At 47.6% G+C, this 230,320-nt stretch overlaps 6 protein-coding genes, 1 non-coding gene and 1 pseudogene across 19 annotated transcripts; 4 read left to right on the forward strand and 4 right to left on the reverse strand.

Moving 5' to 3' along the window:
- Positions 1-4,258: 4,258 nt before the first annotated feature.
- On the reverse strand, positions 4,259-5,050 carry LOC140901555 (small ribosomal subunit protein eS1A pseudogene; annotated as a pseudogene).
- A 38,578-nt stretch (positions 5,051-43,628) lies between these two features.
- FAM118B (family with sequence similarity 118 member B) lies at positions 43,629-71,971 on the forward strand. 5 transcript variants are annotated; one of them, XM_073321138.2, is made up of 10 exons: positions 43,629-43,803; positions 49,232-49,284; positions 55,479-55,552; positions 57,209-57,292; positions 61,971-62,223; positions 63,341-63,568; positions 65,464-65,592; positions 67,007-67,292; positions 70,894-70,950; positions 71,028-71,971. In XM_073321138.2, exons 1-10 carry the CDS (start codon positions 43,677-43,679, stop codon positions 71,117-71,119), a joined length of 1,383 nt encoding a protein of 460 aa, XP_073177239.2. In that variant the 5' UTR covers positions 43,629-43,676; the 3' UTR covers positions 71,120-71,971. The 5 variants fall into 5 exon arrangements, with proteins under 5 accessions (XP_073177239.2, XP_073177238.2, XP_073177235.2 ...); XM_073321137.2 differs by having other exon boundaries at positions 43,631-43,803; positions 71,471-71,971; XM_073321134.2 differs by having other exon boundaries at positions 43,632-43,803; positions 70,894-71,971.
- TRNAI-AAU (transfer RNA isoleucine (anticodon AAU)) lies at positions 60,195-60,268 on the reverse strand. Its single transcript has one exon. It is a non-coding gene; the product is annotated as a tRNA-Ile (tRNA).
- Positions 71,972-72,177: 206 nt separating the features above from the next.
- Positions 72,178-96,193, reverse strand: SRPRA (SRP receptor subunit alpha). The gene is made up of 14 exons (XM_073321113.2): positions 95,931-96,193; positions 94,238-94,321; positions 91,633-91,796; positions 87,817-87,977; positions 86,098-86,263; positions 84,462-84,615; positions 83,596-83,705; positions 82,791-82,909; positions 81,085-81,171; positions 80,006-80,178; positions 78,194-78,407; positions 77,109-77,272; positions 76,845-76,943; positions 72,178-73,708 (listed from the first exon to the last, which is right to left on the reverse strand). Exons 1-14 carry the CDS (start codon positions 96,054-96,056, stop codon positions 73,580-73,582), a joined length of 1,950 nt encoding a protein of 649 aa, XP_073177214.2. The 5' UTR covers positions 96,057-96,193; the 3' UTR covers positions 72,178-73,579.
- Positions 96,194-96,614: 421 nt separating this feature from the next.
- Positions 96,615-114,035, forward strand: FOXRED1 (FAD dependent oxidoreductase domain containing 1). Its single transcript, XM_073321121.2, has 11 exons — positions 96,615-96,814; positions 100,470-100,690; positions 102,016-102,126; positions 102,890-103,008; positions 103,951-104,045; positions 105,421-105,522; positions 107,002-107,075; positions 108,133-108,293; positions 108,837-108,966; positions 109,882-109,986; positions 110,524-114,035. The coding sequence occupies exons 1-11, from the start codon at positions 96,679-96,681 to the stop codon at positions 110,776-110,778; spliced, it is 1,509 nt and encodes a 502-aa protein (XP_073177222.1). The 5' UTR covers positions 96,615-96,678; the 3' UTR covers positions 110,779-114,035.
- Positions 114,036-116,681: 2,646 nt separating this feature from the next.
- Positions 116,682-143,016, reverse strand: LOC140901738 (cryptochrome-1). Of its 6 annotated transcripts, none has more exons than XM_073321117.2 (11): positions 142,799-143,016; positions 127,186-127,460; positions 125,559-125,753; positions 125,301-125,419; positions 124,031-124,185; positions 123,382-123,522; positions 122,508-122,675; positions 121,557-121,697; positions 120,362-120,513; positions 118,250-118,479; positions 116,682-117,132 (listed from the first exon to the last, which is right to left on the reverse strand). In XM_073321117.2, the coding sequence occupies exons 2-11, from the start codon at positions 127,398-127,400 to the stop codon at positions 117,056-117,058; spliced, it is 1,593 nt and encodes a 530-aa protein (XP_073177218.1). In that variant the 5' UTR covers positions 127,401-127,460; positions 142,799-143,016; the 3' UTR covers positions 116,682-117,055. The 6 variants fall into 6 exon arrangements, with proteins under 6 accessions (XP_073177218.1, XP_073177219.1, XP_073177215.1 ...); XM_073321118.2 differs by having other exon boundaries at positions 127,186-127,477; XM_073321114.2 differs by lacking the exon at positions 142,799-143,016 and adding an exon at positions 128,087-129,028.
- TIRAP (TIR domain containing adaptor protein) lies at positions 128,274-139,140 on the forward strand. Of its 4 annotated transcripts, XM_073321143.2 has the most exons (5): positions 128,830-130,735; positions 132,356-132,424; positions 135,331-135,379; positions 136,629-137,213; positions 137,630-139,140. In XM_073321143.2, the coding sequence occupies exons 3-5, from the start codon at positions 135,373-135,375 to the stop codon at positions 137,671-137,673; spliced, it is 636 nt and encodes a 211-aa protein (XP_073177244.1). In that variant the 5' UTR covers positions 128,830-130,735; positions 132,356-132,424; positions 135,331-135,372; the 3' UTR covers positions 137,674-139,140. The 4 variants fall into 4 exon arrangements, with proteins under 4 accessions (XP_073177242.2, XP_073177241.1, XP_073177244.1 ...); XM_073321141.2 differs by lacking the exons at positions 128,830-130,735; positions 132,356-132,424 and adding an exon at positions 128,274-128,776; XM_073321140.2 differs by lacking the exon at positions 132,356-132,424 and having other exon boundaries at positions 128,828-130,735.
- DCPS (decapping enzyme, scavenger) lies at positions 142,755-206,335 on the forward strand. The gene is made up of 6 exons (XM_073321139.2): positions 142,755-142,992; positions 150,477-150,645; positions 178,643-178,788; positions 193,212-193,325; positions 201,460-201,570; positions 205,908-206,335. Exons 1-6 carry the CDS (start codon positions 142,834-142,836, stop codon positions 206,172-206,174), a joined length of 966 nt encoding a protein of 321 aa, XP_073177240.1. The 5' UTR covers positions 142,755-142,833; the 3' UTR covers positions 206,175-206,335.
- The last annotated feature ends 23,985 nt before the right edge of the window (positions 206,336-230,320 follow it).

Here is a 230,320-nt window from a genome sequence, read left to right on the forward strand (position 1 = left end):
CCTCTAAGGAAGGAGATTCTACCACCTCCCTAGGTAACGCATTCCAGTGTTTCACCACCCTCTTAGTGAAAAAGTTTTTCCTAATATCCAATCTAAACCTCCCCCACTGCAACTTGAGACCATTACTCCTCGTTCTGTCATCTGCTACCATTGAGAACAGTCTAGAGCCATCCTCTTTGGAACCCCCTTTCAGGTAGTTGAAAGCAGCTATCAAATCCCCCCTCATTCTTCTCTTCTGCAGGCTAAACAATCCCAGCTCCCTCATAAGTCATGTGTTCCAGACCCCTAATCATTTTTGTTGCCCTTCACTGGACTCTCTCCAATTTATCCACATCCTTCTTGTAGTGTGGGGCCCAAAACTGGACACAGTACTCCAGATGAGGCCTCACCAATGTCGAATAGAGGGGAACGATCACGTCCCTCGATCTGCTCGCTATGCCCCTACTTATACATCCCAAAATGCCATGTCCCTGAATGGCCAATTGGAAAAGGCTGAGACAGTCAACCAATGAGGTTAGTCTGGGTATCAGCCAGGGTGGCTTGAAGTCAATGAGAGGAGAATTTGACCTGGAATTTGTCACAGGGCCTTGGCTCAGCTGGAGTACTGTTCTCTAGCTGGTCTGGTCTATGGGTCATAGGCCAGCAATTGAATGGCCCTCACCAGGCTGTGAAGGCTGTGAGGTGAGGCACACGGGAAGGCTGGTCTAATAGTCACAGCGCTGGCCTGAAACTCAAGAGAGTTCCTCTCTACAGGGTTTAGCTGCAGGGTCACTGTGAGGCCCGAGGGAGAGAACAATGGGGGATGATGGCAGAGGGGTCGTGTAGACTCTCCTCCCCAAAGGCACTGGCCTTTTTTTGCTGCAGTTTCACCACAGTGCTCGCTCAACCTCACAACATGGGGATGGACCCAGTGACTCCATCGTGTCCTGAGCCCAGGGCGTGTGTCATGCTGTCCCTGCACTACATAGCCCCAGCTTATTAACTGATGGCATTGCTGAATGCAAGCTCCAAGCAGAGGGCTCTTACCTCAGCCCAGTAGATGGGGATGTCACTGCATAGGAGGTTCAGAGAGGTGCCCAGGGCCGTGCGGTCAGCCAGCTGCAGAAAGCAGGCTGCGGGTCGGGGGGAGTTTGCAGAGCTTCCTTCAGCTGGGGGAGAAATCTGGGGCTGGGTCTGACACAGCCCCAGATGCTGTGCAGGGGAAGAGGAAGTCCCATCCTCCCATCCCAGCCAGGACTAGCAGCTGAGCCTGGCACAGGGTAGGAGCTGCCAGACTGGTTTTCCCCAGTCCTACCTCCTGCTCCGTAATGATTTACCTCTCTGCTGGCTGCCCTGGGCACCCAAAACATACTGCTGGGGAGGGTCGCATGACCACTCTTGTGGCTTCCCTATCAGAAAGTCATTTTTCTGTGGGGAAGCAAAGAAGTCTGCGCGGGACATAAATTTTGCACCTCTGCAATGGTGCAGAATTCCCCCAGGAGTAAGCTCCATTCACTGGGACTCCAGCTAGATCATGTAACTCTGCTCCCCGCAGCTTAAGGGATTGCAGCACTGACAGTGCGTCCCCTCTGTAATAAAGTCAAAGGAGTCCCTAGCTTTTTACCTGCCTCTCTTTCTAGAGACAGTTATCGCCTTCACTTTAAAGCTTTGGCCATTAGATATGTTGGGTGAGAGTCTGTGCAGAACTTGCAAGCCAAGAGCAGGGGTGGCTGTCTGCTGCCTTTGCGCCCTCCCAAGGCTGAGCTGCTCTGGTGGCTGACACAGCCCCTAAAGTAACTTGGACTTCCTAAGAAACATCTCTAAATTACAGTAGCCCATCCTGGGCTGTCTATGGGCAGCAGCACCACACAGAATTCCTGCCCATTGCAGGCCCCCTCCCTCCTGCCCCTAAGCACCCCCTCTGGTCCCCAGCCTGCACCCTCTATTGGGGCAGCATCAGACACTTATGGCAGCTCCATGCAATGCCTGTACTGAGGGGATTCACCCTAGCCAGCTGCGGGGCATACATGGGCCATAACAGAAGGGAGAATCCCCCCTGTTCTTGTGTCTTGATTGCTAATACTAGCAATCAAAGGTTGGATTTGTTTGTTTCCCAAATGACAATGTCATCAAGCTGCCCAGTGATGTGGGGCTTCCTAGCCAGGAAACATCTTTGCTCCTTATATGAAAACTATTTGGAGTCCATCAAAAAGATCTCATCTTAATGTTACATGAGAAACAGTGTGATTTGTTATTATAGGAAAGAGACCGTTAGAGAGAGACTGAATGTAATTACCTGAGTGGTATACGTCCCCAAAGATGTCTAGATCCCACAGTGAAATAGGCATTATGCTGTATATGGAAATAACCAGTGAATGAAATCTGTACCCTTCATATTATGCGATATTCTGACACTATGACAAATCATACTTCAGCTCTTGACAACAAAACCAACACTGAACCCAGACAGGGTCATTATGGGAAAAGCCTGGCTTACTTAAGTGCCTGTTGAGTAATGATTTGGTGAAATGGGTTGTGACGGGCATGTCTAACTTTAATGATAAGTATGAAAATAATCATATCCTGCTTCCCCTTTGTCCAATTACAACAAATAAATGCCCTAGAGAATAAGAAAGTTGCTCTGTAATTACAGATCTGTAGCACATTACTGAGATATTCAGTTGTGTCCCAATCCATGCTGTGATATAAATAATAATACTGAGAAGACTGCACAGAAGCATCCTTCTAAGAAGAAAGTCACTACGTGGTAAAGATGGACTACATCAAAGAATAGCCATCATACACTGAGCTGGGATGGATCCATCCCAATATGGAAAATCTGGGGAAAGGACCAACTGACTGGTACTAAAGGTGGAGATTGGAAGGTAGATTTAAATAAGGCTATTTCTAATTACCCTCATTTTAATGTAATATTTTCAAGTTCCTGATCTGAAAACCAAGATTTGGTAGATATAAATAGATCTGCACAGTGTCTTCTGCTATCCCATCCCGGCTATCCCATCCTGGGGAACTGCAGCAGCAAAGAACAGATTAACACCAGGCCAGCGGAATTTGTTAGCAGAATTCCATCTGCCACTTTAATGACAAATTTGTATTCTTCCAGCAATGAGCTGATCCACAAGGGCAGCTCTAGCAGGGGTCATGGTGTTTGATCTACATGGGAGAGAATGGTGCTCTCAAGACCAGGAACGTAAGGTGATGCTGAATCCAGCTGAGCTTCCCAAAGACAGGATTCTTTGGCTTCTCAGTTCCAACCATCGGTAGATGGCAGAGGTGCCTTTTGTTGGGGAATTCTAGGCAACACAGAATTTGCGCAGAATTAATATTCTGTGCAGAATTTCATTTTTTTCTGCAGAATTGGCACCACAGAGCTATTGGCTGCCACTAGGGGCCACTGGGCCATGCAGAACCCGACTCCTGAGCTTGCAAATAGAGGACACTGCTGGGGGGACAGGGTGGGGGACTTGGAGGGTTCCCAGCAGCTGCTGTTTCCAGCATGCCCTGTGCCATGGCCCCACAGTAAGTGGAGCATGGCCCCACAGTAAGTGGAGCATGTGGTCCAGTGGAGATGGAGGCTTTGCACACTCTGGCTGCTGGGCCTGATCCTTATCTGCCCAGGGACAGGAGCGGGCCCTAGAGACCCAGCTCTCACAAAGGGTGAGGAAGGGCGGGGCCTCACCACATCCTCCAGCAGGACAATAATGAAGCTGCATGGAGCAGAGTCTGCAGCTGGGCTCTGAGGGAGAGTGGATGTAGTTATCTGGGCCAGGGGGGCCCCACGCAGCCCCCTCTAACACCCCCCAAATACCCTCTCCCCAATACATACATACCCCTCCAGCAGCCCCCAAATACCCCCTCCAGCAGCCTCCAACTGTACCCTCCTCCCACTCCCCCTCTCCCTTCCCCCAGCAATGTCCTCTATTTGGTAACTTGAAATACGGTAACCCTATGGGGGCAGGGTGTAAACCCGAGAATCAACTAAAAGACCATAGGGGCAGAATTTTCCCCCAAGATGTGCCAAGCTGGCATATGTGACATAGCCAGACTGAGGCACCTGACAAAAGCATAACAGAGAAACAAGAATTGGGTTGTCATAGGGGTTTCTTTAACTCTCTACTCCCGGGGCAATGTTTGTATTGTTTACAGGTATTTTGAAATAAACCACCAAAATAATTGAAATGGGCGTGATTATATTGTGTTATTTTGACAAATAAAATATGCAGAATTTTAAAATATTGTGCACAGATTTTTAAATCTTTTAGCACAGAATTCCCCAAAGAGAAACAGGGGGCTCATATCCATAGACTCGCTCTACTTTAGCACCTGTCTCATCCCCAGAGGGTTTTCCAGTGCCAACACCTTCACTGTGCAATTCCATCAGCTCGCCCAGTTCAAACCTGGGCTTCTTCAGCATCTTCTCTTTGTAGACATACACATCATGAAGAGGGTAGATGGGGATTGGTCCTGTTTTGAGCAGGGGGTTGGACTAGATGACCTCCTGAGGTCCCTTCCAACCCTGATATTCTATGAGTCTATCTATCTATAAGCTTTCTCTATGTCTGGGATCAGCTCAATGACAACTTCCAACCAGGTCATTAGTTTGCACATTGCATGTCATGGTTCCCAACATCTCATTGTAAATTTGGCAGACCTGCTCATGCTGGGCATATGAGGTCTTGCGAATCTGGTTACTGTGCTTCTTGGTAGAACCCATGCAAAAGAGGTGCAATAGATAGCCATGAGTAGTTCTGACATCAGCATCAATCAATTGTCTGCCATTTGACCATGGAGCACATTTTGTCACAGGTGAATTCCATTCCATGGAAGTTGGTCAAACAGTTTTTGCCCTGAACATCCTCCGTAATCAGCTTGAATGGACATCATTCTGCAGATCAGCAAGACTCAATTCAAATACATGGCTCCTAAGTTCATCAGAGGCCATTTTGATTCCTTGGGTCCTGGTGACGGGTGTCTTCCCAACGTTCGTATATGAAAAATTGCAGGTACCTTGACAGTAAAGGCATCTTGCAGTACTGGCAACCCAGAGCATTCAAAAATCACGAGCCAGGCTCCAAAAAATCATAAGATCAGCTTAAAAATCATAAGGTTTTAAAAATAATATGGTGTGGGTTCTTTCTATTTGCCTTCTCGATTTTGAGTCTTCAGGGGGCACGTTTTCAAGGGCTAGAAACTTAGAGTTGGTTGTTTGGTTTTGGGTTTGTCTGTTTTTACGGAAAGCTGAGATGCTCATTGCAGCAGGGGGACTAGCCCCATTAAAAAAGAATGGGCTCAACATAGTGGTGCCTGGGTAAGGGCCTTCTAATGGGAGTGAAGACACCTGGCCCATATAAATGGTGAGACAGCAGCTGGGAGAGGCAGGAAGGGGTGGTTGGAAGCTGCTGATGGAAGACAGCTAGGAGATCAGTGGAGAGACGTTTGCCTGCTGACCTTTGTGGGCCACAGGAGAAGGAAGGTCCAGGGAAACAGTCCTGGGGGCTGGTGTTCCAGACAAGGAACAGCAAGTCAGGGAACCCCAGGAAGGATTAAGAGCGTGACAGCAAGGAAAGCTCAGGGCCAGGAGGATGGCAGAGGTATGTTTGCTTGTTTACCTCTGCAGGCCCAGGAAGAAGGAAGTTGCAAGGGAATAACCCTGAGCTGGGGAAAAACCCAGGAGGAGATAAGAGCTTAAGCCCAGGGTGGATGGATCTTGGCTACTTTACACTTTTGGAATGCTCAGGGTGGGTGGACACTGTTTATTTTGTACTTTTTGTTTGTGTTTTGAGTTGGCTAGGGGACACCTACCACTTTGATTGAAGAAGGAGACTGAAAAAACTTTTGTATTGTGGTAATGGACTGCACTCTTTGACTCTGGGGAGTTATTTCGGTGCATTTATTTTAACAAATTAGCTGGCAGCAAGGGTAGTATTGGACTCAACAGCAAAGATAGAGTTTATGAGGAACCCTAAAATGAGGAAACTGAGGCTGGGGGTGCTGAGCCAAGAGGGGGCAAAGCAGGAGGATCTGCCTTGCTACACTCGCATAATCACATGACTCCAGCTGCTGGGGCTTTAAGAAAAATACCAAATATTGCAAGACATGCAATAAAATAATGAGTACCATGGGATGGAAACGGAGACCTGCTCAAGAGTCTGTGACTGTTTTCCCCTAGAGGCTGGGGGCCAGAAAAGGCTCTACAAGCCTCTACACTGCTGCTGACTAATGAAGATTCTCCCTCAGCTCAAGAGCAGGAAGCCGGTGTTTGTGCCACTGTGTCTGTGCAGGCTGCTGGAAAGGGATGGAGGAACACAGAAAGGCCATGAATTGTTTCCCTCATTGCACCTACTCCTGGTGGGGAAAATCAGGCCAGCAGGGGAGTTGTTCCCTTTTCCCATTGGGCCCCGCTGTCAAAGTCAGTGCACTTCAGAGACTGCTATGGGGATGGGACCCCAAGTAACTCTGCCTATTCTTTAAGGTGGAACCAGCTGAGCTCTCAGTCTGCGGCTTGTGTGATCGTGGTGATGTCAGGGCATATGCAAGACCCACAGATTTGTTACAAGCTGCTAGGGAAGGCTCAGACTGGACTGGCAGGTACATTCCTAGGGCCCAAATCTCCTCTCACACAGCCGTGATGTCAATGAGTTCAAGGGAGTTAGTTACTCCTAATTTACACTCAGGCCTATCAGATGTGAATCAGCCCCTAACGCTGTCCTCTGATTTTAACAGAACTTCAGATGCGGACCATAGCTTTTATGTCTGAGTAATAGAAAATTAACATCTCTCTTGCCAATTAACATCTCTCTTGCCCAGGGTCACATTGTAATTACAAGTAAAAGCTGAAAGGGGCAACCTGACATAATGAGAAAGCCAGGGGTGTGGGGAGTGCAGTAGAATTGGCAACAGAGCCCATTGCTGACAGAAAACAGGCTGACAGACAACAGTACCTACCAAGTTGCAGTATAAACTCTTTCTGACCTATGCTGTGAAATGCTGGATTCCACTAGTGATGTTGCTCAGGCTCAGCGTTGTCTCTTTAACCATCTTCATAATGAAACACTTTTTCACGCTGGTAACATGGAAGCCTATTACAGCTTCAGTGCAAAGTTTGCACGATTCATTTGTACACACCACACTGTAGGATGAAAAAGGACACCAAACTGTAGGATGAAAAACATTAGGAGCCTGATTCTCCTCTCACTGACACTGGTGTAAATCAGGAGTAACTCCACCTAACCGCTGGAGCTAGACTATATAAAAAGGTGTGAGGGGAGATCCAGACCCCGCTCCATAGAAAGGCCCTCCAAATCTGATAATCAGACAGTTTCAAAATCAGTACTAACATCACAATAAATCATCCACATTTCTAGAAATTTGTTTTGAGCCCCCTTAGAGGCGTAATGGTACTTTAAACCAACTGTTTACTCACTCAGAATAGGTCTTGTTGGAAGCAGAGCCTTCTGGGATATGTACTATGAGCACCTATATGCAGGACCTTGAACTGGCCACGTTCTGCCAACAGTGCTATCAGAGCCTCATCCAATTTGTTCCTGGAGTTTTTAACAATATAATTCGTGTGGAGGCTGCAGCAGAGAACTACCAGTGGCTCATCTGCGGGAAGGTAAAATAAATGTATGGGGGAGGGGGGTAAAACTGTCACCACCTGGGGAAGACACTTCAGCCACATCCCCAGCTAGTGTAATTTGGCACAGCTCCATTAAAATCAATGTAACTGCACAGATTTACAGCAGCTGGGGATCTGGCCCCTGCTGAGGGTCTTGTCACAAAATGCTGTGGAGCTCCCAATACCTTGTTAAAAGGAGGTAAATCTTAGTGTGAAGTATTAGAAGATCCAGCCAGCAGCTGTAAATTGAAATCATGGGGAAGAACAAAAGGAATTGAGAGAGTACGGCCATTTACACATTTACACTGCACTTTGGAACGTTTGTCTTGCTCAGTGGAGGATAGCCTGGTCCTCTCAAGCTGCTGTCACAAGGCGAGGGTAAGGTAGCAACTTCTACACCTTGCATGGAATCTCCAGTTTTTGCTAATACCATTATTGCACCCTCATTAACGTAACGGGGCTGCAAATGGGCTTTATTCCATGTTTCTCCTGCTGTGTCAGTACAAACTAATTGGCCGCAATTCAGCCAACCACTTCAGAAGATGATTAACTTTAAGCATGGGAGCAACCCATTGGCTTCAATGAACTGACTTCAGTCAGAGCCTAGGTAGTTTTCCTCAGAGCCTCCAGTCAGGTGCTGGGATTTGAGTAGCATTGTCAGTTGCACTGGGTCTGTGGCTGAGCGGGTATCTTCTTTGGTCACATCACACCAGCAAGCCAGGTACTGGAAGGAAATTACTTCAGTCAGCTGGCTCCTAAGTGGCCTCAACAATGAGCCTTTCAAACACATGAGCAATAGTTGCAGTCTCCTGCTCATCGGTGTGTAGTCATACAACACTGGGAACAAGGCATACATTTTTAACAGTGAGGGTTATTAGCCATTGCAACAATTTACCAAGGGTCACTGACAATGTTTAAATCCAGATTGGATGTTTTTCTATAAGATCCACTCTAGGAATCATTGTGGGGCAGTTCTCTGGCCTGTGTTATACATGAGGTCAGACCAGGTGATCATAGAATCATAGAATATCAGGGTTGGAAGGGACCTCAGGAGGTCATCTAGTCCAAACCCCTGCTCAAAGCAGGACCAATCCCCAACTAAATCATCCCAGCCAGGGCTTTGTCAAGCCTGACCTTAAAAATATCTAAGGAAGGAGACTCCACCACCTCCCTAGATAACGCATTCCAGTGTTTCACCACCCTCTTAGTGAAAAAGTTTTTCCTAATATCCAACCTAAATCTCCCCCACTGCAACTTGAGACCATTACTCCTCTTTCTGTCATCTGCTACCACTGAGAACAGTCTAGAGCCATCCTCTTTGGACCCCCCTTTCAGGTAGTTGAAAGCAGCTATCAAATCCCCCCTCATTCTTCTCTTCCGCAGACTAAACAATCCCAGTTCCCTCAGCCTCTCCTCATAAGTCATGTGTCCCCGAATCATTTTTGTTGCCCTCCGCTGGACTCTTTCAAATTTTTCCACATCCTTATTGTAGTGTGGGGCCCAAAACTGGACACAGTACTCCAGATGAGGCCTCACCAATGTCGAATAGAGGGGAACGATCACGTCCCTTGATCTGCTGGCAATGCCCCTACATATACATCCCAAAATGCCATTGGCCGTCTTGGCAACAAGGGCACACTGTTGACTCCTATCCAGCTTCTCGTCCACTGTAACCCCTTGGTCCTTTTCTGCAGAACTGCTGCTGAGCCATTCAGTCCCTAGTCTGTAGCGGTGCATGGGATTCTCCGTCCTAAGTGCAGGACTCTGCACTTGTCCTTGTTGAACCTCATCAGATTTCTTTTGGCCCAATCCTCTAATTTGTCTCGGTCCCTCTGTATCCTATCCCTCCCCTCCAGCGTATCTACCTCTCCTCCCAGTTTAGTGTCATCTGCAAATTTGCTGAGGGTGCAATCCATACCATCCTCCAGATCATTTATGAAGATATTGAACAAAACCGGCCCCAGGACCGACCCTTGGGGCACTCCACTTGATACTGGCTGCCAACTAGACATGGAGCCATTGATCACTACCCATTGAGCCCGACAGTCTAGACAACTTTCTATCTACAATGATCACAATGGTCCCTTCTGGCCCTGGAATCTGTGAATACCACAGTGTTTGCTGTTTGGATACAGAACCCAGCAGTGTTCCCCTGTCTGTTTACCATCGCTGTCTGCCGAACCACCTCCCCTTGTTGCCGGGGAGGGCCATTTTGATAGCCTGGAAGAAACACTACAGTAAAAATGCCGTCCATGCAGCTTACAGCCCTTTACATGTGGGGCATGGCAGCGGAGAGTCAAAGGTACCACCTCTGAATTCTAGTGACAAAACACAGGAGGTTTGGCAGGACAGTATAAATCTGACAGGCAATTGGATGGCAGCATCTGCCACAAATAACTTGTCAAGCTAATTAATTAGTCAATGCAGGGAAAGAGCTGATAACGACAACTGGCTCAGACCGATAAATAAGGAACTTAACAGCTAAAATGTGAAAGTAGAATGTATAAAGGTCAGCCTCAAAGCGAGACTTCAAAGTCCTTACTAACAAAGCACTTCCTTATATCTAAGGGAAAAGTCTGCAAATGAAAATGTTTGGGAGTTATTAGCAAAACTCCTGAATTGATTTAAAGATAACCAAATATTTCCCATGAACAGAGCAACTGGAAGTTACATCTAAATCTGATTATTCAAACAGTTTTCAGTCAACAGCGGTTGTTGAGATCTGCTTAGCACATTTAAAAATCTAGAGACACGATATGTAATTCTAGCTCAGAACACACGGATCAGTAAACTAGAAATTTGATTTTCTCTTTCGTACACACACACAAAATCTTTATACTTATATATGTTAGAACTGATTGATTTTTTAAATTAAAAAGTTTGTCAAAAAGTGGTCTTTTATTTAAAATGATTTGGGGGGTAAAAATGGTCAACGTTGAAATTTTGTTTTTTGATAAATTTAGTGATTTTTAAACATTTTTATCAGAAACGTCGAAATGGTCAGAATTTTTTTGTTTTTCAAAAATCAGGTTTTCTGGAAACAAAACTGTCAGTCGTCAAGATAAAAAAGCCTCAGAATTGTCTGTAAAAAACAAAAGACATGGTCCCATTTTGAACCCTTCAGAATGAAAACAACGCTGAAATATCAAATTAGTTCGTGAAATTATTCTTTCATTTTTTTCAACCAGCTGTAATCTATGTGTATATATAAATAAAAGTGTCCCACAGAACTGTGCCAATATGAATTATTTTAGATCCAGTGTTAAATATGCCACAACTGACACCCAGCAATTCAAGGAGATCTGATATTTCTCATGATTAGAAGTTAGACTCATTGAAAATTGCACCCAAATGCCAACCCTAGTATAGGTTGTTTGCTATTGCAGTGTGAAGCATGGGCTCATACTAGATGAGATCAGCTCTTTGGTGTGATTCTGCTGATGCCAATAGAATTACACCAGGGTTTCATTTGGCCCATTGTATATAGGATAAAAATTTGTTAGATATTTCATTTGTCCCACTCCTAATATTGTACTTGGCACATCCCTTTCACAAGCAGCATCTGAGTGTTTCCTTAGCTGTTCAGCTGAATATATTTAACACTGGACAGCAGCTTGTACACAGTGCAATGATTTAATTCTCTTTAAAATAAGGTGTTTCTGCCTCTATGACTTTCACAGATTCCTTCAGTTCTCTGCCTTATTTTTTCAGTGTGTTTCAATCAATATGGTGCCCACAAGGATAATGGCCAGGAGAACCACAATGAGAGGAACGAGGGCGGTCCCCTTTCTGTCCCTTGGCATTGTGGGAATAAACTTGTAGGCCTGGAGAAAACATCCAACACATTGTTTCCACATCCCATTGCCAACATCCCCATGTAGGACCCTCTTCACCAATAGCCTGCTCCAAAACCCAAGGGAGAATCAGGTCCTGGGAGGACATTTACAAAACCATGGACACAAGTCTGTGATGGTCAAGTCAATACAATAGAGGCTGTTTGGATTTGTGAATTCCCATTATCCAGTTCAGCACATCATAGCGAAGATTCAGCTTTATGTAGGAATTAAATGACATTTCAGTGGTGTGCAGGACTTGTGCTGACCCTCTGCACAGCGGGAACTTCACCTGCAAAGAAAGATGGTCCTAGGGGATAAGGATGCAGGGCAGTAAATGTTCATGTGATGCATTTGTTAAAAAGTACAACATTGCTTATCGGGAGTATGTTCCAATACCAGGACCACTTGTGCCTATAATGTTATACTACCGTAATACTTTGATCAAACTGATTTCTTTTTTCTTAATGGAAGGCTACGAGAATCACATTATTCCTAGATTGTATCCTGACATCTCAAATGTAAAATATATCAAGAGATTAAAAGCAAGTGACAGTCCACCAAACAGAAACAATACATACTGGTGGCTCTGCATAGGCTCAGTCAGCTGGGGAAGTGGTCCATAGACAGGATGAGCCAGTCACCTTGTGATCAATGCAGGATTGTCCAAAGAGGGGGTTTTCTGTATCTCACAAAGGTGTGTGTTAGTTTTTTGTGGCTATCCCAAAAGCCTCATTTTTCTCATCTACCCCCATTTGCAGGAAGAGCTCTTAACCCAACAGAAAATCCTGTTGACCTGAGAAATAGCTGGTCCTTCCTGACGGCTCTCTGTTGGAATCTAAACACACCATTTGATGTGTTTTGCTTAGATAGTGACATACATCAAGTTTCGGGAAGCAAAAGAGGTTGTTGGGTTTTTTGTGGTTGATGTGAACCTCAGCTGAGTAAACTGTGAAGGGGTTTTCCCCCAAGTACCAAGCCAACAGGAAGGAGAGCCAGGGCAAAATTTTCAAACATGGTCGCTGAATCTGAGTGTCCAGCAGGAGACAGGTTTTCAAGGGTGCTGAGCACCCCTGGCTCCAGTTGAAGTCTGAGTTGTGGGTGCTCAGCAGCTGCAAATCTGGGCCAGAAGTGACTCCAGATGAGCACTCACAGCCAAAAATCAGTGGCTCCTTTTGTGACTGTTGGTCCTAATTTTGATGGAGTCTAAGCTTGCCCCTAGGGTAGTCAGCAGCAAAACTCCTATAGGCAAGAGCACAGGGTCAGACCCCCAGGCTTACAGAAAAAATCTTGCCGTGTACAAAACAGGAACTGGATAAGGCTGCTCATAAAGAACCCAGTCCTGAGGTGCTGAGTGCCTCCCCTCCTGTGGCTGTCCAGAAGGCTAGCCTGCCAGGGGTGTGTATAAACAGGGAGAAGAGGATCAGGCTTCTGTGGGTACATCTACACAACAAGCGGTAGTGAGCCTCAGAGGCCAGCTTGACAGACTCGGGCTCACAGGGCTTGCACTATGGGGCTAAAAACAGCTGTGTAGCTATTGCGGCTCTGGCTGGAGGTCAGGCTCTGAAGCCTGGTGGGGAGTGGTGGGGGGACGATTGTGGGAGGGCTTCCGAACCAAGCTTCCCCACCCCGCAGATACACTCAGCTTTCAGGAGATCCCACAGCCCTGGATGGGGAGCTGTGACAGGAGGAGGGAGCGTTTCCCCATCAGGGGATGTGGGACGTCCTGGCTTACCAACAGTTGGGGCCATTCTGAATGAGCTGGGGCAGCCAGAGCCACAAATCCTAGCGGGCTGCTCCCCGACAAAGCTATCAGACAGGGAGGATGGAAGAAGCCCCATTCGCAGGCGGCATTAGAAAGGCCGCCATTTTCCTTGGGAGCTTCTACCAACCCCATCGTTCAGCACTTCAGGCTAGCATTCATCCTTATGGACTGCAAACAGGACAGGGGGAGGGGCCCTTGGGGACTCCACAGGTGAGCCATCCGGGAGAAGAAGAGAAGTTACCCATCGCCACTCTGAGCATGGCCTGAAGGGAAGGATCTCCTCTAGTGCAGGATTTCCCCATGAAGCCCTACTCCTTCAAGGTGTGATCATAGTAATGTACTCAGCGTATTGCAGCAGTGCCTTGGAGCGTTGGTCAGGTGCTAGGATCCCATTGTGCTAGGCGCTGTACAAACACAGAACAAAAAGATTGTCCATGTAATATAATAACTAACATCCAATCTCTCTGAGGCCGGAGGAGACATCAGGATCGCTGGTGGATTCCCTTTCCCATTCTGTGGCCAGAGTCCTAATCCTGAGGTGTCCAGGTTTTAGGCAGTAGTCAGGATCTTGCAGCCTTATCTAAGCAGTCGCTGTCAAGGAAGACACCACAATGAGGCAGGGGCTTTACAAAGGGGTTTTATCTTTGTAGCCACCACCTGCCCCTTTCCAGTACACCAATCTACATGTACTGGAAACTGCCCTTTTCAACTGCACCAAAGCAGAATAAGGCCAGTGTGTGTATGTAGCAGTGCAAGAAAAACCAGGAGGAAGAAAGAGAGTATAAAAAAAACAAGGAAATGCCAAAAGGATTAAAAATGTGCAAAGCAAACTGAGTACAGCCAGGAGTAATCTGGTCACAAATCTTGTGAGAGGCAGACTCTTAGCTTTTAAAATCACAAGGAAGCTATAAACCGGTGTAACCCTTCTGCCAGGTGCTGTCAGCAGCAACAAAGGGCCAGGTTCTAACATCTAGCTGTTCTTCTTAAATATAACTGTAAGCAGTGTCAGGATGAGCTCCACCCTGACATCTGGTGGTGCGGTGTGGCAAGTTGTGGAAAAGAACTTCAGGGGCTGATCTCATTTGCATAGGCACACCCACCACGCCTAGAATGAGACCATAGCTGCCCAAATGGTCACTTTGGCTGCTGTAAGAAGAAAAGGAGTACTTGTGGCACCTTAGAGACTAACCAATTTATTTGGTTGCTGTGGGATCCCCAGTGTCTCTGTTATTGGGGCAGGAAGAATAAATTGTTATTCCCCTGACTATGGGAACTGTGCTTGGAACCGTACTGGGCCTTTTGTTATGATGGAGGGACTCGCCATCAACTAAGTAGCACTCGCTAGGCAAGGGACATGGGTTCCAAAACTCTGTGAATTGAGAGAGAGTGGGAACAGGTATTTATACTTGGTGGTATGGGCCCCCTGGGGAGGGCTTTATATGCTAATAGCACTTCCTCCTCTCTCCACTGTGGAATGTCAGAACTAATGTTGACTCCATGAGGAGTCTGGTTACAGCCTGCTGAGCTGAATTCACTTTGGGCTAATGGTGCACCAGCCCTGAGGCTCCCCTACCACAAGCTGAAATCACAAAAGAGCTAAAAACTGACTAAGAGCTGAAATCCCTGAGCGTTGTGTTAGGTAGTGGGGGAGCCTGAAGATCTATGGTGGAGCAGTTTGCGGGGCGGCTGGAGCGGCTTGTGGACGGGCTGGTGGAGCCGTTTGCGGGACGGCTGGAGTGGCTTGTGGACGGGCTGGAGGAGCAGTTCATGGGACGGCAGGAGCTGCTTGTGGGATGCTGAGCGGAGCAGTTTCGTTGAACGGTGGGAGCTGCTTGTGGGATGCGGAGCAGTTTGTGGACTGGCTGGTGGGGCGGAACGGAGCGGAGCGAAGGCCTATGGAGCTGTGGGGCAGCCAGTTTCAGATCATGTAAGGTGCCCCTTACCTCCTCTCCCCCCATCTCCACCCAGGTTGGGAGGTAAAACTCTGCAGATAAACTTTCGAACTCTGGGGCTGCCCTGACCAGGGACAGAGACTTCAGGGACTTTGGGTGATTTGGGGTTGCTGGACTCAAGAACCCAAGGGAAAGGACATGCCCCAATTTGCTTCGGGTGGGTTTTTGCTCATGGGTTGTGTTATGAATCCTGTTGGTGGTGTTTCCCCAACATAATGCCACATTGTCTATCTCTGTTATTAAAAGACTTTTTGCTACACTCAGACTCCGTGCTTGCGAGAGGGGAACTATTGCCTCTTGGAGGCGCCCAGCGGGGGTGGTATATATTTGTCCCAGGTCACTGGGTGGGGGCTCGAGCCGGTTTTGCATTGTGTTATTGGAATGGAAACCCTAGATACTGAACCCGGCCCTTGTTGCTGCCAACTCTGATGGGCAGAAGGGTTACATAACAAACATACCAGCTTGAGCCACTACACAGAAAACTAAATACCTCCCCTGGGCACCCTTAGCAGGCAATATTTATCCTTTCACAAGCCCTGTGTGTATAATATCAAGGAAACTTTTTAAAGAAGAAAAGCAATGCATTATAAATTTGGGAGAACACAACAATACATCAACAAATGTCTATGCGACTAGTAAGTAAAATATCCACCCTGATAGTGTCCTTTGCCTCAGTTTCCTCACCTGCTGGTGTGAACATCCAGTGGACAATGTCCCTTTGACACATTAATTTCCTCCCCCCTTCCTCTCTGGTGGTGCAACCCACTCATGGTTTGTTGTCAGTGGTTAGTGTCATCCCAGAGCTCGGGAGTGGACTCAGGCAAGTCCATCTCCAGCCCCTAGGGGGGAAGTGCTGCTTGGCTTTAAATCCGGAATATCCCTTTCATCTGGTCTTTATCGTGGTAGACATGTCACTTTCTCGGGAAGAGACTCAGACAATCTACAACTCAGATTTTTCAAGCGCTTAAGAAGGTATCTCAAATTTCATTAAGATACAGGAATAACTGTATTTTTTATTTAACAACTATATACTTTTCCCCTTTTTTTAGACTCTAAATGCTTTGGGGCAGGGACCACATATTCATGTCTTTGTACAGCACTTGTTGCAATGAGGCCCGGTTCTTATTGGGGCTGCTGGATATTTATGAAATATAAATATTATACAATAGTAACACACCCAAATTTAGAGGGGGGATCTTTTTTGTAAAAAATCACCTAATAAACCTCAGTACAAAATGTAAAAGATGCGTTTCCTTTATACCTTCTTTCCATTCTATACTAATGAAAGGGAAAGTTTGTTGAAGGTTCATCAGATCAAACCCAGGATAATAACCTGTCAGTTGGCTGATCTGTTCTTGGCAAGAACGTTTGCTGAAATACGGAAGGGGAAACACCCCTTGGCCCATTCCACTCTTATATAAAGAGACTCTATATAAAGCCCAGCTCCTCAGGGAGAAGGCAGCATCTCTGGGTTTGCATTTAACGTGCAGCACAAATGGACTCCAAAGATAGCACCAAGCCCACCATGCCTGCAGAGCCACCTATGAGTGATGATGACACATCTTTGCGTTACATTGGATTGCGATTTGTGTGCTGAGGGTGTGCCTGCGTGCCCATCCTTGACCATGCTGGAGAGGAGGGCTGAGTGAGTGCTGTCCACAACACAGCTGAGCAACCACTCTCGTACTTGTGAGTCTTGTATCCCACACACTATCTGGTCTCTTGTCAAAGAAGCTTTCATACTTCCAAAATTGCAGCTGGCTGCTAGACCTTTTAAATCAGTTCTGTCGTCATAGAGTTATTCCGCTCCCTGCCATGCAGCTCTGAATGTTCTCTCCTGCTGTCTAGGACTGGATTACCCCTGGCATCACGTGTTATACTTTATTGTGTCTGGATCTTCTGCCACGTAAGAACTCACTCTGACACGGGGTTAGTTAACAACCTCCAGTGTTATAGCCGCTGCTTACAACATGGCTTCTTCAGCCTTGTGGCTTCTCAGACAGCTCCCCGGGAGGTGCCACTTCCAAACAGGTCCCCGCAGGAAACATAAAGTGTCTGTTGCCATTGTTATACTGGGCTCCACTGATTGTCCAAAGAACCAAACTCAGAAAAGGAAAATCAAAATTTCCATCTGGGGCTTCCCACCTGGAACCACCCTTCTTCAGGGACCACTGCAGGAGACACTCAGGACCCCCACAGTTGAGTTACTTGCTGGCTTTTATAATCCCCTACTCCCTTTCCAGCTGGTTCTGATAATTGACCAGGGCTGGCTGGCCTCAGACCTCTGGCCCTTAAAGAGGCAAGCCACCCTCTTACACTCATACGCACTGTTATGCTCTTGTTCCCAAATGCCAACTCTGTGTCCACGTTCCAATCCAGCTTTGTTGGAAGAGAAAAGCCCAAAGTTCAGTTATGCCTATTGCTGTTTTACTGTGGATCTTCTGTGCAATTCACCCCTCTCAGGCTTTGCCCAGCTGGTAAATGCCAGCCAGCAGCCTTTGGCGCAGGCCGTATCACCAGAGGGCACCATCATGGTCAGCAGGCCCAATACTTGGCTGGCCTTTTATCGTCCATCTGTTTGTTTACAGAGCCCCTACCCAGGCAAATGGCCTGAGAGGCAGCAGAGTCCAATGAAAACATTTCACTGTGTGCGATGTGTCTCCTGTAGATCATCCAGATCACCAGCAGTGGAAGCAACGGGGAAGTGACTGAGCAGACGATGATGGTGAGCAGCCAGGAGAACGTGGCTGCCTTTCACGTCGAGGGCAACACAACCTCAGCGACTGTCGTGCATGACTATAAACCCATGAGTCCCACAGATGTTCCAGGCTGACGTGAAAGAGTAAATGGGATCTCAGAGTGCTGGGTGTGAAAATTATTCCAACAAGACTGGTGTGTGAACCCTTAGAAATGCCTGGCACATGAGGCAGGTCAGGACAGAAACCAGAACAAGAGCTTACATGATGTGCTGCTTTCTCCACAGTGGCTAGATCACATATAATAGGTCATAAGTCCACAACTGCCTCTAAGCTAATAAAGACGGTTCTTTTGCTCAGCTAGTAACCTCAACTAAGCAGAGGCTTATGGCTTTAGATCCAGAGGTGTTAAGTTCAGTCCCCACTTAGACCAAGAATAATCACCGCTGTCATTCTAAAATCAATCCTGCAGTTAGCTCTGGGGTGTAGAGCTTAAGATGCCTGTGTAAATGAGGCAGCCATGCAGCAGGTCCAGACTCCAGAGGAAACACATGTACATGAACCAGTCTGATGTATTCCTTTCCGTAGAGCGTATGTGCACCGCTGTCCACACAGCAGGACTCCCCACAGGTGAGGAGATTTGACACTGCAAAAATCACACGGGCACATCTGCTAGTGACAGTCACAAACCCCTGGGACTGCCAAGAAGAGGGTCACTGGTGATAACAGTTTTACTGTGACACAGGCTTCTCTGTCCATTAGCAGCTGGGCCAAGACTGTGCAGACATCACAGCAAGGAGCCTATTCAGCAGATATCAGGCTTCTTTTCCTCATTGTCTAGTGGAGGGGGTGTCAAATAAATTCTGCAGTGAGGGCCCACTTACCCTTCCAGTTAGAGTCTGGGGAGCCCTGCAAAGGTGAGACCACCATTGATAACAGGCAAATTTTCATTTTCACTAACTGCACAACATGCCCCTTTTGTTAGTGAAATTAAATACTGCATTTAAAGCCAATAGACAGCCTCCCTTACTCTGTCCATTAACTGAGCTCTGTGTTTCTCCACTATGGCCAGTCCCCACCCTCTCCAGCTTCTTGTGACTATGGCTGGTCCCCATGCCGCTCCAGCTTCTTGTGATTTTCCTTCCCTCAGTCCCTTACCCCTTGGGCACTTTCTGTCCTCCGCCCCACTCCCACCCCGTGGGAATTCGCAAAGCTCAGCCCCCCTTTGCACATGCCTCCTTCCCCAAGCCCCTTTCTCTCTTAACCAGCTTCCTTTGGCGTCCTCTTCCATTTCCCCTCCGGGCAGTAGCTCCCCCCACCTTTGGGTGCTGGCGCACAGGGCTTAGTGGTGGCCGGCGGGAGTGAGGGAGGAGACTCTTCCCTGCAGCTGGGCTGCTGAGAGCAACATGAAGCAGTGGTGGAGGCAGATCAGCAGCTGCTCTCCTCAGTCTGGTGCTGTGGGGCCTGGCAGCCACGGGAACAAGGAGGGTGATGGGTAGGGAAGGAACCTCCTCTTTGAGCTCAGGCTGTGGGGCCGCTGGTGGCAACCGCTCAGGAGGGGAGAGGGCTCAGTTGCCTGTGGCCAGTCAGACACAAGCTCTCCTCAGCCATGCCCCCTCAGGGCTATGGGCCACATGCCCTGGAAGAATGAGCTCTGGGTCCTGGGAGCTGGAGCTGGCCCATGGGCCATACATTTGGTGCCCTTGGACTAGCCTTTGGTGGATGGGCTGGCTGCCTCCTGAGCACCACCTCATGGCCTGAGATTGCTCTGCAGGCACCCTGCCTCAGTTTCCTTCTTTTTCAGCTCAGGGTCCCTTAAATTAAACTACTAAACAACGCTTCTTTGGCTAAGCCAACCCCCTTCTTGGGCTGGAGGTAACAAAGTAACAAAAATATCCCCATATAAAGTTCTCCAATTTGCATGAAGTACTTCCAGTCTTTCCCTCTGGGGTCTCCCAGGCCTTCCCTGCCTGGGGCCTTTCCCCTGAAACTCAGGGCCCCCTGATGGAGTCTAGACACTCCCAGCAGTCTCCATGGTTATGTGTCTCCCTGTGCATCCCCCTCTCTGCAGCTTCCAGCTGCTCTTTATGGGGGAATCAGCTCCTCTGTACCAAGCTGCTTCAACTAATTAAGGTATAGCAGGCAGGCTAACTGGAGAGGGCTGGCCACATGCAGGCCCCCAACCCTTACAGGGGCAGGCCACCCTGTTACGTCTTTCACATTAAAGCTCCCAAAGCCTCTACTGTGGTGCTGTAATAGCTGATTGCCAGCTACGCTGCTGATCTGCACACTCCTCCCGCTCTCTGGACTGGAACACCTGAACCCATTTCACACACACTGATGTACAATGGGCTGTGGGTTCAGGCACTGAATGCCTGAGTGTCCTGTCACTTGTGCAGCCAGCCTCTCTCCCCATTGCCTTCCAGGGTCTCATTGGCCTCCGGGTACAGGACAGAAGGGAGTGTTCAGCCTGGCTGAAATTACCCAGAAAATCGAGAACTTTGACACACAGGTAAGTGGAGCAGAAGGGGGAGCCAGCTTGGCCAGGGAAGGTTTAGAGAGATTGACTAGCCTGACACAGAACACCCTCTGCGGTGTCAGAGAGAGGTGATTCTCTAAAAGGGATTTTCACTGACAAAAATGGAAGAACTGACACAGTTCCCAGCGTGTTTCTGGGAGCAGGCAGCTCCAATCAGAGCTGGAATATTTCTCTTTTTTCCTCCCTTAAATTTAATTTCAGTTTTATACGAATGCAAACAGTTTTGCCTTGTTTCCCAGCAGGGCCCTGGAGAAGACAGCTTGTCCTACACCTTCAGTGAGGGTCAACTGGCCAACCGCACAGCGCTGGGAACGACTCTGAACATTCTCTGCAGCGACATCCCCATCTACTGGGCTGGGGTAGGAGCCCTCTGTTTCAAACATTACGTCAGCGATGACATGAGTTACTGAGGGGTGTGTAGTAAGGGACAACATGACACATCCACAGCTCAGGAAAGGATGGAGTCACAGGGCTCATTCCTGTCCTGTATTCTCTGAGAAAGATTCAGCATGATGCTGTGAGTTGAAGCAAAAGAGGCCAGTGCCTCTGGGGAGGAGAATCTACAGGGCCCTGCTGCCATTTTCTCTCACTTTATTGTTTTCTTCCTACATCCTCATGGTGACCCTCCTACCAGCTAGAGTTCTGTACGCTGAACCCTTTGGAAGGAAGATAACAATCACTTGCATTTCCCTACAGTTTTTGCAGTCCAAGAGCACCTCCTCATGGCCTGGCATTGCAGACTCCAAGCCTCAGTTCCCCCTCATCTCCGATGGGTCTTTTGGCCTTCAACACAGTGTAGGTGCTGAGGTGACCCTAGGCCATAAAAGTCCATCCCTTACCAAGTAATCAGAGTCCAGAGGAAAGCACCAACCCCCATCTTCTACCACAGATGTGCTCAGAGTGGGCCTTCCTCACTGGGCAATTGCCACAACTTTTGCCATCTTAGTCTTTTGGAAGTTCATAGTTGCACCCCCAATTTACATGTTGGTAGGATAACTCAATAGAACCCTTATTTCATGAAGTAATTGGTGTTGAGGAGTTTATAAAAATCTACAAGTTCATAAAATTGAACAGTAGGTATGGTGCACAAGTTGCAGAGTGGTACAGTGCATTGCTTTCTTCTGGTTCTTTAAACCACTCCAAAACAATTTCCAGTGCTATAACAGTGTTGGATTGTGAAGTGACGCCGACTTATTCTTCATTGACGTTACTTTGTGACTTTTTTTTCTTTTTTGTATATTTTTTCATTGGGATAAATGGTTCCTATAACTGATCATTCACAAGACTGATGTTCATAAAATGGAGGTTCTATTGTATGACTCATCCACAATGGGTTGAATTTCCCACCCTTCGTGTCAGTACCTCTTCTTTAAAACCAAATACATGAAAGCCATGTGTTAGGCTTCCTCATCTGAAACGTTGTTTAGTTGTGAGATGATATGGATTTTCAAGATGATTTGACCAAAACGAGCAAAGTCAGCTACTGAAACCCCTCATGGAGTTAACATGGAGGAACTGGGGAAAGCAAACACATGGCAAAATGAATATAAATGCCTTTTTTCGATTTTCCAGAGCTCACAGAAACAGCAGCGTAGATGGAGCATCTATGTGCACTTCTGGGGAATCACCATTTACATCGGTTTTGGCCGCTCGAGCGTTCTGCCCTTCCTGAAGTACTAGAATGCACTTATAACAAAGCTGTCTGTATATTAGTCCTGGATCTGAAGGCTCTCAACCCTTTTATCTTAGCTATACATGCTATAACCTTTGTGATACATGCAGTCATTGAATAAAGAACTTTTCAATGTGCTGTCAACCCTCTCCTGCGGAGTAACTCCCTAAGCTGGTAGGAGTAGGAAGCTTTTGTTCTCTTTGTGGACAGCCAGTAGAGGGAGACACAATCAAACACGTAGTATTTTCATGTGTGTCGTGTCCATTCTGGGCACCCCAGTGCTGCCCTGCATGGATCAGTCACATAGCCACAGAGCAGCTCTGTTAATTTAACAGCTGGGAATAGCACATAGCATGGGGGGGAGGTACATTTAGTTCCTTTTGATTTTATTATAGGAACATAGGAATTGCCAGATGGGATGAGACCCAAGGTCCCTCTAGCTCAGTATCCTGTTTCTGACTGTGGCAAGTACCAGATGCTTCAAAAGATGGCACACAGTAGCAGACATGGGGTAATCGGTCTCCACAATGGGTCTCATCCTGATCTCTAATAGTGAGGGATTGGCTTAAACCTGACTCACAAGGGTTAACAGCCCCTCCAGAATTCTGGTGTCATTAATGATGATTTCTGGTCTTTTTGACTGGAGCACAGCCCCCAGATGCTCCAGAGGAAGAACCTCTCCTGGATAGAATCATAGAATCATAGAATATCAGGGTTGGAAGGGACCCCAGAAGGTCATCTAGTCCAACCCCCTGCTCAAAGCAGGACCAATTCCCAGTTAAATCATCCCAGCCAGGGCTTTGTCAAGCCTGACCTTAAAAACCTCTAAGGAAGGAGATTCTACCACCTCCCTAGGTAACGCATTCCAGTGTTTCACCACCCTCTTAGTGAAAAAGTTTTTCCTAATATCCAATCTAAACCTCCCCCACTGCAACTTGAGACCATTACTCCTCGTTCTGTCATCTGCTACCATTGAGAACAGTCTAGAGCCATCCTCTTTGGAACCCCCTTTCAGGTAGTTGAAAGCAGCTATCAAATCCCCCCTCATTCTTCTCTTCTGCAGGCTAAACAATCCCAGCTCCCTCAGCCTCTCCTCATAACTCATGTGTTCCAGTCCCCTAATCATTTTTGTTGCCCTTCGCTGGACTCTCTCCAATTTATCCACATCCTTCTTGAAGTGTGGGGCCCAAAACTGGACACAGTACTCCAGATGAGGCCTCACCAATGTCGAATAGAGGGGGACGATCACGTCCCTCGATCTGCTCGCTATGCCCCTACTTATACATCCCAAAATGCCATTGGCCTTCTTGGCAACAAGGGCACACTGCTGACTCATATCCAGCTTCTCGTCCACTGTCACCCCTAGGTCCTTTTCTGCAGAACTGCTGCCTAGCCATTCGGTCCCTAGTCTGTAGCTGTGCATTGGGTTCTTCCATCCTAAGTGCAGGACCCTGCACTTATCCTTATTGAACCTCATCAGATTCCTTTTGGCCCAATCTTCCAATTGGTCTAGGTCCTTCTGTAGCCTATCCCTCCCCTCCAGCGTATCTACTACTCCTCCCAGTTTAGTATCATCCGCAAATTTGCTGAGAGTGCAATCCACACCATCCTCCAGATCATTTATGAAGATATTGAATAAAACCGGCCCCAGGACCGACCCTTGGGGCACTCCACTTGATACCGGCTGCCAACTAGACATGGAGCCATTGATCACTACCTGTTGAGCCCGACAATTTAGCCAGCTTTCTACCCACTTTATAGTGCATTCATCCAGCTCATACTTCCTTAACTTGCTGACAAGAATACTATGGGGGACCGTGTCAAAAGCTTTGCTAAAGTCAAGAAACAATACATCCACTGCTTTCCCTTCATCCACAGAACCAGTAATCTCATCATAAAAGGCGATTAGATTAGTCAGGATAGGGTAGGCCTGAGACTGAGGGAAGGGTCAGGAAGCTTCTTGGGAGTTGCCTCAGAAGGGAAAGTTTGTGCTGGCTTTGGGCACAGACAGGAAGCTAGAGGAGGGTTTGGGTGCAGTAGGAGGAAATGTTTTCCCAGCAGATCCAAACTCATAATTAAAAACTTCATTCTCAAATGCATAATAAAAGTGCTTCCCCCTTCGTGGCCTTTCCCAGGCCAGCATCTGTAGGTGGATCCAGGCGCCTCTCATCTCTGCTGTTCATGATGGCGACGTGGGGAAATCCAGGAGCCATTTTGTGTATCTGATGCTCGCTGCTTGCAGTGCAGTTCCGCTATGTGCTTTTGTTCCCAAGAGTTTTCGGCAAGTACTAACTAATTCAGATAAGGTGATAATCCAGTTAATGTGTGTAGGTACTGAATTACTTGCTTCCTGTAATATACTACACAGATAAGGAAATCCATAAAATGTGGATAAGCAAATGTTTTTACTTGGGGGGTGTTATATCGATTTTGATGGACTATATGGCCCCTAAAAATCAAAGGTGTTAACATAGCCCACTCACTGTCCAACAGTAACAGGGTTAAACAAGGGCTCCAGCTACAGAGATCTCAGCCTTCTTGGTGCAAGGACAAACACACTAGGAAATGAATGCCAAAGCTTAGAAATGTATTGACTGAGACACACAAAGGGAAAAGACTCAACACAAGGCAAAAAGCATTAAAACTGAAATTGAGCAATTATGCCAAACACACAAACCTTATCCAAATTTCTTTTTGAGACAGGGAATATTTGTTTAAGCCCCTTATTCTGTTAAGCAGGCCTTTTTGATGGGGAAGAAAGGGTTTGTTTAGTCGTTTGATTCTGAGTGGGGAATGACTCAGTACATATAAAAGGGAGAGAGGCGATCGGACAGTAAACGATGGGGTAATATGGCTTTTGTTGATCTTCTCAGGATCCGGGGCAGCTGGTCAGTCATGGACTGATGCTTGGGCCAGGAGGCTGGCCATGATAGCTGTTGCTCTGGACACTGGTTCAGCTCCCCAGTCAGGGACATCGTCTGGATCAGGGTGGCCAACCTGAGCCTGAGAAGGAGCCAGAATTTACCAATATGCATTGCCAAAGAGTAATGGCAATGCATATCACAGTAACACGTCAGCAGCCCCCCATCAGGTCCCACCCCCGCTTCCAGCGCCTCCCACCCACCGGCAGCCCCACCAGTCGGTACCTCCCCATCAGCTGTTTAGTGGCGTGCTGGAGGCTCTGGGTGGGAGGGGGAGGAGCAAGGGCATGGCAGGCTCAGGGGAGGGGGCAGAAAGGGGTGGAATGGGGGCCGGGCCTGTGGCAGAGCCAGGGGTTGAGCAGTGAGCACCCCCCGGCACACTGGAAAGTTGGCAGCTGTAGCTCCAGCCCCGGAGTCGGTGCCTAGACAAGGAGCCGCCTCTTAACTTCTGAAGAGCCGCATGTGGCTTCGGAGCCCCAGGTTGGCCACCCCTGGTCTGGATGGTCTAGGCAGGTCCCTCTCCTTCACTGGTCCTTCTCAGGTGAAGAGACTGGATGGGCGGTCTCATCTTGCCGTGCCGGGGCCTTGATTTCAGGACCAGGTGAAAAGCCAAGAGAGACAGGAGAGGAGGAAGATTGTGAGGGGACAGAAGGGGACACACAAGGGAGGCACAGACAGAGCAGGATCTCACAAATGAGAAGCACTGCCCTGGCTAAAAGACAGGTGGAGGTGCAACTGCAAAAAACAATTACAAAGTCCAAATGGGCAGGATGATGGTGGGATGAAGTGAGCCGTTACCAGGGAAATCGTGGTTCTAGTGACTCTGAATATTCTTATGAAGTAAACCTGATCCTGATGCTCGTGATCTAAACAGGAGGCTCTATGCTTTGTTCTGCCAGAAACACAGTGTGTCAGAGCCGTGCCAATCAGCTGTGTTTTATACCAAGAGTAAGACAGTGTTAAAGTTTCTCTATGGTCTTTCCCCAAATCTTGTAGCGTGAATTTGTCACTTTGCCTCCCAGTAGTGCCTTGAGAGTGGATAGGTTTAGTGACATCTTCCCACTTTCATGAGCAAACATAGAATTGAACAGTTTGAACAAAAGTGAAAAAAAACTAACGTAAGCTTCACTTACAAAAGGACAATATTATGAGAAAAGAAGCATTATGAATGACAATGTGGCTACTTAATGTTGAATCATTAGACTGGTTCTTTAACTGTCCTCTTGTGTTGGTCTGAGACAGTTCAGTAGTATGTTTCCAGGTATTAATTATTGGTTTGATCAAATTTGATATATATATATATTAGGGCTGATGATTAATTGCAGTTACCTCATGTGATTAACTCAAAAAAATTAATCGTGATTCAAAAAATTAATCACGATCAATCGCAGTTTTAGTCGGACTGTTAAACAATAGAATACCAATTGAAATTTATTTAATATTTTTGGATGTTTTTCTACATTTTCAAATATATTGATTTCAACTACTATACAGAGTACAAAGTGCACAGTGCTCACTTTATCTTATTATTTTTATTACAAGTATTTGCACTGTAAAAAGATAAAGAAATTGTATTTTTCAATTCACCTCATACAAGTACTGTAGTGCAATCTCTTTATCATGAAAGTACAACTTACAAATGTAGGATTTTTTTTGTTACATAACTGCACTGAAAAAACCAGAACAATGTAAAACTTTAGAGCCTACAAGTCTACTCAGTCCTACTTCTTGTTCAGCCAATCGCTATGACAAACAAGTTTGTTTAGATTTACGGGACATAATGCTGCCCACTTCTTATTTACAATGTCACCTGAAAGTGGGAACAGGCGTTTGCATGGCACTTTTGTAGTATTGCACTGTATTTACGTGCCAGATATGCTAAACATTCATATGCTTCGGCCACCTTCCAAAAGACATGCTTCCATGCCGATGATGTTCTTATTCCAAATAGCTTAAGCCACTTTAAAAATGGGAGAAGATAATTTGGAATAAAGCAACCTTATTCTGGAATAAGAGCATCCACAAAGAGTTAATCTGTTGACATTTACACTCTACATTTATACCTACCTTAATCCAAATTAACGTTGCTGTGTAGACAAGCCCTATATAGAAACAATTTGAAGAGCCAGGTAGCCATGAAGAGGAACATCCACAAGACCCAGTTCTACTCCCATTGAGGTCAGTGGCAGAATTACTACTCACTTCAATAGGAGGAGGCCCTTTTTTTAGCACATGCTTGTGTCAGCAATTGACCGGTCGTTTTGACTCATTCGTAACCAGAGGACCTGCTACTGAGCACTGTTAATTAACAAAGCACTTTGCAAGTGTAGACACAGCATATTCCTTGCTCTGAAGAGTTTACAATCTCCAAACACAAATACACATGAAACAGCACTGGACAGTACAGGGATAGGAGGGCGTGGGGTGTTACTGGGGAAGTAAAAGAGGGATTTACTGAAGAGGTGCGGGGAAGGCAGGATTTGAAGGAGGTGAGGCATGGCACCTGGTAGATGAGGACTGGGGAAGTGATGCAGATGTAGGAGGGTAGCATAATGGAAGGGATGAAGCAGAGCACAGGGGTGAAAGGAAAGCAGAGTGATTCGCACATCACAACCACAATCTCCCACAATAGCCACATTCCTCTAGAAAAATTATGCTAGTGACCAGTAGGACAGATTTCACAGGCGCACAGATTCCAAGGCCAGAAGGGATCATTGTGATCATCAAGTCTGACCTCCTGTATGACACAGGCCAGGGAACTGCCGCAAAACAATTCCTAGAGCAGAGCTTTTAGAAAAACATCCAACCTTGATTTAAAAATTATCAGTGATGGAAACTCCACCACGACCCTTGGTAAATTGTTCCAATGGTTAATTAACCTCATTGTTAAAAATGTGTGCCCTATTTCCAGTCTGAATTTGTCTAGCTTCAGCTTCCAGTCATTGGACTGTGTTACACCTTCCTCTGCTAAATTGAGAAGCCCATTATTTAGTATTTGCTCTTCATGTAGGTTCTCATAGACTGCAATCATGTCACCCCTTAACCTTCTCCTTGTTAGCCTAAACAGACTGAGCTCCTTAAGTCTATCATCATAAGACATGTTTTCTAACTCTTTAATCATTCTTCTTGTTCTTCTCTGAACCCTCTCCAATTGCTCAACATCCTTCTTGAATTGTACACTCCGGAGCTAGACACACTATTCCAGCAGCAGTCACACCAGTGCCAAATACAGAGGTAAAATAACCTCTCTACTCCTATTCGAGAATCCCGTTTATGCATTCAAGCATTGCATGAGCCTTTTTGGTCACAGAGTTGCCACAGAGTTGCGCTGGGAGCTCAGCCAATTATCACCACTCCCCCCACAAATCTTTTTCAGAGTCACTGCCAAGATAAAGTCCCCCATCACGTAAGGACAGCCGTCATCATAGGTGCTGAAGACATGGAGCAGAAGGACCCCCGCTGCTGAATTGCCGCCGAAGACCCGGAGCGGAAGAAACGGTGGCGGGTCTTCGGCGGTGGGTCCTTCACTCCGGGACCCACCGCCGAAAACTCTTTTGGGGGCCCCTGCGGGGCCCAGGGCAAATTGCCCAACTTGCCCCCCCACACCCCGGGTGGCCCTGGATCCAAAACGCTCTGTATTAGTGACCTGTCTTCTTCCTTATTTATCACTCCCCCAATTTTTGTGTCACCCGCAAACTTTATCAGGGATGAATTTTTGTTTTCTTCCAGGTCATTGAAAAACATATTGAATACCATAGGGCCAAAAACATATCTTTGTGGAACCCCACTAGAAACATACCCACTCAATGATGAGTCCCCATTTACAATGACATTTTAAGACCTATCAGTTAGCCAGCTTTGAATCCATTTAATGTGTGGCATGTTAATTTTATATCATATAGCTTTGATTAATCAAAATGTTGTACAGTACCAAGTCAAATGCCTTACAGAAGTCTAAGTATATTACATCAACACTATTACTTTTATCAACCAAACTTGGTATCTTTTTATTCACCTTACAAGTTAGTTTGATGTATACCCATGTTGACGTACATATTTTCCATATACCCACATAGATTGGGATTAACAATATTACCCTCCTTTAATTCTTTATTAATCAAGTCCTGTAGCAGCTGCTTCATTATTTTGCCCAGAACTGATGTCAGCCTATAATCACCTGGGTCATCCCATTTGGCCTTTTAAAATATTGACACCATATTAGCTTTCTTCCAGTCTTCTGGAACTAATTTAGGAAGGTCAGTTTTAGTGGACCTGAGAAGTTCAATCCAGACTGATTGAACCAAGGGGGAACCGGATTCTATGTTAAAGACCCCTCCTGGAGAATACCCTGCCAGAAGCCTCCTCTCCTTTAAACACACATTTTAAAGTTCAGCAGAATTTACATCCAAAATGTGATTCCAGCTGCTTTTTTAAAACCTTCCCAGTTCCCAGACAAGAGATGATTTTATGAGGCCCTGTTAGTAATAAATTTGATAGTTTTATAATGGTTCGTTTCTATTATCACATTTGGACAATCATGAAAAATTCCTGCAGCAATAACAAGGAAGTTCAGGGCTTTAAAAATCATAGGGGGAAAAAGAACACTGGATCCCTGGACACTTTATAAAAGCATGGGAGGGCTCCCGGGAGGGAAAACAGCTGTCTTGGATTTACAGTGAGGGACGAAAAAGATGGATTGCAAAAGCACTACCGAGCTCACCGTGCCTGCTCAGCCACTTGTAAGTAACGTAATTTTTGGTTAGAAGGAATGGGAGACCCCCTGTTTGGTAGCGTATGTCTCCCAGAAATATTTAATCAATGCCTATTAGCTAGTCATTTGATCAAAGAAAGAGTTATGTGCAGAGTGTATTTGTCTCAAATGAATCAGCTTGATGTCACATGCCTAGATTGGATAGGCGACTGCAGTCTCTGTCCCCTGGCCATGTTTTTAAACAGCCTGCATTCAACATGATTCAAAGAAAGCACATTCCCCAATTAATGTCTCCCAATTGCTAAACCAGGACAATGGTATTTACCCTTACCAGAAACAGGGGGTGCGGGATCTTGTCCCTAGGCTTAGAGAAGATTATTTGGGGCCAGCTCTGTGCAAAAAAAATGTCCAGGTGGTGGGTAAATCAATACAGGTGGGTGGCAAGAGGACAGGTGGGGTGAATGAGAGGGCCCTTGGGGAGCAGCTGGGGGAAGTCTGGGCTGAAGCAAACTCCGAACATTTCAAGGTATGGATTAAATCTAAGATGCCCTTCATGACGGTAGGGAAGAGCATTGGCAGCATGTCAGCTCAGCAAGGTGACGCAGGTGGCTGAAATGGGGACTTCAATTTTAAAAACTGTCTAAAATGTGTAATATTTAAAAATGCATGATTTAAATGAGGGCTGGTTTTCACCAGTCTGCACACATTCTAAATATCTTCACTAGAAATTAAACTTTAACATTTAAATACCTTTCTATAAAGTACACCGCTGCCTTCGGTCAGCACCCAGCCCCCTCTGGCCTGGGAAAGCCCTTGGCATGGACACCCAGAAGATGCTTATCCTGACTGAATGCACAGCCTGTTCTATGTTCTGACTTAAGCATGGCGCAATTTAAAGTGAGGCTAGAGAACATACTGCAAATTCAGCTCTGTAAACAAGATGGTTTTGGGGGAGGAATGTTTAGTTTTTGCTTTTGCTACCTCTTTCCAGTTTTATTCCCCTCATTTAGGGCCTAATGCTTTAAAACTTTACGTAATCCCGCCAAAGTCAGCTGGAGTAGTGTGACTGAGAACTACTTATCTGAATAAGAGTTTGCAAGATCAAACCATTTAGTCAAGACGTTACCAGGAACACGTCTCCTATTTCTGATGTTTTCACCGCCAGACACACTTTGTAACTGAGAATTATCAATAACCCGGGACATTTATTTCTCTTCAGGTTTACAGCTTCATGCCCAAAGTGAGCACAACCCAACAGAGAATCATGCTTGCCTCAGTGATGGTGATTCTCCTGGGCTTCTTCATAGTTGCCGGCACTTTGGTGGGAGTTTACCTGACCCACAAACACACAGAAAAGGTAAGCAGAGCAGCCAGTGGGAAGCTTATGCCGTCACTGTTTGTGCAACATGCCTCTGATACATGTCCGGCAATTTCAGCCACAAACTGTTCTCTGAGATACCAGACCTGGCACAAACTTGCATTTCTGTCCCTAATGCACATTTACAAATCCTATCAATCATTCTTACATGCAAAGTTTTCACCTTACCAGCTCAAACTGTCCATTTCAGACAGCATGACATAATGATCTAGAAATCATCATGACATCAAGGCACTATTCTTAAGATCAGGTTTATAAACCTCAAAATGTGTCTGAAAGGGCTCTGATATATATTCATATCAAGGCAAGGACTTCTCCAACTTGTTCCTCGGTGGGTGATTTAGCTATGGGTTCCTTGCAGTTTGCATGTGCCATTCTAATCCGCCAGTACTGTGTATACAGATCATGCCTTTACTTTAGAAGTTACATCGAGAACTTCCTTTGAAAGTAGGTACTTTCCTGTATTTACACACACAGTATGTGCAATTTTATAGCAGTTCTTGGTTGTAATAAGTGTTGTAGCACAGTTAAGAAGTAAACTAAGGTAAATCCAGCTCAGTGCCTGGGGAATTTAGCCATTCGCAGTAAGAGTGGGCAGCCTGGTGCACAACTTTGAAAATTCACCCCCTGTTGGCATAGTAAGCCCCCTGATTCAGTCATAACTCCTGCTAAACTCAACAGAAACCCTGTCGGCACAGAGGGTAAAATCTGGCTTCCGGCTATAATTTTGCAACCCCACTGAAGTTTTGGAACAGCCTTCCAAGGGAAGCAGTGGGGGCAAAAGATCTATCTGGCTTTAAGATTAAACTCAATAAGTTTATGGAGGAGATGGTATGATGGGATAATATGGTTTTGGTAATTAAATATTCATGGTTAATAGGCCCAATGGCCTGTGATGGGATGTTAGATGGGGTGGGATCTGAGTTACCCAAGAAAGAATTTTCTGTAGTATCTGGCTGATGAATCTTGCCCATATGCTCAGGGTTTAGCTGATTGTCATATTTGGGGTCGGGAAGGAATTTTCCTCCAAGGCAGATTGGAAGAGGCCCTGGAGGTTTTTCGCCTTTCTCTGTAGCATGGGGCACGGGTCACTTGCTGGAGGATTCTCTGCTCCTTGAAGTCTTTAAACCATGAATTGAGGACTTCAGTAGCTCAGACATAGGTGAGAGGTTTTTTTGCAGGAGTGGGTGGGTGAAATTCTGTGGCCTGCGTTGTGCAGGAAGTCAGACTAGATGATCATAATGGTCCCTTCTGACCTAAATATCTATGAATCTATAAATTATATTTGCCTCTGGGTGTCTTTGTTATTTTTATTCTTGTATTTGTGTGAAGTACAGTGGGCCAAACTCTCTCCTGGGATGCACATGCAGGGTCAGACTGTGTTACTCAAGGGGCTACTTAATGAACTGGCATTATCAGCAGCCTTTAAAAAAAAGCTGATGTGCATGTCGTTTCTGTACGTGGGTGGACTCCCCGCTGCCTCAGGGCACGTCTACACAGCAAAGAAAAACCTGCAGCTTTCCTATGCCAGCTGACTTGGCTCCTGGGCCTTGGGCTTCTGGGCTGTTTCAGTGCTGTGTAGACTTCTGGGGCTTTGGGCCTCTCCCACGCCACAGGGCCCTAGAGCTTGGGCTCCAGCCCAAGCCCAGAAGTCTACACAGCAATGAAACAGCCTGGAAGCTCGAGCCCGCAAACCGGAGTCAGCTGGCATGGGCCAGCCACAGATTTTTCTTTGCTGTGTAGACATGCCCTCAGGGGCTATGGGTATCTGGAATAAGCCTCTTGGCTCACTGCACTTTCACCCTTCCCTGACGAATGTGCTAGGGTCTACAGATGGTATTTCATATCCTGACTGTTTCTTTGAGGTCCTTGACATGGTCATCCAGGGAAACAAGGGGGAAGAGGAAGAGCAGACGGCCATGGTAAATGAACGGGAGAACGTGGCCGCTTTCCACGTCAGAAGAAAGAAATCCACAGCCACAGTTGTGTACAACTATAACCAAGTAAGTGCAAGCAAATGGGCTGGAAGAGCTGGATTGTACTGGAAAGAGGAAAAGGTTGAGTTCAGATAATCAACAAGCCAGGGCCACTTGTGCTTGTGCCAAGAAAGTTCTGCCTTTTCCACTTTGTTCCAGGAATTACAGCAGAGGACCGCAATCTTTGCCAATTTGGTCTCTGATCAATCCTCCCAATAGAATAAGTTCTTCCATGTTCTTCCAGACTACGGTGCAGGAGACAGCAGCTTTTACTTAGGCAGGGAGACCAGGCGGGGGTGTCCCATTCTGTTATTACTGAACCTATCCTTGGAGCATGCATGATACAAGAGTCTCAATATTTATTATCATTTTTATTTATTTGTTTTGTGGTAGCACTTAGCAGCCCCAGTCACAAACCAGCACCTCATTGTGTGAAGCTCTGTACAAACACAGAACAAAATGACAGTCGGTGCCCCAAAGGGCTAACAATCGAAGTAAACATACAAAGATTTGATTTAGGCAGCAACAGCCAAATGCTAGCTGTAGATGTGGATGACAGACTAATACTAGTGACTGACCTCAGGATAGCCATACCAAGTTACTGCTGCACATGGCCAGCTCTCAGGGTATAAAGTTACTGTAGAAACATCTCTTCTATGGTCACTTTCAGTTAATCCTTTAAATTGGGTCTCAGTCCCCCTTTACATGTTGACTTTAGGGCTTTGAAGTAGATAATAGAAGTAGAGGATGAATAAATTACATCAAAATGATAAGCATATGCAGGTTTCTTTCTTTAGCTACACAGCTCCTTTCACAGCCCTCCAATGGAGTTTTTTAAAGGCTTAAGTGAAATCCTCAGCAGGTTTTGTCTGATCCAGAGGTTCCCAAACTGTGGTCCGTGGACCACCAGTGGTCTGTGAGCTCCATTCAGGTGGTCCGCGGATAGTTCCCTCTAAAGTGCATGCCTGGGCAGCTGCACATGAGAGAATGAAGGGCCTCCCACCTAATTAGTGGAGACACGCAGGCGCGGCTCCACTAATTAGGTGCCTGGACCCTGAAGAAGACGCACATGTAAAGTGAGGTGGTGGCCTGGGGGGGGAATAGGGGGTAGGTGTGAGGTGGCAGTGGGTCGAGAAGAGGGGATGGGAGGAATTTGGGATGTGCAGGGCTGCGGCGGCCAGAGAAAGAGGCAACTTTCCCCAGCTCCAGGGCTGCGGCTGCCAGGGAGAGATGGCCCTCCTTCCCAGCTCCAGCTCTGTAATTGCTGTGGCAGGGAACAGACCCCCCTCCTTCCCAGCCCCAGCTCGGGGGCTGCCGCAGTGGGGGAGAGTGGACACATCCATCGCATTTGAAAGGTAAGACTACTGATGTTAACATATGAGTTGTGTGCTTTTATTTGTAGAACAAAAAACTGTTAATTATTATTAAGTTTTTTTTAATATAGCACTTTTATCCAAAGGGCTTTACAATAGTTAGCTAATGATACAAACAACATTTGGAAAGATCGTTAAGTGGTCCGCCGAGACCCTCAGCAATTTTCAAGTGGTCCGCAAAAAAAAAAGTTTGAGAACCACGGGTCTGATCCAAGTCACGAGGATGTTCTGTACCTGCCAGAGCAGGAGGTACCTTCTCTCTAACTAATTTTAAACTTTACTGAGCTGAAAATTACACCATCACTCCTTATGTGAATGGGCCCAGATGGAGGCAGAAATGCTGGATAAACCAATGTTAAACTAAACACCCGTTCATCGAGTTAGTAGTCTGTGGTTCAGAGAGAGTTAAACACAAGTTTGAAACTATTCTAAAACATACATCAAGGGTTTTATATTTCGTTTTGAATTTTCAAGTATGAGCCAATTTTGAAAAAGTCATTATTTTTTGCTCAAAAATAAACTACTACTGAATGAAAAGGAGTCTCCTTTTCACTGACGATCTAAGAGATATTTTCAAAAGTACAAATTTCAAATTTCCTTTCAGATGAAAACCAGTTGCTGTCAAGACACTTGGGGCCAGATTCTTGACCCTGCTAAGGCAAAGCGGGCAATCCAGCCCCCTGATCCTTTGTGTAAGGGGAATTAGCAGGTGGACTAAAGCATAGCGGCTCTTCTTTCCAACTCACAAGCTCCTCGTGTATGGAGAAGAGTTCTCAGAGGAAAAGGGATCCCTAAACCCCAGTCATTCCCAGCTGCCTGAGTGGACCCTTGGAGCTGTGGGGCTGGGTATAATTTAGTGCAGCATCCAGGTTTCTCTAATGCCAGAAGTTCCAAGATTAGAGGAATGTAAAGATGGCTTCAAGCTATCTTTTCCTCTATGCTGCTCCTGTGCTGAACAGAAAATGTAGCCCTAAAAGTTTAGAATTTGGCTATTCCCCATACACCCACTGAAATTCTAGGTTGTGAAATGGCCCTAAATTAAAATGGATGAGAGCGTTTGCAGTAAACTTTGTGAAAACTTTTCATAACCTTTGCACAGCTTCTCTGCTGGGGGCATAGGCAAGACCAACCCAGGCATCTCTACTGGGGAAATAACAAACAACTTCTATGCAAGCTTTTACCCAGGGAAATTTCACAGGTTATCTTGTTGGTCAATGAACATTGTAAACTTTATTTTTTGCAAGTGCCTCCTACTGACGTTTTGGATGTTTGCTTGTAGGGTCTAATAGGTCTCAGAATCACCAACAGTAAAAAATGTTTCATGATGAAGATGGATAAACTCAACATACCAAGCTTGGATGAAATTTCCAGAGATCTCCCAAATTTTAAAGCCAAAGTAAGGTTCACAAGTCTGGGCTATTATCACAGTGTTGTACTACTTACTTGTAGACTTTGATTGAAAGCAACAAATTTTAAACCTGGGGTGCCAAACTCCTGGCCTACTTAATGTATTTATCCAGCCTCCCTGAAAGAATCAGATTCGGTAGTAAATAAGATTTCATATTTTTAAAGTTATATTTCCAACCCGTATGGCTTGAAAATAAACTTTCAAAATGTAATAACACTCTCGTTGACTGAAGCAGCTCTAAGAGAGAGATAAACTGCTCCAAATTCATCTTGGTGGACAGTTAACCCTGAAACCTAATGATCATCTAGGGACAATTTCCAAGTAACCTAAATGTTCAAATTTAGCTAATTTGTGCTCACAGTTATATAGGGATACTAAATAACTGCATGTACAAATGACCAAATAAATGAAGGGAGGAAATGATCCTAAAAGTACCTTGCATCATTTTCCCCACTGAGTAAAACTGAATGCAACAGTAACTAGCATATAAGGTTCATATTCTACCCTCAATCATTTGCAAGCCTCCTAGGGACAGCAGTGGCCAATCTGGTTTAGATCCTTGACACTAACTTCATAGACCCAGTCCACAGTCCATAACTTAAACTGTACTCTGGCCCCCTCCACAGATCAAGCTGGACACCTTATTTTAGAACCCACCTTTCCCCTGAAAGTGAGTTTCTGAATTACAGTTGGATACGCTGAGTGCACCTGGACTCCCCAGGCAGCTGGTGGAATGGCCAGTGCCATACTCTCTACGATGTCTCTGAATGACACTAGCTGTTGGCTATATAGGGCTCAAATCAGAAACTCAAGATAGCTGTCTACAAATGTGCTTTCAAAGGCATTTTCCCCATTAAATACAGGCTGTATTCAGCAGGATGGTTAAGGAGCTGCTGCACTGTCTGCTGTTACCAAGAGATTCTGCTCTTGGCATACTTGGACACAAAATTCTCTCACCTCAGCCTCTTAGGGTACATCGACACTGTGTTTTAAAACCTCTGGCAGTGAGTGTCAGAGCCTGGGGCTACAGATTCGGGCTTGCATGGCAGCACTAACAGCAGCACTGTAGATGTTGCGGCTCGGGCTCTGAAACCCATCCTCCTCCCCAGGCTTCAGAGCCTGAGCCTGAACGTCTACACTGCTGCTTTCAGTGGCATAGCACAAGCCCTGTGAGCCCGAGTCTGTAGAACCGGGCTTTGAGACTCATTGCCAGGGGTTTTAAAATGCAGTGCAGACATGCCCTTAGTTTCATGGCCCTTTTATGTCCCCTCCCTCTGACAGAACCTCAGGATAATGTTAGAGATGGATTATTGAACTGCAGTCCCTGGAAACCCAGTGATGTCTGACTTCCGGGGAGAGGGAGGGGAGCTAGATGAGTCTCATAGGTTCTGCTTACAGTTCAATAGCTTACTTCTCATTTTAAAATCTGTGAAAAATTGACCAAGGCCCCTGTCCTGCAGGGGAAGGTATCCCCTGGTAGCTGGGGACACTAGATCGAATTGCTGAAGCCCAGATGTGTGGCAGCCCAATGTTTTGCAGTTGGCTGGATGTCATGGTCCTGGGTGTGAAAGACAGTTCCTGTGACTTTGAGAGTGATTTACTTCTAGCTAACGAAACTGTGCTCCACAGTTGCTAGAGGAAAGCTACAGAACATTTCCACTGACTCAAGCTCTACTTGGTTTCTTGCTTGCTAATATCAAGCACCAATGCTTGTACCTAGCTCATACGAAGGGCTATATGTGGCAACTTCGTTTCCAGCAGGTCTCTGGAGACAAAATGTCTTACAGCTTCACAGAGGCGGAACCGGCTGACCGCACTACACTGGGAACAACTCTGAATATTCTCTGCAGCGACATCCCCATCTACTGGGCTCTGCCTGTGAGTGTCAGTTTCCTTTTCATTTTAGATTCATTTGGAAAGGGGTAAAAGGTTAAGTCAAAACTCTCCTGAGTCAATCAACGTGGCTCCCCTCCTCCCCCGACTTGCAAGGCATGCAGCTTCCGGGGCATTTCAGTGGAGTCAGAAAAGGAGAGAATTCCATATCTGAAGCCAAAGTGGAAGAACGTTTCAGTAATAAACCATCCAACCACACCCTAACCTGCCACTGCTAAGCAGAATGTCCTGATCTGGGGGTACAGCACACTCAGTGCCTGGACATTCGCTCTGCAACATCATCACGTCATGACCTACCTGGTTCAAGCCTGTCTCAGGACAGAAGGTGCTCCCTAGTTCAACTAGCACTCTCTTTCCACCCACACCCCACGGGTAGGTGCACAAAGCGTGGGGTTCCTCTGGGCTGGTGTCACAAGGTCATGATGTTTGTGTCATAAGATTCACATGCTCCTGTAGCAACACTGTTGATGGGAAGTGGGGCATCACCACACCATGTGGCTAGAACCAGAATCCAACCCTATTCCAAAGAGGCAAAAGCTTAGTTCAGCACTGCCCATAACATGAATATGCCTACAGCAAAGCCTCATGTGGACTGACATTTTGGGAGAGTTGCATCATTTATCCAGAGCAGAAAGGGCTCAGTGAGGAGCCTGGATGGCCCAGGATGCTGATAAGAAGCTGATCTAGGGTGGATGGCCTGCTCAATCCTAATTTTGATAGGTGTTCCATCTCGTAATGCTCACAGGGTATGAAAATCATTCTAGATTGCCAAGGGATCTGATGCAAAGCATCATACAAGACTGGGAGGTATGAAGATAGCAGTTAAGAGAAGCAAAGACTGATCTGAAGTCTCATTCTCAGTAGGCAGGATGAACAGGCCTTAGAGGGAGGTGAATTAAACATTTGGAGAGTGAATAATTTACATCCGGCAGGTTAGAGTTGCCCCACCCCATTCTTTTTGTGACCTGTGCTTGCAAATTATTAAAAGCATCCTACATTTTCCTTGGGGCCAATGTTTGCTTGCCCTGCCCTGGCTCTGTAATATCATACCACACTCAACCACGCCTATGATGTGATCACTATTCACAAGGTCGAGGTTTAAAAGATGGTAACGCTAGGCTGTGATTCAGACACTGGATTTCAGTTTCCACCCAAACTAATTAACCTCCCTGCTTCTGGATCAGAGTATGAGTATGGGTTTGGTATTCGTCCGATGGATCACATGTAACATTTCTTGTCGCTATCTAACCTTGACAGCACAGTCTTGAAAATAAGTGTCTCATCCCACAAATTTGTTTTTTGAAAGGTAGTTGGGTTTAATATTGTTTATGGTAATTCAGCCATGCTCCATCACTTAATATGAATAACCAGGTAGAGCAAAATGGAAACAGTTGGTAGAAGTTCTTTGAGTTTCTCCTTTGTTTTGCCCCCAGCGCAAGATCCAAGGAAACCGCAGCAGTTCTGCTCCTCTTGGCTCCCCATGGTGTTTCTTTAGCTCTTTCTGTTTCTGCTTTTGATCTGAAATCTCAAGTTATTGTGTGAATTATGCCTACTCGTCAGCACAGACGGCAAGAGTCTTGGATGAGGCAAGCATCAGAATAAAAACAATTTTTATAACTTTTTGTACTGGGTAATACATCAAATCCCCTGGGTGTTTCAGGAAACCCTTCACAACTGGACAACGCTATCCTGCAATACGTAGATCAGATACAGCTTCCAAAGCTTTGTCACAAACATGTTGGAGACCATAAGAAATAAGATTACTGCAAAATAGGGAAAAACAAATCCAGTATGGGAGGGAATAAACAGGAAATCAACACTCTCTAGAGAGGACCCCTCAGCCCTGAAGGCTTCATCACCAGTTTCTATAAAAGTTGCTCTGACATCAAACTGTAAGCAGTGTCAGGATGAGCTCCACCCTGACATCTGGTGGTGAGGTGTGGCAAGTTGTGGAAAAGAACTTCAGGGGCCGATCTCATTTGCATAGGCACACCCACCACGCCTAGAATGAGACCATAGCTGCCCAAATGGTCACTTTGGCTGCTGTGGGATCCCCAGTGTCTCTGTTATTGGGGCAGGAAGAATAAATTGCTATTACCCTGATTATGGGAACTGTGCTTGGAACTGTACGTGGCCTTTTGTTATGATGGAGGGATTCACCATCAACTAAGTAGCACTCGCTAGGCAAGGGTCATGGGTTCCAAAACTGTGTGAATGGAGAGAGGCTGGGGACAAGTATTAATACTTGGTGGCATGGGCCCCTTGGTGAGGGCCTTACATGCTGATTGCACTTCCTCCTCTCTCCACTGTGGAATATCAGAGCTAATTTTGATTTCATTAGAAGTCTAGTTATAGGCTGCTGAGCTCACTTTGGGCTGACAGTGCACCAGCACTGGGGCTCCCCTACTATAAGCTGAATTCACCTAAGAGCTGAAATCACTGAGTGTTGTGTTAAGTAGTGGGGGAGCCTGAAGATATATTGTGGAGCAATTTGCGGGACGGCTGGTGAAGCAGTTCGACGCGGAGCAGTGTGTGGATGGCAGGAGCTGCTTGTGGGCCGTGGAGCTGAGTGAAGGAGTTCATGGGGCGGCTGGCGGAGCGGAGCGCAGCTGAGTGAAGGAGTTCGTGGGGCGGCTGGCGGAGCGGAGCGCAGCTGAGCGAAGGAGTTCGTGGGGCGGCTGGCGGAGCGGAGCGCCGCTATGGAGCTATGGGGCGGTCAGCTTCAGATCACGTAAGGTGCCTCTTACCCCTGTCCCATTTCCACCCAGATTGGGAGGTAAAGCTCCGCCGATAAACTTTCGAACTCTGGGGCTGCCCTGACCAGGGACAGAGACTTTTGGGGCATTGGACTTTTGGGACTTTGGGTGATTTGGGGTTGCTGGACTCAAGAACCAAAGGGAAAAGGGCATGCCCCAATTTGCCTGGGGTGGGGTTGTTTTTGCTCATGGGTTGTGTTATGAATCCTGTTGGTGGTGTTTCCCCAACATAATGCCACATTGTTTCTCTCTGTTATTAAAAGACTTTTGCTACACTCAGACTATGTGCTTGCGAGAGGGGAAGTATTGCCTCTTGGAGGCGCCCAGCGGGGGTGGTATATATTGGTCCCAGGTCACTGGGTGGGGGCTCGAGCCGGTTTGCATTGTGTTATTGGAATGGAACCCCTAGATATTGAACCCGGCCCTTGTTGCTGCCAACTCTGACGGGCAGAAGGGTTACAAAACCATACAAGAAAAATTCACCAACATTTCTGAGAGATTAAACAAAGCAAAAAACTACTTCTGACCCCAAGAAACATAGCGAAGCTCATTAAGGCTCAGAATCATAAATGTCCCCAGACCAGGAAGACTTTCAGTTTTCTGCAGACCAATATTCATCATTAAAAATCTGAAGACAGCACTCTTTGTCTAATGCAGGAGAAACTATCTCCAGTATTGCAAATGCCCGCCAGTTATAGATTTTGGCACCTGAAGGATGAGTTCTCACTATGAGAGAAGCTCCTTCATTCCTATGATTTTCAGGGCTGCCCTGATGCAGCAGGTCTTCTCTGACTGCCCTCCCTTCCCTGCCTCCAGCTAACCCCAGCCATTATTGTCTGCTCATGATCTGCCACTGCTCTACCCTGGGTTATAGGAGGTTGCGGAAGAGCTACTATATTTCTGGCAGAGGTGTGGGACACAGGGGGGAGTCAGGGAATTTCTACTTCTTGGAAAATTCCAGAGGTTTTACTGTAACATTACTTACATGAGTGATTAAGTTATGCATAAAAACAGTCACGATAGTGTCATTTTGAACATTACAAATAGTTTCAACACTTAAGATTTTGAAGTGTTAATGGCTAACCCTGGTTAAAATCCTATTGTAAAAGGGGCAAGTCATAGTTTTAACACATTAATTGTTTGAGAACTATTTACCTAGTGTAGATGTGGTTAATGTTTCAATAACTCCCACTCCCTTTTATTGACCAAAAAGGAACCATTAAATGCCCCTTCCTCCATATGAAACAGAAACATTGCTTGAGACAGATTGCTATGTCATGGATTCACACTGCGCGGGCTATGCTCTGGCCTTTAAACTGGCTGCCAGGGTTAACGCTGTAGTGTGCCAAACCCCCAAGGGTCACCCTTTTCCATAAGGATAGGCCATGTGGCTTCAACATCTCCAAAACAGGGTCTTCAGGCTCCAACACGCCTGTTTCTCACTATGAGCTCTGTAAAGCGAGTCTGACTGAGGTAGGCTCCAGCTCAGAGACTTTTTACTCCCTTTTGGGGTCAATGGAAATCAGTAATTGCAGCAATTCAAAGCAGACTTTTCCAAAACAGGGTAGGTTCACACGCTTCTATTGGGAAGATTACTCATTCACAAACCTAAAGTCATCTCTCAGACAGAATGAGGGAAAGAGGCGAGCATCCTGAATATCTTAAAATAAGTTTCTTACGTTCCTAATTTATATTGTTTTTAAATATTTAAGGCACCTAAAAAATCGTTCTAGGCTCCTCAAAGAGGAAATGGTATTATCCATATCACAGTGTACCAAAACTAAAAAAAAGCAGCTTTTCATCTTCCTGAGAAAATCATACTAGATATCCTAAGGGAGACAATTTAGTTCTAGTATGATGAGTAAGACAACATTTTTACATATTCAACAAATGTCATTCCTAGCATTCATTTAAAATGATTTCATTGCTCATCTTGCTGTTTACAAGGACAAGGTTGCATATACTTACTCAGTGTAAGCACTTGGCCTCCATAATGAATTGGGAGATATTTAAACAGACCAAGTATAATCACTTTGTAAGGACTAAGATGTTTTATTTATTTATTTTTAAGAACTACATATCCTGAACTAACACACACATCTAAAACAAAGGGTAGCATAAGTGATGTTGCTAGAACTCCTTCACCCCAGTACTGTAGAAGACACTGCCATTACCACGGCTGGCGCAGTAGGTTCTGCAATTACCACAGCCTAGGCAAATGCTGTTTGCAAGGTACTGTTTATCACCGTTACTCCTTCACCCATTTCATCAGTCACCGACTTCGGAACGCAATGGCCACGCACGGTGCTTTCCTAGTACTCTTGCTGCCAGACTCCCTCATTCTGTGCGTTTTTTGTAGCAACCCTTTGGGTCGCAAAGCTTGCATAGGATTTCCATCTGACCCCTACATGCGCTTTAATGAGTGGGCTGCGCGGAGTTTCCCTGGTTTCTCATCCCTCCACAGCCTGGCCAGGAGGGTGCCGGCGAGCCTTGCCCAGGTTTCTGCGGGGGGGGGACACGAGGACTAGACCAGCTCAGCTGGGGACTAGGCCTGAGCCGTTTGTTTTCACACCCCACGTGGCGGGTCGCCAGCGACGCCCCAGGGGGAGCATGACTGGAGAGAAGCTGGGTCCCCAAGTCAGCCCTTGGCCCGAGGTCAGCCCTAGAGAGACCCCAGACAGGCCAGGGGCCAAGCCCTGAAGCAACACCGCCCTCACGAGCGCCCCCACCCTACTGCCACCTGCCTAACGCAGGACGCTGACTGACTAACCCCGCCCGGGGCTCCCCTTATATAGCCCATGAAACATCGCGAGACGGCAGAGGGCGCGAGGAAAGAGCTGGTTGCCGCCGAGCCGGAGTTCTCGCGGGATTTCCCCCTCACCTACCTAAGCGGGTGTGGTCTTGAGGGAGGAGCCGACGCACGTTGCCCTGCCCCGACAGGCCTAGAGCTCAGCAACCCGCCCCCTTGCCGCTAGTAGACCAATGGAAAGTGCGGGGCGGAGCCGAAGGGACACACCCCTTGAGGCTCCCTGGTCGGCTTTTCCCCGGCCCTGCTCACCCTTCCGCCTTGGCCCGAGAGCGAGGCGGGCCCTGGGCGTGCGCCTGCGCAGAACGGCGAGCAGAGGGCGGGGCGAGCACCGCGCGTGCGCACGGGAAGGAGTGGCACGGCGCCTCCGCGGTAAGGAATGCGAGGCGAGTGTGACGCGCTTGCGCCGGCGGCGGCTGCGGGGGCGGTGGTGGCGGCGGCTCCCCGCGGGCCGGTAGCAGCGGCTCCCCGCGGGCCGGTAGCAGCGGCCGGGGCGCCACAGCCAGGTGAGTTCGCGGCGGAGCCCGGCCGGGCAGGGTCGGGGGGACCCCCCTGCGCCGCGGTCCTGGGGCCGGCGCGGCTCCTCCAGCCCTCGGAGGGGAGCGTGCCCGGGGCAGCCCCTCGGGGGCGGCGGCTGGTACCCGGCTTGGCAACGCTGATGGCCATTCCTCGCCCAGCACTGACATGCAGCCCCCTCTGGGGCGGGGGCGGCGGCTGGTACCCGGCTTGGCAACGCGGCATGGCCATTCCTCGCCCAGCACTGACATGCAGCCCCCTCTGGGGCGGGGGCGGCGGCTGGTACCCGGCTTGGCAACGCTGATGGCCAATCCTCGCCCAGCACTGACATGCAGCCCCCTCTGGGGCGGGGGCGGCGGCTGGTACCCGGCTTGGCAACGCGGCGTGGCCATTCCTCGCCCAGCACTGACATGCAGCCCCCTCTGGGGCGGGGGCGGCGGCTGGTACCCGGCTTGGCAACGCGGCATGGCCATTCCTCGCCCAGCACTGACATGCAGCCCCCTCTGGGGCGGGGGCGGCGGCTGGTACCCGGCTTGGCAACGCTGATGGCCATTCCTCGCCCAGCACTGACATGCAGCCCCCTCTGGGGCGGGGGCGGCGGCTGGTACCCGGCTTGGCAACGCTGATGGCCATTCCTCGCCCAGCACTGACATGCAGCCCCCTCTGGGGCGGGGGCGGCGGCTGGTACCCGGCTTGGCAACGCTGATGGCCATTCCTCGCCCAGCACTGACATGCAGCCCCCTCTGGGGCGGGGGCGGCGGCTGGTACCCGGCTTGGCAACGCGGCATGGCCATTCCTCGCCCAGCACTGACATGCAGCCCCCTCTGGGGCGGGGGCGGCGGCTGGTACCCGGCTTGGCAACGCGGCATGGCCATTCCTCGCCCAGCACTGACATGCAGCCCCCTCTGGGGCGGGGGCGGCGGCTGGTACCCGGCTTGGCAACGCTGATGGCCATTCCTCGCCCAGCACTGACATGCAGCCCCCATCCTAGCTGACACTTACATGCCAGCAAAGCTTTGCTGTGTTGACCAGGCCTCCCCGAAAGACCCTGTCTTCACTAGGAAAAAGGTGTTGTTGTTTTTTAAACATGTTGGCTAATCCTTGTTAAAATTCTGGTGTAAATTGGCAAGGAATAGTTTGAACGTGTTAGTTATTCAAGGGCTGTTTTCGTAATGTAGATGTGACCATTGGTCAGTGTTTGAATAACTCCCTCTCCCTTTTGCTGACCAAGAAAGGACCGATAAATGCTACTTCTAGCATATGAGGGGTGGAAACTTTGCTTGAGACAGTTTGCTGTGTTATGGATTCACAGGGTCTGGACTATCCTCTGGCCCTTAAACAGTGTGCTGGGAGTTACCTGTTAGTGTGCCAGACCCTAAAAGGTCACACTTTTCCATGAGGATAGGCCAAGTGGCTTCAATGCCTTGGAGACTGGGTTTTCGGGCTGCAACATTCCTGTTTCTCACCATGAGTGTTGCACAGTGAATCTGACTGAGATAGACTCCTGATCAGAGACTTTTTACCTGTTTCAGGTATCAGTGCACATCAGTATTTGAAGTGACATCAAGCAGCCTTTTCCAAACCAGAGCAGGTTTTGAATCTGTTGCAGTGCAGCATCTAGAACAGGGTGGGCAAACTTTTTGGTCTGAGGGCCACATTGGGGTGGGGAAATTGCTTGCAGGGCCATGAATGTAGGGCTGGGGCAGGGGGTTGGGGTGTGGGAGGGGTGCAGTGTGCAGGAAGGGGCTCAGGGCAAGGAGTTGGGGCACAGGACAGGTGTGGGGTGTACGAGGGGGCTCAGAGAAGGGGGTTGGGATGCAGGAGGGGGTGCACAGTGTGGGAGGGGGCTCAGGGCAGTGGTGCAGGGAGGGATGCGGAGTGCGGGAGGGGGATCAGGGCAGGGGGTTGGGGTGCAGGAGGGGTGCAAGGTGCAGCAGGGGGCTCAGGGCAGGGGATTGGGGTGCAGCAGGAGAAGGGGGCGCAGAGGGCTCAGTGTGCCTGTGGGTACCTCCACCAAAGCTCCCATTGGTCGCAGTTCCCCATTCCTGGGCAATGGGAGCTTTGGGGGAGGTACCTACAGGCAAGAGCAGTGCGCTGAGCCCTCTGCCCTGCCTCCCCCATGGGCTGCAGGGATGTGGTGCTGGTGAATGGTGCGGTGCCACGTGGGTGGCAAATCCGCGGGCTGCATCCAAAGCTATGAAAGGCTGGATCTGGCCCGCGGGTCGTGGTTTGCCCATCCCTGATCTAGAAGCTCTTAACTTTTGTTTCTGTATGCTAACCTAAGGTAGAGTTTGCACTGTCAAAATCTGGGGCTCCGCCAAGCCATCCTTCTGTAGAATTCATTTCTGTTCTCTCTGTCCCTTTGTCTCTTGAGTCCCATGAGGCTGCTCTGTGTGTGAGAACCCTGAATGAGAGCTGCTGTGTGTCTGTGAACACTTCTTATTGCAGGTTCCTGACATCTCCAGTCCATTGTCCTTCTGATGTCAAATCACACTGAGTTCAGCCTGTTTGGGCCTTCCATTGTTAAGTATTAATGTTCAGTCGTTGGCGTTCTCATGGTTTTTTCTGGGTATTCTGTCAATATGTTGATTCCAGACAGCTCTTGATAATGCCTTCATCTCACCCCAGTCAGCTGTGGGACCCAAACACCTCATGTCTCTCCTCTGTTCCAGGAGAAGTGTTTTCACTCCTCTACATTCAGTAGGTAACAATACCAAATCAAATGGCTCAACCAAGACCCCTATTGTTCATAAAAATATTATAGAAAGCTCCCATTTTCGTCACTCTCTACCGTTCCCAGCTGACATCTTGAACTTGGATCCCAGCCCAGTTCCCTAGCACTAGACCATGGGCTTACCCCTTTTTGACTCCCTTGCATATTGAGGTGTTTCTGTTACTTATTCAGAGATGCCCCACAATGTCCCTCCCATTCTCCATGACCAAAATAATAATCTGGTCTTGAGCTAAAGGTGATCGCCAATTGTTCAGTGATAGACCTGCTTTTGGTAAGATGTGTTGCTCTGTAAGCCCCTTATTGTCTTCTCTCCAGAAAGTGGAGATCTTCCATACCCACTGCTCCTAAGTGAACATACAAAGGAAATTTGATGGATTAGTGTAATACAGCTTAAGTTTCAGTTGTTAGGTTTTCAGTGTTCTTAGAAAATTTGAAATCTGACTGTTCTGGTTTAACCTGAATCTAATGATTTCTTCCTCTCATGAGATTTGGTAGTCTGTGGAACCTGTCCTCATCCTTTGATCTCACACACAAAGAACTCACTTTAAAATGTTGGCAGTGCCTGGTTGTTATGCCGCTAGCTTCCTTGTTCTGTCTCTGTAGGCCCTGCAGCTGTTGTTCTCTACTGTACTGTCTGATGCAATTTTGCTTCCATCTTACCCCTTTGTTTGTTAAAAATACTCATTCTGTAAACTTAAAATCCTCTTTTTCGATTGCATACTCCTAGTTTTTGGCTGATTGGTGTCATAAACTTTTTTTTTACTGTGTGTGCAGTCCCAGACCAGAAAGCCTCCGTGCCTCCTATTTACTGATTTCTCTTCCTCTGTATCTTCTTTCCCTGACCTGTCTCTCTTTTTCGTTTCCCTCAATGAATGAGGCTGTCCCTTCCCCTAAGGGCTGAGCTTGCTGCCTTTGTAGTGGCTGCCCTTGGCCAAGCTTAACTCCTGAAACTTTCACCTCCCAGGTAGCACGACATAGGATGGTCAGCCAGAGAGGAGTACTTGAAAATAGTTGTTGGCAAATGAAATTTCTGAGCTTTTATTAAAGTGACACTAGTGTCGCAGTCCCGCAGCACTTAAGATCATAAACCAAGTTCCATTCTTAGTATTTAACAGTCATTTTAATTTATTGTTCAATATGTGAATAAAATATGTAACTTTCAGACAAAGTTCTTAGGTTGAACCAAGATTAAACCACACAATCTGGTTCAGCTTTGCAATGGGCAAACTATCTAAACAAATTCCTTACTATTTATTTAGTTTAGCACTTCTACATGACAGCTCACTCTTCTTCAGTAGTTTTACTAGAGCCGTAGCAAGCTGGCAAAATCTACAAAGACCAAGCTAGTTTGGGACCTCTCTGGAGAAGTTAACAGGCTTTCCATGTGAACTCTGTCCAACATTATTATAAACATCAGGGTTGTCACAAGTTTAATCAAATAAGTAAATTAATCTCCTCTTTTCAGATCAAGAGTGATGGTTTATCTAGTGGCTAATCAGTTGTAATTCAGGAGAAACAGCCTCTCATTGTTGGGAACATATTAAACACTTAGGGAGAAGCAAATAGTATAGATGGAAACTCAAGTACAGATGTAGTTGCTGAGGTCACAGATAAATAGGTAACCAGACAGGAGCATATAGAGGGATGGGAGCATGAAAAAAGCAATGCTATTGACTTCTGATGTGTGTAGTGGGATGACAATGCCAAATTAGTGTCCTGTAACTGCCTCCCTGGAGCTCTTGTCCAACCAGCTGCACCAGGACTATTGCCTGTAGTATTGTCTCTCAAAATGTAGGAAGGATGTAGCAAATCTAAAGAAAAACAAAAATAGCTCCCACAGTCTCTCTTCAAGTGACCTGAATTTATATAGTCAAAGAGATGACCCGGCGGGGGGAGACGCAATCCCAGGGATGACCTTGGAAGATAACCATGTGTTCTAGGAAGGCAGTGCTTAATTCTCAGAAATTGGTAGGAGGGATGATCTGAAGTTAAGGGAGGAAAGTTTGGCCTAGATATTAGGAAAGAATTCTAAACCATCCCTCTTGAAGCTTAGAACACTATCACTGCTGAGATTCAAGAACAGGTTAGACCAAAAGTTACTGAGGTGATTTCTGTGGCTACTTTTCGCAAAATGCGGGAAGCAGACAGTATTACACAACATTGCAGAAAAGCGATTATCTTTGATTCTCTGTCCTCCTACTGCAAGATTCTGAAGTAAACACCCTAGAATTGCTTCCATAAGGGGAAAATAAACTTGTGAGGTAACCAAGGATTTATCAAACATACCAACTCATATTTTAGGGGTGTGTGACATTCTTCAGTGAACTGATTAGAGTTAAAAAGATCAGGTGCTTAACATCTACAGGCCTAGACAATCATGATGTCTATCTTCTTCATACAGAGCTCTTGTTTGTTGTGTGCTATTGTGCGTCCTGACAGACAGATCTTTGCTTTGGAAAAAAAAAAAGTAGTATACTTCCGAGAGAAATTGCAACAGTGGCTGTTTTGCAAGTGCTGTCAAGGGTTCTTTAAGGCATATCTCATTACATGCTCCGGTATCTAAGAAACTTCTGACCGTTGATCTCTCTCTGTTGTAAAGTGGGAATAATGAGAGCATGTTGGGTAGAACTGGCAAGAAACTCTCACGTGTTTGGAGTGTTCCTAACTTTTCTTTGGATCTGCAGCGACACACTCTAATCAAAGGGACGCTGAGAGGACAACAGAACAAAACCTAAAGGTAAGAGAACAGGTGTTGTAAACATTTTATTCTAAATTAAAAGACTGTGCTTTATGGTTTTGTCATTGAAGGGATGATCTGTTATATTTGATAGTACTCACTGCGTGCGCAGTCTGGTCATGTTGCAGTTCATTGTTCATTGTTTGCAGAAATTCAAAACGAGGTAGAAAAAGACACAGCTCTTAGGTGACATTATATCCTAAATCGTGCGGGTTCAGCATCTGTTCCGATGTCTGTAGATAACTCCATATCATAGGGAACTCCTAACTTGAATTATGCATCCGATGAAGTGAGCTGTAGCTCACGAAAGCTTATGCTCAAATAAATTTGTTAGTCTCTAAGGTGCCACTAGTACTCCTTTTCTTTTTTCCTCTTGTTAAAGACAACATACTTGTAAGGCTAAGTCGTAAAACCCCTGGGGACATGCTACTCCAAACTCCCATGACGTCAATGAGAAGTTGGAGCATGCAAAGAATGCAGGATGACACCCTAGATCATGGGTAATCAATTATTTTTTGTCAAGGTATAGTCAAGGACCACACTCCAGAGAAAATAATACAAAAATAATGATTATAATAAGTAAATAGAAAGATTTTGCAGTGTGTTCAGAAGTGTCTGGTGTCCAGATTTGGCCCGTGGTGGTCCTATTGACCACCTCTGCCCTAGATGAATCTCTGTGCTGGTGGCAGGTCCAGGCTTGACTTCACTGTAGGCTGAAGTCACACAACAACACGGGCAGAAGCAGTACAGGCTTCCCCTTGCAGTACAAACTGCCACTCTGCCTTGAGCCTGCACCGAAGGGCCTACCTTTGGGATGAGAAGGGGAGAATTCAGTTTTCAGGACTCATTTGGTCCTTGGTTTCTCAGTTGAGACTGCCGGTAAGAGAGTCAGTTGTGATGGTGATTTTTTTGCATGTGTGTATGCTGTTCAAACCTGGAAACTGAGGCTATCAGTTTGCTCAGTTCTAAAATAAAAATACTCAGGAAAAAATTGTAGTATAGTATGGCTTTGTATATGCATCTTCTTTTAATAAAAATCCACGTACAAACTCTGTTACAAATGTGATTTAACACCATTTACTCCAGTCGCTATATTTGCATTACTTTCAGTAACTCCGACTTTCTGAGCAAATTAGCAGAACTGATGCATTTTTTTGTTCCCTACTGTGCTCGTGGATGGATCTCTGTTCTCCTTTTTTCTGTATTCTCTTTTGTGTAGATCTTTCACACAAAGCATAACTCCCAGCCCTCTCCTCCCCTCCAGTAACTAGATTTCACAGAGGAGGTCGGATTTCACAGTCTGTGAAGCATTTTTCACGGCTGTGAATTTGGTAGGACCCTACACACATACGTGTGTGTGTATTACATCAGCATAGACTAAGTGTCTAACCCAGGGTTGGCCAATCTGAGCCGAGGAGCCAGAATTTACCAATATACATTGCCAGAGATCCACATTAATACGTCAGCAGCCCCCCATCAGCTCCCTGCTCCCAGCGCCTCCTGCCCACTGTCAGCGCTATGGATCAGCGCCTCCCCGCACCTCCTGATCGCCTGTTTCATGGTGTGCAGGAGGCGCTGGGTGGGAGGGGAAGGAGCAAGGGCATTGCAGGTTCAGGGGAGGGGACGGGAAGGGGTGGAGTGGGGTCAGGGCCTGGGGCAGAGCCAGAGGTTGAGCAGTGAGCACCCCCCAGCACACTGGAAAGTTGGCACCTGTCGCTCCAGCCCTGGAGTCGGTGCCTAGACAAGGAGCGGCATGTGGCTCCAGAGCCCCAGGTTGGCCACCCTTGTCTAACCATTCAGTAGCTGAGGGAAGAGCACTGTGCAAGTCCATGAGGGAATCAGGCACCATTTACCGATGGGCCTGCATCTTCTGACGAGCCACAGTTGGAAAGGAGAGTCAGATGCCTCACTTAGAGTCATTAACAGCACATGTGAGCTCTGCACATGTGATGCAATCAAACTTTACTCAAAGATGGTGGGAAAGGTCAAAACCAGGGAGCTGGACTGTTGGATCTGTCAGAGATGGGCATTGGTAAGGTTAAGATTTTGTCATGGATATTTTTAGTAAAAGTCATGGACAGGTTGTGGGCAATAAACACAAATTCATGGAGGCTGTGATCTGTCTATGACTCTTACTAAAAATAATAGTGTGGGTGGGAGCTGACAGCCTGAGCCCTGCAGCCTAGGGGGTGGGAGCAACTGACAGTTCCAACCACCTGGGGCTGAAGTTGCGGAGGTCACAAAAAATCATGGAATCTGTGACCAACTCGTAGCCTTAGGCATTGGCTATGGAAGCCTGTTCTTGCCACCTATTCTGTCTCTTGGAGGTGATGTCACTGTTCCTTAGGGGACTCGTCCAGAAGAGGTTGCCTTGAGCTAAAACGGTGTGTCTGTGGATTAAACACATCTTTAAAGGGGTAGGTGTGGCACGTCTTGCACCGTAAGGAGCAGATTCTGCAAGGCAACTTGTCACCTGTGTCAGAAGGGGCAATGTTGGACAGAACCGACAGCCAGGCCAGATTTGTCAGGTTCACAGTACCTGTCATACGCATTGTTTTGTTCAGCTGAGTGTCTGCTAGTCCTCTGGAAAAAAGCTGAGCCACACTGAACCACTCTGCTACAGAATAGCACAAGGCAAGCCCATATTTCTCAGGTTTGGTCTGCCTACCAATTTAAGTCGGCATAACTATGTCGCTCGGGGTGAGAAAAATCCACACCCCTGAGCGACATAGTTACACTGACCTAACCCCTGGCATAGACAGCACTATGTCGACAGGAGGGCTGGAGTCCCTACGCCAGTGGGAGAAGCTCTGGTTGGGATAGGTAGTGTCTTCACTAAACACTGTCATGGTGCAGCTGCAACGCTGTAAGGGTAGACAAACCCTCACTGTTTGCACATTGGCTCTGTAGATGATCTAGCTGTTTTGCTGATCAGGTGGTTCGTTGTCTTTATTTTTGGCAAGGCTTTGGTAAAATGTTCCTTGACTCTCAAGGAACATTCCAAATAGAACACCTAGATACACAGACTTTGGGTCGTAGTCTTCCTATGTCCGTTCAGGAAGATGCCACGTACTATGCAATATATTGTGATATTTATATAATCTATGATAGAAGCTATCTATGTACTTATATTGAAGATGGTACTTCTATCGATCATGCTTTTCACCACTGAAATATGCTTTAATCTCCTCCGTTGGGGATCCATTGGTATCTGACCTGTTATTTCTATTAGCAGCTGTGCTTCCTGTGTGACCTTGAGCAAGCCAAGTAAGCTTTTCTGTGTCTCAGTGTCCTCATGAGTAGAATGGGTCTAATCTGTAGAATAGCCCTTATGGATTTTGCGTGGTAACTTTTGAGGAAGGAAAATAAGCGGGGGAGAAATACTTCAGCTATTATAGAACCGTTTCTCACTGAGGAACAGTGCAAGGCATTGCGTTGTTTTGGGAGAAATTTGGTTTTGGTTTGACTGAATTATGGGCATTTGAAAATTTGTAAGTGTGCAGATTGCTAAGCTACCTGTGTAGTTTACTGCCTTAGACGCTTGATTCACAAGAAAAATAGGGTTCTTTGTGGACTTCCTAAAGTGTAAGTGCAACCATGCCTGAATCTTGAGTGGTTCTGTTAGTGTTTTTTGGCATGATCAGAGTTGTTGTAAGGCATTTTAAATCCATGCTTCGTGTGAAGTTCAGCAACATTAATGTGAGATTGCCTGTGTTTGTGTTGAAGCATTTGGTTTTACTGTAGTTGTACCCTTATTATTCTGATTTGAATGCTTTTGCACAGCTGTCTGACCTGTACTTGGTCTCACTGACTGCTCACTCTGTAAGTGTTAGATTTATTGTTTGTATAGATTTTATACAGTTTTAGATGATGACATTTGTGTAGATTTAAGGATGATGATCCATTTTAAAAATCACTTTGGTTGCACATAGTGGGTGTTCAATTATATCTCTTGACTCTGCACACTCATTTCAAATCAAAGTGTAAGTCACTTTGCATTATCTTAAATACCTTTTCTAACCTGCCTTCAGCATTGTACAAAGCTGTCGGGATAAAGAGCTCAGATTTTCACTTCAGGAATAAGATCAACAGGAACTAGTTATCACAAGATAAATGTGAATTGACTTCATGTGGAAAAAAAATTGACTTATTCAACCCATCTGAAAAATGCTTTTGGTTTTCCCTCACTGCATAGAAGAAGGATAGTTTGATGATGGGAGAATAGGATTCTGGAGCCAAGAAGCCTTAAGAGCTTGATGCTCACACAGTCTCCAAAGTTACTGTAGCATAAACTGGGATGTTTCAGGAAGAATGAACAATTGCTTTTCTCTGAATATTGCTATTCTCCATTTTGTCTTCACTTTTGTTCTTCATTGGGCTGCCATTCACAGCAATATCAGCTAGTGTAAAAGACTCCCCTCTGCAGCCTTCCCCTCTGTTCAGTTGTCAGGAACTGAATAATTCCAGTGTCTAATAACCTGGCCCAAAAGATGCTCATTTTCTCTCAATTCCATCCCCCCTGGAGAGCAGCCATTTTGCCCTAGCACATGACCTGGAGACTTACATTTCTTGACTCTGGGATTAAAACCTTGATTTTAAGAACAGTAATCCCTGCCAGTAATAGCCTGACTGCTGCTAATGCTTTAAATATAAGCACTCTTTTTCCTGAGATCTGACTAGGAATAGTTTCTCTTGTTTTCGATAAGGGGAGGTTCAGTGTGATGGAAAGGTCTAGTTCCTGACGATAACTTAGAGACGTTGTCCAGTTAAGTTAAAATCCAAATTTATTTTAAAAGGCCCTTCATACCATAGATTCACTTTAAATAATTGACTTCCCCAGTTATGTTTGTTTACATTGTCCAGGCTGAGAGAAACACAAGACTGTTCATTTTAACTTTTGTTTATAGTCAGTTTCACGTTGATTCCCATGGCTAAGTACAATTTGAGTTTGCAAACCGTACAGGGAAATGCTTACATCCAAACTCCATAAACAGTTTTGATGTTTGAATGTCAATTGCCTGATATATGATGAGGTGAAACAAATATAAAAACTTACATTTTGTGCCTAAATTACCTTGGTGTTTCTCTTTAAAGAAATTGGAAGCTTATGCAGGCTACCTGGGCTTAGAACAGAGCCTCTGGAACGCTTAAGTGGCCTACATAACTGTTCATGTCAGTTTAAAAACTTGGCTGTGAGTCCTGTTTTCATTGTGGACTTGAGGTGATTTTGCATAAATTAATGTGCAAAATATGATTGTATATTTCAGCTAGATTTCATCTGAGTTTTATGCTTAAGCACTGATAGTTCACGTCAAAACAAATTGTTATACTTTCTTTACACCTGAGCAATTTTTCCGCTAGCGGGCGTTAGAATGATCAGAAATAACTAAGGGATAGCTTACTCTGACAAAAGAAACAGCTGCTTTGGACTGAATTTGACTACGTTCTTCACTCTTACTTTTGATAACTACTTCTGAAAATTTTACCCTTCAAGTCCCAAAATACTTCTGATTTCCCCTTAACCTAATTGTCTTTTGGCTCAATTTTGTTTATTTCATAGCTCCTTTTAAAAAAAGAAAGGAATGGAAGATTGTTAAACATGGGCAAAGATTTGTTGTCTGTTAAGTGGGATTCCAAAAGGCAAATGTTGGAAGCCTTGAGTCTCTTCTCCTTTTCTCTTCCTAGTCTTTACTGTTCCCTGTAGCAGTTGTTTTTGTTCCTACTGCCCCCTTGCGAAATGTCTGAGTTAATACCCGACTCACATTTTTTTGTCTGAGCCTTAGGGTGCTTAACTAAAATTGATAAGCCCTCAAACAATACGAGGGAGGCTGCTGTTTCTTTTCTCAGATCTTACCGAGTGTGGTGCTGTACATTGTGTTTTGTCCCGCTGAAGGATTTCAGGTGGCTTCCCAAAAACTGGGATAATGAAGAGCTGCCACAGCTAACACTTTAATCTGGTGGCAGAAAGCACTTGGCAGTCACCTAAAAGGAAGAGTAATGGTGCCTTGAAAGAATTAACCTGTATGATAAAATATTCCCCATGGGAACAATCACTGATCTGGATCATGTCAGAACTAATATCGCTGGGGGGAAACTGCTTTTCCCTGTATGCCCTTTCTGGAAACAGTAGTAGTTAACACAATAATATGTTGAGCTAGAAGGAATGAAATTATTTTCATTTTGTACACTCACAGGTATGTACAAGTGTTGTGATCAGCGTACTCCAGAAAAGAAGTAATCCGATACAGAAGATCAAAACTTTTTGGAAGTGAGTACCCCTTGCCAAAAAGAGGATACTAGTAAAGGCTGTCTGAGGCCTACAAAGGCAGAGCCTGCACATATTATATCAGCATGTGGGATGAAATCCAGGGTGTATTTTGAGTTTTGTAAACTATACCCATGATGATTTCACATTGCAGGCCACACTGATAACTTGGCCTGCAATGTGCAGGAGATCAGACTGGACCATCACGAGGGTCCCTTCTGGCCTTAAAGTCTGAGTCTTACTTGCCAGAAGCTTGGGAGCTGTACTTTTGTAAACTACAGAAAATCCAAGTTGGTCACACTTAAATTATACCTCTGTGGGCAAAAACGTTTAGCACTGTTTGCTGTCCTTGGGTTTATGTCAATGTTACTAAAAGGGAATTGGGACCATGAAGTTAAGATGCAGAAGATATTGGGTTCAGTCCCCCAATTTACAGCCACTAATATTAAGAAGGCACTGAGTTTTTACCATAAAATATAATCTGCCTTAAAAGCTGTTTGTTCCTAGCAGAGAAACGAAGAGACTCCCCTGTAGGTCATTTGTTCAGATCTGGCCCAGGTTGAATGGCCCTGAAAGTCAGTGATCTGTGTAAAATAAATTATGGTCTCAGGCCAGTTGCTACTCAATGGACTTCCATGTCACAAAAATGACCATTGCATTTAGCACAAACTAGAATCTTGCTGGCCCCTTTGAGATGGCCTATGACTGAGAAGGCAATAGAGACTGAGATATACCCTCTCTTTCCCTTTGGAACAGTCTTGATCCGGAGGGGCTGGCTTAGTAATAGGAGAAATATACTGGCAATTCTCCTGACCAAGGGTTTCATTTGAAGGGGTATTGACAAAGGTTTTCAGGTATATAATTTGACATTTAAATTGTCAGCATGGAAAATCTTCTGGAGTCTAGATATATAATGAATATGATCATTTACACATCACTGAAGAATAAAAAGAAATCCACAATAGCCTCTTTTGTAAAGTCAACAAAAATCTTTTGTGCTTGCTTCTGCTGGCCCTGGAGCAGCAAGTTTTCTATCAAATATGGTTCTCAGAGGTGCCAACCTTGCCCAAGGATGCAGGCCAACAAACCAAGATGAGTGGGCAAGGTAAAATGAAGGTGTTTGACTAGAAATGAGCTATTGCCTTGATGCCAATGCTAGTACCTTGGGGGAGGTCTGCTGCACAGCTGCAGGGGAGAAGAGGCAATCCTAGTGCCAGGCTGGCATCAGGAGTGATAAGGCAATGGCACAATGAGTATGGATGCTTTTTAAAACCTAATCAACCATGTTAATTTCAGCTATTGAACCTGGGTGAAATATGTTAGAGGGTGGAGCTGGTAAGGAATTCATATTTTTAAGCTTCTGAGAGGATATGTTAGCTAATGGGGAGTTTGAAACTGTGATCAGCAGTCATTAGAATAGTCTCCTGGATACTTTGCAAAACTTCATTAAAAATAATAAGTTTTTGGCTCAGTAAAGATGAGCAACTAGGTTGGAGCTGAAGTGCAGAATCCAGAATAGTGCAGTCCTTAGCCAAAAAATGATGTGATAAAGATAATGAGACTAAATATTTGTTCTTCCTTTACAAAGTTAGTTATTTAGCCTGCTCCAGATCAGATAGCATGTATTAATTTTGCTTATTGTAAATTTGTCTGCTACAGAAACTGGATGGCTTCTACAGTGAGTGTGAACTTGGATAAAGACACGCTGTTGGTGGATGGAACACCACCTCCGAAAAAGCCCAGGTAAACTTACTTCTACTACATTGACATGGAAATATTAGTAAGAGGGAAATGAAGAGAGTTTTTTTTCCATGACACTGCATTCATTTTAGAAAGGGTGTGACATCTGGCACTAAGACTCAGTGATCTTTCCAGTGCTTGTCTGACAATGTATGCTGTCTTCAGCAATTCATTATAACCACTGTTTTCTTGTCTGTGTGGATAAAAATCTGTTTCTTGGGAGGGGGGAATCAGATTTTATATAAATTATATTTTGATATAAATCCAATTTATTTTAATTATTTTTTAAATCTAAACCTGTTTAAAATCTGAATTTAATACAAAATGTGTTAAAGCCTACTTATTTTTTATTTAAATGTTTTAAGAGATAATAAATATACTGAGTCCATGAGCCTCTATCAAAAATTAAGTGAAAGGCTGCTTTCCTATATAAAGGAGGACTCAGCTGGGGGGAGAATCTAACTGCGGAGGTAAAGCTTTATAAGTGTGGAACAATAGCTCTTGTACTGTATTAAAGGCTTGATCCTGTGAGGGACCCAGGGGCTATGCTCCTGGGTGCAAGAGACTGTTGAAGTTATTGTTAGGGGGCTTATTCCTTCACCCACTTACTTCCCTGGTCCTTCTCGCATGAACAGAGAGCAACAATACCCGAAGTCCAAAGGTGCAAACAATTCGATGTTTATTGGGGTGAACTTCCAGCAAGCATGATTCCAGTTTCCTTCCTTAGTATCCTCCTTCCCAGCTGTGACACCACAGAGCCTTACACCTGTGTCCCTGTTCCCATTCCTGCCCTTAGCCAAACATTATTCCAATTTCCTTACCCCCATTCCCATTTCCCCTCTTCAGCAAAACATGATTCCAATTTCCACACCCCCATTCCCTGTTCCCATCCCCTCCCACCCACACCCACTCACTTCCTCATTGACTACAGATTATATAGTAAAACTTGAGTTCTGCTTAGCTATACCTTAACCAATCATTTTCCTGAAATTTAACTAACCAGTCCTAACATATTGTAACATGATTATGTAACCAATTATGTCCCACCACCTTAATTAGTTTACACCCAGCAAAATTAATTATACAGCAGACAGGAACAATCACAGAACCAGAGAGATTATACAGACAAACGATAGCAAAGTGAAGGAGTACTTGTGGCACCTTAGAGACTAACCAATTTATTTGAGCATGAGCTTTCATGAGTCTCTAAGCTCATGCTCAAATAAATTGGTTAGTCTCTAAGGTGCCACAAGTACTCCTTTTCTTTTTGCGAATACAGACTAACACGGCTGTTACTCTGAAACCTGTCAATAGCAAAGTGGGAACTATAATGACAAGACAATACAGAAGTGAGGATTTCACATCCCAGCTATTGATAAGTGAGTTCTTGCCAGACAGGATGCTATCAAACTAAGTTTTCTTTTACATTTTCTAGGCACTTCCCTTTCTCTGGAGGTGATAGGAATACAATCCTGTTCTGATAGTGCCTAATAGCCCAATAGCACCTTATTTCAATGTGACTAGTTTGGAATGTGAGGATGACACTGTTCGCTTCCTAGCTTATGGCTGCCTCTGCTGCTTAGCCAAAGGCCTTAGCCTAAGAACAGGGCCTCAGACTGTCATAGTAAGAGAAGGCCCTTACACCAGCAGACAGTGATTTTGATTCTTTCTTTTGTACCTTTATAACTAGCCAAGTGATAAGAATACACCTAAATTCTTAGAATATAGGCCTTTACAGACAGGCCTGAATATCTATATCCTAACAGGTTTCAGAGTAACAGCCGTGTTAGTCTGTATTCGCAAAAAGAAAAGGAGGACTTGTGGCACCTTAGAGACTAACCAATTTATTAGAGCATAAGCTTTCGTGAGCTACAGCTCACTTCTTCAGATGCATATCGTGGAAACTGCAGCAGGCTTTATATATACACAGAGAATATGAAACAATACCTATTCCCACCCCACTGTCCTGCTGGTAATAGCTTATCTAAAGTGATTTCCAGCACAAATCCAGGTTTTTTCACCCTCCACCCCTATCCTAACAGTTATCACAGATGTTGAGACCTGGCCTCTGACTTCAGGAGACACCACCACATAGCTCATTACTGGGTAGCAAAAATATGTACCAAATTGAAGCTTTCCACTTGGTGATTTAAGTTGCTTTGGTTTAATTCAGTCCATCCTGTTCCTTGTGATGTTTTAACCTTTAGGACAAGGGAGTTAAGATTAAGAAAATTCCCAGGACTTGTTCCCTTTCAAAGCAGAAAAGGGCATCTGCTTTGCTTCAGTTTCTTTAAACTCCCTATCATGCTGGAGGGTGCCTGGGTGTGCTTAGATATTAGCCAGCGCTTGATGTTCTCTCTGGGTTGGTTCTGCGGAAAAGTGTCTGTCTGAAGAGCTGTTGGAGGAAGTGTATTCAGCTAACCTGACTTATTTATTGGCTGTGAGAAGGCAGGAAGGTGGGTGAAATAAAACTTAATTTAAATAACAATTAAAATATCCAGGTCTTCGGGTTTTTTTATTTATTTATTTTTTTAAATTTTTTTTTTTTTTTTGTTTTTCCTCCACCCTGCTGAATTCTAAAATGAACAGAGAGGAGGCTCGGCATGTAGGCTGGCTCGCTAGGAATGTGGTGATAGAAATGCCTACTGCTTATCAGTGTGGGAACTAAATCTCTTTCCTGAGCTGTTGTTGCTTAGAATCGTCACTTTGTTTGGCTCATAGACTCATAGAATATCAGGGTTGGAAGGGACCTCAGGAGGTATCTAGTCCAACCCCCTGCTCAAAGCAGGACCAATCCCCAGTTTTTGCCCCAGATCCCTAAATGGCCCCCTCAAGGATTGAACTCACAACCCTGGGTTTAGCAGACCAATGCTCAAACCAATGAGCTATCCTCCCCCCAAAAGTGTGGCCTGTACGGGGATCAAACCCGTGACTTTGGCGTTATTAGCACCACGCTCTAACCAACTGAGCTAACTGGCCAGCCAGCCATGCTCTGATACTCAGGATTTCAACCAACAGGATTCTGAAAATATAAAAAAGCCTGGTTAAGATTTCACTCCCATATTATTAGGGAAAGATTGTTTCTTTTATAGATGATGCAGGAAAATTGGGGTTCAGAATTAATCCCCTAAATTTTCTGAATAAACCAAATAGACCCAGATTTGCAATAGCAACCAATAACATATGCACAAAGCAAAGGATCAAGTAGTTGTTTTCTCAAATGGCAGCTAGCACATGGAACTGTGCTGATCTCAAAAGAGCTCTCAGGCCAATCTACTGCTGCAGCCACACAACTTGGTACATAACCTGCACTGAGACAGAGGCACTGACTATGGGAATGTCTGTACTGCAAAACCAAAACCCCACTGCAGCCAGTCTCAGAGCCTGGATCAGCCAACTTGGGCTTGCGGTATTGAGCTAAAAATTGCCGTGTAGATGTTCCTGCTCATGCTCTGAGACCCGTTGAGTGGGGAGGCTCTCAGAGACCAGGCTTGATCCCAAGCAGGAATGTCTGCACTGCTATTTTAAACCCCATAATGCAAGCCCGAGTTAGTTGACCTGGGCTCTGAGACTTGCTGTGGAGGGGGAGATTGCAGTGTAGAAGTACCCTAGGTATTTCTGTATTTACGTTCCCATCCTTGCCGAGTGTCAAGAGTTTTCAGATTGTGTTCCTTTTGTATTTGGGTTGCTTCTCTTTGCTCATTCTCTCAGTAATATTGAAGCTCCCTGGGCTCCCCTGCTGGGTAAACCCAGCTGTAGTTAGTGTGTAATCACCAGTGATGGTGATTCAATAGGGTGTTGATAAAATATGACTTAAAACATAGTACAGGTACACCGCCAGCAAAGTAAGGGGGTGGGCGGACGGGCAGACAATCCCTCTGTAAGGCTCTGCGTGGTCCACACTTTGACTCTGCTCCTTCTCATGGCTCACCAAAAATCCCTCTTGCCACCCTTTGCTTAATAGTCTCAGCAGAGGCCAATGACAGACTGGACCATGGAGGCACTAAAGAGTAGTGTGTGCTGGCAAGAAACTTTTGCTTCCACTGGCCTGTTCTGTGTATAAATAGAGCTTCTGTCTTGAGAGATGTCACTGGAGCCCCTGTCACTTAATAAATAAAACAGGAGGAGGAGTCTGGGCCATTTTGAAATTAGAACCAGACACGCTTAGGGTTACGTTATTTCCTCTTCCCGAATCCCCATAGGTGCGCTGGAGCCCCTTTGCTGTGGGGCAAGGAGTGCATTTTGAACCTGATAGTTGATGTATACAAAAATGTGAAGAACTCTGTCAGTGGCTGATATTATCAGGGCAAAGTTCTGTCTCCCTCTCCACATACCAGCCATCCTTCTAGCCTGCATTTCTAAATGGGGCCAATTGCCAGGATCTCTGCTGTCCTGCAACTAAAGTTACTTGACTTACTCTGCTTCAGAAATTGGCCAGGGTGATGGGGCACTGTGCCTTAACAGGCCTGGTAAAGGACCAAGTTGTGAATATCTCATACTTATAGCTGGCTGTTACTGGCCTGTAGAACTGTGCGTTGTCTTTTGAGGGAACTCTGTCACTCCCTGCATGCCAACCCCTTCAGCCTTGTCCATTGTCTCCTCTAAGTTCTGTGACCCATGTGTGCATTTGGGACACTCATTTATGTCAGCACAAATGTGCTTCTCTCTTATCTCATTCCAGAAAACTGTTGCCAAGCCTTAAAACCAAAAAGCCCCGGGAACTTGTTCTGGTAATTGGGACAGGGATCAGTGCAGCAGTAGCTCCTCAAGTCCCAGCACTGAAATCTTGGAAAGGGTTAATCCAGGCCCTGCTGGATGCTGCTATTGACTTCGATCTCCTTGAAGAGGATGAGAGCAGAAAGTTTCAGAAATGTCTCCAGGAAGATAAGAACCTTGTTCATGTTGCCCATGACCTTATCCAGAAACTATCTCCGGTGAGTGAGCATGTGCAGCAGGATTCATCAACTTCAGTGTGTAGAATGTGGCTTTGAGAGCAGGGGGGTGGCCAAGGGTTCTCCAAAGCAATTGCCCCTAATGGGCCTGACTGGACTTTTCCAGTCAAAGCTGGGTATTGCGCTCTCTGAAACTCATCCCGTGGTCCTGGGCCTGTCCTTGGGGCAACCTCAGGTTTGAGAGTGTTGCATGAAGTGCCTGCTCCCACCACTTAGTGTGCCAGGATCAAGAGACCAAACCAGTCAGGCTGGGATCAGTGAGATGGTTCCTCAGTCACAGTAGCTTGATGGCTCTGGCCCAGAACGTCATGATTGTGAGGGGTGACATGGTGATGTTGGGGGCTCAGGTGCCGGTTTGTCAGTGGAGACCACCTTGCTCTATACGCTGGTTCCTTACATAGCTGTGTTGCAGAAAGTATCTTCTCCCTTAGTAGCCTGTCTTTGCGCTGCCGGAGAGAGTAAATGTTAGTTTTTCGTAGCAATTTAAGGGTAAGCATGTTCTCGCAAGAGGCGTGGCTGGAGGGGGTAGCCCTGAGGATGTGTTGTGTTTGGGGAAGAACGTGCTTCTGAGTTACGGGTTTTGGGGAGGCCTGGCTGCCAGTGGGTCTCACTTCTGGGTAGAAGGCTGTGGGTTCAAATCCCACCTCAGGCCTTGTGCTCTTCCTTGCTGCTGCCACTGAAGGGCAGCACTAAAGGTGCTGCAGTTAAAAGTGCTCTATTGTGAATGATTAAATCTAGATCCCTTCTGCCTGCCTGAGCATTCAATAGACAGTAAAGATCCCACTGTACTTGAAGGAAAGAGCAGGGTGCCTTGCTTCTGGCTCCGCGTGATGAGCATATTAGACATGCCTGGGTGGGCAGAGATCAGTTGGGTGTCCTGGTCACAATTCCATCTCTGCTGAAAGCTCTTTTCTGATCACGTAACTGCTACTCTGTTTGCCTTACACATAATCGGTGCCCCCCAATAACTCATTGCTTTGCAAAGCAATTCAGGCTATGTATGTAGGGTTGTACACTGCCCTTGTCCCCCGTGTATGAAAAGTGCTACAGGAAATCAAATTCCCAACTCTGACCTTGGGTTGTTGGATTCCCTCCGCAGCGCACTAGCAATGTCCGCTCCACGTTTTTCAAAGACTGTTTATACGAGGTGTTTGATGACCTGGAGTCTAAAATGGAAGATTCTGGGAAACAGCTGCTTCAGTCTGTGCTTCGCTTAATGGAAAATGGAGCACTCGTATTAACCACAAACTTTGATAACCTGCTGGAACTGTATGCAGCAGACCAAGGGAAACAGCTTGAATCTCTCGACCTTACTGATGAAAAAAAGGTAAAAAGTGGGTCAGCCAGGCTAAACATTCTGCTCTTTGTTCACATGAGCCATAGGTCAGTGGCGGTAGAAAATCCTGCCCCTACGTGAAATGTGTCATGCTGTTGACACTGACATCAGTTTATAGTGGTAGACAAAATACACCTGGCTGGATGATCTTTCGTGTTGTACGTTTAAGGGTCTCTAGTATTCTGGGAGAGGGGTAGGTAAGAACAGTGCATCCTTCAATTTCCTTGCATCCCAAATGTCCATCCTTAGAAGTGCTGTAATTGCTGGCGTACATCCTCGTAACTTAGGAGGAGCCTCCAGGCATCTTTAACAGCTTTTGTACTGCTTTGATCAGTGCTTCGGACTCCTGGCTTTTAGTTGCCAATGTACTCCCAGCTTTATTTGACTCCAGGTGGGACTTGGCTTTAAGATTTTGAACTATGCAGGAAGCTATATGCCCCAAACAAAGCTGATCAGTCTTTTCAGATAAAACACATTCCTTTTGGGGTATATTATAGAATATATAATACACACAGGGCCATAACCTTCAAGGCCTTGCACAAATTAACCCATCTACTTTTCTGTTTTTGTCTCCCATCCACCCTGTTGCTTTTTGTCTTCCTCTGTAATCTCTACTTTCTTCCACGTAGCCTACCCTTTTTCCTGGGACCCCATCCCTGACCCACTTTGCCATGTGTCAGAACTTTCCTCCAAGTCCCTCCTTGCTTCCTCCACAAGGTTTCTGATCCCTAGTCCTTCCCATGATGGATCTGTCACCCAACAGACAGAAAATCCTAACTTTATATTACTTTAACCAACAGCAGATTCTAAATTACACCACTCAGTCACTTGGCACTCTGCATCCTATTCCTGATCCTTACATTGTCAGTTCAGATCTTTGGCAAGAATCTGCTCTCCATGCTGTCCATAAAGTGCCAAGCACGCTGCAGGGACTATAGAAATAGTGAGAATAGTTAGACATAATGGGGAAAAAAATCACTACGTAAAATATACCACAGCTTAATCACATTTCTAAACTCCAGTCTCCGACATGACCTCCCAGTCTGTACTGTTGGATATATTTGCAATGATACAAATGTAGCATTCTCAGTCATCGCAGGATTAAATAAGGAGATGAGCTGCATAGGAATGAATTTGCAAACATGGTAAATGTGATAAGGATTTTTTGTTGAAGCATACAAAGGCTAAACTGCTGAGCTTTCTCAAAACTGTTTTGAGTCTAAATTGGAAATAGAATAAACATGTAGATTTAAGAGAAATGCGTATTAAAATAATGGTCAAATAGCTTGTTTTATCCTTTCCTTGCTGAGTTCTGAGTCAGGATTCCACCTTTTCCTGTCAACAGTGGGTGACGAGGACAAACCTCTGGGGCAAATGAGCATTGTGGCCTCACTTTAGTCTGACAAGCTGTATCCAGAACTCATGAGCGTAGGGACGTGAAGGAGAAGTTAACTTTTCAAATAGACTGAAATTCAGTACGCTCTTGAAAAGCTACATGCTGTTAATAACTTGAAGCAATTACTGAAAAATTATGATTGCAAGACCTGCAGTAAGGAGCCTGGGAAGAGCATCTGGCTCCCCTATGGAGAAATGGCCCAAGCTGACCCTTGATAGGCTTTGGATAAGCACTGGCCTCCTGTGGTTTAGATGCCTTGCAGATGATTTGGGTTTGTTTTCTTCACATGCACGGGGATTTCTCTGCATCTCACCTCCTCGGGAGTTTAAGGAATGTTCCTTTCCAGTTTAATTCCTGGAATGTGAGATTTGACAAATGAAGACTTCAAGTAATGGCCCACTCTGCCCCCGCTCACTTCTGACTTGCCCAGGAACCCAAACAGATGGGCACTTCTTGCGGATATCCCCCAGGCTGTGTTTATTTTGTGCAGGTGTTGGAGTGGGCACAAGAAAAAAGGAAGCTCAGTGTCTTGCATATCCATGGAGTTTACACAAACCCCTGTGGAATAGTGCTTCATCCAGCCGGGTATCAGAATGTCCTGCGCAATACAGAGGTTATGGTGAGCTTCAGCCTGCTTGTGCCCTTCTCTCCTCCCTCCCCCCAAGACACCCAAGCCGAGAATGCTTTGCTTATCTACGGTCTTGTGCTTGTTTGGCTTTTCTCTTCATCTGTTGGGGGTAATGGTTCTGGCTTTTCCAGCAAATATTTCTGATTCAGCATAAGTTTCAGATTTCATTGAGTTCAAAAATGTTGCCTTGAAAGGGGCAAGGCTCAGTGGTGGAGCCGTTTCCATTTTCACTGTCACTTGTTGCTCATGGCAGACTTGGTGTTGACTTTCTGCTGAAAAATGATAAGTCACCCTGAGAGACGGAATCTTCTCTGCCTGGAGAGTAGGATTGGTGGGACCTGTGGATAAAATCAATGTTTCCTACCTCCTGTCTATTACGTATAAATATCTATAGATCTTGTGTGTAGTTGAACACTGTCCTTAGTGTGGGACTAGGATATATTTAGAATAGGATGTTCGGTTACAGGGTACAGAAACATCCAGAAGTCCCCCTCTTGGTCAGACAGTCTGGATTGAACTTCTCAGGCCCACGAAAGCCAACCTTCCTAAATTGGTTCCAGAAGAGTGGAAGAAAGCTGATGTGGTTCCAGTATTAAAAAGGGCAAACGGGATGACCTGGGTGATTACAGGCCTGTCAGTTGAACGTTGATCCCAGGCAAGATAATGGAGCAGCTGATACAGGACGTGATTAATAAAGAATTAAAAGATGGTAATATAATTAATGCCAGTCAACCTGGGTATATGGAAATCGATCCTGTCCAACTAACTTGTAACCTCATCAAAATACCGAGTTTGGTTGATAGTAGTAATATTGTAGATGTAATGGACAGACCTCTGTAAGGCATTTGACTGGTTACCACAAGACATTTTCATTAAACTAGTACTATATAAAATTAACATGGCACACTTAAATGCATTAAAAGCTGGCTAACTGATAGGTCATTGTAAATGGGGAATTATGGTTCAGCAGGTGTTTCTAGGGGTTTCTGCAGGGATTGGTTCTTGGTCCTACATTAGTAACATTTTTATTGGTGACACACAAATTAGGGGATTAGTCAATAACTAAGAGGACAGGTCACCAACACAGAGCAATCTGGAGCACTTGGTAAAATGGGTGCAAGCAGTTTTAATATGGCTAAATGTATACAGCTGGGCACAAAGAAGTTAGGCTGTACTTAGAAGATAGGGAGTTTAGGGTGAATCTGTTTCGGATGAATGGATGAGTTGCCATGGGCTAGTTCAGTTATTGTTAGAGTTCCTAATTTAAATTTTGTGATGTTTACATGCCAGGCTCTTTACAATTATTTAATTGGTACAAGGCAAATAGTGTGTAACTTGCACATTGTGATGGCTGCAATAAAACCTGCCCGAACTGCTAAGATACTTTTATCTTTCCTTTTCAAAGCGGGAGATCCAGAAGCTGTATGAAAACAAATCATTCTTGTTCCTGGGCTGTGGCTGGACTGTTGATGACACCACGTTTCAGGCCCTTTTCCTAGAAGCTGTGAAGCACAAATCAGACCTGGAACACTTCATGCTTGTGCGGAGGGGAGATGTGGATGAGTTTAAGAAGCTCCGTGAAAACATGCTGGATAAAGGGATTAAAGTCATTTCATATGGAAACGAATACACAGATTTACCTGACTACTTTGAGAGGCTGACAAGTGAGATCTCCACACGGGATCGAACAGGTACATGGAGTGATGGGCTGTCCTGAATAATGCATCACCTCGTCTCTCCAAGCCACTTCAACAAGGGCTTCTGTGTTTAAATATGATAGCTAAGCTAGCTCTGAAGGGGTTTTTATAATAGTAAAGCCTAAGCTGCCCATTCTCAGCCTTGAATCTCATTCAGGTATTACTGCCCCTTTCTCTACTCCCTCAGTGACACTAAAATACCAGTTCACAGAAGATTTGAATTATTGAAGATTTTAGAACACTCGTCTTGTGCCTGCTTCTTAGTTGATCTATTCCTTCGGCATACTAGGTGCCTTTTTCACATTTTGTTGCTCGTTGAATCATTTGTTCTCCCCAAATTTATTCTGCTGATGTAATGCAGGTGGGAAGCTGTGTCACTTTAGTGCTGGTTAAGTTGAACTGCAGTAGGTTGCTATTGGTACTGTTGCTTGGGTACCATATCTCCTACACATCAAACATGATCTCTGGTTTGTTTATAGCAGTCATCTTTTCCTTCCGCTCTCCACCTTCGGTAAAATGAGGGATGGAACACTCTGCAGCTGGATTGCTTGAGCTGTTAAAAGTGACCTGCAAATGACTTAAAATAAACCAGCTTGTGCCTCTTACTGATGGTTTGATGTATAAAAGGCCAAATTTTTGGCTTTTTGCATTTACCCTTTAGAACTATCAGGGAAAGGAACTGACTTGCTGAAGGATAGCTGGCAAGTCCAATTTATGCTCAGACAGCATGGTTGAAGGGTGTTTTGAGTCTCCCAACATTCCAGTGGGGAGGAGAAACTTGTTAGTCCCTGAGGTTTGTTGCCTGAGCAAAGCAACGCCCGACACTCAACTTCATGGTGTTTGTATATCTGTGACATAACTCTAGTTGTCTATAAATCAAAGAATCCCGGGGGGCAGCCATTACCACCTTCCAGCAGAACACCCCCATACCAGCTGTGCCTGTTGTCCTCATAGTTTAAAATGTTGCCTGAGAGACAGGAACTAATGGTGGGGGAAGAGAACAAAGCTGAGGAGGGGGGAATGAATGGCAGGGAATCCCTGAAGTCAGCAAACATGGGAGGGTGGTACACAAGGCAAGGGATGATGCAGTGAGTTGAAGAACAGCTAGCCAAAAACTCAAAAGGTAATAAAGTGTTAAGTACATCAGAATCAGGAAGCCTGCTAAACAACCAGTGGGGCCCCTGGATGATCGAGATACAAAAGGAGCACTTAAAGACGATAAAGTCATTGCAGAGAAACTAAATGAATTCTTTGCTTCAGTCTTCACAGCTGAGGATGTTAGGGAGATTCCCAAACCTGAGCTGTCTTTTGTAGGTGGTAGGTGACAAATCTGAGGAATTGTCACAGATTGAAGTGTCCCTGAGGAGGCTTTGGAATTAATTGAGAAACTGAACAGTAACAAGTCACCGGGACCAGATGGCATTCACCCACGAGTTCTGAAAGAAATCAAATGTGAAATTGCAGAACTGTTAACTATGGTTTGTAACCTGTCCTTTAAATCAGCTACTGTAGCCAATGACTGGAAGATAGCGAATGTAATGCCAATATTTAAGAAGGGCTCTAGAAGTGATTCTGGCAATTACAGACTGTTAAGTCTAATGTCAGTACCAGGCAAATTAATTGAAACAATAGTAAAGAATAAAATGGTCAGACACATAGAAACACATAAATTGTTCCAAAGTCAATATGGTTTCTGTAAAGGGGGATCATGTCATACTGATATATTAGAGTTCTTTGAGAGGGTCAACAAATGTGGACAAGGGGGATCTAGCGGACATAGTGTACTTAGATTTCCAGAAAGCCTTTGACAAGGTTCCTCACCAAAGGCTCTTACATAAATTAAGTTGTCATGGGATAAGAGGGAAGGTCCTTTCTTGGATTGAGAACTGGTTAAAAGACAGGGAACAAAGGGTAGGAATAAATGGTAAATGTTCAGAATGGAGAGGGGTAACTAGTCGTGTTCCCTAAGGGTCGGTCCTAGCACCAGTCTTATTCAACCTATTCATAAATGATCTGGTGAAAGGGATAAACAGTGAGGTTGCAAAGTTGCAGATGATACTAAACTGCTCAAGATAGTTAAGACCAAAGCAGACTGTGAAGAACTTCAAAAAGATCTCACAAAACTAAGTGATTGGGCAACAAAATGGCAAATGTAATTTAATGTGGATAAATGTAAAGTAATGCACATTGGGGAAAAAAATAACCCCAACTATACATACAATATGATGTGGGCTAATTTAGCTGGGGCTAATCAGGAGAAAGATCTTGGAGTCATCGTGGATAATTCTCTGAAGACATCCACGCAGTGTGCAGCAGCAGTCAAAAAAGCAAACGGGATGTTAGGAATCATTAAAAAAGGGATAGAGACTAAGATGGAGAATATCTTATTGCCCTTATATAAATCCATAGTATGTCCACATCTTGAATACTGCGTACAGATGTGATCCCCTCATCTCAAAAAAGATATACTGGCATTGGAAAAGGTTCAGAAATGGGCAACTAAAATGATTAGGGGTTTGGAATGGGTTCCCTATGAGGAGAGATTAAAGAGGCTAGGACTTTTCAGCTTGGAAAAGAGGAGACTAAGGGGGGGGGATATGATAGAGGTATATAAAATCATGAGTGGTGTGGAGAAAGTGAATAAGGAGAAGTTATGTACTTGTTCCCATAATATAAGAACTAGGGGCCACCAAATGAAATTAATGGGTAGCAGGTTTAAAACAAAAAGTTGTTCTTCACTCAGCACACAGTCAACCTGTGGAACTCCTTGCCTGAGGAGGTTGTGAAGGATAGGACTATAACAGTGTTTAAAAGAGAACTGGATAAATTCATGGAGGTTAAGTCCATTAATGGCTATTAGCCAGGATGGGTAAGGAATGGTGTCCCTAGCCTCTGTTTGTCAGAGGGTAGAGATGGATGGCATGAGAGAGATCACTAGATCATTACCTGTTAAGTTCTCTCCCTCTGGGGCACCTGGCATTGGCCACTGTGAGACAGGTTACTGGGCTGGATGGACCCTTCATCTGACCCAGTATGGCCTTTTATGTTCTTATGAGCTCTGCCTATAGAAACAGTGCCGTGTATTGCCCCCTTCTGTAACAAGCCCTTTTCCCTTCCAACAGCTCAGCTTTCTCTCTGCGTGCTTCTGTTCCCTAGCTCTCCAGTCATGCTGGCAGTCTAGACAGAGGACCTCCATTTCTAAGTGGAAAGCAGATTGTTTGAAAGTACCTCAGGCCTTTAGCCATCAAAACACCAGACACACAAGCCAAGCAGTTTCCTTTACTGGTCACCTTTGTAGTTCTGAATTCTACATGTGAGCTCCCAGTGTGAACAGTGGCTGCTCATGCAGCCTACACTACCCTTCTGGTCTCTATTTGAGATGTAAGGTGGATTCTTCCCTTCCAAGGTGCAACTTCCAAACTACTCATTCCCCACTCTTGCACTTGGGGGTGGGGGGAGAAACTACCACAGCAGGAGCAGGAAATGTTGAGTTCCCTTGGATTGTTCCCTGCTTCAGGTTTTGTTTCCTGGGGTTCTAGTTGGCTGTAGCCATACCAAATAACATGTCTTAAATGGTATCTTCTCTGTTCCCCAGGTCTGCCCACTGAAGGACAGCTAAATGGCTCTTCTACAGCCCAGGCTGAAATAAAAGGTATGGAACTTACGAAGCTCTTAAACTAGAGAGGAAGTAGCATAGCGAAACTGATAATCCATTTGCCTAACCTGCAGGGCAGCACTCCAGTAGCATATGTCCAGAGGGGGGAATCCCTCCCCCAGAGGTGCTAAGGGTAGCTGCTGCTTGTGCGTGGAGAAACAAGTAGTGGCAGCTTTGCGATATGCCAGCAGTGCTGGATCTGAACACACTGCTTCACAACCATCCATCCGTGTTCCTCACCTGGCTGACTCTGGAGGGATGGAATCGAAAGCAGCTTTCACTGAAGGTTCGCCAGGGCCACAGATTAGGTGCAAGCAGCCTTTAAACTGCTTTTTGGTCACAAATTAACACTTACACAGGAGGGAGCATAGGCTACTCTTCTTCTTCCAGGGGCTACAGCTGATCACTGGTACTGGTAGGATCAAAATTAGCACTTGGGGGTGCTGTGAGCCATTTAATTAGGATGAGTGAAATACTGCCCTAGACCTGTTGGAAAGGATATTTTAACTTTACACAGGGTGCAGCACCTGAGCATCTACCCCTGCAGCTCAACTGATTGTGCTACTGGTTAATCTGAGTTAAAGACCCTGGCACCTATGGCAGAGGTCTGTGAACCTCAGTCAGTTTACAGGGAAAATGAAGACTCTCACCTTTTCCGTGCCCGGTTCTTAAGCAACTGGGATTCAGCAGGGATCATGCCATTCTAAAACCAGCTAGAAACTAAGGCTTCAGAGTCCCAGTTGGAAGGTCCTGGCTGTTGAAGACTACTTGTAGTTTACACAGCGGCTGTGATATCCTCCTGTCTCTCAAGATTGCAGTGTCTGCTAGGAGAGTTTCTCTCCATCTGAACAGCAGCGGCCTCGGCAGTTTCATACCTTGTACTTTTGTATTCTGTACATTTCAATGAAATGAAACTTGAGCCGTTTTTATTACTTGAAGCTCTAGTTTTCTAGTCTTTTCTTTACACTGTACAGTATTTTGTATGTTGAAGGTGTATTAAAAGCCTGCTTTGCACTTAGCTGCTTTGGCTTGATTCATTTGATTAGGGTGCAAGCTATCTATATACCTGGGGCACGGAGCTAGCTCAGTTTACAGTAGGGCTAAAGGGACAAACAAGCTGTAGCAAGCTATACATTTCAGGCTATGTTCTTGCCTAGGCTGGTCAGGCACACCCTCCCTCCAGCAAGAGAAACAACTTGTCCAAGATAACTATATACACACCACTCAACTTATTTATGAAATTTATTTTTATATAAATTATGTATTTCTTTTAGCAGACAGCATTCAATTTATTGCACTATAGCACATCTGCAATACAGAGCTACAAGACATCTTAAAGAGTTTTGTATTATTCAATGTAGCACTTTAGACCAGGATCTAGAGGCACTCAGAAAGGAGGGAGAAGGGGGCAGGAAAGCAGCAAGCATTGTCTTTCACTAAAAAGTTTCCTTTCCCTAGCTAGTTATTAGAGGGACAGCAGGCAAGAGTTCTGGTAGCATCAGTTTAATCCTCAACACTGGTGAGACAAGGAGGCATGAGTCAGTGGAAACCGCTTCTGAGGAAGGAAGGGGGTCTTGCAGTACAGAAACCAGCTCTATTCTATACCCTAAAGCAGTGCAGCTTGCTTGCCAGAATCCAGGCACTGCCCTTGCAGCTTAGAGATGCAGCTCTTGGCAACTAACAGTTCCAGCCTGTAACTCCAAGCCCAGACCAAGGGGAAAGTCTGCTTGCTCTGAGCTGTAGTGGCCCTAGGCAGCCCTGCTTTAGGAGTCCCAGTAACAATGGAAGTAGGGACCTTAAGGCAACTTCAGCATCTTCCCTAGGGGCCCCTGCTTGACCCACAGAGGGGTTAGACTTACTATTTTTGGTTTATCAACTTTGGTGAGTTGCCATGGTCAAAGCTAGCAGCAAGTGTTAATCAGGGTGTAGACACTGTCACTAAGCAGCATCTATTTCTGCTCTGTGGAATGTGCAAAGCTAGCCTTAGAGCTTAGCATAGGATCAGCCCCTGGACTGGGACACTCATACTCTTGGGTCCCACTAAGTCTAGCATAGTCTAAAGATCCAGATCAGCTCATAGGATTAAGAATACCTTTAACAAACAAAATCATCCATAGATGTTTAGTTGGTAGCAGAGCAGCCCTGAAGTGCTGCAGGTTTTAGACATCACTCACAAGATATGAACAATACAAAGCTCTGATTTCAGCCTTTACTAAGAGTGGAGGCTGAGTCACTTAGAATGAAGGAATCCAGGGGGAAGGGCTTTCTCTGGCTGAAGGCCACAGAGCTGATCTAGCCCAGGTGCTCCACCTGAAGGAGACAATTGCTACCCAAAAATAAGCTTCATAGCCAATAAATATGGAAGAAGTGTAGCTAATCAGAGTAAGCAACATGATTGAAGACAGCAACCTCCTTCCAAGGTTAAAGTCACACAGCAGGGGAAGGGAGGGGTGTGCACTGGTGAAAACCATGAGGAAGTACAGAAGCAAGGAGTGGATGCAGCAGCCCCTCGCTCTGTTATCCCTTCATTCTGTTTTGCACTACACTGAAAAGACAAGTCAGTCACACTGTAAAGCACATTCTTCTGAGACATCTGCAAACAGCAATTTGGTGCAATAATTGGATTTTAGGCCTTCATGAGAGCGGTGACCACAGCCTTGGCATTAAGGCTACGCAGATCACAGTAGGTTTGCCCGGTACCAACAAACACGATTGGCTTGCTAGTGATGTAAGTCATGGAGATTGCAGCACCAACCTGTGAAAGAAAGAGCATCAATTAGTTGGTTTGAGGAGATCTACTGAGCAGGACTCTGCCTGAATGTACAACCCACTCCTAACAAAACCATCAGTGTGTGACTGGCTAGAACAGAAGCCTGTACTCTGGGCATGTTCAATTCCCATTAGTGTTACAGCAAGTTGGAAGAGCTCTTCTGATAGACCAGAGAACTTAAGCATTTGACAGCCAGGAATTTGAGTTAAGGTTCTAAACAACCTGAACTCCCTCTCTGCCCCATGGGTTAGGATAAATCAAAGTAACTCTGGAAAGTCCATCTCTTCTGCACGAGACTCCTGTGTCCAACTGGGAGGCCAGTTTGTATAGACTAGCTAGGGAAGTGTCTCAGAGCAGGGCAAGGTCTTAGGGAGTGTTTTACTACATAGTGAAACACTGTCCTTTCTCTCTGAATAGCCAGGTGAACTGGAACAGGGTCTAGCTGAATCTGATTTGTATGCAAGATGGCGTGACTATTTGAACTGTAGATGAGATGTGGCAGCTTAGTGTTATGGTTGCCAGTCAACTAACCAAGTTGCCAGGTTTGTAGCTTTAGAGTACAACCATCTAATTGCTGTCAAGAGGGATTACATTGCCTAGAAATTTCTTTAAAGTGTGTTCCCAGTATGTTTACAAGCCTGAGGGAGATGACAGTCAATCAGTACAGGAAGCACTTCCATCGTCTCACACTGAACAGAGAACAAGTTCTAAAGCGGATACCTGGGGCGAAGTAAACAGCCTGCTGGACAGACCTTAAAGCAGCTGCTTGTCTTCCTGGGCCACAACAGTTTTGGCAGGGAACCAGAGTAAAGCTGTAACAAGCAAATGTACAGTGCAGCTGAAATCTACCCGGGGCAGAGGTGGAGAGGACCACACAATTTTTATCATCCCTGCCAGGCAATGGTAACATGCCAAAACAATCAGTGCTCGTGTCTGTGATTCAGCATCATGCAATAACAGCCATGGCTGACTTGCCCACAATCTGGGCAGGGGGAAGCTGCAGTGACAGACTCCAGCATGGAATCCCCCTGGAAAGGGCAGCTCATTGCTCTGATTCCACCATGAAAGGGGGTGCAGTGATGGCTAGGCACCCCTGCAGGAAGTCAGGCTTGTTGCTAGTGTGGCTCTGCATCATCTGTCAGAACTAAATGCTGTGATCAGGCTCCATAAGAACACAGGGTGTTTCAAGAAAACAGACTGATCAAGCCACCTGAAACTTCAGCGGAGCAGGGCAAAACACTGAACTCAAACATTACCAGGAAGGGTTCAAGCACATCCTGGTGTAAGTCAGGGAAGCAGCTTCATTCTTCATTTTCAGCAGCCTTGAGAACTGCTTTGCCAGCCTCAGAATTGGTAGCAGTTGTGCAGGCTTCACCCCCGGACTGCCCAGTATGCACCAGGGCAAGAGTCAAGTTACTGTGCTCAGTGTTGGTGTCCACAGTTCAAGGAGGATGTTGATAAATTGAAGAAGGTTCAGAGTAGAGCCACAAGAAGAGCAATTAAAGGACTAGAACCCCTGCCTTATACTGAATGTCTCAAGCTGCCCAATCTCTCTAGCTTAACAAAGAGATGGTTACAGAGACTGCGATCAAGTACCTACATGGGGAACAAACCATTGATCATGGGGTCTTTAATCTAGCAGGGAAAGGTCTAAAACAATCCAAAGGCCAGAAGGGAAAGCTGACAGATTCAGACTGGAAATAGGGAGTAAATTTTTAACAGTGAGGGGATTAGTCATTGGAAAACTCACCACGGTTTTGTGGTGGATACTCCATAACTGGAAATCTTTTAATCAAGATGAGATGTTTTTCTAAAAGATCTGCTCCAGTTCAAACAGGAATTACTTCAGGGAAGTCCTCTGGCCTCTGTTATGCAGGTCATAGACAGTCACAATGGCCTCTTTGGCTTTAACCTATAAGTTTTCATATTGACCCAGCCATTGGACTAACAGTAGGAAATTAAAAGCTCTAGTGTGAAGTCAGAAGTGCTAGCAAAAGTAATAACCAGGTCATTCCTGATCTTAATTTCTTTTCAACTAATATAGAGATGTGGATGGCTCAGCATAAAATGAACCAGCCCCTGCCTTGCCCACCATCTTTTCAATGGAACTGTAGCAGTGAAAACTGAAGCAAGGCTCTTAGTTCCCAGCTGCAAGCAGCAGCTGGGCCATGTTTGTGAAGTCCAGCCCGGGCACTAATACTCAATGGTCAGAATCAAGAGCAGAAAAGACCAGACATGGTTTGCTAAGGTCAGCAACCTCAAAGTTCAGAGGGCTAAAACATCTCTCCAGCAACTATCCTCTGCACATCCTGGCAGAACAATGCCACTTTGCCTTTGCAAACCCCCTGCTGCAAGGTAAAACTAGCTGGAACTGGTGTAAATCTTTTGAGCCAGTGAAGGTTTTTATACCCAACCAGTCCAGGAAAAAAAAGAGAAACAAACACGCCATGGGCACCCTCTGAGACCAGCACCTTTTCAGGAATATGCTGCCATCCTCCTCCACAGGCTGTACAGTTGAACTGCTGCCATCAATAGGACATTTGAGAATGCAAGAGGTTTTATTGCTATGAATTGTGCTGAGCTAAGGCAGTTTTCCCTTGCACAGATTTAGAGCAGCTTTAATTTGCCATAGAAGTTTTGGAGTTTGTTTTGGTTTTTAGTACTGATCTGTAATAGGATTCCCTGGCAGGCGTTTTGTGTCTTGCTTGTTACAGCACTTCTAAAGCCATCTGTGCTGGGGAGCAATTGGAATAGCTTCAGTTGAGAATTCCAAATATTCAGATCTACAATAAAGATTCCACTTGCCCCGGTGCAATATAGTGATATTATCCAGCAGTCACCACCCACCCCAAAGTGGAACATGAAGTTGTTAAACTACTTGAAAGTATATCTAAAGAAAAGGCCATGTGAGAGGACTCTCAGGGGTGCAGGTATCTGACTGATGCATCAAAAGAATATGCCCTGTTGAGGTCGGACACGGTTACTCAATATCTCCCCCGCTGTTTGGTCTCAGCAAGGAGAGGATCCACACGGGGTCATTTAAAAAGACATTAAACAGAAGCCTTCAAGGGGGAGAGAAAAAATGAGCAATCTCCGGGTATGAAGTGAATGGCCATCGTACCTTGTCATCGATGGTATCAAATTTGGTGAGCACAATTCCATCAATGAGACGTGGTGTCTGGGCCATGGAGTGATCAGCAAGGGCCTTGTTAAACTTGACCTAGGGGAAAAATACAGCCAGGAAATAAGTCCATGTAGGTTCTTCTAAGCAGGTGTCCATCATTGGTATGTGAGCACCTCCCAAAGTGTACACAGAGGCTCAGGCCAACAGGGGCTTTCTCCCTCTGGTAGAATTTTGTTTGAGGTTAAAGAATCAGAAACTAACCAGCTGATCCACAGCTTCATTTCCCACCAGGGCTTCCCCGACAAACAGGACCAGGTCAGGGGTGTTGACTGCAATGAGTTTAGCCAGAGCTGTCATCAAGGGGGCGTTGTCTTGCATGCGGCCAGCAGTGTCCACCAACACCACATCAAACCCCTGGTTACGAGCTGGGAAAAGAGAAGTGAAGGGGGTTAGATGAAGCAAGTTGAGAGAGTTCTATTCCCATATGCATTGCTCCTCCAGCTACTGCCCTTCTGCAGAGAATCAAGGATTTACTCAAGTCTCTTTCCCCCCTCACAATATTTTCTCAATACAAGACACCCACAATCCATAATAAATCCCCTCCCTGGGACAGAAACAGTCAACATAAAAATTAGGGGCCTAGAACCTTGGGCCCAAGCAAGGCCCCAGATGAAGAGCCTTGCACTCTAGGGAAGGTCAGATTGATGCTACAGCTTGGGCCCTACCATCTAGCAGGTAGGTTCAAACCTTTCCCAGTAGGCAGATTCTACTCAACCTTCACTAGGTAAACGGATCCCCAGCTGGGGAAACAGAGGCACACACTGACCCTTATGAAACTGGCTTACTCCACCCCATCCCAACCCTCCTATGCTGCTCAGGTTCAAAAGCAGTGGCCTGGCAGCTAATGCACAAGGTCACTGATTTCCTGGACAAAGGAGGAACCCCTCCCCACTGCTGGAAGCCTTCCCTGATCTCCAGTCTGTGCTCCACCCAGCTCTGCACCAGGGGCTGTTCCTGACCCGTCCATTTGGCCAGGGACCTGAAGGGGAGGTGGGGTCTATTACAAGTGTGGGGGCAAGGAAGCAGTAAGGAAGGGCAAACCTGCAGGGTCAACGGCAAAGCCAGGAATACAGCCCAGCAGTCCAGTTCCCCAGCCCAGCTCAAACCCTTAGGCCATACTTCATCCCAGGAGTGTTAACTGGTATTCCCCTCTCACACCCCGTGACCACTCGCCCTCCCCTCGAACAGCCAGCTCCTGTCTTGGAAAGCAGACTGCCGACTGCCATTCTGGACGCCCGGGAAAAGTCGGCTAAGGCAGGGCTAGGAAAAAAGGGCGATAGGCTCACCATACAAAATGGCCTCCATGGCAATGCCAGCAGCATCCTTCCCATACCCCTTCTCGTAGAGCTGCACCATGGTGCGGCCGCCGTGGCTCTCCGGGGGGTGCAGAGCATTCAGGCGGCGGGTGTGCGTGCGCAGCTGCTCCACGGCTCCAGCTCGGAAGGTATCGCAAGCAGCAATGAGGACGCTGAACCCGTTTTCAATCAGCCAGAAAGAGATCTGGGAGGGGGAAAGGAGGTGGGGGGAAGATATCTTGTTACCATCCCCAGCCTGAGTCCAGCTCTGCTCAGCCCCTCCAAGCCCAATACCCTGCCCCCAGGCAGTTGTTGTGTCATTCCCCCACCCCAAAGTTCAACAAAGGAGATTCTCCAAGTGCCCCAGCCCAAGACAGTCACTTACAAATCAAGTAGGGAAGGCACGTAAAGCCAAGGGCCCGAAACTCCAGAGGAGAGTGGTGTGTATGTTGGCAATACCCCTTCTCCCCCCCCCCACTCTCCCAGAAAAGAAGAGGGAACCTGCTCCATGCTCTTCTGTAATGCCAACAATCATACAGGTGCTTCCATCTCAGGCCCCAGCCGAATCCCTTGGCTGAGTTACAGCTCCCAGTCCCTCCATCACCACAGAAATGTCCCTGTGAACACACCACACCAAGGCAGTGATCAAACCAGCACTGGCTCCTATTCAAACCCCAGTAGACCCTGCACATACTTGCAGGCATCACTAAGCTCTGCTTGTAGTAAGCATGTCTACACAGCCTTCTAAGGATGCCAGAGCACTTCGGTGTGTGTCCGTTGCCTGCTCAGGGCTGTAAACACAGGCCAGTCTTGGCCCCTAGTGACAGCTCTTAGGGATGACAACATCACTGCTGCAGTTCAGGGCTGCCTTCCTGCTGATCCCAGAGCATAGCTTGATTTGGGCATTTAACAGCACTATTCATATTACCATGTCAAGCCTTCCAATCAGTTGCACACATTGTAGGAAGAGCTGTGATCATCTAAGCCAGACTGAGCCTGAGGGAGGTAAGGAAGGACACAGGGAAGATTCCTAAGCTGTGGCTTCTCCAGATCCTGAGTTTAATTAGCCAAGCTATGGGTTTAAAGATAAACATGAAGGGCTTTGAAATGGACTAGGCCGGTAGATGTCCCTTTAACTAGCACAGTGGTTTGTTAGTGGGATCTCTTCTCCCCTGCTGATGTTGACATGGGGCTTTTCAGGAGGGAAGGAGGTGTGCACATGAATGGGGTCAGAGCACACACCAGCTCTCCATCCCCACTAGGTAGTGCAGGCTAGTGGCAATATACTAGTGCATGATTTAGGAAGTTGAGCTGCCCATCAGCACAACAAAATGCAAAGAGCTGTCGGACCACAAAGGAAGTGAACTGAACGGAGGAATGGTTTTTGCTAACATTTCGGTTCTAGGGATCTGGGTGCCATATGCGATAGCTGCAGACAGACATTCGTACACCATGGAGATGTTGCCACAACATTTAGCCCAAGGGGATTTGAGGAGATGTCCCCAGAATATACATAGGAAAGGAGTTTCCACGGCATGCATCCGATGAAGTGAGCTGTAGCTCACGAAAGCTCATGCTCAAATAAATTGGTTAGTCTCTAAGGTGCCACAAGTCCTCCTTTTCTACTTACAATTAAGCCACATTATATAGCTGTTTTTTATTGGTACCCAATAGTCCTCCTTTTCTTTTTGCGAATGCAGACTAACACGGCTGTTACTCTGAAACCTGCCAATAGGAAAGGAGGGTGGTTCCTCCTGAAGGGACCAGGCTGATCCTTGAGAACACATGTAGTTTGCGCCCTACCTTGGCCAGGTTGGTCGACTTTCCAACCCCATTGACACCACAGAAAGTGACAACATATGGCCGGCGGTGGCGCTGAGCCTCCATGACGTCACGCAGCATGTCCACGCGGCGCTGGGGCTGCAGGATCTGCACCAAGGACTCCTGCAGGGCCTGCTTCACTGTTGAGGTCACCGCTGGGAACGGAATTAGAAGAGGAACCTTTGTCAGCATTTGATCCCAGATGAGGCAGCTGGAGCACTGCCCACCCCTTCCCCACAGCATATTAGGAGCATAACCGTCAAATGTGACCTAGATTGGCTCACAACTGCCACACCAAGGAACTTGGGTTCCCTTTGGAGCAGACTGGCTGTTCCCTTGTTAATCTGCCAATTGTGCCATTGGGTTCACTTGCTGACCTCCCCTGATAGTGTCTCTCCAGAACAACTCCACAGGAGTCTTCCTCTCTAGCCTGGAGCAGGGATGGATGAATTAATTCACTCCTGCCCCAGACTGCTACGAAAGGGTGTGAAATTGAGCAACCACCATGCTATAGATTCTCAGACCTCTGCTGATCCTTTGGCCCTCTGCCTGTTTCATCTACTGCAGAAGAGCTTCCCACTAGCAAATCCCAGCTCTTGGGTGTAAGGGGTTAAACTGCTGCAGAGGTTGGCATCACAGATTTAATCTTCTCCCCCACACGTCCTTTAAAGGCCAAACTACAGGAATCCAGAACTGCAGTGGATTAGACATTCCTAAACTATGGAGAGGTGCTTACCCAGCAGGAGAAACACCGGCGGAGGTTATCCCCTTCTGCACATGTACTGAGAGTTACACGCCACTTGGCAACTAGAGACTAGGCTACGCAAGCACAAACAGGCCTCAAGGGCAGGCTGGAACAAGCCATGGGTCCCATGTCCCTCGGAATATTAGAAGGGCCAAAACACAGCAGAGAAGCAGCAGTGATCTGCTGGGACTAGCATGTTTTGTTTCAAGCATCAGGACAGCGGGTGGGGAAAGAATGAGACCGCATTACAGAGACTTGGGCTAACAGGTTAGAGAACTCAGAGCACCTCCTTGAATGGAAGGACGGAAACACTTACTGGTGAAGGTGCCCATCACTTTCCCTTCCAGTTTCTTAGCCACCGATTCACACAGTTGGACAGCTATGTCAGCCGCAACGTTCTTTGCTTTGGAAAAGAAAAGCCAAGGGAGTGGATGTTAATGTTGCAAGACTCTTGGGCTACAGGACTCAGGGTTCTCCCAGTCCCCCCCGAGAAGGTCTCTATCCCAGCCAGCTCCAAGGGAGGAGGAGGGTAATCTGCCCCTGCGGGAGAGCAGAGCGTGGCATTGCTAATGATACCCTGCTCTAGAGCAGACAGCAATATGGACACTGAGTACAGATAGCCTCCAAGGCCTTGAGAAGGACATGAAATGTGCCCTCTTATCCCCAGTCACAACCCAGATGCTTCTTCAAATGATCTTTCGACCCTGAAGCAACCCTCCACCCCAGGGGAAGGGAGATCAAGGCAAGGATTTCACTGTCAGACCCCCAGGGCAATACAGATCCTGTTTTGGGGCCAACAGTTTCTCTCCACATCAGTCAACACCAAAGATTCCAACCATTTTATCTTCCTCCCCTGCCCATCAGAGTCCTCTGGATGAGAGAAGGACTTCCAAACCCATCCACATCACTGCTTGGGACACTAGTTCCCTTCTGAGTCTGTTCCAAAAGTGCTTTATATTCAGTTCAGCCTGATTCGATTTGAAGTGGGCGAATTATTGCCCTCTTAAAAATGTAGGATGGTCACTAGAACCTGACCATACCCCACCTTGTCACCAATACAACCAAAGAGGCATTTTACAAAATGTGAGCAAACCAAATAGAATATATGAAGAGTAGGATCTCTGTTAAATACAATGTGCAGAGACACAAAAACCTACAGGCCTACCATCCTAAGCACCACACTATCAACTAGTCCGACAACGGGGTATCGTGTCAGACATAACTCAACTGGGATTATCCAGCGTGTCATGCTGCCGGAAAGATAAGTGACAGATAGTCGTGGATTTCATCTATGACCTTGATATCACAGAAAAGTTGGCCACTCAATGTGCTTGATCCACTTGCAAAAGTCCCTCTGAGCAATTTTCCACCCACATTGTAGTCAGAGCTATGTTGCAGGTTTGTTTCAATATCATTCAAAAACCCAAGGATCTGCCTCACTGTAGGACACTGGTTAAGTGAGTCCCCAGTTCAGCAAGTTTAAAATCAGGCCCATGCATCCAGGAAAAGGCTAATCAAAGGGGAATGTTGCTAGTGGGTGCTGTATGTGGGACAGGTCCCAAACATCCTTTGTTCTGTTAGCCTCCCTCCACTAGCCCTGCTCTGTACATTTATTCAAGGCAGCACAACACCTGCTGTGGAAATAGCATACGCAACACTCCTGCAGCAGAGTTGAGAGCGTGGAAAGACATAACTGAACTCCAAACTCCGTGAAGGAGAGACTACAATACTGGAAGAAGAGTTCAAGAGACAGGCTGGAAATCGCAACAGTTCCATGATCACTGGCTAATGGGATAAAATTCAGGGTAACCTACAGCATCATTGGCTGAGCTATAACCCCACTTCCTGGAAGAGTCCCTTTAAATCCTTAATGCAACTGTTGATACAAAAAAAGGAAAATAGAATTTTAGCAACAGGACTGGAGAAATGGCTCCTTCCACATGCAGACCAGTTGATCTACAGAGCCTGACTCCAAAAGCAAGGCCACAGGGTACTAGTTTGTAAGAGACATTCCAGACTTACCAATCAGATGATCCTTCATCTTCTCCAGCACAGAGTCCATGTCCTCTCTGGTTAAGCTTTTGGAACCAACCAGGCCTTTCAGCATCCCAAACATGCCTCCCAAACCACCCTTCTTAACCCTGTGAACAAGCAGAGTGGTTACATGTTACAGCTCTCAAGCGTAAAGGGATGGTGATGCTCTTGAAGAGAATAGCAGCTAAAGGGAGGGAAAACTGGACAGCCATGAATTCTCAAGCTAATATGCAGCTGGTCACTTTCGCCTTCTGGTCCTGAACTGCTCCCTAGTTACTGGAATTTTAATAGGAGAACCAGATTACCAGGTTCAAACTGGGAGCTGGTCTGTATTAGCTGATCTGCAAGCAGCACTGGCAGAGCTAGGTTTGCAAACCCCATCTGGTACAAAACAAGTTCCAAAGCTGTCTGGGAACTAGCATGGGTTTGCTCAGTTACCATGCCCAGAGAGGTACCAACGGTATATCAGGAGTCATCGGGGGAACACAGATCCGGCTTGGAAGTGCTAATTACAGGACCATTTAGTCGATTGACTCAGCCTGCAGAAATGGAAGGGCCATTCACGAGCAGATTGCTTATTCACCATGTGCACCAGCATTTGGGACAAAGCAGACCAAACCCATGTAGTGTGTTAGACAACACTTCCTTCCTGAAGCCAAGGCATCAGCTAGCAGTGCCCAAGATCCATGTAAGCTACGCTATACAAGCTTAGCAGACTGGACATGTTGGAGGAAAAGCTGTGGGAGATAAAGCAAGGAGATAGCTGGGATAGGGAGCCGGCAGGAGGACTTACCTGGGCTGTGAAGGGTTCTGAATAACCTTCTCCTCTTCAGGTTCCTCTTCATCACTCTCATATTCAAGATCATAAAGGCGGCCAGGCTCCCGATCTCGATCTCCTAGGGCCTGAAAAGGATGGCAGAAAGAGGAGAAGCCATACAGAGAATCAGTAACTGGCATTTAAGCCTTAACTGATTTATTTCACTGGCTCATTCCTGCAGAGAACTCTTGTGAGGGGCCGGTCAGAATAATGTGACCATCTGTAGCACCTGCAGGGACCTCAGGGAGTGTTATTAGTATTGTCTAATCACAATTCCCTTGTGAGCTAAGTGGTGATTTCCTTTTACACAGAAGGCTGAAATAACTTCCCCCGAGATCACACAGCAAAGCAATGACAGACGGGAATAGAATCCTGGGGTCCCGATTCCCAGCCCTATGCTCCATCTACAAGACAACCTTCCATATTGCATGGGTATCCCCATAAACGTAGGTTCCATCACCTTCCTCCACACAGCTTCTCTAGCAGTTGGGGAGCTGATTTCAGTTCCTCCAAGAGAGGATTCCTCCGGCTCTGAGGTCCAAAACTGTAAGAGCACCACAAGGAGCCAGATGGGTCCAGCTTTCCACAACCTGGTGGAGACTGAGCAATAACTTGGGCAGTGCCTTCCCACTAGTTTGCCAAACTAAGACCTCATCTGAAGCAGCCACACCCCACAGTTTCCGTTCAGTTCTACGTGCTCTAATCCAGCCAAGGAGCTTGGGCCACTCTCAGGATCTCATCTGAGAGTACCATTCAGGGGAAGGTAAGTTGCAGTGGCAATGCCCTAGGGCCTAGCACAGAGGCTAATCATCCTGTAGGAAGGGGAATGTTTAGGACCTTACCACGTCAGGATCATACTCCTCTGTGGGACAAGTGTCTGTGTTTCCGTTGGTAGTGGAGTTACTATAATCGAGTACTTTGGCATTAGAGTTCCCCAGCTCCCACACACGGGGCTTCTTCCCCTTCTCCTTCTGAGTCTCAGGCTTTGGGGACTTGCTGGGAAGGCAGAGGAGAAGCTATTAAAGCAAACTCTGTGATGACAGCAGTGACGGTCCCACCATGAGTGGACTACAAGAAGAGATTTTAAACAGGACGTATCTCCCATATGATTGGGATGAGTTTATAGGGTATACCATGTGGGATTGGATCACTGGGTTCACCAGGTATTCCATAGTGGCCAATATGTTGATGCTTCAGCAAATGAGAGAAATTCCATAACATTCCTCCCCGCTTTGAGAATTCTTTTCTGACCCCCATCAGTTTGTGGGGTAAATTGCCAGCATACCTTTAATCTGGAGGTAGTCAAGAAAGCATGGGCAAAATTCAGGGAAGACTTATGTTAACCACCCAAAGATTAGAAAGATAGCAAGTTATGGTTAAACTGAAAAAGATGAAGTATGGAAGCATACTCCAAAGGTCACCCAACCAGCCTCAACTCTGACCCCGTACCTTTTTCAAACTTAGTGCAACGAATTGCTTTGATCTGTAGGTGTCCCCAGTACAATTCAACATGCGACCCTTTGCTCTTACCATGAGAGTCCCATCACTAAGGAGGTTTCTAACTGTTGGTCCAATATTACCCTTCTCTTTGGAGTCACATGTACCACTGGGGAACAGGGTTGTACAGCTGTCCCAGATATACTTTGTGGATTCACAAACTGACCAAATTCTCTCTCCCCGCCCTCCAGTGAATAACACGGGCATCCTAAGGAAGCCAAAAGCCACAGGAGGTGTTTGAATGATGGCAGTTAGCAACCACTGACAGACTGAGTGTCTGGCATTCCAACAGCTGCTGCAGTCTGATAACGTGAGCTTTTTTGAAAATCACCTGGAGTGAAATCCTGGCCCCACTGAAGTCAATGGCAAACCTCCCATTGACTTCAATATGGTCAGGATTTCACCCTTTGTCTAAGTTCCTGGTCATGCACAGGGCAGACACATGTGAACAGCACTAGATCACTCAGAGGGCCCAAAAAGTGCCATCTCCACACTTTCAAGCAAGCTCAAGGAGATACTTTTTCAAAAGCCAGTGTCTTGTTTAAGCCTACCGCATTAGAGCCCTAAGGTAACCTACTGCTGCCTCGCCTTCACCCAGGAAATATGGCAATGACATTTCAAAGAGCACACGCACTTAGAAGCCACACCATGTGCCAAGCCTCAGGATTAGAAAGGGCACAAGGTCATCACTGTCATTGGAACAATGGGATATTCCTACATTGTAATGCTAGGGAGGAGTGCTTTAAAAGCAGATCTGTTTGTTCCACCTTAAGGAAGAAAGCCTGAAGCTCTCTTGCCCATTATCCACCCAACACATTAAGAACAACTGGCAAAAGTTGGTGGTTGAAAAGCAGTATGATAAATAGCTCCTTGTCCACTGTTAATGGGTGAAACCCTCCCCCAACACAGATCTGCCACCCTACCACCACCACCTCTCTCAGATTGGAAAGAGGGACATAGGTCTGTTATCCTCTCACTCACTTGGACTTCTCTCCTCCTTTCAGGCGCTTTTTGAAGAATTCCTCACGGTTCTTTTGCAGGATCTCATCCTTGGTCAGTTCCTCCCTGTCCCCAGGTGCCGCAGGAGGGTTCTGCTTTGCATCTGGGGCTGCTTTACTGGGGACAGTAGCCGCTTCGGTTCCTGAAGCTGGACAAGGCAGAGCTCTCACCACAATGTACACACACACGTACGTACGTACTTGATTGAAGGGAAACAGCATTTACTCAGTGCTAAAAGGTGATCAAGCACTCAGGAGTCAGGGAATCCCAGACAAGTTCTCCTAGTATCATTAGCTCAGGAATACTAACCATTTATCCAGGTTTCTACAGCCTGCTCATCAGGACATAAACCCCTTTGTGTAAGGCATCTGTGTTTGTCTCTAGCCCCTAGCTGAAGGGTTTGGAACGAGACGGAAGTGATTTTTATATTTCAGTCTGAAGGCAGTGAGGTTTGCGATAACCTTTTCCAGAAGTTGCACTGTTATGAGCCGGCTCCCAAGGAAGCCATCTCCTGTGATTGCGATTTACGGTATACAGTAAGTTTTCCATTTAAACAGGGGGAAAGAATGGCAAGCATGTCACTGGCTGAGTCACTGCCTGAGTGACCTGAATTTTGGGATTTCCCTGACCTCAGCACTTAATCCCATAACCCTAATGCTAGTTTTCCCCTCTGCTAATTTCCCAGGTTTCTCTCAAAAGAGCTTGTACCAGGTGGAGGCTTAAAGCATCTACAGCCCATGCTACAGCTTTCAAAATGCTTTAACTTTCTTATTTCAGGACCACCTTTTCCCCCGCCCACAACCAAAGCAAATGCACTAGTCCTCAATGGGCTCAAGTCCAGGCCATGGTTCAAACTCCAGCCTTTTTGCTGTAACCCTGTCTGTGTTAGAATGTAAAGTGACTGAATGAGCTGCAGCCGGATTCAAAGCTTAGCAATCAGTTCTTGCAGAAACATCCCGTGATAACAGCAGTCAATCAGGCCAGACTTTTTGAACTCGGGCACTGAAGTCAGATCCTAAATCCATATTTAAGAATCTAATCAACGGAACCAGTTTTTCCACAAGTGCTGAGCACTGGAGTCAGTCAGGCTGATTGGATTTAGGTCCCTACCTTTAGGCAACCAAGTTTGAAAATTTTGACCTAAGCTTGTATGAAACAAGGCAGAGCAAATGAGCAGCAAGTCTGCATGCCATGCACCTTGACCTGCCAGCAGGTGGTCTGTTTCACTGAATCATAGAATATCAGGGTTGGAAGGGACCTCAGGACGTCATCTAGTCCAACCCCCTGCTCAAAGCAGGACCAATCCCCCATTTTTGCCTCAGATCCCTAAGTGGCCCCCTCAAGGATTGAACTCACAACCCTGGGTTTAGCAGGCCAATGCTCAAACCACTGTGTTATCCCTCCCTGCTGAAGAGCTTTTGTCAGGGTCACACTTTCTCACTAATGAGAGCAATCCAGGACTGAAGCAATCAATTACTACATGCAGGGCAAGGGATGCTGGCAGCCACAGAAGGGCAAAAGCAACTAGAATAGTGGATCTGACTCAACCTGTCCCAGTAACAGATGCTACAGGGCAGATGTGCCTGCAGACAAGCATGCACTGGTTTACTGTCACCGAGGGCTAGGACACAGTCTGGTTTTGGAGCCCTCTGGGCTATTTGCTCATCCCACTGCACAGATCTGTCAGTTGCATCCACTTACCCTCCTTTTTGGAACCTTTGTTTTTCTTGTTCTTGACTTTCTCCTTTGGTTTCTCCCCTCGGGTTTCTATCATAGACTTGACAGTCTTCTGAGACTTCACGGACTGTTCAAACGTCTTCATGGCAGTAGGAGCTCGGATTTTACTGCTCTCCTCTGCTTCTCTGAAGAAAGAGAAAGAGTGTTATTCACTCTCCAAAATACAGTCCAGGTCCAGAACTTAACATCACACCCTCAATCACTGGGGCAAGAGTCTAGCTGCAACACCCACCATACTGCAAACCTCAACTCCCTGGCGTTAGACTCCAGCTCTTCAAATCTCTGCTGAAGACATCTTTTCTCCCTTTGCTGTGTCTCAGTTCCTCTGCTCATTTATTTTTTGACTAACTGTATAAAGCTCTGTTTTTTGTTATGCAGTTTTTGTGTGACTGTACAAAAAGACAAGGGATGAAAGATACTATTGAACATCTTCTCTTCCTGAAAAAACAGTCTTATCTGTGCTTGTCTTTAATTCTGTTGGAGAGACAGAAGCTTTCGAGCTTACGCAGAGCTTTTCTTCAGATCTGGGAAATGTATTCAGGACTTGTTTATACTACTAAATTAGGTTGACTTAATTTAGGTTGACCTACAGCCACCGTAGTAATTCAATCGGCTGTGGGCCTCCACACTACTGTCATTCTGCTGGTGTTGCACATTCTCACCAAGAGCACTTGCACTAACTGAAGTGGGGCATTGTGGGCACTGACAGTCGCATGGGGCTCACAGCTGTCCTCAACTTGCTGACTATGATAAACGAGGCCAACTGACAACTCTCCAACATCATGTACTATAAAAGAACTCAAAGACGACCCCACATCACAATTTAAGGAATTTAAGGGTATCATCAAATCCTTCCCCAAACTCCTCCAAGAGAAATTCCACACACTCATCCCCCAAGAACCTCCACCATGCTTCCCAAGATACACAAACAGGGGAACTCAGGCAGACCCATCATGTGTGGCCATGGCTCTCATGGAATATCAGGACTCATAGAAACCATCCTCAAACCACTTACAACACAAAGGGCCTGCTTTTTCCAGGACACAAGCAACTTCCTCCACAAACTCTACAACATTAACCACCTTCCTCAGAACACCATTCTCACCACCATGGATGTCAATGCCATTGACACCGACATCCCTCACAATAACGGTATAGCTGCCTGCTTCAGATATCTACAAGACAGCAGACAGCCCTCAGATATTCACCCCAAACTCACGCATTTCATCCTCACCCATAACAATTTTACATTCAACAACAAACACTTTGTGCAAACCGCAGGAACAGCCATGGGTAGCAGGATGGCTCCCCAATATGCCAACTTCTTCATGGGCCACCTTGAAGAAGAATTTCTGGAGAAATGCACCATGATATCCTGGGACTGACATGACTACAACACTGCATACAACAACTTATTTCCTATTAACAGAGAAAATCTGGAACCTGAGACTCTCATGGACTAAATCTGCATCTCTAAAAAACTGATGTTTGTTCATTCAGTACCTAGCACAATGGGGTCCTGGTCCATGATTAGAGCTTCTAGACACTACCATAGTACAAATAAAATAATAAATACACGCATCCATCTTTAAAGTTTAAGCTTGTATGGAGCAATCCTTCAAAGTGAAAATGCTGAAACAGACCCGGGTCCTAAATTAACAGGTAAAATTGTGCAATTTAATCTTTCAGAGCAGTTTTTGGTGAGACAAGTGTCTCAAAATGGTACCTTTGTGCTCAAGAAGGTCAATTTAGTGACACAAGCTATTGCCATTAACCTTGCAGGTGAGTGTACAACTACAGAAAAGCATGAGATGGATTCTCCATCATCGTTAGAACTATAGGACTAAATCAGACCCCTTAAAGACTACTACACTATATTGCTACAGAGCTTTCAGCCTCATAGACTAGCATATTACAAACAAACCAGTACACAAGAATTGCTTCAGTGAAACATGGCCCACTCTGGGATGGAGCCACCATTTAACAGCACACTACTACTTGCCAGAACAGGAAGTGAAGAATCCTGTATACAATTAAATCAAAAATATAATTACACCCACACTGGAGATTTATCGGGAATTTAAATCAACACTCCCATTAATCAGAGAAGAGCCATAGGATCTTTAGTGACAAGAGGGCAGAACCTCACTGTTGCATCTGCTCTCAAAAATACCACTAGCATCATGCTATGGCATTGTTTATGGTGATGAGAGGGAGTGTCCCCTTTTGAATCACCCAACAACTGGAGGTTTCCGAGTACTGACCAGGCCCACTCAACATGAGGTTACAGCCCAAGTTCATGCTTGGTTTTATTATTAACTATTTAGCAAAACTGGCCTTTAGGAGGGGTTTGTTAGGATGCTCTTCATCAGCTGGTGGAAGCACATGAAGATTGGAACAAGCCATTCCTATCCCAGAGTTGAAACCCCCCCACAAATCAATAGGTCCACTGGATACGGGCCAGGGATTAGGCTGCGGAAGTCCCATTGCTTGGGACTTTAAGGAGTGAGCAAAACACTAGAAAATATGCTGTAGGTTCCAAGTCCAAATTGGGATGTAGGGGATGGGCAGGATCATTTTTTGGGCCTTTCCTATCTGACATTTAGGATTAAATAGTTACTATTTTTGCCTTTTAAATCGTGACCAAATCTTGGCACTTGTGTCAGGAACAATCATTCCAGAACCTGAAACCACTGATTTCAGCTGTTTCCTTTGGCAGAGGCTGTGATGCTTGTCTCACCTGGGAGGGAAACAGACTTTCTACTAACTGTGGGCTTCATATTAACTAGGACATTATCCACCCCACAATCAGGGATCTCAATCGCTGATGAAAAACACTCCAAACGCTTCTACAGTCAAGTAGCTTGGAAATTGGTCAGAGCTGGCAATTGTGAAGCAAGTGACTCATATCAGGGATGCTGGGGGAAGGGGAGGTTGGCTGTATCGGGCGTGAAGATGGACTCAAAAGGAACGCCTTTTATACCACCTCACTCTGTTCCCACTCACATTGTAAGCCTGCCTCAGAACAGAAGATCTGTTCTGTTGTTCTGTTCTGAACAACAGAATTATTCTGTTCTGATGGGCTGACCCTTGATGTGAAGTTGATATTTTATGGCCAGTTGGCTGGGTGCAAGATGGCCAAGTGCGACCAGCTGGGGGCGGGCTACAACTAGCTCAGTTATTTCCAAATTGACAATGCAGCACGACCCCGACCCAACCATTCTGACTGAGATGACCTCAGTGTTCCGCTGGTCCAGATAGAAAGGGGCACTGAAAGCAGTCACGCTGGCTGGTCCAATCAAGGATGTTGGGTGTTGAGTATCTAGCCCGAGGTCACTTCTCCTAGGAAAGCTCCTGTATGAGAAGTGCTTTGGTGTGGCAGCCATGTCTGCATAACAGCCTGTGAACAGGTGAGCTCCCATCTCTTGCTCCAGTCAGATACGGTTTACAAAGGACTTCAGTTGACAAAGACTTTTTGTTTAGTCAAACTCTTTTGGACACTATGGGATCCATAAGTTATGCTTAGTGAGTGTCACAGCAAGTCAGTGGCAGTGAAAGGCTACTCAGTCCCCTGCGCTAACCATTATACAACACGCCCTCCAACATTCCTAATGGAAGAGACACAGCCAAAATGAGAGCCCAAACAGCATACACTGCATGAGTGCACAGACATAATATGGCTACACAGACAACTTGCCAATCCCTAATATAGGGCATTCAAAACACAGCACAAAGGAGATACACAAGGAAACTGAGCCACAGCAGAAATTGTCTTGTTACCGGAGGAGGTGTAAAAAATCCTCTTTAAAATCAAAGGTGCCATTGAGGATCCCCAGAGTGCCTTTCTGCTGGAATTCATTGCGGTATTTATCCCGGAACTCCTTATGGACGTCATCTATCAACTTATCCACATAGGTTAGAGTCAGGATCTTTTGAAATCCAACCTGGAAGGAAGTGAACAGAAAGTTACAAGCATTGATAGAAAGCAGACAGTATGTGTATCCTTAGCTGAAAGGAAGATACACTGCAACACATTCTTATTGCTACATCTAACTGGCAAGAACAACCACTAAATAGCTTAAATGTGAGAAAGGAGAAAGAAGCAGCTGCCATCTTGACAATTAGTTTATTTATGACTCTAGGGCTACAGAGTCCACTTCAAAGCATTGGAGATCAGAGACTTTCAAAGATGCTGTAAGGAAAATTCTATGTATAAGCATTTTAGGTTAAAAGGGAAACAATCAACTTAAAAAAGCACAGGTCGGAAAATACTGTATCTACTATTGTTACAAACACCTAAGATGATACTAACAACTATCAGAAAAAAATCTTCATTTTCCTTAGGCTGTTGTACATTGGAGAACACTTTGGGTATAGTCAGTTGCTCCTTTGAATTGGACTTTCACAGAGATAGGGTAGAAAAAAATCTAAACAGGAAGCTGTTATTGTAAAAATCAAGAATTGGCAGGGATATGACATGAAGCTATTTCTAATTTTTTTTTAAATGTCATAGATTTCAACTTGAAATGCGTCCTCAATTTTACTATTTCAAACCATTACATTAACCAAATTAGTTTTTAGAAACTGTAACATACTATACAGTTTCAAAATCCTGATTTCCAATGGAGACAGATCTAAATCCTACTGTACATCATAAGGCTAGAAGTGCTAGGATCTACAGTGCTGGATGATTAAAATAGCCACCAGCCACACACACATTACTGAATATAGATCAAAATAGCAGCAGGTATTGCTAAAAACTACTCTCAAAGTTAATTTAGTACACACTCACAAAAGCACACCTTTTTAGGGTCCAACTCTGAGGTAATTTTCTCCTGCTGAGGGCACATCTCACAGAATCAGGCCCTAAATTATCCTTAAATTTAAAGGGCACTAAAGGGCGAGGGGGATTCTCCTTCATACCTACCGTACAGATTATCCTGTACAAAGGCACTGTTTACCACATTAGGAAGGGGGTAGCCATGGATTATCTCACAGCAATACAGATGCTTCACTCACATCCCCAAATAGAGCAGCTATTCTCAGGATCAAGAGTGTAAGAACTGCATCCAAGATGACCTTACAGAGGGACCTGGCTAATCTGGGATTGGCTTTTGACCCCAAGCCACGGGCATCCAGAACAGTTAGGCAGAACAGATCTGATGGTAAATACACATGCCACAGACGCCTTAATCTGCGCATTGTAACTCATGGCTATCCTCATCAAGCTCGTTTAAATCAAAAACTAAAAACAAAACTGTACACTGAAAGAAATCTGGCAAAATGTACATAAAAAGCTGCTGACAATTCAATCCATGCCAAGCAAAGAACGCAAATATTTGGCACCATCGTCACTGCTCAAGGCTCTACGATTCCCACCTGTAGCAAAGTGGAAGGGGGACTCTCATATTACTTTACTTGAGGCTCTTGACAGGATCCTATTAGAGACTGACACACTCAGATGAGACCTAGAATAAATTCTCAGCCCCAATGAAGTCAATAGGAGTTTTGCCACTGACTTCAGCAGGGCCAGAATTTCACCCCAGGCCACCTTCTGTAGTAAAAATTCCAGATTTTTAGATTTCAGAGAGATTTTTGTCAAATGAGCCTTACTTGAAAGGGTTGTTAGAATCACCACTGGCATTATATCAGCCACCCACACAAAGATGACGTCTCATTGCCCTCTAGTGCCATGGCTCCTAAACCCACTCACCAATGGCACCTTCATTATACATAACGGACCAGAAGCAACCCCAAAATGCAAATGGAGTACCAGTTACAATTAGCCACTGAGTCTTGTATGGTTCATTCTAACTTACCCTGTTAAACCTGGATGATTCAATTCACCTTCACAAGTAAATTGGACAAATCGCCTCACTACAATAGCAGCCAGGAGTCCTTGGTCAATATTATAACAAACCATACACCCTATTATTGCTCGCTAACAAATGGCTGTTCTGGAATCACAATAGCCTGTCACTATTTTTAAAATGAAATACACCTTGTGCTTATAGAGCACTTTTTATCCAAGGATTTCAAAATATCTTTTATACATTAATTTCACCTCAAAGACTCTACACTTTGAGGTAGATATCAGAGTTACATCGCATTGTGCTTTATTGTTGCATCTATGACAGTAACTGACTCAAGGTCATGAAGCAAGACTGGACTGTTGCTCAGAACAGAGTCCAGTAGTTGAAATAGGCTTTTTCAGCCACGCGCAGTGTCTTGAGTTTAAGATGTTCTAATAAGTGTCTATTTATGAATACACCAGCACAGTTTATTAGCTTTGGGGTTTTATGTCATTCCAGGAAGACAAGGAGCCCTATAACCCTTCCCCAAACACCTGGGCAGAGAGGAGGGGCTGTTAACATAGTTTACTTACCACAAACACAAGCTCAAACTGATTGTCCAGTTTGTATTTAAGCGTAAGAGCTTCATGGTTAAAAGAACTGTTGCCACCTCGCTCCTAAGAGAAAAACAAACAAAACAATTAATCCACCATAGAAGAGCTGTACACACTTCACGTGGCGGAAGAATTCCCTGTATACAAATGCCCAGAGTTCTAGTTGCTGGAGCCTTCTTTGCAGGCTCCCGTTGGGTCCTCTCACCTTCAGTTCATAGCGTCTGTTTTAAAAAAATCACAACCTGTTCTCTTGCATTGGGAATCATTACTCGATAACATACTTTTCACAGTATGTAAAACCCTGCATTTCATAGCCCCAGCAGCCTCATGGACTCTCCTACCAGATCATTTGTACACACCCACACACACACCCTCCATAAGTCAGCATGAAAGCTCTCTTCTGCAGCTCGTGCCAACTGGAACAGCCCTCTTGAATCACCTGTCTCTTATCCATCTTTACACCTTCATTTTATAACCCTCAGATGTTTAGCTCTGAAGAGTATGGAGACCCAGATCAGATTAAAGCTTTAAACCAGCCTCCAAAGTTCTCCAGAACCAAGTGGCTGCCCCTCACTTTTCCAAGCCACAGGATATTAGATAGTATCTGCATGTCCACGCTAGGCCTTGGAACTCTTGTCAACTGTTAAGCTGTAGCAACAACCTAACGCAAACCGTGCACAGTCTGCGGCCACACCAAGCAGTTACAAACATAAGGAACTGCTATAGATCACAACAGGCTGCTGCTCACAGCAGCACGCGCAGGAAGGAGACTTCGCAATGAGGCTGGCAAAAATCCTCTCTCAATACAGCTGTAGCAGGAATGATTCAAGTCCTCTACCCATAAACAAGCTACTTTGTAGCAAACAGCTAAATCACTGAGAGGGGGGGCAGGGTTCCGGGGAGGGGGGGGTCTCTCCCCCCGCCCCCAAGGGCTGAGGGGGGGGCAGGGTTCCGGGGAGGGGGGGGTCTCTCCCCCCGCCCCCGAGGGCTGAGGGGGGGGCAGGGTTCCGGGGAGGGGGGGGTCTCTCCCCCCGCCCCCGAGGGCTGAGGGGGGGCAGGGTTCCGGGGAGGGGGGGGTCTCTCCCCCCGCCCCCGAGGGCTGAGGGGGGGCAGGGTTCCGGGGAGGGGGGGGTCTCTCCCCCCGCCCCCGAGGGCTGAGGGGGGGGCAGGGTTCCGGGGAGGGGGGGGGTCTCTCCCCCCGCCCCCGAGGGCTGAGGGGGGGGCAGGGTTCCGGGGAGGGGGGGGTCTCTCCCCCCGCCCCCGAGGGCTGAGGGGGGGGGCAGGGTTCCGGGGAGGGGGGGGTCTCTCCCCCCGCCCCCGAGGGCTGAGGGGGGGGCAGGGTTCCGGGGAGGGGGGGGTCTCTCCCCCCGCCCCCGAGGGCTGAGGGGGGGGCAGGGTTCCGGGGAGGGGGGGGTCTCTCCCCCCGCCCCCGAGGGCTGAGGGGGGGGCAGGGTTCCGGGGAGGGGGGGTCTCTCCCCCCGCCCCCGAGGGCTGAGGGGGGGTCTCTCCCCCCGCCCCCGAGGGCTGAGGGGGGGTCTCTCCCCCCGCCCCCGAGGGCTGAGGGGGGGGCAGGGTTCCGGGGAGGGGGGGGGCAGGGTTCCGGGGAGGGGGGGTCTCTCCCCCCGCCCCCGAGGGCTGAGGGGGGCGGGGGCGCGGGCCGGTCGCGTCGCACCTGGAGCAGCACGGAGCGGATCAGCGCGTTGACGGGCGCGGTGCAGGCTGCCGCGGGGCCGCGCACGCCCTGGAAGCACCACAGCACCAGGCCGCCCTTGCTGAAGATGGTGAAGAAGTCGAGCATGGCGGCGCGGGGCGGGCTCCGGGCCGGGCCCGGGCGAACGGGGGCAGCGGGGTCCGGGGCGCCGGGTCAGCGGCCCGATCGCCTCGCCACACGTCACACTCGCCGCCCGTCTCACTTCCGCCGGAAACACCACGCCAGGGCCGGGGCACAATTCAGGGGGCGGGGCCGGAAGGAGAAAGCGATTGGTTCGGCCCGCGCAGAAGAGGCGGGATCTAGTGACCGTACTGGCCTATTCCCGCCTGCATGAGGGGAGAACCGAAGCGGGAGACCGCGATTGGTCCGTTCTACGCATACGGACGGCCCGGCGGCGGGGACTGCCCTATCCGCGCCCGCTGTCGGGAGGCGGAGCCAGCAGTAGCGTCATTGATTGGCCCCTTATGGTTAAATGCCCGCCCCTGAAGAGGTGGGTGCCGGAGCACGGGGCCGGCGGATTGGTCAGTCCCCGTTCGTGGGCGAGGTCCAATCGGGGAAAGGCAGACATGGAGGACGCGGATTGGAGGCTTGCCCGGGGGGTGGAGTAGTGTGGTTGGAGGCTATTGGTCCGCGCGGGGACGGCGGTCGGGGGCGGGGCCTGCCGGGCCCTGCCGGCGGCCCGCGTGGGGGGTGGGCTGGTCTGGCCGGCATGATCCGGGCTGGGCGCTTGTGCCGGGGCTTGGGGCGCCCCCGTCCCCTCCCGCTGCCCGCCCCCGCCGGGGGCTCCGCGCCACGGTCCCGCCAGCTCCGCACCGGCCTCCCGCAGCGCCGGGACCTCTTCAGAGGTGGGGGGGCCCGGGGGGCTGGGGCGGAGATGGGAGGGGGAGTCTCCGGGCTCGGCTGAGGGGGGGGGTCCGGGCTCGGCTGGGGGCTGGGGCGGAGATGGGAGGGGGAGTCTCCGGGCTCGGCTGAGGGGGGGGGTCCGGGCTCGGCTGGGGGCTGGGGCGGAGATGGGAGGGGGAGTCTCCGGGCTCGGCTGAGGGGCGGGGGTCCGGGCTCGGCTGGGGGATGGGGGGAGTCTCCGGGCTCGGGTGGGGGCTGGGGCGGAGATGGGAGGGGGAGTCTCCGGGCTCGGCTGGGGGTGGGGGTCCGGGCTCGGCTGGGGGATGGGACGGAGATGGGAGGGGGAGTCTCCGGGCTCGGCTGAGGGGGCGGGGTCCGGGCTCGGCTGGGGCGGAGATGGGAGGGGGAGTCTCCGGGCTCGGCTGCGGGGGGTGGTCCGGGCTCGGCTGGGGGCTGGGGCAGAGATGGGAGGGGGAGTCTCCGGGCTCGGCTGGGGGATGGGGGGGGGTCCGGGCTCGGCTGGGGGATGGGGGGGGGGGTCCGGGCTCGGCTGGGGGCTGGGGCAGAGATGGGAGGGGGGGAGCCCGGCCTCGGCGAGGTCCTGGGGCTCCCCATGGCATCGGGGTGCGATGTTCCGCCCAGCTGCCGCAGGACGGTCCCAGCTCCCTGGTCCGGGAGCGCCCCAAGCAGGGGCTGGGCATGGCCTGGGGCTGAGGGGTGCGCTCACCTGCTCAGCGCCCCTCCTGCCTTTGCCCTGTCGCGGATGGAGCGACTTCCCCAGCGGGCTGTGCGCAGAGACCTGCTGCCCGGGGCTAGCCACCTTAACCCGCCTGCCTCAAGGTCTCCCTGCCCTGCAAGGGGCCGGGGAAAGCCTCCTCTCATGGCTCAAGCAGAGGGCTGGGAGCCAGGACCCCTGGGTTCCATCTGCAACCTTGGGCAGGGTCCTGCCTCTCCCCATGTCTCGGTTTCCCGTCTGTATGAGGAGGGGGAGGGGGGTTATTTGTATTCCTGGATCAGGACCCCCTTGTGCTAGGGCTGTACAAACACAGAACGGACACTTAGCCTGGCTATCGGGCTAAATTCATTCTTGTTCCTAGAATGCTCTGAACTCAGGTAGAAGGTGCTAGAGGTGGGCAAAGTGTCACCCCATGGGCACGTGGTGCCAGGCAACCCAGGCTCCCCTATGTTAATCGGAGTTTGTCACAGCGGCTGGGTTCACTATTAACCCACCTTTCATATTTTTCCTACAACTTTAGTCTCTTGTGGCCAAGTTGCTCCCCAGCAGCCTCGTCATTGGTGTCTCTCCAGTGGGTAATTCAGCCCCTTAATTTTAGCGTTAAGAGGCATGTAGTGGAGAGGGCACTGGATGGGACTCAGAAGAGCTAGGTGAACTTCCTGGCTCTGCCATTGGCCTGCTGGGTGACCATGGGCAAGTCATGTCTCTCTGTGCCTCAGTTTCCCCATCTGTAAAACGAGGCTAACGATACTGACTTCCTTTATAAAATGCTTTCAGATTTGTGGCTGAAAAGCACTATATAACATTAGGTATTACTATTGAACATGTTTATAAAGACAGGTTGTTAAATTGGATTCATCCAGCTCTTAAAGATAAATACCAGGGGTCAGATTCCAACCTGGTGGTAGCGAACTTTGATCCATGTTCTGTGTAGCAATGAATATGTGATGCACAGGGGCGGTGGAAAGAGACTGAACTCTATTTCCTGGGCTCAGTTACATGACCTTGATAAGGGTTACAAAAGGTTAACAGGCTTGTCACATCGCAGTAGTCAGTGACTCCAGTGGCTACTGCTAGCTATGGGATCAGCTTTGGATGGATGCCACATGTGATAAGAAAAGAGTGACATCTTGGTCTCTGGGTTTCCATTAAATATTGGGCTGGCATTGGAACTGGATCACGTGACCATGTGCTGATCTAGATCGCTAACCTGCATGCCAAGAAGGGGACTCTAAAGCGTGTACCCCAGAATGATGCACAAAAGACTGGCCTCTGGGGAGACTAGAATTTATCCTCTTGTTTCCATGGATTCCATATATGCTGTTCTGTTGCATATTCAAAGCAAACGTAACCTCTGTGTGGGTCCCACGCAGCAGAGAAATAAAACTACCAGTGACTGCAGCAAGCTGGGTGGTGACCTGGACATGACATGATATAAGAGAGAAGATGCTTTTTTATTGAATCTCAGGCCAGTTGTCAAAAAAAAAAAAACTCTTCCAAAACTACCATCGCCATTGGCAGTGTTGTCTCCCTTGTTGTCAGTCTGAGCAGAGAAGTCAGGGAATGAATGGGGAGCTGGGACTCAAGTAATTTCTTGGCCCCAGGTGGTCCCTCGAGGGCAAGACTGAGGCCGTATTGGCTGGGCAGTGACAGGGCACCTGCAGAACCTGAACAGAAAAGTTGATTTCCAGGGTTGTCAATTAAGTGGATTCAGTGCAGGTGAAAAATGCTCAACAGAGAAAAAAGTCAATGTAAATCATAGAATATCAGAATTGGAAGGGACCTCAGGAGGTCATCTAGTCCAACCCCCTGCTCAAAGCAGGACCCATCCCCAATTTTTGCCCCAGATCCCTAAATGGCCCCCTCAAGGATTGAACTCCCAACGCTGGGTTTAGCAGGTTAATGCTCAAACCGCTGAGGTATCCCTCCCCCACTTCCAAGACTGGACTGAGGAGCATGTGGTATTTACACGGTAAGGCTTGATCAAAAAGGATGCTGTCAGACTGAGCAGTGAGCCTAAGAAGCAAGGAGTCCCATAGCTGGGATTACACTGGGTCTGAGAGCCAGAGACTGCTCTGCTCCTAGCACCATATAGACTAAATCTGGGTCTCTCCAGCAGCAGAGTTCCTGTGGAGTGTAGCTTTCTTATAGGCTGGGGTGATCTGGGATCATTAAGGGCTTTAGAGGTTAGGACCAGGACCTTAATTTCTGTCCTGGACCAAACGGGGAGCCAGTGGAATGTACAATACACACGTGTGACGTGTTCATATTGGCCTTGGTTAATGAGATATGCTGTTGCAGGCTGAGCCATGTCAGTTTAATTTAGCCCTAGATTGAATGAGGTGCAGTCATCTAGCACGCAGGTGGTGCTGTGAATCTCAGTGGCTATATCCTCATCTGAAAGCAGGGAAGGCGGTTTCCTGCCACACAACGAGGGAAGGAAGAATTCCTCGCCCTAGTGGTAATCTCTGCATCCACCTGCTTGGTCTGATGGCTCAGTTGTAGGTGAAGTTAGAGCACTTCAGTCTTTCCCCTTCCTAAAAACATCATTTGTGACTTTCCTGGGTTGAACCAGAGCCAAACGATCTTTGTCCACCTGCAGAACTCCCCCAGTTGTCGGGACGTCTTGGGGATGGCAGAGGCTGTATCAGTGGAGAAGGGAGATGTGCCGTTATCTGCATGTCACTAGAGCCTGGGCCTCGTGACTTTACCACATGGTTAATGGAAAACAGAGAAGGGAAGTGTGTCTTGAGCCTTGCCTGAACTTGCCCAGCAAACGCAGTGCCCCTCTGCCTAACGCTGCCCCGCTCTCCCTGCGTTACACTTGCATAGCCCTGTTTGGGCTGGTGATTGCTCCTGCTGTCTGGATTTCTCATGCTGGAAGAGGGTGAGCCAGCTAACAATCCCGTCTCTCTTTACAGACCTGGAGAAGGAGGTGGTGAAGTTCCAGAAGAAGTTAAAAGAGAGCCTCCCGGGCAGTGATTGGGACCCCATGGGTACCACAAAGGGTCTCCCTCCTGAGCGCGCAGATGTGGTCATCGTGGGGGGAGGGGTGATGGGTTGGTCCGTGGCCTACTGGTTGAAGGCGCTGGAGCCCCGGAGAGATGCGCTCCGAGTGGTTGTGATTGAGAAGGACCCAATGGTAAGTTACCCCTGGGAAGGCTACCACTAAAATATGCAGCATCCCGGAGTCTCGTTTAGGCAAGGGTTTAGAAAATGAGCTGAACTCCAAGTGCTGTGGCTGCACTGCAGACCCAACCCACCATGTCCCCCTCCTTGCACCAGGTCTCCCTCCCCACACAAGGAAGATTCGCGTCCATAAAAGGTGAGCATCTTAGCCACCAGAGCAGTTGGGGCAGTGGAATGGGCTCCCCCGGGAAGGGCTGGAGGCTGCAGAGACTGATCAGAGAAGGGGTCAGTGGGGAAGGAGTTAGTGACTGGCCCTGCAGAATCATAGACTATCAGGGTTGGAAGGGACCTCAGGAGGTCATCTAGTCCAACCCCCTGCTCAAAAGCAGGACCCATCCCCAATTAAATCATCCCAGAGATCAGGGTTGGGCCAGGTGATTCAGTAGTGACTCTAAGACCAGCATACAGGGGGTTACAATGTTCCAGCCCATTTATTTTGATCAAGGACTCCCATGTTCCATGGTGTTAAAATAGATCAGCACCTGTGTGTTCAAGACATTGCTTGGGCAGAGCCAGGACACACCAGTAGGTCACTTGGCCTCTGCTGTGTCTGCATTGGAGCTTGATAAATTTAAGAATGGGATTGTATGGGGCTGCCTGTACTGACGCAGGAGGTCCCTTCCGGTCCTGAGATCTTCTGATTTGTCTTTGCATCTGTGAGTTCGTCCTTGTTCCTCACCATCCTATTTCTTTACCCATTAATGACCAGGATGGGGCTGCTGCGGGCTTTGGCCACCCATAACGGGGTAACTGCATCCCTGCTCTTTTAGGGTCTCCCTAACGTCTAGGATAACCCCCTGCAAATGCTGGGCTAGGGACAGCATGTGGGGGCAGGGCTTGCTAATGCGAGATGCAGCCTCAAGGTCAGTGGTTGGACTCCAGCCCAGGTTGGAAGGGACCAAAAGTTGATGCCATCTGCAAGATGTTTGGTGGCCTCTCCAGTTCCCAAAGGGCAAGTGCCCACATCACCCCGTTGATAATCTCAGGAGGCCAACACAGGAGTGAATGGTTCATGGAAACTGATCTCCCCTCTGCTCACTAGAGGGAGTTTGCAGGGTTCCTTGGTAGAGCAGCATCAGGGGATTGTTTCACAGCTGCTACTTGTCCTGGCTTTGCTCTGTGAACAGGCAAGTTCAGTCCCCAGGGCTGTTGGGCCCGGGCCTTTCACCAGCACTAGAGCCTGTGAGAGGGAAGAACTGAAAACTAGCTGCCTCGTTTCTGTTCTGGTAACTCTGCCATCCTGACCATCCTTCCCCTGCCCCTTTGGCTTCCCTACAGTACTCGCAAGCCTCCACGGTGCTTTCTGCAGGAGGGATTCGGCAGCAGTTCTCCTTGCCAGAAAACATCCAGATGTCCCTCTACTCAGCATTCTTCCTGCGCACGATCAACGTACGTTACGCTGGCCAAGGTCTGAAGGGAGGCGCTAGGGCCCTGACTCTCCAGGGGCCTCAACGCCTGCAAGCGCCGTGCTAGAGAGAGTTTGGAGTCAGGAAGCGTAGGGGAGCTACAGGCATGCTGAACCCCCTTGTCGCCATGGCTGCAGATGGAGCGTAGTATAGTTCATTTAATTAGCTGTGTGTGTGACAATGTATTCGCTGCTGCATTGCTTATACCTGCTTGTGGGCCTGGTGTAAATCCGGAGTGGCTCTGGATTTACACAAGTGTCTCACATCGCTATTTCACCTGTCTCTCTTCTGGGAGAGAATGATCAGTCAGTGGCCTATGCTTAGTAATACCTCGGGCTTTCTGTTGTTCTTTGTGTGCTGAAGCACAGTACAAACAGTAACCAGGCCACATTCTGCGTGGCCACGCAAGGGATCTAGGTTCGAGTCCCATCTTCGCTCCCAAGCTGACAAGTGCTGGGAAATGTACGTAGGTGATGCTGTCGATCACTAGGGAGACTGAGGGGGCCTATGCAGCTTGTCAGCGACCCCTCTGGCAGAGCAAAAAGCCGCACTGACGGGCTCAAGGGAGGTCTCTAGCAGAGGAGGACAGGTCATTCTGAGGGGGTTGCCAAACCAGAGCAGCTCCTCCATTTTACGGGGAGATAATGCAGTGATGGTCTCTTGAATGGGTCCCAGGTCCTTCTCCCTCTGCGTCTGCCTGAATCAGATCAGTGACTGGAGTGTTGACGGGAGCTCTCTGTCCCCAGGAGCATTTGGGGGTTGTGAACGAGCCGCCCATAGATATTCAGTTTAACCCCTCGGGATACCTCTTCCTGGCCTCGGAGGACAGAGCTGCCGTGTTGGAGGAGAACGTGCACATTCAGAGGTACAGCCCCTCGGCGGGTGAAACAGTGGGAGCTGGGAAGCGAGGCAGTGGATGTAGTGGCTGATATTGGCCAGCCAACCTTGTTTCAAGGCTGAGCTTGATAAGTTTATGGAGGGGGTGGTATGATGAGACTGCCTACAGTGGCATGTAGCCCATCTGCGACTGCTAGCAGCAGATATTTCTGATGGCTGGTGATGGGACACTAGATTGGGGAGGAGGGGCCTCTAAGTTACTACAGCAAATTCTTTCCCAGATGTCTGGCTGGTGGGTCTTGCTCTCAGTGTCTAACTGGGGGGGTTGGGAAGGAATTTTCCACTGGGTCAGATTGACAGAGACCCTGGGAGTTTTTCTCCTTCCTCTGCAGTGTGGGGCACGGGTCACTTGCTGGTTTAAACTAGTGTAAATGATGGATTCTCTGTAACTTGAAGTCTTTAAACCATGATTTGAGGATGTCAGTAACTCAGCGAGAGGTTAGGGGTCTATTACAGGAGTGGGTGGGTGAGGTTCTGTGGCCTGTGATGTGCAGGAGGTCAAACTAGATCATCACGATGGTCCCTTCTGGCCTTAAAGTCCCTGGATAGCGAATTCTGTAGCAAAGGGCCTTCTACTGAGAATGTCCAGCCCTTGTGACCTTTACACTGTGGGTCTCCAGATGAAGCGTCCCTGTGTGAGGAGCAGGAAGAGAGATGGACTTGAGCTAGCTGGGACCTAGCACATGAAGGGGTTTAGGGATGAGGAGCCTTGTACCATTAGCATGGGGAGGAGGTCTGGAGAGAGAGAAGCAGAACTGCTATCAAGTTACGGTAAACATCCTGGATTTCCATTTTTTTCTCCTAGTGGTTATGCTTCATTCTCTCCAGATCTTCTCCCACGTGTTTCCTAACAATAGCTGTATCAGGACTAAAACCAGCGTGTTCTAATGTATATTTAATGGCTTTTCAGGGCTGAAGGAGCTGAGGTCTGCCTTCTGTCACCAGCACAACTGAAGAAGAAGTATCCATGGATAAATACCAATGATGTGGCTGTGGCATCCTATGGTATCTAATTGCTAGACCCCTGCTCACCCCATGGGGGAATGGAACTCCCTTTGCACATCAGTCTCACTAAATATTAGAGGAGTAAAATTAAAAAGAAAATGTAACAGATGTTTCTGAAACTACGAAAGGAACTGAAAAGACCAGCTTTCATTTCAAGGGCCAATCCTGCTGTTAGATATTAAGTGCAAAACTACACCTAAATGCCATGTTAGGGCTGAAAAATCAAAGTCCAGAGTAAGAGAGTGCCAAAAATTAAGGTTTCTGATAAATATTTAACGCAGCTTGTTACATGTCTGTTTCATGGCACATCTCTAATAATAAAACCAACAGTATAACAGGGCTTTCATTTAACAAGGCAGATGGGAATATCATTAAGATTGTATGTACAATATGGCCATGTAAACGTAACTTTTAGGTGGTTGATTTCTCAATTGTACACTAATATTTAGGTTTTTGCATTGAATTTCCCTGTTTTTTCCTTGGGGAAATAGAGGGGAGAAACTCGGCAATACTTTTTCTGACCGATCTGCAGAGAACACGCTTAACTGAAGGCATCACTGCATCAGACTGGGGAGGGGGACTAGAATTCAGATGCATTTGCGTAGAGATGCTGACTTTACATTTTCACACCTCCAAAATTATCGTACTGACTTCCTTTAAATTTGAACTGTTTTCCCTTCCCCATTGAGGTCTATAAATCAAGCCAAGTTTAAAATTTCTAGCTTCACCCATTTGAGTTATCGGAGCATAAAAATGCTCAGTTGGAATGTGTGGGGAAAGTGTTTTATCTTCCTGGCTGCTTGACTTGGAAATAACAGGACTGATCTCATTCAGACTCTCCAAACAAATTCACCTTTTGGATGAGCCCAAACACGGAACCATACAGACCAATGAGAATTTGTTTGGCAAGACTGAAAAACAAAAATGGAGGTAGAATGGAAGCTGGAATTCACCCTTCATTAAAGTGCTCCTTCCTGGGAACTGGTGTAACTTTTATGTAACTATAAGTTAAATACTTGTCTGTTGCTGAATGATACCTGTATATTAAAGAAAAAAATTGATACCTTAAGCAGCAATAAACTCTAGTTGGCCTAGCTAACTCACCTCCTCTATAAAATAGGGATAATAATACATACGTTTCTGCATAATGCATCTGCTAAACGCACAGGTATTTATGCACATACTTACCTTTGTGCCTGTGACTAATTCTGTTGACTTCAGTGGAACCTTTCATGCATAGAGTTAAGTGTGAGCACAAGTGTCTGTAGGACGGGGGCTGTACTTTGCAGGCATCCTACATGTAGGGCGCTTGTGTGGGTGAATGGTTGCTTTGTTCATGCCTGCTCTTCCATGTGACCATTTCTTCTTTCTTTAGGCCTAGAAAATGAGGGTTGGTTTGATCCTTGGTCCCTCCTCACTGCCTTCAGGAGAAAAGCAATGTCCATGGGTGTTTGTCAGTGCTTCGGAGAAGTGACGTGTAAGTGAGCCCCTCTCACTGTTTGAGGCTGGCAAGTAGTTTTGACCCCCCTGTAGGGTTGTCGCAATACCATGTGCTGAGATCCTCCCAGCTAAGCAGCGTTGTATCTGGTCATTACTTGGATGGGAGACCTCAAAGGCGCATGTAAGGTTGCGAATCGTAGTGTTAGGGATTCGGTACTGATCCAGCTGGGTACTAGGGGTTGCTCAGCTGGTCCAGAGGTGTTGCTGAGCTGCTATCTTTAAAATAAGATGGAAAAATTAATACAGGTGATAAAATGAAATAAATAGCTGCCAAAACCACTTAAGACCTTGAATCAGAAACAAAAGTGTGTAGGTGTAAGTTCTGGAAATGTATTTTAGAAACAATTGATATCCTCTGTTGGCCCAGATTGGAGTCCAGGATTCTGTTTCCCCTGCCACAGTTTGCTGGGGATGTCACAGACACTAAAGCAGTGCATGTAAGGTAACTCCTTGCCCTGCTTTTGAAATCGGGGATTTCATCAGCTGTAGTAGGAGAAGCAGAGTGCTGAGCTTAGGGCTTGGAACCAAAGGCTTTTTACCTGCCAAACATTTAATTAAAAAATAAACAGACAAACCTGCCAAACGTTTTCTAGTCCATTTCCTCATGTGCTCTTTTCAAATTATAGTAGATGAAGCATTGGAGAATATCTCCTGTAAGGAACAGTGCAGGCCTGTTCTCAGCGACTCACCTAAATGGTACCACATGGGACAGTCCATTTCTGATGCCTTTGATTCTATGTTAAATTCCATGGCTGTCTATCTGAAGAACTGTGGAATGGGTAAATGAGCAGATGGGGATTAATGGAATAAGGACAGAGCTGGGAGTCAGGGGACAGCCGGTCTATTCCTAGCTCTGCCACAATATCACTACGTGACTTTGGGCAAGTCACTTAATCTCTCTGTGTCTTTGTTTCTCCATCTGTAACATGTGGCTAAGGACAGTTATCTATCTTTGTAAAGAGTTTTGAGATCTATGGCTGAAAAGCACTGTATGAGAGTCAAGTATATTTACAGCATCTATTATCCATTATCTCTGATGTATTCTTGGTCTCGGGTGGTTTAGCACAAGTTACATTTCTCCGTAATCTGTCTAGTGATTTTTCCCCCCCCTGTTTTGCTGTGACTCGCTCGTGAGCTGTGTGCCTGCCCGTTACCGATCACTGTACGGTACAGATCAGTGAGTGAACACAGGGACAGAGCAGGGATCATGAAATGTACTGAAAACAAATAAACAGCTGTTAGAGGTTTTAGTTTGAATGTAAATGGGACTGTAGGCTATTCTCTAGCAATGATGGGTAATTCTGCACTGTGGAGAGCTGGTCTTTGTGTGTTACTTACAAGCTGTGCAAATTAGCCAGTTGTGCCTGCTGCAGATAGGCCCAGATCCTCAGAGGTATTTGAAGGGAGTGAGCAAATTGCTGTTTGCTGCATGTTTTTTTCTGTTTCTCTTTCCCAGCCTTTACCATCTCCTCCCGAGAAATAATGACGCCTGAGGGGGAGCTGACCTTCTCCCGCATTAATTATGTCCGCGTAAGTAATCCCCCAGTGGTCTGGTCCCACTGGTAGTGTCATGTCTCAGACAGGAGAGATCTGTGATGCGTCCTGGGCTTGACCCTACTGATCACCTGCGTGGAAGAAAAATGATGATCTCCTAAGACATACACACTAGGGGGCTGAGTGGGGGTCATACAGTTAACCCTGACCTGGGGATATTTTAACAGTGAGGGTAATTGGCCATTAGAACAGCTCCTTGAGGGTCGTGGTGGGTTCGCCATTACTTGGAGTTTTTCAGATTGAGACTGGGTGGCTTCCAAAAACCTGCACTGTAGTTCAGCCACAAGTCACGGGGCCCGGTGCAGAAGTCACGGGGCAGAATCCCCTGGCCTATGCTACACTGGAGGTCAGACTGGATGATAGCTGGTCCTTCTGGTCTTGAAATCCGAACACACTGCATAACTGAAAAAGCTTCCTTCTCCTTTGTGTGGGGCCACGTGTCCGTGGGAGCCAGGGTACCAACACAGCGATACCTCCTAGTCCAAGAACCTAGGCAGTGGGTTTCCAGAGGTGGTGGGACTCCAGATTCTACTCCCACCTCTGCCAGGGACTCATTGTGTGATGCTCCCTCCATGCTTCATTTTCTCCCCACTCCCCCCAGTGAGGTAAGTCACTAATATTATCTCACTTTAACAGATGGGGAAACTGAGGCACAGAGTGATGATGGGACTCACCCAAGACCACGTTCTGAGTCAGTGGCAGAGCCGGGAAGAGAACTGGGTTCTCTTGCGGCCCAGCCTCATGCTATAACCACAAGACCATCTTTGTCTCTCCTCACTGCTTCCTGCTCTCCAGCACCCTATGCACAGCCGCTCCTGCCCTCCCCCTTCTCTTGCTCTGCCCCATGAAGCAGTGGCTCCCCAACATCTGTTTCCAGTGCAGGGTAATTCGGGGGGCAGTTCCCCTCTTTATTCCATGACACCCGCTCCAGTGCAGCGCTGTTGCTCTGCCTGGAAAGCCTTCAAGGGGCATCTGGCACCCAGGGCTCTTTGGGGTCTATTAAGCTCACTGCTCTCCCCCTTGTGCCTTCCAGGTCCACATGCCCAACAGTTTGGAATACCAGCCCGTGGAGTGCTCCCTGGTGGTCAATGCAGCTGGCCCCTGGTCACAGAAGCTGGCCGAGATGGCCAGCGTTGGGATCGGGCCACCCGACACCCAAGAAGGGATCAAGCTACCCGTGGAGCCCAAGAAAAGGTGCAGGTTAAATAACGTGGCGTGGGTGGGATTTGTGACACAGGATCCTTGGATGTGTGAGGTGTGGGCATTGATTTGCACATTCAGGTTTGATTCCTTCTCCGGGGACTCCCATATCTCCCCCAAGGGGGTGAGCTGGGGAAGAGCCAAGTGAAGCTTCAGCGCAAGAGCTGACTAGGTTAAGCGGTCAAATGAGGTGTGTTCCCTCAGGGCGACTCCGCTGTGCTCGGGACCGTAGGGCGGCCAGAAATACCCTGCTCTCGGTTCTGTTGCTCTGGGAAGGTGGACAAGCAGAAGCCTTGGAAATTGGGAAGGCCTGGGAGGTTGGATTCTGACTGCCTGGCTTGGGTGAACACTGGCATAGTGCCCGGCGCTGTCCAGGAGGCGGATAAAAAGGCAGCCCCTGCCCCAAACTGCTCGTACCTTCCGGAAACTTCTTCCCTGGGTCTGCTCTGGCTCCCAGGGCTCTGGCTGAACCCCGGGAAGAGGTGGGGGTTGGCCTTCAGTCCCTTAGCCAACTCACCCCGCCCCCGCTACCCCCAGGTATATCTTTGTGTGGCACTGCCCTGATGGGCCTGGCCTGGACTGTCCCATGCTGGTTGACACCACGCAGGCTTATTTCCGCCGGGAAGGCATGGGAGGCAACTACTTGGGAGGCCTCAGCCCACCAGAGGTGAGTCAGTCGGGGTCTCGAGGCAGTCGTAACCAGCGAAGCATCTCGTAAAGGGGGAAGCGGGGAGGGCTCAGCGGGGGAGCGATAGCCCCGTAATCGGGGGCGGGGGAGCAATGGCCCTATAGATATGGGGGGAACTGGATTTAGTGACGTCAGACTGCCCCCGCAGTCAGGACATGCCGTGATGCATGCCCCTCCCCTCACCCACAGCAACGGGCAACTCGCACCGTGGAGGCAGTCTGGGTTCAGTTAAACGGGAACCAACAGAGGGGGAGTGTTTTCAGTCGCTCACCAGCGCCCTCTCTGGCTGATTGATTCAGCGTTGATGAACTGCAGGGAGCATCCCGTCCTAGGAGGGAAAGGCTGCAGTGCAGGACTCAGGAGGGGGACGGTGTAATGGAAACGGCTTTTGGCAGATCCGAGTCTCCCCCCATGGACTGAGCGGCTCTGCTCCTACGCTGTCAGACACAGCCCTGGAGCACACATAATCGGTCCCTTTGGAGTGGGGAATTTTCCATGGCAGCAATGGGGCTCGGCAGCGTCTCTCCAGCATCAGGAGCAGATGCGTCCACCCCATCCTTACAGAATCCCAGACTCGCCCGGGTCCAGTTACAACCTCCCTGGGAGCTCTCAGTGCTGGAGCTCCACAGGAGCCGAATGGAACCAGCCCGCCCCCACCAGCGTCCCTGGACAGTGACCTGCTCCCCTAGACTGGGCTCTGTAACCCCACAGCCAGCACCCAAGCCCAGCTCCGTCACACTGCCATGCAGAACAGCCCTGCTGCCCCCTGAATGCTTGTTCTCGAGCCGCCTCTCCCAGCTCAGGCTGCTAACAGGTAGCTCCCTGCTGAGCTCTGGCACCAGGGCCGTGGGTCGCTGTCTGGGTGACAAACCCTGTCTTTGGTCCCACCCCCAGGAGGAAGAGCCAGACATCCAAGACCTGGAAGTCGATCACAATTTCTTCCAGGAGAAGATCTGGCCCCGTCTGGCCCATCGGGTGCCGGTGTTCGAGTCCCTGAAGGTAACAGGCCTGTGCATCCCTGTGCTTGTTCACCTTGAGAAAAGAGGAGGAAGTGAACGTCTCTCCCTCTCTCTCCCCGTCCCGGTGGGGCTGGTCCGTGACTTGGAGAACCCCGGGGAAGGGGAAGGTTTGCCGATGTGATCGGATGGCAGTGCAGGAGCGCCCAAGCTGGCAGGGCTACAGCAGCTCGTATCCCTGCGGCGGTATCAGGATGGGTGGCTGGTGGGGATGATGGGCCAGTGAGAGGAGCGTCAGGAGCTACTTTAAAGTGACAGCCCTGGAGGTGGGAGGCCTCTGTCCTCGAAGTGGGAACAACACAGAGCAAGCTTCCCCCTCGTGCAGCCCTCCCCATGAGACACTCCTCAGGCGTGAGAGGTGAGTTTGGTTGATCTGTTCATTCCTGGGCCTCCCGGCTGCGGCTGCCAACATGGGGGGCTAGGGGGTGTCAATGCCAGTGTGAGGTGGGGTTTCCTGGTGGATAGGTCAGTCCCACTGGCAGAAGGCCTGCAAGGCCCTGAGTGTGTGTTCTTTGGGCAGGTGAAGAGTGCCTGGGCTGGCTACTATGACTACAACACGTTTGACCAGAACGCCGTGCTGGGCCCTCACCCGCTGGTGGAGAATATGCTCTTCATCACGGGGTTCAGCGGGCACGGGCTGCAGCTGTCGCCAGCGGCAGGCAGGGCTGTGGCCGAGCTCATTCTGGAAGGCAAGTTCATGACCATCAACATGGAGAAGTTCTCCTTCAACAGGTTCGTCTCTGGGGAGCAGGTCCTCGAGAGGAACATTATCTGAGAGCTTGGAACGAATCAGCCAGTTGGTGGGTCCCACCTCCTCTCCTCCCCAGAGCCGTAACACTCTGTCTGCTCCCATGAGCATCTCGGAGCTCTGCAGCCTGACGCCAGCTTGTTAGTTCAGGATCCTGATTGGAAACTGAGGTACGGAGAGAAGTGACTTGCCATAGGCCATGTCGTATGTTGGTGTCTTAGCTGGGAATAGAATCCAGGCCCCTGCTCTACTCACTGGACAGTGCTGCCTCTTGGAGCTGTTGGTTTTAACTCCTGAATCCCTCTCTCCCAGCTGTTGGCCCAATCACACCATTAGCTGCAGGAGAAAACGCGTGCTCCTGCTCAGTGATGGAGATTGCAGCACCAGGCTAGCAGCAGCCTGTACTCAGACACCCTTTCTACCTGCCTGGTGTCCCGGACATCTCTCGAGGTCTCTGGTGCTGGCTCATCCGGCCCAGAGATTGACAGCATCTGCATATCCCACAAACCATATACAGACCTCCGATAATTGCTGTGTCCAGCTACTGCTAATATGAGCCAGATTCGGCCTGGTGATATGAGGTAAAAGGCCCCACATCCCACTTCACCCCTCGGAGCCATTCACTCCCTGATCCCGCAGCAGAAACAGGCTCTCTCTCCATCCGAGCCTGTGGTATATCTACCTGTTCCCTGTGCCTAACCTCTCCAGGCTCCAAAAGGCACCAGCTCTCTTCTAGGCTCTGCTTATGCTGGGAACAGAAATCAACTGATTGGTTCCGCAGCCTATTGTCTTCCAACTCCTGCATGTAGGGTGAAGTCCTTAACAGCTGGGTGACTAAGAATGGCCTGCATTCTGTTAGAGGCTCTTCTTATGGACCCATGGATCTTAGAGTGCTTTATCTTTATCCCACCCTCCTGTTTCTTTGAGGCCTCATTTTTCTGATCAAATTCCGATTTGGCTAATCATTCTGCCTACCTCCATAGCCCTTCCAGTGCCCCTTTTCTACAGTTGTCTTCACTTCTGATCCCAAACTATTGTATGCTGTTATATGGATGTCACATTCCAGCCCAGAGGTGGCTGAATTCCAGCATTACTTAAAATGGTCCCTGTGTGTAGAATTTTAATTCCCCCCCCGCCCCTCCGGGGTTGCAAAATGCTTTGGTGCCCTTTGGACTGAAGGCACTATAGGAACGGAAGTTCATTGGCACTGTTGGTCTTGGAGGAGGTGGAAAACAAACCTCCCCCCACAACATGTGTCTTTACAGCCAGTGTCTTGTTATTGGCTGTAGCGATCCTCCCCTGAACGCCCTCAGGAGCACGCCATAGCAGCGTCCAGATTCACAGAGCATTAACTTCCCAAAGTGTTCTGAGATTCTTGACTGTAAGGTGCCAAGAGGAGCAAAAACTCACGAATCCCTGCGAGGAGCTGGACTACTAATTGCTCATTCTTCCTGTTGTACGTGGAGCACTGGCCAAGGCAGGAGGATAGTGCTGCTCCTCAGCCAGGGACTGACTGGATTACTGCTGGGGGAATTCTGTGCCACTGCGCATGTGCAGAATTTGTCTCCCGCAGATTTCTTTGCTTCCTCACAGAAAAATGACTTTCTGACAGGGAAGCAAAGGGAAGCCACAAGAGCAGTCATAGGACTCCCCCCCCCCCCGCTCCTCCCCCCAGCTGTATGTTTCAGGTGCCCAGGGCAGCTGGCAGAGAGGTACATCACTGTGGGGCAGGAGGCAAGATGGGAAGACCCAGCTGGTGGCTCCTACCCCGTGCCTGGCTCAGCTGCTAGTCCCGGCTGGGCTGGGGAGAACGGGACTTCCTCTTCCCCTGCACAGTGTCCGAGGCCAGGTCAGACCCATCCCCAGCTTTCTCCCCTGGCTGTAGGAAAGTCTCCAAACTGCCCCCTCACCCCACACTCTTCCTTCACCTATCGCTCCTGAGCTGCAGGGGGAGGGATCACTGTACAGGAAGCTGCTCCCCCTTCTGCCTAGACCCCCTCATACCCAGACCCTCTGGCCAAGCCTCACTTCCCCCATGCTCAGAACCCTGCTCCCCCTGACGACAAACCCCACTCCCTGCACCTGGACCATCTGGACAAGTCACCCACACCTGGATTCCCCACCACACTGAGCATCACTCCCTCAGCATCTGGACACCCCCACCCCCCTCCCACTAAGCTCCCCACACCCAGACCACCACCCCTGCTGAGCCCCAACCACCTTCACCTGGACCCCCTTGCTGCGTCCCATTACCTTTGCACCCAGAACCCCCCAACAAGCCCCTCTCCATCCAGAACCCTGCACTTGGATCTCCCACTGAGTTGCCCCCACCCAGCTTGCCCCACCCAGAGCCCTCTCAACCCACACCTAGATTTCCCCCCCACACACACACTTGGATCCGCCTGTCTCCCACACTTGGTGCACCTGGCACAGAGGGGCAGGGCCCTGGGGTGTTTCTGGGGTAGGCCAGTCCTTGCCCTGTCTCAAGGTTGGGTGCAGCCTCACTGCTGAGTCCATGTTCTGGGGGAGCTGAACAGTGATCTCCCACCTCTGTGCAGCTAGGGGCCTATGCTCCCCAATACCATGCTCGAGCAACCACATTAATTTGACAAATAAAATTTGCCAAATTTTGCAGAATTTTTAACTTTTTGGTGCAGAATTTTTTAATTTTTTTGGCGCAGAATGTAACCTGTTGATGTTACTTAGTGCTGACTCCATTTCAGAGGAACAGAAGTGAAGTCAGGGGTCTGCATGACCCAGAAAAGGAAAATCAAAGCTATTCCAGAGGTGACCGATCACAGCTGGCCCAGATGTGCAAGACACACACTGCTGATCTTCCCTGACTGGCACAGCATGGCCTGGATGCTTGGGCTGACTAACAGCTGAGCTGCTGCCAAACCCAGCCTGGTTTGAGATGGGCTTTCCCTGGGAAGTGGCCATTGCTGGCGGTGGTCACCCCTGCCTTGGGCTAGGAACCAGCAGGGCCAGGCTGTTGCTGTCTAGAATGCTACCACAGCTTTGAGCCCACCCTTGCCTTAAGATGAGTGTGATGCCTGGGGGCCACAGTTGGGCACAGGGGGAGGAGGAGGAGGAGTTTAGAATGGGAAATAGCTCCCAGCTGCTGTCCCATCCCAAGAGTGCTGCAATCTTCTAGGAGATGACCCAGGAAGGCTGTGCCCCTCACCTACCTCACTGCCTCTGTGCCGCTCCAATTGCATGTTAGAGCTTTGTACCAGCTCCTCACTTGTGATCTGTACTGAAATAAAGTCATGATGCAGTGTGGGGCTGTGATGGTGGTGGTTGTGGGTATGTGTGTGGGGCTAAGGACAGTCTGCTCACTCCCCTGCAGGGCGGTACTGCACTTACACTTCATCCAAAGTCACAGGGAAAACTCCCATCAGCTTCAGTGAGCTGTGGTGCAGGGCCTGGCTGAGCCTGCGCACCAGCCCCTGCCCTGTGTCACTGGCAAACCACACTGGGAGAAAGTAAGGAAGCCTGCGTAGAGCAGGGCTGTATGGGGGACCTGGGCTTGCATTTGCATCCCAGCTGGGCTGCTTACCAGACAGCTGGGAGGGGATTCAGCTGTTTTAAGGCTCTGCAGTCTTCGAGGGATGCTTTAGAGCACTGTGACCAAGTGGCCCACTCCACAGCCCCCAGCTCAGAGCTGGCCCCTCAGCTGCCCTCTAAACACTTCCTGTCCCAGAACTCCAGCTGGGTGGTGATCTATGCCCAGTTTCCATCTTCAGAAGCATGTGGTAGATGGATGGTATGTGCTACATTGAGGCTTTGCAGAGGGTTCTTAAACCCCATTGCTCTTCCTTTAATAGCACAAGGAATAGATCTATATAAAAATAACTCCACACGCTTCCCTGCTTTGCTTTCCTCACCCCTCTAGCATGTTCCTAGCATGTGGCCTGTGTTCAGAACCATGGAGACTTCTCTCCCTAGCCCGCTTTCTCCTAGATCAGCTGGTCCATCCACTTCCTCTTTCCTACCCAGCATTTCCTCTTGTGGCTCAGTCAAAGTCTCTCTGGTTTAATATCTCCCACCACCTGGTTCCATTGTCTACTACAGGTAACTTTCTGTTCTCCTAAACCTGGCCCCAGCCTCCTGTAGACAAACTGAGGGGGAAGTGGCTACCTCCAGCTCCAGTTGGCTGCCTTAGCATTATCTTTTGAGCAGCTTGAGAAGTCATGAAAGTGAAGTACTTACCCCTTGTCCTTAGTCTGGTGGGTACCTGTACCAGGTCCTGCCAGCTGTGGTGGTTACATAGCAATAAGCTTGCTTACTTGATTCCCAGGACTCTTAAATCCTTCACTAAAAGCCAGCGATTGTGTCGATGTTACCATAGCACCTGGAGCTCCTACCTGTAGCCCTGGGCAACACACACACACACACACAAAATATCCCTGCCCCAAAGAGTTTCCAATCTAAAACTTGTCACTATCACCCATTTAATGCATTAACAGGGGAAGGAACCCAGGGAAGAGGTAACACAGCTGATGCCTTCAGCCATGGGTCAGCTGCCATAAAGACCAGTCACTTATCTGTCTATAATGGTCTAAGTGGTAATGCTCAGCAGAGATAAATATATATATATTCAGTAAAGATTAAGGAAAGAGTGTCTACATAGCGGGGTGTAAGGCTTAAATTATCCACAAGTACAAAGTTTGATTTAAAAGTCAGAAAATACATCCAGTACATAATGTGCAATATCCCAAATTTTGGTAAATAAATGTAACCGTACAATTTAGATATTAGCATCCAATATTTGGATACCTCGCTCACAAAAGGTTATACTAAGCGTAGCTTGCAGAAAGCAAATATAGCAATGAGTGTAGATTGTCGCTGAGTAAGTGAGAATTTAAGATGGGTTGTCCCTCAGAGAAGTATTTCAGTTACTTTCCTGTCTTTGGGACATCAAGATGAGCTTTGCCCCACACTTTAGCTCCTGTAACTCCACTTAGCACTTCCAAGGATATCTTTAATACCCCAGCAGACCGTAGCCAAGGGATAATGAAATTATGTCTTGGTTGGACACACCACAAAAAGGGGTGTACAGGTCCCAAGGACGTGGTAATAAGCATCCAGCATTTAACACTCAGTACAAAAATGGGCAAAAGGCAACATCCATGTCCAGCATCCCTCACTTTGGTCTCCTAAGCTGCTGTCTGCCAAAGGGGGCAGTAAAGCTTAAAACAGGGAGTTCAGTACCAATTCCCAGCCAGGCTGGCTGGGGCATTCGGCACCCCAGCAGGTTATTAACATGCCCTTTTTAAAAAAACAAAAAAACAAAAACAAACTTCCACTCCCTAAAAGTCTGCTGTGCTTTTGGCTTCTTTGGATGCAGAAGTCTGGGGTGTTTCCCAGGCCAGAGGAGTCAGTGGCTGCACAAATTGTTTTCCTGAGAGGTAAGTTTAAAATGTACCCTTCAGCTAAATGTCTGCAACAACCCAGATAAAGAAAGCACAGGGCAGTAACCTGGGAAGGGGACCTTGTGCGGAAGGCACTGGAATGTAGCGCAAGATGTGGGTTCAGTTCCCAGCTCTGCCTCCTTAAGATCTGATCTGAACAAGTCAATTATGGCTAGATTTTTAAGGGATCCAGGAGCTCCCACTGGAAATCTGCCCAGTAATCTCTGTTTCTCAGTTCACTTATGTGTAAAATGGGGGTGGTGATACATCTACCTCCCCGGGTGCTGTAGGGTAGATTCACCGTAAGGCATTCAGACAAACTGATCCACTCCATGGCAATGACCTTTCCAAGAGACAGGTTTCAGAGTAACAGCCGTGTTAGTCTGAATTAGCAAAAAGAACAGGAGGACTTGTGGCACCTTAGAGACTAACCAGTTTATTTGAGCCTAAGCTTTCGTGAGCTTCTGATGAAGTGAGCTGTAGCTCATGAAAGCTCATGCTCAAATAAATTGGTTAGTCTCTAAGATGCCACAAGTACTCCTTTTCTTTCCAAAAGAGGAACTCAGCTTCTGGCCTGCGAGCAGCATCGAAAGCACCCGCGCCAAAGGACAGTTCGCTGAACAGGCTTAAGGGGCTGAACAAAAGGGTACAGCATGAAAAAGTTTCCTGAGCCAATAAGAGAGGCGGTGCTAAAACCCCCCTATAGCTTTCCCTGGACTCAGAAGGCCTGGGCCCCTAGCTGTCAGCCAAGGGATTGGAACAGACCCCAGAGCCTCTCTTCATAAAGCCCAAATGGGATGTGAATGGGCTCTTGTGCTGCCTGGCTCCGGGGTGGGCTTCTCCCCCTGCAGCACAGAAGAGGCTGGCCCATTGTCAAGTTCCACAGGAATTCAGCTGCTTTTAGTCTTTGGTTTCTTTGTCAGCAGTTCGGCCACAGAGGGACCAGCAGGTGTCTTCCTTCTGGCACCTAAGGGGAGAAACAAGCAGCCAGGTTATTAGGCTGAAGAAGGCAGGACTGTCCTGTCTTTCCAGCTCAGACACTGCACTACAGCCCTAAGGTCTGTGGCTGCTGGCAAGCTGGCAGACTCAGGAGAGTTTGGCATGTCTCAGATGGCAGGGAGAGCCATACAGCAGTAATAATAAACAACACATCAGCTCTCGTGTAGCATCTCTCATCCGTAGGTCTGAAAGTGCCTTACAAAGAGATTGATAGTGTTATCACCATTTTATATATGGGGAAACAAGCACGGGGAGGTCATGTGACATCCCAAGGTCACTCAGCAGCTTAGTGGCTGAGCTGGGACCAGAACAGGGGTGGGCAAACTTTCTGGCCCGAGGGCCACATCTGGGTGGGGAAACTGCATGCTGGGCCAGGACAGGGGGTTAGGATGCGGGAGGGGGTGCGGTGAGCAGGAAGGGGCTCAGGGCAAGGGGTTGGGGCAGAGGAGGGGTGTATGCGGGGGGTGTATGCAGAGGGGTTCGGGCTCTGGCCCACCACCGCTTACCTTGAGTGGCTCCGGGGTGGCAGCGGCATGCACCGGGCACTCCCTGCCTGCCTGCCCTGGCCCGGTGCTGCTCCAGCATCATGTCCCTGCAGCCCCTGGGGGAGGGTGGGGAGAGAGCTCTGCATGCTGCTCTTGCCTGTGGGTACCTCCCCTGAAGCTCCTGTTGGCTGCAGTTCCCCACTAGGAACTTCAGGGGAGGTACCCACAGGCAAGAGCAGCACAGGGAGCCCTCTGCCCTGTCCCTCCATCCCCCCCGCTCCCCTAGGGGTAGCAGGGACATGGTGCTGGCCGCTTCCCGGAGTGGTGCGGGGCCTGTGGCGTCAGGGGGGTGGCAATCCCATGGGCCGGATCCAAAGCCCTGAGGGGCCGGATCTGGTCCCGCAGGCCATAGTTTGCTCAGCCCTGGACTAGAACATAGGTGTCCGGAGTTCCAGCCATAGCCACTAGCCATGATGCCTCCCCAAGGGAGGGCTGCTCAGGATTGTCTCCTCCCGTTCCTCCCAGCCAGTACTTTGCACTTCAAATCCCAGCCCAAGAGAGCCAAGCCACAGAGCAGCTCCGGTTAAGGGGGGTAGTTACCTTTCTTGCCACCCCCTCCCTCCAGCTGGGCCGTGGTGCTGGCCGATCGCCGGGTGTAGGCTGCTTTCATCCGCTCCACGTTCCTCTTGCTCACCACCTCGTGCACCACGATGGGCTTGGGGTAATCTCGGCCAATCACACAGCCCGCCTGCTCCTGCACGCTTCGCGGCGCCTTCCAGGGCTCGTAGATGTACTCAGCGGGGAACTTCTGGAGGCAAGGGAGGTACTTCCTGCAGGAGGGTCAGGTCCCAAAGGAACAGGCAGGGTGAGTCAGTCAGCCCCACAAGAAACGAGCCGAGGTGGGAATTCAGGGCCGAGCCCCAGGTCCCTCAGGGCCAATTGCCTTCACCAGTATGTCTTAGCCAGCTGGGCTGAGGGGGGCTAGAGCAGGGTACGGGATCTTTGGCCCACTCACTTCCTAGCCTGTCCACTGAAGCTGCCAACCAGGGGTGGGGGGTAACAATCTGACCTTCCCACCTGGGAATGGGACAAGAGCTCCCAACTTCCAGGCCAGTCAGCCTCACCTCAGTCCCCGGAAAAATCATGGAGCAGGTCCTCAAGGAATCAATCCTGAAGCACTTACATGAGAGGAAAGTGATCAGGAACAGTCAGCATGAATTCACCAAGGGAAGGTCATGCCTGACTAATCTAATCGCCTTCTATGATGAGATTACTGGTTCTGTGGATGAAGGGAAAGCAGTGGATGTACTGTTTCTTGACTTTATCAAAGCTTTTGACACGGTCTCCCACAGTATTCTTGTCAGCAAGTTAAGGAAGTATGGGCTGGATGAATGCACTATAAAGGTGGGTAGAAAGTTGGCTAGATTGTCAGACTCAACGGGTAGTGATCAATGGCTCCATGTCTAGTTGGCAGCCGGTGTCAAGTGGAGTGCCCCAAGGGTCGGTCCTGGGGCCGGTTTTGTTCAATATCTTCATAAATGATCTGGAGGATGGTGTGGATTGCACTCTCAGCAAATTTGCGGATGATACTAAACTAGGAGGAGTGGTAGATACGCTGGAGGGCAGGGATAGGATACAGAGGGACCTAGACAAATTGGAGGATTGGGCCAAAAGAAATCTGATGAGGTTCAATAAGGATAAGTGCAGGGTCCTGCACTTAGGACGGAAGAACCCAATGCACCGCTACAGACTAGGGACCGAATGGCTAGGCAGCAGTTCTGCGGAAAAGGACCGAGGGGTGACAGTGGACAAGAAGCTGGATATGAGTCAGCAGTGTGCCCTTGTTGCCAAGAAGGCCAGTGGCATTTTGAGATGTATAAGTAGGGGCATAGCGAGCAGATCGAGGGACGTGATCGTTCCCCTCTATTCGACATTGGTGAGGCCTCACCTGGAGTACTGTGTCCAGTTTTGGGCCCCACACTACAAGAAGGATGTGGAGAAATTGGAGAGAGTCCAGCGAAGGGCAACAAAATGATTAGGGGTCTGGAACACATGACTTATAAGGAGAGGCTGAGGGAACTGGGATTGTTCAGTCTGCAGAAGAGAAGAATGAGGGGGGATTTGATAGCTGCTTTCAACTACCTGAGAGGTGGTTCCAGAGAGGATGGTTCTAGACTATTCTCAGTGGTAGCAGAGGACAGGACAAGGAGTAATGGTCTCAAGTTGCAGTGTGGGAGGTTTAGGTTGGATATTAGGAAAAACTTTTTCACTAAGAGGGTGGTGAAACACTGGAATGCGTTACCTAGGGAGGTGGTAGAATCTTCTTCCTTAGAAGTTTTTAAGGTCAGGCTTGACAAAGCCCTGGCTGGGATGATTTAATTGGGGATTGGCCCTGCTTTGAGCAGGGGGTTGGACTAGATGACCTCCTGAGGTCCCTTCCAACCCTGATATTCCATGATTCCTGTCCTCACAGACCACCCAACATGGGGGTTACGTCCAGTTGCTGTCGGCCTAGAGCTAGAATGATTCACTGCCACCACCAGTCTTCTGGGTGGAGACAGAAAGACGGAAACCCCCAACCCTCCCCCACCCGCGCAGTGTCCCCTCTGCGATGCCATGCCAGAGCCACACCCGGACTGCAGCAGACGCCCGCATGGTCCAGGAAGAGGCTGGGCTCCGCCATGGCTCTGCTGGACTTTGTCTTGCACCTACTTGATATACTCTCCGCCCCTGTCCGTCTTCTTGCCGAAGGCGACAGGCGAGTAGACACGGAAGAACTGGTGGAAGAAGGCGCTCGCCGACAGCCACTGCCAGTTGCCAGCGTTCAGGGACCAGTCAGCATCCAGCAGCAACTCCTCAAAGACCTGGGGTGGGAGGAGTGGATGCTTTGGGGAAGGGAAAGATCATGCATAACCCCGCCCCCCCTGCCCCGGGAACCTCCAAAACTTTCTGCCTCCTTTCAGCTTGGGCTCCTGACCCATGGCACTGAGGAGGGGTGACAGCTGCTCATCAGGCAGCCGGTCCCCGGGGAGTCCCGCCAAGTGGCACGTGGACTCCATTCCCCTCCTACCTTCCCCCCTCACCCTCACGCAACCTGGGTGGGCAGGGTGCCCAGCCAGGAACCCCACTGGCCTTCTGAAAGCATCGGCACCAGAAGTGGAGGGTAAAGACAGCGCCTGTAGGGGGCACTAAATCCCTCTGTGGTTGGTGCCATATAACTGTGATTAGGGAAGGGCTGTCAGAGCAGCCAGGGAGAAGGGGCCATTGGAACAGGTCTGCGCTATCCCCGTGGCTATTCACACCTCCCTTCCCCAGCCTGGCTTAGCTGTGTGGCACTGGGCCCAGAGCCGCAGGCAGGGAAAAGCCTCAGACGCTCCCTAATTCACTGGAACGGGTTTGGTTTCTCACTGGGTAAGAGGCTGCAGGAGTCTCTGGCCGCCCTCTAGTCTCTATTCCCACCCGGCCAGCTGTAGAGCCCAGCACCATGAATGACAGCCCGGAGGTCCCACGTCCCTGGAGGTCTTGTCCAGCAGCCCAAGGGCAAGCCGGATCTCCCCTCTGGCAGTGGCTGCCAGAGGCGGAGATGGGTCAGTGAGCTCCCTCCGGCTCAGGCAGCTGGACTGGAGTAGGGAGGAAACTCCCAGCCTCGTTCCCTGTGGCTCCAAGCAGCATGGGGGGTGATAAGGCCAGCCTTGCTCCTCGCGGCCATTGGCCGTGATGCAATCTCCGCCTCCCTCCCGCCGTTTGCTCATTGGCAGGCATGGTGGAGAGTTCTGGGATGGACTCCAGGCTCTCCATGTCTGCAGGGCAATGGTGTGGCCCTCAGCCAGCCCGTCAGCTTCTTTGTCAACAGTGAAGGTCCTAGAGGCCCCCACCATTTCAGCAGAGCCCTTGCGACATGCCTGACCTTTTGCCCTTGCTCCCAGGATATCCACAGGTCTCCTCGAGTCAGGAAGCAGGCCACAGCATGCCGGGCCAGGTGATGGATCCAGCCTTCAGTTCGCAGCTGGGTCATGATGGCATCTATGAAGGGGTAGCCCGTCCGGCCCTGCCAAGGAAAGAGCTTCAGTTTAAACCTCCAGCAAGCTAACCCAGGCAGCCATGTGCACGGTACACTCCTGGCTTCACTAGTGAGGTGTGGGGCTGGTGGCCGGACCCATAGAGCTAAGAGACCAATTACTGCCACCAGTCAAGGGAGATCTCTGATACCTCGAGTGGCAGTTACTGTATTTTGAAGCTGAAAGACCAAGGTTCTAGCCTTGGCTGCCCACACCTGTCTGCGGTATCTGGTGACCAGGCCTATTGTCTGCCGAGTGTCTGTTCCTCGCATCGTCCCTACCTCGTCCCTGTATTGAGCAGTTCTCCCTTTGAGGCAAGTATGGGTCAAATTAATCCCTGGTGGAACTCCACTTAGAGTTACACCAGGATGTACTTGGGCCTGACAGCCAGGCCGTCTCTAAGTGCGTTCCCTCTAGCCAGCACGACCGCTAATCCCCTTGGTGTCAGCACTCGGTTCCCAACGCTCACTGGTGGGAATAGCCCCACTGGTGCTGGGAGGCAGAGGGACGGCCCTGCCAGGAGTGCACTAGAAGGAAGATCAGGCGTGTAGGGCTGCTGGCTGGGCTCCCTGAAGCCAGGGCGGACTCACCAGGCCCTTCCCTTAGGGCGCAGTTTGTTAATTCAGATTAAACCCTCCCTCCAACTGACCTCTCTCGGCCCTTTGCAAGGATCACCTGACCCCTTCCTAGCTAGGTCCAATAATCGAACTCTCTCCCCTGGCCCTGGCAGACCACCTTGCTACAAGGCTCTTGTCACTGGGACATCATTGTCATTGGCCCATATTGCCAGAAATGGGTACCTCACTCCAGGCTCTGAGGTGCTCTGGATTGTCATCCCAGTCCACCTGCACACAGACGGGGTTGCCTTCCATCTTGTTGAAGTTGGGGATCCCAGCTCCTGCCGTATAGAAGAACTCCCTCCACAGGAGCTGCCCGTGCAAAGACACGGGCGGGCTGGAGTGTTTCCTCTGTCAAAAGAGGGCAGACGTCATTCTTGTCTCTGGCACGTAAGCGAGGAGAGTCCCGGAGAAGGGATCCAATGGTGGTTCCTTAGCAGGGATTACTGCTGTTGGTTTCCCAGGCATTCATATACCCAAACACTGACTGGAGTTTAAGGCCTCTGGAAAATGAGGGATTAATAGTACTGGCTAGAGCTGGGCATAATCCACGGAGGCGTTGTAAAGGCTTCCACCACGCATGCAGCTCTGCCAAGGTACCTCACTCCTGATCCACATCAGCCTCTGCTCTTCTAGGCCTGGGCTTTCTTATTCAGAGGCTAGGATAGAGCCAAACCCGAAAATCCCTTGGTTTTATGGACAAACTAAGCCTAGGACGAGCCAGGAGACAGATTTTCCTTTGCGATTCTAGGGTTTAAACCCAAGAAGTTAAGGTCTAAGTCTAACCAACTGCGTCAACCAGCTCACCCATCCTCCTCCTGCTAAGGGGTTCTGCTGCCGTTCATGCCCCATTCCCATTGGCTCAGAGGCAGCATCCTCACTGACCATGCCAGGAAGGTTATTTGCCTACACAGAGCAATAGATCTTATTCCAAATGTCCCACATCGGTATGAGCCAGCAGCCCTTGCAGGGCAGAGAACTCTAGCCTCCACAGTGCTCCTTTAGGCCTAACACACGTGCTGGCAGCCTGATAAAAGAGCTGCCAAGCAAAACTTACCCCCTGGTAGATTTCAGCCAACCTCCACCAGAAGGTTCGCACTGACAAGCATCCAAACTTGATGTAAGGACTCAGGACAGTGGTGCTAGGGCTCAGGGAGTTGGGCTCAGTCTGGGGCTTCTGGAAATTACACACCCAGGCCTGAAAAAGGACAAGAGAAGCAGATGAGAGGTGCCCAAAGCCAGACAGGGAAAAGCACAGAGGACTCCCTGCTCAAGGGAAGAGGATGGCCAAACTATATATGATGGAAACCACTTCAAGCCAGGATATGCAGCAGCACCCCTAGTTCCAGCACCTATGAGCCTGGTACCATAATAAAACAGAGAGCGGAGTAGTTCCATGTACTGTCATTCTAATTAGCGTTTTCCACCCGCTTTGCAGTCACTTAGCACAGGGGTAAGTGATCGCAGGTGCGAGGAAACAATGAATTAGGCCTGGGGTCTTTAATGGAGCAGCTGGCAACGCTGTACCTATAGCCACGGTCCTGGATCTCTCCAGGACACTCCAGCCAAAGCCCATGTGGGCTCAGCACAACGTTGCAGGGAATCAACCTGAGATGTTTCTCTTACGCCGTTTGCTTGAAAGCTCAAGGGCTTAATGCCTGCCCCAGGCCTCAGAGCGGGAGAGGGATCAATGGTAACTACCCTACCGTTCTGTTCATATGCAAGTCAAGCCTGCAAAGTGCCTCAGACTCTCCTCCTGGGTAGAGGCGAGGACCTGCTTGCTCGGGGTCTTGACCCAGCTCCTCCAGCGTAGGGATCCCATACTCTGCATCGTGGTTGTCTTTGCAGGGGGTACAGCAATCTGCGGTAATAGGCACAGTCAGTACTTCCGTGCACCATCAACACTAAAATATATTGTACGTTTGTCCAGCCTCTTTAGTTGTAAAGAATCTCAAAGTGCTTTATAGAACTAAACAGGGATCGCTGCACCCAGCACTGAAATGCAGCCACCTCTGGAATGGAACATGGCAACTGCTTTACAGCCTCATAACACCACTACACCAGAGCCTAGGAGAAGAAGAATCCCATGTCCCATGGAAGCTGCATGGGGATTTTTGGAACACACCAGGGGAAGCCCAGAATACCAACCACAGAAGCTTGCAGTCCGAGTGCTGGGACATGTCCCCCTGGCAGAGAACCACCACATTGACAAAGACTTGTCCCATACTCACTGTCCACAGAATCTGGTCTATACCCAGCCTGTTATCAATCCCTTTAGTGTTCCCAGCCCCAAGAACCCACACAGTTCCACAGAGGCAATCCCTGGCTTCCAGGACTCTGAGACTGGGCCTTCAGGCACCAACAAGCCCTGTCTCTCTCGGAGGCTCCCTGCAGCGAATCCAGCCAACCCAGACTCTTGCAGAGGCTTGTACTGGGCCTGTCAAGGCGCAGTGCTCTTACTGGGTATTTGCAACAACCCACACAGCCTTTTCCAAACAAGGAAGCCATGTATGAGTCACCTGGCTATTGAAGCTGGAAGGCCTTATGTTAGCCCAGAGAGGCAGAGTTAAGCCATAGGCCAGCCTGGCCAAGCCAGTGCAAATGCCAGCCATGCCGGGTCGGACTCCATCTCCGTCTCAGTCTCTCTCCCTTGTCCGGTCCCAGCCGGGGGAGAGCAGCCAGTTTCTTCAGAAGCCCACCCTCCATTCCCACTCAGGCAGAGCTCAGCCCTTTGTCTCCAGGCAGGGCCACGCTGCGTTCACCCCGCCCCGCCTGCCAGAGCGTCCCACTGCTGAGTGTCGATGGAACTTCCTGTTGTCACTCGGGACCCTCTCTTGATCTGGGTCGATTTCAACCAATTCCTTAACGACCCTGTTTGTTCCACCCACACAGCGAGGTGACACACACCTGTACGGAAGGAAACTTGGGGACATATACAAATCATTAAAATATTACCAAACCCTTTGTCCCACTCACCCTTCAGGTTTTCCAGAGTGGGAGCTGGCATGGGCCGCTTCGGTGGTCCCAGTGCTGCCAGGAGCGTCTGCAGGCGCACGTAGGTCAGAGGCACCTTGCCATTGTTCTCAGCAATTACTCTGTGAATAATCAAAGGGACCTATCACCGGGTAGAGCCCACGCAGCAGAAGACACTGACATCCTCTTTTGCTGGGACTCCAGGGGCTTTAATGCCCAGCAATGAGCAAGCCACATGAGGCCCCCGCTCCTGGGACCCACCTGTCGGTGTCATACAAGGTGTTGGACACTTTCTGAATAACCTGAACGCCATGTTCAGCCGCCAGCCTCACCACCTCGCTATCGCGCTGCCTGGAGTAGGGCTCCGTGTCTATCTCGAACGTCAGCCGTGTCACCTTCCACTCTTTAAAGAGGACCGGGAATATCTCTGTGGGGCGGCCACGCCCCACAAACAGCCTGCGGAGATGCCACCAAAACCTAGTCAGCCAGCGGCGAGGTAAACAGCAAGGCTCAGGAGTCCAGGCTTGGTGGCTGGGCTCAAGAGAGAGCATTGTGTGGTGGGAACTCTAGTCTATGCGTACACTCATCCTAGGCCACTTGCAAGCATGGCATGTTGGAACTTGTCTCCGTGGGTCACACCTCCATGTCAAAAGTCAGGGCAGCTACAACCTAATCCATTTTATGGCCTGTCGGGTGGATCCCTCAGGAACTGTTGAGTTCCTCAGGCTTAGAGTGTCGCTCTGAATTCTACTTCTGACAGCAGGGAACACAGTGCATGAGATCTCTCCATACCAGGTCCCTTGGAGCTCCTACCCCTCCACGGGTGGGACACTGCTTGTAAGCAGCAGTCGGCTCATCCCAGGGTGGGAAGGGAAATGCGGACCACATAGCTGGGGAAGACAGCGGTCCCACTTGGGATCCTAGCAATGAGGGTACTTAGGAACCCAGCTTCCACCCCTTTGGCAAAGTAGCTCATGTCTAAGACCTCTCATGCATGCTGCACGCTTCATCTCTGTTAGGCAGCTGGAGATGCAGAGGATTGTGAGGAACCTCCCCCTCCCCAGACAAATTCATCCCCATCATCCCCTCAGTAAAAGCCTTTCTGCTGCTGGCTACTCCAGCCCTGTAGCCCACCTTCGCTGCGCTTGCTCTCATAACAAAGTGCCCTTTAGAAAGGGCCACACAATCCCCATTCAGTTAAGCTCAAGCAGCTCCCTGACCTTCTGGGGCTGCTCCTGATCCTGCTTTGGAACCGCATAGAGGGATGTGCACTGGGAGCCCATTTCTGCATCGCCCGGCACCGGCACTCACACCTGGGCGAAGTGCGCGTCGCACACGACGAAGTCAGAATGGCAGCCGTGCACTGGCATCACGATGTCACAGGGTGCAGAGCTACAGAGAACCAGGCCCTTCGTATTTGTGGGGGGGGGGGGGAAGCAGCTACCCCTGTGTGGCTCATTCATCTAGCAGATGGAAGCATTATATCATTAAAAAGTAACAGTTGTGAACTGCGGGGGGAGGAGGAGAAAATACATTTGTTTGACTTAGACTGAAATATTCAGAGGAAGGCAGTTCTCCAGGCACAGAACCTGCCAGCACTTTGCACTGTGAATCTGCAGCTCATTGGCACCGTATTCTCTTGGACAGGGAGCTCCAGACAACTGGGACCAGAGGGACCCAAGGAAGCAGAATTCTGGCATCTACTGGGCCCACCCTGCAAGCCCTGTATGTACACAGCTCCCAGCGAACGCGATGCAGGTCCCATGTGGGGAGGGGTATCCCCAGAATCAGGCCCTTTGTTTTTCCAGGTACCAGAGACAACCCCAGGACTCGAACTGTATTAACCCTCCCTACACTAGTGCCGGGTATCTGCCTGGACTGCACTTGCCTCGAGTTCAGTTTCTGGAGGCTCTCGTCCAGATCTCTCAGCGACTCAACCAGAAACCTCCAGCGGTTGACGCTGACCCGCATGTTCTTTGGGAACCAGGGGTCGAGGATGAAGATGGGATACAGCTTGTGGCAGTCTGTCATCGCGGCCAGCAGGGCAGGGTTATCGTGAAGGCGAAGACCCTTACGGAACCAGTGGATCGAGATGTGCTTCATCCTGAGGGTTCGGCTCCCTGGTCAGTGCCTTGCTTCTCCTTCCTCTCAGTGTCGGGTCCCCTGAGGGCAAAGGAAAACTAAGGAAATCACCTTGAGAACAGGCACGTGACTCCCCTCCCCCACTCCCCGAGCCAAACAGCACTGAAAGCAATGAGAGTTAGGTGCCTAAATATCTTGGGATCTGGGAAATCAGTGGGAGTTCGGCACCTGGAAACCTTGGAGGATCCGGGCTGACGCACTCAGGGGTCAGTCCAGCCACACAGATTGAATATATTCTTCGGCTGACTAGATAGCAAGTGTCAAAAATCAGAACGGGGGGGGGAGGGGGGGTAATAGGTGCCTGTGTGAGAAAAAGACCCAAAAAACCAGGACTGTCCCTATAAAATCAGGACATCTGGTCACCCTACATATTCTAAGGCCAGGAGGGACTCTGCCCATCACCTCCTCTGAGCTGCATACCAAAGGCCACAGGACGTTCCCGGACTCCGTTCCTGTTTGGACCACAGCAGATCTTTTAGGAAAGCAGCCAGCGAGGGAGAATCCACCCCAGCCCTGGCTACGTTGTTCCAGTGGTTAATTACCCTCACTATTAAACATGGGCACTTTCTTTCCAGATATTGCCCTGACAGCTTTGCAGAGGCGGACTCTGCAGTGGCCGCATAGGCCCATCTCCGCTTCCTTCTCACCTGGGTGCTCCTCCTTGGGGGGGCCCCAGCAAGCGGCTCCTTCCCCGGCATCCCCCAGCAGCCTGGCTGGGTAACGCTCGGCTTCCAGGGCTGGAAGGGAGGTTACGAAACAAGCCGCTGTCAGTCAAGGGGCGCGGGCCTCCCAGGCACCCAACCAGGGGGACTTCAAGCCTCCGAACCCGCCCGGGGAGGAGCAGCGGGAGCTGGGGCGCCTTTGGGCGGGTCCGTAGCTCTGATCCGGTGGCCGGGGCCGGGGGAGAGCCCATGGGCCCCGGGCGGGGTCTGGCTGACGGCGCAGCTGGGCTCCCCTCCCCGCGCAGCGCTAGGGGCAGGACAGCGGGGGCCGAAGGGCCGCTCGCGGGGCCCACGTCGAGCGGGCGGGGAGAGGCACCGGGGACGGGTCCCGCCGCTGCGCTCGGCGAGCTTTGGCCCGGGCCTGTCCGCAGCGCCCGGCCGCCCCGTCCTGCAAAGCCGCTTCCCTGGCAGCCCGCGGCCCGGGGAAATCGGTGCCCGCAGCGAGCCCCAGCCCACGTGCCGAGCTCGGGAGCCCCGCCCTGGGGCTGCAACCCCGGCGCTGGTGCCCCGCCGCAGGAGGCGTTTCCTCGCAGGGCCAGGGGCGGCCGCCGACTTCCCCGGCCCGGAGCGCGCGGGCCCCGCGCCCCCAGAGCCCGGCCGGACGCGCGGGGCTGGGTGAGTAGCCGCCTGCAGCGTCCCCGCCGGCGCTCCGCCCCGGGCAGCCAAGGCGCGCAGCGGCTCCCGGCCTCCCAGGGAGCGGGGCGGCCCCGCCGGGGCAGGAAGCTGCGGCCGGAGCGGGGCAGGGGGGAGGCGTGTGCCCGGCAGCCGGGTTTGTTCCCTTTTTCTTTTTAATTTCTTCAGATCCCCTTTTTGAGCGTGGCAGGCTGCGGGAGGGCGGCTGGTGCCAAGCACAGCAACACCCTGGCCCCGCCCCCTCCGAGGCCCCGCCCCCGCTCATGCCACCCCCCCCCCAGTCTCGCTCTCCCTGCCCTGGCTCAGTTTCCCCGCACTGGTGCAGGGGGCTGGGCTGTGGGAGAGGGTGAGGGCTCCAGAGGGGGGCCAGAAATGCAGGCACTGCCCCTGCACCTCCTGTTGGCCACAATTCCCAGCCAATGGGAGCTGCGGAGTCGGTGCTCAGGGCAGGGGCCGCGCGCGGAGACCCCTTGCCCCTCTCCAGGGGATACAGGAGTGTGCTGGCCGCTTCCGGGAGCAGCGCGGGGCTAGGCCAGGCAGGGAGCCTGCCTTAGCCCTACTGCACCACTCGGCTTTTAGCAGCCTAAAATCTCTCGGTCTGGCTGCAGTAGCCTCTGGGAGATAGAGGCTGATTCGGGAGACTCCCAGCGAAACTGGGAGGGTTGGCAACCCTAAGGGGTGCAGACCCAGAGCTTTGCCAGGGGCTGGCTGTCAGTCCGTTTTGTGGAGAGGGAAATCCATGGGATGTAGGAAAAAAGCCTAGGGGAGCTCTACAAAACTCCACTTGCTATTCTAAGTTCCCTCTAAGCTGCGTGGCTGCCTACCTGCCTATTAAGCCCCGCGCAGGGGCTCAGGGCTGCAGCCAGGGGAGAGGCGCCCATCCCCGCCGGCCCAAGCGCGGACCTGCTGCGGCCGGGGGAGTGGTGCTCTGCCACAGTGGGGAGCGGCCGTGGCCAGGGGAGAGGAGCCCCTCCCTCAGCCCAGCACAGGCCCGCCAGAGCTGCCAGGGAGAGATGCCTCCCCAGGTGCCGAGCTGCTGCAGCGAGAGAGGGCTAGGGGGAGTCCTCTCTCCCCACCACAGCCCCAGGGCAGCCTGCACCCCAGCCGCCTCATCCCTGGCCCAACCCCAGAGCTCACACACACCCCTGCACCCAACCCTCTGCCCCAGCCCTGAGCCCCCTCCCACACTCCGAACCCCACACATGGATGTAAAAATTTAGAGGGATCACTGGTGCTATCCACAAGCTGCTGGATATTTCTGCTACAGTGAAACAGTTAATGTTGCCACTTACAAGACATTGTTAGGTTTCAGGGTTATCAGGCAGTGAGATTAATGGAAGAGCCCCTTCCACTCTGATCTCTCACTTCAGGCTCTCTGCAGACTTACCAGGATAGCCTGACATCCAGGTCACTGGTTGGAGGCTTTCCTTGGAAAGGGCTTAGAGGGCTTTAAAAAGTGCTGCAACCCTGCTGGCCTGGTGTGATGGCTCCATCACGACCCACTTCCTCTGGGTCAGCTGGTGGGCCTGGGTGGAGGGCGCTGGGCTTGCACCCTGCCCCGATGGAATGATGCCTCCAGACTCAGTGATGTTCCAAGAGCTAAAGGGCTTCCATGAGGGCAGGACCATTTCACTGAAGGCCCATGGCTCTGCACAGCTCCCATCTTCAACAGCTGGCCTCACCTGTGATCACTGCCAGGAGCTGCCCCAGGCCAGGGGTGGCTGAGCAGAGGGGGGACGCCCTGTAACATTGTGCTCTTTGCACTGACTTATGATGGGGAATCTCCGCCTGGCTGAATGAAGACAATACCACTGAGCCTTGCCACCCCTCTGGCCTAGCCCCTTCCCGACTTGTGGAGCCTGAGCTGTGCCCATAGAAAGGTCTCCATGCAGCTTCCCCTTCCAAACCTCCCATCACATGTCTGTTGTTAGGAATTATAAGGTAAGGCCCAACATGCTCAGCCTCTTATGAGACAAACATAAAAAGCCCCTGCCCCAAGGAGCTCCCGCTCTGGGGGACAGATGCAGAGAAGATGGGATGCACTGGTGCTAATTTAAGTATATAACTCCCTTCCCGGAGCACAGAGGTCCTTCGCTGCTGTGCATAGCAGATGGTTATAATCTGCGAGCCCTAAGGCTGCACACACTACTTCATTTTTGTAAAGTCACTTGTGCATTTAGTTATTACTAAGCATTGGCTTGTTAGAGGAACACGAAGGCTGGGACAGTGCTCGCTCCTCTGCTATTGGAGGGTCACTCAGGAGCACTAAGGCGGCAGACATCGGCTGCGTGTTGTAGAGTTGTGGGCTCTGGAGCTACACACTGGCTCATTATTGCTCAGGCTGCATCCATTAGTTTGTCATGGTAGGGTCCTGGGGGAGGGAAAAGGTGAGCAAGGGGAAATTTTTACCATATTTGAAGCATTTGTTTTAGGGGGACAAAAACAAATAACAATTTGGCAAAGAAATACAAATTTTAAAAAATCCAATTTTTGGCCCCAGCCTCAGCGGTGTCATTATTTTCAGACAAGATTCTGAAACAACCAACCCCAGAAGGATGCAAATCATGTGCTAGGGAAGGGCTGGATAGGGCACTCCTAGTATATAGTCTCACTGCCCCTTTGCATTCCCCATCTGTTTGTTGCAACCATCTTCTCTTCTCATACTTAGACTGTAAGGTCTTCTGGGCAGGGACATCTTTTTCTTACTCATTTGCATGGTGCTGAACATAGTGTGGCTGGTGCTCTTGGGGCTACCCCCAGATGAATAAATAATTACACACAGCTGTTTTTTTAACCTAGGAAATCATGCACGCAACTAAATTAAAATTAAAAGAGCAGGTGCTCCCCCATTCTTTCTCCCTCCCATCTTGTGTTAAGATCATCTTTTGCTAGACAGAGCAGGACAGGGATTGCTGATTCTTTTAATTTGTGTTCTTAGTTAAATTTTGTTGTAACCCAGGAGGGAGACCCTGAGATCAGCTTTCCAGAAATAATTGTACTGTGTTCCTGGAAATATCATGTGTGTGTTTTTAAGAACATAAGAATGGCCATACTGGGTCTAGCCCAGTATCCAGTCTTCTGACAGTGGCTGTTGCCAGATGCTTCAGAGGGAATGAACAGAACAGGGCAATTATCCAGTGATCCATCCCCTGCTGTCCAGTTCCAGCTTCTGACAGTCAGAGGTTTAGGCACACCCAAAGCATGGGGTTGCGTCCCTGACCATCTTGGCTAATAGCCATTGATGGACCTATCCTCCAGGAATGTAGCGAATTCTTTTTTGAACCTAGTTCTACTTTTGGCCTTTGCAACATCCCCTGGCAATGAGTTCCCCAGGTTGACTGTGCCTTGGGTGAAGAAGTACTTCCTCTTGTTTGTTTTTAAATCTGCTGCCTATTCATTTCATTCGGTAACCCCTCGTTTGTGTGTTTATATGAAGGGGTAAATAATGCTTCCCTATTCGCTTTCTCCACACCAGTTGTGAGTTTGTAGACCCCTATTATATCCCCCTCGGTCGTCTCTTTTCTAAACTGAACCACCCCCATCTTTTTAATCTTTCCTCAGATGCAAGCTGTTCCATATCCGTAATCATTGGTGTTACCCTTCTCTGCCCATCCATGCGAGGTGCACCAGGTGCGGGCAGGCAGGCTCAGCGAGGCAGGAGCCAAATGTGAAGGGGTTTAGTGTGTCAGGGATCCAGGTGTGGGTTGAGAGGATTCTTTGTGGGGCAATCTGGGTGCGGGCAGCTCAGTGGGGGATCTGGGTGTGGGGGGGATCTGGATGCACAGGGGCTTAGTGAGGGGTTCTGGGTGCAACGGTAATGGGACTCTGCAGGGGGTCCAGGTGAAGGTGGTTGGGGTTCAGCAGCGGGGATTGGTGTGGATGCTCAGTAGGGGAGTCCAGATGCTGTGGGAGTGGGGCTCAGTGGGGTAGGAATCCAGAGGAAGCTGGTTGGAGCTCAGTGGGGTGAGGATCCAGGTGTGGGTGGCTCATTGGGGTAGTCCAGGTGTAGGGAGAGTGGGGCCTAGCAGGGGAGGGTCTGAGTGTGTGGGGGAGCTGGATGCACAGGGGTTGGGGGGATGAGGGAGCAGCTCCCTGTACAGGGATCCCTCCCCCTGCAGCTGAGGAGCGATGGGTGCAGAAAGCGAGGGGGGGGGGAGAACTTTGCAGAGATTCCTGCAGCTGAGAGAGAAATCTGGGGGTGGGTCTGACCCACCCTGGATGCCGTGCAGGGGAAGAGGAAGTCCTATCCTCCCAGCCCAGCTGGGACTCGCAGCTGAGCCAGGCACAGGGTAGGAGCCACCAGCCGGGTCTTCCCCAGTCCTGCCCCCTGCCCCACAGTGATTTACTTCTCTGCCAGCTGCCCTGGGCACCTGAAACATACTGCTTGGGAGGGTCGCTTGACCGCTCTTGTGGCTTCCCCGTCAAAGTCATTTTTCTGTGAAGAAGCAATGAAATCTGCAGGGGACATAAATTCTGCGCATGCGCAATGGCGCAGAATTCCCCCAGTAGTACTCTTGGCAGTTCAGGGACTTGGACAATGCAGATGCCACAGAGAGCGCCACAAAGACTGGAGCTGAAACAGAGCCTGCCTGCCTCCCCTGTTCCTAAGGGACACCCAGAGCCAGGTGGAGGCTGAGCTATGAGCCCAATAGACAAACCAGGCTGCAGAAAGCCTGCACGTAGGTGGGACCACCCCACTGTTTGAGTTGTGCTCCTGGGCGGGACTGAACAGTTGTTACAAGGCCAGAGCCTGCCTGGTTGCATCCCAGGAGGGTGGACTTAAGCCCGGGGGATCAAGTGTCCACTCTGCAAAGAGGTTGCTCTGCTCATGCTCCCAAGGATTCCTATTTGGGTGGAAGGGTCCTGGCATCTTTGGGGGTATTTCCATATGCTGAGGTCTTCTAAACATTGTGCTTGTCTAAGCAAAGCTTGAGCGAAAAACAGCCTTTCCCTCTTTTCCTTATTTTAAAGAAACTGCATATTCCACAATAAGGATCCAAACGCACTCTGGCTCCTGTTCTTGCAACACAAGAGAACCCAAAGTATCCAGTCTGGTGCTTGCAAAAAGAAAAGGAGTACTTGTGGCACCTTAGAGACTAACCAATTTATTTGAGCATAAGCTTTCATGAGCTACAGCTCACTTCATCGGATACATACTGTGGAAAATACAGAAGATGTTTGTTTTTATACACACAAATCATGAAAAAATGGGTGTTTATCGCTACAAAAGGTTTTCTCTCCCCCCACCCCACTCTCCTGCTGGTAATAGCTTATGTAAAGTGATCACTCTCCTTACAATGTGTATAATAATCAAGGTGGGCCATTTCCAGCACAAATCCAGGGTTTAACAAGAATGTCTGGGGGGGGGGGTGTTTAGGAATACAAGGGGAAATAGGTTACCTTGCATAATGACTTAGCCACTCCCAGTCTCTATTCAAGCCTAAGTTAATTGAATCCAATTTGCAAATGAATTCCAATTCAGCAGTCTCTCGCTGGAGTCTGGATTTGAAGTTTTTCTGTTGTAATATCGCAACTTTCATGTCTATAATCGCGTGACCAGAGAGATTGAAGTGTTCTCCGACTGGTTTATGAATGTTATAATTCTTGTTCTTGTTAAATCCTGGATTTGTGCTGGAAATGGCCCACCTTGATTATCATACACATTGTAAGGAGAGTGATCACTTTACATAAGCTATTACCAACAGGAGAGTGGGTTTGTGGGGGGGGGGGGGGGAGGGGGGGAGGAGAAAACCTGGATTTGTGCTGGAAAGGGCCCACCTTGATTATCATACACATTGTAAGGAGAGTGATCACTTTACATAAGCTATTACCAGCAGGAGAGTGGGGTGGGGGGAGAAAAAACCTTTTGTAGCAATAAACACCCATTTTTTCATGATTTGTGTGTATAAAAACAAACATCTTCTGTATTTTCCACAGTATGCATCCGCTGAAGTGAGCTGTAGCTCGTGAAAGCTTATGCTCAAATAAATTGGTTAGTCTCTAAGGTGCCACAAGTACTCCTTTTCTTTTTGTGAATACAGACTAACACGGCTGTTACTCTGAAACCAGTCTGGTGCTGATTCTTTTGGAGTATCTGTTCCCCTGCCATGCTACAGCCAATATCCTTAGCAACAACCCTTGGTGATTTGTGATGGAAGGGTGTGATATCTGTTGGTGGGCAGGATAGCTTTTTAGTAAATGGATTTAGTGCAGGCTAGATGGCCTGGGAGAGTGACGTGCCCTGTCTACCCCAGACCGGACACCCATGGCAATGAGTGATCTCTTATGCAGCGCTTGCTAATGGAGTCTGCATGTGGAATACGCTGATTGTTCTTCCCCCAGGAGTTGGGGGCACGGGGTGCAGTGGTAAAGAAGCAAACATGATCTTTTTATTCTGGAATTGTACAGCGCATAGCACAATGGGTCCTGGTCTTTGACTGGGACTCTTAAGTGCTATGGGCCTACAAATACATAATATGCTGAATTTAATACCAGCATTTAATACCTGCTGACCAGTTGTCCTTTCCCTGTTACAGGCCAAGATTCATGTGGGCACTTCTCATCTGACTGGTCCCGATATGGCTGGTGAGTAAACAAGGAGCACGTTGACAGCATGATCTGATTGAGTGAGGGGCTGGGAACAGGAGGCAGAGCGTCTATCCCTGCTCTGCCCCTGACTTGCTATGAGCCTGGGAGAGTCGGTTTTACTCTGGTGCGTTTTCCCCATTCTGTGGACCAGGGATAACGTACCCAGCTCTATAAAGTGCTTTGCTCTCATAGCTGAGAAGGGACATAAGCGAATCACGAACCACCCCTCGTCCGTTTCAACTCTCACACACCTTGTAAGATTCGAAATGAACCATATCGGCTCAGGGCAGGGACTTGGCCATTGCTGCGGACAGCCTCAGTGGAGATCTCAGCTCAGTGTGCAGCTGAGGTCCAACCCCCTCCCAACCTAGCAAGTAAGACGGTGGGCTGCAGAAGGAATGGGATGGAGAACACAGAAACCTATCATTAGTAACAGATGTAAATCAACTGTGTGGTCCTCTCTGGAATACTGTGTGCAGTATGGCCACCCTGTCTCTAGGAGGACGATGGGAGTTAGCGAGGCTTTTGAGAAGGGCAACAAGAATGATCAAGGCCATGAGAATTTTCCCTAGGAGAAAAGATGGGATTGTTTACTTTAGAAAGTAGACCACTAAGAGGGGAAGTGTAGCAGAGGTTCTTGGGCCAACCACTGCCTCAGTTTCCCCTCTCAGATGGGGCTCCACAGTGCATTTAGATCACCCAGGTGACCTAAGCCTCCAGCTGAGTCAGGAGAGTCCCACCTCCTGGAGTTGGGGTCAGAACAAAATCCCAAATCTTCCACCCCATCCACGGCCCTTCCTCTGCAGGAAGAAGGGCAGAGTGATCCAAGCCAGGACCCTATCCTTAGGCTCCAGAGGGTATTTTAGACCTGATGCCCAGTGGCTCCAGTTAAAACCTCCTTGAAGGCCAGAATTTGTTTAATTGGCTTTTGATTACAGCCCAGCCACTCAGATCCGAATCTCCCTGTGCCCTTCCATGCCTGGAGCTGTACGGAGTGGCCTCTCTCTCGAGACACTGTTGGACTAGACCTGGCTGCTCCATCTTAGCACCAGACCGGTCTGCCCAGGTCCTGGGGCAGGGCTGACACTGGTCTCTGCGACTCAGCTCCCAGAGGGCCCCATGATAAGAAAGCAGGAGGTTCAATGTCCGGAAATGCTCCTTGTGGTGCATGGGGAAGGGCTGTGAATAGGCCCAGGAGGCATTTCAGCCTTCAGTGAATCTTACTCTGGTCTCTTAAACTCCACAGGCTGGGTCAGGCGGCTCCTGCAGAAACCCAAGCAAAGCTCCAGCTCCGCAGAAAGCAGCTTGAACACCAAACAGTCACCTTCCTCCTCCTCGGCAGTTGTCACCAGCTCTTCCACCAGCAGTTCAGTGGCCAGCCGGTCTCCTGCCTCCCAGGTGAGCATCAGCAGCTCAGGGAGTGCCCGCTGGGCCAAGAGCTATGATGTGTGCATCTGCCACAGCAACGGGGACTTTGAGTTTGTCGAGGAGATGGTCTCCTATCTGGAGAGCCAGCCCGAGGGCATCCGCTGCTTCCTGCAGCTGCGGGATGCCATGCCGGGGAGTGCTATCACGACGGAGCTCTGCGACGCTGTCCAGAACAGCCACTGCTGGGTCCTGCTAATAACCCCCAGCTTCCTCGAGGATCCCTGGTGCAGGTACCAGATGCATCAGGCGTTGGCAGAGGCGCCGATGGCCAATGGGCGCACCATCCCCGTGCTGAAGGGCATTGACCGGAGAGACTACCCCCGGGAGCTGAGGTGCCTCTATTACATCGATGTGACGCGCAAGGAGAATGGCTTCAGGCAGATTAAAGACACGATCCTGCGCTGTAAGTAAACCATAGGGGGCAGTCGGCTTCATAATGGGCCCGTATAGGGTGTTGGCTGTTCAGGTTGTTTAGCTTAGCCTGTGCAGAGTGGAGTGACCCTTCGATCATACCCTGCATTTCTGTTGCACCTTCTGGGCTTCTCACCAGCCATGGGGTGGAACACAGCAGCTGTCTGACAGCCCACAGACACTGTACAACCTTCTGGGATGGGAAGTAGAGAATCCTGTGTCCCTGTGAAACTGCAAGGGAAGATCTAAAGAGAAGGGGCTGGGGCATTTGTATCCCATTGGAGTGGGGTACAGTGTAGGATCTCTCTCTGGGAGGAGAGGTACAGATACATTGCAGTGTGACAATGCTGGAACATCAGTCCAGCTGATATCCCTTAGTGACCCTGGTTTCTGCCTTGTGTCCCTCAGACCTGCAGGAGCTCTGTCAAAGCACCATGAGCAGAATAGAGTGACGGGAGTCCTGTAGGGGAAGGGAGCACATCGAGAAAGCAGATCCCGGCCGAAGGGAAATGGAACGAGAATCCACAGTGCTGTTTCCAAAGTCTCTGGAGCTGCCTCATTTGATCTCAGTGGAGAGCAGATTCCAGGCGGTCTACAGCCAAGGTCCCCAATGCACAAAACACCTACAGAATTACAAATGGGACTGACTCTCATGAGGGTTTCTGAACAGAAGCATTTCTCTCGCGTCGGGCTGCTCCGCACCACGAACACTAATAGCCGGCACCGCTGAGAGGACAAGCAAAACATCTAGCACCAATGGAGAGCGAGGCTTACACGTGGCGTCTGGTGCTGAACACTTGGAAGAAGCACGAGGCTTGTTCCACGTTGTACTGTACAGTGCGGGGGACTTGGCAGGAATCTGGAGCTTGAGCGTTGGTGACTCCAAGTAGTCAAGGGTAAACACAGCTAAATGGAGTTTACCCTCTTCTCATTTGGGGAGTAGGAAGTTTAGTTTAGGGTCTGTCCTTTCAGGAAGCGTATAGGCAGCAAAATCTCTAATGACCTTCCAAAAGCCAGTTTGGAGCTGGTACAATACACACTCTTGCCTATGTTAAATTCCTCCAAGCCCCAAGGAGGATAGGTGCCAATTCCATTATATATACTCCACAGCTGTTTGGGTGGCAGCTGCCGATCAGCTGGGGGAGGCGCTGAGGGGAGAGCAGCAGGTGGGTGGGGCCTCAGGGAGGGGCGGAGCAAGGCAGGAAGAGGCGGAGCAAGGGCAGGGCCTTGGGGAAGGGCAGGGCCTTGGGGCGGGACAGTGGAGCACCCCTGGGGGGAAAAAGAAAACTCAACACCTATGTCAAGGAGTATAAACTGACATGAAGTTTTCCCCTTTTGGAGCTGTAACACTCATATAAAGAGGAGCTACACATAGGCTCATCTTTGGTATTTTGAGCGTAATGTCAGTTTTAGTCTTGATTTTTACAATTGTAATTTAAACGTGTGTACAAATGAATGCAGAAAAGTGTTATTTTTATCAAATCTCCTCTCTCGCTTTTTCTTTTTTTTTTTTAAACGGGTGGATCTAATGCTGCTGAAAGCGCCTAAACTGACAGCTCACTGAACTGTTTATGCAGTGCCCAGGTTGTAAGCTGGTTTTCTTGTTCTTCCTCTCTACTTTCCACCTGCCCCTCCTCTACACACACACACCCCGCCCCGCCAGCTCAGACTAGGAAGGACTCCGCCTTGGGAGAGGAGTTGGGGATTGTTTAGGAAAAGTAGTTGAGTTTTTAGTTTAGGCTTAGCTAATACTCTAGTTAACCCCAACCTAAACTTGGCCGTTTTCCTAGCAGAGATGCAGAATCAAACCTCGTAGCGTGGTCCTTGTTTGTTTTGCTGGCTGAGTTGTAGCCTAGGAAAGTCTGAAGCGTCCATGTTACTCTGTTAAGATCCAGGGAATAAAAGACTCTGGCACTGGGTGCTTGCTTTCTTTTTTACAGACCCCATTTTTTAAAAAACTGACTCCTAAAATAATTAACAGATTTTCACGAACATTCATTCTGAACTTCAAGAGTGCTTTTGGAGCTACGCAGTATTTGTCACCATCTCGAAGAGGTTAAACCTCTGTTTCAAGTGCACAGCTCAACCTTAACTATAGACATGTAACTGGTCCCTCCACAGTCACTGGAAGTGGAAGATGTTCAGCAATAGTTGGAAAGTCCAAGTATAGGGTTGTCAACTGTCTAATTGCACAAACCCAAATACCCTTGCCTTGTCCCACCCCTTCCCAAGGCCACGCTCTTGCCCTGCCCCTTCTCCGAGGCTCCACTCCCCCGCTCACTTCAGCCCCCCTCCCTCCATTGCTCGCTCTCTCTTACCCTCACTCACTTTCACTGGGCTGGGGCAGGGGTGTGGGAGGGGGTGCAGGCTCTGGGCTGGGGGGTGGGGCCGAGGGGTTTGGAGAGCAGGAGGGGGCTCCTGGCCAAGTCTCGGGCAGGGGGTTGGGGTGCAGGAGGTGGTTTGGGGCGCAGGCTCTGGGAGGGACTTTGGGTGCAGGAGGGGTCTCAGGGATGGAGCAGGGGTTTGGGTGAGGGAGGAGGTTCAGGATCCAGGCTCTGGCCGGGCGGCGCTTACCTCAGGTGGCTCTCGGAAGCGGCCGGCACGTCGGGCAGCAGCTCCTAGGCTCAGGGGTGGCCAGGCGGCTGTGCGCAATGCCCATGCCTGTAGGCATTGCCCCTGCAGCTCCCATTGCCACAGTTCCCCATTCCCGGCCAATGGGAGCTGCAGAGATGGCCCGCAGGGTGTAGGCATTGCGCAGAGACCCCCCTTCCCACGCCTCCCAGGCCTGCCTTAGCACCAATGTGCCGCTGGACTGGCTTCAGTAGCCTCCTTCAAGCCTGATTCCAGGATATTCCTGGCCAAACCAGGAGGGATGGTAACCCTATGCAAGTAGCCTTCTCTATCCTCGGCCGTGGTATCCATGTGTGTGAAGTGCTTGTATAGAAGCACAAATCTGGTGTAACCCGAAGTAAAGCATAACCAAAACGAGTGGGTTAGCTTGCTAAGTGATATGGGAGGTAAGAAAAATACAGCATAACCAAACCCAAAGTCATGAGACTATATCAAAAATCGTAAGATTTTTAAAAACAACCAATGTGGGGTTCATTTGCTTAAGCCTCCTAGGGTTGATGCAATTTTTCAAGCTTTTCTCTGTAACCATGAGCTAGAAATGTACCTTATTTTTCAAGATGGAAGCTGAGATTCTCAAGTAATAACCCAGCTCCAACAGGTGGGACTTAACACTGAATATTGGGAGATTTGTGCTACAGTGACAAGGGTTGGCTGCACTGGATATAGGACAGATAAAAAAACTAGATCTATTCATGGGGGATAGGTCCATCATTAGCCAGGATGGGCGGGGATGGTGTCCCTAGCCTCTGTTTGCCGGAAGCTGGGAATGAGCAACAGGGGATGGATCACTTGGTGATTTCCTGTTCTGTTCATTCCCTCTGGGGCACCTGGCACTGGCCACTGTGGGATCCTGGGCTAGATGGACCTTTGGTCTGACCCAGTATGGCCGTTCTTATGTTCAGATGGAGGAGACCGGGCATATTAATTGCCACCTTACTTGGGCTGCCCTTATCTTCCGTGACCAAACATGCCCAGAGATTCCAAGGGTGGGCCGTCCGTAAGAGTGAGATTTACAGCCCCCAGAGTGAGATTCGAGGCCAGAGAGTGAGACTTTCCAGGGGGGGTTGCTTCAGACCGGGACCCTCATCTTTGGGCCTTGGTGACATCCAGCCAGGTTTTTAATCCAACCAGCACTTAATAGTTTGCTTTACAGCGTCCACTGCTTCGCCGGGCCCCTGGAACACGGAAGTGTCCCCGTGTGTACTGAAGTCTCACGCGCGTGCGCATTTGCCACGAAAAGCCGGCGGATTGGAAGGAACACACTTGTTGGCTGGCTGGGGCAAACCCCTGGCTGGGGGCGAGATATGGACGGAACAAGAGGAACGGCCAGAAGTGCAGCTGGGTTGGTGGGTGACGGCGTGTTTCTGGGACGTGCTCCGCACACAAAACCCGGGCAGGGCGGTGGCCTCATGCGCCCGAGGGTGGGGCTCGGCCAGGGGGGCCAGATGTCCTGATTTTATAGGGACAGTCATAGAATCATAGAATATCAGGGTTGGAAGGGACCCCAGAAGGTCATCTAGTCCAACCCCCTGCTCAAAGCAGGACCAATTCCCAGTTAAATCATCCCAGCCAGGGCTTTGTCAAGCCTGACCTTAAAAACCTCTAAGGAAGGAGATTCTACCACCTCCCTAGGTAACGCATTCCAGTGTTTCACCACCCTCTTAGTGAAAAAGTTTTTCCTAATATCCAACCTAAACCTCCCCCACTGCAACTTGAGACCATTACTCCTCGTTCTGTCATCTGCTACCATTGAGAACAGTCTAGAGCCATCCTCTTTGGAACCCCCTTTCAGGTAGTTGAAAGCAGCTATCAAATCCCCCCTCATTCTTCTCTTCTGCAGGCTAAACAATCCCAGCTCCCTCAGCCTCTCCTCATAACTCATGTGTTCCAGTCCCCTAATCATTTTTGTTGCCCTTCGCTGGACTCTCTCCAATTTATCCACATCCTTCTTGAAGTGTGGGGCCCAAAACTGGACACAGTACTCCAGATGAGGCCTCACCAATGTCGAATAGAGGGGAACGATCACGTCCCTCGATCTGCTCGCTATGCCCCTACTTATACATCCCAAAATGCCATTGGCCTTCTTGGCAACAAGGGCACACTGCTGACTCATATCCAGCTTCTCGTCCACTGTCACCCCTAGGTCCTTTTCTGCAGAACTGCTGCCTAGCCATTCGGTCCCTAGTCTGTAGCTGTGCATTGGGTTCTTCCATCCTAAGTGCAGGACCCTGCACTTATCCTTATTGAACCTCATCAGATTCCTTTTGGCCCAATCTTCCAATTGGTCTAGGTCCTTCTGTAGCCTATCCCTCCCCTCCAGCGTATCTACCACTCCTCCCAGTTTAGTATCATCCACAAATTTGCTGAGAGTGCAATCCACACCATCCTCCAGATCATTTATGAAGATATTGAATAAAACCGGCCCCAGGACCGACCCCTGGGGCACTCCACTTGACACCGGCTGCCAACTAGACATGGAGCCATTGATCACTACCCGTTGAGCCCGACAATTTAGCCAGCTTTCTACCCACCTTATGGTGCATTCATCCAGCCCATACTTCCTTAACTTGCTGACAAGAATACTATGGGAGACCGTGTCAAAAGCTTTGCTAAAGTCAAGAAACAAGTCCCGAGATTTGGGGCTTTGGCTTAAACAGGTGCCGACGAGCCCCCACGCCTGCTGTCTGGCCACCCTAGGCTGGGCTTCTGGGCCCTGCGGCCGTGGCCCCTGCAGGCCACGCACGGGCGGGGGGAGCTTGGCCTCCTGCCCCGCGCAGCCACCTGCCCCTCCACGCTGTCCTGATCGTTACCTCTTCCAGTGAATGGAATCGTCCACCCCCCCCCCCATTTTCCCAGTGGTTCCCGCCAGTAGCAGCCCCAGCCCAGCAGGGGGAGCCCTCTGCAGCGGAGCGGGGTTTAGAGGACAGTCCTTTCCCTGCTACTCACTCTCGTCTCGTCGCGGCGCATGCGCACTCCCAGCGATGGCGGAGGCCACCGGCGCGAAGAGGAAGCGTGAGGGGTCGGAGGAGCCGGCCGAGCCCCCGGGAGGCGATGGCGGCTCGTTCCCCTTGGCGGAGCTCTGCGTGCGCAGGGTGCTCAAGGAGTCTGCGCGGGACAAGGCCATTTTCCTGCACGGGCAGGTAAGGGGGGGAATGGGCTGTACCACTCCGGCCCCGGGGGGAGAGAAGGAATGGGGGCGGTACCACTGTTCGGGGGGCGGGGCTTGGTGACGGAGGGGGCGGTAGTGCTCTCACCCGGCGGGATGATTGGTGAAGGCGGGGCAGGTGCCCTCGCTCTGACCTGGCGGGGGGGCTTGTGAAGGGGGGAAGGTGCCATCGCTCAGACCCGCGGGGGGGGGGGGGGAATGTGCCATTGCTCTGACCCCGGGGGGTGGGGTGGTGAAGGGGAGGCATTGCTCTGATTTGCTAGCTGCTTTCGACTGCCTGAGAGGTGGTTCCAGAGAGGATGGCTCTAGACTGCTCTCAGTGGTAGCAGATGACAGGACAAGGAGTAATGGTCTCAAGTTGCAGTGGGGGAGGTTTAGGTTGGATATTAGGAAAAACTTTTTCACTAGGAGGGTGGTGAAACACTGGAATGCGTTACCTAGGGAGGTGGTAGAATCTCCTTCCTCAGAAGTTTTTAAGGTCAGGCTTGACAAAGCCCTGGCTGGGATGATTTAACTGGGGATGGGTCCTGCTTCGAGCAGGGGGTTGGACTAGATGACCTTCTGGGGTCCCTTCCAACCCTGATATTCTGTGATTCTATGACCCAAGGATGCCAGTTGTTGGGGGGCCATGTCCATGGGGTGGTTGCTCTGCCCCACAGTCTTTCCTGGTAAAGTCCCTGTTCCTCCTTTTTACTCTCTGTCCAAGGGAGGGACACCTCCCAGGGCAGGGCCCCCCAATGCTCACCCTGCCATGCCCCAAGGGCCCCAAGCCTCCGGCTCTTGTAGACTCCCTCCTTTCGTCCTAGGCTGTTAAAAACTAGGCTGGAGAATAATATCTTGCAGGTACAATCTTGCAACTTTGTCCCCTGGTCAGAGGGACTGGATGAACTAATGGGTCTTTTGCAGTTTTATGTTATGATGTTGTCGATTTTTCACTGGGTTACAATTTGCCGTAGCTGATACCTGCAATGCCTGTTAATATTTTTTCCAGCCATCTTCTCAGTTCTCTGCTTGGCAGTGATGTGCTGGAATTGCATTCCTTCTGTGCTCTGGGTGAGGGTGTCTTTTTTTTTTTTTAAGGAGATCTAAATCCAATTTCCATTATTAAAATTATCCAAGTAAATCAAATCCTTCTGTCATGCCCAGTAAATCCCTGGAATGTAAGAAGCACGGAGCAAATAACTTTTTTAAAATCCAAAATCAGTGGCATGGGCTTCAAACATATGAGGAAAGCACCTCTGGTTCTGTTGTTTTAATGAGCAAGATAGTCAGCATGGGCGCTGATTCGCCTCCAAAGCCTGAGAGGACAGGACTGCATCATCTCATGATTTCAGCAGCTCCTTGTTTGAAACACACATGATCAAAAGCAAGATCCACCAACCTGGTTCTCTCATAAAGATTTATTACTGCTGTTTGCGCCTGCTTTGAGCTTGGAAAAGAATTTGGACTGACTTGGGCAGAAAGAGGAAATGGCAATTATTCTGGTTGTAACATTCTCACTAGCTGTGTGAGTGGGTTAGTCGGACTGGGGACTCCTTACCTCAGCCGTAATAATTATAAATGGCCATTTCACCCAAGGATCACAAAGTGTTTTGCAAGCTTTAAGGAACTTTATAACACCTCGGGGAAGCAGGTATGCTCATTTTCCAGATGGTCAGAGTGTAGTGCAGGGGTGGTAAGTGACTTGGCCATGGTCACATAGCAAGGAAGCAGAAGATCTGGGGATGCAGCCCAGGAGTTTGGATTCCCAATCCTGTGATCTAGCCACTAGATCATCCACCTTTCCTCAAACCACATGGTACTGAGAGAGACATCATCATAGGAGGAAGCACATTGTTTGTCCAGTCAAACTGGGAGGGTGGGGGAAGTATGGAGGAAACGAATTGGGCGTTAGACTGACTTTTTTTTAAGCCTGGTCACTGCAGAATTTGAATATCTTTTATATCTTTATGACTCCATTGTCCTCAGTGGAGTTACTCCTGTCTGGTACCGGTATGAGAGGTCAGATATGGGCTCTAGGTGTGGAAATCCATTGTACTTGTACTGATTCAAATTCAGTCCTGCTGTGGGCAGGTGCAGTTCCCGCGGAAGTCACATGGAGTTGTGCACCTGCTTACCGCTAGGAATGAAACTAGCCCCAGGAGTGCCGGGGGACAGTTAGTGGGTAAGAGAGGGGCTGCTTTTTCTTATTCCATTCTAGTGTTGTTTCTGCTAGACATACTGCTTTTCATCCCTTCACTACACTTGTTTGCATACCCACTGGATGTCAAGTTGGTGCTAGATATGCTTTTCTTCCATTGATACCACCCTTCACATCACTGCTTATTCGACCTACAGCTGTCCTTGGGAATTGTCTTTGGTCTGGAGTTTAAGTATTTTGTAAAATGACTGTGTACGCACACACTGCTCTCTGCATATAGTAAATGTTTCTGTGTGAAGTCTATCTGAAATCTAGGCTCTGCTAAGATGATGCTTATGATTTTCAGCATGAGCAGGCTCAAACGTAACTAATTCCAATACTGAACAATACACAAGAGCAGAATACAGATCCCCCACCACAGTCCCTTGGCTGCCTCTTTTGTAATTTCTTTACAGGGTAACTGAACCCTGAAGAAAAACAAGTTTTCAAAAGTGCCAGCCAAAAAGCAATCTCCCATTTGTGAGCCCTCTGAGGCTATCCTTCCTGCCGCTGTACTGTGCTAGGTTCAAAGGAGATCGTGCTATGGCAGCAGGAAGGTCATGTCAATCCTTCTCATTCTTGCTTTAATTCTCCCCCAAAGCCCTTTAAAACTCCTAGTCTTTGACACAAGTGCAGGGTAAGGAAAACTGCCCCCAAAAGGGAGTTTTATTATTATTTACAAATTGTTAATATGGGGCAACTCTACAGTGCTCTGAATGTGAAATTAGAGACAGGCAAAGAGTCAGAATTGATCAAGAAGAAGCTGAAACAGTTCTAGTTTCTCTTATGCATGTTCAAGGCAGGGGGTGTTAAATAAACGCCAAGGATGCTGTAACAGGGTGGCAGAGCTCTTCTGTTGACCCACCCTTTTAGTAGGTGTTTGAAGCCTGCAAGGAAATGCTGATTGATTCCTGCTGACTCCCCGTGCCAGGTGTAGCTTGTTAATTCCACCCTGGATTTAAGGGAGGTGGGAAAGGCCCTTTGGGCAGTGGGATGTAGGGATGAGACTTTCTAAAGGACCTTTGGGAACAGCCAAGCCTGGAAGCAACCTTAGGCTGAGGTTTTTATGTTGTTAGGTTTGTTAATAAATCCATCCTTGTATGTGTGTGTGTTGTACCTATGCCGCATGTAGGGATTTTGTTTTGGAGCAGTGGGGGAAGGCCACCTGCTGACAGATGTCTAGAATAGAGAGAAAGATCCTTGAGTACAGCAGTGAGAAAAGAATGGAGAGTAATACCAGAATCAGTGTCTATGACAGTTATGTAACTTACTAGATGGTAGGTGCTAAGTAAATAAGGGGTAATGCTTTTAAAAGCAGCCACCTCTCGTTTTCACAGGTAATTTAGGTGCCTTTTGTGAAGTTTACCCAAGGATGACAATAATACATACAACAGGTCTGTCTCTTACCAGGTGGCTATAAGATTCGATCTGGCAAAATTTGGAAGACCTGGCCCCAAATCTTCAAACAAGCTTTAGCTTTATAACACCCTGAAAAGCCTGATGAAACCTACTAGAATATGGCTTCAAGCCAAGTGAAATGGTTTTCTTCAGCAGACAGTCAGCAGGATTGTGCTCTTTGTGGCTGGGTGTTGCCCACTTCCTAGCTATTATGGAGTGTTACATGATCCTCTCTAAGCAATGTTGGACATAGAAAGGGAGACGCAAATTACCCAGCCCCTCTCTGAACCACTGCGGGAAACTCTTCCTTTCCTCTGTGTCCTTCTGCTCCGGAATTCCCACCGTCCTGACACTTGCAAGTCTCTGCTTGAACCTAATTGTGCCCCCCAGTCCTGAAATCTATAGCATTACTCGCCCAGTTAGGTCCGCACTCCTCCATTCACTTTTGTCAGTGGAAATTGACTGATGCTTGGGTTGTGTTTGGTTAGTTCCTCAGGTCTCTCCTTTCCTAAGTGAATTCAGTAGTAGTAAACGATGCTGGATTGATAAGTGAATTTAGTACTAGTAAATGATGCTGGTTTGACAGCTGTAAAGTCCATCCACACAATATATTCAGTACAGGCAAGAACAGTGTTAGCTTCCATAGTTACTGTCCCATCTGACCCAGTTTGTCTCCCCGCTTACCTGAAGGGACTCTCCCATGGGAGCACAAGAGGAGTTCAGTCTTCATGCGCCATTTGAACCCCAGTCTCTGAACCCCACAACCCCAGTTCAGTTGGCTTTTGTGGTGTGGAATTTGCCTATTAGATGTTGATTCCCCCCCACACAACCGACCCCCAGCTTTGTCACTAAACAGCCTTCCCTTCCAACCCAGGCTGGATTCACACCTTTGACTGAGGAGTGCAAAGCCCCAAGCTGCTCAGATCTATATAAGCAAGTCATGTGCGACTTGATAGTTCAGATCCACATACCCCCAGTGGTATAAAGCCAGCTATGTACATGCCTGAGATTCCATCTGGCAAAATCCGGAAGACCTGGCCCCAAACCTTCAAGCAAGCTTTAGCTTTTTAACACCCTGAATAGTCTCTACCTTTGACTAGCGACAGATTTCAAAACTGACTGGAGGGAGGGAGGTGAATATTTTTTTTAAAAATAGCCCCATTAAGCTAGCCTTATTAAAATCTTTCCATTGAGAGACTTCTTTTAACGATAAGTTCAAGCATGTTAGAGTGACTCAATTGCTTTTAAGTCTGGTGCTGTCCAGATCTGGTTTACTGAGCTGTGAAGCAGGCAAATATTGGAGTGGGGCGATTGCAATTGGTCTCGGTAACAAAGCATCGGAAACCTATCTAAAGTCTTAGATTATTTTTCTTATTAGCATATCTATTGCTTTTGGCCTGAAGATTGGTTTTTCATGTTTAAAGTGAAATTGAATTGCAAACTACCTGGTAACTCAAACACCGTAAATAAGACGGATGGACTTGCCACTCAGGGGCCATAAAATGGGAAATTTGTAAGTACTCTTTTAATTCAACTTTTACAGCCATACAGCAGTCAGAAAAGGTTTGACTGTAGCTCACAACTCCATATATAAGCTTGGTATACTATTGGGTTAGTCCCTATTGTCTGCAGTAAATCCACCTTTGAGAGAACTGAGGCAGATGAAGAAATGTCAGGAAATTGCAAAGTGTCTCATAATTTCAAAGCAGCATGTTAATCTTGGATGAATAAATCCTTTAGAAGAGGGGACTAGAGTTTATTAGGTTCTGTAGGCCAAATTCAGGCAGTAGGTGTACATGGGTCAAATTAGACATTGTAAGTGGGTATAAGGGTGTGTGAGTTGGAATAATTTACATACTGAGGGTGTGAGTTAAGGTGTCTGAAGTCTGAGAAAGTGAAGGACTTTAGCTTAATGCTTCTTGCATCCTCCTATTGGTTTGCTCTTTTTATTACATCCCTCTCTTCTTGTCCTTTGGCGTATAATTTACCCCTGCTTAGACTTGCTTGCTGTTCTGCAACTTACCTTACCTGATACATCACCTCTGAATACATCTGTGCCGTCTCTCATATGGATGATACAGGAATTTGGGCCTATACCTAATTACTGCATAACCTGGAACGAAGCAGAAGTGTGGCAAGAGCTGGGTCTAACCATCGCATCCCATCACGTGAACTATACAGCTCACACCCATCTCAAATTCTTGGATGGGTTGTGGTAAAGGCCTGAGTTTTCTGGGGAACCCATGATTGCTGAAATGGTACATAAAGCAGGTGGCATTCCCACTCTGCTCCAGACAAAGTCTATAAGGTCAAACTCACCACCTTCCTGGGATGTGGCCTTATTAACAAAGTAACTGATAATGCTACACAAGATTCACCCCAGACCTTTCCCCATCTCTGGTCTGGCTGTTTCTTCAAAGGGCTCTCTGTCCCAGACCCTGTGTCTTTCTACCCAGTAGCCCAATTCCACCTCCTTTGTATATGGAATGGAATCAGTGATATCACGAGTCAGTAGAAAACAGTCAGCATCTCTCTGTGGGGTTTCGACATTTGCTAACAGGCTCTGAGAGCCGTACCACCTGGGTCAGAACTTCCTTACTCAGCTCCAAATTCACATAACAAACGGAAGACTTAAAGGGAAGCTGGATGGCCTTATTCCCTCAGTTGCCCAGGGCAAACACTCTTTGAAAAACGCCTGCTCCCTGGAGCACTCAGTAGGGAAGTATTTCTGCGTCCGTTTTGTGTGTTAGCTGCTGATGCGTCTGTTGACTTTGTCACAGTTCAGGGCGACTGCACCTGCACTTCTTCTCAGTGGTCCAGCCATGGCACCCTCTCTAGGGCTTCCAGCTGTTGCCCGTCTTGGGTGGAGACCCATGTCCTCTCCCTTCAGACCGGGGTGTTCCCATGCGGCACACTTCCTGGCCTTCTCTGTGTTATGCACAGCAGAGGCAGGCTGCCCAAGGACACCTGCTTGCTTTCTCTTCAGAGACCGATAACAAAGTGATTGCTACAGTTACAGGTCACCACACAGAGTTTTCTAAGCAGCCCTACTCTATTCTTAAGGTAAAAAGCGTTGGAGAAAACAGTTAGAAGAATAAAGAACCTACACACGTGCTAATAAGCTTCCCTCAGCTCATCCCAACTCTCACTTGGGTTATGGTGGGATAAGTCCTCCTCTCTACCCTCCACCCTAGGTGAGTCCTTGGGGTTACAGTTCATCTCACAGCTTCAGCACACCCGTGACAAGTTCAGTCCACCCTTTTGTACAGATCAGGGGTCTTTGACCTGGAATTTCCAGAAGCAGGTAGTTAGTATAGGAAGGGTCCTCTCCCCAGGGCGTATCTTCAAAAGGTTGGCTTGGGAGAGAGACTTTACATTCCCCTCACCTCATGGCATTTCCTAAGGAAATCCACATCACATATATAGTACCAAAACGATCTTTGAACTTCCCTGTGCCTTTCAGAGATTGCATTAATATTATCTTGCTGTAAAGAAGTTCCATAAAATCTTTCACTAGTACATAAACATTTGCATTTCCAATACAATGTACCCCAAAGTTATTAACTTTAAATCAGTAAGGTTTAACTTAATCCAATAAAGTTCAATCAGTATATTACAGGGTATTGCCAGTCTTCTTCTCTCCCTTACATAGCCCTCACATCCTCTTCAGAGTGAAGAACAGAACCTGCATGGTTGTAGATAAAGTGGCCAGAGGCAAGTATGCTGCTGGCTGTTAGCAAGTGAGCTCTCCATCCCACTGATGGGAAACGGCTAATGCTAGGAAGCTGTGTGGCTACTGCAGTGATGGGAAGGAGGGGTATATAAGTGCTGAGCTAGAATAAGTTTGGCGTATGCAGGCTGATCTTGATCTCTAACTCTAGGTGAGTGGAGCCTCTGGCGATGCAAAGGATGCTGTAGTGATCCTGGAGAAGACTCCCTTCCAGGAGGAAAGCATCTCCGATCTGCTGAAGAAGCACACGAAGTTGAAGCTCCAGATGTCCAACGATATCTACAGCACCTACCACCTGTACCCACCTCCGCAGCTGAGTGGTAAGCAGACAAAATGTGTCGAGACTCTCCGACACCTGCTAATAACCTAAAGAACCATTGGTGCTTAGGGTGCAGTGGGGGCTTCCCATGTTTTAGTCAATATATTTGTGTGTTTTGGGAGGAGGGTGGGTCCAGTGTTACTGCTCTGTTGTGGTGAGGGGAAGAGAACCAGAGTGCTAGGATAGCTCACCCTGTAGTTAACCATGTGTCTTAGCTGATGGAGCTCTGATTCTGAATGTGCCATCACTCCCTCTTTCCCATCCCCTCCAGGTTTGATGCTGTCTGTTAAATTGTGGTCGGGATTCAACTGTATCAAAAGAACCAGCATAAAGGTTATTTTATGGGTATGGATGCGAGTCTCACAATGCTGGGAATATGGGGGATCCTGCAACGTTGCAGATGCCATCCTTCTGCTTATCGATTCCTTCTGGTTGCACTGGGGAAAGGTTAAATATCATTGCACATTCACCAACGAAAACAAGGGATAATCCCAGTCAACATGCTCCTGTCCCCAACATGCTCCTCCTCTCCAGAATGGCATTTGAGCTACTGTCGGGGGCAAACAGCTGCTGTGTGTGCAGTCAGATACACATGCTTCCCTAGTAGGATGACTTGCCTCTCTTCGGAAGGCCTATTAGGATGTGGTGAGTGTGAAAGGTGCTGCATAAAACCAAACAGTCCTGTAAATGGGACCTATGTAGCTGAGCCAAGGGGCATGAATCCTGCAGAAGCACTGTAACTTCCATGAAGGAGGCCAACATCCTCTGTGTGACTCCTTGGCAAAATAGTGCCATCTCCTTGGAAAATGGGGATAGTGATGCTCTCCCACTCTTATTAAATGCTCTGAGATCGAAGTATGAAAATCCTCATCAAAGTGCTAGGTATGTAAAGGGGGGAAACAGAAGAGTGCTTGTTCTTTGTAGTTCACTAGGGCGCCGTTAACCTCCACACCGAATTATTCTCATTTATTACCTCGAGATCTATGGGGCGACAAACTCTAATAGTTAGAGCAGGGGACTTGGAGTCAGGAAACCTGAGTTCTACTGATCACTCTTTCACTCTGTGACCTTGCATGAGTTACTTTACTTCCTGTGTCTCAATTTCCTTATCTGTAAATGGGGCTAATGATACGTACCCATCTCTGAAGATAAGGCCATTGATGGGAGACTACATAATGCAGGCTGTTACTACATTTGGGAATTCCTTGCATCCGTACCCAGAAAATAACCTTTATGCTGGTTCTTTTGATACAGTCGAATCCCCACCACAATTTAAGAGACAGCAGCAAACCTGGAGGGGATGGAAAAGAGAGGAAGAGATGGCTCAAACAAAAGAACATCTATGCTTATCCATTCCCACATTCTCTCTTTCACTTGTACACACTCATGGGTTCCTTGTCCTGCATTAGGATGTCACCAGTAACCTTTGTGGAGTTGTTAACCTTTCCTATGACAGCCTCCTCTCATTCTCAGACAACGTCTCAGTTTCTTTTTGTTGGGCTTAACGTTTTCTTGTAGGACAGGCAAGTAACATGCCAGCAGTGGGACTATACATGCGTGTGACCTTAAATGTCTGGTGCACACGGGCACCTGGGTTTATCTCCCTTTTTGTCTGCTTTGTAGTGAATACACTCTTTCGTGCATAACTAGTTAATAGTCAAATGTACTAGGTGAGGAATCTCACCATCTCCCAATGGCTGTGAAGCCTCTGTTTTTCCTAGGGATGGAGGACAGTTTAGTGCAATAAGGGATTTGTGGAGGAATTTGTACTAGCCTAATCAGTAAATCACCAATCTTTCTATTTTTGGTGTTTCAAATGCCCCTTTCAATGTAGTATCTAGACATCAGTTCAGAAGTGAGATTTGCATTGAGCTTGTTTATAGGGAACCCAGCTCATCGTCGTGCCCAGGTTCAGTGGCTTGGAGCTGGAGTTTCCTCCTGCCTCCCCTCTTGTTCTCTCTCCTTTGTTACCGTGGGAAGGCTTTTTTCCAAAGGGTGTTTGGCACCAGGCTTGGGAGAAACATCTCTGATCTGGTCTCAAAAACACTGATTTTAGAATCACAGATTCTTTCTCTTGCACTGACTAGGCTTAAACATGCTATCCAATTTCAATTCATTAGCTGTGTAAAACTTGTACCATACAGCAGGTGGCTATAAATAGGAAACTTTTACCTTACCATGATGTCATATCCTAATAGTAGGAAAATGCCTTAGTTCATTGCAAGAAAGTATGTTAAGGTGATTGTTCCTGTTGTCCAAAATATAGAGAGCATTACAGAGACTGCTGTCTGTATCAGATCCTTTGCATGGTTACCATTCAGTAATTCAAAGGAATCTTGCTTTGTAGCTCGGTATTGTTTGGCAGTGCTTCTGAGTTGTCTTCAAAAAGAAAAGGAGGACTTGTGGCACCTTAGAGACTAACCAATTTATTAAAGCATAAGCTTTCGTGAGCTACAGCTCACTTCATCGGATGCATGCAGTGGAAAATACAGTGGGGAGATTTTATATACACAGAGAACATGAAACAATGGGTGTTACCAGTTGTCTGTTTCAGTGGGTGGTGAGATGCAGTGATTTCCACAAGGTGGCATCGTTGCATTAGAATCCCAGAATCTCTCTCCATAGTAATAGTACTGAGTAATGAGAAACCTTAGGCACCGGTATTTGATTTCTCTTTTGCCATCTTGCTACAGCAGCATATAACTTTATCATCGGTCTGATGGCAGCAGTATTATTCTTCTAGATTTATATCAGGCCCAGGATCTTGTATTTAGTGGTCTAAGAATATATTGGGGGGGGGGGGAAACCCCAACCTCAAATGGCTCTAGTTAACCCTCAGACATATTAATAAAATTCTTGCCCCTCGCATGCTTGGGTGTCCAATCTCGGTGACGGCCCATCCCTGAAAATAAAATAGAGGCCTGTGAAAAAGAGCAGCCTTGCATCAGCACCTGAACAGCACCGGATTCCAGCTTTGGAGGGACCATTGCAGGGAGCGAGCTCCACTGGTGCAAGGAAGCCATGTCTCGGTCACAACGGATCGAGCCTTCTAAAATGCCAGGTATTCCAGCCGTACCAACACCTGCAGTAGCTCAGGTGCGGCACCGGGCTGAGGCCTAGCATGTGAACAGTTGACAATTTGCCTTGGGCTGTGGAGTTTTGATGCCATGAACTCCTGAGTTGTAATCTTTGCTCTGCCACTGTCTCCTCTGTAGCTATAGGCAACTCACTTTGCTGTCCTACCTCAGTCTACCCATCTGTAAAATGGGGATAATACCTTCCTATGGTCATGTTGTGAGGAATAGTTTGTGTCTGGTTTCAGAGTAGCAGCCGTGTTAGTCTGTATTCGCAAAAAGAAAAGGAGGACTAGTGGCACCTTAGAGACTAACCCATTTATTTGAGCATAAGTGAGCTGTAGCTCACGAAAGCTTATGCTCAAATAAATGGGTTAGTCTCTAAGGTGCCACTAGTCCTCCTTTTCAGTTTGTGTATGTAACCCATCTGAGGACCTTGGATGGAAGGGTCAGTAAAAGCACAAGGGGAGGGCAGAGGGAAAGTAGTTCAAGTTTGTAAAGTGCTTTGACGCTATAAAAAGTAAAATGGAAACACTTGTGTGAGAGATCCCCTAGGCACTGCAGGAAGCAGTGTGGGTGACTCAGTAATAGGTTTCAGAGTAGCGCTGTAGCTCACGAAAGCTCATGCTCAAATAAATTGGTTAGTCTCTAAGGTGCCACTAGTCCTCCTTTTCTTTTTTCAGTAATAGGTGTTCTTCCCTCTGAATCATAAAAAACAAATGCCCCACATGATTAGGGGCCTTGTGGTACCAGTGGCGTCATCCTTCAGCTGCAACGTAAAACCCCAACCCTGCTGATTTCTGGCTACTAAAGATCCCATAAAAGGCCCTTTTTGTTGCAGTGTCCTGACTAGATTCCCAACCCAGATAATTCCGTTCTGCCTCTCTGAATTTCCCCTGACCATTCCCCTGGCAATGGGCTTCTTCATGTCCTGTCCTAAATTATGTAGAGCTGTAGTATGCTTTGTAACAGCTGCCATGTTTTACCCCAGAAGTGGCTGCGTTTCTCTGATTACACTGTAAAATGATTCCTATTGGTGAAGGGCTTTGGGGTGAACGGTGCCATATATATAAATGATAAACTGATATTTTGAAGCTTGAAATGATGCGGACAGTTTCCTGAAATGCCTTTTTCTGATGTGAATAATTTACAGCAGTAAGTGGAATAACAGCATGCACACGTGAGACAGAAGGAAACTTGGCCATTTGGTTTAACCTCTCCCAGGCCAGGTTGCTCTAGCGTGCTGATAAGACCTTGGAAAAGAAAACGTGCTTATCAGTGCCTCGGGAAGAGTTTGCTCCTCTATCAAAACTACATGCTATGGCCATTTGGGGCCTGTATTTAATGTCCAGTAGAGCACCTGTGGCCATAGAAGGTAAGAGCACATTTACAGCATTAAAATACATTAATGACATCAAATGGCAAAGTGGAGAAAAATTAAACCAAAGCAAAGCCAAATGACTGCATCCTTACCTGAAGGCCACTAGACTCAGGCTATGAATTATCAAGAGTGAAAGAGTTCCAAAGGCAATGCTGAGAGAGACCTAAGGCTGCCTGCCCCCGGAGACTCTTAGCCTAGAAACCCTCCAGACTGTCTTAAATGCCACAGTAGGGTATAAAGGGAAAGATGGGCTTCCTGGATAATCAGGCCTGGGACCACTAAAAGCTTTATAGAAAATTACCGATCCCTTGAGCTGCACTTAAGTCTGGCTTTTGGGCCTGATTTAACTCCCTTTGAAGTTGATGAATCTCCCCATTGATTTTAATTGTTGGATCATACTGTTTGTCTCTGTAATGTCTGAAAAGTGATGAGCCAGCGGGGTGAAGGAGTGATGCTGCTGAAACCTGCGGGCTCAGTATCTGTTTTACACTTCAAACATCCTACCTCTTTGGCAGCATTTAAGTGTCGCAAGTTGAAGGATCATTTTCCCCTTGCACCCTACCATGTCTTGGCCAGCCTTCCTCAAAGGTGTGTCTGAAACACTCACTTTATTACTCTAGTAAACTTTCCTTTATAGGGTTGTCTCCTGCCTTTACAATACATAAACTGGCATCCATAACTAAATCATCAGAGGACCAAAAAGTGCTAGTTAAATTTTTACATAGGTTTTTATTCTATTTCCATGTGTTGTAGTTTTGTTATACACTATTGCCTGTGTCACACCTCACGGATAGCATCTTGCTGTTGCTGAACCAAACTTGTAATGTAGAGCGAGCGGTTATGCTCTTAGCTTCCCTTATGAAAGAGAATAACCTCCCAGCTTCCTCCAGTTAAGCCTGGGTTAATCCACAAGGTTGCACTGGCATTTGCTGCCTATCCTGAATGGCTAGCAAAGTGTTGTGTTTTTTTGTTGTTTTTTTTCCACTTCCTTGATATACCTGAAGTGAGCATGAATTTTTCTCCTAGGAAGATAGGCCAGAAGCAAGTGAAGTGAGGATGGAGAAATTGCACAGGGATTTGGAAGAGACCTGGGTTCTGTTCCCAGCTCTGCCATGCACTTGCTGTGCAAGTCATGGCACCTCCCTCTTCCTCACTTCTTCATCTGCAAAGTGGGAATAGTAACTTACCTCTCAGGAGCATTGGGAGTGCCTATGAACTGTGTATAAACTGCTTTGAGATCCTCATATGGAAGGTGCTACAGAAGCACTTTGTGTTGTTAAAGCATCAAATGCCTTTTTCTGTTCCTGAAGGGGCTTGTTTGGTTTTCTCTTCTGTATTTGCATCTCTCACACACCTGTGTATACAGGCCTCCAGTTTGCTTTACCCAATGAAGGAGAGTGAAAAGAACTTGGCTTAGTGTGGTTTGTAGACTACAAGGTGTAAGTAGTGTAAAAATGGGCCCCGCTGAGAATGTGGGGCTAGGACTGATTATGTCAAAAGATTTTAACAGGGACTTGCATTAGCTGTGGCTTAAAGAATGGTCGGCGTGACAACTGGAACATAGAGGTTTGTCCAGGTGCATATTATCTCACACCTGCCGAGTGACGACTTTTGAGTCTTGCATTATCTCCCATGGTCCTCTCTGTAGCTCCACCTCTCCCTGGAAAGTGAAGAGGTCACACCTCTGAAGACTAGGGCGACAAGGTGTCCTGATTTTATAGGGCATCAGTAGGAGGGTTAATGGAAACCGGGGGGGGTGGGGGGGAAGGGGAGGGAGTGGGGGGATGCACAGGCAACAGGAGTGTAGTATGAGACCCAGTAGGGACCCAAACAGCTGCCTATTGCACTGCCAGGATGTGATCAGCAAGATCAGTCGAGGTACTAATTCCCTGCTATTTGTCAGCAACAGTCCTCGCCATTCGGATCAGAAGCTGTCACTGTACAGTGGCTATGTGAAGGTTTAGAGTCGGGTAAGCCTCTCTTTACTAGAATATAGATGACTTATGGGACTTTAAATCTCATCAGCTTTCTACTCCGGCATCTAATTAAATTTTCACAGAGGAAATTATAAGTAGGGTAAGTAATGAACTCGGCAAGGAGAAATCTTCCAACCCTCCAGCCCTTTTTGGCAGTTTATGTCCCACTTTCACAGAGTAAAAATGATCATTTTTTTTAAAGGAAATTCTACCTATAAGGAAATGAGGCCCTTGATGTATCATCTGCCTTGCTCTCTGAAGAGCTTCGGAAACTGCAACATAGACTTCTCCTTGACTAGGCTCTGCAGTTTTCTCTTTGCCTTCCCAGATTTGTTACGTGCTGCTCCAGGCTTCAGAAATCAGTGGAGTCTCATCACTTGATTCTACTTTCTCTGCTGCACAGTTGGTGCTGGCAGTGTGGGTGGTCCTTCTTGGTGACTAGCAAATTACTGTATGGTCTTGGTAGCTTCATTTGTAGACCGATCACTTTAGCTGACCCAGTTCAGAGATTCTGTCTCTCTGCTTTTACAGAATGCCTGTCACTAGCGATAACAGGCTAAGTCCCACTTGGATCTGAGAGGTTCCTAAGTCTTGCAGAAGAGTGCATTGTTTTGAAAAATTTCAAACAAGCAATTGGCATCTTGAGCAGGTTCACAAGATCAAGATGGGAGTCAGCAGGAGAAATTGAGATAAATAGGCCTGAGGTAGGGGAAACACAAACCAAGGAGAACTTGAGGCTTTGTTCCTTGCCAGGTTATAATTCAGTTTTCTCTTGCCTGCGTAGATGGGGGCTAAACAGCATTTTAACCAAGTTATGAAATTGTGTTAACCTGTTGCAAACAGGGATCTTTAAAATAATTCAGTATCTGTGGTTCAAGCATAGCTTTTTCCAATCTCTGCCCATCTGAGGGATATCACAGGGCCCATTATAGCATCTAGGCCCCTAGTTTGTGGGAATGTCACACACAGAGTGGGGACTTCACCCCTTGAAGTTAAGGGAAAGTCACTTCCTGCAAACCTTTTCGACAGAGGAATTAGCGATTACAAACTGTTAATGCAGGAGCCTACTGTTAAATCAATTACATAAGGGGTAAACGCATAGCAGAAGAATCAGTATGTTTCCTTTTTCAATTAGGTGACTTTAGATGGAACAGAACACCTTTATTTTTGCAGGACATGTTCTTTTCACTTAGTGCTCTGCGAGGGTTGAAGACCATGGCAGGTTCTGATTTAATCTGTAATTGACCTTTGACAAGATCCCTCACCAAAGGCTCTTATGCAAAGTAAGCTGCCATGGGTAAGAGGGAAGGTGCTCTCATGGATTGGTAACTGGTTAAACGATAGGAAACAAAGGGTAGGTATAAATGGTCAGTTATCTGAATGGAGAGAGGTAAATAGTGGTGTTCCCTGGGGGTCTGTTCTGGGTTCAGTCCTATTCAACATATTCATAAATGATCTGGAAAAAGGGATAAACAGTGAGGTGGCAAAATTTGCAGATGATACAAAATGACTAAAGATAGTTAAGACCCAGGCATACTGCGAAGAGCCTCAAAAGGATCTCTCAAAACTGGGTGACTGGGCAACAAAATGGCAGATTAAATTTAATGTTGATAAATGCAAAGTAATGCAGATTGGAAAGCATAATCCTAACTATACATAATCCTAACTATAAAATGATGGGGTCTAAATTAGCTGTTACCACTCAAGAAAGAAAGAGATCTTGGAGTCATTGTGGATAGTTCTCTGAAAACATCCACTCAGTGTGCAGCGGCAGTCAAAAAAGTGAACAGAATGCTGGGAATAATTAAGAAGGGGATAGAAAATAGGACAGAAAATATCATGTTGCCTCTATATAAATCCATGGCATGCCCACATCTTGAATAATGTGTGCAGATGTGGTCACCCCATCTCAAAAAAGATATATTGGAATTCGTAAAGGTTCAGAAAAGGGCAACAAAAATGATTAGGGATATGGAACGGCTTCTGCATGAGGAGAGATTAATAAGACTGGGACTTTTCAGCTTGGAAAAGAAATGGCTAAGGGGAGATATGATTGAGGTCTATAAAATCATGACTGGTGTAGAGAAAGTGATAAGGAAGTGTTCTTTACTACTCCTCATAAGACAAGAACTAAGGGTCACCAAATGAACTTAATAGGCAGCAGGTTTACAATAAATAAAAGAAAGTATTTTAATTAAAGCTTGTTAATATACTTAGGGAGGCCTGGAACTCTGATTAAATTGCCGCGTATATGTGGTCAGACCTGGGTTACCTTAAGTGAATGACTTTCCCTCTCTGTGCCTCCGTTTCCTATCTGTAAAATGGGGATAATTACTCTTCCCTATCTCAGAGGAGTTGTGTCAGGCTTAATCAATTAAAATGTGCAAAGCTTGGATACTATGATGATAAGTGCCATGGAAATGGCTAGTGTTAAGCCCCAGGTCCTTGGCCGTAGCTGAGGGGCACATAACATAGCTAGGTATCAGAGTAGCAGCCGTGTTAGTCTGTATTCACAAAAAGAAAAGGAGGACTTGTGGCACCTTAGAGACTAACCAATTTATTTGAGCATGAGCTTTTGTGAGCTACAGCTCACTTCATCGGATGCATTCAGACTGCAAGCATCCGATGAAGTGAGCTGTAGCTCACGAAAGCTTATGCTCAGATAAATTTGTTAGTCTCTAAGGTGCCACAGGTCCTCCTTTTCTTATAGCTAGGTAGGTGTCGCTTGACAACACAGGAAACTGAAGCTTTCTGTATATGCTGTTCAGAAGCTTTTATTTAAATGACTGTTGCCTTTAATCAACCCACAGTTACCTTATTACCAGGCAGGATTCTGACCAAGTCGTAGTGCTGAGGATCAAGTGATTAGACCGACATCTTTTATTGAGGATGCAGGACAGAAGATCAGCACAGTTCAGCACCATGGACTAGTCTTAAAATTATACTGCATTGTCCCAGATAAGGAATTTGTTGCGTTTATTATGCAGATGATTTCTAACAGAATAGTGACCATCAAGTGTGGAGATGGTTCGAATCGACCATGTCATATGAACAATGGACTTTCCCAAGGATCTGCACTGCTCTGGGGCTCTTTAATATACATGCAGCTGATCTGCTGCCCATCTTGGCAACTCAATTCGTGTATGCTGATGACATCTGCCTGGAAGTAGCCAGAAGGAGCTTTGAGGAGCTGGAGTCCTGCCTTTCATCTGATCTTGACACCTTGGCCAAGTACTTTTCGAAGTGGTGACTTAAATTAAATGTACTAAAGATGGTGCCATTTTGTTTCCATCTCACCACTTGAATCTCATTGGCAGCTGCAGGTCCTTCTGAACAACCAGCTGATCATTTTTGAACTGTATCCTACTTATTTGCGGATAAAGCTTGACCACTCTCTGTGCTTTTGACAACACATCAAGGAGACGCGTGGTAAAACGCAGCCAAGAGTTGTGCTCCTCTGCAGGTTTTCTGACCAATCTCGCTGTATTAGCGCTGCAACCTTATGGAAATCTACCAATGCCCTAATTGTTGCATCTGCTGAATATTGCGTGGCAGCATGGGGCTCCGATTGTCGTCCTGGCAAGGTAGGCTCAGCAATCAACCCTACCATTTGTCTCATCGCTGGTGCGACCCGGAGAACTCGAGTTTCTAACCCTCTGGTCTTTGTTGGCATTGCTCCTTCGGTGATTAGGCAGAAAAACAGGGCTCTGGGGCACATTATTGTGCACGGTCAGCCATCAAGACAGCTTATTTCACAACTACATCTCGAAGCCACACCTAAAACATCAGCTAAGTCAAGATGCCTCTTCTCTGAAATTGTTGAGCCTGTCAGATGGCACATCAGACGCAGCCTTTCTAAGGAACAGTTCAACAGGTGGTGCAGAACTTTATTTTGGATTGATGATGCATTTCTTGGCAGACAACTCAGATCTGTATCTCCTAGTCTCTCTGGATCAGCTCTCATATGTCCTTCAGAACAGCCATATGAACTGAAAGATCCTTCTTCATTACAACAGGATTTGTTGTGGTCACGGTGGTTTAACTTATATCTTTACTACTGGGGCTTCAGCCCTATGTAGCTTAAGAATAACAACATGCCATCTGGTTATGGACTTTTAATCATTGTGATGGTGGGTAGATATGCTTGATGTCTTGGATGATGCTGCCATAATAGAGTGGCTACATCACTTACCCAATATCTAATTCATTGTTTGTGGCCATTAGAAGCCAGATGCCAGAAGAAGTTAGAGAAATGACCTGTCCCTTTAACAGAAGAAGACAGGGGTTCTACTGCTCTGGGATGTGTATCTGAGCCAGTTCTGGTAAGTCAGGGATGGATGGAAGCTCAGTGTGAGAGTAGGCAGTGAAGAAAGTGACTAGTATGAACTGAAGTGGAGGAAAGATGAGGAAGGCAGGTGAGGGATGTTGTATGTAGCTTATTGTCCTTCTCTCCAGGCCCGAAGTCTTTGGTTTTCCATTCTTGTCATTATTTATCATTTGTCTGTTTTGACTACACCAAACATCTCTCGTTCCATCAGCAGGTGGTGTCCTGACCACATTTAAACCCAGCCCCTTCAGGGGTCCAGTCAGCAATGCAATACAGCTTAACTTTGTATAGCACTTCTCGTGCAAACTGTGCCCCAAAATATTCATGGGGGAAATGTGGGGGAAGAAACTACGTGGTCTGAACAAGGGTAAACATGCATGTATTAATATATACATATTTCAAAATGAGATTGGAAGTGAGGTGGAGAACTGAGGAGGAGAGATATGGGAAGGCTGTTCCTGACAATAGGGGCTGCAGAGAAGAAGGCTCTCACCCCAGCAATGGCCAGATTGCATAGTAGAACAAAGGGGGCAAAAGCGCTCGACTTGGAGTAGAGAAGGAAACAACGTAGAGGGCTTCATTTTCCAAACTAGAAGGAAGAGGTCTGCTTGTACTTGAGTCAGGATTATTGTTGTTGTTTGTATTAGGGTAGCACCTAGCTGCCCGAGTCATGGGCCTACGCACTATACGGACACAGAACAAAAAGATGGTCTATGCCCCAAAGATGATCATCCTTCCTATCAATCTCTCTTGATTCTTATAACAGTACCCGACGACATAGTATTTAAGCGACTGTGTCCTGTCCTCTACTCTTGCCTTTGTTTCACCAGTATTAATAGAGACTGGAGTGACCTTTCTTCTTTGATGGACAAGGAAGGCCATTTTTGTTTTTACCAGGAACTCCTGACTTGTTTTCCCTATTTTGCTAGAGGTCTCCTTGGAGGACCTGGAGAAGTGGATTAGGAGCTTTCTCAGTCATTCACTGTCATGGTTTTTATACCTCACTCATCATGGTAGTATTTAAGCGCCATCCAGTAGTGCATTGAGCAATGTGACTATGCATCTGTCACATGTTTGTTTCGTCATCCTCTCCCCAGAGGGAGAAGTGTGTTTGTGTAAGAGAGGGCAGGTCAAAATGCCTTGCATTTGGAGTGAAAAGTGGGGAGGTTTGTGATGGTCCTTGCTTTTCCATGGTCTTAGACTGTCCTTGGAGAAGGTTCTGTCTCCCACACAGATGAGCTTTACTCTTATTGTTGCGGGTTCCAGTTGTGTCAGAAGAGCAGAGTTGTTGACCACTGTCTTTGTCCCAGAGATTTGGTGGTTTTTTTAGATGTCTGGGGCCCAGGCCCTGTAACGCTTTGAAGATAAAGACCAAGACCTTGAACTTAATTTGTAATTCTATGGAAAACCAGTGTAGAGAGCGGAGGATGGGTTTGATATGTCCGAGGAAGCCTGCGTTGCTGAAGAGATGCAGTGAAACATTCTAAACTAGTTGGAGTTTCCTAAGTGGTGAAGGCTTCATGATCTGGTACGCTACGCTGCTGTAATCAAACTGAGAGGTGACAAAGGCCTGAATAACTGAGGCCAGGGATGGGATGGGATGGAGTTTCCTAGCCAAGCGGAGGTGGTAGAAAGCATTACTCATGGATGCTGCTACATGAGAGCTCAGCATCAGCAAGGGATCCAAGACTACTGCTAGAGTGCAGACTGAATTCACCAATTGTGGGTATGTGTCTTCAACCAACAGAAATTGCACGGTGGCTGCAAGCTCTTCACAGTACTTCCCTATGCCTGTCACTGTCACCTCTGTCTTGCCCGGGTTCAGCTTCTGCCAGCTGTTCTTCATCCAAGAGCTGATCCCATCTCTTCTCCCCTGTGTTTCTAGCATGTTTGAGTAAAACTGTGTTTATAAGACCAAAAACAAAAAAAACCTAGTGTGCTGAACCCTCAGAATAGATCCATTCCTGTCTCAGTCAGGTTTCGCTTCCTTGCTAGCTGTGGGACCCTCATCATGTTAGTTCTCTCGGAAACCTGGAGTTGGCAATCCTTGAATTTCTTAGGCAAAAAAGCAGCAGAAAAAAACCCTTTCCAGGCCTCCTCTTTTCAGCACAAAGAAGAAAATGAGTTTGTGTCCTCTTTTTACTTTCTTTGCAGGCCACCGGTGCATCATGTCCATCAGGAAAGAGACACCGACATGTAAAGTGGGAAATTCATTTGAAAATAATTTGGTTACGGTTACCTTTTGAATCACCCGATGAAGGCTCTCTTGTTGGAGTCAGACCTCGTTCGAGACACTGGCTGTAGGGGGCAGTAGGGACTTGCTGTTGGAGACCGTTAACCGGTTTCTTACATCCATGAGTGGCTTAATAATCAGAAGAGAAACGGTTTTTAACTTCTAAAAATCAAAAGCAGTTTCCATGATTGTTTTAAACCAATCATTGGTCTTGAGAGAGATCATTTAGCACTAAACCTTGGTGATCCATCTACATAGATCTGTGGAGGCAAACATTAAATATTCTTTTCATGTGCTTGGAAAACTGGGTTGAATTGATTTCCCTAGAACCAGTACTCTCTGTGTGCTGGTTTAAACAAGTTCCCTGCCACACATTAATGCCTGTTCATCAATTTTCTCTTTCTCATTCAATAGGCAACTTACTGTAAGTTGGAAAGTTTGAAATGCTGACAAAACACAACCCATAGTTCCCTAACTAACTTTGCTGAATAATCGAAGAGCAGAGTTTGCTTCCACAGCAGTAGAAAGAGTTTCTCATGCCAAAGGCTCCATAAGTAAAAGCCAGAGCAATTAAGTTACGTATTTCTTAACTTTTTATTTGTGCTGGTCTGTTTGTTTAGTTGACATCTGGTTTCTTTTAAGTTACTATCCAGAGTCTGTCATTCATATTTTGTGGGACAGCATGAGTATTCCAACTGTGCTTAGTAAGCAGTGGTCTGATTTAGTCTAGCCACTGAAAGATGTTGCATTTTCTGGAAAATCTACACTGTTTATGTGAATGGCACCTGGAAGCACAGTTGTAGTTCAAGATTTTTCCTTATGAACCCTGTTTCAGAGGATGTTCTAGTTAGCTATGCATAGCTATGCATTTTAATGATTAGCAAGTTCATGGGTATCTGTCATTGTGTGTAGGAGAGTTGAGTGCTTCTGCAACACATGGAGAGTGAAACTTACTAATCTCCTGAGCTCCCTCACAGCAGTACATCAGTGATTCAAATTCTAGTGACCTCACTCTGCTGCTGAGCACATGGGGCGGAGAGGTTGCAGAGGAGAGTCTAGAAGCTAGGGAGAAAATGATTCAGTCATACAGGAAGTGATACCACTTCCTACCAATCCAGATGGTACCCTATTCCAGGCTGCAGAAGCAGAAAATGCTCTCAAATGAGCTGCACCATGGAAATCTCTTTACCTTCGAGGTACTCTAGCACGGTCAAGTCTCTCTCCTTTTGTCAGTCAGTCCCTATCTGGACCACACCACGTTTTGAAATGATTAGTAAAGCTTTCAGCAGCCATGCAGGATGGGAGGACAGAACCTGGAAACAAAGAAAGAATAAGGGAGAGAACAGATGGGGAAGAACAACCCAGAAAGGGGAGGTTGGACTCAGGAAAGATCTTACAAACCTATGCTCCTTGTTCCAGGGGTATTTCTAGATGTTGACAATACTCTTTCAAGTCCTCCGTGGTTGGGGAACCAGCCACTTGAAAGATTTCTCCTCATACCCCCAAATCCTTCCCATGCAGTATAGCAGTGGCTGAGTCACGGTAGTCCCTAGGTGTGGACAACTGAGGAGCAGAGGCTGAGAGATTTTTATGGAGTATCCTTAGCTGTGCAGCTTGCTCCAACTCATGTTGGCCTTTTAAGAAGGCTATCTTGCAACCAAGCGTTTGCATAATAGGGTCTAAATTATGGAGGCATTTTTCTTTTTCCTGGTGAGTGGCTAATTAGTGCAGCGTTTTCATTACAGCCAGCTCTTGTCACTTATGAAAGGGCTCGATGCAGAGTAGGTTAAAGCTGGATACTTAGTTGAGAGAACTATACAAATGTGTTCGTAAGTAAGAGAGAACTGTCCTGAGCATAATAGAGGTGGGGATTTTGTATCCTGTTGTTGACAGTGTCCACTACTGCTGTTTGCTGGTTATTGAAGGGGATACCTGAAGGTTAAATGAGAGCAAGTGTAGGGCAGAAGATAAGCAGAGAGATAGGGGTCTTGGGGAAGATTGCAAACTTGTCATTAAAACTTTCTATTACTATTTCTGTGGCATCCTAGCTGGGCAGGGTACTTTTCAGGAACAGTGTTAATTTACTTAAAAGAATAGGCAATATTATCAATTAGGAGCCAAACAACCGCTGCTTCCATTTCTCTTCGTTAAGGGAAAACATGCGTATTGTCACTTGGTCCCATCAAAAGCAAAGTGTCAAGCCCTGCAGGCATCTTGTCCTAATTCAAACCCTGAATATATTTCAATTTGTTGAAAAGCTTACCTCATTAATACTGCTGTCTGTGTGCTTGGGTAGGATGAGAGAAGAGAGGACAAGGCTTCTCTGCTCCAGCTGGCTCAGTTGGGACTCCCCATAGCGTGCTCCTTTTAAATTTGCATTGGATTGAAATTTGATGCACTTAGCTAGATATGAATTTCTAAAATGTCTTGGAGAGCGTGCAGGGGAGACTGCAGTATGCGGGGGCGAAAGAGCGAATGTTGCTAAAGAGCTAGAATGCTAAACACATCTGAAACTGGTATGCTGCAATATCTGTATTAGCCTTTTTTGGTAATAATGGGTCGTTCTTCAGAAGGAGCTGCTAATTGTCTGAGTAGGGTCACTTACTTCGTTAATTAAGCAAGGTAAAAAGCTAAGACAAAAAACTATCCTGACATAACACTCTGGGTTTGAGTTAAAACCAGGCAAGATATGGACTTCCATCTAAGTGCAAATTGTCCTATATTCCAACTTCACTGTGTCTCAGCATCTCAGTGTATACGAGCCCTGTCTATGTTAAATGTTGCAACAAACAGCTGGACATCTGGAGCGTTGCAGCATCTTGCATCCACACATAACAGCTGTGCCAGGGGGGTGGCCATCATTAATTGTACAGGTTTGTTGCAACACCTGTCATGAAGACGTCCGCTCTGGTCCAGCTGAATCAGTGCATGCTACAGTGGCTTTTAGCCAGTGTAGATGGGACAGTTGTATCAGTGGAACGAGATTTCATAAAAATAGGTGCTTGCAGAGTCCCAACATGCACTGGAATAAGCACAGCTGCAAGGCACCCTGTGTGTGGATGCCCCCAGAATGATTCCATGGTACCTGATAACCCGGATGAGCTGCCCAGGTAGCCATTTTGTGCAGTCAGAGTACCTATAGTGGCTCTCTTGCATGGTGCCTGTTTGCTTCTCTCAGGTTTTGTCTACACCAGAGGTTTTTAACTCCAGTTAACTATCATTTATGAGTTATTCCAAGATAAATCACAAATGTATGTGGAGTCTTCACACTAGCGTGTATAAGCAAGTTAGTTACTTCAATTTAAAAAACCTCTAGTTCCGACAATCCCCCAGGCCCTGATGAGAGCTCAGAACCACAGGGTGACCAGAGGATAGAGTGAGTCATTTAACTCATCGACTCTTGTAGGTTTCAGTCATTAATATTATTTCAGTATGTATCTAGTTTCTCAGGAACTGTATCATTTTTAAAGGAAGGACCAGTGCAGTTGGTCACCAATGACTGGAAAGACTTAGCAGTTTAGTGGTTAGCATTGCCTCATTGATGTCTGTACAGAGGACCATGGCTGTGGCTAGGTGAAGCTGTTCAATGTGAATCAAGCTGATCCCTCATGTACCAAATCTGAAGTGCCAGGCACCTAATTGAAGTCAGGGTCTAAACTTGGTCTGTGTTAAAACAGCTTCTCTAGCTTTAGTCACGTACGTTAATTAGTGGTCTCAGGATGTTCCGGGGTAGATGAGACCTTTAGAAGTGAAATGATCATTAGTGAACCACAGTCTGCCTTCCGCTTTCTTTCATAATCTTTCATTCTTGACCATAGCTGTGCCTTAAGGGTTTATTTTTCCTTTCCTCTGCACTGGGTTCTAGAAATGTATAAAGTACGTTAAGCTGCAATCTCCACTGAGAGCAACAAGTCAGAAATTGTAGATCTAATGGTGCCTATTTCTTGTTGGCAAGTTTTTGATTAAATGTTGGGGAATTAGCCACAAATGGTGTGCAGTCCTCAGCACTGGAAAGCCCAGGGGACTCTGCAAACAATGCTGGAGCACTTACCTTCCAGACTGCATGAGAAATAGCAGTCTCCAGTAACCAAGTCTGCCACGACTTGAATCTGTACCCTTTCTTGCAGGCAAGAAATTGAGATGCCAAAGTTTCTCCTGGCAATTCTGAATTTTTCAGAACGTTTTGGTCTGCACTGTTGTTGTGCAGCTAATGTGTGTGTTTTATTTTAAACTGCCTTGTTTTGAGGGGGATTAAGCAAAGTCATGGCCTTGTCTTTTGCTGTTACCTCATCCAGACAAGTGCTAACCAGTGGCTGGAAACTGATCTCGTTTGGACATATGTATGGTGGGAATCGGACCAGACCCTCCTTGTGGGTCACATTTTCATATTTGATGTTACCAACATTTTCATGTGGATTTCATTAAGCATTTCATTGGCATGAAATGGAAAGGCCCTGTCTCCCAGCTTGTGCAGCTCTGACCTAAAAAATGTTAAATCCTGGCTTTAAGGACAAATAGATATTTATGTTATCCAGGCCTTAGACATATATATATTTACACTAAGCACACTCACCGTGTATACATTGAGCTTTCTAACTGAGGCTCTCCAAATGCTTTACGATGGATAAATCTATTAGACTCCATGAGCGTGGCAGGTATGGTATTTAACCCCATTTTACATATGGGGAAACAAAATCATTTTGTGTCCTGATGCCTTACCCACCATTATGCAGTCAGTGGTTAGGAAAGCAATGTTAGAGCCATAATTAAAACTTAGGGTCTCCCTAATCCTTGTTCTGTACCCTAGTCACTCAACCATATTGCCTTCCTGATATAGAAAATGCTCAGCATACATTTTGAAGCCTAAATCTGAATTGGCAGGTGCTGTACAGTATTTGTGGAGGTGATCCATGCTGAAAAAGTAAATGTGGGAGAGCGGTTGGATAAAATATTTTCATTTGAAATGTCCCTGATTGCTCGCTAGGACTGAATGAAAGTGCGTCGTGGCTCCCCCCCCCCCCCTTGTTTAAAATGGATCAGATGGTGGTTCAAGGTTTTGTTTTTCCATCTCCTACATTAAACTTTAGAGCAGCTTTCCATAAAATGCAAGTTTCACAGCAAGAGGATTGATCACACACAGCGTTACACTAAGTTCTGTGCTACACGCTGAATCCCTAACTAAAGACCTTAAATGCAGGGCTTTTTAAAATTTCTTTGTTGTTGTAATGCTGTGGTTGGATTCATTGCTGAGGTCAAAGCTGTCAGGCTGTAGGGGTAGAAGGCTATATCCCCTATCCTGCCGAGGAAAGTACATGCCAAGAACTTTAATTTCAAGATAAACAAATTATTTTTCCATTGTTAGCTATAAACTCTTTCTAAACACTGTCCACATGTCAGCTGGATCTCAGAACAAGTAATTGAATCACTGAAGCTTCCTTTCTCTGAACCTTCTCTTCGGTTGTATTGAGAGCTTTTCCAGTGTTCTTTGGACACCACCCCTCTCCATGACGAGTCATCTCTTCACAATCATACAGGAGGTCTCATCCTCTGGGCCTGATTGCCCTCTGTGGTTCTGTGCTTGGGAGGAAACCAGATTGGATGCATCTGTGGTGGGGAGCATGTAAACGGTGAGGTACTGGCTTCGAGTCTTGCTTTCATTCGCCTGGGGATCCGGCAGGAGACCCTCTGTCAGAGCTCTGCAGGGAGAGAATAAGCCAGGGAACTGTACTCCCTGTATCTGGCAGGGAGTATCCAAGTGCATATCTGTACCAAAGCCAATGCTGGTAGTTGCAGCACTAATTTAGGCTCTGCCCTTGCATCTTCCTGGGAGTGTGGAGCTGGTTGGTCAACAGGAAGCCGACTGCTATGGTGGAGGGGATGGCTCAGCTGCTGTGTGTAGAGATCCACACTGAATTCAAAGCCATCTCTGGGTTAAGACTGAGGCCCTAGGATGGGAGTGGCTTCAGAAGAGCCAAGTATGATTATTTGTATAGCCGTAAAAAGAAAAAGAGGACTTGTGGCACCTTAGAGACTAACAAATTTATTTCAGCATAAGCTTTTGTGAGCTACAGCTCACTTCATAAGATGCATGCTGTAGCTCACGAAAGCTTATGCTCAGATAAATTTGTTAGTCTCTAAGGTGCCACAAATCCTCCTTTTCTTTTTGCGGATACAGACTAACACGGCTGCTACTCTGAAACTTGTATAGCAGTGTAAGTTCATGTGATGCTTTAAATAACTCAAATGACAGGCTGCTGCCCTGATGGGGGTCAGTCTAACTCAGATGTAACAGTGGTACAAAGTGGGAGTTCTGATGGCGAGCAGTCAGGAGATAATCAGATTATTGTACGTGCATCTCGTCAGCTCTTTCATGTGTATCGAGTATAGGAAAGTTTGGAGTCAATGCTGGGAGCCAAGGCCAAGGGTGGGGGTTGGCCCTGGGAGTCTGGCCAAAAGCTGTGAGTCACAAGGGAGGGATCCGAAGGAGAGTGAGCTGCGTGGTTTGTGGGATCAGAGAGATTTTTTTCCAGGCTTTGTAGGGGATGAGAGAAAATCAAATTAATTAAAAAAACAATGAGATAAAGCTCAGCAGAACAAATAACAATTGAGCACCTGGGCTGCAATGAAAATAGGCAAGAATAAGGGTATGGGAGAGAAATCAATGTGCTTTAGAAAGATATCCCCTTCTGCCTCTCCCGAGATTGGTTGCATAAAACCTCGCTCTGTTTCCACTGGGGGTTACAGACACAGGTTTTCAGATTTGAAACAGCCTCCACCTTAAAGATTCAGCCAGGGGAACTTGCTTTGCTTCAGGAATGCTTCCAGTGCCCCTTAGCAAGACAGCATTTCCGGGGCTAGATAGTAACTAGCCAGAGACAGATGCCAAAGATTGGGGACTTGGAGAGGAAGCCCCCTGGGGCCCAGAGGCAGTGACCTAATTGGAAGCCCAGTGTTCTCTGCTCTCCTCCTCCTCTCTCCTGCCAAGATGTTATCCCTGGTAACTTGGTTAGCAGGTGACTGTTAAATTAGAAGGTTTCTTTTGTCCAGCTCCCTGCTCTCCATTTAGCTGGTGTAAGGGGTAGAGGCACCACCAATCTGACTTGCTCTTCAGACACCCTCTTCAGAAGGGGGATGGTTAACTCTTTAGTGTCTAGACTCTAGTTGCTCTGCTTCCTGCTCAGCCTGAAGCGGACTACTGATCCCAGGAGTGCTCCGTGCTCCTTGGTGGCATGGAACAGTAAGAGCAGGTAGCCTTGAGCACTACCTGTCCCCCTCTACTTGCCACTTTCCCTTCTCAGCGAAGGCAGGCATTTGTGGTTTTGTGCTGTGAGGCTCTGAGTCTCTGCCTCAAGCTGGGTACAGGATCTTTATGGTTTCATCAGTTCCCAAAAGAGAGATTTAAATTTGAGATGCACCTTTTCCTTCTGGGTTGTACCACATCAGAAGGAGCTGTTCAGATAAGACTCCTGGAGTGACAGTAATTCAGATTCCTCCTTCTTGCTGGAGACCTAACAAGATTGCATATCATTCTGCCTCTTGGAGATGCTACTTTTTAAGCCAGCTGAAATATCTTCTAAGGGGCAGTGTCACGGGGTGTGTCACTCACCGCTGATCCAGTGCCTCCTGCTGGTTGTCTTGGAGATTAGCTGGAGGCCAACCCCCTATCTGCGGTCTGCACCCCATCACTCCTTCTCGGCAGTCCACCTGCAACCCCTCTCGCAGAGTCAGGAACTGCAGCATCTGCTTCGTGGCTCAGCCCTCTGTCCATGTCACTGTCCATGTTCCCCCCTGCCAGCGGAGTTTAGCTCCTAGTCCAGCCGCTTCCCCAGTGGCGAGTGTGTGGGCCGGGGACTCAGGTCCACCCTCTACTATGGGTCCCAGCCCAGGGACCCTCCAAAGGGTTACTGCATTCCTTTGCCTCTACTATCACTGCATTTCCCTGGGCCACTTCCCCACAGTCTCAGCACTTTCCTCTGTCTCAGCAGCCCATCTGGAATGCCTTCCTTTCTCCCCAGTTCCTGCCTGTACTGTCTGTCCAACATGGTGCAGGGTTCCAGTCTACGCCAGATGCAGGCTTCCCTCCTCAAGCTCCAGGCAGCTACTGACTCTGCTCTGCCCTGAGGCTCTTCTTATGTGGGCCTGCTGGTCCCTGGTTGGCCACTCCTCACAGCCCCTCTCCTATGGGCTGCTTTTCGCATGGCCTCTCTAGGGCTCTATTTACCCCTTACTGTCCAGTGTGGGGCAGACATCCCATTAAAGGCAGATTTTCAAATGCGTTCAGCTACAGGGCTTTCCTACATCAGAAAGTTGCACTAAGGTACCGTGCCTTGATGTAGTTAAACTGTTGCATCTTACTCCAGTTGTGTGTGTTCACCTTGTTGGGGTTGCAGTGGAAATAGTCATGTTTGTGCCATGTGTCTGTGCTGTGCTGCATTGTTGTATGGGTAGGTATCACTGAGTTCTTAGCACTTTACCCAGGCCTACTGTATTCTGGGCAACTCTCTCATGGATTGTGGGATACCCGCAGGAAGCCAAAATAATAGTGGGAAGAGGGTTCAAATTCCTATAATTTTACCACCTGTATCCCAGATCTCACCTAGGGCCAGCCCCTTTTCCAGACTCCTGGATGCTAGAAGAATGCTGTGATTGGGTTTGGTCTGTGGTTGAGACAGAAAAGCAAAACCTGGTATATTTAAGAGCCTGCAGCTTGATGGAACGATGTGTCCATTCTCTTCTCCCCCTACCAAGTCTCAGAGCTGATCAGCTGAAAGGGGTATTTCTCCGTGGTTGTGCCTGAAGGGATCACTGTGGCTCGTCCATCATGCCAACGTTTTCAGACAGTCAGCTGCATTCACAACAATGAAATCAAGAGCTCTGCGCGGCTGCGCCCCTCCCCCTCTGACATTAATGAGAAGAATATACCAGCTGTTCTGGGCGACCTGGCCTAATCTCTGCTTCCTGGATTTCTGAACTATTTGTGCTACATGTTGTATAGTGGGGTATTGGCCCATTGCTGGGGCTCCTAGGTGCTACTGCAGTACCAATAACTGATAACAATGAAGCCATGTCCTGCCGATCGTGATGGGGTAAGAGCTATTTAACGACTATCCCCTGAGCCGCGGTAGTTTCTGTGTAGTGTGCCTTTGGCAAACTGAAGGCAGGAGGAGTTGTCTGAGATGCACTGACTGCTCTGAGGATCATCTTCCCCATATTACCTCTGCTTATTGTGTTCATGAAACCAGTGGGGTCGTGTTATCTGACGACTGGGAAGCCAGGGTGCAGAGGCTGCTTGCCAGCCTGGAGCAGCCCAACACACACCCATTATTGACAATGTTGTCAACAGCAAGTGTGCTAGGGATGCTTTGAGAACAGGATGTGGCAGCTTATTGCTCTTTAACAGAATGTAAGCTGTTTTAAAGGAGAATGATAACATCTATATTCTATGTATTGCTGTGGCATTTTTGTCTTTTGTCTTAATGTGTCTAATCTGCCTTCTGTGCGTCAGGAATGTCTCTTTTGTTCCATACCTGGAGATGAGCAGTTGTAAATGTTTAGTGAGCCAAGCTTGACCTTGCTGTACAATACACGATTGCAGCCCTGTTTTGCAACCAAGAACACCACTATTGTCAAATAGCAGAATCCTCGTTAAACACAGTAATCTGTGCTGCATGCCTCTCTGAGAACAAAGTAGTGGGAGTAGCCGCATGCTTAGCTCCTCTGAAAATCGAGTCACTTCATGTAGGTACTTAAATGGGAGCTGAATTCCTTTGAAAATCTGGCCATAAATGTGTATTTATACATAAGAAAGTGACTATATAATAACAGTTACTTTGCTTTTATTGGAATTTGGTGAGCCTAGCCAACACTATACTGACCTTCAACGACCTTTTTGTCTTCGAATCTCAAAGCACTTTGAAAATAGCACGTTTCCCAAACACCCTGCTGGGTATTATTGCCATTTTCCAGATGGGGAAGCAGGCACAGAGAGGATGAGTGAGTGACTTATGCAGGTTTGCACAGTGAATCGATGGCATTCAAGAATAGAACCCAGGTGTCCAGTGTCCCAGGTCTCAGCTGTTACCAAGAGTACATACTGCTTCCATGAAGGGTGGTGGGGGAGACTTTCCTTTAACCTCCCTGGGAGCTTTCCCCTTTAATTCCCTCAGGGATGCCCAGCAGTCTCTTATCTTTTTCTGAATTCTCTAGTCTCCTCCCCAGAAGGATATTTGCCCTGCTGACAGGATGAATTTGTGCTTCATCTTCCCCATTAGTGCATTTTTCCCGCAGTCTCCTCTGCTTGACATAAACTCACCGTAGCTCCTTCTCTGTTCCCCTCCCATTTCTTAAGAGCTCTCCTCAGACCGTGCTTTAATATTTCTCAGAGCACAGTCTGGGATTTTATTGTAGCTGTTTAATAGCTTGGTGATTATTCAGTTCCTTGGTCTGATTCCTGAACACAGATGATAGTAAGTCCATTACTGTGTCACTTTCTTCCAGACTGCTGGGCCAGTTTGCCAGGGATGGAGGCTTTGATGCATTTGCTGCTGTTTCTCTGCCCCGTGCCTGAATGCAAAAACCATCTGGCCTATGAATAACCTGTCTGACCCTTCTTCTTCTGTGGTCAGGGATTCGTCCCACCTCATGCTGCTGAGTCACACCAACCCTTTCAGACTGAAGCCCAGAGTCGTGAACCAACGTTTGTATATAGAGAACAGAAGTGCAGCATCCAAAACAAAGTGGAGCCTGCAACACAAGGTCAGCACGGCAATGGGAAATGGAAACTCCTGAAGTTTTACTCTCAGTTAGTGGACCTTACCCTTGCCCGACCCACCCTGGGTTTTCTGACATTTGAAGGGGAAGGCAATCATCCAGTGTGTCAGAAAACCATAGAATCATCGAAGATCAGGGTGGGAAGGGACCTCAGGAGGTTCTAGTCCAACCCCCGCTCAGAGCAGGACCAATCCCCAGCTAAATCCTCCCATCCCAGACACATTTTAAAAGATGGGCACTGTATTCGCCTTTTCCCAGTTGTCCGGGACCTCCCCCGATGGCCACGAGTTTTGAGAGATACTGGCCAGTGGCTCTGCAATCACATCCGCCAGCTCCCTCGGCACCCTCGGATGCATTAGATCTGGACCCATAGACTTGTGCACGTCCAGCTTTTCTAAGTAGCCTTAACCTGTTCTTTCGCCACTGAGGTCTACTCACCTACTCCCCATACAGTGTTGCCCAGTGCAGCAATGTGAGAGTTAAACTTGTCTGTGAAGACAGAGGCAAAAAAAGCATTGAGTACTTCATCTTTTTCCACATCCTCTGTCACTAGGTTGCCTCTCCTATTCAGTAAGGGTCTCACACTTTCCCTGACCACCTTCTTGTTGCTAACATACCTGTAGAAACCCTTCTTGTTACCCTTAACTAGCTGCGACTCCAATTGTGCTTTGGCCTTGCTGATTAGACCCCTGCATTCTTGAGCAATATCTTTATACTCCTCTGTAGTCATCTGTCCAGGGTGCCCTCTTATAAGCTTCCTTTTTGTGTTTAAGCTCACCAAAGATTTCTTTGTTAAGGCAAGCTGGTCGCCTGCCATATTTGCTATTCTTTCTGCACATTGGGTTGGTTTATTCCTGTGCCCTCAATGAAACTTCTTTAAAATACAGCCAGCTCTCCTGGACTCCTTTCCCCCTCATTTAGCATCCCAGGGGATCCTGCCCATCAGCTTCTGAGGGAGTCAAAGTCTGCTTTTCTGAAGTCCAGGGTCCATATTCTGCTGCGCTCCTTTCTTCCTTTTGTCAGGATCCTGAACTCAACCATTCATAGTGACTGCTGCCCAGGTTGCCACCCACTTCTACTTCCCCTACCATTTCTTCCCTGTTTGTGAGCAGCAGGTCAAGAGGTGCATGGCCCCTAGTTGGTTCCTCCAGCACTTGTACCAGGAAGTTGTCTCCAGCACTCTCCAAAATCTTCCTGGATTGTCTGTGCATTGCTGTATTGCTCTCCCAGCAGATGTCAGGGTGTTTGAAGTCCCCCGTGAGAACCAGGGCCTGTGATCTGGAAACTTGTGTTAGTTATCCGAAGAAAGCCTTGTCTACCTCCTCCTCCTGGTCCGGTGGTCTATAGGAGACATCCACCACGACACCACCCTTGTTGCTCTCGCCTCTAAACTTAGCACAAAGACTCTCTACAGGCTTTTCTTCAGTTTCATACTGGAGCTCTGAGCAGTCATACCGCTCACATGAACGGTTCCCTGCTTTGTGTGAGTCTCGGGGCAACCGGGTCATGGCCGGCCTAGTCCAGAGCAGTGTCTGCTTTCTGTCCTGCTGCCTGCCTCCTTTAGCTGCAACACTGCCACTTTTCACCACACTCAAACTCAGGGGCCTGGTGGGCCTGCACCAAACAGCAGATCTGCGGATGTGCTCCTCCAAGACCAGCAGCCTTTAAGGTGGGAGTAGGGATGAATTCTCGGTCTGTAGCTGTCTCCCAATGGTCTCCTGGTCAAGAGCTCGCAGGCAGACATGCCCTCGGTCAGGGACGCTGAGCAACAGTCTCAGCCTGCAGAGTTAGCTGGTAAGGAAACATTTAAAAAAGGAATTCCGCGTTGGGGCTGAAATAGTTAAGGGCTTTTCTGAATTTGCAGAATTGCTTTGGCCTTGGGACCAACAGTTAAAATGGGAGTTATGGACTGATAAGAGCAGATAGACCCATTCATGTGGTTGATTAAATAAAACAAAACCCCACAAGCCAGAGAACAAAAAAAACACAGGAAGTTATAGAAAGATTCTGACTCCAGGGACCCAGACTGCTTCAGACATCAGATAAAGATCTGCTCGGTGTGGAGTAGATATCCAGGTGTAAATGCAAGTCAGGTGTATCCAGAGTTGTTGGTTCTATTCCTGTTTACTTATGTGCTAGTGGTGGTTACTTGGTCATGACACCGCTTGGTAATGTTTAAAAAGTAACCATTGTAACCGTGGTGTAAGGTGTCCGATTGCCAGCTCTTTCTATGGGACGGGAGGCAGTCCAGGAAGTCATGGCAAGGTTTTTAAAGATATATAGGCATCTAGTGGGATTTTCAGAAGCACCACAATGGGGAGCTAGGCGCTCAGTGCAATTTTTCAACCCCTGTTGTGGGAGTTAGGCTCCTAGACACTTTTGAAAATCCCATTGTGTCTTTAGGCATCTGAATACCTTTAAAAATCTGGACCAGGCTGCCTTTCATTCTGCTAATGTGTCTTGTCCCTGGGCCCACCTATATGTTTGGCAAGTAATTCGGTCTCTATGGCCCACCCAGGCCTTCGGCTCTCTGAGGAGACTGCCGTTGGAGAGGCCGGATGTGGTGACTTTGGGATGTGGACACCAGTGCACTAAGAGTAGCACTGAGACTGCCCCCAGCTCATTGCTCATAGGCCACTGGGCAGACATGAGGGGAGAGACAATTTCAAATGACTGCTGATCTGGGCCAGATTCTAACTGAAGAACAGCTCTACAATCCCTGGAAGTTCCACCTTGAATTCTGTATCCTGTGGTGGGCACGCCTGAGCAAAGCCAGACCAGCGTAGCCCTGAGTATGCACTCAAGCCAACCCTTACTAAAATTCACTGGGGTTTGGGTTTGAACTGTTTGTGCACCTGAAGCCGAGGGAAGCTCATTCAGAATTGCTCTGGCTTTCCCCAGGTCACTTCCCCAGTCGTCTGTGATCAGCTTGCGAAGGCGCTCAGTGCATTTGTACTTTTTATTGTGTAAATATGAAATAGGCTTTGAGTTACAGAAGTAGTAATAAATAAATCCGAGCTCAGGAGACCACAGCTTGGGTTTCTTTTCTCTGATTTAAAATCTGTTCAGCAACTTATAGTTTCACTAAATTTTCCAGCCAGTTGTAAACCCTCAGCCTTGGGGAGAACGTGAAGGCATTGCCAAATTTGAGCAAGGACTGTTGATTGGCACGCGGGCAGCAGAGGGCAAAGAGACCCCTCATTAAGCTAGAGAGGGAGCCTCAGGTGCTGCTCCTACAACCAATGTCTTAGGCTAAAAAATTTGGGAGCCACTGGTGTAGCATAAATATTTGCTGACTCTGTAGTGCTGTAGCCCAGTGTCAGAACTGATCACGAGTTCCCCTCCAATTCCATTCAAGTGTAACCTGCAGGTGCGGGCTCTGGAAGGGCCAGGTTCACAAAAGGGATGGGTAATTTTCATCCCCCTGCAACCTGTGCCTTCCCTCTGGGAGGAGAGGGAGTTCCAGGCATTTATTCCACATCCCTTCCCGCGTGGTTGAGGGTGGGCAGCTTTCGTGGGTCAGTGGGGTGTAAGATTTTTATAGGTGCCCTGCTGTTTGAAGCTGCTGCAGTGATGTGTAGAATGGGGACATGCTGCAGCTGTTCAGGTCATGCCTCCTTTTGTTGTGCCCTAATGGAGTGAAGATGGTGACTTCTCTCTGTTGCTGCAAACTCCCCTCCCAGGTCACCTTTTCACCTCCAGCGCTCCCTAGGTGGATTTCCACCAGCAAAAACCTGAGCTCAGTCTGGCCAAAAGAAAACATGAGGGATTCTAGACTGACCACCTGCTGTGTGTATCCACGTCCGAATACATGACTGTTTTCTGTGCAGTGCTGCTGTATTAATTTTATTCCTCTGATTGGTGACAGTTGGAGAGCTGTTCCCTTGGAAGTGGTTGCATAAATCCAGGCTGCTGCTTTTTTTGCCATTGTGTGTAAAAATACTTTCACCTGTGTGTTCCCTTCTGGCCTTCACTGGAAATATGCACTCTCTGTTTTATCAACTGATTATCTTCAGCATCCGAGTTCTGTGAACCTTTCTTGATGCAAATGAGCAGCATGAGCTCTAGGGCATAGTGTTCCTGCTATATTTATGCAAATCGCCCACTACCTTGTAAGTAATTTCTGAAATCTGTTACCATGTTGTTGGTTAAAAATTAGAAACAATGAGTCAGTGACAGGATGGAACTTAGATTTAGTCTCTCCTGATTATAACATTGTAAACTTGTTTATTTCCAGAGATAAAAACCACAGTGGTGTATCCAGCCACCGAGAAACACCTTCAGAAATATCTGCGCCAAGATGCGTATCTCATCTGCGAGACTGGGGAGGATTACAAGAACATTACGCTGCCCTTTATACAATCCCAGAGCTTCAGCATCCAGGTATGGTAGGTTCTTGTCTCTGTGGCCCAGTATTATCTGGGGCATCCAGCTGGTTTCCTAAGACAGTCTGTGAGGGTGAGCCTTTTGGACAATGGCATAGTCCCCTGTGTTCTAGTTTGTGTGGCACTGGCCGCTGAGTTTGAATAAATAAGACCAGATTCTAGTCTGGATGGGATTGGTGTGGATTTGGAGTACCTCTGAAGTTAAGGAGGGGGAAAAAGTTGATACACCCAAGACCTTGCAGTACTAATTGGCTGCTTGTCAGTTTGTCAGATATCATTTGTTCAGCCTGGGTTTGGTTGCCCTTGGCTTCTAATCCATAGAATTTCCCCCTAGCTTGGTAGCTACCTTGAATTTGAAATTCCTGTACACAGTCTCTCTCTTAGTAACTTCTGATGTCTCTTTTTCTCTCACCATCTTGCTAGCTATGCACATGGGAGCACATGTTGATGATGATGATTAAAATTGCAAAGTGTGAGACAAACTTAATGATGTTACAGCAGATGTCCCGTCGCGCTCTTCAGATAAACAAACCAGAAATAAAAAGTTGTCTTTGAGCCAAATACCTACATGAAAACTTGAATTTGTGGGAGTCTTAGGAGGAGAAGCAGCACTCTGCTGCCTTTGTCAGCTTGCGCTGACATGCACAGGCGAGCTCTTAAAAATATCCGATCATGAGCTCCTCTACTCGCAGGCTCAGCTCCTGGCAGGCTCAGCTCAAGGGTAGATAAATTGTGATATCTCCTCCCTTCTGGCCACCTTCCCCATTTTCCCTCTTACCACTCCCTCCTCCTTCACCTCCCATCATTGGTACAAAAGTTTCCCATCTGTTCTCCTCTTCCATGTCTAGTTGGCAGCCGGTGTCAAGTGGAGTGCCCCAGGGGTCGGTCCTGGGGCCGGTTTTGTTCAATATCTTCATAAATTATCTGGAGGATGGTGTGGATTGCACTCTCTGCAAATTTGCGGATGATACTAAACTGGGAGGAGTGGTTGATACGCTGGAGGGCAGGGATAGGATACAGAGGGACCTAGACAAATTGGAGGATTGAGCCAAAAGAAATCTGATGAGGTTCAATAAGGATAAGTGCAGGGTCCTGCACTTAGGACGGAAGAACCCAATGCACAACTACAGACTAGGGACCGAATGGCTAGGCAGCAGTTCTGCGGAAAAGGACCTAGGGGTGACAGTGGACGAGGAAGCTGGATATGAGTCAGCAGTGTGCCCTTGTTGCCAAGAAGGCCAGTGGCATTTTGGGATGTATAAGTAGGGGCATAGCCAGCAGATCGAGGGACGTGATCGTTCCCCTCTATTCGACATTGGTGAGGCCTCATCTGGAGTACTGTGTCCAGTTTTGGGCCCCACACTACAAGAAGAATGTGGATAAATTGGAGAGAGTCCAGCGAAGGGCAACAAAAATGATTAGGGGTCTGGAACACATGACTTATGAGGAGAGGCTGAGGGAACTGGGATTGTTTAGTCTGCAGAAGAGACGAATGAGAGGGGATTTGATAGCTGCTTTCAACTACCTGAGAGGTGGTTCCAGAGAGGATGGTTCTAGACTATTCTCAGTGGTAGAAGAGGACAGGACAAGGAGTAATGGTCACAAGTTGCAGTGGGGGAGGTTTAGGTTGGATATTAGGAAAAACTTCTTCACTAGGAGGGTGGTGAAACACTGGAATGCATTACCTAGGGAGGTGGTAGAATCTTCTTCCTTAGAAGTTTTTAAGGTCAGGCTTGACAAAGCCCTGGCTGGGATGATTTAGTCGGGGATTGGTCCTGCTTTGAGCAGGGGGTTGGACTAGATGACCTCCTGAGGTCCCTTCCAACCCTGATATTCTATGATTCTATGATTCTAACTTCTCCACCCGCCTCATTGATCCCATCCCATCTCCTGATCTCCCTCTACTCCACTCTCATCCCCTACTTTCACTTTAACCTCCCACTCCCCTCTGGTTCTTTCTCTTCACGGTGCAAATATGCACATTTTCTCCCATCTTTCAAAAAACTGAACCACATCTTAGCCCCTCTTGCCTCTCCAGCTATTTCATCTCCAAGCTCATTGAATATGCTGTCTGGAGTTCCCCTCCTCTGATTCCAGTCTAGGCCCTCTGCAATCCAACTCCTTCCCTCTTCACCCCTCTAGCCAAACTTGCTAATGCCCTCTTCCGGGCCAAAGCTCAGAACCAATACTCTATCCTCCTCCTCCTTGACTTGACAGCTGTTTGATACCATTGACATGCTTTTCTTCTTGATATCTTGTTCTCCTTTGGCTTTCTTACTCTGTCCTCTCCTAGTTCTCCTCCTACTTCTCTACTCCCCCCTTCAGTGTGTCCTTTGCAGGATCCTCCTCATCCCCCTCCAGCTTTCAGGGGAGGGGGGGTTTCACAGGGCTCTGTCCTTGGTCCCTTCTCTTCTCCCTCTGCACCTGATTTCTGGGTAATCTCATCTGCAAACTTAAATTCAACTATAGTCTCTGTCGATGACTCTGTGCTGGGTTTCTCTCCCTATGTCTAAACTCAAACCTTGCCCTGTATCTCTGACATGTTCTCATGGATTTCCAGCCCTCAGCTTAAGCTCAGCTTAGCTAAATCCGAGCCCTGATCTATACTACAAACTGATGTCGGTATAACTGTGTTGATCAGGAATGTGAAAATCCACTCCCCTGAGCGCAGTTATTACTGACCTAACTCCCTGTGTAGACAGCACTATGTTGACAGGAGGGCTTCTCCTGTTGACATAGCTACTGCCTCTCGGGGAGGTGGAGTCCCTAGGACCAATGGGAGAAGCTCTCCTGTCAGTGTAAGTAGCATCTTCACTAACCGCTAGAACACTGTAAGTGTTGATAAGCCCTGAGCTCTTAATCTTTCCCTCTAAGCCCTCTCCCCTACCTCCTTTCACATTCACCATGGACACCACCATCATCCTCCCTGTTGCTCAAGACCGTAACCTCCGCATCATCTTCATCTTAACCTGGATGCGAGTCTCTAGAGAGGGCTATGTCTAAATCTTGCCCATTCTGCCTGCATAATACTGGTGTAAACTTCGCCCCTTTCTTTGCAACTCTCCACGGCTTCCTCTTTCGCTAGCATACCAAACACAAATGACTTGTTTTCTCTCTAAGGCCCTTTCCTTAAAACTCTCCTTTCCTGTGATGCCTACAAAAAACTTGACAATGGTTAGGCTGAAACCACGTCCCATCATATTGACTGATATTGCCTCACTGTTTCTTTGTACTCCTCTCTCTCTGTCTGTATCCGGCTGTTGTCCCTTGTCCCTGACCTAGAGAGCTTACAGCCTATCTTCTTGTACTGTGTTTGTACAGTGCCTAGCACGGTCAGGACATGATCTGTGCTCCCTGTGCAATACGGATAATAATTGAGTTCTTGAAGTTTACTCTGTCAGGCTCGTTTAGATGAGGCCCTAAACACCTGTGCTGTGGCTGGACACTGAAATCCCCCTGATCCTTTTCATGAGACAGGGTTTGCTGTGATGGCCTGTCCAAAACCTCTCATCATCCCTCCAGTGAGGTAGTTTGCTGCCCGGTGGGTTGTTGCCACACTCTGTTCGAGAGGTGGCTGCCTTTTACGGTTTTTTGGGATCTTTCAGAAAGAAATGTGAGGCATTGTAAACCTTCTCCTTGATTTGCTTCATCGCAACACATTGTTGGTCCTTTATGTTACTATTTCGAAACAAGCTCTGAACCTCTGAGTTTCTAACTTACTATTAGAATATTCTGTGTGGAAAAATTCAGTCCTGTGCTAGGATGTTTATCACCAGGGCAGAGAAATACAGTCTTGAGTATCCACAAACCCACCACTTTGGATGATTTCTGTCTCTTCTTCAGATTTTTTTTTGGGGGTCACTTGGGAGCAAGGGGTTTGTTCTCCTTTCTTACCCACCTTCTGACTGAACAGCCCCACTTGCAATCACACTTCTGACCTTCGCAGAGGCAAGGAAAACAATTCTACTAGTCTGCTGGGACCAACTTATGCTGATTGCACAGAAGTAGGAGTAATTATTCCGGAAATGCAACATTGACTCTAATTAGGTAATATTTGCGTAGGGCTTTGAAAAAGTGCATTAAAAGTGAGGATTGTAATTAACTCCTGTCTAATCTGAACAGCAGCTGATATCAAATCAAAACCAGCCCCCAATCCAAACTGTTCCTCACCCTCTTTGCTGCAGCCTCCATGTGTTTTCCTTTGTGAAGTTGCCTGGGCTGATTCCCAATGAGGGAGTTGCATGCCTTGCCGTAGGACCACAGGTGAGGATCCACTGAGGCAATACATTAGAAATAACCTCTCTCTAAAACAGTGCTTCCCAAACTGGGGTTTGCGAAATGTTACTGGGGGTTCTCGAGGAGAAAATTCCCTAATGGCAGACAGAGTTGTCCATAGGGACCCTGAGCAGCACAGGGCCAGCGGCCCGGAGCCCCTGGACTTCCAAGAGCGAAGCAGATCAAAGCAAGCATACCTATCACACTGAGGGGATTTAAACTTCAAGACTCCTTATAAGAAATGGAAAAGAAGGTGGATTTTTTTTTTTGCTGTTTTTAAAATTAAATAGGCCGCTTGTTTTGTTTTTAAAATTATTATGAAGAACAAGTTTAAGCTTTGTTCTAACGTGCGTTGTTTGCCTGGACTGCTCAAGACCTGAATGATTGTGTAGAAGGAACTCTTTGAGTTGGCTTCTTAAATACCTTCCTGCTGTTTCACCTCTTACTCCTTGATGAAACACAGGAGTCTTGTCTTACAAAAGGCTTATTCAAAGTGATACAAGCTACGAAAGTGAGATCTTGGAAGAGTGTTGCTGTTTTCATAATGTAATAAAAATCCGGTAATGATAAATATTAATTAATAGTGTGTAATAAGCATGACAAAAAAAACAAATTTTCTATTTCCAGGATCACTGCTTTTATAATTTATGCTCAGGTAAAGGAGAAAATCCCTGGAAATATTCATTTTTAGGAGGGGGTTCGCGAGACTTGACATTTTAGTGAAAGGGGTTCACAGGTTGTTAAAGTTTGGGAACCACTGCTCTAAAGTGCTGATCTCTCATTGGGATGCTGGGGCTCGATCAGTGTTGTACCTGGTACCCAGGGCAGCCAGGGATGTTGTCCATGTTTCTCTACTACCCTCCGCAGCACTGAAGCAGTTAAGAACAGGGTAGCTGTTGTGATGTTTGTTTTCTAATCATTTACAGCTGAACATGGCTGGGCTTCTTTGCATGTAGTGAGAGAGGCCACTTTGTAGGCTGCAATGTGCTCTCAATTACTCTCCTGTCTCATATCCTTTTGTCTGGTACAATTTTCAGCTCTCATGCCAGCATCATCAAACTGCAGCACCAATCATCTACAATAGGCATTTATTAGTGGGGAGAAAACAAGAGGATGTTTGTGTAGATTACTGTAACTTTCTAAAGCAAAGGTTTCAGAGTAGCAGCCGTGTTAGTCTGTATCCGCAAAAAGAACAGGAGTACTTGTGGCACCTTAGAGACTAACAAATTTATTTGAGCATAAGCTTTCATGAGCTACAGCTCACTCTGTGACTCACAAAAGCTTATGCTCAGATAAATTTGTTAGTCTCTAAGGTGCCACAAGTACTCCTGTTCTTTTTTCTAAAGCAAACATTTTTCTCCATGTCTTTACTCTGACAGCTGTAAGCATCCTGGACTTGGCTGCTGTTGGCACTACACTAGAATTAACCCTCTCTGTTGTGACCATTTGAACTGTATATATTCCAGTCTGCACTCGTGAGTTGTACTGTCCTCCTGGGAAAGCAGAGTAACCAAGGCACATCTGATGGTCTATCTCAAGTAAACTGGGAGAGGTCCCCCAACGTAGTTTTATTATACTGTATACCCTAGCCATCCACTTTTGATACTGCAGTCTCTAGTCCTCTTCTTCCTCTTGTTGAAACCAGTAGAGCAGACAAAATAAGAAGGGTGTAAAAAAAATTACTTTCCATCCTTTGGAAAACAGTCTGTTTTCCACCTTAGTCTCCATCCTTCCAGACAGAAGAATCTTGAATTCAAGGCGTGGACAATTTTAGAGCAATGTCCCCATTGTCGCTGCACTAATTGTCTCTGGACAGGCATCTTCTAGTGTCTAATGCAGGTAGACTAACAATGATCAGCTGATCCTCATTTAATCACAACCTTGTTTTCCAATGCAGACTAGTAGGAGTTTGATAGGACAGAATTGTGGCTTCAAAATGACTAAAATGGATCTTCAGCTGCCAGCCCAACTCTACTACGTACCTTACCTGCCATTTTAAAGAGGCAGTTATTGCTGAGGGCATCACCTAGGAACCCAAGAAAATGTTTGCAGCAATTCACTTAAAAGAAACCAAGCCCCAGATATAATTTCTAAAAAGATGTTTTTAAATTCTGCGAGCTGCAGTCTAGGACAGATGCACATCAGTGATGGGGAGCTGACTGTGTTGCTTTTGACAATTCCTTATAAACCTACTGGAATTTAAAGCAAGAGAATCCAAACATGGCTGAATGGCTTGTTCCTCTTCTAAGTATCACTGAGCTTTATAGGCATGAATTCAGGAAGAAAAAGGGATTTGACCCATTTTATAGATGGGAAAACTGAGCCACAGGGGATGACTTACCCAGCAAGTCTTTGCAGAACTAGGATAGAATCCAGGAGTTTGAACTCCCCCTTGCTTGTTCAGCCTATTTAACAGACACCATCTGTTGCAAAAAAGGAAATGGAGCGATGTCCAGAACAAATGCACAGTAGCCACCTACAGTTGTATGAGGGCTAGGAAGGTGATGCAAAGTCTGAGAACCTTTTCAATACAATACTGCAAACAGTGTCTTCATCTGCAGATTGTAAAGCACTTTCCAAAGGCACGTAAGTCTCTCTCATCCTTGTTTTACAGATGGGGGAAATTGTTGCACAGAGGGAGGAAGTGACTTTCCCCAGGTCACACAGGAAGGCATTGGCAGAACAGAAATAGAACCCAGATCTCCTGGGTTGAAGCCAGGTACTATAACCACTGAACAACACTGCTGCAAGAGGCATCCCTAGATGCTGCGTTTCTGACAGTAGTACAGAGGCTAGAACCCCAGTGCAGTTGGGCAGACGGCTTCCTCCCTTCTGAGTGTGAGCTGAGGAATGCCAGAGTCTCAATCCCCACACAGCACAAAGATAACCTACCAGGTCTGCCTTTCACAAACATCTGTCCCCACATCCACAAGCTTCCTACTCTGCCTTCAGTTCCTGTCCTCTTCCTTTTCCTCAGCAGGAGGCTAGGCACCTCCAAACACTGCTGTCCTTCGACAGTAGTGTCCCAGTAGGAGGCATTCCTCTGCACTGTCTAGGGCCCTGTATCCCTTCTGAGAAGCAGGGTCTTGTCAGACAAAAAGCCAAATAACATAAGTGGAGCTGTAAAGGATGGTGTAGTTGCTGAGAGGAGAAATGTGAATGGCCAGAACAAGTCATTAAAGTTCTTAAATCAGCAAGCAGAGGCTCCAGCTTTGAAGATAAGCACAACCCCCTGGTTCTGCACTTAAGTTGAGCTGGAAATCCTGGTGGGTTACCTCAGCTCTCAAACTAGTGCTGGTTCTCCCAAGCCTCCCCAGTAGCTACTCCATACTCCCAGAGTTCCTCCAAGGGTATGGACCTTCCGGCTTGTAGTTTCCCCCTTTTTGGGATCTACGCAACATTTGAGTAAGTAACACACACTCTGCAAAGGAATTTCTAAACACACACACTCTCTCTCTCTAAGATGGCACAAGAGAGATACAGATCTATGGGAAAAATAACACATACATGCAAATCCCTGCCTCAGTTTCCTCCCCAATCCAAGAGCCTGTTAACATTTGATCAGTGGCTTTTTGGTGAATGTCTTTTCAGGGGGTGCAGGATTCCTCCTCTTCTCCTACTTAACCTTATCTGCTTCTGGCTCTGGCCTTGCTCCAGGAAGTCCTTTTTATAAAGTTCCAGTCTCCTTTGTCAGATGACCATCCTGCGCTGCTTTAGGCCCTCCTCAGTTGATCCATTGCTTGGTTACAAGCCTATCAGGTGAAACAGGTTCTCCTGGGCAGTGACCAGCTCATTGTTTTGGAATCTTTTGTCTCAATGAAAGATCATCCATGTTAATAGCTTTCCTTTTTTAGCTCTCTGCTAGGTATAGGAATTTCTCCTGACTCCACCTTGGAGGTTCCAGCACAAGATGTAAGGTAAAAGGCAAATGTGTAGGCATGGTGTGGTCTTACAATCAAAATGGCATTCACAAAACAAAATGGAGTTTGCAGATTGATTTAGGCCATGTCTGCACTTGAGCAGTGTAGCTATATCAATATACTATCCTGGAAGAGCGCTCCTGTATGGACGCAATTTATACCAGGCGCTTGGGTCTGTTTAGCTTATCCCAGTCCGCATGAATGAAATAAGCTATACTGTGAAAAGCACAGGAAGTAGTATTGGCTTTTGCCAGCACAGCTGTGTTCGACAGGGATCCCCCCTCCTCACACTCTATGTAGCTGGACTGGCCGATGTTTGTCACGTGCCATAGATTCACGCAGGGTTATTAAACTGACCCAGAGGCTTTTCTTCTTCTGACAGTCTCGTAGAAAGCATGTGCACAGTATAAGGGTATGAAAGATGCCCTATAGAGCCCCAAATTGCATCTGTTGCCTTAAGCTCTGCAGTTCTGAAGTGGGGAGTGGCCGGCTTACTTGAAAGGTGACATTAGAATGGCACTAACAGTGGGGTCTAGTCTCCAAGGTTGCAGGCCAGTTTCTCTTGCTGTCATACGGGTTAATCGGCATTGGGAGACCAATGTAATGGATCTGTCTGAGCATGTATCCCTTGCTCCTCACTGTGGTATTGGAATGCCTTAGGCACTTGTGTTATTAAACCGCTGAAGGGTTTCATTTTGAAATGATCCTATTCTTTGACGGACTAACGCAATGCAGCAGTAGGATGGGATCGGCTTACCAGGACCCCAATCTAAAGGCAGTGTTTGGTGGTCATTTAAAACTGGTGACTGGGGATGTGAAGACTCCTGGCATCTGTACTCAGCTCTGCTGTTGACTCCCTGTGGTTAAAACAGGTGCCAAGGTCTAGACTTGGGCATGCCATTGTGTTAACTTCTTTGGAATGGGCCCAGAGAGTCAATGGTGTTAACACAACCCCCACGATACAACATAACAGTTAAAGTTGGTTCAGGGTTTCAAGTACAGCGACCTTGACCTGCGCAGTCCCATGGCAAAATCACCATTAAAAATCTTTTAAACTTTTTATTAAAGATACAGAAAAAGAAGGAGGGGGAGGGATAGCTCAGTGGTTTGAGCATTGGCCTGCTAAACCCAGGGTTGTGAGTTCAATCCTTGAGGGGGCCATTTAGGGATGTGGGGCAAAAATTGGGGATTTGTCCTGCTTTGAGCAGGGGGTTGGACTAGATGACCTCCTGAGGTCCCTTCCAATCCTGATATTCTATGATAAGGAAAAACTGTTACTGAAATGTAAAGTTATTAAATAAGGCTTTCCTTTTAACCAATAGCTCTTACTCCCTTTCCCTTCAGCTGTAAGGAATTTTTATAAGGGAAACCCCCCCTGTCTTGACAGTCAGTTAAATGGTATCAAAGATGGTGAAAACTGTCCTTTTCAGGAGGGAAAAAGAGACGTTCGCTGAGCTGGCCCGGTGCTGTTTTTGCTGTTGTTGTTAAAGTCTAATCCTGCTTCCTTTAAGATGAAACGAGACGAACACACACACAAAGGGAAAGAAATGCATAGCAAAGGTAGAAAATGCAGCTTCTGTCTGTGAAGCTCTCAATTACAGCCTCACTGCTGGAGGAACACAGGTACAGCATATGGGTCTTCTCAACCACTCCAAGATCTGGGAAACTTGTACCAGCCTCAGACTATGTAGGCATTACTTGTAGTTGCCTTTCCAGTAACAGGCGCAGAGCATTGCAAAATATGCAGCTTTGGCTGGCTAAGCCAGACACTTGTTAAACAGGAGGCAAAAAAGAGAGCGATTGGAAAGAGAAGAAATAAAGCAAAGGAAAATGACACATGAAAGAGCAGGTGACAAGCAGGATCCAGAGTCTCTCATGCCAGGTGGTGTTTGGGATTTAGCTGGAGCCGTTGGAGGTGGCAGTGATCCCTGGGTCGCTGTCTCTGGCCCAGTTGGGTCAAGAAACTTTTCAGGATCAGGATGATGAAGGTCCAGTAGTGTCACGGGGCCCCAGGAGTTGCTGGGGGTGGCAGCCATGATGCCAAACCTCGCTTCGTTTGGTTCACCTGTTTGCAAGCAGCCTCTAGGATTTTTTAAGGCCCTGAAAAAGGAATGGTGGGAAGAATAGCCCATCCCCTCATTATTTTGTCCAATTTCCATACACAACAAATTTTGGTCCATTGGTTTCTGGTCCCCCACTCCTTCTGTGTACCAGATGTGATCTTAATGCAGTCCTTGAGTTATAACAGCAAACCTTTTTGTTTGGACTAATGGAGTTTCCCTTTTGTACTTTTCTCCAGCAACAATTGTTATCGTGACTAGAACGGTGATTTTATAAACTTGTAGCCATTTATCCACAGCTGGGCTCACAATTGGGGTAGGCCTGTCAGGCCCCAATTATTACAACAGTGCTATTCCCAGCTCTCACTTGCTCTCAGTCTTGGGAGGTCCCGTTTCGTCCTCTATAAAATGTGGATAATGCCTCACTGGTAGAAGTTGAGATGCTGGTGACAAGATCTATGGTCCTTGTATAAAACACAATAGAAGGGCATGGTGATATCTCCTTTGCTAGGGTCTCAGATTATTTTTTAGCTCCCTATTCTCAGTAAGGTGGCTGCTCAGCTGTAGTTGTGAGGAGTTACTGTTTTTGAATGCAGTTCACATTTTGTAAACCATGGAATTAGCCCCATGGCGTGTTGGCTGGGAACTGGGAGGAAGGATGGGGCTCAGCAGATACCACCATGTGTCCATGATCAATTTCCTGGGACTGCAGGGAACCTCAGGCCTTGGTGGATCATAGGACTTGAAGGGACCTCAAAAGGTCTTCTAGTCCAGTCCTCTACACTCAAGGCAGGACTATGTAAAAGTAGACCATCCCTGACACGTGTATGTCTAACCAGTTCTTAAAAAACTCCAATGATGGAGATTCCACAACCTCCCTTAGATAATTTGTTCCAGTGCTTAGCTACGATGACAGGAAGTTTTTTCTAATGTCCAACCTAAACCTCCATGGCTGCAATTTGAGCCCATTGTTTCTTGTCCTGTCTTCAGAGGTTAATGAGAACAATTTTTCCCCTCCTCCTTGTAACAACCTTTTATGTACTTGAAAACTGTTACCATGTGTAGTTCCCCCCCCCCCCCGTCTTCTCTGCTCTAGACTAAACAAACTCAATGTTTTCAATATTTTCTCATAGGTCATGTTTTCTAGACCTTTAATCATTTTTGTTGCTATCCTCTGGACTTTTTCCAATTTGTCCGCATCATTCCTGAAATCTGGCACCCAGAACTGTGCACAGTACTCCAGTTGAGGCCTTACCAGTGCAGAGAAGAATGGAAGAATTACTTCTCATGTTTTGCTTACAGCAGTCCTGCTAATACAGCCCAGAATGATGTTTGCTTTTCTTGCAAGCATTACACTGTTGACTCATATTTAGCTTGTGATCCATTATAACCGCCAGATCCCTTTCCGCAGTACTCCTTCCTAGGCAATTATTTCCCATTTTGTATGTGTGCAATTGATTGTTCCTTCCTAAGTGGAGTACTCTGCAATTCATAGAATCATAAAAGATTAGGGTTGGATGAGACCTCAGGAGGTCATCTAATCCAACCCCCTGCTCAAAGCAGGACCAACCCCAACTAAATCATCCCAGCCAGGGCTTTCTCAAGCCTGGCCTTAAAAACCTCTTTGTCCTTGCTGATTTCATCCTATTTACTTCTGAACATTTCTCCAGTGTATTCAGGTCATTTTGAATTTTAATCCTATCCTCCAAAGCACTTGCAACCCCTCCCAGCTTGGTATAATCTGCAAACTTTATACGTGGACTCTCTATGCCATCCAAATAATTGATGAAGATATTGACCAGTCCCAGGACCGATCCCTGCAGGACCCCATTCAATATGCCCTCCTGGACTGTGAACCCCTGATAACTACTCTTTGGGAATGGTTTTCCAACCAGTTATACACCCACCTTCTAGTAGCTCCATCTAGGCTATATTTCCCTAGTTTGTTTATGAAGTCATGCGAGACTGTATCAAAAGCCATTGTAGTGTGGTGAGACTCACTGGTGCAGTGCCTCCTGCTGGTCATCTGGGAATTAGCTCTTTCCAGCTTTCGGAGCACCCTCTGCAGGCCGGTGTCTTGCCTGCTGCTGGCCCTGTGTCCCTCCCGGACCCCAGTGCCCCTTTCCGTTGGGGTTCTGCCCCAGCAGTACCCCCACTCTGGGTCTCCCCTCCCAGGGGAACCCCCAACCCTCTAAACCCACCTTGCCTCAGTGGCTACTGCCAGTTGTCATTCAGCCCCCCTTTCCCTGGGGCAGACTGCAGTCTGTAAAAGAGTCCACTGGCAAGAGGGTAGGACCTGCTGCCTTTGCCTATTCCCAGGCTGCCCCTCTGCAGCCCCAGTACCTTTCTGGGCCTTTACCAGTCTGGAGCTCCCCTGCTCCCTTTGCCCTTCCCCAGCACTGCTCTGCTCTGCTTAAGGTCCCTCACTCTCAGGCAGCTAGCCCTTCCTACTCCAGGGCTAGAGTGAGACTCTTCAGCTTCTGGCCCACAGCCCTCTTATAAGGGCCAGCTGTGGACTGATTGGGGTGTGGCCCCAGCAGTGTCTGCTTCCCCCAATCAACCTAGCTGTTCCCAGCCACACTCTCCAAGGCTGCTTTTAACCCCTTCAGGACTGGAGTGGGGTGGCCGCCACGCTGCACCATGCTGAAGTCAAGATCCGTGCTTCGCTCGCTCTGCCTCTGAGCTGAGTCTTGCTGTGATGAGATCCCAGCTCCCTTTTTAAAGAACCGTTCTTATTACAGATTATTTACTGAAGGTGTCAGGTACAAGCAAAACCACCACGGAGTCATTTAGCAAAACACAGCACGCGCACACGTACCATATTGCAAACCTCCTGAAAGAGAAATTAATGGGAATGACCATGGCATAAAACGTTGACCATGGATATTAGCACTAACAGAACCTGTCTGCCCTGTGAAACTGACCGTGTTAAAGCATGGTGGCTTAGCGTGGGGGAAGACCAGCTGTGTTATAACCATTTGGTATAGCCTGGGCGGATGGATCACAATTTGTTCAAAGCCAGGGCGAATGCACTTTTTTTTTTTTTAACCTGGTTATAAAATAGGTTGGTCTAGCCACACAGGCAGGAGCAAACCATATTCTAACACACAGCATGTTCTGTGGCAACTGGCAGTCTTTTGAATTATTATTGTGGTAGCCCCCAATCAGAATCAGAGCCCCATTGTGTTACATGCTGTAAAACTCATAGTAAGAGAAGAGTGCCTGTTCCAAACACCTTGGAGTACGTCTACACAGCAAAGGCTCATGGGGCTCGGCCTGAGGGGCTGTTTCATTGCTGCAGGTTCCTAGAGCCTGGGCTCCTGCCCGAACCCAGAAGTCTACATTGCAATGAAACAGCCCCAAAGGCCAACCCCCGCAAGCCCAAGTTGGCTAGAATGAGCCAGCCACGGGTGTCTAGTTGCTGTGTAGACATACCCTTAGTCTCATTGAATACCCTAGATAAACTCTTCCCAGCCACGTTAAACAGCTGTGCTTCAGCAATAGCTGTTTCACAGCATCAGTGATCCTGTCAGGGATAGTTCTTTCCAAGCTCTCTCACGCAGGAATGTAGATTTGCTATACTGGATTAAACCATCTAAGTCTAGTATCACATCTCCAGCAGTGGTCAATACTTAATAGAATCATAGAAAAGTAGGGCTAGAAGTGACTTCAGCAGGTCATCTAATCCATTCCCTTGTGCTGAGGCAGGACCAAGTAAACCTAGACCATCCATGGCAGGTTTTTGTCTAATCTGTCCTTAAAAACCTCTAGTGGGGTGATTCCATGACCTCCCTAGGTAACCTGTTCTAACTATCCTTACAGTTAGAATGTTTGTTTTTCCTTACATCTAACCTAAATCTCCCTCAATGGTTCAGAGGAAAGCAAAAATCTCCCATAACTCATCCAGTCAATTGTGCAATTCTGTACGTATGTGAAAAATTCCCTCCTGATCTCTCTAGTGATCAGCTGATGGCCTGGATCATATTTGATTATTTCATGGATCATTAACTACAAATGTTATTGGCCATAAAATTATTTGGTTCTTTTTAAAATCCAAGTGCAGCTTCCATTTGCAGTGAGTCAGAATTAATCTAAGATCTTGAGGTGAAGGATGCAGCGCTTGTTTGTTTTGCTGTCTTTATAAACTGCGTATTTCTTTCTTCCAGTGGGTGTATAATATCCTGGAGAAGAAGGCTGAGGCTGATCGAATAATCCACGAAAACCTTGATTCTTCCAATGGTTTCATTCTCATTCCAGATTTTAAGTGGAATCAGAAACAGGTTAGCTTCTCATTTGATCCTCTAGCTCTTTAAAGGGACAATGCCTGTTTTGAAGTTACACACAAGAAGCCTCCTTAGCTGTATTTTTAACAACACTTGAAATTATTAAAACTGCTGGTTGAAAAATTAAATATACTGTTATCGTTAATGGTGTTGTTAGTTAATTATGTATCATTTATGTAACACTACATTTCACTCTGCTTGACAATGAGAACAGACTGGCCAGTTTCACTTTTGTTTAGTGACTTACTAGTAAACTTCTGGTTCTTGTGCACCTATCCAAACATTGCCAGGGCATGTTTAAAGCCAAAGTTATTTGTTTTTCCTGACAAATTTCTATTGACTTTTAGATTTTGTGAAACCTCATTTTTGTAAACTTAAATATTAGACATAAATCAACCTGACAGTGTCCCTTTTAATTGATGCAATTAACTTTCCTTCTTTCTAGAGTGTTTAACTATTTGCATTTGCATCAAGGTTACTGTCATAGCTTGTATCACACAGTCATCTCATAAGCAACTACTTAACTACTGGAATGAATACTCTTTCTTCTGCACATCTTGACATTCACAGACCTTAGTCCAGCCTATAATCTTAAACGTAGTGGTTCTTAACTCACATTTTTTGCTCTTATACCAAATATGCTTAATGTGGTACTTTTGTGGTCTAAAAACTGCAAGACCTGGGACCAAATAAATGGAGTTTAAGCCCTAAAGCTCAAAATAACAAGGTTGCAGTCCTGGCTGCATATAAATCATTGGCAAAACTCCCATTCATTTCAGTGGAGCCAGGATTTTGCCTTGGGTTTCTGATCCTCAGAATATTTAACTAGGCTAAATTGGGGAAGGCTTTCTGTTGTTCCACTTTATTAAATATATGCACCAGGACTGAAAGTAACTCATGAGCACTCTGAGTTAATGCTGCAAAATAACTTTATACTCTTATATTCAAGTGTGATCCAGCAAATAGTGCAGCAGACTGGGAGTCAGGAGATCCTATTTCTGACTTCTTCACTGAGTTGCTGTGTAACATTGGGCAAAACACTTAATCTTTTTGTCTTGGTCTTCACCATCTGTAAAATGAGAATAGTGATACTTATCCAACTTTGACAAGTGCTTTGAGATCTCAGGATGAAAAGTGCTATTTATAATTAAGGGTTTCAGAGTAACAGCCGTGTTAGTCTGTATTCGCAAAAAGAAAAGGAGTACTTGTGGCACCTTAGAGACTAACCAATTTATTTGAGCATGAGCTCATGCTCAAATAAATTGGTTAGTCTCTAAGGTGCCACAAGTATTCCTTTTCTTTTTATTTATAATTAACCATCCCTCCCTCCCCTGGTGAAAATATTTTCATCTAGGAATTCCGAAAAGCATGAATTCTAGTTCTCTAGAACGGAAACATGTGACTCCAGCCAGGATTAGAAGTGCTGATATGAGTTCTTCTACAGCAGTGGTTTTCAACCAGGGGTCCAGGACCTCCTAGGGGGCCTTGAGCAGGTTTCAGAGGGGCCTCCAATCAAGGCCAGCATTAGAGTTGCTGGGGCCCAGAGCAGAAAGCCGAAGCCCCACCGCATGGGGCTGAAGCCCAGGTCCCTGAGCCCCGCCACCCGGGGCTGAAGCCTGAGCAATGTAGCTTTGTTGGGGGGGCCCTGTCGCATGGGGCCCCAGGCAGTTGCCCTTCTTGCTACTCCCTAATGCCGACTCTGGCTTTTATATGCAGAAAGCCAGTTACTGTGGGACAGGTGCGCCGCGGGCTTTTATAGCATGTGGGGGGGGGGGGCCTCAGAAAGAAGAAGGTTGAGAACCTCTGCTCTAGAGAAATTCGTTTGTCAGCATCATTGGAACCAGTTCAGATATTTAGGCCAGGTGATACCTAGGTTGTATTGTTTTCCTTGTTTCCTGCTCCTTCGTTTAAAAAACCAAGCAGAAGGCCAAGCAGTGTGAGCCCTTCCATTTCATTGCCAAATACTGGCAGGCGTAAAATACCGCTTGTTCCCACAGGTCTCCACTGTCTTTAAAACTATGGGATACTCTGTTTGGTTTCTTTAATGCAAATTCTGTCTTCTGGCCTCTGCTCTTTTCAGACGCTAGAAAGGGGAATGAGAGCTGTTAGAAAGCTTGAGGCTAGTACAGGACGTTGGACCCTTTCTGCTCAGTGATCTGCACGTATGGAAATTGTCGGTAACAGAGTAGCTGCTGAGATTTAAAAACCCATAGAATATGTGTAAAGGCTGCCTTAGTTAATGATTCACTGAGGCAACAAAAAGATCAAGGAAGCTGTTTAGACTCCATCTCCAGTATCTAGATCCCCCCAGGATTCATAGCCGCTCCCTGCAGCTGAGAGCCCGTCCAGGAAGAGCGATGAACACTGTCTTTGGCCCTGTATGAACCAGGGATTGGTCCCTAGCTGTGAATGGCTTTGAACAAGTACAGGGCCATTTGGAGTCAGGTTCATCCCATGTGTATTGGTGCCTTAGGCAAGCCATTTTTGTCTTGCCTTTCCTCGCTACTGCACTACCTCCCAGGGCCTTCAAAGTGGACACCTCATAATGTCCGCTCCCTTGGTTCCCCGAGGGCCAGTTTCCACCTGCTTTCCCCTCACTAGAGCACTTGTGTTCTCACTTGCTTTCTGCCCAGTTGGACAGCCTCCTCCTAATGCACATTTTGGGGATGAGCTCCAAAAGTGCTTGGGCTTCCGGCCCCCCCGCTTTTATTTAAAATTGGGGATAACACTTGCCTGCCTTGCATGGGGTATTGTGAAGTTTAGTTTCATTAATGTCTGCAAGACACCTGGGGATCCTTGGATGGAAGTCGCTCTAGCATTGCAAATTGCCCTCAAATTCTTAGGACACTGTTGGCATTAGACAAATAATAAATTATTTTATTTTGAGACAATGCAGCTTCAACAGGGACATCCCCTAAGAAGTGGGAGGAAAAGAATAGAGTCAGGACAAAGAAAACACGCATCATAGAGCCTTTTGTACAGACTTCAGTGCATGCATGCTCTCTTGCAGTCAGCAGGTTACATATGCAGTTCATAGTCTTGCCCCCAGAAAGAGCAGAATTTTGAACTTCAGATCAGGTGACTTGTGGGAAGTTCAGGGATGTGCAGTCAGGAGAGAATATCTAGGGGAAGATAGAGACCCGGTGTAAATAAATTACAGTCTGAAAAACACCGAACGAGTTGGAGTCCAGTGCATCTCGAGTCCTACAAGGAGTATATCGCATTAAACTTGCTATCTGTCATAACAACCATTTCAGCAGTGATCCTTCAAAGCACTCATCTGTTCTGAACTGTCTGATTTTGATTCATCCGATCAGCACACTCGGCAGGCTCCATCCCAGAGCCTTAGGCCACTAGATTAAATTACGTCATCTCTACATGGCTCCCAAGCTGTCAAAGCATCTCTTGGGCTAGGACTTAGAAGCCTGCTCAGCAGGGTCCTGTTCCGCTAACGTAGTCCTTTAATTGAGGATGACGCACGGGTGGATTTTAATTATTTCAGGCTGGTGGATTGCAGCAGGAATTCTTGTTTGTTTGTTTGTTTTTACTCTTTGAAATTGTTCTGAATGTCGGTGACCTCAATAAAGTGAACAGAAGGTGCTAGCGTTCCTCGCTGTCAAAATGTGAAATCTGCACAATCTTTCTTCTTTTCTTTTTTTTTTCCCCTCCCCACGTAAATAATGCAATGGAGGTGCATTTCCCCTCTTGCTGGATATCTACAACTATGATTTCAGGCTTCAGCATCTGCAAGGCTAGAGTCTTCCAAAACATTGCATGCTCTGTGTGTAAAGAGAAGACTGGAGCTGTTTGTGCAGTGTACATATTGCATGACCTTTTCCCACAATGTGGGCATGCAGTGTGCTGGCTATTGCTCTGCTGGAGAGAATTAGACCTGCCCAGTTGTGTGTAATTGTATCTTTCTCTAGCAGCTGGGGACCCACAGAGTTTATAAGCCTTAGCATGATTACAGATAATGGGCAGGTTCCATGGTTAAGGCATTTGGACTTTACGCAGGTTGAGTTCTCTCCTAGCTGACATCTATAAAGCCTAAGGAGTCATAGGGCCAGTTTCTTAATGGTTCCGCTGCATTGACTTCAGTGAGACCACACCGGTTGGCCACAGCATGCTCTGTAAAGGATGGTTACAGACTCCGTGTGGCCACTGATTTATTACACATGTCTGCATGATTATCTTTGCTCTGACCACTCACCAAGGGCGGCAAGTGGGCAGAGCTACAGACCTCCCTGTGTAATTGTACCTTTCAAATTGAAATTGTGGGTGAAGTTCTGTTCCAGCCCAGTGATGTCAGGGAAATGGGAATTCCCACATGGACAAGCTGAGTTTTCCAAGTATTTGAACTAGTGAAGGAAGTGTCTCTAATTATCCACTTCAGCTGCTGAGGTTTGGATTAGAAGGCTCTTCTCCAGGATCACCAGGCCATATATAATGGGAGTAAATTGATACCTAGGAAATACAGTAGTTGTTTTTTTGGCTTGCATGGAGGAATGCGTTTTAGTTAAACATGCTGCTAAAAGCATGTTTGAGATCTCTCTAACCATTCACTTCTTCTCAAACCCACAAGAGCCCTGAGGCGTTGCCTGAAATGTTTTACATTACATCATCCAGAGCCTTTTTAGCAATAGGCTTATTTATTTCAAACAGCAACATACAGATGTTGTTCTAAGGAGAAGAGAGAGATTTGCTTTGTGTCTGTAGTCCAGGTCCAATAGGGATCCCAGGGTGATTTTAATAAGCCTCAATAATATTCTGTCTTGTCTAGGAGCTATAAAGTGAACCCACTGAGCTAACTAGGTCAGCCTGAGAATGATAAATAAATGTAGAGAAATGAAAATCACTTTGTGCCTTGGAAACGAAAAGATGTGATTGGAAGTGTCATGCTTTGGGTGTCTGAGCAGGCATCCTGAGAGCCATATTCTCAAATAAACTGCTCTTTCAGAATAGCCAGGTGGAATTATTTTAACAGCGAAAAGGCAGAGAGGCTCTTAGATATCTAAATTATTTGTTCTATACACACATGTGGTGACCGTACCTTAGAGAGTAGCTGACTCAGTACAAGGAGCACAAGCTCTAGAACCCTACAGAAAGGGAATGTTTGCATACATGAAGGATTACACTTTGGAAGCATTGGGCAGCTGATAGAATGTGCTACAAAAGCTGTGTTGTGTAAAGCTTTGTCATCCCATGGCAGAAAACATGCAGAATATAGACGGAGTTTTAGGTATGGCTCTATATGGGCCCCCAATTTCAGCTGCGGTCTCATGAGGCTGCTGGAATACAAATAATAATTAATAATAGTATGTATGTATGTTCTGACAAATCAGAACTTTATAACTGATTTTATGACCAGTACAGCCCTTGAAACTCAATAAGAATCTTGAGAGAACATCTGTGTATGTGCGTTACCCAGTATGTAATACCTAGCCAAAAAGATTTTTGTTTCTTTCCATTTATAATGACCTGTGTCCATAAGGGCGATCAAATGTTTGTTTCACCAAGTACCTTGGGCAATGCTGGAAGCCTGGCTGATCAAATTCTGTAGATGAGATGTAGCTCACTACACTGGTATTGTGAATTGACTCATTAATTCTTGAGAGATGAGTTATTTCAAGAACCAGAGTGATTGGAAACTGGCCCAATTTGTAATATTCAAGCAGAAACACATGAGACCTTTCCATTTTGAAATAAAAAGTTACGCTTTTGTCCTTTTGAATTCTTAGAAAAATCTCCTTAACATCTGTTCAGGGGGACACTGCTCTCTTGTCCTGCAGAGAGACAATGCTTTGAGCAAATGGCTGGGAATCTAGGCTCCTGACTTCTATTTCCAGTTCTCCCATTGCCTCACTCTGGCTTTGGGCAAGTCTGTGTCTCGTTTTACCCAGCTGTAAAATGGGAGTCATCCTGACACTCTATATCTCGGGGGAACACCCTGCACCCCCATGTTCATCCTTATGTATGATTGTGTGGTATCCAGTGCAAAGTTTATTATGTCGTGTGTCTTCGGAAGGCTCATGATGCACCGAGCAGTGTTGCTATAATGATGTTATAGTTGTAATTTCATGTATATAGTTATGAGGCTGAAAATGTGTCCTCATGGCTTAAAAGAAGCCCAGGCAAAACTCGCCAGGAACAGAGGGGCAGTTTACATCTCATCAGGCATGTATGAGACAAATCCAGCCCAGCCTCACAGAACTGGGGTTTGGTCCTGCTTTGAGCAGGGGATTGGACTAGATGACCTCTTGAGGTCCCTTCCAACCCTGATATTCTATGATTCTATGAACAAAGGACACTGGCCTAGGCAGCAACAAAGGATCTGTTGGGCTCTCGAGTGAGTCACCCCCTTTCCTTGGCCAGTTTGGGACTGACCCTGAAGGGGGAGCAAAGCCAAGAGAGAAAAAAAGAACATGATAAAAGGGAGAGACGTTTGCCATGCTCTTCCTCTCTCTTCCACCTCCATCTACAGACATCACCACCCAGCGACTGAAGCGCTGATGAAAGGGGAGAGCATGGCTGAAGGGCAACCAGTCAGCCCAGAGGTGGGCAAACTATGGCCTGCAGGCCACATCCAGCCTGTGGGACTATCCTGCCCAGCCCTTGAGCTCCCCACCGGGGAGACTAGCCCCTGGCCCCTCCCCTGCTGTCGCGCCGCCACGCAGGCAGCGCTCTGTGCAACGGGGCCACGCACTCCTGCAGGGCAGCATGGCAGCATGTCTGGTCCGGCTGGGCGGCGCGGCTGCCAGACATGCTTCTCTGAGGGGCATGGTAAGGGGGCCGGGGTGAGGCGTCCTGGGGGGCAGTCAGGGAGCAGAGGGTGGTTGGATAGGTGTGGGAGTCCCAGGGGGCCTGTCGGGGCGGTTGGATGGGGTGGAGGTTCGGGGCGGGGGAAGTCAGGGGACAGCGAGCGGGGGAGGGTTGGATAGGCCTGGGAGTCCCGGGGGGCCTGTCAGGGGCAGGGGTGTGGATAGGGGTCAGGGCAGTCGGGGGGGGGGGGTTGGATGGGGGATGGGGCCCCGGAAGCGGGCAGTTGGGGAGGGGGTCCCGGGAGGGGGGCGGTCAGGGGACAAGGAGCAGGGGGGGTTGGATGGGTGGGGAGTTCTGAGGTGGGCAGTCGGGGGGTGGGAACTGGGAGGGGGCGGATGGGGGTGGGGGACAGGCTGTTTGGGGAGGCACAGTCTTCCCTACCGGGCCTTCCATACAGTTTTGCAACCCCAATGTGGCCCTTGGGACACTGCAAGATGGAGGTTCCTAGGGTTATGTCTGGGACTGGAGATATTGACTAGTGTCATTCGGTTGCAAGTAGCTGGGAGCAGCTTACATGCCAGAGGCTGCGCGTGAACAGCCCGGGAGTGGGGGTTCTCACAGCAGAGCAGGGTAAGGCTGGCTCCCAGAGTCAAGGATTGGAGTGACCTAGCAGATCACCGGTCCAGATAACACCAGAGGGGAACGTCACAATCGTAGCACTGTCTTCCTCACAGAGATGTGGGACTTGATATTAACATTCTAAAACTGATTATGAGATACTCATGTAAAAGGTGCTACAAAAGCAGTAAGTGTCACTGTGAAAGGTGATTCAATTTGCTAATTCATTTAAGCATATTAGCAACAGGAAAGTATGAATATTCAAGGCCAAAGAGAGATTTGTCAAAGGACGGAAGAAGAGAGAAGACGTGATCGTAAAGATTTGATCCTACATCACTATATCATATTTAGGTTTTATTTAGCTGCTCCATTTACCATAACAAAGGTGTCAGCGGAACTGGCCAAACGATGCGGGGGGAATTGCAAAGACATTATTTACTGATTGGGGGAAAATGTTGATTAATGGTATCTGACCAAGTATAGAACTGGCTCAACAGTGAGGGAAACTCCATTCACAAAGAAATCATTCCCCAGTATATGGGGGGGGAAGATCTCTAGTATCCTGTTTCACAGATACTATTCAGCCCAATCTAGGTGGCAGTGCAATGGATGACAACAGTCCGTATCGATACGGGGCAAGACCCCTCTCATAGCTGCACTAGTATAGTTATATTTTCCGTGAAGCTCTAAGACCTAGAATCTCCAGCTGCTTTTAATGTTATATTTTGGTGGTAACAAGGTCCTGTCTCTGCAGCTAGATGACCTGTACTTGATAGCCATCTGCCACCGTCGGGAGATAAAGTCACTGCGAGACCTCACCGCTGAGCACCTGCCTTTGCTGAGGAACATCTTGCAAGAAGGAAAGGTGGGTGTTATGTCACTTATCTATCCGGCTTCTTATGGCCCTCATCACCTTAGTATATAAGCACCCACCAGGGTCTCTGTTTTACTTGTGGAAGATCAGTTTGGGAACTGCCTCGTTTCCCATTAGCAGGGAATAGCAGCCAACTTCACCCTGCTGATGCTGGCTTCCCGCTAGTGAGGTTTTAGGGAATCGACCTGGGCTGTCATGACAGCTGTTTGCTCAGGGAGCAGACTGGAAAGTGTCTGGATATGCCACAATCTCTCCGCATGGGGTTTTGTCTGGAGTGTTTCATACCCACCAGCCTACGTATTCTGGGCCTGCATTTACAGTTTCGTCCTCCAGCCGCTCCTATTCTGCTGGGGACAGTAATTTGATTATGATTAATTTTCTGCTATCAGATGTCACTGAGAAAACAAGAGGTGACTCTTTCTGTGAGACCAGATGTTGGAAATGGGGTCCCCATAGCAGCTGTTACCCAAATGGAAACACAGAGTGGAGGAAATGGCTTAGAAGTGTAAGGATCCAGTTTGAAAGAGCTCTGCCTTTACTGCATACCTGGCATGTTTCTTCCTACCCCAGAGGTGGCTGCAATTCCAGTGATACTGAGTGCTATTTGTGAAGCTCTTGGGGATGAAAATTGTAGGTAAATATTAATTTATGCATGAATGTGGAAGCCCTGCTGGACACCACCTAAGGCCTGTTGTGTCACTGTATATGACGTGCCTGGTGGTGCTCTGTACTAGAGGGAGAAACTGCAAAGGAAAAAGATAAAATCTAAGTGTGATCCAAGATTTATTCACTAGAGGCCAGATGAGTTACAGTGGCCCTGCTTGAACTTCAAGCAGTAATAAGGGCTCTGTGCGTAGGAAAGTAACATGTCTCTGTAGGGCCATGGGAAGCATTTTCTGGTTTTCTCTCGTCAATCTCCCTGCTCCCGTTGGACATAAGCAGGGAGTCTTCATTGTCTTGCCATCCTGCTTTCCCTCCTGAGGTCACAGCACAGAGCTCCAAAGGCTAATGTGCTCTTCCGTAGCTTTACCAGTGTCCTCCTCGTGGGACAACCCAATCTGCAATTCCCAGTTCTGTGAACATGACCCAAGAATAGGAAAAAGGTTCCTCCAGCTTCAGAATTGGAGCCAGGACAAGGATTCTCCATGGCAGACTAGTGCATTTCTTATGCAGGGATGATGAGTTTTGATGACAGCAGCTCATCCTACAGTGGACTTGGCTCAAACTCTTGGTAGTCTGTCTCAAGGCCTAGAGCAGCAGCGTCCATCTTCACTGAATTCAGCCTCCCACCTGATTATTGTCTCTTGGCTTCCATGTCACTGTATTAGTTGGCCCTATGGAACAGCCATGGAGAGACGATGGATGTAACCCTGGCTGTGACATTACCCATTCTTTGGAGCAGAATCTTGGCACCTGGGCTTGAAGCACTAAAGTCTGAACACACAGTCTGACTTGGAATTGGGATTTTTAGCCAGACTTTAGCCAGATTTTTAGCCAACTTCACCCCTTCTCGCAAAGCCAGTCAATCCTTCATTGAGACTGTTTTTAGCATGTGCTGTATGAGACTCCTCTTCCATTCCTTTCCAACGCTGTAACTATAACTGCCCTGGCTTGAGCCACTAGCTCTGGCTGATGGGTGGGCCCATCGGAGAAAGCTCACTGCTGCTCTGCAGATTGCTGAACTCAAGGGTGGCTGCAAGATATGAAACTCCTGGCTCTAGAGAGGAAAATAGGATGGTAGTGGTTAGAGCAGGGGACGGGGAGTCAGGACAACGCGGTTCTATTCCTTTTTGCCACTCACTTGTGTGATCATGGGCTTCCCCTCTCTGAGCCTCAGCTTTCCCATGTGCAACAGGGGGATAATACCTACTTTGCCAGGGTCTGACAGATGCACTAGGTAATATGTGAAGTGCTTAGAAGAATTGGGAAACATGCCTTAGAGTCTATTTAGCTTACCAAAGGAAAAGTGAAGGAGTGACATGATCTCACAGTCTGTAAGTACCTACATGGGGGCAGAAATTTGATGATGGGCTCTTCAATCTATCAGACAAAGGTCTAACAAGATCCAGTGCCTGGCTGGAAGTTGAAGCCAGACAGATTCAGACTAGAATTAAGATACAGATTCTTAAGTGAAGGTAACTAACCACTGGAACTACTCACCAAGGGTTGTGGTAGATTATTCTGTCACGGGGTGTTTTTTAATCAAGTCTGTGTCGTACTGGAGGTCGGACTAGATGATTCCGGGGTCCCTTCTGGCCTTGGAATCTCTGAATACAAAGTGCTGTAGAGGTGCTAAGCATTATGACCATGAAACTGCAGAAACTGCCCACTGGAGTTGGGGGGCAGTCACTCTCCTGAGTCACGCAGGAGGTTTGTCCCCTGCATTAATAACTTGCTTCTAAATTCATGCCCATTTTTCAGCTCCTGATGATCTTTCTAGGCCCATGATATAGCATGTTCAGTAACAGGGACTTGAGCTTTTTCCCCTTCATTGCACTGGAAATTCAGGAAGTAATTGCATCAGGGAAAGCAGAGATTAATTAAAAGATGGGGTGAGGAATCTTAGCGTTCCCAACCAGCACACGAGCGCAGCATGTTGGAAGGTCCCTGACAAGTTCACTGTCGCTGTTTCTAGCTTTAATTACACCGACTGGTAACAGGATCCTGTAACTCACCCAGCAAACTGGAGCGATAAGTCTGGAATGGAGAACAACAAAAGCTGACAGGATGCACTCTTAAGGGTAAACATGCTGGGTGTGTTGTCCAGCCCCCACAACAAACAGGCCTCATTATGGAGGTAGTTAATGGGAAGGAGGCAGCCGTCTGCTCTGCAAACCCCCGTTTCAGCAAATGGGCTTGTATGGGGGCAGCTCTGGGTCTGTCTCACTGGTGGCCCTGCGGGGACAGACTCAAGGGACTTCAGTAGCATGGCTCCAGATTTATACTAGCGGAGCTGAGATCAGAATCTGGCCTATCATTACCTCTCTCCCTGTGCTGGGGGAGGTGCTGAGCTAGCATGCTTTGCTTTCCTGCCCATGAGGATGTGTCCCGCACATATGGGCCTGGTGATTTGGGATCCCTGCTGGGGCAGGCATCTGCCTTGGAGAATAAATTTATGAGGGGACATGTGCCACTAGGCTCAGCTATGTGCGTGGGGTGGTGGCCAAAACTACTCCCACCTCTGCTCCCACAGTGACCTTCAGATTAGTTGGAGAAACAGTAACCTACCCTCCCTTTCCCCCTGCTCCTCTCTATGTGGTGCCGGGATGCTTTTCCCCACAGCAGACACCATCTCCTCCCTTTCCACCTCCCCTCCCTCCCCCCACTTGCTCGCCTCTTGCCGCCCAGCTTGTATTTTAAACATTAGATAACGGCTCAGATGCTCAGACATCATCACAGCCTTGACATCTGCTTTCATAAATCCTTTCTGGTAGAGCCCATGCAGTAAGCTCTCATCTCAGTCTGTTTTTACAGCTCTTTCTGTAATGTTTTCACTGCATGGTATGTCTGAACCTAAAGTAGTTCTCCACCCATTTAAATTCTTCTGCAGGCATGTACCTAATGGCCAGTGAGCTTGGCTGGTAATAGGCTTTTGGGCAGGGCTTGGGAGTCTGTTCCCCCCTTTCCTGCCTCTCTAATAAAGCTTTAGTGTGCAGCTGGCCTCTGTCTGCACTGGGTTAGAATTCTCAAAGAGACACTAGCGGTGGATTTACAGCTGGGCGGACTGTCGGCCAAGCATCTAGTATTGCGTGACCCTGTCCATCAATTTGCTTCTGCAGGAATCTGAGAAGGGGAAAATATGTAAAAACGTTGGAGAACAAGTGTGTAACCAAAACCTCGTCTTCTGTCATTCTCAGACAAGACCTAGAACTGAGGGCTTGATCCCTCATAGTCATTACAGGTCCCATGGCACTTTTTGTAAAGCAGGAGTATTAATCCTGTTGTCCTGGCTAAATTCCAGTCGAGTAATTGCATTCTGCTACCTAAATCTTATCCCCCATCCCCTTGCCGTTTCAGCTAGTATTCTGCACTTTCTGTTCTAAATGATCCACAGCATCACTATGAACTCAGCTTTTATATTCCACCTCACAAGTTACTGTATTTCAGCAATTCCTTTGTACAATTTGGAAATTGTATATTTTGAGATCTTTGGATGAAAGGAGAAGTAGTACTGATGTCCCTTGATGTTAATTCACCATCACAAGAGACTGGGCTAGGTCATCGGATTTACCAGTGTGCTTCTATCCAGTCCTCTGCCCTTGGATATGATGCTAAAACTTTTCAGTGTATTATTTGGGAGATTAAATTCTCTACCCTTTCTTCCCCAGGAAGCCATATTAAAGCGCTTTGGCGTGGCTGGCTCCCAGCTGCGGATTTACCTGCATTACCAGCCATCCTACTTCCACCTGCATGTGCATTTCACCGCTCTGAGCTACGATGCACCAGGCTGCTCAGTGGAGAGAGCTCACCTCCTGTCGGACGTTATTGACAATCTGGAGCTCGACCCCCAGTACTACCAGAAGCGTACACTGACCTTTGCCCTCCGGGCAGATGAAGCCTTGCTGAAGAAATTCCAGGAAGCAGGCAAAGCTTGAGATCCCAGGGACTGGAAGTGGGCTGCTTTTCTACCTTTTTACGTATGGATTATTTTTATTGTCTTTGACTTTTTTTAACTGAATTTTGTAAGGATTGGGATTGTGTTCCCATCACCGTAGTAACCGTTCCCTGCATTTCTATCAATAAAATGTTGTTTGAGCAGAGACTGTTCATCCATGTGTCCCATGGAATCATGTCCTCTGTGCTCTGCGGAAAGGTTCACCTAACTTCTATGACAAACTAGAAGCTGGTGGGCTGACTCACAGGGCAGTGGATCAAATAAAGCTCCCAACAGCAGCAGAATTTCAGTCCCTTTCTTCAGAGATGGTTTATTTCTGTAAACCAGATCCTGTTGTCCTGGTCCCTTTCCAGGTCCTTTCCCCTGACCCCAGAGTCACCTGCAGGGCTCTCTCCAGCAGAGGTGCTTTGTTGATCTTTAAGGACCATGTAACCTGTAGGCTATCACCTGATCCCTGGCCTCAGACCTATCACTTAGGATGTAGGCACCGGCTTCCTCCTTGCTCTGGGGGTGCCCAGTCCGCGCTCCGCCCCATGCCCCGTCCCCACTCCACTCCTTCCCCCAAATCCCCGCCCCCCTCTTCCTACCCAGTTCTGCCCCCTCCCCCAAGCTTGCTCCTCCCCCTCTTCCCAGAACCTCCTGCATGCCGTGGAGCAACTGATCACAGTGGGCGGAAGGCACTGGGAGCGGGGGGGAGGAGTTGATCGGCGGGGCTGCTGGCAGAGGGGAGACGCTGGGGGGAGTGGGGAAGCTGGCTGCCAGTGGGTGCTAAGCACTCACTAACTTTTTTCCATGGGTGCTCCAGCCCTGGAGGGGAGGGCTTGGCACCTGAGGAGCAGTTTGGGATCATGGAACAAACACATAAGTTGCTAATGTCTGCTAAAATAAGCAGCAATGCAATAGTTAACAGTGCTGACATTTAAATTGTCAACGGTCGGTTTCAGAGTTGTAGCTAACAGATAAATAGGGTGGTTCAGGTACGAAAGGTTTTCTTCACAACACCTTTTTAATGAAATCGCCTGCAAATGTTTGCAGCTGGTGAATGGCAGAATACTCGGGGACTTGCATGTCCAGAATGAAAATCTGAATGTAGCAAACCCAGTAGTCTGTGGGGAGGACAGGGCAACTTGCTACCAAGTGGCAGAGCTGTGGGAGGGTGGAATTGCCAACTCAAATCTCCTTCTGACTGCTACGGTAATTTCCTGCAATATCCAGGACAAACCAGTGGGGTGGGAGGAGGTATTGTTTCATGATTTCTGTGTGTATATAAAGTCTGCTGCAGTTTCCACGGTAAACATCTGATGAAGTGAGCTGTAGCTCACGAAAGCTCATGCTCAAATAAATTGGTTAGTCTCTAAGGTGCCACAAGTACTCCTTTTCTTTTTGAAATACAGACTAACACGGCTGTTCCTCTGAAACCTGTCTTATTGAAATAAGTATCTCAGGAGTTCTTGTACTAAAATTCAAGTGCTCACGAATTATAGTGAGATTGTATGTAACGTCTCTAGGAGGGCGACATGGCTCATGTCAACTCTGGGAAGTGTTATGAGCTTCAGCGAACTCTTTTAAACAATGTGCCAGGTAAGAGTGCACTTCTGGTTCAGTGGGTTTCCTAGAAAATACTTGGGAGGAGGGGGAAGGCAGCTTCTCACCTCTGGACCCAGCCTTCTGAAGCTACGCCCTGAGGAGCAACCCATCGTCTGCTGATCACCTGTTCCCCAAGGCCCCACCTGTTGAAAGGAATGACAGAGCTGTGGGGGTGCTTATTCTGGGCTAACAGCTGCTCCCAAGTTGTGACCACAGAAAAATCCCTTGGTGGAGTTTGAAGAACTGTTCACCTGCCAGAACCCTTGCTGAAGTTGGGCTCATCATGTGTGTAGGTTCTTTTATTGTTTCAATATGTTTTCTCTGTAATGCTTTTATTTTAAGCTTTTCTAGCTCGTTATGGATCCCCTGCCATTCAGCCCCCAGTGTCTACTCACCCTCTAGCTCTCTGAACTAGCAGTGCTGTGAATGACAGTGCTCTCACTTCCTGATTTATTAAGGCCCTATCTACACACACACACACTGTACGGCTTAACTGTACTGGAATAGTTTACTGGCACAACCCTTGCCACCTGTTTGGATGCAGAGATACCAGTCTAAAGGTGCTTATTCTGCTATCATTTATTTCCATACTGGAAGGAAACAAGCTATACCAGTATAAGGCATCTTTATGCCAGTATAACTGCAGTACAACTTTTCACTAAAAACAGTTACAGGTCTGGTCTATTCAGATTTTGAACGGGTATAAGCCAGAGAGGGCAAAGCCATTCACACAATCTTGTTAAACTTTTCTTCCACGTGCGACTCCAGACTTGGTTCTGACCAGTCCAATTCTGATCATTGCTTCCAGCATCCTGAAAATTCCCTCCTGCGGTTCCAGTTGGATGCGGTATTTTAATTCTCTTCCTGTCGCAATTAGCATTGCAGTGTGCTGTTAAACAGCTGCACTGTTCCCACCCAGCAGTGGCTGCATTTTATTGTTGGGCAAAGTGATTTCTGTGTATGTGTAAAGGCCTTGGGATCCTTCAGGGTCAAAGGTATATCTGCCTGTCTTTCCATTGTTTTTCTGGCTGAACTGACCCCTGGACGTGCCTCAAACAACTTGAAAGTTCGTGAGCTGAAGAGATGCTAAAAGGGTCTTTGGCTTGTGTGTTGGTGACCATTGATGTAACTGCTGGATTCATGCAGCTTTCTTTCCCGGAAGGCAGGTTATTTATTTTATGCAACTCACCGGAGTGTGAGTCTCCTTGGAAAAGCCACAGATGGAGCCAAGTGGCCTTTTCTGTTTGATTCCGTCACTGTTTCCTTCTCTTGTAAGAAATACATGGAATTCATTTTTCTGACAATTACTCAAAGTGGTGGCCAACAGTTCTGCAATGGGAGTGGCACAAGAACAGTACAACAACATACTGTCATGTGGACAGAATAGTCACCGCTGCCCCAGGACTTTATTCCACTCTGTCACCTGATTAATGAATATTCCGACTACAGTACCTTCTTGCAGCATTCGAGTGAAAGAGACGAAATATCCATAAGATCCACTTATTTCACAACAGAAATGCAGTGCATGTGATGCATCTAAATAAACAGAATGTTGCATGATCTGCTGTGGGTGTTTTCAGATTCATCAGTCATCTACAGCCTGAGCAGAATACATACAGATCAAGGGATGCTTTAAGAGACACAAAACTATCGTAGCAGTTGGTCTTGGATGTGGTCTTAATGGTTTGCTCCAGTGTAGCAATTTTCATCCACAGACCACAAGTTGCTTCGTAAGGGGAAGTAAATATTTTTGTCCCTTTTCTCAACACCACTGGCCTGTTTCTGACACCAGCGTCTCTCCTTTGTGAAGAGGTAGCAGCTGTCTATGGCCTTGCAGGTCAGCTTCCCCGGGGAGGAGAAATCAATGATGCAGAGTCTGCCTCTGTTCTAATTTGTATCTTTTTATTTACGTACAACAATCTGGAAACAGAGGTGGTCAAAAAGCATGGTCAAAGGGCAATCCCTTCTTCCAGGAATATTAGCCCAACACCAGTGCCTAGTTCCCAGGGAGCAACTCTGCCTCAAGAATTGACTCCAATGGGAGCCCAAGACACAACAAAATCTCCGGCTCCTTGTACAGGTCCCTCTATGCAGAACTTTATATAACTAGAAACATACAACATAGCATGTCTTCCCAAGACTGAACACTTGCTCAGATATTAAGAAAAAGAACTTGGAGGACTGTAACAGCGCCGCCTGGTGATGCATGCCATTGCAATATTACCTCTCCTTTATGGATTAAAATAGAGGAACAGAGAGATGAAGTGTCTTGTCGAAAGGTCACACACACTGTGAGAGGAGGATCTGTGATTGAAACCTATGTCTTCTTTCTCCCACACCCATGTTTCTCCAAGGGACTGACCTGTTTGAACACAGCTGTCCTCCCTGACCACTCTCCACGTTCTGCCTCACAACAACAACAAAAAGATTTGATTTTAAAAAAAATAATCTTCCCTGATTTGCATTCTAACATGTTATTAGTAACACACACGATTGTTGAGTTTAAAATTTATATTAAAAGTTAATACAGTGTCTCTGAACAGTTAACCGTCTGACAATGAAGTTTGCTAAATAATTCAAACAGAAGTTGATCCTTTTGATCTAAGTAAACAATATGGAGGTTTTTGGGCTGGTTTGAAAGTACCTTGAAATTGGCGGAGTAGCTTTGTATTTGCACTGTCACGATACCAACAACGGGGACTTTGGTCTCTAGCAGTAAAGTGTCCTCACTCTAAAGCAGTGGTGTTCAAACTTTTTAGGCTGTGTACCCCTTTCCAAATAGTGTAATTTACTGTGTACCCCCATCTGAGATAGGGTCCTAAAATACCTTTGATTAGATTACCAAGTCTTACTAAATAAAGTGCGTTGTCCGCCATTACAGAATTTTTCTCGTTTACCCCAAGGAGAGCTCACGTAAGCCAGTTTGAAAACCACTGAGCCCTCTTTTCCTGTACCTTCAGCTTATGTAGGAGCGTGTACCTCCAGGTCTTAGATGGATTTTAACTTTGTTGATTTGAAACCATCAGAACACCCAAACGAGTCCAGTTTTCATGTTGTTCAGTTTGGGGAAGGGGATAGTGCGCTGGAGTGGGACTCTTAGCCACGTGGGTTCTACTCCCAGCTCTATTACAGACATGATGTTGGCCAACTCACTTCTCTGCTCTGTGCCTCAGAGGAGGAAACCCTAAAATAGGGATAGCCAAACCAAGCTTGGGCCCCCACTCTGCTTGGCACAATATGTGAAGCTACTTGGTGATACTCGGACTGCGGGTCACGAGTGGCTCTTTAATGGGTCTCCTGCAGCTCTTTGCAGCACATGGTATTAAAACTATTTAATTATTAATTAATCTGCGTTATTAACCAATGAGGATGCTTTTATCATGTTATTAACCAATTAAGTTGTCAACTTGCACTGTTATATATTAATTCTCACAACAAAACTAAATATTCCCCCTGTCACACACTCTTTAAATATGAATAGTACTATAGAAGATAACACAGTGAACTCCCACGACTGTGGCTTTTTTGGGTAATGCTGAATCCATCTAATTCAGCTCCTGAACTACTGAGGTCTGAGTATCACTGAGCTAAATAGAGGAGCGGTAGTGGGTGGGAGAGGAAAGAGAGGGACAGGCAGCGATTGGCCCAAGCTCACACAGCAGGTCCGGGACAGTGCCGGGAACAGAACCCAGGTGTCTCAAGTCCCAGCCCGGTGCCCTGCCTGCTCGAGTCGAGACCATGCTGCTCTTGGGCTGTGGCAACAAGCGAGGCGGTTTCAGCCTAGGAACATAGCTCATCAGAGCCTTAGCAGCCACTCTTCACGCTCCACAATCTGCATAATTCCCCTGAGGGTTCAGGGCCAACGTGGAAGAAGTCTGGATGCTCCTCCAAACCCCTAGAGACCTACCGTCCTCTCACACGGCCTAACAGCCATTTTCTTGAGGGAGCAGAAAAGTCTAGTAGCCTCCTGTCCCCTCCTGTGTGTGTAGGTCAGACAGCAGGCTCATTTCCCTCCAAGGATGGTGACCTGGCCTGTTCCTCCATCCAGCACCTGCATCTGCCACCACCCCTTTACACTCCCATCTCTGCTGAGGGACCATATGAAACTGGAATCTCCTTGGCTGCATTTGTCCTCACGACAATGCTGCTCCTGGTGTGGGAAGCCAAGGCAGAGCACATGACGCAGGCAGCCCCAGCAGCAGCCTCTAATGACTGTAGGAAGTAACCACTGCTAACATTTCCTGGAGTATCTAGGGGCATTCTGGACACTGGCCCAGCTTCAGTGGGATTGGTGGCATGGATGGGCAGCAGTAGATTTTTAGAACCTGCCCACTGAGAATTAGGCCAAACTCACTCCACATGGGTCACTGACTGTCTAGTGGATGGTGCCAACTTCTGCTCACTGCTGAGCTTGAGACAGATGTGAAAGGCCCCACGTCCCTTCATGGATCCTTCTAGCCTCCCACACGTTTGACTCTTGTCACCTTCTGCCTTGTTTCCATCGTGGGGTGAAGCACAGAGGGCCTATCCCGCCCCTGCTTTGTCACTTTCTATTTAGGTGTGAGCAGTTAGTGGCATTCTGAGGCTAGATTAAGCCCCATTGTAGTTTGGCTGTGATTCCCCCGGAGTTTGGGGTTTGTGAGGGAATTGCTTGCTTTTCTGCTCCATGCTGTTTCGGTTGCCAGCTCTAATCTGTCCAAGCCTGATGACTGGGGTAGAGGAAGCAGCTCAGATTTATCAGCGAGCATAGCTGACATTCCACTTTGGGAGCAGCTCAGACCCTGCCTGTTTCTTCCAGTCACACCGAAGCCTGGTCAGGATCAAGGAATTGTTTGACCTAGGAGGAGATTTTAGCAGCCTTGGCTCAACTGTTCAAACGGTATCTTGCTGCTATGGAAAGATGTTCCTGTGTTTGAGGCCGAAAAGGCACCTTTCTAGCAACAACAAGAAAAGCAACCTGGTGTATCCTTCTCTCCTGCGATGACCAACCCCTACTGGAGCAAGGGGTTTTCTACCAGCAGGGTCATTGTCTGCACAGAAGCCAGTGGAGATAGGGAGTATTGGAGGCGATGTCTGGACCTCACTCAAGGTTGCAGCTGATTGGTAAATGGGACGGAGTCAGTTTTATTAGCTATTAGCCAGGATGGGCAGAGATGGTGTCCCTACCTTGTTTGCCAGAAGCTGGGAATGGGCGACAGGGGATGGATCACTTGAGGACTACCTGTTCTGTTCATTCCCTCTGGGGCACCTGACATTGGCCACTGTCGGAAGACAGGATATTAGGCTAGATGGATCTTTGGTCTGACCCAGTATGGCCATTCTTATGTAGGTGTGCTTCTCTAAGCAACCAAATTAGCTTAAATTTATAGACCAGGACATGGAGGTATAATGCTTCTGACTCTTCTTGGAGCACAAAGCAGGGAAGGGCCTGTTTCCTCCCGACATGGCTTCTTAGGGGTGGTGATCTAGAGCAAGCTGGCAAATCTAAACCTCTTAAGGGAGTAGGGACAGATCAGTGATAACCCTTGTACCAGGGAGGAACTGCCATTGGCTGGTGAGTGGAGTGATATCACCCAGAGGAGAAGCAGTTGAAACGCTAGCCTCCCAGCCATGTAATCTGAACGTGACTAAAGTGGCCTGTGGACAAGTATTCCAACAAAACTAATAGCATCAGCTGCAGGGGAGAATCTGATAGTAATGAGAATTTCCTGTAATGGGGTTGTGGCAGCTTTTTGGACATCACATGTTTGATAGCTTTAGGAGGATATCCGAAACTTCGGACACATTTTAACTCAGCCAACCCCTTTCAAAGAAATAAGAGCATCATAAAGTTGTAAAGGAGAACTCTGATGACTTTGTATAATATTGTTTGGGTCTGCTGATATTCCCGCTGCTGGGAGTTCAAGCACAGTTAATGGTACTTCTTCTACTAGTTTTAGAAGAGTTCAAACACATGTGTATAATTAATATAATTAAGGGGCATGTGGTACTTTCACTTTGTGGATATCGTACTACTCTTTGCTTGTGCTACAATTTAGGAATTTTATAGCTTGGCTTTTATTGTTCCCAAAAGTCATTTCCCGCAAGTCCAGCTTTTGAAATGAGTCTCAACTCTGTAGTAAAGAGATTTCATAGAGCAGTTTGATAAGAAACCTCCCAAAGTATGTGGAACAAGCTCCATCTATAGGCTTGGAAGGATTAGATTTTTATCAGTAAATGTCGATAAATGTTGATTTTTGTCATCTAGTCACAAACCGACAAAAAGCTATTTCCATCAATGATGATTGAAATGTACAGCTAGGCAAAATAAGAAAAATGCTACTTGAGAACTTATTAGAGTTTGGTTTAAGGATATTTACTTTGTCTGTTTTGACATGTGATGTTGACAATTTGTGTTTCCATGCTTATAAAGCTTTAACTTTTTGAATCTCAATGTCTCTTGTCATTAAATAATTTTTGTCTGATCCTCCCATAATTTCCCACAACTGTGAAAATTTAAATTGATAAAAATTGAAAATGTTGATATTATCCATCAAAATTAAAAAAAAAAAATTCCGACAAGCCATCTAGAAGCATTTTTATAAAACATACTTGCGGTGGGGGGGAGGGAAGACCAACACGAAGATGATCTCTCAGCAGTCATTTTAATTTAATTTTCAAATTTATTTGATGCCTTCATTTGTCAAAGTTCAAAACGTATTATGTGTAAAAAATCAAGCTTGTTAAAGTTGTCTTCCCAATGCGCAGATGGATGCAGCACTCTAGCAGACACAGCATCTCCGGAGATGGCAGCATTCTGGTGAGACTCCAAGAAAACATCAGATGGCTCTCACGCCATTTAACAAACAGATCAGCATGTTGTTTCTTTGCTCCCGATACCCCTGCTTCTCTTTCCTTCACCTGAGTCATCCCAGGCTGGAGTCCTGTTAGACCTCATAAGAGGTTTTTGTTAGAGTGTTGCCCCTTCGACCTGAGCAGGTAGCTAGAATTCGGGGCCTTGCAGGGTTGTTTCTGGTAGGAAGAAAAGACGAAGATCCAAATGAGGCCTCAATCTGGTGTAGCATTGTTTATTTACAAAAACTAGACACAAAGTCCTGTTTCTCTGAACTCAGTAGAAACAAACAGCAGCAAGCAGTTTCCTTGCTCAGAAATCCCCAAATCTGCCCCTCCAACAAGCTCTGTGCCCAAGAAGCTTTGTCTCTCTGTTTCCTCTTGGGATCACACTTACGACTCTATCTCGTGGCTTCCTGCCTTCAACACGCACAGCCTTGTCTGCCTTGGCAACCAGAGAAACCCCTCAGTCCACATGGCTTAGCTCTGACTTGCCATGGGGCCTAGATCCTTGGGCTGTATCCCACAGCCTCCAGCTCTTTTTACAACATCACAGGGCTTAACTGCTCCTTCTGCTCAGCCTAAAAGAGAGTGCTTGGCACCCATTGGCTTTAATGAGGGCTGTGATTGTCTTGGATCCAGGACTCACCTGCTGGCAGCCATTAGCACGTTGCAGCCTAATGCTATGTTTGTACAGCACCGAGCACAATGGGCCTAGTGCCTCTAGGTGCCACCCCAATACGAATCAATAATAATAATAATACTCTGGCATGGGGGGTAAGAGGTGCAGTACAGGTGGAGGTGCCTGACTGATTGTGATCATTAAAGGTCCCTTGGCATTTTTCACAAGAATCAGGGTGCTAGCGGTGTCCTGGCCAAGTTCCTAGTTAGGAAATTTTATTTTGCCTTTCTGAAATTCCTCCTGAAATTTCAATTTGACGCAGCATCCATATTTATCAGCTGATAGCCCCAAGGGGTTTCCTGGGGGCCAGCTGGAAAGAAAGGAATGGCCTAGGCTGCTAATCTGTTTGACTGCACTATGGGACAACTATGCTGTGGAAACACCAGTGGGGAAAGTAAGAGCGACTCATTCCAAGTCTCTGATTTTCACCTACTAACCCCTTAAATTTATGTAGCATGCTGAAGGTTTCCGAAGGCCTTTGCAGTCATGTCATGCACAACCTGTCAGCACTGAATAAAAGTTGGGGATAGGAAGTGAAGAGTCCTGTATCCAGTTGGAACTGAGGGGAAACAGCGGTACTGCACTGCTGAAGGGGACAGAATTAAGTTAGGAACACTGGCTCTTTGTTTTGCTTTTTTACCCCAGGTGCTTTATGTGGCAGAAATGGTAAAACCCCAGTAAAACCCAAGACTATTCATTCCTGCAGCGTACACATAAGCCCGACTGCATGTTTTCCCTATATTTCAAAATTCACACACAATTGAAACAAAATGCAATTTCCATCAGTTGGCCCTAACTAACCTCCACCAGGGCGGCCGTTCAGAAGGAATTCAAAGTCATTTGTGGAGGGGGGGAAAAATAGCACTTTATTCATCGGAGTGAGATTGAACATTTTAATTTTTAAGCAGTTTTATTATGGTGAATTCCTCTTGTACGGCTGGGACAAATAGCTTGAAAGGCAGGGAGATGGTGCTCATTATGAATTCATTTTTCAGATGTTTTCTCCCTCTTTAAATTACTTCTCAGTGAACGTGCTGAATTAATCTAACTGGCAAAATCTTCCCTTTGTGGGCTTTGTAAATTAAATATTAGAGCAGTGTGGATTAGTTAGCAATGACTGACTTTATCGAGAATGCTCCTGGCAATCAACTAGCACAGGAAATATATTTTAAAAATATGTATTTTCAGTATAAAGGTAATCTTTGTACAGATTTTCTAAATAATGGATTACAGTCTGTAATGACAATGAGTTTTAAAAATGCACCATCTGTTAGAATTCCTATAGGTAATTATAATTGCTTCTGCTATCAAACACGACTGCTTAGTTAAGTTTCAGAGTAGCAGCCGTATTAATCTGTATTCGCAAAAAGAACAGGAGGACTTGTGGCACCTTAGAGACTAACCAATTTATTTGAGCATAAGCTTTCGTGAGCTACAGTATCCAATGAAGTGAGCTGTAGCTCACGAAAGCTTATGCTCAAATAAATTGGTTAGTCTCTAACGTGCCACAAGTCCTCCTTTTCTTTTTGCTTAGTCAAGGTTACTTTCAGGCAGTCTTTATAATTCCCTGTTTTTACAGAAATTCTCCTTTTCTTCTGGGAATTCCTATGCCTGGTCTCACCTCCAAGGAGAATATTTTGAAGGTGACTAAGCAAAATCCACTCACCTGTTTTTGAAGGGGTGGAAAAAAGAACCATCAGCCTTTCACAACAGAACCTCCTGGACTCTCTGCAGCACTGTCAACCATAAGAATTTGCTGTCTCACCTGAGAGAGGTGGCAGGGGTTCAGGATGGTTTGAGTCCTTCCTGGAGGAATGCACCCAAAGAGGAGTGATGGAAAACTGCACCTCTACCACCTGATTTCTCTCTTGTGGAGATCCACAAGAAGCAATTCTTTCTCCGGTCTTATTCATCATCTACCACAGCCACTAGGTGAACTGGTCAGATGACGTGGACTCGGGTGCCAACAATATGAAGGTGACACACAGCTCTACCTATCCTTCACCACATACAACCACAACACTACCACCAAGATGGTCCAGTGCTTGGATGAGATCAGTTCATGGATGACAAACAGCTGGTTGATGCTGAACCCAAGCAAGACAGAGGTGATGCTGGTGGGCAAAGGACAGCAGTTTAAAGAGTTTTCAGCCATGGTGTGTTGGTTGAAGGTACACACACACCACTGGTTAATTCAGTCCATATTTCAGGCGTGCTCCTGGATTTCTTGATGATGCTAACCTTTCACGTAGCACCATCTATGAGTAATGCTTTCTACCATCTCTGGTCAGCTAGGACACTCCATCCCATACTGGCAATGACCTGATCTCAGTTATTCATGCCTTCGTCTCCTCTTCAGCAATGTGATATAGCTGGGCATGAGTCATGGAATCATAGAAATGAAGGTCTGGAAGGAACCTCAAGAGTTCATCAAATCCACCCCCCTGCACTGAGGCAGGACCAAGTTAACCTAGACCATCCCTGACAGGTGTTTTTGTCTAATCTCTTAAAAACCTCCAGTGATGGACATTCCAGAGCCTTTCTTGGTAAACTATTCCAGTACTTAACTATCCGTATCCTTTTCCAGTCCTTAATTACTGCTAGAGTTAGAAAGATTTTCCCAGTATCTAACCTAAATCACCTCTGCTGCAGATTAAGCTGGTTACTTCATGTCCCACCTCTTTCCCCCCCTTTTATCTTTACCCAGAGAATTTCAACTGGTATGTCTCTCACCTTCTCCTGGACCTCAGAACAAATGTATGTATTCTTGATGTATAATGCAACACCTCCTCCCCTTTTCCCCCCTGCCTGTCCTTCCTGAACAGGCTATACCCCTCTGTAGCAATACTCCAGTCATGAGATCTACCCCACCAAGTCTCTGTGATGGCAATTAAGTCATAATTTAGCTTATGAACTAAGACTTCCAGTCTTCCTGTTCATCCCCCATACTCCTTGCATTTGTGTATAGACAGCTACGATGTTGAGCAGATTGTCCCACTGTTTTCCCTCTTGTTGCTTGTGTGACCCTATTGCATCCATCTTGTTGCATCCTGTGCTCCTGACCTCCAGCCCTTCGGGGCTAGGGAATCTGAGAACATACAGGGAGTGGGAGCCAAGCGCCCCAAACCTGTCAATGCAAAAGGACTGTTCAGCGCATTTGGTATCACTCCAGCAGACAGGGGTGCCCTTAGGTCTTCGCAGCAACTGCCCAGTTGGAGGTGCCTGGCAGCAGCCGAGAACTGCAAGAGTGTGAATCAAAACAAAACCCTCCCCTGCGCACACTGCTCCCAGGGGAGGGGAAAGGACACGTGACAGATGCGTTGTCACATTGCTGAAAGCATGACTGGAAGGTGCTCAGATATTATGGTGGCGCGTGCAGTGTACGAACCTGTATTGAATAGAATAAAATTAACCCTCATTAATTGAAGGCAGTTTGGTTTTGCACACGGGCGGGATGCAAATGGCATGTGATGAGGTTTGCGAGGCCTAGGCTCCCCAGACACACCCTGCTCCTTCTTTACATGCTGGGGAAATTCCTCTTTGCCAGTGAACAAAGTGCGAGGATGTTCAGTGACTGCAGAAGGAACCAGTATCCAGCACCTGGGAAGAGCATTGCTGAGGCCATACGATCTAGACCAGGTTTTAGAGATCTCTCTGCAGACTAAATGGATCTCTTGAGGGACAGCTGAGCCTCCTAGGCAAATCAGCCAGGCAGGCAAGGTAAGGAGCTTAAGAGAACTACAGAGAGCTTGGCTGGAGTGATCCAACCCTGTGGTCTTGCCAAGAGAAACCAGGATGTGGGAGGTGGCCGGGGACCGGGGTAGGAGGCAATGAAGGAGGACTCCTGATTTTACTCACTGCATGGCTTCATTCTTAACCATGCTGTGCCTGGGGTCCACTGTGTGAGGTGGGGATCTGCCGTGGTGTTGTAGTTGTGTTGGTCCCAGGAGAGTAGACACACAAGCTGGGGGAGGTAATAGCTTCACTTCTGTTGATGAAAGACTCTCAAATGAACTCTCACAGGAAAATGATAAAAGACAAAAACACCCTGTCACCTGTGGGTGAACACTTCCCACAAAAAGATCATTCTACACCTGACTTCTCAGTCCTCGTCCTCAAAGGACACCTGCACGACACCTGCCAAAGATGAGCCTGGGAGCTTAAATTCATAACTTTTTGCTCGACACTAAAAATCATGATTTTAATAAAGACACTTTTTTTTGGTCCTGTGACTGCAGGGGTGTTAATGGGCCACTTCACCTGGAATCGTCCATTGGAATATGTGTTAATTACTTACCCTTTACACAATCTGTTCCATCTTGTATTTAGCTTTAATACCTTTCCCAGTCCTGAAGAAGAGCTCTGTGTCACTCGAAAGCTTCTCTCTTACACAACAGAAGTTGGTCCAGTAAAAGACATTACCTCACCCACCTTCTTGTCTCTCTGAAATGGGAGTGTCCATTTACATTCACTAATATCTGGTTGGCGTGACAAGTTCTACAGAGTGTTGCTAAAGGGTGAGAGAAAGGCAGGTGCCTCAGTTCTCCACCAGAGGTGGGTGCAGTCTGCAAAGGATGGCAGGTTGGCAGATGCTGCCCTGTTTCAGGGGAAGCGTCCTCTGTCCAGTTGTTACTGTCTGGTTTTGATCCAGCTTATCTCCTTCTCAGCGGGGTTGTGAGGCTTGTTCAATGCTCTTGAAGCGCAGTGAAGGTGCAGTCTGGGCTCAGCAACAACCACTCAGGTGCGGTATGATCTGTTTGGAACTCAGCTGAGCTCTGCTATAGGAGATATGATGCAACTAGTGCTTCCCGACTTGCAAACCCTATGCACCAACAGGGGGATTTCCTTTAGGAGGAGCCAGTGTGATCTCTGTCCAGATCCTGCCTCCTTTCCCCTCCCCAAGGGGAAAAAGCAAAGCTACCCTCCTCCTTGAGAGCGATGATGGTAGAATTCATGGGTGGGTGAGAGCCTGGTACCGAAGGGCCATCCAGCTTCCATCTCTCTCCACTTCAGACGGATGCTAGAAGCCCAGGTTTAAATCCTGGTAGGATTAATTCAATTTATGCTTCTGAAGCAGCTGAATCAAAATCTAAGCAGTTTTGTGTGTGTGCGTCTTTTTGAATGAGACCTTTAAAATACGACGATTGTTCTGGCAGGAGTCACCAGGTGGCGCTGTTGCACATACGCTTACATGTTCTTTTTCTGAGGGCTTGTCTAGACTCGAAGAACAGTTAGTGCGTAGCAAGCCAGGGTGTAAATCTACAGCAAGTTTCCATGCCTAGTAGATCAGAGTGCACTGGGGAACTTTTAATGCTCAGTCGCAGGGTTTACACAGACAATTAGTGCACAGCATGCTAACGCACTGCAGATTTACGCCCCAGCTTGCATGCACTAACTATTCATCGCGATCAGTGGAAGAAAAACACTTATCCCCGGGACCCAAAACCGTAATGTCTTTTGACTAGAGGTTTCATCAAACCCCCATAAACACGCTAGCTTTAACCACTTCACTTCAAGAGATAACTAAATTTCGAGATCGACGTTACGCTACTTGTAAACATTTTAAAATACAGCCCAAATACTGTAAAAAGGACGTTCAGATTGAGTTTCACTTCCTCAGTGTGATGGATGGGCCTGCCTGTTGTTCATGAGCTCGTTCCAATCTGAATCTCACACGATGAAAGTGCTAATCGCAGATCAGGTGTGCTGTTGAGTCCGTTTCTTTGTAACCTTGTCAACGTCAAAAATCACAGTTCGCACCTGGAGGTTGTTGTGAACCGTAGCAACAACGGAACACTGATCTTAACAGGGGATAGTCTCTGACAATCACTTTTCCAAAACAATGATACATTTAATGACTTGTGGCATGTTTTGAGTGTGCTATGACAGGTGACTCGCAGCAGCTCTTTTCTTGCTCAGGCATCACGTTTAGCTCCAGTATTGAGTTGGGATTTTTGAAAGCAGAAGGATCTCTCACCCAATGCGTTTTCTTCAAGTTTTGAAACCCCTCTGCAGGGAAGTAGCGATTAAAATGGTCAGACCGAGCAGCGAGGTGTAACTGTCTGTCACTTCTCATTTCATTCACTTTTTCTTCACCGATGCTGTTCTCCTCCGTGTGTTGTAACAGGGTTGGGAACAGGTAGCTGCTCGGACGATCAAGCGTGCTTGCCACCGTTCTTATGACTTTTGGAATGCGTGTATCCGTTCACAATGTCAAGGACAAATCATTACCTCTTCCTTGTGACTTCAAATTCAGGTCATTTAAAATGGAGAAAACGGCAGCTAAAGATGCCAACTTTTTTAACCGTCAGGGTCAAACAAATTTGCCAAGTTAGGCTGTTTCTCTACCAGAAAAGTGTGAATCTCCTTCCTGAGTTCACACACCCTTGTAAGTGCCCTGCCCCATGACAGCTGCTGGACTTGAGTGTGAAACGGTCAATGAATGTGCTCTGCTTCTATTTCTGAGCAGAATGCTTCAGAAAGCCTGCTGTTCCGTGAGCTTCGTTTACGGAAAGTAACAGTTTTCACTACTTTGTTCCGCCCTGCCGTACAATCAAGGGAAATACTCTTGGACACCAAAGCTTCAAGGCGAATGAAACAGTGATTTCAAACATCATTACCAGCTGCCTCAGGTATTTTTTTCACAACTCTGCTATTTCCACCTTGCTGCACCATCACTTGTAATTCCTTTGCAATTTGCCTAGTCCAGTTTGTATTTTCAGACTACGCAGTCATGCAGTGCTTCAGATATCTGTGTTCCTGTTGTATATGTTGGTAAACACAGCAAATCTTCCATAAAGTCACCTTGACGGCTATATCATCCATAAACGAATAGTATTGCACAATTTGGATAGCAAAATCCACAGCTGATTGTAACCGAGTAATATGCTGGGCTTCCAAATGCTCTGCAGTATCCCATATTGGCTGAGAAGTTGTGTTATTACACACACACAAAAACCACCATTTGGAAAATCAAGCCTTGGAGATCCTAAAATCGGGTGCGCTCCCTGCAGCATCCTTGACCAAACGTCCCCCATTCTCCTCTCTCCTGCAGCCAGAAGTGTGGTTATATTGGGGGCAACCCAGTCTCCTCCCCAGAGCTGACTGCACTAGGCAGTGCTGGATGGATGTATCTTGCAAACACTGTTGGATGAAAGGAGCTATACAGGCCCTCAGGTTGCATGGCAATGGGCCCAGTACTAAACATGAATAGCAGTGTAAAATAATTACTGTTATTATGCCGGCTGAGCAAGAAGCAAAGTTCGCCAAATCCGATAGAGGCTGCGCTGGCATTAATCTAAACCACCATTTAGTCATTTCCAAAAGTACCCTGCTGACTGGTCATGACCCCAGGCTCACCTGGATATAACCAAGGCAGCCTTGACTGACCTCTGTGGCTGGGCCAGCTGCCAATCCATTTTGATTTCAAGACAAGCATAGGCATGAAACATGGTGGAAAGCCAAGCAGAGGAAGCATTAAAGCATCCTTGCAGGGCATTAAGTGGGAAGCTCTCTGACAGCAAACAGGGAGCATTGTCTCCAACAGATTGCTTCATAACAAGCCCCAGGGTAATAGCATTCAGAGGCAATCAATGCAAAACGAGGGAGAGCACAGCGGGCAACAAATGAAAAGATAAACCATACCACCTTAACACAGACCCTGCTTAACATCTCCAAGAGGGACTAGCTTCTGTCACGCCTGGGCACCCAGAAACTGGTAGGCGATGATAATTAATGTGCAACTGACCTCTGAGGTTCACTGGCATGTTTGTCTATTGGTCACCTTTCCCACTTAGTCAGAGCTGTTCTCTTTTCTTGCATGCATCCCCTCCAGTATACTGCTCTGCCATTCTTTTTCACTAAGAGGGTGGTGAAACACTGGAATGCGTTACCTAGGGAGGTGGTAGAATCTCCTTCCTTAGAGGTTTTTAAGGTCAGGCTTGACAAAGCCCTGGTTGGGATGATTTAACTGGGAATTGGTCCTGCTTCGAGCAGGGGGTTGGACTAGATGACCTTCTGGGGTCCCTTCCAACCCTGATATTCTATGATTCTATGATTCTTCCCTAGCAGGATGCCTTGTTCCTCCACACCAGTCATCACCCCTGGCTCCTTGGCTGGATCTCCACAAGCTAACCTCGTATGTGGCCTCGGAAGGCAACAGACTTTGTCCTGATAGAAGGAACTATTACTTCAGAGAGTGGAACTTACCATCACAAGATCATGGTGGGGGATATGGGCTTTGAAGGATTTGAACGTTTAGCTGGGTAATGCGAACATCCAAAGTGACAATAGTTTTGGAAGGTGTGTAAATCCTTCTGCTTCAGGAAATGATCAAAGCTCTGACTAATTAAGGGGGCTGAAGGAACTCCCCTTGGAGCAGGTTTCCACAATGATGCTATTCTACAGTCGCTCTTTGGAGTAGAACTGCAGGTTGAGTTGGATACTATAGAACATAAGGATGCAACTAGCAAATTACTCCAGTGTCGTCTTTTTAGGCTTTCCCAAGCATCTGCCAACAGGATTTAAGCTCCTAAGGGCAGGGAACGGGTATTGCTCTCTGCTTGTAAAGTGCTGTTCACATTACTACACGATTGACTTTTTTCTTTATGTATATGAAGCCCCATAGTCGTCGTTCTGAACTGGCATTTCCAGTCTCAAAATTAAAAGCATCAGATTCCACTCTTGGTGACATTAACACGGTTTGGGCCATGGCTTATCTGATGCATTCATGGATTGCTGTTGCTTATATTGCCACAGTTACTTACACTGTATCATATCTGCAAATTGGATTATTCCAGGGGAGAAGGACAAAATATCTGACCAAGAATTAGCATTAGCATATGAGATTAACCTAGATATCCTGATCTGCTCAGAATCACCCTTGCAGGCTGCACTGTCTGCTTCCATTGTTGCTTGGACTTTGGTGGCTGTTTTCTGTGTCCCCAATAAGTCAAAATCTCACAATATTCGTGTAGAATTCCCTCAATGCTTCTGGATCCATGAAGGACCCTTTGCCACATCTCCCCTGCCTGGAATTTCTTTTAATCTTTTGCCAATTCTCTCTCCCTGGCATGTTTCTGCACTGAGTTCAAAGGACAAGGGTGAGGGGGTTTTTAATCTCCTCAGATGTCAGCTTGATGAGTTGACCTGCGGCTTCCCTTAGAGCAGGGGGTCTCAAACTGGGGGGTCGGGACCCCTCAGGGAGTTGCGAGGTTATTACATATGGCGTCGCGAGCTGTCAACCTCCACCCCAAATCCCACTTTGCCGCCAACATTTATAATGGTGTTAAATATATAAAAAAGTGTTTTTAATTTATAAGGTCGCACTCAGAGACTTGCTATGAGAAAGGGGTCACCAGTACAAAAGTTTGAGAGCCACTGTCTTAGAGTGCACGTTGTGTGGTCTCATGGCAGATGTCAACGCCATAGACAAATGCCTGTTTCCAGGGCTCACTCCAGTGAGAATCAGGTGTGTCAGGGACTCTGGGGAGACTTGAATCATCAGATACAACACTCCTTCCATCTGAGGATCTTTCCCCAAATTTGTTAATTTAACCTTAGACTGCCCCATGAGGTAGGGCGGAGATAGCAGAACTCTGCGCAACAGTTCAGAGCAGGAAAAGAAGAATCCTGTGTCCAGATTAAACTGCAGAGCTTTGTTACCTCCTCAGAGCTAACTAGCAATCCAGAGCGGTTACAGTTTATCCTCCTCACAAGAGTTGGCAGCTAGGATGCTGAATAGACGGGGGGGGGACTGGTCTGTTGGGTAAGAGCCATAGAGCTGTGGTTCTGGGATGGGTTCAAGATCCCTGCACAGAGCAGGGTGAGGGAGAATAGCAGCAACACCTGGCACTTTTCACCAGTAGATCTCAAAGCACTTAATAAATTAGGTCAACATCATTTTACAGATGGGGAAACTGAGGCACAGAGCAGGGCCATGACTTCCCCAGGGTCACCCAGGAGCAGAGCCAGGCATAGAATCCAGGACTCCTGGGTCCTAGTCTGGTGTGCTATCCACTAGGCCATGCTACCTCCCAACCAATCAGCAGCTGCTGCTGCTAATGCAGCCAGCTTTGGCTCTGAGAGCAGCTGCTGGCAGAGCTGTGAGGGTGGTATTGAGCATTAGCATTGTACTCCTACAGTAGCAGCAGACTGAGCACTTTCACTCTGGACTTAGCCATGGTGATGGTGTCCATATATAGTCCAGTGCTGGCCTTCTGTATGGGGGCCAATTGCACCCTGAATGAGCCAGAACTGCAAAAATAATGGTACATGCTCATGTCATTTAAAAATGGCGGTGCCCCGCAGACACGGGTGGGGCAGAGCTAAAGTTATCTGGGCTCTGGAACTTCCTGGAGTTGTTCGAGTGTGTTTTGTTTTTACGGGCTCACTTTTTTGCAAGCTGACTGCTCCTTTGAGCTAGTATTTTTGCATAGAGAGGAAGTGTCCTGATTACAATTGTATGTAATGTTGTTATTGTTTTCAGGCACCACAAAACTTGCCAGTGAGGAATCCAAGCAACTAAATACTTGGCTCTGGGCACCGTTCAGGCAGGTCCTAGCTCCCTGTGTGGGTTTGGGGCCCCACTTATTTCCACTGGATCTTCTTGTCACAGCCTGACATTAGAGATGCAGTTTGCTTGTTGCCATTCATAACAGTCTCCGTGGGTGAGCCCACCCAGTTGCCTCACTTCCTGCCACAAAGAAAACCCTAGTGCCAGGTATGCTGAAATACCAGACATATGGGGAATAAGTAGCTTAGTGGATAAAGCCTGATCTTTAGCAGAGGTTACACAGAAATTACTGCACTTGATGGAGGCACTGTGGTCACTGATATAGCAGCCCACAGGGGATGGCACCTTCTCTAACTCTAGGTGATCAGGAAGAGCTGCTGATGCTGGCCACAGGAGCTGGTCGTGAGACCATCCCTATGAGTAACCATCCCAGAAACAACACACCCTTTGGCATAATTCAGCTTGACTTGTGGTCTCTGCTGAAGGGAAGCGCAGGCCTGGAATGGCATGGGGGCTGTAGCTCAGGATGATCTACCAGTTTCCTGCACTCAAAGCAGGACTAAATATTATCTAGACCATCCCTGACAGGTGTTTGTCCAACCTGCTCTTAAAAATCCCCAATGATGGAGATTCCACCACCTCCCTGGGTAATTTATTCCAGTGCTTAACCACCCTGACAGGAAGTTTTTCCTAATGTCTAACCTAAACCTCCCTCGCTGCAATTTAAGCCCATGCTGCTTGTCCTATCCTTAGAGGTTAAGGAGGACAAGTTTTCTCCCTCCTCCTTGTAACAACCTTTTATGTACTTGAAAACTGTTATGTCCCCCCCTCAGTCTTCTCTTCTCCAGAGTAAACAAACCCACTTCTTTCAGTCTTCCCTCATAGATCACGTTTCCTAGACCTTTCATCATTTTTGTTGCTCTTCTCTGGACTTTCTCCAATTTGTCCACATCTTTCCTGAAATGCTATACGCAGAATTGGACACAATACTCCAGCTGCGGCCTAATCAGCGTGGAGTAGAGTGGAAGAATTACTTCTTGTGTCTTGCTTACAACACTCCTGCTGATACATCCCAGAATGATGTTCGCTTTTTTTGCAACAGCGTTACACTATTGACGCATATTTACCTTATGGTCCACTATGACCCCCAGATCCCTTTCTGCAGTTCTCCTTCCTAGGCAGTCATGTCCCAATTTGTATGTGTGCAACTGATTGTTCCTTCCTAAATGGAGTACTTTGTATTTGTCCTTGCTGATTTCACAAATTTCCGATTTACTTCAGACCATTTCTCCAGTTTGTCTAGAGCATTTTTAATTTTAATCCTATCCTTCAAAGCACTTGCAACCCCTCCCAGCTTGGTATCGTCCACAAACTTTATAAGTGTACTCTCCATGCCATTATCTAAATAACTGATGAAGATATTGAACAGAATTGGACCCAAAACTGATCCCTGCAGGACCCCACTCGTTATGCCCTTCCAGCTTGACTGTGAACCACTGATAACTGCTCTCTGGGAACAATTTTCCAATCAGTTATGCACCCACCTTTTAGTAGCTCCATCTAGGTTGTAGACCGCTAGTTTGTTTATGAGAAGGTCATGCAGGACAGTATCAAAAGCTTTACTAAAGTCAAGATATACCATGTCTACCACTTCCCCATATCCACAAGGTTTATTGCCCTGTCAAAGAAAGCCATTAGGTTGGTCTGGCATGATTTATTCTTGACAAATCCATGCTGACTGTTACTTATTATCTTCTAGGTGTTTGCAAATTGGTTGCTTGATTATTTGCTCCATTATCTTTCTAAAGGACTGATAAGATCATTTTTGTTTTATTAACACTGCTAATCCTAACCATTTCAGTGACTGTTGATAGGTTTGTCAATGAATCTGGTTGTCATTGGACACATAGGCGCCGACTCCATGGGTGCTCCGGGGCTAGAGCACCCAGGGGGGAAAATTAGCAGGTGCTCTGCACCCACCAGCAGCCAAGCTCTCCCTCCTGCTCCCCCACCAAGCGTGCTGCATCCCCAATCCTCCCCCTCCCTCCCAGCGCTTCCTGCCCGCTACCTAACAGCTGTTTGATGGCTCTTAGGACTTTCCAGGAGGGAGGGGGAAGAGTGGGGATGCAGCATGCTCAGGAGAGGAGGTGGAGAAGAGGCAGGGCAGGGGAGGGGACTTGGGGGAAGGAGGTGGAATCGGGGCGGGACAGGGGTGAGAAAAGGTGGGGCAAGGGTGGGGCAGGGGCTGGAAGAGGCAGGGCAGGGGCGGGGCCAGGAGGGTCGAGCAGGGGCAGAAGGGAAGTCGGCACCTATGATTGGACATATCTGTCATCAAATGAATGCCTCAGCATGTGAGCTTCTATTCACATAGCCCATTTTCCAGCCCTCATGAATTTGTAGAACAACTCGATAATGGGAACCAAGTGTAAACAGATTCAATGTTCTGTTCTTAACTCTGCAAACAGCCTGGTACAACTGCTTTGAGAGACCTGTGGACAGCCCCGCTCCTCTCAATTAGGTTGCTAACATTCTACATCAGAGCCAGCGCTAGGCATAGCAGACTAAGCAATGGCATAGGGCCCCAAGCAGTTCTAGGGGGCCCCCATTACTTATTAGTATGTGTTGTGTATGGCACCTCCCAAAATATTCCTGCTTAGGGCCCTCAACGGGCTCGCACTGGCACTGTTTTATGTTGTCATCATTAGGTTTCAGCATCAACATTGTTAGCTGTGTCACCGCTGATTTCGGCAGAAAGATCCAGATGATGAGGAACTTCAGATGGCAAAGTGATAGAATGACAAATTATTTAATGTAGATGTTCAAAGATTGTCAAGGGCCTGCAGAACATGGGATGGTCACTTTTTCAAAAGAAATAACGATACTTTGTAAAAATCCAAGTAAGTAAATAAATATCACGGAGGCACCAAAGTTGTCCTGCAGGGAAAGCTGCACTGATGTTTGCCTTTACGGCAATGTCTAAATCTTGGGGGGGAGGGGAGGTGTTAATATTGGCAATATAGTGCCAAACTCCCATCTTTTCTCTTTTGAATATATAATCCATTTTCTGAGAGACAACAGGTAAATCTGCTAATTAGGTTATTGATCCATAGTATTTTAAGACCAAAGGGACCACTATGACTATCTAGCCCCCAGGAATCTCAAGCTGGGGGTCACCAGCAGGCTGAGGGTGGTTGTGAGCACCATTCCTCACTTTCTGGTTGGGGGGATAGAGGCCATTTTCTATTTCAGCAGGCGGTCACAGTTTGGAAAAAGTTGAGAACCACCAATTTAGTCGGACCTCCTGTATAACAGAGCCCCAGAATAGCACCATTAATTCCTGCAGTGGAGGGAATTGTTTTTTGCTACTTTGTTATCCAGCGCTCAAGCCCAATAAGCCCATGATAAGCTGCATTTTAAAATTACTCCTTTTCTGGGAGCAGGGAGGAAGTGGGAGAGAATGGAGTCTAATATAATAGATTATTCCAAAACCTAAGGCTAGTTGAAATGTTTATTCACAGACATGTTTTTGACGAGTGACACCTGTAGCCAGAACCACGTCCATTTCTGCTGCTGGGTTTGTCAGAGAATCATTGTTCCATCTAATGGATTTGGGGTTTTTTTTTGAAATTGCATCTACATAGACGTTCAAGTCAAGCATGTTAGTCTGAGTCTTGGCCATCGAGTTGCTGAGGGAAGAGCACTGTGCAAGCCTATGCGGGGAACCAGGCACTCCAGCTCAATGAGTGCAGCCTGCGAGTAGGTGGCCTGCATCTTCTGACTGGCCACAGCAGCAAAAGGGAGAGTCATGAAAGTCCCACTTATAGTCATTTGCAGCACATCTGATCACTCTACATTTCAATTGATTAAGCTTGGCCCACAGATGGGGCAGAAGTTAAAACCAGGGGGCTGGACTGTTGGATCTGTCATACAATAGGCATTGGCTCCTATGGCACCTGGAGATGACATCGAGTTCATTAAAGGAATTGTCCAAACGGGCACGGCTTGGGCTAAAATGGTAGATTGGTGTGTTAGGCACATATTTAACCATAAGGAGCAGACTCTGCATGAGGACTTGTCAGAAGGGGGGGATGTTGGACAGGACTGGAAGCCAGACCAGGTTGGTTGGTTGGTGTCATGGTACCAGTTATTATATCCACGGTTTCATTCGTCAATGGCGAACGGGTCATGGAGAATGTCACTGCAGGATAAATCCCTAATAAAGAATGCTTTCTCTGCCAGCTTCCCATCAGGGCTGCCTTAGAATGCAGCCAGTTCTCTGCGTCACTGCCTAGCTGGCTGGGCACCATGCAAGGACCCCTGCCTGGAACTTGTTCCTTGGACATTGAGAAATTTCTCGGAAAGGAGCTGCTCCCCGATATCTCTAAGGTACCTATCTGGCCCCTGTTAGCATAGTATCTGAGCACCTCACCATACCCTTGTGCTATTATTCTCATTGTACGGATGGGGAACAGGCACAGATCCTCATGCGTCTAACTCCCATTGGTTTCCCTGA

Source organism: Lepidochelys kempii, chromosome 22, assembly GCF_965140285.1.
Source record: "Lepidochelys kempii isolate rLepKem1 chromosome 22, rLepKem1.hap1, whole genome shotgun sequence".
Lineage (NCBI taxonomy): Eukaryota > Metazoa > Chordata > Testudines > Cheloniidae > Lepidochelys > Lepidochelys kempii.

Excerpts from the sequence above, each read along its gene's own strand:
- DCPS (XM_073321139.2), top strand. The coding sequence starts at position 142,834 with ATGGCGGAGGCCACCGGCGCGAAGAGGAAGCGTGAGGGGTCGGAGGAG. Across the intron at positions 193,326-201,459 it reads TTAAGTGGAATCAGAAACAG|CTAGATGACCTGTACTTGAT; the intron begins GTTAGCTTCTCA and ends CTGTCTCTGCAG. Across the intron at positions 201,571-205,907 it reads ACATCTTGCAAGAAGGAAAG|GAAGCCATATTAAAGCGCTT; the intron begins GTGGGTGTTATG and ends TTTCTTCCCCAG.
- TIRAP (XM_073321141.2), top strand. The coding sequence starts at position 128,351 with ATGGGCCCCGGGCGGGGTCTGGCTGACGGCGCAGCTGGGCTCCCCTCC. Across the intron at positions 128,777-135,330 it reads GGCCGGACGCGCGGGGCTGG|GCCAAGATTCATGTGGGCAC; the intron begins GTGAGTAGCCGC and ends TCCCTGTTACAG. Across the intron at positions 135,380-136,628 it reads GACTGGTCCCGATATGGCTG|GCTGGGTCAGGCGGCTCCTG; the intron begins GTGAGTAAACAA and ends TAAACTCCACAG.
- FAM118B (XM_073321138.2), top strand. The coding sequence starts at position 43,677 with ATGCGAGGCGAGTGTGACGCGCTTGCGCCGGCGGCGGCTGCGGGGGCG. Across the intron at positions 55,553-57,208 it reads AAGATCAAAACTTTTTGGAA|AAACTGGATGGCTTCTACAG; the intron begins GTGAGTACCCCT and ends TGTCTGCTACAG. Across the intron at positions 62,224-63,340 it reads TTATCCAGAAACTATCTCCG|CGCACTAGCAATGTCCGCTC; the intron begins GTGAGTGAGCAT and ends TTCCCTCCGCAG.
- SRPRA (XM_073321113.2), bottom strand. The coding sequence starts at position 96,056 with ATGCTCGACTTCTTCACCATCTTCAGCAAGGGCGGCCTGGTGCTGTGG. Across the intron at positions 87,978-91,632 it reads GATTTTTTACACCTCCTCCG|AGAAGCAGAGGAGAGCAGTA; the intron begins GTAACAAGACAA and ends CTCTTTCTTCAG. Across the intron at positions 77,273-78,193 it reads CATGGAGGCCATTTTGTATG|CTCGTAACCAGGGGTTTGAT; the intron begins GTGAGCCTATCG and ends CTCTTTTCCCAG.
- LOC140901738 (XM_073321117.2), bottom strand. The coding sequence starts at position 127,400 with ATGAAGCACATCTCGATCCACTGGTTCCGTAAGGGTCTTCGCCTTCAC. Across the intron at positions 121,698-122,507 it reads ACCTCAGAGCCTGGAGTGAG|GGCCGGACGGGCTACCCCTT; the intron begins GTACCCATTTCT and ends TTTCCTTGGCAG. Across the intron at positions 120,514-121,556 it reads CCTGGGAGCAAGGGCAAAAG|GTCTTTGAGGAGTTGCTGCT; the intron begins GTCAGGCATGTC and ends CTCCCACCCCAG.
- FOXRED1 (XM_073321121.2), top strand. The coding sequence starts at position 96,679 with ATGATCCGGGCTGGGCGCTTGTGCCGGGGCTTGGGGCGCCCCCGTCCC. Across the intron at positions 103,009-103,950 it reads GAGAACGTGCACATTCAGAG|GGCTGAAGGAGCTGAGGTCT; the intron begins GTACAGCCCCTC and ends ATGGCTTTTCAG. Across the intron at positions 105,523-107,001 it reads GTGCTTCGGAGAAGTGACGT|CCTTTACCATCTCCTCCCGA; the intron begins GTAAGTGAGCCC and ends TCTCTTTCCCAG.